The sequence below is a fragment of the Prinia subflava genome, chromosome 3 (genome assembly GCF_021018805.1).
Source record: "Prinia subflava isolate CZ2003 ecotype Zambia chromosome 3, Cam_Psub_1.2, whole genome shotgun sequence".
Taxonomy (NCBI): Eukaryota; Metazoa; Chordata; class Aves; order Passeriformes; family Cisticolidae; genus Prinia; species Prinia subflava.
The window spans coordinates 36364821-36653178 of NC_086249.1; the positions used below are offsets into that span (position 1 = coordinate 36364821).

Genomic DNA, 288358 nt, shown 5'->3' on the forward strand with positions numbered 1-288358 from the left:
CTTCACATCTGACTTTCAGAACTTTTTGGAAAATTGTAACTTCCTTTTGCAGACAAAATTATAAAGCATCATTTAAAGAAAGCTTTATGCCTACACGATTCTCCCATCTCGGAAGGAAAGTTAAATGTAGTGAAGACTTTGAAGTGAGCCCTGGGTTTGTTACAATGGACTAACCTGATTAGAAATCATGCAAACTCTTGCTGCTCTTTAGCTGCATTCCCCCACAGGCTGTATTACAGCTCTCTAACCAGTCCCACAGCATTGAATGATGTCATGGGATCTGCAGCTCAGCGAGATGAAAGGGATAAAGCGGAACCCGCTGGCACTGGGGAAAGCTTCCAACACACAATCCACAACACAGCTTGGGAACTCAAAAGCTACAGATCCAGCCACTCAACCCCAAGCATTTCAGAATCGTGTTCATTCTCCCAGCACAAGCAAGGAAAGGGGGAAAAGAGCTGGTGGAGAGCACTGAAAGGCAGAATTTGAGTCGACTACCTGCTGGAAAAGGAGCTCTTTTTCCTCGCCAAAGCACTGCCTTTGATGTACGGCAACTGATCACTGATCAGATTACAGGCATTTGGTCTCAGTGCTCGTCTGCCTTTGATCTGCATGGTTAATTTTATTTTCCCGGATTTGGAGTTTCGTCTGGGCTTGTGCTGACATACTTTTTTTTTTCTTTCTTTCTTTTTTTTTTCTTTTTCTTTTCTTTTCTTTTTTTTTTTTTTTTTTTAAGGCGGTAAAAGCATTTAATACAGAAGCTCCGGCAGTGTGAAATTAAGCTGCAGAAACTCTGGCACTGGAAAACTTCATCAGATAACAGGTACTGAATTTTGGGGGTTTTTCAGTTTTGTGTTGCAAGATTTTAAGAAATTATAAAGTTCACATAACCAATAATACTACACATCATTATGTGTACAAAGTTCAAAAGATTGTTTATAGTTTATGCAGCATTTTGTTTGCAGCTCTTGGGCAGAATTATACTGAGAACAGACTATCTAGAATAATAGGTAGAAAACTGAAGCAAACCCAGTATTTTTCAATGCTTTGGAGGTACATAAGATTTTGGGCTGCACTGCTCATTCACACCGTCTATAGTTTTGTAAATTTATATTTGAATACATGTATTACATGACTCAGGGGAGTACTTATTTTCTAAGGAAAGACCAACCATATCTCCTACACACTGTAATACTTCTTTAGCTCTCAGTGAATTTATTGAACTGTGTCTCCTTCAAAAAACACTTTTAAGCCTCGCAGTTCCATGCTTGAGATGAAGAAAAGTCTCCACTTCCACAAGTTATTAGAACTAAATTTAAAAACATGACATCCTTATACACAAAAGGAAATGGTTTTATTTTAGGATTGGAGGGATTAAAGTTCAGCTGTACCATATGAAATCTTGAAAATAGAAGTAATCTTTTAACCTGATGATAGAAGTTTCCTCAAAGGCATTTTAATAAATATATTAAAGAAATCTTAGGTTTGTCCAGAGCCAACAGCAAGTATTGCTGATGTTCATGGAAGTTTTGCTGCATTTTAGTGATGCAATTTCCATTCACAGTGTTTTGTATTCTGTTTCTCAAACTCATATTTATGAAAAGTATTTTGCTGAAGAAATTTTAAGACATCATCTCCAGAAATTTATTATAAAGAAACAGTCTTTTGAAGTTGTAGGATTACTCACACTTTTACAGTTTTATAGGGCCAGATCTTTGTGTGAGTTTGGGCCAAATCCATGAGTGTTCCGTGCCTTCAGCTGGAGTCAGACTGTTGACATAAGACTCAAAGTCCTTCTGTAGTATTTAAATTTAATTTAGATTTTCAGAAGAACTTAGAACCCATAATTGGGACCAGACTTGCAAACATTCCAGACACTGAGGTCTTTGAAGATCTAGTCTTAATGGTGGCTAGTACTACTGACTTGTATATTTTTAAGGCTAAATTTAGGTGTATATAAATCTTAAATACATTTATTAACAAATTGCAACTAAAAGTCAGCATAAATTATAGCTGTTAAGCATCACTTGAAAACTATTCTTTGAGAGGTCTACCAGTCCACAGGATCTTCAAGATGTTCATATTTCAGTATGCATCATTGTGCAACATGCAAACCCAAATTTTAACAGTCTGCTTGCATCTGAGTAAGATCAAGTTATCAACCCTTCCAGATAAATGTAGTTAGCTTTCATTAGTGAGTCTGCAAAATTTGCTTCTTCTAATTAAAATTATATTTGTATATATAATACTTCAATTTACTGAATATCAAGAGATAATATACCAAACACAGATTAACTAGGCCTGTCTTGGTATCATTTAATTTTCTATGCCACCAATTAATTCATATTCTTATTTAACAAGTCAATTATATTATAAGGAAAGTAATTAGCACTGTATGAATAATATGTGTATAGCTGTCAAGGAAGAATAAGCTTTAAGGCATAGCCAAAGCAAAATTTAGTATTTCTCCCTAAGTAACAATGATGTACTAAAAGATCCTGAAGAGATGGGTTTATTTATTAATTCTATGCTTCAGTGATGATCTTCTCTGCCTTCCCAGTCCCCTCTTGCTCATTGATTGTTTTCCAATATGTACATTTATTTTCTGAGGAAAATTGTTTCTAAACTTTAGCTCTGTTTAGTGTAAAGTAAAAAGGGAAGCAAATTTTTAAAAATAACGCAAAGAGTCTTTTCCTCAGAAGTCAAAATAGCTATGCAAGTCTCATACAATTAAACTATCACTACAAGGATCTGACCTATCACACAAATGGGTGAAGTTCCACACAGAAGGAGCACTGGTTAATCAGATAGATTACACTGCTGAGTGGGATTTGCATAGATAATTATTTGCAACCTTTGGGCCCTGAAAATGCATGTAAGAAACAAAGCTTTCTTCATTTTGTAAAAAGTCCCTAGGATTCTAGGTGATCTCCCCAGATATTTAAACAAAGATGGGCGTCAACCCAATTAAACTGAAAAACATCTTTGCTTGTCTGTATGTAAGTGAGGCTGAAATGAAAGCACACTTGAACACATTCAAGCTTGGTGGGAAGAGGGTTTTCAGCATTTTTGTTGTTTTAAATAGCAGCTCTCTGACAGTTTAGGCTGTCGTTGATCTGACTTTTAAGGATTAAATAGTAATAATTCTTGGCACTAGTAACTTTGCTTTTACTAAGAGCTGTATAAACATTAATTAATCCTCAGGCTTAAGCCTTCAGAAACAAAAAGTTCACAATGCTTTTTCAAGCAAATCTGACCAGGAAACTCACAAGTATATGATTTATTTATTAAAATGGCTTAAGAAATTTCTGATTATAAATAGAGCCATTTCCAAACAATGTGCCTTAGATAACATCATGAACATATCTTAAGGTTTGTAATAGTTAAGATTATCAAAAGACATTGCACAGTTATACTGACATCAGTTTCCAACAGCTGTCATAACAAGAGTAGATCTATCTCACAGTTGACTGGGGGAACTGTGTTAGCATTTGAGATATGGAGATAACAACTTCCTATTGCTGTACAATTTCTGCTTCCACATCAGATATGTCATGCAACTTAGTCTTATCAAAGGGGTCAGCTGAAACTGCTTTCCAAATATTTCTTTTTTGCTTTCTCTGTTGTAGTGAGAATCTCTGTACTAGTTCTAACAATTCACCTCTTCAATTTCCTGAGAAACATCATGATTTAAAACAAAGTAAACACTGCAATTTTCAACATCTTTTAATGATGAATGGAACTAATTCATCCATTTTACATTCAGAGGAAAGATTTTACCTGCTACAACAAGGACTTAAATGTTTAAGTTTCAGTGTTACAGACAACATGTTGCTCCGAGCTCATTAGCATAGTAACCCACTGTCTGATCAAAGTCTTAATGTTTCTTTATATGGTAATCCTGAGTGTTTAGTCAACACTTCAAGAACTCTGGGATATTTTAATACCTTTGTCTAACTATACTACTTTAAAACAAGTATCTGAAGCATACATGATGCCTGCAGTAGTTTCCCTGGTGGCTCCGGAAAACAGATGACATACAAAAGATTGCCTGTAAATAGCGAGACTGTGCACAATGCTCAGTGCTGTGCAGCAGCTGCCACTCACAACAGATGCGCTGCTGTTGCGCCGCAGTGTGCCATTCCTCACTGAAATTCCAGCCTCTTGCAGAGCTCCTCCTGGCAAGGGTCCTGAAGCAAAGCTCTTCTTTGAAGGCCCTTTAGAAGATAATTACATGGAAACCCCTGTGCATTCTGAGTTGTTTGGGTTTTATAATTGAAAACAACTAGTTTTGCAGCAATCATTTCTCTCTTTGTATATGACTTGCTGGGTTTCAATAAGCACTCCTTGTTTTTAGAGAAGCACGTGTGGCTGGTGATCTTCAAAACTTTGTCTGTGAGGAGCTCTAAAAATTTTGTTTGTTTGAAACTGCTTTACTTCCCAGTATAAGCATTTGTTCATTTTTTTCAGAGCCTAACCCAGTTCCTTGTGTTTCCATACAATTGTCTAGACTGTAAGTGAATCATTAACCTTTTCATTAGAAGTAAAACTAATGACCTGAAATCCCTGCAGCAGCAATTCTTTTACCAAGGTCTCCAAGACTGGTTTCACCAATGTTAGAGCATCACTAACTCCAGAAAAGCTCCTAATTTGTGTCACAGTAAGCAGCAGTAACACCCAACCTAGAGACTGTGAAAAATTTACTGTGCATGAAGGACTGGATTTCTCAATTTCTCTATGGATACTGGCATTTGGTATTGATACTATGTACAGCTGGGTAACTTATTACCTGCAGAATGCATAAAATATTTCAAGCTCTGAGCTAGCAGGAAAAAAAAAGCTACTCAAGTACTTTGGAAAAGAGGGCTTGCAGAAAGGAGAATTTGCAGTGTGTTGTCAGAAAGCCTCTGTCATGTGTTTTGGGCAGGAGAGGTGGAAAGGGCTTTGCTGAGTTACGAGGATTCATTCTACACTCACCTGAACAGTGACCAAGGTCCAGTCCCTTTAGAACAGCCCAGCAACCACAAGCCTGAGCTCCCTCTGAGGGGGATCAGCAATGCCAAGGCTGCTGTCCAAAGCTGGGCAATGTCTGGAGGCAGGGGTGGCACAGGAGTGCCCTGCTATCCTGTCCTTCTAGTGGGATGAAAGGGACACTAGCTCCTCACTTGTGATTCACCTTGGCTTCGCACCACTGGTACAAGACAACACACAACCCCCTCATGCCCTCCCAGCAGCACCATCCGTCCATCCATCCATCCATCCATCCATCCATCCATCCATCCATCCATCCATCCATCCATCCATCCATCCATCCATCCATCCATCCATCCATCCATCCATCCATCCATCCATTGGCTGCCCGCTCTCAGCTGACGGGGCAGGCCCGGGGCGGGCCGGCGTTGCCGCGGTGCCGGGGCGGGCGCCGAGGGGCGGCGGCTGTGGCGGGGGCGGTGGCTGTGGCGGGGGTGGTGCGGGGCGGGCGCTCCTGGGCCGGCCGGGGCTGCCGCAGCCGCGGCGTGGCAGGTGGGTGCGTGCGGGAGCCGGGCGGCCCCGGGGGGAGCGGCGGCTCCGGGCACGGCCGCCCCGCCTGGCCCCGACCCGCGGTGCAGCCCCCGGGGCCCGCGGTGGGCGGCGAGGGAGGTGATGGTGGAAAGCGCAGGCTGCGGCAGCCCCGGGGGGCTCCGCCGTGGAGCCCCTTCCTCCCGCGGTGCTCCGGCAGAGCCGCTCCGAGCCGCCCCCGCGGGTGCGCGGGGCGCGGAGCCGCGGCTGCCGCCCGTGGGTTCTGCAGGTCTCGACAGCCCCGGAGCGGCGAACAAAAAGCCCTTGAGAGCGGGGCTTTCATGTTCACGAGCGCTTCCCGTGTCTGCTGCACTAATAAGCCGCTGTTTGCTTCAAACAATTTTAGAGCTGAAGCTGAAGGAATATTTAGGAGCTCCTAACTTTTTCTTTTGGCTGGTAAGAGTTTTAAAAGCCCCAGTTACAGTTCGGTTTATTGAAAGGTTTTGATTGTTTGACTTCCTTTCCTGATGGCTGTCCTCATTAAATCTGACCTTGGACTGAAAGCTTTACCTGCTGTTCTTGAAAAGTTTAAATACTTGTTGACCACCTTTATATTTACAACAACTTCAGATGGATGCTTTTATCAAGTTTGTAAAGTGGTCCAGAAGCGTGTAACATGAGTAAGTGGCAAATTGATTCAATCTGTAGGTAGGTTTCTTAACTACTGCATAATCTCTTTCAAGCACACCTTCACCATCAAGTCTAAAGCAAGTTACTTAGGCACGTTACCTGGGAGTTTGCTACCATAAGAAGAAAGAATGGAGTTTTTGGGGTGGGTTTTTTGTTGTTGTTTTTGGTTGGTTGGTTGGTTTGTTGGGTTTTCTGTTTTCTTTTATACCTAGAAGTAAGCTTCTTTATTAGTGTACTAGTAAGATGCTTAAAATGTCAGTTAAGGAGGTAGTAAGTCACTTTCTCTCACTTTCAACAACTTGTAATCCTAACAAAAGAGAACAGTGTGAATGAAAGTAACGCATGTCTGTGGTTTTTAAGACATTGCATGTCATCCAAGACTGCTCAAGGCTGGCTATATAAATGTAGCATATTGGCATTGGAACATTGCAAGGTGTGTTAACTATATCAACCAGCCCAATGCTTTATAATTCATTATCCCTAAAAATTACTTTGAAAAAGAACAATTAGTATATTTTGGTGTGAATGAAGTATGAATATCATACTGGTATTCTCAATGTATTACTTATTCACATATGTGAGTACAAAAATACAAGTGCATCTTGACACTGAGCTTTCATCTAGCAAACAGTGTCTCCCAGAACTTGAGATGGGTGAGATGTATTAAACAGAAGGAGCAACTTTTTTTTTTACCACAGTTTTGATGTTGTATGAGTAGGCTCGTCAATTTTGGTGAGAGTGGGAGTTCCTGTGTGAATCACAGGCTCTGATCCTCTAAAAAGCTTTGTTTATGTGTAGGGAAAACGTTGCCATATTGCCATATTTCACTCTAATGTCTAATTAAGAATAAGCTGGCTACGTTGAAGAACACAAATGATAAACTGCTTTATCACTATTATTCATGTAAAGACAAGTACTTCAATTGATGTAACTTGAAGCGTGTGGTACTCAGAAGGAGCATAAATAGTTCCTGGCTGTGTCTTGTGGCCCTGTCTTTTTCTCATCTCCCTTGGCCCCTAAAATACATCTAACTGTTTTTGATCACCAGCAAGGTTCTAACTTTAATCTGCTACCTTTGTCTTTACAAAATTAGAAATAAATCATAGCTGCCTAATGGCATACAATTTCATGTATGGCAGGTTTGTAAAATACAGATCTTTTCAACATTTAATGTGATGAATGTGCCCTAGCTGACAGTATGGAGTTTTTTCCCCATGTTTCTCAGAAAATCTGGAGCAAATGTGGTCAGAAAAGACCTCATTTACTTCACAAAGGGAAAGACTTCAAGGTTAGTGAGCAGGGTGTAAGGGAAGGTGTTGTAGACCTGTGAGACAGAAATAACAATCCACAGCGCTGTAGTGGAAGTTCTTGTCCCTAACTTGCTCCCTGTCTTTGTGTTTGTCATTGCAGCAGCGTTAGTGCTTTCCCTTCTCTTGTTTCTTGCCCCTGGGGCACTGACTCCGCTAAAGCCATCTGCCGCTCCTTGTTTTATTGCGTGCAGTTGACAGCTGCGGGTGGGAAGTAGGTGGTTAGGAAGCAGCTGAGACCCTGTTTGGTGGATACCAGAAACCTCTGTTGGCAAGATAAGCTGGTTGTGTTTTCATCCCTCCTCACCCAGAACTTCTCAGAGTACTCTGCCAGTGTTGTAGAGCGTGTGAAAAGTGATCGTCGAGTAAAGATATCAAATCAGATATGGGAAATTTTTAAGACCTGGTTGTGAATTAACTGGGAATTCACAACTTCAGGTTAAGTCAATGTGAAGTTGGAACTCTTCACCATTTCTAAAGCTTCCCTGAGAAGACGGATGATGTTGACTTCAAAGTTTTGATGCTTCCGTGTCTGAGAAACCTGCTAGTCAGCCATATAGTTTAGTCATGCAGCTTTGATTCTTGAGGTGGTGTGTATTTCATAGTGGAACTTTAAGCTTTTTGAAGAGAAAAAAAGAAATATTTTTCTGACATGACTTTGAAATAAAATAACTACTGTTCAAACAAGCTGGTAAATGTAAATTTTAGAGGGCAATGGGTTCTAGAACCCTAAAAGGCTAGAAGTTCTTACTTCCACAATGCATTTGTTACACGTTTCTAATTTATTGTTTGATACTTCCCTCTTTATGCATATGCATAGGAGGCCCCAAATGACCTTAAAATTATGCCCAAGACACTAATGCAAGTTCTCTATTCTGAGTTCAGTACATTACCAGTAATAATTGCTTTTCCCTAGTATTTTAGGTAACCATATTACTGTTAACCTAATAAGATGTATTTGGAATGATTAGGTGACCTCAAAAAACCCTGTCCACAGGTTTCCTTCTTCTACTAAAATCTATAACCTAATAACTGAACTCTGCATTTTAAATATCAGTATCTGGACAAGAGCAAATAATCTTTAAAGGTATGGAACCTCTTTTTACTCACACATGTTCTAGGGGCAAAAAACTTCTAATAACTTCTTAGTTGAAAGCGTGAGGTGAATAGCTGGTGTCCAACAGGCATCAGTATAATGCCACTTGATATCATGAGTGGAGAAATTTGCCCAATGGCAACCTGTTAATAAATGCTGCAGGACTTTTGACCAAACTGGATATTGAAACAGGAAACCTGCAGCTGACACAGTTATCTCTCCTTTGGTACTTGGGTTCAATGCAATGAGTTATTAATGTGCCCTAGCCATTAAGGTGCCTTTCAATTATTTTTATCAAAATGCTGTCATGAAAGAAACATCTTATTTCATTTGTCCTCTTAACAATGGCTATTTCTTGTACACGGGCTCATTTCTTTCTCACATGTCAGTCTGTATATAGTCTTTGGTGTTGTTTTGGTAGGAGTGGTGACAATAGGTACAGTGTTGGCATGATAGAGTACCACAGGCATTCCTAGACATCTGCTGAAGTTATTTAAATGTGTTTTTGTGCTGCTGAGGTGCTCTGAAGTTTAAGATCCATAGGCCTGCAAGCTTCTTTTAGAATCTTTGTTGATTATAGATGTATTATGTAGAAGCTATCTCATATCCTATGCCTAAAGCTATAAGATCTCATGAAACTTGTAATGATCAGTCAAAAAAATGAAGCTTAGTTAAGTGTTGGAGAAGTTGGAGATGTCCTTGATAGTTTAATACCAGTTATAAAACACTTGATTTTGTAAATCTGTTCTGGGTTGTGGAACTTCTGGTGGTTGGATCTGCCAAGACTGTTCTAAAGGCAGTAGATTTTCTTTTAAATAGAGAATATTTCACAGCTGCAACCAAATTTTACACCTAAGTAAACAAAATGTATTTTAGTACAGGATGGTTTGCCTTGTGCTTTTTATGTTCTGAAAGTCTTTGAGGTACTTGCTATAAGATCATCTTATAATAGAGCAATTCCAAAACTGAAATACAAGATGTCAGTATAACTTGCAAGATTTTTAATGCTGCTTTGTGTTCTGTACTGGCATTTGATTTTTATTCCTGTTACGACTCCAGAATACTAAAATGTGAAAACATGTAATTAGCTTTGTTTCAGTATTGATTTTGATAAGTTGTATATATACTGATTTTTTAACAATATTGGATCTTCAAGTTACTGTGTATTGGAGAAAAGGTATAGGGGGCAATATACCTGAATTACATGAAGCTAATAAAGTTTTATTGTAAATAATTAGTCTGCAGGGCAGTTAATTGGGCTGTTCCTAATTTTATTTATTTTTTACATGCTTCAGGTGACTTGCACAGATAAAATAGAGTTCTTAGATTGTGCTACAGCTCCATATTTTAGATCATTAGGCTTAGTACAGCTCAATGGTATTTTTTGTATTGAAAGTTCTATGTGAAACTTGACACCAAAATATACAATTATTACAGTCTTCAGTTTCTTTTTTATATGTTTCACATCTATTTTCAGAAGCAAAATAAATATTGAAACTTAAAACTTACTTTTAATCTTAGGAAGAATCCTAGTTTTGGTAGTAGTCTATAGATGGTCAGAATTACATTACAACTGTACTATGATGTAGCTATTTTTTAGTTATTGAGGAAAATACATAACCTGGAGTAATCACTTGACATTCAAATCTAAGAAATTAAATTATATTTACAACTTTATTTCCCTTGCACACTTCTGTAAGGTTTTAAGTCCTATAGCAATTAAGAAAGCACATGAAGTATTTATATTTTCCACTACACATTGTTACATGAAATCAAAAAGTTAATGGGTATTTTTCTCCCAAATCCCATTGATTTCAGCATGATTCTTTGAATCAATATTTAATCAGTTTATTTCACTAGCTTTTAGCTTTACTGTCTTGAACTTTTCTGAAGTCAAGCTTGTTTTACAGGACTGCTTTTCTGTAATGCAGTGTAGAGTTGTTTATTGTATTACGATTCTTAGTTATTTTCTAATTTCTTCATATATTACTCTTGAATTTCTGTAGCATTCCAAAGGGAATGAACATCAAAATTGAGCAGGGTCAAAACTAAGACTTTCTTGATACTTATTTCAAGGTTACTGAGGTGCAAAGTCTCACAATTTTTCTGTTATCTAATCTGGTTTTACTTAGAAGATATTCAGTTACCTTTTGGCCAGAAGATATAATGTATGGTCTGTGTATTTACCCATTTTGTATGTTCCAAAAAATAGATGAGAAATGTTTATTGAAATTTCCCTTAGTAGTATTTTTACTGTCTCTTTCCACTGTTTGCCCTTTGCTATTACTAGAAATTGTTTTGTTAGTGCATACCTATTATTTTTCTGCATTAGAATTGTCAACTTCTCATGACTTCAAAACTTTTAATTTTTTTTTTTACTGTCCTTTTTCATTTTTTCTAGTTGTTCTACAGCACTTTTTAAATGAAGTTGTGTTTTGGTCATTCAGAATTATTTTTGAGATTTTTTTTTGAATTTAGTATTTCTCACATTAATTTTTTCCCCTCAGACTTAAAAAAGAAATCTATGTCAAATACTATATCTGTATGCATTAGTATCCCTTGAGAATATGTCTTCTTTTTTACCCATGTTGACATGCATTTAATCTGACAATTGTTATTGGCCCATAGACCATTACCATCTCTAAGTGAGAAATAACCGTAAAAATGTCATCTTGGCTTTCCCGTGGAGTCCTGTCTGACACATCTCTACCTGCTTTATTTTTAGGAGACTTTTGCTTATTTTACACTTCAAAATACAGCTGATCTTAAAAAAAATCTATGGTGACACCAAAGTATACTTTCTTCTTATTGTTTAGAATTCGTAACTAGGGTAGTTATGCAGTAAAATGTGAAATTGTGAGTTAATTATGTTCATTCTGGTTCTATATTTTTGCAAGCCTATTATGGTTGCAGTATTTCCATGCTGGAAAGCATTTTGCATCTTAATGTTTTTCTATGTTATTTTCCTTTTGTTTTTGATTCCATCTTTTCATTTGTCAGTCTCTACTCTTAAATGATAAAAACTACCTGGCATATTTGAAGAAATTTATTTTTGTCTGTTGATCATGTATTTAGTTAAGTTTTTAACAAGAAAGAAATATATGTTAAGGATGTTAGAATAATAAATGTTGAGGTTCTCTGATCTAGATTGATAGCCATCTCTTCTTATGAGATTTAAAACTATAGACACTTCGTGTTTATTGCCTTGTCTTCAAAAGACATATGATTTTTAAAGCATATTTTTGTTGTTTAGCAGCTTCCAGGAATCCATCTGAAAATGTCAATGGCATTGACAGATTGTATTTGACATCATAAGTGTCATGAAGTACGATGGACATGTGACTTCTGCAATTTACATGATGTAAATATAATGATTTTTTCTTTTTTTCTTATATTTTTCTAGGGAGAAAGATTTAATCACAAGAAATGGATGCTAAAAGATTACCAGGAGATGTTAAACTGAAGGTGCTTGTCATTTTACTGGCATGTTTGGTAAGTTAAAAATATTTTTCTCTCATGTTGAAAAAATTGTACTGAACACAGAATTTGTCTTTTGTTTTACACATTGCTGCTAACGTTAAAAGTCTTCAAATGCTGCACACAGACAATTGTTTACACATTTTATTGATTTGAGCTTAAGCTTTTCCACTGATTCATATAATTTTTGGCTGCTCCTCACACACAATCACAAAATTTTACCCTGTGAGCCTCTTCATGGGCGAAGGAGTGGACTAGGACAGAAAACAGAGATGAGTGTAGTGCTGTGGAGGCAATACTGCTTCTCTTCAGAGGTGGCCATTCTTACTCCAGGGTGCTGCATACACAGTTTAGGAGTTTGGAATATTCAGTTTATGGACAGCATGCAGCATAACACACAATTACATTGCCTGCTCAGCGTACTTAACTCTGGCTTGCTGTAGGACTAAGGGTAATTAATAATTCAGAAAGAATTTATTTATTTTTAAGATCAAAACATGGGTTTATTTGTCAGATTTAATATATTTTGATGAGTTTACCCTTTTTTTTTTTTTTTTTTTTTTTTTTTTTTTTTTTTTTTTTTTTTTGCTTTTGTTGTTGGTTTGGGTTTTTTAGCTAAGTAAGGTAATTTGTGAGACTGGAGACTGCAGAGAACAAGAATTTAGGGACCAGACTGGAAACTGTATCCTCTGCAAACAATGTGGGCCTGGAATGGAACTCTCAAAGGTAAGGAAATCATTATTCCTTGAATTCACTTTATTTCTGATATGTGCATTTATGTATGTGATCTAAAATAATGGATATCTGTACTTACATGAAAATATTTACTGTTATGGCATTTGAGACTTTTGCAGTTTTTTAAGAACCATGTTATCTGTTTCATTTTATATAAAATGCTCAGTTCAGAAAATGATGATGCAGTACCATCAATAGGCAGTACCATCTGAATGGCCTCTCAAATTGTTGTTTAAAGGTGAGTTAGTGCTACAAAGGAGAAAAGAAACTACAAAGGGGAAAAAAACCCTACAGACTGAATAACCTTACTCTGTAGAAGAGAATATGAAAAATTAATTTCAAACCAGTGATTGGTCCAGACTGCTGACATGGAGGGGCTTAATTTTTACAGTCCTGACATTCACAATCAATTCCGGATTTTTGGTGACAAAGTTTAAATATTTTATATATGACTTTTTTTCTTAACAGAATGATTTATAATAAAAAGGTCATAAGTACATAAATACAGAATAAGATTCAAATGAGAGCTAATACATTTCCTTAGAACTGGAGGGAGATAGGCAGTTGTTCTGTTTGCACCGTATCTGGGGTTGGAGGACTTTAGGAAGCCAGCTTCAAGTCAGGCTTAATTTCTTTGTTTGACAAGTCATTAAAATGCTATAAATCTAATTCTTATCTTTATGCCATGTAAAGTAATTGAAAAAGTTGAGGCCAGAAAAATACATGATAATATTTAGAAAACACATAAGAAGTTCTTGTTAGTATCATGGAGAAGGACATACTATTGTGAATCTTATGTAACTGTGTTTTGCTTTTATAACAACAGTTTGTCTTCCAAAAGAAAATCTCCATAAAAGTTTTTGAATTACTAGGTTTTTAGGACAGTGGAAATCAATCAATGGAGATGAATGGTGGCTGGGATTCAGTAGAACTAGAAACTTCACTTGGCAAAATTTTCAACAAAATTACAAGTCTGAGTGCAAGTCACAAGGGGGATCTTAGTTGTTTTCATTGCAGAGAAAGTAGGTGCTGTGCATGAGCAGGGATAGAGAACAATGAAGGAAGATACAGCTGAAAGAAGAAGGAGACAAGGATTTGTTTGGATTCACTAACTCAGTTACTGGATGTGAAAGAGACAACAAAATGAGTTACATGTCTTGGGAGACGGGATGTCTTGAGGGAGCAAGCGTGTCTTGCCAGAGATGTGAGGTTGGTAAGGCAAAGAGTGCAGGGTGGTGTCAGGAAGGGTGAGTAGACCTATCAAGACTCATGCATATGTAAAACCCTCTCTTCAGAGCCTAGCTCTAAACCCCCACCTTGCCCATTGCTGGAGTGTGAAGCTGTGACCCTGACATAACAGAGCAGTCAGGTCTGTATCCGAGAGGTGGGGCCATAAAGAGCATGCCCTGGGCATGCAGAAGGCCAAACTCTGCCTCATACTTCTCCTGATAGTGTAAGAAAGACGGTGAAGGTGGAATTTAGCATGTTTAGGGGAATTGGAAATGTTTCTTTTGAAATTTTTTTAACATGAACTGTTGCTAAGTTTGGTGTGTATGTGTGTTCAAACTGGAGGGGGAAAAAGAAGTTTCAGTTTATGGCTCTGTAGCTCCTACTATGTTCAGCTCTGAAAAAAAGCACAAGTATTGTGGCTTGTGTGTGATTTGAAGGGATTTACTGAAATTGAGTGGCACATTTTCTCTATCTCTTGACCCCCTGTGGTGAGTGTTCAGTGCATTAACAGAAATAATTAGTTTCACACTTCAGTGGGAATCCCTTTGTACGTTGGGCAGTATCAGTGAAGCTTTAGTCACACAAGCAATGCTGTTAAAACAGAGATTTGGACATGATTTATGACAGGGATGTGGTTTAGTTTGGATTTTTTCAGATTTGCCTTACATTTGAGAACTCAAATGTTCTAGGGGGTGTTTTAATTTATAAAGGCACTTGTAAATACGGCACTTTATAACAGTGGGCCAGTACTGTGTGCATTTATATAGACAGATAGTATAATTATTCAGTTGGCAAATAAAACCCAAGAGCATAAAAACGAAAGTCCTCAGTAAATACATTTAATTTAATAAAGAAACACTAAACTAAAACAGCAAGGTTATGGTTTGCAATAGTACACTATTCAAGTTATGGTTTTGCTTCACGTATTTTTGTTTACAGTCTGATAGTCCTGATTCTTAGGACTAGTTTAGTTCTAGTTCATTTGAAAATATGAATGCTTGATTAATTTCACTATGTAAGCAATTACTTCTCACAGACAGTAATAGACTTTCAAAAATATTTTTTCTTCTATACTAGAAATGAAATGACAGATTTTGCTCAAGCCTAAATGAGTGGAATTGTAATTTCCTTCATGAATAGAGGTACAATTTTCTGTGAATCATAGTTAAGGATGTGATGCTGTGGCTGTAACTGAAATGTGGTTGAAAGTAGTCATGTAGAACTACAGCTTGAAGCAACAAATATGTTAAGTCATAGGTCAGAATGCAAAGGGAAGAGGCGTTTAATGATACACTTGAAGTAATTTGCAGCCCAGGAGAAGTTTTGTTTGCTTGGTTTTTTTACATATGAGAAAGCAAGGATGTAATAATGTTATAGGTTAATAATAGCTTCTTAACACTAAATAATGTGTCAGTTTTCCTGTTAAATATTTTGTGCTCATGGATACCACTAGATATACTGCTGGATATGTGAGCATGATTGTGTGTCTAAGTGTACAGTAAATTAGAATGTTAGTGCTGGGGTTTTGGGTTCAGTTCCCCCTGAGTGTTTTAAGCAATTGACAGACAAGTTTCTTTTTGATGTTTCCAGCAAAACACATCAGCCTATATTGCTGAGTGCAAAAGCCCAGCTTTTCTATCTTGTGTAAGAGAAATTACTTTATCTCAGTTACAGTTTAAATATGTAGTTTTATTTCTTGTCGTGACTGACTTTACAGAAATACAAGGTAAAAACCCAGCTGTACAGAGTGCATATATATGTGTATGTGTATATTTATTTTCACAATGATTATTTACAACTTCAGTAATATATATATATCTATATCTTTGTTGCTATACTATATGAGTATTTCATCTTTCTAAATTAGGGAAATACTGCTGCCCTTTCTCAATTTATACATCAGACACTAACATAAATCAACTTGCTCATGGTAATGCAGGAGTTTTTTGGTAGAACACAGTAGACAGAGGCTGTAGAGTGGAACAGAGGCTTTCTCTTCATGAGGCACCACAAGACAAAGAGTGATGGGCACAAATTGTACCAGGAGAATTTCTTCTTTACTCTGAGAACATTTATTCCCTGAAACAATCTCCCTAAAGTCCCCATCATAGGGAGCTTATGGGATGGAACTGGACAGGGTGCTAGATCTTCTCAGATCAGCTCAGGTCCCTGACCCATGGAAGTTTGAATCAGATGTTCTTTCAAGATTCTTTCTAACCTGGCTGTTCTGTGATTCAATGGTGAATGTTCTAATTTTGGTTGCAAACCAGTGCTCAGTCTATTGGATTGACCTTCCTGTATGGGTAAGCAACTTCAGACACCCTTGATAGCATGAAACAAAACAAAACCAGCAAAAGCCCCAGCCTTATTTCATGTAACTAATTCTGAATCTAAACCATTCTTTTCAACTTTTGCTGTCACAATTTAATGAGGCTTTTTCCAAAATATTTTTAAAGTAACTTTTTCTTCCTTAAAGTAAGAAACAAATAGTACCACCCTCAGCTTTTCCATTCTGATTGCCTATATGCTGTTCTAACAACAATGCTGCAATGTTACATTAGCTTAGAACTAAAATCAATTGATCAGTTATGTTAATTGTATTTTTAGTAAGTAGTTTTAACATATTGCCATCAGAAGAAAGGAAGCTTTGTTATTGTATCAATAGAACTGGTGGGGAAGAGAGTGAAAGCTGCTTCCCATGTTTTTTTGTTTCTATTTGTTAATTAAAAAAAAAATCTCTGTATAGCCCTTTCTTCCCATAAACATACATCTTTGGTAATGTTTGTGAAGCCTTTGAATCACTGAATTAGCTTAGTTTTCAGTGTGTGCAGTCTTTGTTTCAGGTTGTTTTTTTTTGTTTGCAGGTTTTTGTTAGGTTTTTTGGGTTTTTTCTTTTTTTGTTAAGCAGTGCTTTCTTCTTGGGTGGGAGACTGAAATGGTGGTGTTGATTCAGAAGTGTTTGCTTCATGTGGCTCAGCATTGTTGCATTTCTTAATCATTTAGTAGATAGCAAAGCACTACGTAGTGAACCACAAATCATTTAATATCTTTCATTCTTTAAGTGGCTTCAGTCTGCCAGTGCCTGAATAGTCATTGGTTTGGCTTGATAGTAACAGCCTTTAATCCTGTCTTATATATGTTTCTGAAATAAATTAAACCTTATATATTGTAACGCAGGGAAAAAAAACATGACGTAGTTTGTGTTTCAGCCTTTTTCTTAAAAATGTTCAAGTATAGAAATAAAAGTCCTTCTAGTCCTTTCACCATCATTTTTTTAAAGTAATCAGCTGAGCCAGGACACTGAGGACAGTATGTGACAAGGAAGGAATAGACACCAAGAGGTGGAAGGGAGAGTGCCTGAGGCCAGCAGTGCCATCGAGTAAGCCATGACAAATGCTGTCACTGAGAGACAGCCACCGTACTGAGAGCAGCTTGATGGCTGCCAAGGTGGGCTGTGCATCACAGCTTGCTTCCTTGTACCAGGTAGATGATGAAGAAAGAGGAGACCTGCATGTTGTCTCAGAAAAAGGAATGGGGAATTAAACAGGCAGGTGCTGTTTGAAGCTGCTCCTGGATGTGCCACTCCTGACACAGAACATCCGAGCACTGTGCTGCCACTGGCGTTGTCACAGTGAAGCCACCAGTAGCAGCTGCTGCCGTGTTTAGCAGTCACTCTTCACTTTTCACAGCAAGAGAGCTGCTTGAGAGGAAGCCTGCCAGATTTCAGCTCAGGAGAGACCAGCGTGTTTCTGGACACTGGAGCAGCTGCATGTAGGCATGTCAAATCACCTTCACTGAGAATGAAACTTTTCTGACCCTGGCTGTGCACTTTGACCCAGCAGCCAAGTCTGATGTTTGCACCATGCTGTTGCAGCCTGTCCTGCTCAGAGACTTCTGCTGTTAGATCCAGCTCATTATTGGATTCTGGATGAGGCTGACCCACAGCCTGAGATACTTTAGGAAGCTAAAACTGTGTGCTAGTTAACAAGGCCATGTACTCAAAGGTATTAGGAAAAAAACTTCATTTCCCAGCACCAGTGTAGTGCCACAACCTGCTACATGACCCGACACCAATTAAAAGTGTCTTAGGCCCTGGACGACTTTTTCTTGTGATCATCATGGCATAAGTGGAACTGCTCTGGCTGTGTTGTCTTACTTACATAGGTGGTGGATAATCAGTGGAACTAGATTTTAAACAATTTTAAAATGCACTTGCAGATTATGATCTTAATGATGCCTGAAAGCGTTCTTTAAATGAAATTTGAGGTTATTTTAATTGAAATAATGTTTAAAATCTAATTTACTGTTCATGTACTGTCTGTGTAGGATTCATCTTTTAGGGAAAAACCATACCAGTTAACTCCAGTACCCTTTATACTCTGTTTGATTTATGGTTGCTCTGTCTGGATCAGTGTTTGGGTAGCACATAGTGAAAGAAGATTTTGCAAATGCCTTGGTAGTTCTTGAAGAGGTGTCTGCATTATTCTGTGCTTTGAATATTTTTAGCTAGAAACAAAATTATGAGTTTGGTTAACTAGTTTGTACAGATTCCTAAGCAGCCTGTACCAGTCACCCCACTGGATACCTCAGTGAGACACTTCTGAACAGAGTTGTTCTGGAGGTACATCAGTTAAAGAGATGGCACATCACTGTGATAGCGGAAGCTGTATAGCCATCAAGAAAATTGAGATGCATTTGAATTTTGAAGATTTTTTTGTAATTAACTTGAATTCAGTTTTCTAAAGAAGTGTTCCAATTTTTATGGCTTGTGCTGTGTATCTTTTGAGAGAGAAAATTTTCATAAATTGAAAAGGGAAAATGGAAAGGGAGGAGCATGCTAAGTGTTCTTCACAGAAAGCTTTGCAACAGCAAAAATAAAGACAGCATATATTTGTGCTCTTCTTTTTTTTTTTTTTTTTTTTTTTTTTTTTTTAATCTAGCTGATTGATATTACAGATTTTATTTCTCTTGTCTGCACTCCTAAGATCAAATGCCACAGGAGATGAGCTCTATTTTAAAGTTAAGAGTGGGAGGATGGAAAGGGTGAGAGGGAGTTGGGAACTATTCAGATCTCATCAGCCATATAACTTGACAGCTTTGTAAATAGAGCACTGAGAAAACTGGTGCACATCAGTTTTGCACATGTACTGATAAAAGATGAACAGTCAATTGTTTGTATCTTTGCTGGACTGCTAAATTATAAAGTCCAAGATTTCAAAGAGTTTGAATCCATCATCTAAATCATATCCTTCAGTTTGGGGAATGTGGTTAATTATGAGTACAGATCTGTTTGAAGTTCTGCCTGGTTTACAAGCTTAAATATTTATTTGCACCTGCCAGGCAGTTAACTCCCTCAAATATTATGTGAACATAAAAAGCACATACATAAAGTTTTAGTTGTTATGAACTGGTATCTGCGGAATTCCTGGCAAGGGCTTAGAAGCCATCTTTTCAAAGATGGGAGACTGTAAATTCCTTGGGCAGAAGATTTCTTTATATTGCACCCACCATTTTTATAGCTTTAAAGTAAACCATTCCATGATGCAAAGAATCACTAGGATGTGTCCATGCATCCAGCTATATAGCAAAGCAGATCTGATCTAGAAACAATTTACTCAGCTTTGGGAGTTTGTGCCAGTGAGTGAAAGCATTTAATACTAACTTTTATTTCCTGCCTGTGTTTTGATCCAAAGCTTCAAAGGTAGTCTGGAAAGGAAAACTTATAATTAAGTTAATTCAAGCCTTGTATTTGAAAGTTTGGTAGGACTTGAGAGGGACTGATTCCAAATGATTTATCAAAAGATCCAAATATATATAGTTTAATTGAGTTGTATAATATATTTCATAACACTACTATTTGGATAAGCTAACTAGAAAGAGTAGGTATTTAGAAAGAGTGTGTTAAAGATTTATGATATTCAATGAAAAAGTTTATTTAGACTTAGGGAGAGCAAAATCTAACACAAGTTCATCTGCTTATATGCATCAAACTGGTGGAAACCTTGTCTGAAATTGCCCTTGTTGAAGATTTCCTGCAGCTTTCCCACTGGGAAGACGCCCTATTCTTCCACTGAAAATACACACTGGAGAACAGGGTCCCCATATTGTGCCTTTGCTAACAAGTTCTTTCTGACAATTTGTTGTATTCCCTGTGTGGTTTTGTGGTGTAATGCTTTACATCAAACTTTAAAGTACTGAACAAAATTGATAGGATATTTGGATGATAAGAGGAAATAGCAGCTCCTAGTAACTTGATAACTCCTAAGAAGTTGATTGATAGTTCTTGGGAATCAGTTCATAGGATTCAGTCCCCAGACTATTACATATGGCTTGGTGTTTATCTTTGCAGCTTGTCCTTTGTATTAGGTGTCCTTTTGCAAATGAATGGAAATAATGCCTTTAATCTGCCAAATTTGGCAGAAATAACCAACCCTAACAATATTGCTTGTGTAGTAAAATACTGTGCCTCCCTGTGATCTGCAGATCTATTCAAGTTTTCCAACAGTTTGAGAACTGTTAGAACTGTAGTGAGTTGAGTTTTTGAGATTCTTAGTGGCTAAGCAACATTTCATGCCTAGCTGATGGTCATTAACGAGCTCTGGTTTATTTGGTAACAGAAGTCCTAAGCTTTTGAAGATCAGTGCACTCTCTTCAGCAATTAACTTTGTTCACCTTAGCTCTGAACCTTAATATCAAAGTGCTTCTTTGCTGTTTTTGTAACTGAGTAAGTGCCTTTATACTTCACTTGTCCCAGTTTCTTCGCTTTCACATGACTGACCTAATTAAAAAACAGACAGCTCAATAATTCTACCATAAGCTAGTAATAATGAAACTGTGGGAGTCCTTGAAGCCCTTTATCATTCAAATACACAGTGGTTTCGTGAATAAAGCGGATGACTAAGTATTACTTATAGAAGTAAGGGAGATTATTAGCAGTGGAAGACACATTTGAACTTGCTGAAAGGATGGCTTTTGTCTCAAGAAAGACCTACTCTCAGTAATAATTACACTAGGTCTTCATTTTATCCCAGCATTCTCTTCTTGTTCACGCTTTCAGTGGCTGAATAGCTTGCTGTTGCTTGTTAATCCCTACAGGAATGCGGCTTTGGATATGGGGAGGATGCACGGTGCATGACATGCAGGCCAAACAGATTCAAGGAAGACTGGGGCTTTCAGAAGTGCAAGCCTTGCCTGGACTGTGCCTTGGTTAACCGGTTCCAGAAGGCAAACTGTTCTGCCACCAGCAATGCACTGTGTGGGGACTGTTTACCAGGGTAAGACCATTTCTGAAGATGGGACTTGAACAAATTCTGACCTAATTTACATTAAAATTGCTTGTTCATGTTTTCTGGATAAATGTTGGTACCCTTTGTGTATGTATGAAGGTCCTATGTTCTAATCTTGGCCTTACTGTATTATCTGAGCACATAATTTCTGAATTGCTGTAGTAATTGCCTACAAAACTGCCTTTATAATTACCTACTTGGTCCGTGAGAGTATTGTCTGTACAGCACCTGAGCAAAATACCTCATACAGTGTTACTGGTGACTTAGTTCATTGTTATAAAGAATTAAACATTTGGGAGCATACACAGCTACCTTCTTCAAAAATGACTAAATTATTTGCTTGCATTTTTTCCCCTCCTTAGGTCAATGCCTAATAATTCTCATGCATTTATATTCTTAAGTCAAAAGCAGTCGCTGTTGTCTACTGTTTGAAATTTCCTTCACCTTTCTTTTCTTCAAATTCATAAAGCATGGTCCTAGCTGAAAATCATAAATTATCTGAAATAATTGTTTGCTGAAACTGCTGTTATAAATCAAGAGCTGTTCTTAGTTTGTTGTCCTGCCATCCCAAAGGTCTGTTGCTAATTTTCTTTGTTTGCAGTATTAAATATTAAGATCTCTAAAAGGCTATTCTTTACACTGTTGCCAAGTTCCAGTATTATAAACACCTGCCACGAATTTGTAAAAAGATATTTTTGTTGCTTTTTTGAACTGGTAGTTTAACTGATAGGAATAGTGTGTGAGAACTGATTTGCAATTGTAACAGCCTTTGTATTTTCAGGGATATATTTCAGACATGCTTAAAAATTCATACATTTGTTTAGTATCTCTATTTCAGTGATTTTATTTTTTATATATATTTCATACCAAGTATTGAATACCTGAACACTGTTGAAGATCCTGCCATTATTCTTTCTCAAGCCAGAGGTGAAATCTCTTAATTTAAAAGTTCTTAGTAAAGGTTTGGTAACTAATCTTAGCTTAAGTCACTGTATAAGAAGGTGCAGCCCCAGGCATTGTAGATATTACTCATGACCACTTTTGATACTGCTTGCAGCCACGTGGTGAATTGGTTTATGTTTTTATGGCATATTAATAAATATGTGTTGTAGGGCTTACTTGGCAGTCAACAGGGAAAAGATTTTTTTCTTCTGTAAATAATATAAACTGCATTTTAGAAGATGAGAAAGGAATAAAAAAGGAGCCACATTAGGACATGAATTAAGGGTCAAGCTAAACTGGAGGACCTGGTAATGCTTCTCAGTATTCTGGTCTAGAATGCATCCTAGATAGAGTTTTGAAATGAGAGCTGCTTCCACAACCTGAGTTTTCTGGCAGTTGGAAACAGGAGGAGGTAGGGAATCATGGCCATGGCAAGGATAGTCACAGGACATCTGTTCTGGATGTTTTGGGTAACAGAACTTCAGAATACACCACCACTCATAGCTGTCCTTTAGTTTAGATGCTGCCCAAACGAATGGAGGATACAGCCAGCCTAACCAAATGGTTTAGCTGATGTTTTACCTCCCAGCAGTCTCACTTATTTCTGTTTTGCATGGATTTCCAACATGCCATTCTCCATTGTTCAGCTTCAAAACAGTACAAAGAGCATGTCAGCTAAAACCAAATACTGACACACTTTGTTCAGAGTAAATTATCACAGTGACCCCTTCAGTCTTGCAGCCTATGGATCTGTTTCTGTTCACATTGTTGAAGGGGGAGTTTCTTGAGCAGTTGGAAAGCTGTTTGTTTTAGCTGATAAAAGCTTCATACTTTAATGGCATTTGCAGTGTTAGGAGTATAACATCAGTACGGTTAGTACCTCTCATTTCATGTGTAGTGGTAGTGACCACTACAGAAGAAAATTCACATACTCTTCTTGAACAGGCCACTGCTGCTGATTCTGTCTTAGTACTAATGAATTGTTGAAAGACAGACAGACCTCTTTGATTAGGAGCTGTAGGTAAGTTCTTTAGAGGATGTCATACATAAAAATTTGAAATACAACATTCTAAAGTTCCGTGAGATTTTTTGGTGCTAATCTTGTTCCCTGATTGGGAATGTAGGGTTTTGCCAGTCACTGTAGTCAGTATGCTCTTCAAACAGAAGCTCAGTAATAAAGTTCTTGAAGGGTCTTTAAATAATATGTCACTGATATCTGGCCTGTGATGTATTTTTGGAGGTGAGAATTACCTTGTAATATATAGATCAATCATTTCACTTTTATTTTTTAGACATGTAACTAAGCTTGCATAAGGTAAGTTCTTAATGTGTGTCATGTATGTTGTCACCTGTGTGGAAAATGGGATATTGTTTTCTGTCCAAAATCTCCACAATTGTTTATTTCTTCTGTGAATATAAGATTATAGTGACCATGCATTTCGACTAACAGATCTAAAGTTTTCCTGGGTTTATTTTAGATCTGTCTTGGACTATTAATTGATAGCTACTGTACTTTTGTTTACTTCTGTTTTACTCTATCTCCTGATTGCATTGAGACACAGATTGACAAAGCTTTCAATTATAGAAGATTTTGTTAAAACACCTGATAAATTATCTGACGAATAGAAACTGGTTTCAATTAACTATTTTTTCACATACTTCTGTCTTCTAGATTTTATAGGAAGACTAAGCTTGGAGGCTTTCAAGACATGGAATGTGTTCCTTGTGGGGATCCTCCTCCTCCCTATGAGCCTCACTGTAAGTGCTAGTTTTCCTTTAGTGTGATTTCTTTTAACTTAAAGCCTGGGGAAAAAAATGATAGTCACAGTTACAAACTCTTTGTAAAACTTATGTTCTTGTTCGTAAATGATTCTGTTCATACATTTCAGCAGGTCCAGTATGATCATTGAGAAGTTCCCACAAATAGCCCGTCCCTTACAGATTAACATTCCTGTCACACCACATGGTCAGGCAGTCTTGATTCTGCTTCTGATCTCGTCTTACAATTTTTTAGTTTCTGTGTTAATGCCAAAAGAAAGACAATCTTCCTGGACCCTCTGCCAACTATCAGGTGGGGTAGTATCTTTTCCTGACACCCAAAAAGGTATTTGTTGATACCTTTAAAAATAACTTTTATACTAAGGTTACTGTGAGAGAGAAAAATATAGAAGATAACTTTATAGTCCTGTATACTGTTAAAAGGGAATAAGTAATTGGTTTCTCTATTTGTTTTTTGCCAATGGGAGAATTAGAATCCCTTCAAAAGGAGAGAAGCTTTTTATTCTGTAGCAGAAGCCTTGTTACCACTTCTTCCAAGGCTGTTGGTGGTCTACATTGCATCATGTTTTTAATTCAATAAAAAGAGGAACTAGTATTTTTGTGTTTATTGCTGTCTACATTATAAAATGAAAAATACACACGTTTCAAGACAGTTATGTGGAAAATCTTGGGTTTACTTGTTTGTTTCTGTAACTCTGAAGTTATGTTTTAGGAGTTTTTTCCCCGTAATTTAAGCAGAAACGCTTGTTTATAGAAAGAATAAATTGTCGGGTTCCTGAAATACTTTATGCTACTTTAATAAAAACACTTTTTAAAATAAGTATACTTTCTTTTTTTTTTAATGGTGTAAAATTAAAATACAACCAAGGGTATACTATTGTGCATTAAACTCATATTTTCAATAGTTTTATATTGTATTAACTTCAATGAAATAAGGATTATTCTTCTTCAGGATTTCATATATTGCTTAGATAGTCTTTTTTTCAAGTAAACCAAACTTTCTTCTTTTTTTTTTTTTTCTTTTTTTTTTTTTTTATCCTAGTTTTAGTGCTTTTTGGGTAATAAACTTATAAAACCAGATTTTCAAACATTTCCCATACTTTTAAAACTTTTAAGGATTGCAATGCTCAAAGCTAGTAAATTAGAGAATAAGTCAAATAAGTTCTGATGTTTGTAGCAGTAACTCATGCCCATGTATAACAAAAGCCTAGAAAGTAAATTCAAAAATGTTCAACTATTTTTGTAGTCTAGACAATATCTTAGAGTGTTTAGAAAGAATGTTCTTCATATCAAACACTGTTGGGTTTGATGCCAAGAATGAAATGCTGATCTTCTGACTTACTGAAGTAAATCACTCAAATTCAATGAGCTGCAGAAGTTATTTCTAAACAGAGTATGAACAGAGACAGGCCATTTCATATATACATGCATTTAATTCCTTCAACTGGGCAAATTCAGTATTATCTCCTTCATCTGTTTTTGCTCTCTTTTTATCTGCAAAAAAAGAAAGTTAATGAAATGTAAAGTGCAACAATGTTGTTCTAATGGAGGATCTCTAACTCATAAATTCATTTTATGTGTTTCTTTTTCTCTTTTTTTGTTTGTTCCCTTCCAAGAAAGTGTGCTCTTCATGTATGAATTCTGTTCTCTAGCATAATCAAAGACAGGAAAGAAATTATCTCCCTTATCATTCAGCTTTGACTGTAATTAGTGACTTGTGTATTTCATATTTTTCAAAGTCACAAATTATTATTTTGAAAAGGTGATGAAAGAACAGTTGCCAAGTCTTCTGAAATAACTCAGATTGTTTAGTTTATAGTGATTTGGCTTTTGTAATTGAGCCTAAGCTTGGATCCTAAATTGAACCATTAGGAAGCTATTACTCATTTTAAATGGACAACAGGCAACCCCATGGAAAAGAGCATTTCCTCTGGCACAAGCTGCAGTGGTAAATCCAGATTAGAGACGTTTTTGTTCCCTACTCTCATGGCTGGCACAACACCTTTGGTTAAATAACAGAAATGGTAACAGCAAAGTTGTGAGAATTGGCAAGTATTTCTAGCTTTCACTGAAGCAATAATAAAAGGTTTGAAATCATTAAAATGTTCATTATTTGCATACTAACCACCCATTAAAATCCTATATAACAGAAATCCTACCATGAAGTACGGTTGCCATATGTCACTGGTTTTCAGAAGGCTTTTGTTCAGAATTTGTGTGTTGGTTCTTCAGGTTCTAACAGCAGCTGCCTCAGTTTTGGAAAGTGTACATACCTTCCTCAAGCAGCATAGGAAGCTTTTCCTACAACTGTAGCTAAATGAACTGAAGTATTTTTGGAGTTTTACTTAGCATCAAATAGGGGGAAATTTAGGTCTAAGTAAAAAACATGATTCTGTAAGGATACATAAATAATGGTGTGTGAAACACTTTCCATGTAATGCTGAAAATGTTAGTGGTCTGTTCCAATAATGGATGCATTTTGATAGTTAAGACTGTATTACTTGAAGCTAAGAGGCGACAGACCATTAAGTGTGCGGGACAAGCTCTCAATGATCAGAGAACTAAGTTCTAATTCTCTGCCTCCCTTATCCTTCTCTCTTTCCACTGTGAAACAGAAAGTCAAATATTAGTGCAGCTAGGTCTTATGTTACAGATGAAAAGGAAAAGTTTAAATGTCCTGTTTCAATGAATTAATTGTCCTCCAAGGTGTGTGGCAATCTTTTGTTTGCTTAAGAGCATTACCATAAGGGCACAAAGGCTCACAGCCCCCTACCTGGACTACAGGTTCATGTTAAAGCTGAGACATGGATCAAATTCTTTCTAGGAGCAGTTGATTATTACCTGGTTAGCTATAAATCTAAATACTTGCTTTTATCTCCTTTCTGTAGACATTTTAAAACAGATCTGGTTTAAATATTTACTCATGAAAAAAATGAGTTTGTGAATTGCTAGAGGCAAGGTTGAAAGGCTTCTATAATGAACAAGTAAAGAGAGTATTAGAGGCCAGGAGACTTGCTATCACCTTTGTCCAAACTTTAAAGGGGGACACAATGACTTATGTGTGTCTTTAAAATGTCAGAAAATTAAATACACAATGATATATTTATATTTTAATTTACTCAATTCAGGTAAATAAACTGTAAATACCAATCTTATGTATAGGGTCAGGATCTAAACATTAGAAGTAAAAGCATGTTTTTAAAATTGTGATTTATGCTCACTTTGTAAACTGAAGACATTTTTCTCACCTGAAGACTTTTTTTTTCATCTGAATAACAGGATATGAATTCTCTGAAGTGGAATTAGAATTTATCAAAGATGTAAATTCTGAAATAGAAGGTAATATAGACTGTCCAAAAGTGGTGAAACAGTAACGTTGATATGGTTCAATGATTCTTTTGTCTTAGTACCAATTTAGATTTTTGCAGAGTTCACTCTCCTGTCTGCTCAGAACACTCTTATGCTTTCCCCATGGTTATGTTTAAACTGTTACTGAAACTGCTCAGTAAGCAAGATTATGAATCTATCTGTGATAGCAAAAGAATTAAAATAACTCCCTTCTTAAAGTTATTTTTAAATCGAATAAGCTCATTGACCTCAGAACACTTGTGGTGGCACAAATTAAGGAGAGATGTGGGAATGGTTCAGGTAATGAGCACATTTTCTGAAGATACCATTGCTTTCTTGGGACAACCATTGTTTTCAGCTAGTCTGTCTTAGCAAATAAAAAAGCCCACCATTAGAAACCATACTTACCTTCTTTCAGTCGTAAGAAGATGGCAGATTAAAACTGGAGCAGGAGAATTATTATGTCAGCTATTCTTACAAGTGGTTCCTTCTGTTTTGTTCAACTCAAAATGCAGAAAAGCCCCATAGTCACGAGAATCCTTTAGTTTCTGGACAGAATTTCTACTAAGCAGAAGAGCCTGTGACATGGAACTCTTTTGAGATGTATTACAAAAATAGTTCCTAAAAATTCCACATCAGTGGTGTTCCCCTTTTATGCGCAAATTCAATGTAGAGTTTGGCTGTACAAACAGTTAATTTGGAGTAAATTGTGACAGTCAAGGAAATCAGAAAATTAATGCCTAGGCACAAGAGTATTTTACAGCCAAATGACCACCAAAAGAACAGACTAGTCTTTTTTTTTTTTTTTCCCTCTAGTAACCACATTGTTACATTTACAAAAATACTAGTGTTTTACACCATGAAAAATTTCACAGGTTGTCCAGCCAAATTCCTTCCTTCTCCATGACTATTTCTGCTTGTCTTCATGGCACAGATCAAGGAGCATGGGAAGCTGGGGCAGGGGGACAGGATGGGGGAGGGATACTGTTCCATGTGGAGCTTGGGAAACTAGCCTCTACATGTTCCAGGAAATAAACACATTCTTTGCTTCAATGAAGCAGAAATGTTTTGTTGAGTAAGTCACAGCAGCAGACATATCTACAGTTTGATTGTAACATCATGTACAGTTGAAATAAATTGGCACTCAGATCTAAAATTCCTTTTTTTTCTTTTTTTTTGCTATGAACCATATTGATTTCAATTATAAAGAATGTTTCAAACTAGAAAATAAACAGTTTTTTACTCAGGTGAGGATTCAAAGTAGAGACTATGGCTTGTTGATATACAAATACATAAAGAAGATCATTAAATTTGAAAACATTACATTTTCATGAGGCATCCATATCTTACCTGCTTTAAGTTTTGTTCCTTTAAGGAACTCCTATGACATTTTTACTGCCTTAACTAAGACTGATCACAAAGCTCCCTTTACAGTTTTCTTCTGTAGATTTTTTTATTAGTTACTTTCTGTAGATTTACAGTATTGTTTTTTCTGGGTACTAAGTGTCCTGGAGCTGAGTGTCACTCTTCAAATCTACAAGGTATGTTGTTTCACTAATGCAAAGCACTATTTAAGGGATGAAATCTGGTGTTATTTCCTTCTTCCTGGTGTTAAAAGCAGATGGTTTAGGAAAAGCAAGATTTCATATAAATCTACTTATTTACATTGACTAGATTAGGATCTGTGACTTTGTAAACTTTCATGTGAGTGTAATGGGTGTTGGGGATATGCAAGGACTAAACATCAGAACAAAGAAGATGAAAAACTAGAAATTACAGTCTGAAGGGTTATAACTTACATTATTTTGTAAGGGGGGAGCTGGCAACTTGCTGGCTACATGTGTATTCTGTAAAATACTTTCACTAGTGGTAACACAGAAAAAATCCCACTGTCTCAGCTTTACTGAAGCTTTTTATATTATTTCATTAAACATAAATACAGCTATTTAACTTGAGAGTAATTTTTGGATGACATTCAATTCCACATTAGTTCCACTGTTTATATAGTGGAATTTTAATTTATTTGTGTCACTTTCTTCTTTTTGTTTACAGAATTTTGTGATTTTAAAGCTGTCGGACTCCAGATAATGTTTTTCCATCAATTAAGTTTTTCTGTAATTTTATTTGGTTGCTTTGTATAGTAAACTTTGTATTACTAGTGCAAAGCAGCCTTTGAAGGAAGGCTGCTTATGTGCACGAGACAACTGGCATCTGAAAGTACATAGCAAGTGAAATTATTCTTAATTATTTGGTTCTGTTCCAACATATATCTCCTTTTATTTCAGTATTTGTTCTGATTTGAGGTTACCTAACAGCATCTCTCGTAGTCCTCTGCCATTTTGAACACTGTGATAGAAAGCAGCTGGAATATTGTACAAACCTTTCACAGCATTCATAAGCAGTGACAGCTAATTTAATAGCATCATTATCTTATAAATATCAATACTGTTTTATTACAGAGACATTCCCTTCCCATCATTTCAAAACTGAAATGTAGGCTTTTGTGAAAATGTAGTAAGTCAGTCTGATATTTTCCATATGTGACCTGACAGTAGAGTAACTTATCTTCAGGAAGTCTGAAACAAATTCCACCAGGTGTTTCAGGAAGATGAGAATTGCTACTCATGTCTTAAAAAGTTTCATTACAATTTTATTTCTTTCACTCATCATAAAGAGAGTTAACCTAGGAAACCTAAATGCTTTCAATTCAATTGTCCTTGAGAATTGAGATGGTTCTGACCCATTGGGGTTCATGGGCATAACTTAGAGTCAAACAGCTCCCTTTTTTACTCTTCTGAATTTACTTTATATGTTGGGCTCCTCTTCTAAAAAAAAGTTGCAAAAAAAGAGAGGGCAGATTTTTTTTTTTATTTTAATAACAGATATTATCACTAAAATTAGTTAAAATAGTTCTGAAGCATTACTTAATGGAGAGGAAATTCAAATACATTGCAGTTTAATCATGTTCTGAAACTTACCCAACTTACTTTCATCAACTTTCCTTACATGTACCTCTCCTTTCTATGCTTATATGTATGGAAGTACTTCATTATGTAGCTTCTTACCACTACATATTCATTATGGTTAGTAGACAGAAATGGTCAGAGGTGTTTCAGTCATTTCTATCCACTGTCCTGTCTACTCCTCTTAAAAAAAAAAAAAAAAAAAAAAAAAAAAAAAAAAAAAAATTAAACCAAGCCAAAACAAACCAAAACCCCCACAAATTTTCCATAGATGAAAGTTTAATTTATGAATTGAAATGACATTCAAGGAAGTGCAACTCCCAAACCCAACAGAATTTCTGTTGAGTAAGTGAGACACTTTATGGAGGAATCAAGATTTGGAAGCTGAAGCTCTTAGGGATCCAATCAGTTTAAACTGTTGAACTCCTGCCCACTTTGTTGCACTGTCCTTAAATGTTTTCTATGATTCAGTTTATTTTCTGCAGTGGGAAATTTGTTTTGTCAGGAAGATTTCTAATCACATCTGTTACAGCTTAATTCTACAAAACTGTAGGTGTGGGGGCTCTTCCAGTGAATCAATTCGTTTACAAGTAACTTCTGTAGGACAGATGTACTCAGCATAGCATGTCTGCACTATTATGAAAGTTTACAGTAACCTCAAGTAATGAGTGTTTGAAATTTCTTGATCTTCTTTGAAGCTCTTACAATAACAATAAGCAGGGTCCTTGTTTTGTGCCTGCTGCCTGAAGTCTAACTTGGGTTTCTTTGCACCGTGACATTTTATTTCACTAAGTGCATTTCAAGTAGCCCAGTTCAAGCTACAAACTGAAAGAACCAGGCTAGTAGTGAATGCTTTAGGGATATCTTAGTATAGGTAGCATTAGCCCTGTCAAGTATCCAGAGGTATGTAAGGCATAAGTATTCAAATAGACCCAGGATTCTGACTCCAAAATTGCATCACCAACTGTCCTGATTGACAACTAATTGTGTAAACATTTAAAAGCCCAGGGACCTATAACATTTCATTTAGTCTCCAGGAGTATTCCACTAATCCTGGGTCCAGGTAGCTTGGACACATTGCAGCTTTAGTTTAGGCCAAAATGTTTGTGATTCACCTGCTTTGCCCTGACTGCCCTGGAAGGAAGTACATATGCATGGACTGGGCAGGATGATCTAAACAGGTGTATAACTGAACAATACAGACCCCTTTCTCTATCACCATTGATCCAAGATGTAATGGAATTGGAATTTAAGGAGGCACCTCCAAATTTGTCTGTACCCTTCAGTGGTCATCCAAAGACTTTTGCAGCACTGAGCAGTCACGTGCACAGCTGGCACTGAAGCCGGCAGGACCCACGAGCGGACTGCTCTGTTGCTCATCTCTGAACAGTCTGTTTTCCGGTGCCTTCTGATGCCAAACTCAGCAGAGCAGGTTGGGATAATGTTTGTGAGTCCTTTTCTTGGTGTCTTCTTTGAGTCCAGAATTCTTCCCTTGTCGTGTGTGCTGGCCGTGTGTTGGCTCCCCGCCGTCACGCTTTGATTGTGACATCAGGGGTGTGTTCCTGCCACAGGGGGTTCCCAGCACTGTGGATGCAGCCCAGGTGTTGCTGTGCTTGGCCCTGCAGCGCCTGGGCCTCTCTGTGGGCCTGGTTTCATGCCTTCTCAAATTAGCACGTTGCAGTACAGCTCAATGGCTCCAAGATCACTTATTGAGATAATTACACTGTTCATAATTTTCACATTGTGACTGCAACACAGGCATGATTAAATAATAGAGTCTAATTGCCTACCCACAGCTTTTCAAAATGAGGGGGAAAGCGTATCTGTTATGTTTCCTCTTTGGATATCCTGATGAAAGTATACCAGTATAACTTGAATAGAAATTGTTCAAATAGTTAAGAATTTGAGTTGTGTTTTTGAAGTAAAGTTCAGGCTATAAATTAGTGAATTTCCATTTAAATTTTTGTCTGACTAATCAAGTCAAATCTATTCCCTACTTCCTGCTTTATGTGTGTAAAGTACAGGTGACTGGGTCAGACTTTCTATTTCAATTATTCTGCTCTTTAATCTCAAAAAATGGGCAGTCGTCTGTTTTGTTTGTCACTACCTTTGTATTACTAGATGCATTGAGACTGACCAGCAAATCATAAAGGAGGTCTGTTGATAACATCCAGTGGAAACTTAAAAAGCTGAATATGACACTGTAAAGGCTCTGCAAAGGTTTAATGCATTGTTTCATGCACTATAATGACTAATCCTGTGCATCAGGGAATGAATCTACACAAAAGAATCGCTAGAAGACATTCTGCTGTGTTAATTGGTGTGGGTTTAGCCCCTTTTAATTCAGAAATGTATTGTCTTCTTGTCTTTCCTTCCTTATAATTGTATTTACACTTCTGAAATGCAAATATTTTCCGTGTAAAAAGACAAAATATCCCTGATACACAAGTAAATATTTCTGTGGAGTATGCAAGACCAGGGTATGGTTCAGTAACAGAGTTTGCAGTAGCAGTACAAAGCCAAACAAAATTTGAGCTTTAATGCATGTCTTGGTAATGCATTCCTTTCTGGAGGCTTTAGAGAATTTACTTTGAATCCTCCTTTTCTGTGTGTCATTTTCCAAACAAATTGTTAAACTTTTCCTTTAACTACATATGGTAATTATAATATATGATTTTTTTTTGACAAAACATGGTTTGTTAGATTGATTTCAGGCAGGTTTCCATAATTAAAGCTGCATGAGATGGATTGTGACACATTCTTCTGGATCAAAATATATATAAAAAGTTCCATACTGAAGAGTTTTTATATATGAAGGAACACTGAAGCTGTTGCAACAGAGGAAAAATATCAAACTGGAAAAGCCCAGTTCTTTCCTAGTCCTTTCCTGCTGTCACTTTGTGCAGGCTTGTGATGTAACACAAGAGGGATGCAGCCATAAGGTTTTCTCTTCCAGAGCTGGGTGAGCTTGTGTCCCACACTTGTGCTGATTGTGTCTCACAGACATTGCTGCATTATAAAAGGTTTTCTTGCTCACAGTCAAACATCTCCTGTCGTTCTACATCACTCTCTTTTAAGAACTGAGTTGGCTTTGTTGATTGAACACCCATCAGAGAATTTGGTGGTTATTATTGAGAACATGGATCATTTCTTTAATGCCTGCATCACACTGATCTCTGGATCTGTCCAAGATGTTTCCTTCCTGCCAGTTTTGTGTTCTTTGGGGGAAACTGCTTTTTCCTCCTTGCCACGGGAGGCTAGATTTCTGAGAACAGGGAATTTACCTTCCATTGCTTTTAACTATTATGTATGTAAGCATGGTGAATGTTGCCAGTAGCCCATAGTTGTGACAGTTATCATTTTTGGCTGCTAAAAATAATTTCAGAATTGTAAATTTAAGTGTTATTGCAAACTTTTAAAGATACATTATAAGAATAAAATTGTGGGGTTTTTCATTTTGCTTTCCTAGGTGAACACAGCATATCCATACTGTTGTCATTTATCCCTTTTTAATCCTTTTGACCATGGTGACTAATTTCTGTCTGTGCTGACAGAGTTACAAAGATCTAGACAAAGAATTTGCAGGTTTTACAAATACAAATGAATGAGTAGTGAGGAGAGAGCTACATTAGTCCATTAGCTACATTACTTAGTGAGATAAGAAGGTTGTGACATAAGCTCCTACCACATTTGTTGATGGCAGAAAATGTACAGAAAAGAAAATAATGGAAAACAAATTACAATTTCTGAACCTCTTGAAACTGTTCATTTATTATGATTGGGGGGGAAAGAACAGAAAAATTTGAATACTAAAGTTTGAAACTTTAAGAAAATCACCTGCTATAATATAAAATCTAGATTAGTATTAGCAGTCCCTACTTAGTCAGGTGTTAGCAATATAAATATTAAATTATTTCAGAGTGAGCAGATACAATGTAAATGGTTCCATAATACAGACGGAAATCATAGAATAAATTAGGAATATAAATGTCTTTTCTTAACACTACTTGTTCATAATCTCTGGAAATATAATATATAAAATATATATGGTCATAATCCAGTAAAAGTAGGTGAAGTTGATGTGATGTTTGAGCAATCTGACTTGCACAGAGAGCCTTGGCTCTCTAGTGTTAGCATGAGAATTGCACTAATTATGTGCAATCCATTTTTATCTACTAAAGCACGTATGAATGTATTTTGGAGTGAACACGGTATTCCACAGTGTTCTTTGAAAATACATTCCTTATTCCTTGCTAGAATATGAAGAAAAGTATGTATCTTAAAAGTGAAAGTAGAAATGTCAGCTTGTGATTTTTAAAATAATTTGAATCAAATTTCATTTATTTCATGAATTCACATCAGAAGCTCACGCAGCTGATAATAGGAGTTCACATAAGTAATATCCATCTGGCATTCAGATTGTATCTGATCAGTTCATGACAACATATGTGGTGTATTTTGCATCTTTGTTCTAACTCACAGCTGGCAACTCTATCTGCTAATCCCAGTGAAAGCTGCAGCTGGAATTGCACAACTGCTTTGGAACTTGCATGTCCTTTCCCAGAGATATGAAGCCTTGGAGATGTGTTTCCTTTATGATTCCTGTTGAACTGGGGAAGTAATTGTTGCCTTAAGAGTGAAGTCAAGCAATGAATCCTCAAATACCCATTGTAAGACCACATTTTATATAACAAAAGAAAGCTAAGAATGACCAAAAATACTTAATTTTGCTTTTTTTTCTTGTAATAAAAACTCACTGTAGAGCTCATTACTCTTTTATTACACTTTTATTACATAAAAAAATCCTTATTATAGAATGATGAATTAATCACTATTCACTTCTAGCTTGTTCATCTAAAATACAAACAAGCAGTTTGCAAGGATATTTAGTTTTGTTTCTTGACACTCTGAAGTACAGTCAGAAGGTTAAATTCTCAACTGCAGAGTATGAGAATTTCAGTGTGTTTTTTCAAAGCAGCTTACCATACTTCAGTTTCTAGTAGTAACTTGTGCAACCTTTCATCTTATGAGTCAATCCTATAATTAGTATCCTTCTTTGCCAGAGGCATACTGCATGTTTGTTTTAGGTACAGAATGTCTGCAAGAAATTTAACTTAATCATTACTTTTTAATGTAAGAGCTGGTTAGCTCAATTACACTAGATTAAAGTGAACTTGAAATTCCTGAGTTACAGAGAAGGGGCTAATCTGTGACCTGTAGTGAATAAGTCCTATTTCCTATGGTTTTTTTCCTTATGTGCACTTACTAATGTGGGTAGCCCTTCAGCTCAGGCTTGCAGTGGCTATAAGCAATTATCTATTTTCTGTATGGAGTGGATTTGCAAGGTTCTTATTTAACTTGGCCATTAGGTTATTCAAAATTATTCCAGGATTACATGCATTGCAGTAAAGCTGCAAAACTTTTTAGTTTTTTCTGTAAACTTTCACTTTATTGTTTTTAGGGGTAATCTGAAAAAACAAGTAGTGGTTACAGCTTTTCAGTATTTTTTAGACAATTTCTAATTACAGAAGCATTAGACTGTTTCAAATATATTCATTTAATAACATGCTTTTAAGCTGTGTTCAGACTGAAAATACTGGTTCAAATTTATCTCTCATAATCACACAGGGAATGGCTGCATTAGCACCACTACAGAAGCACTGAGTTTTGGTACCTCTGGTTTAAATCCATGCTGACTGCTGACTTTGGGTACAGAGTGCAAGCTGTGACTGGCATGTGAATATAAAATACTGCTAGTCAAGTGCACACTAGTGTGTTGGGGTTTTTATTCTACTTGGTGCTGTTAGGTACTATTTGACTCAATGATCTTAGAGGTCTTTTTCAATTCCTAAGGATTCTATGATTCTGAGTTGCTCAGTTACAAAATTCTCTGGCTGCGTTCCATTTAAATTTCTTGGTTTTTAGGAAAATACGGTAGAAAATGTGGAATCCATCTAGACTCAAACTTTCCACACTGCTAACTCTCTATTAAGAAAATCATTGTCAAGCAAAAGAACACTGAAATACCACACCAGAGGACTGGAATTACCTGGAGTACTGGAAAGTATTGGAAGTAGGTTAAAAAATGCAATAGCCTTACAACAGGAGTTGTGTGCCAAGGGCCTTAGCAGTAATGATTCATTATAAACCAACACCTCCTGAGCTGGGAGCAGCCTTATAAAAGGGGGGCCTAATGTTCTTACTGATCATTTGTATCCTCCAAATTGTTGTCCTCTACTTTGCTCACCTTTAATTTTTGGGATGATAGACCTCACACAGTCTCACTGGTTCACTTGTGCTAAAGCAGTGTACTGCCAAACTCCTCTTTTACAAAGATCACAGAATAATCTCACATGTTATTTTGGGCAGTGACATGTGCCTTTGAGCTGTAGTCTGTGACTGTTTCCTAAGAACATGAGCTCTTTGTTAGAGCGTTTTTAACTAAAGGGTTGTGTCTACCAGTTTTAGTATAGTTTCATTTCAGGCCAGTGGTATGATTCTATGTGTATATTACTGGATGTGATTTGTAGTTACCATGTCTGCATGTGGAAAATTAGGATGGAAGTAATGCACCCTGATTTGAGCATCTAAAAGTTAATGCTCAGCACTGAAGTTGTCAGCCCAAACTCCCAGCCAGGGGTGAGAATTTGGTACCCCAAGAGTTCAGGCAAGCCAGATAAGGTAGGCTTCAGTGACTGGCTAACACTAAGCAGTCTTTAAAGCCTTTTCAGAATAATTACCTCTCAGGAGATTCTGTTCCTGGCTTTATTTTAGAAAGAGGGCCTGAGCTTTGTTGTCAGACCTCCAGACTTCTATAGTTATGAATTCCACCTAGATGCCAATATCAGGTTAGATGAAAATTTCAATTCAACACTGAATGATTGTTTGACTGCCTAAAACCTAATCTTACTATTTTTTTTCTTTTTAATTAATTTTAAGGAGGAAAACGACTTTTTAGAGTGTCGGGGTTTTTTTTACTCCTGCAGTATAAATAAAAACACCAAAAAAATTAGAAATATATTTCTCTTACTTTTGATAAAATGCCTCTTACAAACCAAAGCTCATATTCTAGGAGAACATGCTAAAGTTAGAATATGCCAGAATTGAGGCCTGCAACCATTATGAGGTTCCCTCATGTATAGTTACTCTAATACAGGTTGTATTGTCATTATTGTATGTTATTTCCCACTCGGCCTTTGTTCATTTAAAGCACAGGATAGGCAAAACCTATAATTCTGCAAGTCTCACTTTTTATTTGCTATACATTATTTTATATTCCATGCAGAATGTGAGGTATTAAATACTGCTGGACTTCTCTGAGGTTCTGCCACTGTAAAGAAGTTGTTACGGGTTTTGCAGTTGTGACTGACATTTGTCTTTTCAATGGAAGTGGCGTAAAATGTTTAACATCTGTTAACAAACTGAGGAAGTCAAAGGCTCTCAAAACCCTTCATTGTTTCTTGACAAAACCAGAGTAGGATGTCATCTTCTTGACTCTGAATATGTATAATGGCTGCATCTCTGAGCTGAAGTTCACTCTGTATTCAGTGGAAAGATCAAGGATGGTGTTTAAAACAAATCAGACTAATTACACCCTAAAAGAGGCTTTCTCCTACCCACACCCCCCCACCAGCCCTCCCCATCCCCTCTAGAGAAAGTTCAGGTGATTCCCTCCACAGCAGATCTTTGCTTTGGTCAGATGAATCTCACTTGCAGAGCTTGATTTTTCGAAGATAACCTTTCAGAATGTCTTCTGTATTCTATGGCCAACTCCTATCAGCTTCTGTTAAAGAGGGGAGATGTTTTGTTTCAAATTAAGTAATATAATAGGACAAGGATCTTGTGTATAGCAACCTTTTGTTCTGTATAACTTGACTTTATCCCCACAGCTTTAAGTGGTGAATTAATAACTGCTTTTCATAAGCTGTTGTTATTTCTGATGTCAAAGCTACAGCTGTTTCATTTGTAATGCAGTTTGCATGTGCATGCATAATGATGCACTGTAGGTAACTTCTTTGCAGTAAATCACAGCATTTATGCTATCTGAAGTAATACAACAAGCTATGGATGCATGGCCAACTTCTAAAGGTATTAACCTCTATGTTACAGAAGTTTGCAAATTTATATTTAATCCCATGTATTTCATATTACTTACCCCAGAAGTGTGTTTTTAAAAGATCCTGAGATTGCAAAGTTAAAAACTTCAAAAACACTAGCAGTGTTGGTTATGCAACTCTTAACCTTAAGTCAGAATTGTAATTCAGCTCAGTGGAGTGCATTATGAAACTGTCTTAATTAGATAAACATACTTTTTGTTTTCCCTAGTGCAGACTTATTTCTCCCATCATGTGCCTTGTGTGGAAAACTTAAGATAGCTTAGTGATATTTAAATGTAATTGTAAACAGGAAAAATATAAGTGCTGGGCAAGCCTAAGTCTGGTTTATTTAATTTTGTTCCAGTCTACATATCACATGACTGTCGGCTGTGCTAAGAGGGGCCTTTACTGCTTCTGCCAAAGCTTTACAACTGGGCAAATTCAACTGGAGAGAAGAAATAAGCTTTTACCTAGGTCAGCTTCCAGCCTAGTGGATAAAACAATCTCCATGAAGGTGGTAGAAGAGTCCTCATTTCATACTTCTTGCCAAAGAGCTCTTAAGCTTTCTCACAAGGCAGAAACCCCATCACTACCTCCTCTTTCAATGCATCTGAAAGGCATTATAAGCCATGCTTGTGATTTGTCCCTTCATTTAATTTTAAAATAAGATCATAGATTTTTGTTCTCCATAGAGTTTTAAGAAAAATGGAAGCTCCTCTCTGCCTCTGAGTAATTTATGGAAAGAGCAAAGTACATTATCCTTCTCCAGGTTTCTGTTATCTATAGGCTGACAACAGTGACATAAGGAACTGTCTTACTCATATGACAGATATTTCAGATTCTATTCAGTATTTAACCTTTTTTCACACTGTATAAGAAGTATGTGACTGAATACAGACCTCTAGCTCCCAGATAGATTTGGATTTTAAAATTACAGATTTCACAGCTTAATTTTTGTGTACTTAAGCCTTGTCTCTCTTTCAATTTTTGAAGTGGATACCAAAATACAATGGCATCAATATTTTATGTGATTTTAGATTACTCTGAATTATCTGCAATCTGAAAATTGTAGGTCTTCTGGTTTTTATTTCTCATATATTCTCTCAATTTGAAAATAACCTTTTTAAAATTTGATGTAATAATTGTCCAGTGTTGAACACATATGCATACGCACATGTATTTCCAGATCATTTTGAGAACTGATTTTTTATTTGTCATATCTAATAACTAGGCTCCTGCTGCATGGGATTTCTAATATATGGAAAAAATTCTTCAGCATTTATATTTTTCATTTTTGGTAACAAAAAGTATTAGTTCTTTAAGAGAGTTTGAAGAGTGAAGATGGTTCTAACTATCAGGATTTCATTTTCCTTTCCCAGTTATTTCAGATTTTAATTTTAGGCCAGGATGCAACTAGGGAAAGGTACTAAAACTTTATTGAATTTTCTGGTAGCTGCTGGAACATCTAGCTGTCTGGACTAGGTAAGTTATTTTGCCAATTCAAGAAGTTGCTTTTTGAGCAAAATAAGGAAATTATTCCTGCACCTAATTTGATATTCAAATAGAGTAGTTTTTCTTAATGTATCACTTATTGATATATTTGGTTTTGAATGTGCAATCACTATTTTCTAAAGCTTAAGAAACTTTATGAAATGTATCACAGCATACTCTGTTTTTCTGATGACAGGACTGCTTGCAAACAGAAGTGAGGTAGCTGAGTACTGTTACAAAGCATTTTAAAGCAAGGACAAAAGCCATAGTTCTTGAAAAGTTTTTGCACAGACTATTAGTGATGTTTATGGAAATTTCTGTCAACAAACTTAGGACACAGGCTTGCAATCATTATGAAATCTTTTGCTTTACTCTCTGGGTGTTACCACAGCTGAACCAGGATAAGGAGGGAAACATTTGGAATAGAAAGTGAAGTGTTAGAAATTACTTCTTGTTGAATCAGAGAGGGACAAAAACTCTTATGATTGATTCACATTTCATTTCTACTTTATTGGGATTTGTACAAATAAATACATAGATATGTATGGAAGAGCATGTATGTTCCCTGCCTAGGGGCAGGCTTAGCTGCTCTACCAGCCCTCAGTCATAGGCACAGGATAGAGTTTTCCACACTGTCTTATTTCAGCCTACTGAAAACCAATCCATGCACCAATCTCATCACACAGGAGCTGTAAGAGCTTGTTAGAACCTTTCGAAACAGATCTGTAACCCCATTGTGAATGTAATCCCATGTATGCATGGGATTCACAATGTTCAGTGACACTTTCAGTTAATGAAATTGGGTTATTCTCTGTTGGGTAGAGAGACAACCTGCAGACATGCTTGTTCTTCTATTTCCATGTGTGCCTTTGTCATTTAACTAGTGAATATACAGGAAGATCCTGAAGGGTTCCTGGCCCCCTCTCCTCCCTGGGCAGATGGGGGATGGCAGTAGTTGCCCACATGAACTTGGTTTGCTTTTCAGCAGTGCAAACTCCTCCTCTGCTTATGTGGGCGGTGTCTTGTGCAAGTGTTTTGGGACTGAGAGCCATGGAGTGTGTACAGAGACTGAACAGAGCAGGAAATGGCATAAGCAGACCAAATGGACTGAAATTCTGCACAGGGATGTTTTTGTTCTCTACCTGGGTAGTCCTAAAGATTAAATGGGACTGCACATACAGGACACAAAGTATAAAAATGCCAAAAATACTTCCTGCATTCATTTTCTGTTGAAAAGATGAAACAGCTTTCATAACCTGTGTGGGATGAATGCATTCTACAGTTGGATTTGAACAAGGGAATAGCCTAAAATAGCATGTTCTATTTCACAGAGCATGTCTGACAATGAATGTGGTTAAAAGTACAACTTAGAGGTGATGTAAGAAAATAGATTTTCTGCTGTATCTAGCAATCTCATATGTTCTGACATCAGATTTATTGGGACGTTGCTTTAAAACATGAAAACACCTAGAAAAGGAGTTGCATTTTTAAGCAAATAGGTGTTGCCCAACCTCAGCTGTCAGTGATGTAAAGTTGGCTTCTAGAAGCAAAAGTCAGAAAGGTAATTGTTAACAACAATTAATTTTCGGGTAATTAATGACCCCAGTCATTAACATCAACATAGACTTGGTGCCACCAGATCACACTGGGTGTTCCCAGTTTATGGAGGAGAGATCTGCCTTTTCTTATTAATAACCAGTTATGTTGGAGGGTAGAATGTATACTTCAGTGGGGACACAGATTTTATCCCACTTCCTCTGATTTTTTTTTTTCAGGTTATGTGAGGGTAGCAGTGATCTGAACTGTTACTGGCATGGACTTTTATATACACAGGGCTAGACAGTTCCCGAAGTTGAAAGTTTTGTGCATGAAACAATGTTACTTTTGTGCCCATATAGTGGCTCAATTTAGATCACCATGGTAATAGCAAGATTTCACATCTCTGAATTGCTAAAAGAAAAATGTGTAGCAGAGGTTGGCTATGCCTTACAGACATTGTGGTCTATCCAGTACTGTGGAGCTCATATATATTTTGAATTCACATACACAGTGCAATTGTTCTACTATTTTAAACATAAAAGGCTGTCAGCAGCTGGAGTTTGTGAAAATACACAGTGCAAGAGAAATGGTCTTGGAAATGAATAAATCAGATTTCAAAGATTTTAATTTATAAGCATATTTCTCAGGATTTCCAAACAATGGATAAATACTTGAATAGTCATTTTTCTCCCCTAGGGCTTCTTGGTACATTTATTAAGAAAATAAGAAAACCAGCAAAATAAAACAAACAAAAAGAAAATAAATTGTAGGCCATTAAGTAAAGGCTTTATAATCAGCACTTGGAGCACATTTGAAAAATGTGGTTTGACATGATGAACTTTTGGGTGTAGGCTGTGCATGCAAAAGGCTGTCTTTTTACAGATGTTGGGAGACTCTGTCCCCACTGTTTACCACAGTCTCCAACAGTAATGTTTAATAAAGTTTCTTACCTCTTACTTGAAAGATCAGGAGAAGGGAGGCAATCTGCTGCTTTGTAAAGACTCACAGATATATTCAGGGAAACTTGCTGTCCATTTATGTTAATGCTCAGTAGTATATAAAACATATGTATTTTATCTATATATACAAATCTTGTACATGTAGTATCTGAATTGTCTATATCACATATAAGGATGTGTAATACATGCTTTTGGTTATTTGGGGCTAGGTAAATATACTGCCTTCTTACTTTTAAGTTAATATAAACAACTTTTTTTTTTCCTTCAAAATGACAGAATTTGAAAGTGAGCCACATTGCCTTACATTGGCTTGCTTTTTCTGTGGATCAAGAGCACACACACACAGATAGCCACTGCAGTTCAGCTGACAGGCAGTAACTTGTTAAATTACATAACTGGAGGGTATGTCTGAGCCCTTAATTCTTGTCAAATTAAGGTTGATAACACTGAGTTGGGCCATTCAACGTAAAGGTAATGGGCAAACAGTTTTTGTAATAGGCAAATATTCCCTTCCGCTGTCAGCCAGGAATACCCATAGTCCAGGAATTGACAACATTTTAAGTTTTGCATCTTACTTTCGATCCTGATTGTAACAGATGGCACTCTGTCCAGTGTTCCTGCTTTTTAAGTGCAGTTTGTCTTAGCTTTCTTATTTTGAGTAAACTGTCTTTAGGTTAGCATTCACTTGACATGTTAAGAAAGAAACCCAAACATAATATTCCACATTTTATTCTCAATTTTACTCATTAGTATATGTTTCCTGTATCCATGGAAGAAACATACAGTGTTCCAAGTTCTATTTTCTCATGGTTGATCTACCACAAAAAGCTTTCTTTTAGGTTTGCTGATTTCAGTAGCAACTGTAGTTAATAATGGTTCTGAAAAAAAATTGGAGAAAATAAACATGAAATCAGTGACAAAGGAAGTCTTTTTACATTTTGCCCTGTCTCTTGTTGTTTGGTGTAATAGGGCAAAAATTCAGCTATTCTGTTTATTGGCAGAAATTTTAGTGATACAGCTGGGATTCATATGTTCCATATTAGCTGAGTTATTGCTGTTTAACTGTCGAGGATTAACAGAAACTTTACTTGCTTTTAAGGACCACACCTTTGCATATACTGCCATTATAATGCAAAGTTAGTAATTAAGGGAAGAATGTGTACTTAGGCTTACTGCTCAAAATTTTGGAGTTTGATATTTTGGGTAATTCTTCTTCAACATTAGCACATTTTCAGAATATGTTAGAACTAAGACCTAGAAAAGGAAATCAATTTCTTAAATAAAATATGGATGATATGCAGCTGCTTTCCAGAATCAGCAGTGTGCACCTCCTCCCTTCTTTCTGAATGTATCCCATGCAGCTCACCAAGTGTTTAATTGCATATTTAAATTTAATCATGTAATCATCTAATAGATGTAAGTACAAGTTTAAAATTAAAATGCAACTCCTTGCTTTACTGAAGTGGGTCCATTAAGTCTGTAAAAAGAAAGAGTTTATGAAAATGCATACATGTCTGAGTAACACTGGAAGCAGAGTTCAGCAATGCCCAACGGGCCACTTGTACAATAGCAATCCACTTCTGAAATGTTGGTCTCTGCAGGGAAGATCACTATCATTATAATTAGAGCTAGACTACAATGGACTGCTCAGAGGAGCTATTCCAAAAAGTTCTTTGAAGACGAAGATGAGTGGTAGACATTCTCAGGAATAGAAAATTGCTTTCTCAAGTGAAAAAAAATCAACCAAATAAATCTTAAATAGTTAGATGGCTAAAATTTTTTTTCAATTTTGCCATCCCTATTTAAAATGAAATCATTGTATTTCCAGTTTGAATATTGCTGATGGGCACTAAAGAAATATATATTTTATATTTTCATAGAATACATAGTATGTAATCATACTTGAAAACAGATGTATTTTATGAGCAAATGAAGAGAGACAAAAATATAGAAGCTTAATCTCCTGTACTCTATTTCTATTCTGCCCTTCAAAATTGACAGTTCTTTTTTCTGCAAATTATGAAGGCCTAATTACTAAGAACTATTTAGTGCTCTTATATACTTAATTACAAATAGGTGTATTGGTATGAAAAATATTTGAAGATGTTCTGATCAGTATTTTGTCTGTTTTTTAAATAGTTGTCTTAACTATTTTACTTTAACTTTCTTTAACTTTCTAAAGGCTAGATCAGGCTGTTGACTAAAATTGAAATCCTGATACCAAAGCACAGTCTGATCTTCACACCAAAGCCAGAACACATTGCTATACAGACAGGCTTTTATATAGATTTACTGCTTCTCACAGATATCCTGGAACTTCATGCAGAAATGTTTTCAGTCTGCTAAAACTATAAACTTAAAACCACAGCTACAAGAATCCTAGAAACTGAGTGAAAAGTTTTCTCTGTAGAAGATTGAGGTGCCCCTGCCAAGAGCATTCAGGTTATGACATTTATTGCATTTTCTTTAAAATTAACATTAAAGAGTTGGAAAAGAGGCCACAGAACTTAGCTCTATGAGTAATAGGAATTATAGAAGAACATGAGGAGAAGGGTAGGTAATAACTATGAAAGAGGAAATATGTCTGTGCCAGTCAGTCTCAGAGTTATTGAAGTCTGTCCTGATGTTCAGAGGGTACCTCCTGTGTTTTAGTTTGTGTCCATCACCTCTGGTCTGAGAAGAGAGCCTGGCTGTGTCCTCTCTGCACACTGCCTCCAAGGATTTATACAAATTGATGCGGTTCCCCTGAGCCTTCTCGACCTTGAGCAATCCCAGCTCTCTCAAACTTTGGTCATAGGGGAGAGGATCTCCAGTTCCTCTGTCATTTTTGTGGCTCTCTCTTGTACTTTCTCCAGTTGCTCCACTCTGTGCAATTTGGCAAGTTGAAACCATGCAAAAAAGATGTGCTATAAATTTGCTCTTCAGATTTTGATGTGACAGTGGAATATAATAGTACAAATTGAAGGTAAATGGATATATTTAAGCAGATGTAAATGCAGCAACACTTGTTTCTCTTCATGCTGAAATCAGGAAATGAGCAACTAAGCTTTCTGCTGTATAATGGCCATGATCTGATCTCTCTACCCTTTTATATTACTCTATTTACTAGCAACTATACGATACTATGAACTGCACAAACTGTTTTTATTTAATATATTTGGTGGGTTATTTCTTTCTGGATTCTTTATTACATAGAATATAGTGTTTTCTTTGGCATTAAGTGGTCTAAAGTCTTAGAATTAAGTAGATTTTTCAAAGTGCCTAGGTTTTGTCAATCCCTATAGGCATTATAACAAAGCAATGTAGCATCAAAAGCCCTTTGGTGCCCATGTTTGATGTGTGTGGAGGAAATACCATAACTATTGCAGAAAATCATTCCTGAGTAATACAATCCCACTGATTGCACTAACTAAGCTAGGAAGTTCTCTCCTGCCATTATGAAATTGCAGTAATGGTGTTGAACAATTGTATCTATGTGCAATTTGATTAGAGATTTTAATATACTCTGGCAGACATTTATCTCACAATTTAAACTTATGACTGCATGGACCGTTTCTTAGGATATTATAGTCTTGAGGCTTTAACCAAATTTCTTCTGGGGTAAATAGGCACAGTAACTTATTTTTGTAAGTTAATCAAATATGGTTTGTGGTTTCTTGAAATTTTGCTGTCATAGAAGTACTCTGTGTTTTATTCCTTTTTCTCATTGAATTTAGGAGGACTTCAAAGTAGATTGAAATAGGTGGGCTGTCAAAATTCATAGGTTTTTTAAAAACAGTGATTTTAAAATACATAATTTAAGACCATTTCCACCATTGTAGTAAAAGTTTTGTTCCTTTAAAAATATTTTTCACTTTCCACCTATAGGTGAAAACATTTGTAGCTGGAAACATTGCTTAGGTCTTCACTAATTTGGGTATAAAGTCAATCTGTGGAATGTTGACTAGAGGTATTATCTAGTATTAAGAAAAAAATCGGTGAAGAAAAAGATTTGGCAGAGTTGAAATCCTGGGTTTGACCTTGGAAATGACCAAAATCATGTCATGGTGTCATGGCATATGCAGCAAAGCAGGATCATAATTTTGACAGCATTTGAACTTCTGTGGGTGTCTCAGGGCCTAGAAAGTTTCCTTTTTAAGGGAAGTTCATGTATTTGTGACTCCCTCTAGTGGATCACTCTCTCAACTCTACACTAGGAAATGTTCTCCATATTAAATTCATGGGACATTAAACATTCAGATGTCTTTGTTTTCACGGTGAGGATCTGATTCCATTCTCATGGACAATCTGAATGTGTTTGTGTGCATCTCTGCTCATTATTGCACATTTTGCAATATATATTTTCTAAGATTCCTTTTCATGCTGAGGGTGCTGATAATGATATCTATCTATGTGTGCAACTAATATTGCATGTATAAATACATTCTCTTTTTTTCTGTGCCACAAACCTCTTCTGTTTCCCAGACTTTCATTTACATTACTATATTCTGGAAATGTCTGCAGTCTGCCTTAATTGTTATTTAATTATATTTCAGGTACCACCAAGGTAAATCTTGTGAAAATCCCTTCAACTGCTTCCAGCCCTCGAGACACTGCTCTGGCAGCTGTTATCTGCAGTGCACTTGCGACAGTGCTCTTGGCTCTTCTCATCCTTTGTGTTATCTATTGCAAGAGGCAGTTCATGGAGAAGAAACCGAGCTGTGAGTTTCCAATTGTTACTGTTTCTTGGTAGTATTTATAGAGTGGTATTAGTTTGGCAGATTTCCCTGTAGATAAAGAACTGAAATGTCTGCATCATTTAAGCAAGTTTAGCATTGAGATGGTCAATGCAGCAGAGCCCAGGACTCCTTGCAAGTTTGCCAGCTCAGCGTGGAAGTTTCAGCTGCCACTGAGAAAATGCTGTGAATGCCCAGAAATACTCCAATTGCATCAAGTCCATGCCATACTCTGTTAGATGCTGCACAGATACGTGTGGACCATTCATGTTCCAACATATGAGACATTACAGAGTTGCAATGTCAGTGTGGAAATACCAGTTTGGAAGATCTGTGCATCAAACACTATTGTGAAACACAGATTAGGTCATCAAGATAATGAGTGTGACCAGTGTAGATGAGAGATTTGTCCTTTAAAGTTTTGGTTTTATGGGCATATTCAAGATGAATTAAATGCCTAAGACAGATTTGTAAATTTCTTTTAAATTCATAACAGCTCATCAATGTAATTTGTTTATAATAAACATTTTCCTGCCTCTTAATTTAAAATAAGAAAGAAAAAAGTGAAAAGCGTTCTAGTTCCCTTTTATAGTTTTATAGAACTTTTATTAAAATATGTTTACAGCATCTAATGAGCCATGGATGCCAAACAAGAATCCTACCTAGGATGAATTGATGTTATTGCTGCTTTCAGCACAAGCAGAAATTAAAAGGTTTACAGAGGCATTGTAAGAATTGTTCCTAACCTAGAATTTGCTTTACACGTGAGTTTTGAGAAATTCTGACACAGTGAATTCAGACTTCATTTAGTGAAGTGCAGTAACTTGTTTGGTTTGGCCTACAATTATAGAGATTAAAGGAACTCTGCCGTTAATATGAAGCTCTTAAGATAATATAAACAAAATCCCAGTGGCTGAAAGCTGACTCTGGAAAATTTCAGATGGGAATCACTGGGAATCATTAAACACTGCAAAAATGTACATTGAACAGTGAATAAGGCATATTCTCAAATCACCAAAATGAGAGCAGATGTCTTCCTAGAAGAGGCTGTAGTTGAACCAGCTGTTCCAGGGCTTGTTGCAAAATCTGTGGTTTACATTATTGGAAGCCGCATGGTCACTGTGGACCTTTCAACTGGAAATGTATGGCCATCCTTTATAGCGTGACAATTACACCTTCTGTGAAGACAGAGGGCTCTGAGCAGGAGAAAGGGTAGCACTTACTGATATAGACTTTTATTCACTTTGTTTGAAGGGTCCCTGAGATCACAAGACATTCACTACAATGGCTCTGAACTATCCTGTTTTGATAGACCACGGCTAAGTGAATATGACCACAGAACGTGTTGCCAGTGCCAAAGAAGTACATCTCAGACATGTGGTATGTTAGGTCTACTGAAAGGTGACTTTATTTTATCTAACACTTGAGTTGTGACGATGAAGTTTAACTGCAGAGCTAACACTGTCAAACTACCCTTTGTCCTAGGCTAATTTCTTAATAAGCAGAAAGGATTTTTAAGTAGCTATTTGGGGTTTTTTTCCTGTATTCATTTTGATGACTTCACTTGAAAAAAATTAACATGTCTATCTCATTTATTTCTGATAAAAATAGCTGCATCTGGCTTTGAGACTTAAATTAGTGTGAAAGATTTACCAGAGAATATCTAAGAATGTGGTATGAATGCTAAAGGACATTGACAACCTGGACAATTCAAATCTTTGCCATTTTGTGAAGTTGTATCAGAACAGATGCATTAAGAAATGCATTATTTAACACAAAAGCACAGGCTTTTGTTAATGATAAAGATATCATCCTGATAGCTTAATTCAGAATGTTACCACTTATATGTCTTCAACTGAGAAGAAAATTAATTTTAAAAGTAGGTTCTCATGACTGGCTTCTATGTTACTCCTGGAGGAAGAACTTGGCTTTTATAAATATTTTGATTTTAAAGGAATAAAAATGTTTTTAAAAAATGTTTTTAAAGCAAGAAATCTCTTTCCTCAATCTATGTATTATAATGTAACTGGCAAACTAATACTCAAGTTTCAAAAAGAACAGAGACTAGGTTTATACAGAGCTTTGATAGTTTCAACACTACTAAATTAATTTTCATTCCTTAGGACCAGTTCACTTGATTCCCTCACTGTGCTGTGATGAAACCTGTAGCATGGAGCACAGCAGCCACAGTTGTGCTTTCCACTCACAGACCGCGCTCAATGAAAGGTAAATTAGTTTTACAAATGTGTATTAAACATGAAGTATTTTTTATGCAGTCAAATTAATGTTTATACAGAGACAACAGCTGCTTGAAGTGGAAGGAGGGATTTTGATGGACTGTACCCATATCATTGCATGTTGTGCAAGAACAGATTTATGGTGAAAAAAATAAGTATTACTTAGTAAATGCTGACTTGATCCATGGGTTTCTCTGAAGAAGTGGCTTCTCTCACAAGCAGATAATGTTCCTTTTACTCTGTGGCCCCGTAGAGTCTTTGGCCACTCCCTCTTCTGTTAATGGTTAGCAAGTTGCTGCATAAACCCATGAGTCTTGGGGGCTGAGGTACAGTTCACAAGTGGCATGAAGTTTTTTTTAAAGGAACTCTTTAGGACTGCAAGATTTGAAATATCTGATATTTCTGAATTTCTAGCAGGTTTTAACCTTTATTTTCTCTCAATTACCTGAGTGTAAGTGCAGTAGTAGAGTAGTTATTTTTACAGCAGAGCCATGAGCTAAATATATAAAATTTATGGTGTCCTTCAGAATTTCCTGGTTACAGATTTTAACACAGGATGTATTTATTTCTTTTAGTACAATAATTTACCATATAAGGTTTCATTTGGTCTTCGGCTATTTTGTTCTTATGGCCACATGTAACTAAAAATGTAGAGGCAGCTTCTTCATAAGTATTGTTTGTGCAAGGTGACTTAGGGACCTAAGTACAAATATCTAAGTTTTCTATAACAACTTATTTAAATACTGACTAGCTTGAGTCATCCTTGTATACCACTGAGGCTGACAAATTGAGAGCTCTGTGCTTTTTGAGGAATCTTTTGGCTAAGGCTTTAAAAATAACTGTAATATCCACGCTGTGTGGACATCAAAGATCCTGTGGTTCCTTCCAGTAGAAACGGAGCTTGTGCCAGTTTCCTTTGCCAGAATAATGTATTTCCTTCAATTGTGGTGCAATGTCCTGACTTCTGGCCTCATCTCTGAAAATGCTTTGTGTGTATATATCAAAGCTATTAAAGCATCATGTTTTGGAAATGACTAAGGCTACTTCAAAACTGTTGTAGGTATGTTAATGTGGGATGAGTTTTGTCACACTGCGTATCACACTTCATACAGCCTTTGCATTTTTAAAAATATGTAGATGATTTTTGGAAATAAAACATATGGTATAACTTCCTGGTTTTGTTAATACTTATTTTGGTGTATCTATAGTGAAGAAACACTGCTGGACATTCAAGAGTGTTTGGCATATGTCAGTATTATCACACACTTTAAATACACTTGAGGTAGATAATACTGAGTTTCCATTTCTACTTTCTTCCATTTCCCATAAAATAAAAATAACGCTTGCTCTTCTTTAATATTATGTCCTTTCCATGTAAAAGAGAATAGAAGAAAGACTTTGCATTTTGAAGGCTAGACAGAACAAACTGAAAAATCTAAAGTGAATGCGGTTTCAGGTTTAAAGCAAACACAAAGTTTGAAGAAGATTGTTGCCTATTCCATTCTCCCACATTCTTCCTGTTTAAAGCCACTTTTTAAACTTCCATTAGATACTTATCTATCTATAGTTTTGGGGAGAAAAAAACCCAAACCAACCAAACCCCTTCAGTGTTGAAGATTCTGGACTCTGCACAACCATCTTTGTTGCTGCACTTTAAGCCTGTTACATCTCAATACTCCCTTCTCCATGCACTGAGAAAAAAGAATTCCTTCTTCTTTGTGACAGTGTCTATATCGGAACACTACTATAGTATTTTTTACTAGTAGTATTTTTTACTTTAGTCATATTTCTGACCCTAAACAACCCTAACTGTAGTTCATGTTTTGTGGAATCCTGGATTCACTGTGTTCACCAGAGCTTTTGTCGTTTCCAGGCAAGGAACAAACTGTATTCCTTCTCAATAGAATTAGTTTGTACAGAATGTCTCTAGAGTATTGATATAACCCTGTTAAACCTTCTTGAAATACCTATAATTACAAATGATCAGTAATTAAAATACTGATAATATTTTCTGGAATGCTTTGTAAACCATGTGCCTTTTATCTTTCCGCAGAGCTTCTGATTCTGTTGGAGAAATGATTCCTGCTTTCCTTGGTTCTCTTTCACACTCTGCCTGTGGAGACATTCCAGATGCTTGGCCTCTTATGCAAAACTCAGCTTGTTGTGACAGCATTTCTATCTGTGAATCATATTCAGAACTGGCTGGAGGATCTGCAAAATCCTGCAGCCCTGAGACTGAAAATGCAGCCGCTGTTGAATTGGATAATAACCAGGAACTAAGTGAAGTACTCATTTCAGCTAAGTCTCTTGATGGAAATGTTGCAAAGTCCTTTGAAATCTCTGAACACAGAACATGCATGGAAGTTTCATCACTTCAGAACTCGGGGACTGCTGAAAGCCAGCCAAAGAGTAATGGAACAACAAATGACTCTACGGACTGATAAAGAGGTAAAAAACATAGCTACAAAGGAATGAGAATGAGTGCTCCAGGCATGTGGAGCTAGATAAAAATAGAATTGTTAAGTTGTAGGGTTATATTTCTCCATAGGTTACACCTAGCTATTGCTGAAATAAATTAAACCTCTACAAGAGATCGAGCAGTTTCACATTTTTAAATCATTAACTGAATTTGAAAGGTGTAATTACGCAAACTGTGGTGTTGAAATAATATTAACCAGAATACGGGGGTAAGTCTGTACACCAGTCAGCTTTTATCAAGGAATTTTTTCATTAAATTTCAAGGGGAAAATTCAGTTTAATAGCCTTATGACCAAACCATTGTGTGAGGCTAGCCTTTGTTTATGAGTGAGAACATGTGTTCTTCTAAACATATTTACAAAGCCTTTCTATGGAGTAACTGCAGTAGTAGTGGAAACACAAGAGAATCTCAAATACCTTATAGTGCCATTTATATTCCCATGTCATCGGATAAAACAGCAGTTAGTCCATAAAATGCAAACTTATCTATAAAAGCTGAGAGAAAATACAGGTCTGAGGTCAAAATGCAAAGAGGTGATAATTGTCTCAACTATATAACAGTAGAACTGTTGCAAAAAGTCACTCTGCTACTGCTTCATCATTGTATCTTTTTGAATATTAGCTGTGCTCCATATTTTTAAAATGAAATTTTCTACGTTTGGAAGTAATCTGGAGCCTTGAGTAACTGCTCTGTGAAAGGATCCCAAATTGTGACCTGTATGCTGATGGCAAGTGGTGCTGTTACTCCAGGCTTATGCAGGCTGTGGAATGCTGAAAGAGTCTCCTGTGCATGAACTCAGAGGCCAAAACACAAGAAGTTGCCACTAATATTAATAATGCACCAAACTTAATTAAGAAAATTATGCTATCTGTAATTATGAAAATTTTGGGCCATCTGCAGAACTAAAACTGCATCCCTTTGATCATCTTCCATTTGGTTTGCATTAACACTTTTGTGTTACTCCTAAATATGAAGTAGAAACTATGAGTATTTAGCAAAAACCACACATATTCTGAAAACATGTAAGTGCAATAGTTTCTTTATAAATCCAGCCTTAATTGTTTAGGTGACATTGTCAAGAGGAGGAAAGGGAAGGGAACTGACTGTTAAATCAGGAATTGCTTTGCCATTGACTTCAACAGAACTTGTCACCCTGAAAATCTGCCGCTGTCACTGACAGTACCAGCCTCATGCAGGTGGCACATATTCCTCTCAGTGTGTTATTTACCGTGTAAAGCTCTGCCTGTTGCAGTGCTGGGCACGACCTGCCCACCTGTCAGAGAGCAGCACTGCCAGTTTTATTTTTGTGTGTGCCCACTCTCATTTGGGGACGGTCCTGTGCTGTAGCTGTGTGTAGGAAGGGGCAGCGACATGGATACGACTTCAGATCCCAACACTGCTAGTTCCCAGCAGTTCTTGGTGTTTTAAGGGAATGCATTGCCATATTAACAAGATTTTAAAAATCAGAAGTTTGTGGGTGTTTTCCCACCAAACCGTGCGTCAACTTCAGAGGTATGCGATTAATATTATTTAAGAGTTTTCTTAGATCAAAAGAACCACAGAATTCCAAAATATGACTACAAAAATTAGCCTTTGTTTCACTAGACTTGTTATGGTATATGAACTGTAAATGTTCTTATTGATTGCTCCCTGTATGGAGACAGCTTTCTAGCATCTCAAAATCCTGTATGCTTTGATAGTTTTCTGCTGCCCTCTATTACTACTGAGATTTGTATATAATTTCTCCCCATTCAGACTCTACAGTGCATCATTATGTGTGTATTTTTGGCAGAGAGGTGTCAGTAGTGTTCATAGGACAGGACCAGGACTAGGATTACTTGAGATGTATTTTCAGGATGAACACTGGCCAGCTGTACAACTCCAAGACAATTATTTCATCTCAGTCTATAGCATTTTTTTCTCATCTGCTTTTCACCTTTCACTTCTTTTTGAAATATTTTGAGGCAAGAATGGTCTTTGTACTGCCTGTGGATGTATTACAGTCTTGCATAGGTCAATGTTTCATTATTATATTTCAAAAGAATAACATAAAGTCAGAATATAGCATATTTTTATAGATGTACACACAAATCTGAGCTTTTTAATGTGGGTTTTAATGTAGGTTTAATCTTCAGGTTGAGGTGAGTTTTACAGCAAGCAGTAAGTATATCTCTACTCCTTTAGTGTTTAGTCAAATATAGAAGTACATGCAGGTTTCTTATGAATTTATGTAACCACTCTCCTGTCACTTTTTTTTTAGGGACTGGAGCTATTTCTCTCAGCACTAAAGCTGAATGCTTCCCTTACACTCCCCTGCTGATTCTCATCAAACATAGTCTGGTCTTCAGTGTTGCATGGTTTCCAAACCAGCTGGGAAATGAAATGGCATCATTTCACACCTTCTGAGCAGTTGTGTCTGAGCTGCAACAGCTGGGAAGTTGAACGTCAAGGAGCATCCTATGAGGACCCTGACAGTGGATTTATGACCTTTTCAATCTCTCTTTCCATTTCCTCAGAGTCTCAAGGAGTGAGCTTATTAGTATATGTAAATACAGCAAAAAATAAAAATACTTCAGTGTGTTTAGGGGGGTCAAACGTGGCTCCAGGTGTCAGAAGATGTGGGACAACACGGTGCCAGTTACTCTGCCTGCAGATTTGTGCACGCATTAGGATTTTGTTTCCTGCTGGTTCTAATTTTGAATAATATTCCTGCTATTGAAGGATGGATAAAAAAATCCATTTCTGTTTATAAAAGAAATTATCACCTATTATTATCACCTATTAATAAACTTAAGCTTTTATTATGTATTACATTATAGTCAATAAGCTAGTTTGGGGAGTTAGAGAATTAGCATGTTACAGTATGTGTGGTTGAAGTCCCCTCCATCCAATTATTACATTTTCGGGAGGTGGCATTGTTCTGTTAAGTGTAGCAGGAGATTAGCTTTAAATTAGATTTAGTTTAATGAAGGTCAGACATATAGATAAGGATATTGTGTTGAATTAGTAGTCTCAGTATTGGAATACAGCATTTCTTGTTATAGCATATAATTTTGAATGTTGAAATAATTGTAATCAACTGTCAAATCAAGATGTTAGGCTATAGCAGGTGTGCCATGAAAGTATTTATACAGTGAGACTGGTACCAAGATTTTGTATTAATGCATTATTTTTAAGGGTCAACTCTGTGGTGAATGAATTCATTCATTTAGTAGTCCCTTTCATTCAAGACACTCTGTCCATCTCACTGTAGTTCTGTGTCAATTCAAATTTTCTACATAAAGTATAAAAAGCTGTTTGCTTTATAACATCCCTTTATATCATTTTTTCAGCCATTTTCATCCCTAAAACAGTTTTTGCTTCTCTGGATAATCCCAGTAACCTCTGCTGATTCATTACACTGGACAGGCTCACACTTGTATGTGATGAACTCTAGCAATTATTCCTTAAAGTACCCAATGTGCCTTGACTAAAGCAAAGCAATCAGCAAAACAGATGCAAATTGGCAATAAATATTACTCATCTTTCCACACATGGTTTGTGTGGCAATGGAAATGTTGAGACAGTATTCAGAATCCATTATGGAAAAAAGCTTTTGTTTTGAAGCACACAGAAGAAGGTTGGACCTGCACATGGATAGCTGGAAACAGCACAGGCAGCCATGGCAGAGGTGCTCCAGCTCTTCACCAGTGAGATTATTCATTTGTGCAATAGCCATGAGTAACAGTGCCCAAATTCAATCCTAAGTCAACAAGTTACCCAAGGGATTCTTTTACTGTTGTTTGGTTTGGTGTTTTAAAGTAGATACCACCTTTTGGTCACTGATGGAAGGATAAGCAGTTACACAGTACAGTTACTCAGACAAATACTTTCACATATATATTTAAATATGAGTAGTTTTGAATAATTTCTTTGTACACTTTCAGACATTTAAGAAGTTACAAAACATTTTTCACTAATGTGCATGAAGAGACGTGTGCTTCTTTGTATATACTTTGTAAATAGAAGAAAATCCAATGTGCATTTCACTACATGGCAAAATATTTTTAGAACATATGGAGATTTAATTTTTCACTAATAACAGTTCTTGAAAAAGCGATGTTCAAAAATTTTGCCAGCATCTGCTACAGTATGTTTTCCCATTGGAATTTAAACTTTGTATAATTGTTTTTTCCCAGCAATCCTAGAGAAGATTTTTTTTTTAATGGGTGAAAGTTTGAGAGCAAATTGGGAGGAAAAAATTAAGAGAGTGTTTTTTAAATGTATGTGTATATTTTGTATATACTTTTTTCCTTAATTTAACCAAATTGGTCTTTTGTATATTGCCTGTGGCAAGCAATGTTGTACATGCCAATAGAAAATATCCACTATCACTGCATTTAGACTGCCCACATGTCATGTCTAGGGACTTACTGTGCTGTTTTAAATACTCCATTAACAAATGTAAATTAAAATCTTGTATAAATTGTTTTGTAATACTTTTTCTACTTGTGAATAAAACATTACGTGAACCAGTCTTGGTTTGTTGACCTCAAATTAATAATAGCTTTCTGTACAAATTTAGTGATGAATTCTTCTAATTCTTTGGGAATTCCAGAATGGTGTAATTATATTAAGGTTATGGTAAAATCCAGTGCATCTTTGTCTTGAGATGTTTGTGGTTTAGCAGGAGCATCATTCTTCAAGCAGGAGGACCCTGAAGAAGCAGTAAGTTTACATCAATGCTTAAAATCATAGTGCTCCAAAACTGTTCAAAAATTCTGCTTCTCAGGAAGGTGGGGGTGGGAATGCTGGGGGAAAACAGACAGATTGCTGTCTTTACAATGTCTTAGAAAAGAGGACCTGGTGCTCCACAGCACTGGGTTGTTTCAGACAAGACAGATAAGCAAATAATAAGAGAGAGCTGTATTTTTGAAGCAGGATTGGAGTCATGGCCCCAGTTTAAAGGATTAGGAAAGGAATGGCACAGTCTGACTGACAAGAATAGAAGACTGAGAAGAAAGAGTAATTTGATAATTGCATAAAATTGGTCCTTATGATATAGCCATAAGCAATGACTGGATAATGAATCCAGATAGGGACTGCAGATAACATAAAACCAGGGGGCTAGTGCTGGAGTGTGATAGCATTCTGGATTTTTGGGAGGAATATTTGGGGAAGACTCAAAATCTGCTCTGTCCCTGTCTCTGGTTTAGTTGAGCACATTTCCCATCGGTTCTTCTTGGTGTAATGCTGTTATTTCTACATTCTTTGAAGCACTTAATTCAGAGCTTTACTGGGGATCACCTGCCCAGAACAGCAAGGACTCCTTATACCCCTGTGTCCATCTGCTGCCCTCCTAAGCAGTCTTCTACCTGTTTTCTGCTGTGATTGTCACAGGTGGCAGCAGGTCACCTGCCCAGCCCACCTGAGTGTCCGTGGAGTTCACTTGGAGGCCTGGAAGTCTGCTCAGCAGCACGTGGCACGTTTGGGAGGTCACTTTGTGCCAAGACAGGGGTCTCCGTGGCTCTCAGCACTGCCAGGGTTGCAATGGAGTGCCCTTGACAAAAAATTTTAAAATATAATCAATAAACAAATAGGAATTGGAAAATGGATGTTTATCTGGAAACAAAGTACAACTCAGAACACATCACATACATGACCACAAATTTGCACAAACATTTGCTCGTATCAATTACTATATAACATTAGTAATTACGTAACATGTCATTAACAAGGCTGCAATTTTCCATCCAAGCTTTCCAGAAGGTCTACAAAAAGCCCCACCCACCCAAAAATCCTTTTCCTGCTTGCATTGCTATTCAGTACAACAGTATTTCCTGCCTTTTCTACAAGGTAGGCCAAGCCCTTAATCCAGCGCTCCTCATCCTACCGGGAGTTTGAGATCACACAGCTTTCCCTTTGTTGTGGTCTCTTTGAGGGCCTTCGGTTTGCATTCCTATGAAGTCCCTCCAAGCAACAACCTCCATGCATTAAATTAATCCTCTCACTGTCTTTGGTGATGGAGGTTCAGATCTCTACCTGCAGCACATTCCAGCGCAGACACTGCTGCTTTGTTTCGCCCTTTCAAAAGGGGGATTGAAGGAGGGTGCAGTGTTTTATCAGGCATGGAGCAAGCTGAGGCTGGGCACTGCAGAGCAGAGCCACACAATGCACACTTTGTGCTGGCAGGGTGCAATTTAATCCATATTTAGTTCTGGCCTGAGAGATGGTAAAACCCATTTGCTCTTCACGTAGGAGCACATGAGCCATTTCGATTATGTCTGATAAGGTAGCGCCGTCAATAGGATAAAAATAATCGAGGGTGGATTTGCTGGGGAGCCTGCTGGTTTCCACAACAGCAGAGAATGATGGGATTAGAGGAAATGTTTTCTAATAGCCTACTGATGGGGAGGGTGGCAGACTGGGGGCACACTGAGGCTTCTTCACAGAACCACAGCTTCAACAGCAGGGTCAGCCGAGTAGGACTGAGGGGGTTTTCCCATAATTTGATTTTCTAAATCCTTCTCACAGTTGGATTTTTTTTTTTTTTTTTTTTTTTTGATCTCACAAAAGATTTGACTTGTTCAAAAGGTTATAAATGACATTTTTTTAAAGCACTGGTGGAAAAGCAGACAAAAAGAGAAGGCAGCTTTTTAAAAAGTGCTTCCCCTGAGCCTGAGTCTTTGTGGAGTTTTTGATTTCTTTTGCCCAGGTCTCAGTCTCAGTTTATGGATGCACAATTCACATGCTATTTAGTATGCAAAAATTCCCCTCAGTATAGCAGCTAATATACCAAAATCTGGTTATAACCAACAGTTTAAGGGAGAGCACTGATTTACTGCTTAGAAAAAATTAAACCATTGGAATTCCAGGGATCATTTTGATTTGCCCCAGATCTGTATCACACAGTTCATTGGAACAAAATGATAAACATATATAAATACAGAATGTGTACAAAATAATAAACTTGACACTTTGCACAGGACCTGAGGCAGGGCATTGTCCAGGTCAGTCAGTAATTTTATTCCTAAATTCTAAACTTGAGGAAATTACAGAACACTGTGGACCAATTCAGGGGAAACCAGTACACCACCCAAGCACTTATTCTGCATGTGGCAGAGATTAAAAAATGAACTGAGAATATTAAAAAAAAAATACTAAAGGCTCTGCTTCAACTTTTTATAATGCTTTCCAGCCCAGGCATCCAAGTGTCCTAGACATTTCACAGGCCAATATGGGAGCCTTAGGAACCCAATGGGTGTTCCACAGACCAATACTGAAAAAATGGCAGCAGCAGAGGTTATTTGCTATCAAAATAAGAATGAGAAAAGAATATCTAGCTGTTAGTGCACATTAAAAAAATAAGGCAAAAGGGGCCATTACATTGCAAAACATATTTTAAAAGCCAAAGTAAAGCACCAGTCTACTTTCTTCTCTAACTTCATTTTCACCTAAGCACACAAACTCTGCAACAGCCCAAAGCAAAATGAGGCAGATCTGGAATCAGCAGAGTAACAGCATTTACCATGCCAGTTTTATCCATACCTTGCGAATGTCCTTTCTTTCATGTTGATGTTGATTCCAGCAACATCAGGTAGCTGAGTTCAACCTGAGGAAGTTCAAGCAGCAAGTATCAGCTTGGCCCTTTGTTTGGCCATTTCTTGTCTCTCTGTTGCAAGAGGAAAAAGAAAGTTTTTTGACCAACCTGGTGCTGGTTTATGTTGTCAGATACAATAGTAGTTGTGTTCCTTTATCAGAGTTTCAGCTTTAATAAACCTTATCCCTAAGGATGCTCAACAACTGAAGTTAAGGAGACACTGCACCAGTGCAAGAGTGAGAATATCTTTCGGACTGTAGTACCAAAACAGACCCATAATATCCCAGCAAATAGCACTGGCATTTTGTCAAAATTCATCACACTTTTTTGATATTTTGAGACTACAAAGAGACCAAAATCCTTGACCAAAATAATGTATACACCTTGACAAAATGCTGTCAAAATTCACATAAGGAAATTTCTATGGGAAGGTTTGTGCAGCTAGTCTCCATGTTAAACCCTCAATCTAAAGAAATCCTCATTTTAAGCTGTACCTTTAGACATACTTCAAATTTTGGAGGATCTGTTGCTTACTCAAGGAGGACAAATCAGCTTTTTATGGACAACGACTACCTCAAAGTTATCTTCATACACTGTTTTTCCACTGGCAGAAGAGACGGGCTCAGGCAGAAGAGACTCTAAATTAGGTGATAAAGTGCCCATTGTATTGATGGGTTAATAGAAGCAAGCCCTGTGGGTTCAGCCTTCTCAATACAAAGAGAGAAGCTGTGAGATCTGCAGGAAAGAGCTCAAGAATGCCATAAATTACGTCTCCTGTGGCTTTCAGCAACAAATACGTAGTGCTGGAGTTTACTGAAGGTGTTGGCAAGTGCTGTAGCAGGGATTCCTGGAAAGCGTCTGAGTGCCAGGTGATGTCTCCTAATACACAGAGTGTCACTGAGGAGGGCTTGTGGCATTTATGGCCCAAATGTTTTTTTTTTCTAGAGAAGAAATCTTTTTGTTGCCTTTCTGCAGCGAGGGGAAGCTGGGCAGTGGGGGGCAGCAGCACCAGCTGCAGGAGGCAGGGGAGAACAGGGAGCAGAGCTGGCACTGCCAGCACACACTGCAGCCTCCTGCAGCCGATTCCCTCCGCAGGGCTAGAGGTGCACACAATAAGCTGTAAAAGTGCTTGGAAGCCCCCAAATCCCCAAAGATGCAATACTGCACCTTCTGCAGATGTATCAGTATTGTAACTGCAGCAGCTGAGAGAGGTAAGTAAAAAGAAATTATTATCATCTGTTAGCCCAGGGGTTGACCCCAAAACAGCTAAAAGTTTTGGACTCGAGACCTCCTTGGATCTGGTTTCTAATGTTTGCTTTTCATCCAGTCCAAGGTCTACAGCTGCTGCAGCTCCTCTGAGGATATTCCTGTGGTTCTTACCTGATGTTAGGGACAAGAAGTTGGCTTTCAGCTGGGCCTTGTCACACTCCATGCTGTGAGAGCTGGAGGGTTTAAATGCCTGACAACCGCTGCTCTTTTCCTTATTACCGCAGGTTTTGGACAAAACAAAAAAAAAGACTGTATTCAGATTTTGCTTAAGTTGCATTACATTTTCTCATGGAAAAAAGGCAGATATCCTAATGCCACCCAGAAGATGGAATCAGCTACTGCTTCCTGCTGTTACTGCTGCTCTGACTTCTGGCCCAGTAACCAGGCCAGAAAAGAAACCCAAACCCCACATTTTTGACCAGATCAACCCCAACCCACACCAACAACTCATTCTTTCAAAGTCTGCTATTGAACCACTGCCTATGGGTAGTTCAAACAAAAGAAAAAAAAAAAGGGAGAGGGAAAGAAGGAGAAAAACAACTGCATAAAAGTTGTACTGGAGAATCATTCAGCAAAATTCCCACTTGTGTACTAAAAGCTTGGCTAAATAACCCTGGGCTGCATGGGAAAACAAGTAAGAAAGAAAACTCTTCTATTCTCTAGAATTACCCTGCCCCTCAAGCATACCAGGCATTTTATCTTCTTAGTCTTCATAAAAAATCCATTTTGTGAAGAAGACATGCTGCATTTACCCCTTTTTCTTGACACAGGAGGATTTGTCCTCCCTATCCCCTGTCCCATGTCAGAAACAGTAACACACTGAAGACCCTTTCCACTCAGGAAAGAAATGACTCTCTCTCTTAGCCCCTCTCCTCCTGTTTTATGGCCCTTTCCTACCAGTCTGCTTTATTTATCACTGTTGCAATTGCCGGGTACTTGTTTGTCTGCTTTCCTCCAGGCCTGTGTTTCCCATTCTCAACTGCCTGGTCTGATCCCCTATTGCCACTGGAAAACACAACTGGGGGCTTAATTTCATTAATTTGAAAGATGTAACACATGCACAGGGTAAAGCTTGCTTTTAGAAAGGCAGTGAGCTCACATTCAAAGCCAATCGACACAGGGATTTATTTGGCTGGATTCCTATCTGTAGACAGCTGCTTCTGAAATGGAAGATGATGGTAAAATGCTTAAAATGGTGATTTTTAAGCACACGCCCTGATCGGGATTTTTCTGCAAGGATCCTCCATGAAAATCAGGGACACAGCAGCAAAACAGAGCCATCCATGGCAGTGTGGAAAAATTGCTGGTAACAGGATTTACCTTCAGGTGCTGCAAAAAAATTATTTGTAGAAAAATAAGGCAGGTCAGCTGGGAAGTGTGATGGTTTAAACTGACTGGGAACACAAAGCTGTCCTCTTTTTTGGCAGGAACAGTCACTTTCTCTTCCTTGAGATAATCTTACCACAAAATACTATAGCAAAACAAATAATCCTTCATATCAGATCTACTTTGCACACCTGGTATTCGACTCAATTTCCTAAATGGGTGAGTCAAAGCAGGTTGGGCTGACCTGTTAATTGAGACACAGCAGGGCATTCCCTCCTGTGCTCTTAGGCTGGTGGAAAACAGCACCAAAGAGCAGAGGAGTTACAGCAGAAAGGATGACACAGTTAAATTAGTCTCCTGCTTAGAAGTGCTAATTATAATTTAGCCCAAATCACATCCAAGTTATTTGGTTGTACTCAGTTCAACAGAAATTATTTTAACACTAATGATTTAAAACACTTCAAAAACTCCAGAACAGTGAGATGGAAGAAGTGGAAGAAGGAATCCATTCTAATTTTGGCCCAAACAGGCAAGAGTTCCCACGGGCCAGTGCTGGTGAACAGGTCCAGTGTAAATGACAGAATTACACATTTTTACATTATGCTGTTAAAATCTTTACACTTCTACTGGAAAGAAAACTACAGTGCCCTAAAGTGGGGGCTTTCAAGAGCCCCTTCAGCTGCTCATCAGGGCTGGGCTCTTGCTGATGCAGTCCCTCTGCAGCTCCTCACCTGCCCCCGGCGAAGGCAGAAGCGATGCCGTGGCCACGGCTGTCCCTGCAGCAGGAGCAATTCTGAGTTACTGCGGCATCTGCCTCTCCCTTTGCTTTTGCCAAGTGTTCTGTTGGTGTTTGCTCAGTCTTCCCGCGGGTGAATGGCTTTTACACAGGAAATGTGAACACCACTGCAATGTCCTGCCGTGCTGTGGCCACAGAGGAGCGTTTGCACTTGGGCTGCCTGTCTCTTTATTAGGTGATGGAGTGGGAAACTGCAAACTGGCGTGGATGAGTGAGTCTTTTTCTTAGCACTACTCATGGACCTCCAGCAGCTGAAGAATGTACTTCTGTCTGCAATTCATCCGTCAGTTTGTGCTGTATGGATACCCAGATTCAGGACTGTCCAGAAATGTTGCCACTACCACGTGCAAGCTCTCCCAGTGTTCTTCTGGGTGGGGATTTTTGCTTCCTTTATGTTTTAACAAAGCAATAGTGAAGTCTCAGGCTGACCTGGGTAAGGAGGGGCATTCCAAACAGCACAGAGAGCTGGCATAGCTGGCAGCCAGCTCAGTGCAGCACTGAGGAGTAGGAGCCACAAGAAAGTGAAACATTCATCAGCAGTGCCAAAGGGGAAGAAAAGACAAGATGGAAAGCAGGGTGTACAAAACAGATCCTAGAAAAGAGTAAAGTTTGTATCGTGCCATCTGGGATGGTGTGAAGACAATGACAGTGGGCTCTCTCTCTATAAATGGTTCTGAAATTAGTTTTTAAGTAAGTCTGAGTAAGGTATTCAGGTGATTTACATGTTTAAAGTCAAAATAAAAGATCTCAACATTTTCTTGGTGGGCCTTAGCAAGGTTTAACTCCCTCTTTAGTGTTTTGAATTCCCTTTTGAATGAGCACAGCTGTTCCATACACATTTCAGTTCAAACCAGCTCATAAGAACACACTTCCCAAGCCCCAAGTTCAGCAAGGCAGCTGAGGATGTGACTTGAGTGCCTGCCTGCAGCAGCTTCTCTAGGGCCACCAGGACCACTGTGGCTCCCTTGGGAGCAGCTCGCTGTAAGGGCTCTTCAATGACCTCCTCCTTTGCTAGCTGATCCCATCTCACTGATCTGAGTGTGGAACTGTGATTTAAATACTGTAAACTTCCAGCTGAGCCAGACAACAACTACTGTCACTTCAGCATCGCTCTTTTGGGAGAGAGAGAGGAGGCATGCTAGACTCAGGCCAGCAGGGAAGGCCACTGAAGGCACAAACACTCTTGGGGCAGTGACTCTGTGGCTGTGCTGCTGAGCAGCAAGAGCAGGCCCAGTCTAGTACAGCCCTCTCACAGAAAATCTACCGATTATCACCACCTTCATCCCCTCAGTGTCACCAGTGCCCAGATTTTTGTGGACATCTTTCAGTCCCTGCAGGAGAGATGGCAATTCGGCAGCTCCTCTGATAATGATCCTGAAAATGCAGTGAGATGTGGAGGCTGCTGGCAAACACCCCAGCACTCCTGAAGAGTAGGAAAATACCAGTTTGGCCGCCACAGGCCATGCCAAGAGATGTTACAAGCCCCAGATGACCTCTGGGCATATTAACACCTACTCTTTTCCAACCAGTTGTCATGCTGAATCCAGTGCTTCCTTCCACTTGAGCTGGTTTATTCACATTTAAATTGCTTAGAGCAGTGATAATGGAGAGAGAAGTTACAGACAGATGGCCCCTGCATGCCTTTCTGTTAGTTTCCGTTTGTATTAATTTTTGGTGCAAATAGCAGTGTCCAGGAGGCTGTAGTATTTACGGTACAGCAATAGGAAAAAGGCAAATAAAAGGTGGGAGAAGGAGATGGCTGCAGAGACAGAATTTGTCTCTCCCAGCATCAGCCTTGCACGGCTGGAGAGCAACACCCTGAGTCCAGATGGGATTTCTCTGTAGGGTAAGTCAGCATAAACAGGGTAAATTTATCTGGAGGATTTACTTGGGTTTGATTTCAGGGTGAGTGGAGGGTGGTAAGGAGCAGCAGCAGTACAGACAGACTCAAAACTGGCTTTAATGATCTGGCATAACAAGGAATTATCTCCAACATGCACAAAAAACCTTTTCATCTACCCCACCACTTCCCCCAGCATTCAAGGGGATGTAAAATAGAATTCTAGGATGCCAGCCAAACCACCAGCTCAACTTCCTATTTCTCCTATTTCCATGTTCATACTGTGACTGTGGTTCCAGGTCTCAATACATAAACTATCCAGGAGCTCACGTTTAACAAAGCCTCTCAACGAGCACAGAAGCCCCATGCTGACTTTGGCCCTTACACACTGTTTCAGAGGTCCAGAGCTAATGCTGCATTCACACACGTGTCCTCTAGTTGCCTGAGAGCACTGCTGGATCTCCTGCCTACAGCTGGAGCACCAGAGGGGCCCTTGGGTGAGCACAGTGTGAGCTGAGGGTCACCTTCCCCAGTCCTGACGTTGATTAGAGGTGCACAGCCGCTCTCCTCCAGCCTAAAACCCAGGTGAATAATGGAAAAGGAAGAGCAAAGCTCGAGGGTCCTGTTTGCTTCAGCAAGTCCTGCACTTCTGCAGAGGTTACCCTGAAGTGACCCTTTTACAGGGTGTGGTGGCTGGGATCTCAGGTGTTCTCAGCTGGCACAAAGGCTCCCGACAGACAGAGAATGAGTTCTAAAAAGGGGGGTTGTAGCTTTTACTGACCTGCTTTAATTCTCAAAACTTTTTTTTTCCCCAAATAAAGCTAAAGCCGGAGATGCAAGATGGGATGAGAAACAAACATGAATCAGAGAAGAACAAAAAAAATACTGGCTATAGCCAGAGAGGCACAGGTGCCAGACCAGCTGACAGACAGTTCTGACAGACCAAGGGAAAGGCATGGAGAATGGGATAGCTCACAAAGGAAGAAACTGATTGTCAAATTAACTATTTCCCTGTGCTTGGCCAGCCTTCATCAGTTTTTCATGTACATTTGAGGAAAAAAACCACAAAAAAACCAAAACCAAACAAAACAAAAAACAAAAAAAACCCAACAACAACAAGAACAAACAAACAAACCAAAAAAACCCCAAAAAACCCCACAAAAAAACCCAAAAATAAATAAAAGCTGATTTTCTTGGAAAACAGAGATTACAAACTGAACAGACTATTAAAACCAATTTGTCTTGGGAATTTGGCTTAAACACCAGATTAAATCACAGATAGCTAATTTGATTAAGTAGAACAAGTTATCTAAATCCCTGCTTAGAGAAAACACCGCCAGCAATTCAGCACTGTTTTGCAAAAGACCTTCAATGTTAAACAGTTTGAGGGAGAGAAATACCTACAGACACATGGCACTTCCCCTTGCGTGAGGGACACATTTGCTGGGCAGGCTTCAGGGCAAGACAACAAATTAAACTTCCAGGAGACAAGAAGAAGATTTGCCATGAGGGTGAGGAATCAGGTGTGATCAGAACTTACCTTGTCACCGTCAGCTGAGGTGATGGACCCCAATGGCACTGCCTCCTTCTTGCAATGACACCTCCAGTTCTTGGGGGACTCCTTCCCCAACCTCCCTGTCACAGCACAGGGAGGAAAGGCAATATATTTGTGCAAATGTTAAGAGACGATGAACTGTCACTTCAACTCTCATTTGTAATGAGTAGGATTTACTCTGGCTAGCATGAATCACTTTGATAACATATATAATTAGCTTTATAGAAGTTTCAGTATGTTATAAAAGCTGCTTTATCACTTGTGTTCCCCCAGGGCTCTCTTTTAAAAAGATTTTTTACAACTGTGTTCTTCTTGGAAGTGAATTGCAGACAACTGAGCACATCTGTATGTCAGAAGCATTGTAAGCCAAGGCATTCAAGACAATTTTAATGCCTTTTTTCATGTCTAAAATCCATGTGAAAAATTGCAGGCATTTGTGGGCTCCAGCCCTATCAGCTGCCCAAAGCTGAAGACAACCTCTGCTCAGCCACCTCCACACAGCCCCTGGCTGTCCACAGCAGATGCTGCAGCTCAGCAACCCAGGAGCTGGGATGCTGTCAAATGACCTTGGGGAAAAACAATCAACAGGTATAAATAACATAAGTCTTTAATAACTTCATCTGAGCTACAGAAATTTATGTTGGATGAGGATTTGTCTCTGTGCACAGAGCTGCAAGTTAACTGGATTCCATCTTTGTGAGGAAGAAAAGTGGGGCTGGAGAGTGCACTAAGTGAAACCAGCAAGCCCTTCTGATCTTATAGATGTTTTTCATTTCATATGTATTTTAAATACTGAAAGTAGGCTATGATTGAGCCTTGCGGCTACTTCTGAAGAGCACCATTAATAGACTATTTTTAACAACTGCCCTGCTAATCTGCTGTGAGCATGCCAGAAGAGCTTGATGAGGTTAGGGCTGCTGCAAACATCAGCCAAACATGTTCTGGCTTCTGACCATGTTCAAGGGACAAGCACCTTCAAACACCTACCTGGAATTCAGGAGGAGCAGCTGCCTGCAGAGTATGGAGAGCTGCTGTCCTGTGGCCTGTAACCTAGAGGAGCTCATCCACCCTGACCTGGCCCAGCTTGGCAGTGCTTCCCCTCTCAGTGGATCCCACTCAGGGCATTTCCCCACGGCCCAGCTTCCCCACAGTGCGGGGAAGGCGGAAGAGAAACGCTGTTAGAGCATGACACGAACTCCAGGCGGAATGGGCACCAGCAGCTGGGACAGGGTGGGAAGAACCTGCCAGGCTGCCATTCTGCTTTTCCTCTGCCACGGTCCCAACCCCCGGCTCAGTCACAGCCCAAAGCATCCCTCGCCTCCTCCCATCCCCTAGGTCCTGTCCCAGAGCAGCTGCAAGAGCAGGTAGAGATGGGGACACTTAGAGGTGTCTAAGGAGTGAAGTGAAAGAGTTGTAAGGAGTCAGAAGGACAATGGCCAAAAGGCACTCCATAGAACCCAAGATGTCCTGCAGATAAATTCACAGCATCTTCTGTGGCTATTTTAATATTGTACTACATGATGCTGCCAATGATGCATGAACTCAGTCATACATGACAAGCAGCAAAACTAAACAATGGTGGCATTTGACAATTTAAAAATTGTAACTTAAAAAAAAAAAAAGTTCAGTGCTCTGAGATGTTCTGAATAGAAACCAGTATTCCTGACACTTCTATTCCAGCCATCTGTGCTCTCTCTCTAGTTACTGGACCAACAAAAGTCACATAAAAGAACTCGCTCATCCCCATCCTTAGTCTGGTAGGGATATAGGAATATACCTGGTAGGATATATTCCATTTTGAAGATGCCTGTTTCTTCTCACCAAGAGTGAAGGCAGCCAGAAGGGCAAGTTTCAGCCACTTACAAGCTGCCTTAGAAGCTACTGGCTCTGGAAACTGCTGGCAAGAGGCATCCCACTCCCTTCCCTCTGTGCTTTCAATTCTACGCAGCAGCAGAGCACCCCAACCAGTCATCCTGTCAGATCTGTACTGCCATTCTGCTTCTGGTTTCAGCAGTTTGTCTCCAGGAGATTTTTTGGATACTTCCTCCAAACAAGGAGCCGTAATGATTCCCTACACCCGTGCAGCTCCGCATGCCAGCTGTTGAGGAGCAGCCGCAGCGGACTTGAAAGTAAACAAATCTCAGCACAGGGAAGATCAGAAGGGCCGACACACAGCCCTGCTGGTGCTGATTTATATTTCCTTATCTTTTATCTCCTCCCCTCTCCTCCCCGAGCACACTCGCTGCTCTCCCACGGTCCTTCTCCCAGGGAAATCTGTGTGCCTGCCTTCTGCTATCATGCATCTTCAATTCTCAAGTTCTTTAACTCTTGAATTCTTTCTAATTTTAATGTAATGCTCCCTTTTGCTACTCTGCAAACCTGCTGGGGTAAAGTGCCGATTTCAACTTGTTCCCAACAGCACACAAAGAAATCCCTGGCTCTGGGAACACAAAATCTCCAATACTTTGCCCAGAAGCAATCTGAAAGAGCAGACACACAGTGCCTCCCACTTCACAGCAAGCAGAGGAGGTGTTCTGGCTGACACTGCTTTTCCAGCTCTCCATGGAAGACAAAGGGAAGTTTCCAGCAGGACAGTTATCCAGCAGGCACAGACTTGCTACCCTCATGGAAAAGCCTCCTTCTGAAGACACTCTCCTCACTCACAGCTTGTTGGACCACAAAAGGTGACCCTGCCCCTGGTGTAACTGAGGCTGCAGGGCTTCTCTGAAGTAATCAGAATTAGGGCAGGTTTATCAGCAAACAGTCCAGTTCTGATGTACATTCCTGGTGCTGATCAGTCAACTCCAGCTCTTCTCATATGTTGTCCCTGCTGTCAACATACAAACTAGAAATCATTAAACTTTGTCTAATTTCAGCCACCAGCCCTTGTTAAACACTTGTTTTCAGATCAGTGTTCAATCTTTCAAATATGTGCTTCTTATCATCACTGATCTTCTGATAGATACAGATGCATATTTTCTGAGCCATCAATATTGCTGTTACAATCACCTCTTCATTTCCATCTTAGTGTCATCTATAACACTAAGCTCTCTTACTTTGGTATAAATTCATTTTTTAGTTTTGCACACTGATTTAGATTCTGACTTGCTGTACGAGCAGCTACTTAACATCTGCAGAACAGCTTTTATCAGCACATGATATGAATTCTTCCATCTGGCATTCCACTGAACAAAAAGCAGAAACATTCTTGAACACCTCTGCCTTTTCTGTTCCTGGAAGTGCTGTAATTTCCATTTTAGACCTAGTGCTGTGGAAAAAAAGCCCTCTTTTACTCTGCCCAAGCTTTTCACTCAGAGGGGTTTTTCCTTCTTGTATCAATCCATTACCATGCCTGGTTTCTAATCTATTCAATTCCTCCCTGCCTGATTTCCCTTCTCTTCCCTGCCTTCTTAACTGCTGCCTTTTCCTCCTATTATCTTCTTTGGTGTTTAGAGAACTTCATCCAGCACCAGCTGTATTTATGTCACCTGAAAGTAATTATTACACAATACTTCAGCCTATCTTCAGTGAATCAGAAAAATAATCACATCAAACATCAAAAAAAAAAAAAAAAAAGGCAGCAAAGTTCACACCTCAGAGTTCCAAACATAATCCACCTGTGCTTTTCTGATGTGTTCTAATTACGTGTTATTATTTCAGGATTGCATAAGGGTATAATTTCTTCTGAAGATGTTCACTACTTATTTTCCATAGCAGCTAAAACCCAAAACATTGTAAATTTCAGATTAAAAGCCTGATGCTGAGTTACAGTATTATAAAGCAAACTTTTGAATAGCTGGTTCAGCAGCCCCAGTGGGAAAGCATGGAATGCTGGAAAAGGATTACAGTGGTTTTTACATTTATGAAGAGTTATACTGCTGGTCACAAGAGAAGTCTCACGTTACTGAGAGTACATTATTTGCTGGAAAATAAAAGTCTCTTGAAAAGAAAAAAAAAAAAAGGAAAAAGCATCAGACATTTGAACAGCTGGAAGCATTTTTAGAAACTATCAAAAAAAGTGAAAAAATTTAGAATAATATTTCCCCTTCTGCAGTAAGCCTCATGGTGGTGGTATAATATGTTCTCCAGAGGCTTAATCATGTCTACTGTTCAATCCTCAAAGGTTATTTCATTAAAAAAAAATCAGTGAAGTCAACAGAGTTTCTTCATAAAAGAACCTGAAGCTGTCATTCTGAGATGTATTTATTTTTCTACCAGCTCCCATCTTTGTCAGACACCCCACGAGTTACAAATCTGAGCAATAAGCTGCAATCCACCATGCTCTGGCAAAAGGCAAGATTTTCTTCCTTTCTTTGTTGATATCTGATTACATATTAGGAAGATATTGTTTGATGCCACTCTGATAAAACCTTGAAAAGACAAACATTCTTTCAATGTTTGCAGAAGGATCAAATGAGATGGTGAATTAAGGAAGTAACAGCAGCCATGAGCCTAAAGCGATGTGGCTACTACGTATAGTTTGAAGAGGTATCTGTACACTAAATCCAATATCATTGAATTTCTTTCAAATTAAAATGTAGGAGCAATCTCGTAATTGTAACTGCTCTGCTTATTCCGCCAATTATGATGCTTTATTTTCTTTACCACAGTGCTTCCAGAGCCGTGTCAGCACGAGGATTTCCGTTTGCTAAGGTCTTTTTGTCACAATGAATCTTTCAACCTGTGCCAGCTCCAGACAAACATAATCGTTAGTTTGTTCCAGTACAAAACCCAGGCAACAAACAATGCGAGGCTCCCTTAGCAACACCCTTGAATTCCCTTTGAAATGTACTTCCATTAAATCCCCCACTATGGGTTGTTACATTTACATTCGTCAGCTATTGTACACTTTATAGGCCTTCCCATCTTCACAATGTGGTTTCACTCACACCTAAACTGACACTTACTTTGTGGGTTTTTTAATGACTTTACTAACAGCAAAATGCCCACCTAGGTTGGTAAGCAAAACCCTCACTCTTCCCTCTCAGGGATCAGCTGCAGACACACAATGGAGTCAGTCAGCGGGACAAGCCAGAAGCCTGGCTGTGGTGCGTGTCTGAAAATGCACCCACTGGGGTTTAATCAAAGCATCCAAAAATGTCTAAACCCAGCTCTACCAGAATGACAGTGCTACTCACACAAGCACAAGGCAACTTCCACCTTGCAAAAACAGGCAGTGAAAAACAATAGGGTAAAATAAAACCTATAAAATAAAAATAAAATCAAACAATATCCTTTTATACATACTGCTAAAAAGAGGACAAATCATCCAATCAGCTCTCATTCTCATTTATCCCTTCCCAAACACCCACTTTTTCTGGCTCAGTTCTTTTACCTTTACTTGCTTCTCTCTCAGTTATTTGCCCTCATCTCAGCTTTGGTTCTCCTCCTCTCTTGCTTCTTTCACTGGATTTCTGCTAAGCAGAACACTTGCAGCAATACCTTTTATAACAACTACAGAGGACCTCTAAACAAGGGCATTCCTACAGAAAAAAATCACCAGTTTTTTCTTTTTTTTTTTTTCCTCAAAACTTCCTCAAATACCATTTCATAATTTACTTACAGGGAAAAAGAAGAACCCACCGATAACATTGCCTTTCTTCATCATCCACTATATAATGTGCAACCTTACCAAACTGCTCTAGTCTATCCTGGAAAAACATATTTGTTTTGAATTCTTTTGTTTCCCCTCCAAAACCCGCCCCACCTTGTACTTTAAGCAGTTCTCCAAACTTATCCACTCATCATAAAAAGTCTCCGTGTGAACAAATATGCAGGGATCAGATCAGCTGCAGGATATCTATTTTACTCCTTTGTCTCTCTTATGTGTTGCAACATATCTCTTTCCTCCTCACCTAAAATTTTCCATTACTGACCAGCAGGACCACAGATTTACTTCTCCCATCTTTCTCTTCCCTATCTCAAATACAGCTCCTAGTTTTTTTCACTTCTTTCTTTCCAATTTTCCCTTTGTTTCAAACAAAATTTGCTCTTCCCCAGTGCAGGACTCCTACAAGAAATATGGTTAAACAAAGTTAAAGAAGATCCATAAGCACGTGAGAAAGACCTGTGTGAACAGCTCTGGCTATAACATCAAGAGGTAAACCCTAAAAGTGAATCAATGTCTGCACCAGAAGACCTTTCATACTCCTCCAGTCACCCCAAAGATGAGTTCAATTCCCATTTACTCTCTTCCAACACGATCAAATCTTTTAACAGTACGTGCTAGAGGGTTTGTTCTCTCAAATTCCATGCTTAAGCTCCTAAGCAATGGAAAAAAGTCATCTCCATAACCGAAACCAGGTGATCCAATGGAAGTTTTTATTACCGTTTCACCAACATGAACAGTCAAACTCTAAAAGCGTTCACCAAAAAGCAAACCCAATGACAATCTTTCATCCACAATTATGAAGACATACGCAATCTTCCATAAAAGAATTCAGTTCCGTTGTTATGAGTCCATGATAAATGTTTCAAAGTCATGGTCTAAGTCTGAAACGAGGGCATCCACAAAATCTTCAACTGAAGGGGATTTCTGAAGCATACCTACAAAAAAGCAAGACAAGGGACTCGTCATCAGGATGCTGTGACCTCGACAGCTTTGTCAGTGATAACATTTACTGCTAACTAACTTTCAATGTCACTATATAACAAAAACTGCTATCAGATTTCTTTGCCAAGAAAAAAGTGCAATTATATTGTAGAGGGATTATTTAATTTCCTCAAGATACCTGTTACACGTTTTCACAGAATTGACAGGTTTCAAGAATGTTACCTGATTTTTGTCATTACAACCTTGTTTAAGCAGAGAATAATATCTGTTTTAAAGCAATGTAACTGCAGACTCAGTCATTCCTAAATGACTGAAATAAATTAGTGATTAAGCAGGTATATAAATCCTTATCTGGTAAGTCTCAGTTCCGACCAAGCCAGAAAAAACAAATTTTCTCAAAGCATCACACCCCTTAGAACCATTTAATTTAGTATTTAAAGTACAGTTATATCTGAAATTTTTGACAAGGCACAAGACATAAACAAAAGCATTTTCAATATACTGAAGTTTTAGTTTTGCTTCTTTTATAGTACTAGGACTTACCTTTTCTTAAGAATTTAAAATACTGCATCTGTTAACTGTAGCACTTGGCTACACAATAACAGACAAGAAAATTAGCATAATGAATTAGTATTAAAATCATGCCCAAGTACTTTGTCAGGTAATGCTATAAACAGAGTAGTTAAAATTTCACCCCTTTATCTCCAGAATCCCAATTTTAAGATGGCATGAGAATATATCCTTTTGAATTATTTTCAGATGTTTCCTTGTACTTAACATCATATATAGTCGGCCTTTTCACTGTTGTTAACATTTTCAAGATTACACATGAAAATTTACTGCATAACTTGTACCAGGAAAAAAAAAACCAACAAAACAAACCCAACCAACAAAAAACCCAACAGTACAACTGCCAAATAATGTAAAATTTAATCTCTCTATTTCTTTGAAGTGATCTCTTCTTTCTGACATCTGCCAATGTAAATATAACCTTATTCTACCCTTTCTGATCAGTGTACCTACTGAACATTAATTTATATTCTTTTACATCCTCAACAATATTTTCTTTTGGTGGAATTATAATTGCATGCTGCTAAAAGACTATAATCTTTTACTATAATACAATGATTCAAAACACATCAGGAAACAGACCAGCTCAAAGTAAATTGGTGTCAGCAACCAAAAAACTGTCTTGCTAAGACCTTACAGAATTCCATTTCAAACTGATTTAAACACATGTAACAAGTGTCAACACAAACTGCCATGGCCCAGTAGGTTAATGGCAAGCACTAAAAGGAAAACAAATCTCACACTACATAGAGATTGACTGAAATGCTGTTAAATGAAGTTTGCATCAAGGTATTTTCAAAATGAAAGAGAACAGAATTAAGATTTCCAAGCACTTGGTAAATCTCTCATCTACTCTTAGTGTTAGAAAAATCACAGTGGAATTGTAGCTCACAATGAAAAATGGCTCACTATGTGCTGGGCTGAGAAACAGATGTGTGCAGATACCCAGCTACTGCTCTGAGCTCCCCAGAGAGCTGTGGCCTCTTGCAGACTCCCTCTCTCGGGTTCCTGGCTGGGGAACACACAGATTTGGTCCCTAACGGCCTAGGAAAAACTCCAGTTAAACTGGTATGTTCCTGCAGTTTTCACAGAAGACGAGAGAGTGCCTTAAGAAGGTGACAGGGATGGCAGTCCACTGGAACATGTACCGTCGTTCCTTTTTCACCAGTTCCCAGCATGGAGAGATGACTGAAATGCTGCACAGATGGCCACAAAGGTGGTCATAATAGACATAACCACCACTCCCTGAGCCCTACCACACAAAACTCCCCTTCCAATACTGACTTTATAAAAAACAGCCAGTCTGGACGATGTTCAGCCAATTCTTTGACACACTAGCAATTATCCTGCCAGTTATCAATACACTGGAAAAAAAGAAGAGCCAATAATATGATGATAGGCAGAAGAGAAGAAACTGAAGCTGGGACTATCTTTAAGGAGATTTAATTTCCCCTCTTACATAAAAATGGCAAATCATAACAAAAACATTCCAACCCTGAATATTACAAAATTATTAAGAGAAATATAATTAACTACACTATACTTGGATGCATTTTAGTGCTGCTGAAGACCATCTCACCAAATACCAGTCAAAACTTGTTACAAATTGTATTTATTTATTAAAACCAGGTTTGCTTTAAATATGTAGGAGACTCAAAAATCATTCTGGCACTGGTGTGTCAAATGACCTCCTATCCAGTAGTTCCAGCTTTTGATAACAAAAGCAGATTTCAGATTTCTTGCATTAGTGGTTTGTTGCATTCCTATTTTCCCATCGCTGACATCAAAAGCAGACACCAACAAACTTTGCTTTTGCAAAGAAGGGACAAAGAGTAACTGAGGTCATTGCTAAAGAACTGTACTGAAATGATGATGCCCTCATTAAATAAATAACTACAGATTTTAGAGTAGACAGCTCCAAAAGAAACAGGCAATGATGGTACTTCTGTATTTTAACCTCTTACTTTACACTGACGTGCTAAAGAGTGGTCATGTCTCTCTTCAAACCCCATTAAAATATATCAAAGCAAGATCAGCTTTGATATATTGTAAGTACTCAGCACTTCAGTGTAAATGATTTAGTAAGATGTCCACAAGGTCTGATGGCTGCAGTTTTCAAATTTAGGAGTGTATTTTAATACGTTCAGCCCAACTCCTATTTCAGCTCAGTTTCTCCCAAGCCTAAGGCAACTGCATAGCTTATCTTTGCTGCTTTGAAGTTTCTTTCACATTACAGCACTGTGGTTAACCACGCCCTTTTGAGAGATGGTTAGCTATAACCTACAATCACTGAAAATTGAGAGAAGAATAAAGCCTGTGGCAAAATTTGGCCTCTGCTCCCCTGAACACTAATTACTTTAGGCCCATGTACTTTGAGCTAACATATGTTGCTGTTCACATCAATCCTTCTAGGATTTATGCGTATTTCTTACCCTTTCAAAGAGACATACAAGCATTATGTGAAGATTTTTGCAGTCTCTTCAAATTATAATTACTCCATGAAGTACAGTCTGAGGCATGGAAAAGCAAAATTTCAAACAGCATTGGAGCAAATGGTGTTTACTTACACAGCCAGCTGGTTCGGTTACCATGTAGGCACAGAGCTGAGTATGACTGTCTGCAATGTAATATTAGTGGCATCAACAAAGCAAGAACACCTCACACGCATTTTGCACGAGGACTTCTTCAGCAGCCCCAAGGGCAATGTGGCTGCAGCAGAAGTGCACTCCAGGATATGTTCCATGCTCTCAGTTCCCAAAACATCCAACCCAGCAGTTTTCACACTGCAATTCACTTTCTGCCTATGCACCTGGGTTTCTTTCCAGCCAGGGAGTGCCAAGGCAGAGAGGGAGGAATGGTGCACACCTGAATCTTGTTCAGACCTGCAACCAGCACACAACTGGACCTGGAAGGGACACCTGGGTTATATAACTTCAAAGGAATTTGGAATCCCTAATGCAATGTAGTCCTAGGAAGGAGAAAATCTGCAAGAGCCACGTAGTCAACACAAAATGACAGAGGAATCAAGTTCTTCTCAAAATGTCTTTTTTACTCTAATGAAAAATTAAAAGAAAATGAGCCTTTGTTGGACAAAGCACTGTCCACCCATTTTCAATTGCTCCTGATAGCCATATTTGTGACTATTTCTGTATTTCATTGACTATCAAGGGTGTGAGATAAAAAGGGTCACTTCAGAAAGTGTTTAAAAAGTTTTCAAAAAACCTCTATGATTTTTGGTTTTTTTAAAGGAAACAAATACCAAGAGAATCAAATGCAAACAACAACAACAAAAGAAGTATATTGTGTTTCCTAATTAAAGACTAGTTCCAACAGGAACCTTGTCAGTAACTCCACAGGTCAGATCCTTTATCTTTCCTTATCAGTACATCTATGGAATCATGTTGGAGAAAGATGAAAAGCTAGGGTCACATCCAAACACAAAAGAAAGACAATAGATAGCTTCTGAGAAGAAAATCATAACAAAGAAACTGCATAAATGAAATGTACTCGTGAAGTAACCTGCTATCAAACAGCCCATGAACATGGCTAACTTCCTAATGAGGTATGGAAGCACTTCAAGGGTGAGGCTGCAGATGTGCATCCGAAAGCCAGACATGTGCAAGCCCATATAAAAAAACACCTGAAATAACAACCTGAAGAACTTTTTGAAACAGGGCACTAGTGAGTGTGGAATCTGGGCTGTTTCTCTGAGGACGAGTAAAATCAACAAGCTTTAAAGTTTGGTGGAATCTGTCTCTAATCAGATATGTTCTGTTATTTGCTAGGGGAGCAGTTTTGCAACTGATGGAAACCAAGAGGAGATGGAGATCAAGTAGCCTGGAATATCGATAATGAAAAAAGAAGCAGCAAGAGGAATCAGAAACTCATTGAACCTAAACAAATTGAATGTTCCTACTTTTCTCCATAAATTCTCTTTTTTTGTAATAAATACAGACCAATCATGTACAATTATAACTTTCTTCATCAGGTGTGTTCTATGATTTAGCTTCTAATAATCCCAAATCAGCAATCAAGTTATTGTCTTGTCAAAACACCTGAGTCACCCTGATTTCATTCTTCAGGGATTCGTTCAAGCATGTCTGTTAAGTTTTCTACTTAACTACTTTTACTGTGTGCAAATGAACATCGTGATATGCACAGACAAAGAATCTGCTGATGAACACCGGTTATTTTTATGATCTTGAATATCAGTTAGGATTTCTGTATAAAGAGTGTTTAAAAGTGAATTTCAGAATACAAAAGTGTCCAGAGAGATACTCTGAAGCAAGGAAGGTGTATCTTTGATGGAGGAGGATCAGATCATGGTACACTTAAGAAAACTGGGCATAAACAAGCCCACAGGCCCTGGCAGGATGCACACCTGAGTGCAAAGGGAGCTGGCAGATGGCATTGTTAGGCAACTCTCAGTAATCTATTAAAATAGCAGAGGTACCAAAAGACTGGAAGAAAGCAAAAGTCATGTGTATCTTCAGGAAGAACAAGCAGCAGAACCCAATCAACTGAGGCTCTTCAGTTTCAACTCAGTTCCTAGGAAGGTGCTGGACTAGCTAATCCTGGAAACTGATTTTAGACTCATGAACAGCGGAAAAACGAGGAATAGTCACCATGGATTCACCAGAGACATGTCATGCTTAAATAACTTGATAACCTTATATGATGAAATAACTGGCCTGGCAGAAAAGGGGAGAGCAGTGCACATCACCTCCTCAGACTTCAGTGAGTCCTTTGACACTGCCTCCCATAAGAGCCTATCATATGCAAGAGGGAAAGCCAGTTTTACTTCCACAGATTTTTCTGTAAGACCATCCACAGATAAATTCTGAAACTTCATTCAAACAGTACTTGATTCAGTACACTGCCAGCAACTTCAACATAATTCCCAGGACATTCCAGGAAAATTCCATGCTCAGTAAAATAAAGAATACATCCCAGAAAGAGAGGAGATCATAAGCACATCTGGTGTTTAAAAACATTTTTTCTTTCTTCAGCATATGACTTACAATGCAGAAATTGGATATGCTTGTAAAGATGCACATTCCTGTCTTGCAACTTCTTAATCTACAGTTCTGGGCTACAGTTAGTACAGTTTTCAAGGTTACAAACACAAATTCTTCAAGAACAGTAAAGAGAAGTTTGGGAAGTCATACTGAATGAAAAGTGACCCTATAGATCAGAAACATCAATCGACAACCTAAAGAATATATAGTTGCTTAATACATGATGGGTCTAAGGAGAGCAGAGGTCATGGCCTCAGATATAAACAGATGGGTCAAAGAACTGAAATGTTCCAGTCATGAAACTGTGCCAATCTCATGATGAAATACAGACACATTACCACTATGTTCCTTATCTGTAGAAAAAAGTCTCACAAATTCCAGCCTGCTAAAACGGAGTGACCAGAGGCCAGTGACTTGATATTCATTCTTAATACCAAGAATTTCAGAGAAAATTGAAAGATGTGCCAGGACTTCGCAAGTGCTCATCTTAGGAACAGCAGAAGTAATGTTGGGTTTGAATTCTGCAACATTACACAGGAAATCTCTACCCTGATTTCACAGATTTGAGATAAAGTCAGCAGTTTCTTAAACTTGTTTCATTCTCCTGGCATTATTTTTTAAGGTATGAGCACACAGAGTATTTTTGCAATGGGTATGAATGATTTTAAAAGTTATTTTCCAGATTCCAAGAGCAAATATGGTAGTGAGATGAATAATGAACTGTGTTTGTTTATTATAGTTGTAAGAGATGCATTTTATGAAAAAGTACACTTGAAGTACTGATACAGCCAAAGATATTTTGATGACACTGAAATGATGTGGCCAAAACTTCAACTTCTATACAAAATAACCAGAGATATTGTGATTTCCATGTATGGAAAAGTTACTGCTTTATTGTATCTGAGAAATGATGTAATCTATCTTCCTTCAAGTTTATTCTGAATTGACTAGACAGCCTTGTAATACAAACCTTTCCAACACTTCAGCACAGCTGTCTGTGTGTACTCCACGTACCACATGGAGTTCTACTGACCACAATGCAAAGGTGATGACCAGTCCACTTAAACTTTTCTTTTATAAATCTGGGGAATATCATAATTAAACTACAAAGACCAAGTTGGGAAATGCAGTTAAGCTGAAGTTTCTTCCTTCTGCAGGGGAATAAAAGAGTTATAATTTATCTCCTACCTTGCACCATCAGCATGGGCTCCTTTGCACCGCCGTGTGCCAGCATCTCTCTCCGATAGCGCTCCCCCATTGCCCTGGAGAAACACAGGTGTTAGAGCCATCTGCAAACACAGCTTGTCCAGCCTGCACTCGGCTTTGCTTCTAGCATCTCTACTGAACTCACAGAGATCAAATGAAATTTTCCACCCCAAAACAATGACTGATGCCATGTTGACTCCTCAGATTTAAATTACATTGAAAATCCCACTATGAGGAACTGAACTAGACAAATTCTAGACATATGAGTGTGTGTTGGTGCTTATAGAAGTCAATTTGCAAACAACATTTCAGGCTTCATTGTGCCAAAGGGAAAAGTTTCTCTGTTACAATGTCCTGACCATTCAGCAAAGGTATAAGAATGCTTACAATTTGTGACCTCACAATTTGCCTTTTAATTTCACAAAGCAAAATGAGTAGGATAGCTATACTGAGCTTTGAAGGTGGTGACATGAAGCTTGTTTAATAACAACAGTTGCTTTGATTTCAATAGAAAATTACAAGCAATTAGGCATCTATGAAGTTCAAGCACTCTAATTACATCTAAAAGGGATTTTGGTGCCTCCCAACTGACACAGCTGTATTTTAAAACATTGACACAATTTTTTGGACCAATGAACATGTCCCAAAATATGTATGTATCTATGTATCTATGTATCTATGTATCTATGTATCTATGTATCTATGTATCTATGTATCTATCTATCTCTGTGGTTATTTCCTGCTTTGAAGTCCTCTCAAAATCAAGAAAAACGCTAAAAACTAATTTGTGTCAAAAAAGCTCACCAACCTCATTTGTTTCATGTTTTCCAGAAGCAACTAGCATTTAATTCCATTTAACATTTCTGTGTTTTTACCTATCAAATGGGTTCTGAGCAAAACACTGTTTCCACACCATAGAGGCAACTGCCCTGGACATGAGGTAGGAGTAGTATTTGGCACCGTAGCCCACGAGGTGACTGAATCGCAGCTGCCAGGCCTGTGAGAAGACAAAAACCCCAAATCCCATGTTATCTTTTAAATTCTTTATATTGTTCAGCATTTTCTCATGTATGATGGAAGAAATCTGGTACTGTTAATGACAAACAAAAAAGAAACAAAGAAACAAAAACAGCCACCAGAAATAAATCTCACTTTAGCAGAAGAAGCATTTTTCAATTTAAATGCTGTATATCTAATATGCTGATCATCAGGATTGAAACTATATATAAACAATGTCAGAAGGGAAGAAAAATCAAGCAGTAAAATAAATTACTTGTATTTGATAATAGCTGTGTAGCTCTATTGGTCTTGAACAAAACTTACAATTACCTTGTTACAAGTAACATAATATTTTATAATTTTCATCTGGGTAAGTGCAGTATCACACTCAGAAAATTTCGATTTGTAACTTTTGTCAGAAGCAAAGTGGTAATAGTGATCTGTGCTTAATGTTATAAAAAAATACAGCTTTCTACCTGGCAACAATCTGAGAGGCACACAAATTCCATCCACATGCAATGCCGTAATTCACAGATTTGTCTGCACATTTTTAAATGTGTATCTATAGCAGTTTATAGCAATATTATAATCCAATAATAATATTGCTATTCATTTATGTATTGTTACTTCATATAGTGACTCATTCAAGTGACGATAGACATATTTTCAAATGCTGTTTAGTGTTGACTGTTTCCTTATGTTTTCTTAGCAAAGAAAATCAGAACTATCAGCCTTATCTTCTTATCAGAAATCAAAATACTTTTTATTTCTCTGACAACAACAGAGTAATTTAAATTGTGACAGACCTCCAAAAGTAATCTGGTCCAACCCCCACTCAAAGCAAAGCCAGCTTTGAAGAGATTTCTCAGGGCTCTGTCTAAAGTTTCCAGGGATGAAGATTTCATCACCTCTCCAGTGTGATGTGTAAAGGCAAGTAGGTCCAAACTGAAATGCTGTTTCCCAACAGACTCAGGCATGGTTTTTGAAATGAGAATGGATGACTATATAAAGGAAGGAATATGAAACTTCTTTGCCATGTTGGCTCTGAGGAAACTCCAGAGAGAAAACAAGGGCCCTATCTTGTCCTCCTATCCAAAATCAAAACTCTTAATATTCTTGTGATATGTCTGTTGTCATGATTTTTGCAGGTTCTATAAAAAACAGAGTTTCAAAGAGGAACTAAAAGATAAACAATAATGTAGCATAACAGATGTTTTAAATTTAAATCCATGGGCTGTGAAATGCTTGTTCTTATCCTAGTCAATGGCTGAAATTCTGATACAGCCAAACAAAAAAGTGAAAGTACATATGTAATTTTCCAAAACTATTTGTCTTTGTGACTCTTTAGGACAGTGTAATTAACAAACTCCTTTTTTACAGCTGAAATAAATTATGCTTCTTTATTCAAGAAAGTGTTGATTATTATCTTCTTCTCCATTACCCAAAAAGATGTATGTATATTCTTAAAAAATGACAAACTGAAAGGGTGGAAAAAGTAAATATTTGGCTTTTACTTAGTTTTTTTTCCTTAAAAGAAAGGAGAGCAAACGATGCCTCATAATCTAAAATATTTTGAACAGCTGATGAGAAACAAGTTGCTAGCTACACTACTTTTCCTGAGAAACACCTACAAATAAAGTTCTCGAAGTTAGCTAGAGCCATTCAAAAGCTACTTTTTACAAGATGGTTACCTCCACCCTAACACAGGTGCTCAAAACAAATGGAATTTGCCATGGGTAAGAAATTGAGCCTGTACTGGTAACCTACACAACTAAAGTAGGACTAGCAAGGTTAAATGAGATGAAAGATCTCCAGTCTTCAATTTCCCTATGGGCCTTGATGCATGGTACAAATTCTTAAAAATTATTAACTTTTTTTCTCTTTTTTTAAGGTAAAGCACTGTACTGTGTCTCATTGCAACACAAGTGTGATACAACATCCAGCTTGGACACAGAGTCTCTGCTTTGCTTTGAAAAGTATTTTGTTTGCCATGTTTATACTTTATAGCTATAATTTTTCTAACTAGTCCCTTAATTATAACCATAATCATTAAACTAAAAGCACATTTTGAAACAGAGCAGAGAGGCTGCATTTTTAGGAGACTAAGCAGGAAAACATGTCAGTTTCTTTTATAATGAGTTATGATTAGAAGTTTCTACTCTCTCTCTGGAATGTGGAAAACTTTACTGATGAATTGGTTTCACATACTCAGAAATGGTTTTTAGGCTACAAACAAAAATAATTTCCAGGTGTTTGGCATAGGGAAGGATATTTCTACCTCTCCCATCAGAAAGGAATTACTTTGATAATCGTGTAAGCTGTAACTAACACAGTATGTCTTCCTTGAAACCTCAGATTACACTGTTCACTCAAATGCTCCTGGCTTTTAATGGTCTGCACCTAAACCAGCTCATCTGCACTTCCAGTCTGATCAACTATTCCATTTAATGGGTTCGCTGAACTCCTGCATCACAATTAAGCAAGGAGAAAAGAGCAACTTCTCAGCAATCTATCCAAGACCAAAAGCTTGATTTCAAAGTCTGCACCTAAAACAGACCTCTGTAACCTCTGCTTAATTTTGTTTGACGTTGTCTTTGCTGCTAAGCTTTACTAACAAACTTCACATTGCTTCCTTCCAAAAGAGAAAAGGAAAGGATACAGAAAGACTAAGGAATGACACTGCTCATCTCCCTCCCTGCATCTGGGGAGGCTTGCAAATATGATGAAGTGGAAATTTCAAAAATTCATTCGCAACAAGACATTATCTAAAATGAGAAACAGAAATGGAGGATGAGTCAAACTGAAACGAAGGTTGTTTTCTTATTGCAAACAGCAGTACAGCAAAACCAATAACAAACAGTGCTATTCCCTGCTGAAATTTGAAGCCTATATTTAATTTTATTTTTTTTAATTAGTACAGATTTTCCCCACTCTAGAGCATGAATAACTCTAGCATGTCATCATTTCCTGTCACTACTTTTGTCCCAGTCCTCACAAAAAGTTCCTGATCAGGAACTCTCAAAATCTTCAATATTATCCAGAACCCATTACATTATTCAAGTACATTTTCTGATTCTATGCTGTCCTAACAATTAACTTTTCATGACTGGACTTAGCCACCTATAAAATATATATTTAAACATTAAAACACCCATCCTCTACCCCAATTCAGAAGGAGTTATCTGCCCATATAAACACCCCTCTTCTTCTCCTCCTACTTCATATAGAGGAGATTACAATCTAATCAATAAAATGTTCAAAAAACACAAGAATATAGGCTACTGCTCCATTAAAAAGTTCTATGATGAATAAAAAGACATCCCCCATCACTGCAAATGACTTTAAATGTGACCTTGTACCATTAACCTCCATTTCTTCATTTTAATAAATTCAGCTATGAGTTGATTTCTTGTGTTATTTCTTATTTCCAACAAGGAGTCATTTCTTTATTTAAAAAAAAAAAAAAGAAAAAAAGGCATATCAACGTATCACATTCCTTTTTGGACAGGGTAAAGGCTAGACATGTAGAACTAGGGCAGTCTCCTTATTAAATGTTATATTTTTGGTAAGCAGCTAGAAAGTTAATGAAACTCTGAGTAATGGCTTACTTCAAAAAGTTCCATGAATCCATTCCAGGAGTTTATAAAACAGTGCATTTTACAGCATAGCCCATGGGTTATGATAATATGCCATCCACAGGTCATGTTCATGCCTGCTTTTTATTCAGCACAACAGACTGTAATAAAGGTGTGTGACTGATCCACTGCTGTTATTAAACAAAGTTTTCTTTCCACCAACATGATCAATCTTTTCTTACAACCATGTCTGAAGCATTTCCAAAATTCCATGTGCAATGGCTTTCCATCCCATCAAGTGAAAAATACCTTACTGATACTTTAGCATTCTCACACCTTATCAGGACTTCTTTTAAAGTCTCTGTAAAATGCATTCTCAGGGTAAGATTCAGTTCATTTTACTTTAGCTACCTTAAAATGTGTTTTGCCCAAACTAGTCACATAGGCCTCCTTTATAGTGGAGGACAGAAATATTTATCTTGTTATCTTTTGAGAGGATAGGATTACTGCTCTAGGAGAAATCTGAATAATTTACTACACCTCCCATCTTCTATTCAAAAGTTAAGTCCCTTCATTCCTTTTAGCAACGTGGTAGGATCAGTTAAACAACACTATTTTGCAGGTTACATTAGTTTAGGATTCAATTATTAGAATTTTAAATTTGATATTGTCACAAAAATAATCTGATACAAAAATTTCTATGTGATGGTAAAAAGACAAAATTGAAAGAAAATCCGTAGGTAGCTTAATATATATTAAGCTAGCTTTTGCTTGAGCGTGGGTAAACATTGCTCCTGGGGGCTCCACTAATTTCATCAGGAATCAATGCTACAAAATCCTACTACATCTTTTGAAAAGAAATCCTACAGAAATTCTCAACTATTGCTTGGACTTTTCAAAACATTCTTCAAACAGTTTCTGCTGTGACTTTAGGTATTTTAAAGTATATTTATGTCCCTTTTGCTTTGCATCTTAAGACAAAAAACACAAGTGAGAACCTGAAAAAACCCAATACTAAATTAAAGGAAGTATTTTTGTCATTTAAGACTTCTAATTGCAAAATGTGTGCTACAGTAATTACGTCAATGAGCAAGCTGATGTATTGTTTCCATGAAGAACAATATTTGATGGAGATGATATCTGGTGCCCTCCCCCTTCTTAATTAAAATCTTATTCTGGCAGGAAACCCAACAAAGGAGCAGCCAACTTATCTCCTTCAGCGGTTACTGGGTGGAGAACCCCTTGTGTCTGGCACTAACTTGATACTACTGCTCCTAATGCCCTTGAACTTAGCTATCAGCACGGCTGGAAAACTCCTGAGAGTCAAGGGGAAGCTGCAGGCTCTGGTTCCTCTGAGCCAGGAGAGGAGAGTGATTAGCATGGGAATCAGCACAGGCTATTTCCCTCTGCCGAGGCCAAGGTTTATCAGTGCCAGTGCAAACCCAGGCCAACGCTGCTCTGCCATGCAGACAAGCACACTTTGGCCAGTGCTTTGAGGATGTCCTCGACTCATTCTCACTTGAAGAAATGGTTTGATGAGTATCAGAGTGCAGAGTCTGCAAACTGTTTGTGCCAGTAGCTACCTCTGGGGAAAGGCTGGAGCACTGCCTGACTGTACAAACAACTCTCTCCATAGGTATGCAGCGGCTTGCTCGGTCAACTTACATTCGGGATTTTTGACCTCAACCCCTCTAAGTTTTACAGAATTACATCATCATTCTTCTGAGTTTCACATTAATCATAAAATGCAATAAAGAACCACTTTCTTTCCTGCAGTTTCTAATCTTGCTTGGAAGAACAGAAAACTAATTTCAAGAAACCTCATCTCGTGCTGCGCCTCTAACTCGCCTAATATCAGTACTCTCCAGTTTTCCAGGACTGTGCTTTTCTGTGTTAGGAATGGAGAAAACACAAAGTAAACCAAACCAGAGACACTGTTGACATTTCAGAAAGCGAGTCAAGCAAGAGATTAAGATTTCAATTTGTAACACTTCCGTGTTTTTATTATAAAATGATAAATAAATCTAGCAAGGCAGGGAATGTAAATATTTTTGCAGTTGTTTACACTAAGGAAGAGGAAAGGAATTTAACATGCAATTAACCACTTAGGTGATTCTAGATACATACCATATGTCTTTGAATTGCTTAAAGAAAAATATTTCATTTTTATTTATAAACTGTTCATGCATTTGAGCTGCTTATAGCAAAATCATTTAGAACTATTTATACCCTCTTCTCTCCTCCCAAGAACGGGACTGTGGGAAGGGGATATGGATGATGATAAAGAATACTGACATGAAAAATGTGTACATATGATTTGCATTGCTTCACAGTCTTTAAAAGACAAAGAGGTATGAAAATGGAATCTTTGTTGTGTCCTTTAAGTGGTCTTATTTGGAGAAGTCAGGAGACAGTGTTACTAGTAAACATTGTAACCAGTCTTTGAGGTAAAATATAAGAAACTTGCAAACACACAACTTTCAAACAAAACCTTCATGTCATATCATGCAATTCTGCACAAATATACACACACATGCAATATCCCCTCTTCAATTAGAATTAGTAATTTCTATTATTGCCTAAGCTTTAAATTCATAAGCCTGAGATAAATAGAATCAGGTCACTGTTTCCTCTGGGTACAGACTTGCACTGAAGTCCAAATTTTTTATACTACTTTTCCAATTAAACCTAATTTTAAGTATTGACCTATTATTTTAAAATAAACATCATGAATGATGCTTAAGATAAACCCTTACAAAAACCAAGAAATACCCTAAACAACATGGTAACTGCAAAATATATTTGCAAGTACAACTTAATCAAGTAAAGTATCTGAACCAAAACTGGAAGATGAAATCACTTCCTGTTTACAATACTGTTTATTTACTATCTTTGGCTAGAGTCATTCCAGAAACAGATTTAAGGGATCACAAGTCTTAATCCTTAATCTGTCACAAGTGCAGTGTGAATTTAAAGAAATTACATTCACCCCACCTCAGCCACCTTCTGTGAAGCAGGAGTGCTAACAGTTCCTCTGTCTGTTTTTTTTCTGTTTTGACTTTTCATAGAAAGGACAGTGCATGAAGAGAATTTCATTTCAGACTCTCCAGTCTGTGTTCATGGCAGTGATGTATTCAGTTGTATCTATCACTGCAAATAGAGCTCCAGTAGTGCAATCTCAGGGGGGAAAAAGAACATGTGAGCCATGAAAACAGAGCTATACCAAACTAGATGAAACTGTGTTTCCATATATACGCACAATATATCTAAATATATTCAAAATGTTAACAGGAGACATATGCAACTACTTCTTGCACTGCTCCTTAAAATGGTCTACTACTTGGTAAATACTATCACTAAAGTGTGTTTGAGTTTCATGGGGCTAACACTTAGAAAAAGAATTTCCTTAAAAGTGCTTCATATCTTATGATATCTGTAAACACTCTAGTGCTGTAGATAGCTGCCCAGTGAATAGTGTCATATAACCACTGGAAAACAAATCTTCACAGTACTTGCTATCAGCATTTTCTTTATCATAAAATGAACTCAACTCCACAAAGACAGAAACCTAAACAAACTTTGAAAGGTGACTTTAAGAGCTTTTGAAAGTCCTAGCATCTACTTTAATACTGACCTCAGCAGGGCACCATTCTTCTTGAAATAGCTTTTAGCTATTAATTATTTATAGAACTATCACTTCCTCAGAGTTCACTGTGCATGCCTTTATTAATCTTTTTCTCAGACCCAGACTCTTCAACTTGATTTTACAGTATACTTTTAAGAAGGCTCGTATGAAAACTAATCCAGGGATTTGCACTCTGTATAAACAACTTTAGTTTCCAACATGGCAAGGTAAAAAATTATCTTGAAGGGGTTACACAAACTTCAAGGGGTTGAGTACTAACATATGACTTCATCTCTCTTCAAAACTCAAAAAAGTGCAATATGACAACATCAGTACCTTTCAAGTAACTGCAGAGGGAGAAAAAGTGGAAAAGTCATCCTCTCTGAAGGTTCTCTGGTTTACTATGAAACTTATGTCTCTGTGATCTACAACAGTGGTTTCTTTAAAACTGCCTGTAAGAGAGATGCAAGACTGGGTGTCTGCTTCCCTCTTCAACAAATGAGGAAAAAAATTAACAATACTTTAAAAGATTAGATACTACCCATGGTCACATTTGCTATAAATTATATCATTTTCCCCCTCCTACTATTTTGTCATTAATAAGAAACAAATAATCACAGCCTCAATTCCAAATAATTTTTCATAAAGGTTTTCAATACCATTCATGTGTGCTCATAAAAATTTCTCTTTGCTAGCCAAATACTGGATTTCCTTAACTTTCCTCAGAGTTCATGTTTCCAGTCTGGACAGATTCCTGGTGATGTCCACTTATAATGTCCCTTTTTGAAACTAAGCTTTCACCTGCTTTGTCACCATGTTTTCTGTGTGTTTACTCAGCCACAAATCTACAGTTTGGTTGTACAATTATGATTTGCAAGTATCGGAAAACTTACTAAGCATAGTTATGCTATTGATGATTTATAACCTGTTTCCAAGATCAATCAATGTCTTAGGAAGAAAGTGGATTTTTTCAGTTTTAGGCAGTTCATAACAAAACTGGGGTTATTTTGCTCACTGGATTGTTCTCAAGGTACTTACGAGCTACTTAATAATTGCTTCTACTACTTGCTGAGCAACAAAATTTGAACAATTAGTCTACAGATCCCAAGTACTTCTCCCTTCATAAGAGCAGTTACCATAACTCTACTACTTTTTCATGAGTTTGACTGATAATTCCTCCAAGTCACTGACTGTTTTGACAAGCTTAAATACTCTGACAATCTGACTACATCTAATCTAGTTATTCTCTCTATTTTATTCTGTAATCTCAGTACTGTTTCAATCCATCTCAAAAAATGCATGCATTACTTATCTCATCAAATTTCACTTATTGTTCAAAAAATCCTGAGGCAGAATAGAATATCACTGCTTTTTTCTGACATTTATTGTTCCTTCTCCCACTCTCCTCTTACTCCTTGAGTAACTATGGAATTCTATCACCTTCTTGCAATTCGCAACTCAGCATTTCTAGCCCTTTTTGTTCTGAATTCTTGCATTCTTTTAGTCATTATCTCTAGTCATATAATGATTTCTACTTTTTATTATCTTAATGAAGTTTTAAAGGGCTTGGTCCTTTACTGCTGAAGTTTTTGTGCATCAGGATGGTTTGCATCCTTGGTTCAGTCTCTTGGATAACTACATAACTTCTTTTGAATCATCATACTTAGCTGTGTTCCAGTTCCAGCAAATATCTGGCAGCCTTCCTCTTTCTGATGCATTGTTTTTAATCATTATTGCTGGGTTTGGTTTCTAAGCTGCTTGAAACTTCCACAGCTTTACTTCTGGCTCATTAGAACTTACCCTGTATAATGGTTTTTGCACTTTTACATGGTTTTTACTTTTCTAATAACCTCCCTTTCTCAGATATAGACTTTTTCTCCCACTGAGCTCTTCTGAGAATCTTATTGATTAGCACCATAAATTTTATTCCCTCATCTGCCACCCATAATTGGTTTTTCTAAGAGTTCTTCACCAATAGCACCCATTCTACCTTTTAGCTGGTTTTTTTTACATTTTCTTTAATCTGGCTTTCAGTTTTGCTTAGGTTCTAAGGTTACACCACAGTTTAGCCTAATAAATCTAAAATAAATTTTGGAAGGTTTTAGACAGAAAAAAATGAAATGAAATTACAGTTTAAAATTTAATAGGCAGCCACTAGTTAGCCTTCCTTACCAATAATTTTAAGATTTATGTTCACCACTTGAGTTAAGGTTTCAGAATTCAAAACCACTTTTACCATCAAAGGTTAAAGGTTATCACTTATTTACTTTAAGCCAGCTGCCTCATTGCTTGCTTGGTCTATTTATTCTTTTTATATGTATTACTCATATTCACATGAAATTCACATACAAAACCAGACTTATATATAACTGGACATTAGTAGTCATTCCAAAAACCTAACAAGAAATCCTAAAACAACAGATGCCACAAGGACACAGCTGGTAGATTCTACAACAAGATACTTCACCCAAACTGTCAGCCACACCTCAGCAGGCTGAGGAGTAAGCCTTGTTAAAACTACACTCTCTTGCACACAGGTTTTCTTCAACAACAACAAAACAGGAGGCTTTGGCTCATGGCAGCCATGTGTGAGGAAAAACTATTTTCTTTCTGTAGAGAAGCCAGTTCTGCCTATTGACATCAACTCCTCCTCAGCTGACCAAACACCCGTGCCTCTGCATGTTCCCCCTTAATGAAAACCTTGTGTTTTCAGCACCCATGGCAAGCACATCTTCCCATAGTGCCTGACAGCCTCCCTGAGCCAGCACTCCAAATGTTAGGTTGCATCTCATCCACTGATTTCCTTTGTCAGGAACATGACAGACACAAGCATAGCAAGTTAAGACAAGGACCTGGGTGGAGCCTTCCAAGGTCAGGATCCCTGTCTGGGCAGAGTCCTCCCAGCTGCAGGAAGAAGACAGACAAACAACCACACTGGTGATACACCATTTTCATGCACGTCTTTGCTCTAGGGTATCTCAGACAATACCTGCCTTGTCTTCAGTTGGCAAACTTGGCTGGCTAACATTTTTGGTCTCACAGGTGTTTTGGTTTTTCCAAATACTAGCAACCATAGGCCCTGCTGCCAAAGAAACTTGCACTCTAGACCAAACTACATAACCATAATTAAACCTGTAACCTGACACACATTTTATGGCACCAGCAAAAGTGGTCCTTCTGAACTAATATGCATTTTTAATATGCTAACACAAAAAGGCATATAGCAAATTATTCAGTGCTCCAAAAAATATCAAAGGCAACCTACATACCAACATGTTGCCTCCTATCAAATATAATTATAATGATGTGGGTGGCTTAATTCCATCATCAAACTTTGTATTCAAGCACCACACAAGAAATTCAGTTGTTTCTGGAAGAAAAGGCAATTAGAAGACCATGTAATTTTAAAAAATGCAAAAGGGACTATTTGGCAATGATCTAAAAAAGAACCCAGATTCACTATGCCTAGCTCTTCAAAACCACTTTTCCTCACAGTCACAGTCAAGCCAGCATCTCCCACCAAAATTCCAGGTTAGAAAAGGTTACTACAATGCACAGATAATTAATAGGTAAGTCCATAATAATTTTCTGAGAATAAGAATCAAAACCTAAAACTACTTACAAAGAAAATACAGGTGTGATGATCTGGGCAGCTGGTGTTTACTGTACAACCACTTCATTATTGAGAACTCTTTCCTGTAACTGCAGGAGGCTGCAAACTCCTCTATCATTGCAGAGTCTGTTTATCCTGTGTGTCATTTTCTGTTACAATATTGAACCAAGCCCCCAGCAGGAGATAGGAATTATTATGCTTGGCGAAGGACTAGCAATGGCACACCATTAAGTTTTCATGACGGTCTCAAAGGAAAGTAGTTTTCAAGTCTGAACCTGGGGGACATGAGGGGACTAAGCAACAGATTACGGGGAGAAACTTTGATCATGTCTCAGATTGATCAAAGGGTCACCTGATACATGTTCAAAAGCCTCTCTGGGCATCCTGGGGACAAAGGTAGAGACCAGGGGAGAGACGCTAAAAGCAGACAATATCATCAACTGCAAGGCAGGCCATAATAAATGAAAACTGACTTCACAAGAGATAAGAAATAAGCTATGAATTAAAGAAAAGTTTGGGGCAAAAGCAGAGTACTGAATTCCCCACAGTGCACAGATTTTGACACAATGTACATTCAGGAAGAAATGGCTGGAAAAAGTACGGCCACGATTATTTTATCTTGCTTTCTTAGAAGAACCAAAAGGAAGACTTGTTTGCTTTTTAAAGGTATCTTAAGGACTCAAGAATCGAGGCTGTGCAAAACTGCTCTTCATTTTCCAGACTCAGTAACACCCATCTCCTCTGGCAACAAACCTGCCAGACATTACAAAAAGCAGGCAGATACATTTCCTTGCCCCCTGCCTGGCAGTCATCAGCTTCTGGGTTCAATAACAGAGCAATGAAATCCCAGTGGAATTTCATCCTCCAGGAGCCAGCAGTAAACTCTATATCCTCTGAACAGATAAGCAATGGCCAGCCAGAAACTGAGATTTGCATTATTCAGACAAACAAAGTCTAGTGGGGTGCTGCTTCTCTGTGCTTCCCTCTGACTTCCTTTCTGCCTCGCATGTGGCACCAGCCCCCGCGCCCGTCTGCATCCAGCAGCCAATGCAAACACTGCTGTGTGCAATGCCTGCTGCCCCAGTGCCTGCAAAACCTGTCTGAATGGCAAATACAGACCTCAACAGCACTGATTTTCCTATCGCTCAACAGGACTTTTGTTGCACTATCCCTCCTACTGTTGGCATGTAACACATGATGCTTAAGTTTACATTAAATAGGTACCACAGGTGCAGCAGCATTCACTTACTAGGTGTAGTTTATACGCCTCATTTGGAAAGCACTGTAACAAGAAGACACATGCAAATTGTCCTATTATGTGAGCTTTGCCTGAGAGTGACAGAAATTCATCTGCTGAAGACACATGCTGTGGCTCTACTTCAGAAAATAAGTCTGCACTATAAGACTGAGGCCCAACAGTCAGAGGATATTTACTGAGTTTACTTGCCTGTCAAGAGTAGTAAAAGAGAATTAGGGTTCATCAGGAAGAGATAATAATGGATGCTTGCAGCCCTGCCAGACAATGTAGCTACAGAAAAATCACATTAATGCAGTGAAGATCGTCACTAAGGAGGAATTACTCTTATTCAACACTACTGACTTGAGATATAGAAGCCTGACTTAGCAGTACATACTGAATCTAAATGTATAGAGAACAGATAAAATTCAAATAATCAAAACACTTTGTTTTCCCTGTCTGCTCTGTAAGTACCTGGCCACATAACAGATGAAAATCAAAACTGGTCCTGACTACTGTATTTCGATGTCTAGCTCTGAAATCAAATGAAAGGAAGAAATATATTCTCTTCACTTTAAACTCCCAACTTTTACTTTCAAGGCTTTTTTAAAATCTGGACTACAAATTTAAATGCAAACATGTCTCAAGTTTGGAAGAAAGAACAGCAAAGGACAGCAAAACAAGCTACAAACATTAATCACAGAGTACTAATGTTATTCTAATGCAATTTTTCACTGTTTTACTGAAATTTAAACTGTCTTACAGTTCTTGACAGTAATTCTACATTCAATAAATATAAACATAGACTTTCTGACTAATCATAAATTCACAGTACGTTTTGCTGGGACTAAGTTCCAGGCCAAAACTTGAAGTTCACCATTATGAGATTACACTTATACAAAAACAAACACATTTAATAAATTTTGATTTTGGGCTGAAAATTTCCAACACACTTCTCTCTGGATAAAGTGAGTGAAAGAAAGAAAACTCTTTCAATGTAACAATACAGCAAGAGGCATATAAGTGTGCAGGGCAAGAGTCAGGGAGAGGGAGGGGTATTAACATTCTATCAAAGAAAAGGTGCAGTTTATACAGTTATTCTATTGCTACTCACTGTATTGTGTACATATGGCAATCCATAAACTTTCTCCTGTGTTTCCTTTAAAATTTCTGTGGTTGACTTTTTTAGAGGGTGTTTACCATGGTAGATTTGGTCCAAGACAGCATAAAATACCTGAAGAAAGAAAATACATTTTATATGTTATTGGCATATAAAAACCAAAAAAGATACAAAGAAAAGAACATGAGAGATGGACTAGGGAGAGGGAATAGTTAAAATATATACGATTTGGAAATCTTGGAATCTTGGAATCTAGAAATCTTCTATCATTCGTATAAGATACTAATGTTATACAAGGAGAGAAAGAGGTTTTTGGAGAACACCAACCACCACCATGACCTTTCATAAATCCATGTTTATGTCACTTAGCACACAGGGATTACTAAATTGTCTGCATTTTTTAAATAAATTAAGATCTGTCCCTAAGGCTGTCCAACAAGTCCCCTTTTCAAGAAAAGTATTTTTAAATAGATTTAATTAAAAAAAATATTTTAAAGTTATTCATTTTAAAGCAGACACATTATTTAAGCAGACACATTATTTAAGCAGACACTGCAAAATAAGCTGTTTCCACATGTGTACATGCAGCCATGAGAACACTTCACCCCTACAGGGGCAAGTTATGGCTTAGGCAGTAAACATAAGAATATTACAGAATCAATGAGGTTGGAAAAGACCTCCAAGATTATAAAGTTCAACTTTTGACGTAAAAGCATCATGTCCACCATACAGAGCTGCTGATGCTACTGAGTTTCTGCTAGAGCCCTGCAACAGCATAGTACTAAGGCAGATTTTTCCTTTATTTCAGCTCTCACCATCAGAGCAATCAATTGCTTCAGCTTAGCTCAAAGCACACTGCACCAGGAGGGTACTTTGCCACAAGTAAATTGCTCCAAGAGCAATTTTTATGTATGTGAACTACAGCAGAATGCAGGTGCATGACCATATTACGGAGGTGTTCAGACAGCAGGAAAGCTGCACCATTAAAAAGACTTTCCAAGCAACGACAGCAAAGCAGAGTCTGGCACTGTAACAAAAAACATGAAACAGGCATGGACAGAAGAAATGATTGCAGCCTTTTTTTTTTTCAGTATGAAGATTTCCTATTTTGTGGAAGTGCAAGTAAGACAGAGGACACCCATTGCTCTGCAACACAAGATATTTTTGAGAAGTTTGATGGATCCAGATGTTTAAGGGAAGAGGTCAGGTCATCCTGTGGTAGGCACATTTCATAGGAGAGTTGACATTGAGGTGCCTCAAAAAGCTTTTTTGCAAGGAATGAAGCAAATAATTTGGCTAGAGATTCAGGGCCAGTCACACTCCCAGGGTGCAATACCATCCCCACTGACAAACACACTGTTCCAGGAACTATAACCACGAAATTTTATGGAGAAAAAGTTGTTTGGATGTTTTATGTTATCTAAATAAAACAACCCCTGGAACTTCTGGAAAGATTTTTTATTAGTAATTTTAGTACAAATAATTCTGAACTCTTTAATAATTTATCAGAATTCAGTATCTTTTTATTTGTTCTGGATACATGTAGTTTGACCAAAATTGTGACTGTTTCTAAAGGAGTATATTCCTTCTGTTTGAATAAGCTGTCTTCTAACATACAGAATTCTGATAAACCCTTTGACAGTCTCTCTTGACAAATAACAAATGTGCACATTGATTTTTTTCCAAGAAAAACTGAGGGCTGTAAGTAGGGGGGTGAATAAACCATGACTTGCAGGAGCTACTCCTAGCTTTCCTGCTTGCTTCCTACGTGGCTAATGAGGGTAAGAGAGGTCAGTAAGGCTCAACTTGCACAATCACCCATTAATGACATTGCAAGTTTTGTGTCCCAGGTAGCAACACTGAACAAGACATGTAAGCACTCAGCATTGTCCATCTACAAACACAGGGTAGGCAGCAAGCACCTGTTCAGATTCAAACTATAAAGAGAAATCTACACTACACTGCAAAAACGACAACACTTTTCCCCTCTTATTTAGCTAAGAGAAAGAGGCTTTACAATGGCTTAGCATTCCTAGTCACTAGAATCCCATTCATATTTTTTACACAGCTAAAGCTTTTACAAAAGCTAAAGGTTTATGGTAGCAAGGGTGACAGAGAGTATGACCCACAGACAGTAAGTCCCAAAAAGCTCACTTTCTCCTGTCACCTTAGGCCTTTTTAACTCTGCAGTAGTCATTTCACACCAACTTCCCCTCTCCTCTCTACAAAACCCAAATCAAACACGAGGAACTTCAGCATCTGACAATAAACTTCAGTGTCAAGCTTCAGCACAGCCTCGATCCTCTTTTTTCTGTATCTCCCATCTTTGTTTGGAGCAGTCTGCAGCTGCTCTTCAGTGCTCCTCACGAGACGAGGGAACTGCATCTGCACTGCAGGGGACCTTCTCTAAAGCGAAATTTGGAGTGAAGTAGTTTGTGGCCAAGGAGCAAAAGCTCAACTCACAGCTAGGAAGTGGGGAAATGTCAGCTGGAGGCCAGTGAAATGTTCTGCCTAAAGAACAATGTGGTGACAGGGAAATGAGTCACTGAAGTCAGCTATAAGCTCTCCCTTGATCCTGGCACATGTACAGTGTGGGAAGAAAGCTATGAGCCAGGCCACCTGGACAGCATGGTTAAAAAAACCATCCCTGAAAATAAACTTGGATGAACTTTATACCCATATGCATTTCCATCTACAAACCACAGTTCTGTCTGTTTACACAAGCCTTTGAAATGGGAAAGGGAAACACATCCCAGGACCACACATTTTTAGGTGATACTGCTGAGGAGCAAACTAATACTTAAGATCAAGCAGCAGATAGAAGATGATTTCTAATTTCAGTAAAACACATTTCTCCAAAAGACTTAAAAATATAAAAACGCCATCAAATAGTTATTTATCTTCATACTATCTCTGTTTTACACTTACATTGGTATTTATTAGTTTCACTTGATTCCAGTTCTTTCTAGCTCTTTGTCTGCTTAACAGCATTAATATGCACACACTCAGCCATTTTCCAGTGCAGTTATTACTGACTGAGAGACTCTGGGATTCAATCTGCCTGGCAAAAGCCTTAGGAGAGGATGCATGGACTCTCCTATCTTTCCGTCTGAGTAACTGATTACACGACCTAAAAGAAAATTCAGAGGTATTATAGTTACGAAAAAGCAGCAATACTTCTTACTTCCACGTGCCAATACACTTATTTTCTGCAGACCACAGAAGAATATCCAGGTGTTTTCCACACTGCTGGAATACTTGTCAGCATTTTTTCTTATTTTGAAGGTCTAATATAGCTAACAGAGCATCTAGCCATCAATACAGAACATAGTCTTTGCAAAGTCTGAAGATCGGTATTAGAATCATCATTCGCAATATTTTCAGGCATATAGCTAGCAGCACATATATACTTTGGCATCTGCAAATTAAAATATATTTTGCTTCAATTAGTTATTATACTTTTTAATCAGTATGAGTAACAGTATGCACTTCTAAAATGGAATGTATTAGCTTTGTATTTGCCATGCAGTCAACTTCTCTGGGAAGTTATTTTTCTGAACTGTTCAACAGAACAGCTCTGCCAATCTGTCTCTTTGAAATGAGTGCACACTTCTGCAGGTTTTACACCTGGCATCTCCAAAAACATAATGCTGAAAGTAGGAAATTATTAATGTTATTCAGTATGGTATTGTGGTCATTTGGCACAGGTTGAAACTAGCTGAACTTAATTTGCACAAGAATAATTTGATGGCAAGCAACCTGCTAAATCACTGCATCACTGCCAGCACCAGTCAATCATTAGGCACCCACAGGAACCTGAGCCCACCAGAAGTGGGTGTCCCTGAGCCATGGGGTGTGAAGTGACTCCAAGACAGACCCTAAAGAGGCCTCAGGAGCAGCTGAGGGCTGACAGCAGCAGGGGCATTGCACAGCCCCAGCACAAGCAACTGATGCAATGACTTCTCCTTTTGGAACACTGTCTCCTGCACCACAGAATAGAGAGGCCATGTCACCTGAGGATGTATTTGTGACTTAAACTGCTCAATATCCAAGCCTATTTAGCCTCCACAATGCCCACCTGGTCTCAAACCTTGACAAGATCATATCAAATACATATCAAAAGTTGAAAGGAAATCTGTCAGATCAATATATTAACTGTTAGGGACAGAATGGATGCATGTGAAAAGACAATATCAACACTTTGGTAGTTACTCAGCTGTACATGTGTTGTGCCCTCATGAATAAAGGTCCACGATTAAGCATTCACAGTATAAATTTTATTTCAATCTAGAATCATTTTTTTCAATAAAAACCTCCTGTATGAATTATTTCTATTCTTGCCTGCATTCTTTCTGGATTATCATATACCTCTATGAGAATCTTTCAAAGCCAACAGGGTACATTTCAAAATCAGATCTGCAGACAGGGTACAGTTACATTTTCATGTCATGGATGTATAGCTACAGGCAACACCTGCCCAGCCAACACTGGCTGCTGACAACCAGCACTGCACTGAAAGCATAATTCAAAAGTTCACTAAATTTAACCAATGGAAAATACCTGTATACACTGAAATCAATGTTCAGTCTGGCTTTGACTAGTGTAAATGACATGTACACAACTTACAGGTCCACACTTCAGACTTCTGATTACAGTCTTCTAAGCAACTGCACAGAGAAAACTGCAAATGTTTCTCTTTCAGATCAACTTCAGCCCAACTCATGTTTGCAGACAGGGCTGTGATCATTTGGCGACTTCTCAAAGGAAGAAATACCAAAGATCTGTAAATCTGTTTCTTTCCACATCTCAGTAACTAACCCTCACTAAGGTACTAGCAGAGTTATCTCACCTAAACACCAGGCTAACTATAGAAGGAAAAACTATATGCTTCGGGCTCAAGGCAAAACAAAGAAGAAAATCACAAAAATCACACAGCGAAAACTTGTAGGACACTAAATGCAGTCAAATGCTCACTTAAAAAAAACTTGGCTGGATGCTAATGCTACTGTACACGTCTGAGAACTGCTGTTGCAGGACTGAAAAAGGCCAAATATCATTTTAGATAGAAGTCTGATTTTCTTTACTTCCTGTGAAGAACTGCATCACTGATTGTTTATGGAAATGACTGATCAATCACACCTACCCACAGAAAATAAAGGCTCATAAATTACTGCTCCTAACACTGTGAGAGAAGCCTTTCATCCTTATAGCTCAGCCAGCAATTTTGATGTGACAAGTGGCCACTTTCCTCTGGAGCTGCAGAAGAGGAGCTGAAATCACATTCTGGTAAATAAACATGCTGATTTGATTTTACGGTGGTAGCCTGTATCTCTCAGTCCTACTATATTTTAATGATCCAAGGTACACAATACTTCCTCTACTTCAAGTTCTCCTTAAATGATTCCATTAATTCAAGAATTCAACCTTAAACTACATTTCGGAATTCTGATAATCCAATCATTTTCAAAAGCTGTGGTTTTCATGATATTTTCCTATAGATACAAGCATTTAGGTTTACGCAGACAGAATATGTTCAGCAAAAAATCATAACAATTAATATAAAAATTAATTGATTTTAATTAATTTGCATATACTTAGATAACACATCTACATTAAAATAAAAATTTTGGTCAAACTACAAGAACTAAAATATGTTTTGTAAGTGCTGAATAGAGAGTAGAAACTAGAATGCAAAACACATACCTGGAGTTGCATATCAGCTGCAGCACACACCTTTTTGGACTCACATAGTCTTGACACCATGTTTTTTGGTAGAGGCTTGAAAAAAAAATCAGATCACATTTAGATGTATTCTTTATTTATAAATTGTGTTTAAATAGCTAATTACTAGAAGAGGTTGAAGATACAAAAAAACACCCTGGTGGTAATAAAACACATTTGAAATGCTTTGCATTGAGGAAGGAAATATTTGCTGAACAAAGCATTAAATGGTCAATTAAGATATCAGCATGAATCCACACAGCAACAGAGAAATCACTAAGTGAAATCTGTTTGTTTTTCCACAAACTGACTCCATGTTCCCTCATGTGCCTGTTAAAAATGTTATTACTATTTTTAGGCATAAAGAACGGACTGGGGCAGTTAAAGCCCTCCCACATCATATAACTAATAATAATAAGGTTAATAATACTAGGTTTTCATTACTTCATCTGAGACAACATCAGATCTTCTACCCTAACCCACATGAAAATATTTAGTTGTACTGAACGGTAAATATCTACCCTTTGAAATTTTTAACAAAGTTAAATTTATTCCACATCTATGGCAATAAAATTATCCATGCCACCACATACTGAAAAGTCAGAAAAACTTTTCAAGCCATTAAACAAACTTTTTGACTTTTCATCCAGGTGCCGGCAAATACATCCAAAGACTTTTTAATGCCAGATTTTTAAGAACATCTGTCTACAAATGCTTGACCTTACACTTCTTCCACCACTTGCTGAAGCTTGTCAATAGATGTTTTTCCAAACGAACATTTTTTTTCCTAGCAGCTTCCTTAACCAAACAAATGAAATATGGCTAAAATAACTGCATCCTTGCTAAAATATTAAGAAAGGTACTGCAAGTCGTACAATGTTACAGAGATGCTGGGTACTAAACTTGACTCTAAAATCATACCTATGGTTTTATAGTGTGTTGAAGAATTCAAGAAATAATCCAAGAAAGTCTACACACATGGCAGAGTAATATGTTTACATTCTCTGCAAATGGTATGAATTCAAGACTAACAATGTTCACAGAATAAAAACCCAGCTCTAGAGAAGTTACACCTAAGTGAAGAAAATTTTATCAATTGACTCTGGAATCTCAAAGTGGAAGCAGGTAAGAAGAATTCTCTAGTTGCACAGCTGCTTTATGCAGTACTTGCTTAGGCTTGCAACCACTTCTCCAAGTCAAAAGTTAGCTAGGTCAAGCATGGTATAGTACCAGAGACTTTAATAAGGCAGAAAATAAAGTAGGAAAAAAGTCACAATTGGTTAAAGTATTTTGCTTGGACAATCATTCTCTCTGTTCTATGAATGTCTCTGTCTCATCCTCTTACACAAGAATGGCACACCCTTCAATGCCCTTTCATCTTGGAGCTAAAGTACATCTGGGTTTGCAATGACATGCTTTCAACAAGGAAACCAATAGAATTTTGAACAGATTTTGTTAAGCACAAAACCTTTCAGCAAGTTATGGCAGCTTTTTGGAGGCTTTTTTTTTTCCCTAATGAACTAGTACAACATGGAAATCAACAAAATTTATTTCTTCTAGGGGCATCTGTATGTTGGATACAGCAAAGTATGGATGGAAATTCTTAAACTGTAATTCGTCAGTGTTAAAAACCTGAGCAACCAAAAGCTTTGCAACAGCAAATACATATGTTTTATGAATATATCATTTAAGAGGGTTAAAGTCAAGAGCCCTCCTACCAGTAAGGTCAAACAAACTCTTTCAACATAATGGTATTTCAATTTTATATTTTCTTCTATATTAACTGATGGCAAGAGGAAGTTCTAGAGACCAAGTAAAATACAGGTAATTTTACCAAGAGCCTCCACAGAAATTCTGTTAACTTTTTTTGTTGCCATATGAATGTCAATCTACTGTGCATTGAAGAGCAAGCTCTACTGTTTGAGTAGATTAAATTCAACAAGAAAGTACAAGTCATTCTTATGACTACACCTGCTGACAAAAAGACAAAGGAGGAAAAAACATTTACGTCTTTCTTAAATCTCTCAGTGTGATAGCCACTAAGCTGGCTCAAAGATTGTGTTGTGATCATAATTCACAAGCCAAGCAGAATTTGACACCAGAAAAACACTGCCAAAACTGGATTGAATTGAAAGAATTTAAGATACAGAAATCACTTATTTTTCCCAAAACACCTTTGGGATCTTAATATTTCAGGGAAGCAAAATTTTACTCCAGAGGGTTTTTTAAAGATCACAACTCTACTTCAAGGTATATTTCTGTGAATGTCATGCACACAGATATGCTGAGGTCTTGAACTGGAGCATGTATTGTTTCAGGCAACAGAAACTATTCCTCTTTGCTCCATTACAATCTCACAAAGACCCTTAATAAGCAGCTGAACAAATTAAGAAAAGGCATCAGCATTTTTACTTCTCTTCTCCTGAAAGATGAACACTCTGATAAAACCAGAATGAGACTGTCATCTTCCTTCTAAAAGAAAGATTTCACAGAGCTTTGGCTAAAACTATGTCAGTGAATAACCATTCAGTTTTTTAAATTTAAACAATACAAGCTTTACTTTGAGGTTCACTTTTCCATCCTTCTCCATGAAGTAACTTTAAGATCTTGGAATGAATTTTTCAGCATGTTTTTCATGGTGGCTAAAAGAACAGAATTTTCTGTGTGCCAAAGCATGCTTAACTCCTTACCATTGTGTAGTAACTGCAATACATTACAATTCTTTACTATCTGTGGGCTTATTCTTATAATTATGCTAATACAATACTGTCTTTGTAATTCCATCTCTGTGAAAAATGAACTCAGTTCAAATTTGAACAGCTGAAACACTGGCCTTTGTTCAAGAGAGCCTCCAAAGACACACAAGCTTAAAGTGATTTAGCTCAGACCTACCACATATCTCTGCACTTTACAAATGAAATTAAACAAACAATCACAGTGATAGAGAATGGCACCCACGTACCAGCTTGTCTGCTTAAGCACCGTAATGCTCTCAATTTGGTATGGCTTGACTTCATGAGCTTACCTGACTGATCCAACTTTAGTAACTAATTATTACAGTCCTCCCTATTTATTCATTTTATCTCAAGGATTTTTTAGTTTGAGTCATCTTTCAAATGAAAGGAAAACTAGGCTTGCTATCTTCTGGAAACAAAGATTTCTACCGGCCAGCTTTTTCAACTAAATTCAAAATTGCTCCATTTGACAGAAGAGCTTGCAAGGTTTGTCACTCCTCAACATTCAACAGCACAACCTTTCAAAAGGGACAGAAGGCAGAGACAAGCTTTCTATAAACTTCAAGATATTGTGGACCAGAACCTCATGATCTACATCTAAATGAATTCTCATCTTTGAAGGTCTTCCCAGCAATTTCTTTTTCTGCAATGCTACTGAAATACAATTTTCAACAGTTCACGTGTTTTAATAATCAAAACGTCTCTTTGCCCTCTTCTTCCCACAAGCATAAGCACTGATTGTAAGTGCAGATCCTCAAAGATGAGTCCTTCTACAACTGACCTTTATAGCAATGGCTAATATGAGATTACACTGACAAGTTTTTCTGCTGCAATTGTGTTCAGCAGGAATATTAAAAACCACACCACCCAAAGTCTACATGCAAAAACTAGAGTGTAGATGCAGCAACACCAAAAGAAAGATGCTTTGTCAAATTATCTGCATTGCCTCCAACACAAACTGGGTCAGTAGCAAGTCCTCCAACATCCATCAGAGCTCTGTTGGTGTAGCTGTTGCAGAAAAGATCATTCTAGCACAGAAAATGCTCAGTCTCTTAATTCGTAAGAAAATTAATGGAAGTTCTCAGACAGAACAACATATTGATGAAGTGGTTTCACAGTTTTCACATTTTAACTTTTTCATCCACCTTCCTTACTTCCCCTTGAAAAGGGGATAATGGGGATTCATTTTTTTCTCAAATAAATCAAAAACTGGATAAACAAAAAAAAATCGAATTTCTTATTTGCACAACAAAAGAATTAATTAAAAGAACAAGTAGACAAAGTAAGTCTCCAAAAGATCTTTGTGACATTGATAATGTAAGAGAAATGGGATTTTCAAGTCAAAGTACTTCATCACATATACATAACAGAAAAGATTACTTCAATCTATTTGTATTTAAATGACAAACATAGAAATCTGGTATTAGATTCTTAAAATCACTTTAGATAAACCAACATAAGCAAAGCAGATTTACATATATTGGATAACGGCTTAAAAATGCAATCTAAAATTTTTAAAAAGCAATTAAAAGGAAGCCATCTAAAGCTCTCAAGAGCCACAGAGCAGTTTCAGGCTCTTCTTCTCATCTTCCAGCATAATCCATTCTTGCCCCCTTCAAGACTGGATTTCTACATCAAACCTCTCTCAATTGCTCTCTGAAAGGGGAAGATTTCACCACCAATGAACAGAAGTAGTTTATGGAAATGCCAAACGGGACACAGTGTCTGGTTCTTAGTTTTTGCATTGAAACTAAACACGGTTTAGATTTGTCAAGTCATTTTGAAAATACAAAGCTATAAATAATGTTCTACAAATCTCTTTCAGATGTTTTAGTGAAGCTCATTCTCTGAACTCATATGCAATCAGATTAACTCCATGCTGTTTAAACACTACATGAACTTTATAGAGAACATTAGAAAGCCCATTTCTGTGTGCAGATTCAAACAGATAAATGATCAACACTCCTGAACTGAGTTTAACTCCCAGGTTTCAAAGAGACCTTTCTTTGTGCAATCAGTTCTGCAGAAACAATTGATCCGTAGCAAAAAACAAAAAATTACATATATATATATATATATTCACAGAGCAAATTTCTCAGACAGCATCTATTAAAATATTAAAATAAGCAACATATTTTTCCTAACTGTTCAAGTAATTCTACTTCCATAATACTGGAATACACTGAATGCTTAGTATTGGATAAAAAGCTCCAATTAAGTATAACACAACACAACTTAGGAGGAATCTTTGAAATGTCTGTATAAATATAAATCAATTTCTACTGCCATGTCTTAAAGTGACCATCCAAAGTCTCCTTGTTCCAAAGAGCACAGTTTTCCAAATAGCCCACAGAAAGCAGATCCCTGATAAAGAATAACTTCATGTAAGAACTGCAACAGTGTTTTAATGCAGAAATTCACAACTGACAGAATCTAACTAATCCTAATAGAATCCTAAATAGAGCAGCGTGTTTTTCATCACAAAATATTTCAATCACTGCCCCACACTGTGCTAAAAATGTGTTTAAATTTTTAAACACTGCATATAATTTCCATTTATGCCCATGATTGGTTACCTGAGCTTTATTTTAAGACAGACTTCGGGGAGTTCAATGACAAATCCTATTTTTGTCATAATTTACCTGTAATTACATTAAATCACTCCAAACAACTTGATTCACACACAATTTTTTCACCTACTACATCTTGTAGGAAAAAAAGGCTGAAAGTTTTAAATATGTGATTGGAACCTTGGATATAAGAACCTAGTATTCTTCCACAGATTATCTTTTTTTGCAATGACAATATTAACATTTTTTCTGAATAACTGAAATTGTAATACTGAAATAATTTTATCCATTGTTTACTTCTACTTTAAACATTATTAATATATAACACATGTAAATACGATTTTCCCCATATATATTTATTCCTATTTTCAATACTTTACATATTTTCTTTCCCTACCTGTCCTGTTTTATAATGCCTGGCAAACTGGTTAACCACTCGGTAGTCATTTGCAAAGTACTCCATCAGAATTGAGGGAACTTCAGCAAAATCAGTAGCACATCTGGTTCCTAGAGGTAGAATAATTGTAGAATAATTAGCATTTGCTATTTCCACTAACACAAATAGTTAACTCTTCTCAAAAGGTTTTGCAACTTTCAGTTTGGACTTTTGGTGAACTTTAATGTTCTTTCATTTATTAAGTCAATATTTTATTTCCATTATTGTACATACTGCCAGAAAAGCTTCATTATGATCTTACACATTTTACTATAAATCACAAAGTAAAACAAAATATTTGAACAGCTGGGTGAGGCACCTTATAAAGCTCTGGATCACACCCTTTTTAAACTAAACCCGACTGTAGCCAAACTGGCCTTACATGAAACACCAAATCTATTTAAGTGTCCTAAACCTAAATTAAACTACAATGTAAATAAAACTCTGCCTTAATCCCATTCACAGTTACAAGTTTTAAATTCCATCTGTTTGCTGAGCTTACTTATGCTTTATATTAACCTTGCTTTATAATACCGAGTCATTCATTCAAGGAACACTCCTGCAGATTGAAAACATGCTCTATGTAAATGCAATGAGGTAATATCTTAGCTGTTACTATTTTCAAAAAGCACTTTCCCAAAAACCTTATTTACTCTAATCTTTATAAGCATCTTACCCAATGGAAGTTATTAAGAAGTGTAACACACTGCCAAATCAAAGCTGATTTTCTAATTTTTGTATTATGGTAGCAATGTAAAAGTTGTTGCTTTCATAGTGGACCCAAGGGATCATCACCTCTATCAGTGTCTGCCAGAGACAATGTCAGCGTTCGGAATTAGTTTTAAATCCCAGTATGCTTTTACTATTTTTTGAAGACTGGTTTTTAAAATCACTCCTTTGACGTCTACAAACCTTTCTCTAATTTTTAATCTTAATTTATAATCTGTTTACACTCAATAATTCAGACTGATATTGCTCTTTAGTATAAATAGAATTTATCACACTGTTTTTTACCTACTAAACTGAGAGAAACTGTACTTTCTCTGAGCCATCATTATCCAAAGGGTAGATGAAGTCTAAGAAGCTATCCATTCTACTTCTTCTCTGTACCTGCTGCAGTTTGAATTCACCTTCAGACCAGACACATGAAAAGAACATACCCAAACACTGCATAAGGTTTCAGCAGTACGTTTACCATTCTAATACTTACTGCAATCAGATACATCTCTGAGGTAATTTCAGATCACACTCAACCTTTTTACAGACACATTGGCTATATGCACTTCTGCACTGACATATAAAACTGTGATTCTGTTCGTCCACCACTGCTGAAAAGTCCATTCGATGGCAAAAAATCTCCTATATTCTGAAAATGTATGATCTGTACTGTGTAGTTCCAAATTGAAGAAAAGTAAGGCAAGAGAGAGCAGAAATGATGTCAAATTACTCAGCTCATCTCAACTAGAATGTCAAATTTTTTGTTCTCACAATAGCCTGCAGTCATCTCGTTTCCATACTTTACCACCCTCGTGTTCCATGAGAGCAGACAGCCCTAACAGACATCCCTGGGATGAGCCCTTTGATTGTTACACATTCCAAATCCAAAAAAAAAAGGATTCTCTGCAGAAACAACACCACTGACCTCCAACCTCCAATGCTACTCTTGCAATGCTAGATCTGGAGTGAAATCCTCTGGGATGCAGGACTGCCTGGAGCTAAGGCAACACAGAAACCATACACAGGGACTCCTGGAAAGTGTGAGCCTCCAAATTAGCCACTTCCTGCCTCTTCAAGAGTTTGACATGCAGACACACGATTCAGCACAACAGGAGAACTCACACCAAAGCAGCTATTTTCAGCATCTGAGTATTCCTGTAGCTCAAGATGAGCAAGGCTATAGGAGTGCAAGGAGTGGGGGAGAGCCCTTAGCTGTCCCAAAGACTGTACAGAGCTTATACTGAAGGAATTATGCAGTGTTCATCTGTTTCAACAATGTCCAGTAGTGACACACTTATAAAACAGTTCAGCCAATTTTAATTTTAAATGGATGACTTAAAAAAAGTGTTTTGCCACTGGGTACCAAGGTATTCATTGATAAAACATTAACTGTACCATGGACATCCCTTTGTATCACTAGCATAAAAATGGTAAAACATAAAAAAATAATTCTTCAGACAAGGGAATTACAATCTCATCTGTTTGGTTGGGGGATTTTTTTGGTTTTTTTTTAATAAGCAAATGTCTACTGCACTTGATATTTTCATCACACTGTTATAGAAAAGAATATACCAAACTGTCCACAGGTAAAAAAAAGCAGCATGCCAAGGAGCCTTAGCCAGCATGGGTCTTTGACCTGTTTACCACAACTGCAGAAGGTTACAGGAGCTAGAGGCCTGCCAGCCAATACCCTCACTACTCTTTGCAAGACCTAATTCACTAATTTTCCTTCATTCATTTTCCTAAGTCATTTCCAACCCAGGATTCATGGTGGTTTTACACTAAGTACAATCTATTTCCCAATCTCCAAATATTCATATATAATGATTATAAACTCCACATAAGACAAACTTGCAAGAGTGAATACCACCAAGAGAATAAAGATCAACTGTACATAAAGAAGATATATAAACACCTAATTCTTACTAGAAAAAGAATACTCAAGTGTTTTTTGATTGAGTTTTACATAATATCTGAGGATCTGATACTGTATTCTCAAATCATCAAGGGTATAGAACTATTAACATGACAACCATTTTTGGTTCATATGCTCTTTATTCTTTTGTTTTGTTCCACCTGTTTTTTAATTTTATTTAATCTACTCCTTTCTTCTGGAAATTAAACATTTGACTAAAACAAAACAATCGTTATTATAACTTTCTTACCAGTGACATGCTGGTAGCGAGTTCTTCCCAGCATAGAATGCATAGCATGTCCCATTTCGTGGAAGAGATTCTCCATCATGCCAGGACTTAGTAGTGTTGGTGCACCCCTTGCTGAATTGGGAAGGCTCAGCATAAGAACAACTACAGGTAGCTGGTACTCTCCATTTTCCTTTAGCCTGCCTCCTCGAACTGTAAAGTGACAGTCCTTTTCGAGGTAAAAGCAAACATGGATAGCCAATGTCATATCAATGATATTAAAACAATGATTAAATTAAACTAAACTGTTAAATCAAATCTGAACATATACTCAGTTACACAAGCAGAATTCAATGATCATTAACAGAGTTGTTCAATAGCAGCACTGTTTCTCCATCCTTATATGCTTCAAACTCATAAGGAAGTTAATTTATTCCATAAAGGAAAGACTGTATTGCTTTTAGAAAATAAAATTATTTCTTTATGTTTTAGAATGATCAAAACAGTTCAAATTTTCTAACAGGTATCACTAGTGCCAAGAAATTTACTGATGTGTCAGATCCATAATGTATAGATTAGGTTCTCTCCTCAGCCTTCAGCAGTAATTTATTTATAAAAAATACCACACAGCACTACTAGTAGATTGTGACATACTAGCAAAACAGAGTTATATGTTAAACTAATGTAGATTTAAAGTTTGTCCACTCATCTCCTCACTAAAGGTGGTAATTTGCAGATGCTTCTACTGAGTGAACTGTCTATTGTACTGCATCCTATTGCAAATATACTGGCACTAGGTAGTGACTGAGCCACAACACTTAGAACCATCTACAGTTTTAAGGAGACTTTAGAATAAAAATTAGTTGAGTGTAAAGATTAGAGAGTGTAAATGTCAGATTGTTTCTACTTGTAAACAGTAGGGCAGAAAATAAGGGTTTAAATATCTACCATTTCTCTAAGCAGAGTTCTATGACATTTTATAACGCCTGTTACTCTGTACTACAAAGAGTCTGAGTTCAGTCTATTGGGTGATGGTTTTTTAAATGAAAGCTTGCTCTAAAAAATATTTTACCTAAACCCACATATCAAGTTACAGACATTCCCTGTTTAAATTTATTTTAAAATGAGGCTATTTTTCCTAACTTTACACTGAACACAAAAGGCACTAATGCTGCAGTTATTACTTATACAAAACCCCAGCTGAAGTCAGACCATACATGTTACCTGATGTGGTTTATCAGGTCTCTGGAAGAAGTCACAATAGATGTATCCTAGCAAACCTTCAGTTTCGTGAACAACAGCCTGAAGAGAAAAAGAGTATCATTTCCATAGTGAAAGCACTGATAACGTGTAAATTGAAGACATAGTATTCAAATCCCAAGACTTATAATGAATAAACAACAAACTAGGAATAATTAATATAAAATCTGTATGTAATTTTAATTGAAAAACAATGTATAAAATTCACATCTTGTATCTCAAACTACAGACATTTCTGCATTTCACTCAAAACTAGCTAGTTGCAGATTAGTGTTAAAAGTACTTTCTGTGTCAAAAAAGCACTGTCTGTAGTCCCCAAATGACAAACTGAAGCTGATTTACCATGGAAATAAAACCACAAAAAGTAAGGAGTAATTATAAATTAACCCACAGTATATAAAGAACAGCATCTCTTGCTGGAGGCTGAGGATGGAAGAGCAGTAGGGAAGATCTGGCAGTGAATAAATGTAGGAAGACAACAGAGGAACTTGGGAACCTGATGAGTAAGTTGTTGCCCAAATTTTTATTTCCACCCTCCCCTAAAAAGAGGGCCGAACAATAAAAGAAAAGTAAAAAAATCAATCTCAAAGTACAGATGACTTACAGAGTAAAAAAAAATGAGGCAAAGACACATGACTGCTAGGACACACACCTACAGCATTCTAATCATGTATGGTCATCTACAAATAAAAAATAAACTAACAGGGCTCGTTCAGAAAGGGGCAACAATCATCTCCAAACACAGAAACTGTTTCTGATCCAGGCATCCTGACACAGAGCTATTATTAAGGCCATGAAATACCAAACACCCAAAAGGCACATAAAGAGATGATAAAGCTCTTGAGGTCTAACTTCAACTAAAATTAGACAACTAGTTTGTGTTTTTGACAGGTATCCAAGTAAAATTTTTTTAAAGTTTGATTCATAGCTACAGGAACTCACTATCTTGTTTATCTTCCTTTTGGTTTCAGATGCTGGAACAGGAACACTTACCAACTTTCGAACATCTTCAGACCAAATCTCCCCTCTCTTTGTCTGCTCAGCATACAGAGAGATCCCTAGGAGCTGACTGAACAAAGAGTTCAAACCTTCCATGCATGCCCCAAGAGAGAAAAATGGACAGTACAAGCCAGGATCAATGTTGTACCTAAGGGAATAGAAGAATCCCAAACCAGTCAGTCAGCAGAGCTACACAAACTACAGTACTCATCTTCAAGCCACAAAATACACCAGCTCAGCCCAAAGGGCCTCAGTGAGCATGTCTGGTTTTATTTTTCAACTAGTGAAACCAAATTACAGGCACAGTGCTTTGCAGTACCTCAATTTTTCTTACATTCAAACCTGAATACCAAATTCAACAGATGTTGATATGATTTTTAGAAATGTGGTGAACATGTAGCCCAAACAGACCATGGCAACATGATGGGTGGCCAAGCAGTGGCTTTTGATACTCGAGAGGCCACTGGCACTCAAGTGCCTTTCCCATGCCAAGGCTGCACCGTGTGACTGATCAGAAAAACAAGCTGGCTTTGGCTGTGGTGTAAGCCAAATCCTCAGCTAGGCAGGAAACCAACTGGGAAGCACTGCTGACTCTGCAGTCTTGCTTTTCACTGCAGCAACAGAAACACAAAGTAGACACAACCACCTCCCACACAAAAATCACACCTCAAGCTCTGGGGACTCTCTTGAACCATGTAGAAAATATCTTACGGCTGTGAGCCATCTGAAAATTTTAGTATGTGACATGGATTTCAAATACGGCCAAGCTTCCTGAGCCTAACATCAACCAACTATGTTCAAGATGCTGCAGCACAGAAGACATTCATAGGGAAGAAGACATCATACATCTGCACTGAAAATGAACAAAAAATTCAAATAGTAGTTCAGAGATGTATGCAGTCTGAAAAGGGTTTACACTCCCTGAGACTCTGACTCGGAAGAGTAAACACACTACAAGTGTATCAAGCAAATAAATGCTTTACAAAATTACACCTTTCACAAGCTGATCAGCACCACACAACTATTTTGAGACAACAGGAAAATCAGAACTGGAATCTGCTTGTAGCTGTGTGTGCATCCTAAACAGCAGAAAATACTCTTGCCTCATTCCATATACAAAGCCCAAGTATTATTTTATACCATTTTCTAGGGCCTCACAGTAAAGACTGTTTAACTCTAGACAACCACAGTCACTGCAATTTAAACATGCAACAGCTAGACTACAATAGCTGGACACCAAAGATGAGAACCATGCTGTTTTAAGGCTTGTGATCAAAAGGCTTAGTTACAGAGCAGCTGTGAAAGAGCCAGCTAGTCCCTACCCACACACCTACCCTTCCTTCCTTCCCATTCCCACAGAGAAGACCTGAAAAGGAAGCCCACAGGGAATGCTTCATTTGCCAAAATGCTGCATTTGCCAACTGCAGCTCTGTCACTGAACTGTGAGGCACAGCAGGGTGGGTTACTCCTCTAAGCCACGATATGGTGAAGTACGAGATTTTGCTTATTTTCACACCACAAATGGAAGAAGCTAAAGCCAGTGTATTCCATTCTATTTTAAACTACACTAGAGCAAAGAAAATAAAATAGATCTTGCCTCTACCATACTGACACACTTTTTTAAGAACTTCACACTTAAATTCAACACACTGCATGCTTCCATATGCATGTTTTTGTTCTTACTCAAAAAGTCATTACATCCAAAGAAATAAAACTGATATAAATCATTTTAGATCAAGTTACATAGAAAGACTGAAAGAAAGTCTCTAAAAGAAATCAAAGAGATGAGTTAATTTTCATATAAGCCACAGAAATTTGGAGTACAAAGGACACTGACTGACACACAGAGCTCCCCCTTTCACCCCCAAGTACAGAATTACAGGGTATGTGTTGAATATTCTAAGAATTTTTAAGTCAGCAATTCCTGAGAACTGCAATGCTTTCAACAGTGGCACTTTTTGGAAGGTTTTAGTAGGTAAATCTCAGTTGTCTTCACACTTTTACAGAATCGCTCAGTGATCACCTTCTGCCCAGACTGTTACCATGAAAACTGAAACACAACACTAAGTGCTTCAGACCTCCTGATTCTGCTCTGAAGCTCTCCCTGCACACAGACTACAAGATCTGTTAAAATGACCCTTCTTTTGGCAGAAAATCATAACAACCTCCATAACAGTTTAGAACTGGTTTTTCTCATATCACTTTAAAATCTTGTGCTATCATCCTACATGCCACTATGAATACTAAGCTGAGTTTTCCATTTGTAATTCAAGGAATTGTTTCTTTAACTAATATCTGGCTACAAAAGTACAGTCTCAATAGCCTCCACAGACAAGCTGAAATTGTTTCATTGCACAAGGGGTTTTTGCAGGGCTTTTTTGCTGAGTGCATTTCAATCAGTCCTGCCAAAGCTACACTTATGTGCAAAGCCTACACACCCTCCTCATCCCCAGTATCATCCAGGGTTCCCATGCCATTTCCACCCTACCCAGTGGGAGAAGAGAGACAAGCGTATGAGGCATTTCAAGAAAGAACCCATATGATACAGTACTACAGACAGACACTTCAGTAAATAAAAATTTCATATAACAAACAGCTCACATTCATAATAAAACATCAGATTTTCACAGCTGCAGGAAATTAAAACGTATAACTCCCAACAGTGAGTTCAACTGCAGGATAAAAGAACATGAAAATAGTAAGAAATTAAAGAACAGCACCCTTGAAAACATTTCATGAAATTAAATAACTTTTACACAAGAAATAAGAAAAATCAAAAGATTTGTAGAGACTGCTCAAAACTTTCTACCAAGCAGAATTTTTTTGTATGGACCAGCTAACCCTGGAAGCTGTTTCCAAGTACGTGAAAGATAAGAGAGTCACCAGGAGCAGTCAGCATAAATTCACCAAAGGCATGTCATGCTTACATAACTTGATAACCTTATATGATGAAATAACTGGCCTGGCGGAAAAGGGAGAGCAGTGCACATCACCTCCTCAGACTTCAGTGCGCCCTTTGACACTGCCTCCCACAAGATCCTCACAGACAGCCTGTCAATGCACGGGCTGGATGAGCAGACAGAAAACTGGCTGAAGGGCAGGGCCCACAGGGAGGGGATCAGTGCCACAATGGTTGCTTGGAGGCCAAGGACTAGCATGGGCTCCAGGGGTCAATACTGGGTCCAGTTCTGTCCAGTCATTGGCAGATAACACCGAACTGTCATCCAAACTGGGAGCAGGGGCTGATATGTCAGAGGGTCTTGCTTCCAGCCACTGGGACCTTTACAGGCTTACAAGATAAATGGGCTGACAGGAACTTCAAGAGGTTAAAAAAGTTCCCCCCTGCACTTGGGGAGAACAACCCCAGGCACCAGTATGTGCTGGGTGACACCCAGACCCAGCCAGAAAGGAGTTTTGCAGACAGACACCTGGGAGTCCTGGTGGACACCAAGTTAAACAAGAGCCAGCAAGGGACTCTTGCCACAAAGAAGGTGAATGGCATCCTGGGTGCATTAGGAAGAGCATGGCCAGCAGGCTGAGGGAGGTGATCCCTTCTGCTCTACTCAGTGCCGTGTCCAGTGCTCAGCCCATCAGAAAAAGAGGGACATGGCCACACTCCTCAGCCTGGGAAAGAGAAGGCTCAGAGAGATCTTAATAAGGATTATAAATTCCTGAAGGGAGGGAAGTTCCTGAAGAGAAGACAGAGCCAGGCTCTTCTCAGTGCTGCCCAGTGACAGGACCGGAGGCAACGGGCACAGAATGGAACACGAGATGTTGCATCTTAACATCAGGAAACATTTTTATCCCAGTGAGGATTAGCAAGCAGTGGCACAGGTTACTCCTAGGCGCTATGGAGTCTTGCAGCTTGGAGATACTGAAAAGCTGCCTGGACATGATCCTGGATACTCAGCTCCAGGGGACCCTGCTTGAGCAGGAGGCTGGACCAGAGGACCTCTGGAGCAAATTTCCAACCTCACCTATTATGTGAAGATGTCCTATGGAACCTAGGACTAAGAGCACGCAGCTGCAATATGACACAGATTCCAGCTTTATCGGAGGAAGACAATGCTCCATACTAACTGCAAAGGATTACAACATTCACTTGAAATACTGCATTAATGTGTTTGCTGGAGAGGCAGAAAAAAAACGGTCTGAAACTAAGTTGCACTTAATTTCTGTCAAAAACACAGATACATACTAGCAGGAGAAAGCAATGATATTTCTTCATGAATAGAACACTGACACTAATATACTGCAGGGAGAAGATCAATGCCTACTTCTGCCTCATTCTCAGCACTCCTTGAACATGCACAATGTCCTCATGACCCTATCCCAGGATGAAAAGGATGGGAAGAAGGCTTTCTGATAAGTACTTTGTAATATCCTGTCACTATTCTAAGTGGGGTGAAGGGTGGGATGGTGCCAGGAAATCAGTCTGTAATCGTTTTGTCCTTTGAAAAAAGCATGATACTTATCCATCCCCCCAGAAAAACAGCAGTAACAGACTATAATAGCTTAAGGCAGACTCCCCACAGGAACTAGCCCCCTACTCTGGCTAATATTTGAGATGTCACAATCTTGACATTTTGAGTACAATGAGGTCCTGACTAATCAACCACTTTAGTAGAAAATACACAAAGTTAATGTCAGTCCCTTCTGGTAGAATATTGTCGGGATCAAACCTCTCCCACACTTAATGAAAGATGTGTGTTAATGTTCTTCTTGCCAATGGAAAATCTAAAAACGTTTTGGAAAACTACATTTTTTTTTAATACAGAATGCCAAAACAAAAATGTTTCTAGTTCTGATCTCAATTGTCCATTTGTGCCTTGCCTATTACACCAGTGTGCAAAAAAAGATCAAAGCTGAAGTTACTGACAAATCCTCAAATACCACAAGTGTCTTATGCCACAGACCCAATACTTAAATTACTTTTGGACACACGTGGCAGCAGTCAGTGGAGATCATTATACCTTCAGTTATCCGAAATCCATTGTTTGTTTGTTAGGCAGTACAATGTCCTAGGAGTTATGGAGAAAGGGGTTAAAACCCATAATACAGTGCAATTATCACAATCAGATTATAATAACCAATAATATTTCAAAATTAGTACTGGCTACTGAAAAAAAAACCCTACTCCTCCAAGAAGTGTGTAATGCATCTTCAAAACCCTTTGTCTACATACCAATCTATATCCACTAAGCAGTAATCATTCTAGACACCAAAACACAGATTCAATTCCCAAGTTTTGAATTTGGTCCTACCTCATACACGAACTCTATTTTCACAAATTAAGTACAACCGACTATAACTGAAGAAAACCTAACCCCAAACTTGCACTGATTCCAGGAAAACTTTCTCTTTGGGCTTACGTAGGAACAGCAATTAGCCAAAACCTCAGCCATCTGAAACTGATGTTCTACAACCAAAACCTCAGTTCTTGGAATTATTACTGATAGATGATCTTGCCTTTCAGTGGCAAGAGCAAGCATATGACTGACTCTTTTCTGAGCCCCCACCTTCAAGGTTTAATGCTACTCACTGAAAAATAAAAGGTGTAACACTAGGTAAGATTAGCGGACAATGGGGAAAAGGGAAGAAATTGAAAGATTTGCACTTTCCCCAAAAGTAAAAATACTCAATGAACAGAACAGGAAATGCTGCAATCTCTACTAGATCTCTAAAACTTAAATCTGGCATATGAGTGGGGGTAGAAAAGTATTTGGAAGAGTCTACAAAGTAGATGTTCCCTTGTTGAAGATTCTTGGTTGATTTCAGACACTCAAATGGTAGCAGTCATTAGCAACTTCATTGTTTCCAGATGACAAGAAAAAAGCATCTGTTAGCTAGCAAATGATTACCCAATCTCAGTTACTGACAGCTCCATCACATTAGTGGAACTCTAAGAACACATTTCCCAGGCACAGTATTTTGGCATTCAAATTCATACCCATCTAAAAACATGGTAGCTCAACTTCTTGGCAGCAATGGGGACTGTGATTGTGACAGCACTCCAAACTTCTCTTCCCTCAGTCCTTTGAATGGAAATTCTCATGCTGTTAAAGGGTCTCGGGTTGTATCTTCAAAACACACTCTGACCTGGGCCAGATTTTCTAAAAGACCACATAAAACTTGAAGATGAAGACTTCTCTTAATGCACTCCTTTGTCATTTTAAATTGCCCAGTAACAAAGACAGAACTTGTCTGTGTAGAATGCAAAGCCTTTTTGAGGGCTGATCCAAGACTGTAAAATTAATTTCTCCTGAAGCTAAAGGGAAAACTCAAAGTTTCCCATCTTCTATCCCAGGTGTATGGTGCTTCTTTGATCCCTTTTTTTCAAACATGAAACCAAGTGTATTTGTAAATGCAGACTAAAACCTACCCAACAAAACCCTACCAAAACCAAGGCATTCCTGCCTTGGCAAGGGGTTAGACTAGATTATCTCCAGAGGTCTCTTTCAACCCTACCAATTTTGTGATTCTGGGATTCCACTGCACACTACTTTTCCATCGACAGAATGAAAGGACAACAACTTCAGTGAATGAATTAGCTGGTACTGAATGACTCAACATAAAAAGGAGCAGAATTTCCAAAGTGCTATAGCTTAGCCTTCCCCTGAAATGCTCACTAGTCAGAACAAAGCAATCTTCATAATCTACATGTTAATAAATGTTGATGACCCTACTGTGCATACAATAATTTTTATTATACTACATGTTAAAGCAGCAACCATTCTAAGAATCACTTTATGCACAATTTTCAAGTTTTTCTCAATAGTGGGCTTGAATAATTGTATAGCTTTGCACCTTCTATTTAAAACAAACAATAAAAGTCTGAAATAAAACTGCAAGAAGCAGCTGCTTTGTTATGAGCACACTCTTTGGCAAGCTGCCTTCACATTTATTCAGGCAAGTTATGATTTTATCTCCAGCAGGAAGTGCACTCAAGTATTTTTGGGAAAAGGAATCAGAAAGGAAATTATCATGACCCACACTGAACTACAGTAACAGACACTGCTACCAGTAAAATTTCTGCTAAGGGTTACTGCTACTAGGAAGAAAGGTTAATGTTCTGGAGACAGACAGCATTTAGTGACAATAACTACTGCAAAAGGAGCTGGAAGACAGGTTTTCTTGTGTGCTGTAATTTGCAGCCCCAGAGGAGCAGACAGGCAGAATTCAGCGGGAAGGATGATGCACATGGCAGAGTAACATCACCAGCAAAACATTGTACTGCAGTCTCCAAAGCCAGCAAACACATGGAAACATGGTTACAGCACTTCCTAAGGAAGAAAAAGGAGTCAGGGCAGCTAAGCAAGCAAGGGCAAGAATCAAACACCCTGTCTGGGTACCCTTTTGCTTAAGATGTGAGTTCTGGGCCTTAGGATGCCTATGTCACCAGAGAAGGGCTCCTTCAAGCTTAAGGTTCCAACTGGAGGTAACTAGCACAAGTCTAGAGCTCAGCTACGAGCTCTTGCTTCTTTCTGGAATGCTGGCTTCCCTGACTGACTGCATGTTGTACAGCTGAATCCCAAAAGATGAAGAGCACAGCATTTTCTATGGGAATATGCCTTTGAAGATGAAGGCAAAAGAAACAGATCTCAGATGGTGTTAACTTGGCAGAGAGCTATATACTCCAGTCAAAAAGATTTCTTACCATGTAACACTTCTTCTAGTGTATCTCAGGTAAAAAACCACTCAGATATGGATTGATTTTTGATATTTGCAATTTGCACTGCTACAAAAAAGTTTTCCCAACTACCCTTGAACTTGAGCACATAAATTTTCTTAAGCCACTACGTGAAACTTAAAGGATCTGAATGTAACTCTGAAAGAACAGGAAAAGGAAATATCAAAACTTCTATCCGTTACAGACATACACACACCCATCAGAAAACACAATGATTAATCTAAAAGAGGACTTCCTGAAATCAAGGATTTTGTACATGCTTAGATATTAATATTTTTTAAAGGTTGCTTTTAGTTTTGATGTAGGTAGTATAACATTTATGTAAAAAGAACGTGGACACTAACGTACACTCACCCTGCACAAATCAGTAACACCATCAATAAATACATACATAAACTCCTCTACAGTGGAAAAGAATATTTTCCACTGTGCCAAACTTTCTGTTAAGTTGCTTTGATTTACAAAAGATAAAAATCAAGACTCAAAAGGTCCCTTTTGTTGTAATAATGAACCTTAAATTATTTGTTTCTCCTGTAGACATGCATAACTCCCATGCTTACATGTTGAAAACTGTAAAAGACTGAGACACAAAATTGAACATAATAGGTTTGCTCTGTATTCATTTTGCATATTCCAGTAACTTAATTCACTCTGAACATCTGATTTCAAATGCCAAAGAATTTGTATTTATAATGAAGCCCAGGAAAGAATGAAAATTTTCTTATATACTCTGTGTCAGAATGTAAGCTCAGTAACTTTACGAAGAGAAATCTCAGTACCCTCCTAAGAAAAGTAGAAATATCAAAGAAAGCTGTAGTTTCTTTAATGTAAATTCCTGCTTTTTATTAAAGGATAAACTACATTTAAGAAATCCACGCTTTACTTTTACAGTTTGCAGCCCAGCAGTATTTTTAAGAGAAGCAAAGTAGCCAAACTAATTTTAAAAAACTATTATAAAAAGAAGTTAACTGACACAGTGAGGTTTGGTTATTCTTCAAGAACAGCAGGCTTCAAACAGAAAGGCTGTGCTCCTGTGAGAAACAAAGATGTAGTATGTGATTATAGATAATTATTTCTAAGCTTGTATGACTTCACTGAGTCTCAATAAAATGCAGACGCCTAAAATCACTTTCATTTAAGCTGTATCTATGGAACGAGGCTAAGATTGCTTTGTGCAACATGACTTTCATCTATTCTATTAAGAATGCTTTTTATAAAATTGAACATTAGGGATATTTGAATCAGGATCACTGTTCTTCAGAACACAAGCAATCAGACTCTTAACAATTGCAAATTAGCTGCCAGGCAAAAATTCTTATCGGTGGCTATTAAATATAGTCCCTGATATATCCTGACTTCTTTGGGGGGTTTTATGAGAAAAATTATTATCCTGTTGACATCCACAAAAATATAGAAGACGAAGTTAACTATCTCTAACAAAACAGATCCTGTCAAAACTTTCAAAGAAACTTGAAAAGATCTTGTTAATGAAGATGAAAGTGAGATGAACCCCTCAGGTTAACTTGAAGAGATCAAGACAAGGAAAACCCCTTCCAATTTTCATTACATGCCAGATTGTGAAACTTAATTCTTTACCTAAAGGGAGACTCTTAACCATGATTTATTGAAAACTCTGGATTTTTTTAAAATAATAACAATAATAATAATACAAAGCCTTTGTAGTCTCATCAACCATAAAGTAGCACCTGTGTTTCATATTCCTTTTTTTCTTTCTGTTAATTGCACTACCTAGAATATTTTGGAGGAGGTCAAGGGATAATTTGGAATATTGGTATCAACACTGCATGCAACTTTTAGATTTGACTTAGTCTTCAAATCAACAGTTTCTTTGTTCTTCCACAATGTTTTGAATAAAGAAATAATTCTTGAAAGTTGAAATCTCCTTCACAGCAATGCTTTTCAATAACTTTCAGGTTACCCTCCAAAAAGCTTAATCCACCAGTTTAGTGACTGGTGAGTTAAAAGTGCACTTTCTATACCTACATTAGTTGATTTAACAGAAGGCATGTGTTCCCTTGCTTATAAATAATTTGTTAGAGAAAGTTCTCCTTCTCTCTAAGCACTTTGGTTGAAAGATTTCCTAGTAACATTTTGCATTACTTCCCCACTTCAGCTTTCAAACTGAACAGTCACAGTTTTCTCACATGTTCTGCAAAGGGCCTGGGCTATTCCTCCACACGGCATTCCTGAGACAGAACTATCTTTCATAAAACTAAAAATACTTTTACAAACAGTAGCCATGAACAAGTTTCTTTACTAGTAACTTGCAAACCTCAATATTAGTTGCAGCTTTTAGGAACTTGTGAAACATCCAGTCACATTTGCATATCTTGGTACTGAACCTACCCCTCTGAAAAAACCTGGAAGCGGTGCCTACCCTCCCGTGAAGCCAGCACCTATGTACAGTCCTAACAAGAAAAGAGGTGACTTATTCCTAATTTCTGATAAGCTGGCACCCCAAGATCCAACATGCCTGCAGCTGTCATGGTGGCTTCTCTTACCTACACATCAGGAAACTAACTTATTTTTGCACTGATCTCTCATCCTCAAGGCTGGTCTTACTTCCTCCTACAATCCCAGAGAAAGGGATTAGCATAGTCACTGCTCTGCAAGCACATCCCAGCTTCAAGGTGAATAAAACCTGGGACATTTTGGCAAAAATCCTAGCAGTGAATTATAGCCAGTGAAGTCAACCCAGCCTGGCAAGAACCACAGGTTAAGGAAGCAGGAGCCAAAACCAAATACACAAAGCTCACTGCTGATGGTTCTCGAGAACAGTTCTGCACTTCTGTCAGAAGTGATTATGCACAGCCAATCCTACCTTCAAGGCAAATGGCTGACCTTAAAAAGTCTCTCACAGCATTTTGGGGTGATTTTCTGTTGTGTTTTTTTCTCTGACCCAGAAGAAGTCAGCAGGACTACCACATCTTTGCAAGATCAGGGCCTTGAGAATTACAGCTGCACTTACTGAGAAGTAATGCAATTTAATTAATACTTGGGTACTTGTCTCCACTAAAATGCAACATTATTATTTTTATAATATACATATTAGACATCTTCTTACTTGTTAGATGCTGAAGCATGTTCTAGCATTCACTGGTTTATTACCCTTAGCCTGCCAAAATCCTTGAGGTTCTCCTAATTACTCCATCTTCTTTTAAGATAGTACTACCATAAATTTCAGACTTTTGTCTCCTGTTTCTCTTAAAAGTACGTTTACATCAACATGTATTTTCCCTGCCTCTTAAACTATAGCTACAAAAACATTACACTGTCTTAAGTGTAGGTTTAAATCCAGAGAGGCTACTTAACATAGTCTGGGAGGGAAAAAAAAAAGTAAAATATCCTGTTCCCATCAATGGGAGCCTTACACTTTTGAAGTAGGATCGAGTTTCCAGGGAAAAGACTTGGTGAAAGCTGACAGAAACAACATTTTTGTGGCCGGGTTTAGAGAGAACCGCCTCAGCTCTGTGGTTGAGTCTGGAGCGCCTCCTGCTGCTCGAGTGGCGGAACAGCAGCAGCGCTCGGCAACGCTGAGCAGAGACAAACCCAACCCGGTGTGACAGCAAAGGGCATCAAAACTCTACTGTCCAAAAGCATCAGGGCATCCTGCGCCCTGCAGAAGGAAACATCTACCTCTTAAAACCAGTTATTAGAAGTCTAGTGAAGGATTCGTTTCCTTAATCTTGTTACAGTAAAGGCTGCATGTATATTTGGAAGATAAAATATATAAAAATCCTTTAAAATACACAACTTGCTGCAAAGATAAAGCAGACACATTAAAATATGCCATGAGTTGCAGTTTCATTTGAGTTGCAGCTGGTCTAAGTCTGGAGGACTAAAGAGGAATGGTTGAATAGGACAAACTAAGAAACAGCAGTTTCCAGCAGCCACACTGTCCCATCTAATATTTCTTGCACCCCCTAGCGCTGAGTTGCTTAACCAAGAATAAATCCCCGTAGTCTCCTTCTTTACACCTACATTTGTAAAGATAATCTGTATCTTATGTACCTTACAATACCTACGAACCTGTGGGTCTGTACTTCAGCTGGAGCCACAGTGGCAACAATAGTCCAAAAGGAATACTCAAGAGCACACATTTACCTCCCCTTCAACAAAAGTGTTTTACTAAGCAGAGCAAACGAGAAATTTCTAATACAAAAATTAACTATGCAAACTACTATAGTGTCCCAAAACACGAGAGACAAATACATAAGCCATGGTCTGTGCACAGCACTACTACAAATACAATCATGGCACTTCTGTTAAAGACCTAAAACTAAAAGTAAACTTATTTCAAACGAAAGAAATCGTTGGAGAACAAGAAAAACATAATAGACTAAACAAAGAAGAGGAGAAACACATGACAGCTAGGTGCATCTTGTTTGAAAACATATTTTGTGATTCCAGGATGAAAAAATGCACAATAAAATAGAAGTAAAAAATAAATTATTTATTGAGCTTATAAATTAAAAAAAGAAAAACAGTAATTATTTTTTAAAAAGCATTCAATCATTTTCCCATGGAAAAAAAGAGAGTTTAAAAACCAACCAAACAAGGAAAACAACATCACCTTATGTTAGATGAATAATTTAATACTACAAGATAATTGGCTCAGTTAGGGAGAGTAACAACGAATAGTCAGAAGTCAAACTCCAGCCAAGCACGAAGGTTTGTGTGACAGATACAGCTCCCATCTTCCAGTTACAAAAGTGCTGAACTGAACACACCATAGCGTCCACAGGGCACTCAAGAAGGGATGTGGTCAAACAAGGTAAGTACAAATACAAGATAACGGATAGGAGATTCCCATTTGGGTAACAGGGCATTTAGGGCACAGACATGACAAGGTACATTCCCATCCTCTGGTTGTTGTATGAATACTCTGACTCCTGCCTAGTTTCACTCATAAAGCACAGTCCTTGACCCTGTGCAGGGGAGAAGTGAGTTTTACCTTTCAGAGCTGATTACCCAGTATCCATTATCCTGTTAAACACCCACAATATGAGCAGAATAAATGCAAAGCCTTGTTCAGTCTGTTAGATCAAACACTTTTTCCAAAGACAGACAATTATCCAGAAAACAGGACCATGAAAGATCTACACTGCTGTGTTAAAGCAAAGCAGCTCTGCACTCAATGGAAAGGAAAGCTACTTTTTTTCCCCAGTCTTGTGGATTCGTGTATACCTACCAGAGACAAATAGTCCTGCCCAAGTTGGAGGGAGAAAAACATTGAGCCCCAATCCTGCACTGTAATCAGGGAGGCCCTACATGGATTCAGGAGACTCTTCACACTGATCCAACTTCCAGACTTGGTGCCTGAACACAAAAAAATAGCAACGATACACTGCCAACGTTTTACCTGCAGCTCTCCCCTCACAGAGCCACCATGCAACTCTTGAAGTAACTTAATTGGGTCTCTTACAAAGCCCCTCAAGGAAAGGAAGTATTTTTCTTTATAATGCCAGAAAGAGCAGCAGCAACTCAATTATGAGATGGGTTAGCTTCGTGAGGAGATCCAAGGACAGCAAGACCAGTAAGACTAAGGACAGTGAGCACCAGAAGACACTCCTTCAGGAGAAGTACCACAGTGCCTTCTGCACCTAATGCTCTAACCCCTATTGCACACAACAATTCTGAAAACAACCAGGCCAGCTGCTGGCAATCTTTTCATGCCATGTCTATACTACCACAGCTTTCTGATCCAGAGTAAACTCCTATTTTAATCAGATACATCCAGTCTGTTTGTTTAAAAACCAAAAAAAACCTGTAAATCTGCAGTGAAGGAAGATTTTTTATTAAACCCCCTTATGAGAGCAGCAGTTTTCAATTATCTTTCCCAATAGAAACCTAAAAGGTCACTGCTGCTGATCTAATGAAGGCAAGATGCAGGGCTTACATCTTTCAGAGTTGACATCTCATTATGTGCAAAGGCCCTGTGCACTATTTCAGTCTGTGTAAAGGATTTATTTCCCAGTCTTTGCAAAAGAGATAAGAATGAATTCTATCTATCCATAAGCAGTAAAGATTTACTGAAGAAGTTGCTATTTCAAGTCTGCAGAAGATGATGAAGATGCACATTCAGTAAGAAGCACAATGAAGTTAAAATACGAAGAGGAGTTGAATTGTATTCAGTGCTCAAAATTTATTTTTAAACAGTACTACAGCCCAGCTAAGAACTAAAAGCAAAACAAGAGTAAGGATCTTCTATCTGTTCTGAAACTGCTTCATCCTCTTATCTTCAGTGAGAGTCAATACTTCCCTGCAAAATAACTCAGGAGCCAAAAACTTCCACAGGCATTCCAGCAGTAAATAAAAAATGTTACAAAACTCTCCCATCAGATATTTATTTTTCATATTGATGTACATCTTCAAAGAAAGAATTCCTGTTTGAATTGAGTACTTTCTTTGTCCTTATTGCAAAGACACTCATTTACATTACAATCAGGAACTTAAGGAGCTTACCTCTCAGCACGAAGGACTCCACTGTAGTAGGGGTGATCCCATGGCATCAGCATCTGAAAGAGAATTCCAGCTTATAATTACAATAATGAACAACAAGTGAACCCAAAGTAAAAGTTTTGTTTCACTTGAGTATTTTTGCAGTTTCACCAAATCACAAAATTTTAAAACATAATGGGAAACAGTTAGGGCTCAAACCAAAAACGGCATCATATATCATAACCTGAAAATTTTTGTAACATTTCTTGAAGATTGGTCTTCTTATTCAACTGTAAGACAGGACTTCATACCAGATTTCAAGAAATACACTCAGTTCAAATAAAAAGATAAACCTAGATATGTACAGCATTAAGAGACATTCAATGTAGTATACAAACTGGACTTGCATCTAACATACAATAGAGCCTTTATTTTTCAAATTAGTTAATTAATTCAAAGCAAAGTGATACTCCCTTTTACTGCATTACGTTTTTGTTATCTCAGGATCACTTTGTATAAACCAACAGCTCTCTCATACTCAATATTTGGCTTTAATACAGCAACTAAGTAGCCAGAAAGCATTTGAAGCCAGAAGAGAGAATGTTTCTAATTGTACTACATCTTGTACACTGAAGTAGAAGTAACTGTAGAACATAATTACCTTATACTATATTTTTCAAAAGAAACAAAACAGACAATCAGATATGGAAATGTAACTTACTGAATTGTGGGGGTTGAGCTTCATTTTCATCTTTGTCATCATTTCAAAGTCTTTTTGAGTTCTGAAAAATATTTTTATGATGAAAATGTTAATGAAAGATGTTTGAGCAATGAAATACAGTACATGATAATATTTCATCCTAATAAAATGTCCATCATCAGAGATTCATAGTACTAGATAAAATGACTATATAAAATTGCAGGCCCACATACAACAGTAGAAAAACCTTTTCACTCTGCTTCAGCCATTCAGGTACACTCAAATTCAGTCCCTCTTCCTGTGGTTGCACAGCTCCAAAACATTTTCATTCTTACAATACGCCCCATTTATACCCAGTGATGAATCTGTTTTGTGCTGTGTGGAGATCAGAGCAACAAGAGGGATAAACAGGGTAATTTGTTTATAGATGTAAAATATACAGAGTGGTGCATATGGCAAGAAGACTAAGAGAGGTCTTCTTGTTTGTTGCTCACTGCATTTCTTGCATTCAGTCCTGGTGTTCTCTGATCACAGACACAGAACTTATTCTAAGCAAATAGCCTTCTCTAAAAATTTTGGGGAAGTCTTGTTTTTATTTCATCAAAGCATATAATAAGCACCACTGACTCACTTATCAGTGCACAAGTCCTTCTATTCTTGAAATAAAGAGTATAGTTAAAAAAAAACCTTAATGAAAAAGACATACCTTTTAGATAACTGCTCAGAAAGCTTCTCCAGAAATTGCCTTACTGTTTCTAGAATGAAGGAAAAAATATTAAAATTATTTTTCCCTAAAGGATGTTAAATTTACATGAGAATATTCCAAACAAAAATTCTTTAGATTTTTAAATTAACTACTCCATTGACATTATTTCAAGAGAATTTAGGACTACCTTTACTTTGTTATGTGCTGAGATAATGACATATTCATAAACTAATGAGTGAGCATCAATTCTGAACCAAAACACCAGATTTTCCTCAGTGAGTGCTGTTATTTACAGTGAACACTGAGAATGGCATACAGCACAATGTAACTGCAATAAAACACTTCGCTGGAAGAAGTTTGTGTAAACTTAGCTGAAGAAACTAACAACCTTTGACCTCATACGTTACACATTTGATTTCTCAACACATCCTTCCATGCATGCCCCATACCTGGGGATACAGGATATATCCAGCATACCTGGATTTTTGGCCATGGTTCCCTGGAGAGCCCTGTGGGCAAAGGTGTCGTAGCCAACCAGCTGTGCCAGGCTGTTCCTGCTCGCAAGCAACTCCTCCAGTCGAGCCAACTGCTGAGAGCTGGGGTGAAGAAAAATCTTGTAGGCAGCTTCCCGCACCTAAAGCAAGAACAAAAAAAGAAAAAAGTACCACACTGCTACAGAGTAATATTTAACAGAAACAAGTGATGCAACTGAAGATCTGGCATTACAGCCCTATTTCACTGATATTGGTGGGAAAAGGCCTAAAGCCTTTTAACAGTAGTAATCACAACTGCCTGACTCTTACCCATTAAAAGTGGAATGAGGAAATGCAATGAGACAACCTAACAGATCAAGACTGCCAAAAAGGATCCTGTTGTCTACTCCTGCCAACAGTATCTCATCAACTCTCTCTTTCCACCAACATCTGTGCTTTTCAGACCACTCTGGGGGCTGTCTTAACTCATTACAACCTCTGAAAATAAACCCAAATTGTTCTCTGCATATCAGTTAAGTTTGCTTATGGAACATCTGACAAGAAAATGACACAGGGTCAGGGGAGAGAAAGAAGAGGAAGAGAAAGCCTTATTTCTTTTGTAGTAGAAAACTATTAGCCTGCACATCTCCCCACAAACTTTCTCCTTTTCTAATAATTTTAGTTAGTTTGGGTCTTATCATAACTCTGTTAAAAAAAAAAAACCTATCTGGAGACTCATAAAATCTGATAAAATGCTTTTATTTTTCACAAACCAATCACAAATAATTTTATTTTCTACATATGGAATAAGCTCAAGAAATCTGACAACTTATACTTGCCTTCATCTGAACTAAGCTTCTCTCTACATAGTATAAGTGAAGAAAGAACCCTGGAGTGTTTTAATATGCTCCTGATCCTAGAATTGCATCTAGAAATCTAGGGAGCCACTGCCACATTTCAATCTAAATTAATTTTAAATTTGTAACTCTAAATTAATTCTGTTTTAGAAAAAACAACATTAACAATAATTAAAGTAAGATTTTTTTTCTTCATGATAATTCAGGTGAATGGGACTTCATGGGTCTCTAATCTAACCTCCTGCACAAAGCAGAGACAGCTATGAGCTAAGATCAAGTCACACAAAGCTTTTTCCAGTCTGGCCCTGAAACCCTGCACATGTGGGAGAGACGGCATGAACTCACTATTTCACTCTTGGGTATCATCAGCAGGAAAAGCTTCTCCAACTGGCATTTCTCATCTCAACTTGTGCCTTTTGACGCTTGTTCTCCAGTCATGTACCACGCTGAAGAGCCAGGCTCTACTTTCTCCATGCCATCCTTGTAGGTACTGCAGGGTGCTGCCGGGGTCCCCCAAACCACCTCTGCTACAGGGTGAACAAGCCCAAATCCCTCTGCCCTTCCTCACAGTGCAAGCACTCCAGTTACTGCCCATCCTGGTGGCCTCTGTTGAAGACACTCCTGAGGATTGGGGCTATCATCTCTTCCCTCAGTCCCTGAGGGAAGTCCAGATGCTGTTGGCCCTTTTGTGGCCAGGGTCACTGGTGGCTCATGCTCAGATTGCTGCTCACCAACACTGTGGGCCTTTGCCACAGATCAGACCCAACCAGGCAGTGCCAGCCTGTCCTATAACCAGGAATTCTCCATTTCCCGTTTCCAGGCGTATGATTTTGCTCTTATCCTTTTTGAATTATGTAAGACTGCCACTGACCCATTATCCCAGCTTTTAGGCCACCGTGAATGTCAGCCTTGACCTTCAAGCATATTGATTGTTCCTCCCTATTTGCTCTCTCCTGCAACTCTGGTAGGCAAGCCCTGTGTCACTTCCTCTAGGTCACTGATAAAGGTGTTAAACAGGGGACCCAGGACAGACCCTTGCAAGAGCTCTTCCATTACCAGTATTCCTTCAGGGTACATTTCAACCACTACTCTCAGTCTGACCATGAAATTAGTTTTTTTACTTATCTGGTTGCCCACCAATCCAAACTGTAATCTCCTACCTTGGACTAAAGTGACTGATGAACACTGAGGCAAAAGAAAGTGATGAGCATTTCAGTCTTATCTGTCTGCTGCCACTGTCACTCACCTTACTCAGCACTGAGCCCATGTTTTTCTTGCTCATGCTTTTAGTACCAATGCACCAGCAATTGCTCTTGTTGCTTTTGATGCCTCTTCCAAGTCACAACTGCAGTTGATCTTTGACCTTCCCAACATCATCCCTACACATAGAGGCAATGTTTCTACATTCCTCCCCTGGATCTTGTACCTGCTTCCATTCCAGGTGTGCTGTCACTTGGAGATGAAGCTTTGTTAAGAGTTGTCTGCTTGTCAAGCCTGGTTCCTGATACATCTGCTTGGCTTTCTAAGGATCAGGATGCACTGAATATCTCAATACTCCCATACACTTGGAGGATGCTGCCTTCAGAGAACTGCCTGCTTTCTTCAGCTCCTTTACCCTTCAGAATTGCATTTCCTGGGATCCCACCTCTGAATGAACTGAAGTGTGCCTGCCTAAAATCCCAAGTCTGTGTTCTGCCCCTCTTCTTCCTCCAGCCATTCAGGATCTGCACAGCCATTATTTCACACCTGCTATTATCAAATATGCCATTATTACATTCTATGAAAGTTCTTCATTATTAGTAATAACAGCATAATCACAAACCACATGCATTTGCCTCACTAATAAGTCAAATAACTGAAATGCACTTCTGGTACAGAGGATGCCAAAGTAAAGTCAGGGAATACAAACCAGATCATCAGGACAATCAGCATGTAGACCAGCCACTTGTAAGTAATTGCCTTCAGCTGTAAAATTATACCGAATATGCTCTGGCAAAACATGTTTGTCAATCTTATTGGGAATGTGAGTTCCTATCAGAAATTCGTTGCATAAATCCAATATTCTGACGTTGAGGTCGACTGCCTTTTTACGCTGTAAGAAAAATAAAGCACAAAATAACATCTTCAGACACAGTGGAAGCAGAACTCAAAGTTTTTAAACCTTAGAAGACTCTTTCAAAAATGAAGCAGAAAATACAACACTAAAGATTATATCTACAGAATAAACCAAGTCGTAATATAGGGCAAGCCAGCAAGATCAGATGCTCATAAGGCATTGGCATTTCAAAGAAAATGCCTATGTTTCTGCAGTAAGAAAATGTACAGTGGAGTTCAAGTAGAATTTATGTCATTTGCTAGCTTGTAACTGATTGCTATGTAAAATATTGAACAAAAAAAACTACTTTAATTCTATGTCTGTTTTAGGGTATCTTTGAGAAAGATACCCTAAAACAGATATAGAATTAAAGTTCTGTTTTTCCTGTTTGCATTGTGCTGTTTTATGGAGACTGTAAATTATTTACAGTATTTCAATCCTTCTCTCAGGAGTTTGTGATTTAGTTTTATCACCATCACTACAGTATTTAATTACAAAATTTAATCATGCAAGATTTGCTTTGGTGAACTTGCTTACATTAGTAGAGTCTCCATTGTCTGTGTGTTCACAGCTCAAAAAAACAAAGGCTGAGGATACAGATACAACATAACTTGTAAAGTCCAAAGAATGACATAGCATGATCTCTGTCTTCCCACTCCCACCCTTTGTCTTGATAATATATCTTTGAGTTTTATTCTAAAAAGCAGAAATTCTCTGTAGCAGAAGTAAACTTCAACTTACAACAGGGAAGGATTTCTGAAGTCTTAAACAAGAACTGAAAAAAAAAAACCACTGAGCAGCAAGCAAGAAAAGTGGGATATGCAGGGGAGGAAGAGGAAAATGTGCAAAAAAAAAGTGAAATTGTAACTGAAAGGAGCTGAAGTACCAAAGAACCAGTAGTCAAATCAGACAAACTCCAGAGCTGAAGTTTCAGGGTTGTTCTTTGGACAAAGTAGTTGTAAAAATATATTCTAGAACCATTTTCTAGGTCACAAAACACCATCAAAACCATAATCTTCAGAATAACTCTATAGCATCAATCTGGTAGAAGAGCTTTTGTACAGATCTTTTTGGTGGGGATAACTCCAATGAACAAGGAATTAACTTCATACAATGACATGAAATATGAACAGACAGAGTATCCAAACCACAAAGCATGGTGTAAGCTGCTGGGTTTGGAAAATCTATCACTAACTACTGCAAAAGTAGTATGCTCCAAGACAAATAATCAGACCATGCCCATATATTCAATTTTGAACAAGATTTACCACTTCTGGTTATGTGAGCACCCCAGGAATGCCTGGACACACCCCGATCCCTTCTACCACACTCCACTTGATTCACCTGTTATCAAAGGTGCACAGAGTGCTGCTTTCCCCTCTCTGTAAATATGATGTTCTGACAGCTGAGTAGCTATTTTAAATATCTGATGCAGACACCAAAGAAAGAAAATAGGATCCTAGGACTTGCTTATAACTCCTCAGAACAGAAAGGAATGTTGAGGACCAAACTAGGAAGAACAACCAACCATCTAAAAACTATCTTTAGCCGTGATTTAAAATTAACAAAATTCATCACTTCTAAGGCAACAAAATTCCACACAGGACAAACTGACCCAGAATCACATGATTTCATGTCCCACAAGTTTCATTATTTGGTCTTTTGTAGACAGACAAATTTCTGTTCATACATTGTAGCCAGAAATTACCTTTTCTTCATCCAAATGAATGCCACTGATCTCAAAATCAAACATAAAAAGTTCTGCCACTCGCCTAAAAATACAGTAAATCCCTGTTAAAATAGCCTCATTTGATAGTAAGCATCATTTCTTAACAGATTTTGCCTTTAGTAATTATTTATGTTTCATGTCTTTCACAGAAAATAATGTCACAGTTACATGCATGTTTTTATCAGGGACAAAGATTTCCTATGTTTTAGGTCCTTAACAATTTACTCAGTGAGAGACAATTTGTCCTTTGTCCTTAGTTTAGTCATCTGCTTTGAAAATATCCTTCAAAATAATTCCTGTACCTTAATCTAGATGTTCAACTAATTTGTGCAAATTACCATTTTAATTTCCTTTCACATTTCATTTATCCTAACATCAGAAAAATACCTTTCCAAATCTAATATCCTTGGTTGTGGTGAAAGAAGGATGAAGGAAATAACTTACACATTAAGCTTGTCTAACCACGTCAGTGAATAAATAATTCAAAATTATAATCAGCAAATAAAAGCTATTACATTAATCATAAAGTAAGCTTTCAATAAATATACTGCTAATCTGATTTTGAAAAATATAAACTTCTATAAAGTGAAATCAAGTTATATAGTCTGTTCCCTAATTTTATTCCTAAAAACATAAATATATACACTACAGTACATTAAAATATATAATTTTAATCAAAAGAATATAATTGAGGAAAATCTAATGTTTTAGTTTTTTTGTTCTTGCAAGATCTCAGTTATTCAGCTTAAATATATCTTGTGCTCTATAGTCACAGACTTTCTTCAAGATTACATAACTACAAACTTCCTGACTCCTGTGCAGGCAATTTGGTAGTGACTAATAAATTAATAATGGAGATGTGGTTTGTTTTCCAAAAGTTGCATTTATTAATTTAAGAAAATACAAAATACAAGTACAATAAGGAACAATATATACCATCTAAGAATCTAAATCTACAAGATTCTATTTATAATCTATAAAGACCTCTAAGCATTAATAAGTACCTGGTTTCTGGATCTAAGGAACTCATTACAGTTTCATCAGCTAGCAGACATCTCAGACTCTGACACAGTTCAACATCTGTATTTAATCTGAAAAGATACAGAGTTAAAGAATCATGCATTAGCAACAGACTAGTATTTCGGTTTCTTGGTATTACTCATTCAAAGGCAGTCTTTAGTGAAACAACATTAAAAGCCAAGGACTGTATTTTCAAAATGCTTTCTGGTTCACAGTCACAATTAAAAGGCAGAAAATTTCTATACCAAGCATGTGTCGACAAACCAGCATGGAAACACATCTTGTGCATCTGACAGAAAAATACCTTTGGACAGTATTTTGTGGCAATAAGGGCAAGTCTATCACTGACTGCTTACTTTTTTATGAACAAAGCTAATCACGGTGAGAGCATAAAGGTGGGAGAACTGTTTTCTAATCCTTACTCTGAAAGGACTCCCTTAAAGGAAAACCTGTGCTCAAGTTTGCCATCAGACAAATGTGCTGCTGACTGGGATCTTCTGGGATGACAAAGAGTTTACCATCCCCAGAACATTTCCACACACCAGGCATTGTCCCCATGCAGCTAACACTGTGCCCATCAGATTGGCTGACATGTTATCCTGCACTCCCAGCTGGGTTATGTGGGCAACCAAACACAGGCACATAGGAGTTTATGAGCCTCTCAAGATAATATGCGAATAATTTCTTCTTTCTACAAATTTTATATCTGAAGTGGTATTCAGATACTAAAGTCATATTGTTATACCTGGGGTGCTTAATCAAAGTCCTGAGAAATCCACTTTCAAGCATTTTGTACATAAACTTTACAGCCACTAGAGAATTGTCACGAGTCCTACAAAAATGTCACTTGAGCCTCTGATGGGCTTCAGTGACCTGGAGTCATAAACTGCAACTAAAATAGAAAAGCCTCTCAGGAGACACTGTAACAAAACTAAAAACCTTTAAATATCTGTAACAGAGGACTGACACACTGTTCTCATGCATAAATATTTTTTGTTGATTGCTGTTTTCACAGATGATCATACTAAGTTTTAAAGCTGCATATGGAAATAGAAAAAAAAGAGAAAAAAGAAGAAAACATACTTCTCTACCACGGTACCAATGTTCCTGCAAGCTTCCTCAGCAGCCTCTCTGAATGCAAAGTCAGGGTGGGCAACTTTTACAAAATCAGCCTAACACAATAGGAGAAGAAAACAGTGAGACAAAAAGAGAAATTAAAAAAATCCCAGCTTATGAATAAATTGCATTCAAGCAGTTTCATTAACATTTATTTCTACAGTTCTATGCAGTTGTTTTGTAGAATTCACCTTTTTTTGTCCAAAACATAAAGCTTATTGGAAAACTTTCCTGAGAATTATTAAACCACATTAAACATATTTAAATGTTATTTTAAAAGATTTTTTAAACTAAATTTTCTAGTTAAGAAGAAAGCACATCACCAAATGTGCATATTTCCTAATAGGATGAAATACTGATTTTCTGTAAATCTTCAGATATTTCAGGGGGCTCATAAGGCTAGAAGGATGCTAAAAGGGGCTGAGTAGCTAGGGGCTTCCAGGACTGCTGACATGAATTCAGGGCAGTTTTAGCATTGAAATGACAGACTTATAATATCAGGAAAATATTTAAAGTCCAGGAATATACTGAAGACATTAAGCATGATTTTACAGGAAGTACATGCAACAAGCTGACAGTATAAAATATGATTGCAGTTTGATTGAAAAGGCGGCCTTAGAAATGTTACACACTTGAAATTTTTACTTCTTATAATTCCTTTTTACAAGTCTATATAATACTGACAGAAAAGGTGGTGAATGATACATCAAAATTCCTAACAACTGATAACAATCACAAAATAACTTCCAGACAGTTCTGCAAGCTGTGCATCTGTAAACATAAAAAGCCTGAACATAGTACAAAACAGATAATTTTAACTCAGCAAACTGATACAAAACTATGGCCATTGAATTCTGACATTAATGTTTTATTTAGGTATTGATTGATTAAGCAGAATTAGGCACAGTCTATACAAAACATAAGAAGCTCTTGACAGAGCTCATAAGTACTTTCAGAAGGAAAAAGTGCCTGGCACAAAAGATGTCTTAAATCTACAAAAGAAGAAGATTGGAGAACTGAAAACACACAGAGACATTCAAATGTGAAAACACAAGTGACCTCAAAAAACTCAGTGACCTAGTCACTAAGAACTGATTTCAGTATGAAGGTTAGGTCTGCTTCCTTCAGCCAAAGAATGATGCTTTGATAAAAGATATACTTTGGGCAAACTTCCAGAGAGCAATATGAAATGCTCTATCAAACTTAAAATTTTCTGATGCAGAATATCAGACCAAGTACTCTAAATCTGTGGACCACAAAAACTACCATCTAAGAAATTGCATTCTTTTTCTTGTGTTAATAAAAAAGTGATACTGTTGAGTTCCATCTGCTGCCTTTACTCTGAAAGTTCCTTGATGGACCTTCACCTATAAATGATCATAACTTAAAACATGTGCATTGCCACTCCAACTTTAACTTTGAAATCAAATCCCTCTTTTTAACAATATAACTGACACTGGAGAGCTTATGTATTAATATTGCAGCAGAAACAACGGTATGACTTCACTTTTGTGTTTCTTATTGTGGCTTCTATACTATTTTTGCATCTGTCTTAAAAATAGCTGGACAGTTTGACAGGATTTGTACTTAGCTATCATTTGGTAAAAGCCTCTGTAATTCATTTTCAATCAATTTAATTTTCTGTCTTAACACAAAACTTCATGGAGCTGATCTGGTATTTACTTCAGTGCAGAAAAGCATAAAATGGACCATGGTGTAAGCTCAGGTGTAAGCCAGTTTAAAAGAATTCATGCAAAAATAAAAAAAGGAACGTACCAAGTCTGCTACTCTGCACAGGCTATCTGAAAGCTGATCAAAGATCATGACAGTCTCTGGCCCGGGTGGGGTTGAACACGCCTGCTGGACGAGCTGCTCCGACTCTTGCAATGCTCTGTCCTGTGCTTCTTGAAATCCTTCTGGACAGCTCAGCTCTGGAACACCAAACAGACCCTGCAGGGCAGAACACAACAAAAACACATCACTATTGCCCTCCTTGATTTCTGCGCCTTTGTTTCAAGACTCAATTATCACTGCAGAATTTTACCAGCGTGATCCTAGCTACTGTAACACTTCACTGGCCAGCAGCACCAGGTATCAAGAGACTGCAAGCAATAGGGCAGTTGTCTTAGCTCACTAAATGAGCCCCCAATACTGGAAGCAGACCTCAAAAGGAATAATCAACAACTGAAAATGTTTGTGGAATGAACAGTTTTATTTCTGAAGTTCCTATCAAGCCTGGCTCTGTCCCACAGGGCAAGGTAAACACATTTGTGCAGGGTAAACACAGATGGCACTGATGTTCTGCATTTGTGGAAGGGACTTAGAGAGCTTCTACCACTGATCAAACAAATTTACTAATGATGGCAGACAGAGAAGTTCCACAGTGAAGACCTACAACAGGAAAAAGATTTCAAAGAATCACAGAATCCCCTGAAGTGATGCCCAAAGTTGGAAGGGATGCCCCAAGATTTTTGGGATTTATGTATTCTTCATGTATTTGTAGCTTTGCAGACTGTTAATACATAGTTATAACTTCTAGTACTTTTCCAGCTCCGTTTCTCACAGCTAACAAACTCCTATTGGTGCATTATTTAAATTCTATTTAGTCTTGCCTCTTAGTTTAGCAAGGACACTTTATTTTGTACCATGTATCATAGACATAATAAAATGTAGAGTTAGAAGATTGAGGCGGGGGTGGGGCTCCAATGGGGCTGAACTCAGGGGGGGAAATTATCTAACCCAACTGCTCTTCTAATTGGACAATACTTGATAGGTATACTAATCAACTAACTTTATAAAAATTGTAGAGCTATACTATCGTGTGTATATATCATGTTACGCATCTTGAAGGCCTTCAATTAAAATCTGCTTTTATATTATCATTTTAACACTGTTTGGAAAAGTTTTTTGTTTTACTTGACGTGACAAAGAACCCACAAGGATCACTGAAGTCCAGCTCCTGGCCCTGCACACCAGCCTCCCCAAGAGTCACACCATGTGCCTGAGAGCACTGTCCAAACACTTCTTGAACTTTGTCAGGCTTGGTGCTGTGACCACTTCCTTGGGGAACCTATTCCAGAGCCCAACCATCTCCTGGGTGAAAAACCTTATCCTAGTAATTCCTAAATTTCATTTAAGTTACTGCAACATCTCTTCAAGCAATGTACTCCCTTTGTAACTGCCCAACTACAATATGAGCATTTCCTCACCCCCTGACTACAGCATCAAACAGTGAAAGGTACATGATTTCACACATCTATCCCTTCCCAAATTCAACCTCAGTATCTAAAAATCACAGTCTGGATTTCCAAATCCAAGCCCAGTCAGTTCATAATCCACTTTCTGAAATTTCTTTGTATTTTAGCAGTCAGGGGCATGTTTGCATATAGCTTGCTAGTTTTTATCCAAATAAAACAAAACACTGCAAATTGACAGCTCATCTGTACAAGTATATATTCTGAAGCAAAAGCAACCCTTCAAGGACACACTCGGAACACTTTGGGTTGCTTTTTTCTATTTTCTTTCTGTTGCTAAATGTAACTTCTGTTTTTTGCCAAAGAAATAAAACCTTTCCTCATACTTCCCATGCTTTAACTTGTTATTTGGGAACAGGAACTGGATTGAAGTGAACACTGAAAAAGTTATTTTTGTATCTATGCATGTGTGCACACAAACATAAATATACTTGTATCACAGCACTCTTAACTAACGTTTGCTGTGTAAGACACTCCTGACAGCCCCTTCACTCAGATCCTGCGCCAGAGGATGCAGTGTCCTGCAATATCCCTGAGAGCTCCAGGCCTTCCTGCTGCCCTACATCAACACCCACCCTCCCAAGCGAGCCCTTCCTGCACATGCAGTGCTCTGTGACCAGGATGTGTCTCCTTAGAGATAAATTAGCCATGGACCTCCTCTTACATATGATATCAAGTTTAACATAAAAATTTAAAAATTACAAAAAAATGAAACCTGGTGCGGTTCTCTCTGTTCTTTAATGGCAGTGGCTGAATGGCTGAAAGATTTTTGTCTTCCCTTGGTCTCCGCATTTACGTCCTACCTGGCACAGCCTCTTTGTGAGCCTGACATACACACCTCTATTCCAAAAGAGCTGTGGGCCAAGTGAATCACCTGGAACATATTCCCTAGACCAACCAAATGGCCAATATTTAAGTGGATTGTTTCCTGAAGCAAGGCTTACACCAGCGTGCTTGTAGAGGCATGAGGACCTGAAGAAAAGTTTCCCAAGCAAGTGCCACATTGCAAACAGAGGTTCGATTTGTCCTCTCTAAAACCCAAAGTTCAACAGCTCCACCAGGCTGGGCACCACGGCAGGAATAGCTGTGTCAGCAGGCAAACCCCTGGATTTTACACTGCACCTATTCTGTACACCCTGTGCCATCTTACCCTCCCCGGAGCCTGTTGATTCCCTGCACACACATTAACAAACGTCCCTGACTCACCCTAAAAAGACACGCACCAGAAAACCCAACTGTCACCAAATCAGCAAATAAATCCTCTTTCTGTCTCAGCAAAAACACCAAGAATGACACCCAGGCAAGGGCATGTGAGCAGCGTGGCTGCTCCTGAAGCGCTGCCCGAGCGCAGTGACCCGGACACGGGCACGGGCGGGGAGCCTGGCAGGGCGGGCTGCTGGAAGGGGTAATGTCACTCTGGGCACAGGGGCACCACTCAGCCTCAAGCGTTCCCACGCACAAGGCCATCGCTGTCAAACGCTTCCGCGTCCAAAAGCCACAACGTCTGGGTTTGGTGGAACCAATATAAACTCTTATTAAAAAAAAAAAAAAAATTACACACAAGGAAAAAAGAATACCCCCGAAAAATGTTCCTTAAAACGGTTCAGACAAGCAGAGCAAAGCACGAGGCTGCCAGCAGCCAGGGCCGCCTCCCGCCGCAGCAGGCGCAGCCCTCTCCTCCCCTCCCGCCGCTCACCGTGTCCCTGCCCGCCGCGCCGCCGCGCAGCGGCTGCCGCTGCTGCTGCTTCGCATCGAAGGCGCTGCCCACGGGGCACCAGCTGGTGCTGACGGCCCGGCCGCCCTGCCCCGCCGCCCGGCCCCGCAGCGCCCGGCCCAGCGCCGCGGGCAGCGCCCGCCGGCAGCCGCCCAGCATGGCGGAGCGCAGCGCGGCGGAGCGCCCGGCACACCGCGGCCTCCGGGCGCCCCGCTCGGCCGCGACCTCCGCGCGTCCGCGCCGAGGGGAGGAGCGGCGGAGGGAGGCGGAGGGAGGCGGAGGGAGGCGGAGGGAGGCGGAGGGAGGCGGAGGGAGGCGGAGGCAGGCGGAGGCAGGCGGAGGGAGGCGGAGGCAGGCGGAGGGAGGCGGAGGGAGGCGGAGGCAGGCGGAGGGAGGCGGAGGCAGGCGGAGGCAGGCGGAGGCAGGCGGGGCCGGGCGGGGCTCCCCTGCCCCTCGGCCCGCCGGGAGCCTCTGCCGCGGGCGGGCGGCGCTCCGCCGGCCTGCCCCTTTTCCCGCCTCACCAGCGCCCGACCCGGCCGCAGCGGCGGTGTCTATCGTACACCTTCTTCAGTGGGACCTAAGGCCCTTTTAAAAGAGTTTTCCCGTCTAGATGTTTCTGTGATACAAACTTGAAGCGTGTAGCTTACTGGGAATAAACTTCGTCTTGCTGAAAAATTCACATAGCCCTTTCCTCCGCCTGTATGCCCTTGTATCTCCCTGGCTGTCATTTGAGAAGCGCAGCTGTTCTCCTGCATTAACCCACCGTGCCTTTCCGTCTGTGACCCACACTCGCGGTTCAGCCGCTGTGGGAACATGCCCACATTCCCCTGGTACCCTGAGGTGCTGAGGGGAAGCCAGCACCCAACACTGTTGTGCTCCCAACACTGCATTTGCACTGAATTTCACGATGCTGACCCATCTCCATTGGCATCTCTATTCCCTTCTAAGAGAAATGAATGAGACTTCCCAACTTTTTTTTGAATATGTTTTTTGAGTTTTAGACGAAAAAGAGGGGATTGAGAGTGGAGAAGATAAAGAAAATTTGGAGAGAGAAAAAAGAATTAACATTTCATGCCACAGGAAATATCTCTTGATCCATTCTTTGACGTGGCTGTGTTCATTAAGTATCATCTTTAATCTGGGAGAATTTTTTTTGCACCAGCTAATTCTGAAGTACAGCAGCTTTATGCTGTATTTTTGCACTGGCCTTGAATATCTGCCCACATCCACGTGGAGAATCCACGTGGCACTTCCTCATATCCCTCCAGTTTGCTCAATTTCAGACCTGTGACTGCACAGGGAGCAAAGAACCATATTTAAAAGCTGTAAACGAAACAATGAAACTCCATTGCACCACACAGCAAGCAGCTTCTGTAGAGGTATCAAATTACACTAATTCCAAGTTTAAACATTACTTTACAGTGGCCAGATGCAAACTGAGTTTCATGTCCATCTACACATGCCACATTGCAAGCTATAAACTCTCTTGGAAGTAACTGTTGCTTCTGGTTTGTACAAGATGTCCCACACGACATAATTCCGGAACTTTTGTCTTTTATTTTATCCTACTTTGCTTTACACTTTTTCTTCAGGACTGGCGTACACACCCCTGTGAATGCCTACAGTAAGTCACCAAACCACGAATGCGTTAAGCCCAGCACTGTAGGTTCTGAAGACTTGTCCTCTCTAGTGCAGAAGCTGTTCCTGAAACCAACCATTTTCTGTTGGATCCAGCAGGAGTTGTCCAGCAGCTAACAGCTTTCTCAGGGAGGGCTGAAGGGCGCGGGCCTGCAGCATGCAGCGATAAGGCGGAGTTACGGGGTGGGCGGCAGCAGTGGCTCCGGCGGGTCAGCGGTGCTGAACAGGAGGAACCCAGAGAAGGTGGTGTCGTCATCGCCGTCTGCAAAGAGCCCGTTGAACGCCTCTCCTTGGTGCGCCTGCAGCCACACCTCGTCTCCTCCCTGCAGCTCGAGGATGGTGGCTCCCGAGGCCTGGTCCTCTCCGCTCTGGTACCTGTCCACCGTGTGCAGCATCTTGATGCCGTTCTTAACGAGAGCTACCCGCACGTTCCTCGAGTAGACGGTGATGTGGTAGGTGAAGTAGTAAACACCGGGGTGTTTGCAGGTGAACTTGCCAGTAGCTGAGTTGAAGTCATTCAGACTGTTATATAGCACCTTGTCAAACCTGATCGGGCGATTCGGAGGGGGAAACTTGGTGTTGGCTGTAAGACCAACACTGAAAGCACTCCTTGGCAGCACTCCTGGGGCACCTACGTTCCCCTTGTCTCCTCTGTCTCCTTTCAAGCCTCTTTCCCCCTGGACTCCTGGATTACCCTGTGGCCCTATAGCTCCAGTATTACCTTTAGGACCTGGATTACCAATCGGGCCAATTGGCCCCGGGAAACCAACTCTTCCAGGATGGCCAATTTCACCCTTTGTCCCTTTTGGACCTATGGGTCCAATGTCTCCTTTTAACCCCTTTTGTCCTGGCAATCCCAGCTCTCCCTTCTGACCTTTGTAACCCACTGATCCTATAAATCCTTTTGGTCCCAGTTTCCCAGGTGGTCCTCTTTCTCCTTTATCTCCTTTGTTGCCCTTCTCTTCAACAGTCCCATTGGTTCCTAAGGGAAAAAAAAAAAGAAACAAAACTAAATAATAATTAAAACAGAACAAGTCCACAACTTTCTTGTGATCTCCATTGGAAGGCTCAAACTGAGTTTCATCATGAGATGATACATGTGCGGGTGTGCATCTCCACTGTGCATACTGTGCTCACTGTACACACAGCTTCTCATACATTTAAGGGCAGGATAAGCATAATGTCTGAAGAGCCTGTTATTTTGTTAGAAAACAGGTGCTCTGGCTGGCAGCAGCAAGAATAAGCTCAAAGAAAGGAAGGTGTCTATGGTCTGATGATAACACTGACAGCTCACATCATCTAATACCAAAGCAGCATTGGTCCACATTTTTTACAGCCTTTGGTGTACAAAATGGATGAGAGGGTTCACAATTTAATCAGAAGAAGAGGAAGAGGAAGGGGGTTTTTTACAACACCAAAATTTGCTTGCCACTTTTCTATAATTTCTACGTGATGTTTCTACAATTTCTACATATAATATCTACTTTTCTTCGGTTACATATATTGCTACTGCAGCACAACTAAGTTACTTGCCATCCTATGCTTTATTTATCCTTCATCCACCACTGACCTGAAGATCAAAACTTTCAAAACGGCTCTGGTTGCTGCACAAAGTTTTGAAGGTGAAGATCTCATTATGTGAAAGGCGCTTTAGCACTTGATAGATAAAAGACACCATAAAGAACATGTGCTCAATCCATCAGGAAAACAAGCTGATCAATTCTGTTCAATGGCCTTTGGCTTCTCATGTTGGGAATAATGCTGTTTGTACAGTTTGCTGTTCTCAATTTAGAAATGAGAGAATTTAAAATAGATGAGATTGTATGATGAGTTCACAAACACAAGGGCAGCAGTTCATAGACAAATATTAAATTGAAACACTTCTCTGACCTTGTTCACCTTTTTCTCCATTGACACCATCTTTTCCTGGACTGCCGGGAACTCCTGGTTCACCTAGTATAGAAATAAAAACACAAATTTTCATTAAACAAATTACCAGATAATTTGGGAAGAGTCCTTCTTTAATCCTTCTTCTTCAAGCCTGGCCAAACAGTAATGTAAAGCATACTCTTATTCCTGACTTTTAGTGTCCGCCACTGCTGGTAGACACACTTTTATCTTATGGAGAGATTGACAAAGAACAGAGAAACTCTGCTTGAGGATGGTGCTTTTGGGGTGTAGAAGGAATCCTCGGCATAAAGAGGTGAGTTATTGAGACTTGTACAGTTGTTATAACCTGGTGAGGATCACCAGTGTGAAAACTTCTCTTGTTTCCTCCATCCATGGAAATTCAGCAAGCAGCATTGCAGGGGCAGGAAGCCTAGCAGTGAAACAAGGACGTGGTTTAGTGGTGGGCCTGGTGGTTCTGGGTTAATGGTTGGACTAGATCATCTTAGAGGCCTTTTCTGTAATGATTCTGTGATTCTGTGAATGGTGAACTCCCGCCTCAAGAAGAGACCAGTGTAGGAGTTTGACCAGTGGTAATGGATCATTACAGTGGAATAATATTGCCTATAAAGCCGAGGAAGGCATACATACTCTTGATCCCTATACCTAGCATGATGTGGACTTCCCACTGCCCTACAGAGAGCAATTATAGATGTTGTTTTGTAGTATAGAGGTAGTACAGAAGACCAAGAGGTCCGTGATCAAATAATTGGATACATCCCGAGTGCAGCAACAGACAAAAGAGAGTTGGCAGTTTGGTTGTAATCACACTCCAAGAGTAGCTCTCCAGCCATATGGGCCAGAGAAGAGTTCTTCAGCAGCTCCCTGCACAATGGATGCATCCCAGCATCTGCTGGAATTTCATTGACTTGGTAAGGAACTAAATTAATTCTCATGTATTAAACCGCAAAGATATATCTACATAGAGTATAAAGAATCGTGCGTTCACCCCACTTTGTGCAAAAAAAAAGAATTGTCAGTACAGTCATAACAGATGAATTTAGGAAAAAAGTTCAGGAGTTTATCAGAATCTAACGGTATCATGATAATTCAGTGGAGTGCAGGAAGGGACTTTAGAAAATAAAATAAGAAAGCTTTAGGTTTTCTATTTTTCAGACCTTTCTGGAACCCAGCCTACAGAAAAAGAGGGCAGTTAAATGTATGTGCCTATTAAGATGCTAAGGGAAATCTTTGTTTCTTTCTGTATTTTAAAAGGTGATGAAGTGTTATATGTCCACATGCCTGCAGATTTATCAGCTTGTGCAACCCTGGCCTTGATATTCTAGCATGGATACAAGGGCCATCATTAACCTAAGGCTTAAGGTATTATGGGGGTGATTAGCTTTAGGATGCTGAGATTATCTCTGGCTTTGATATCTCACACAAATCTCTATTATAGCCTGCTGGAGCAGACGTAAATACTACACTGTTGTTCAATAGGCTCCATTTCTGAACTTGCTTTAGTGACTCTTGAGTTACAGCAAATAGGCATACTCAGAATCAAGTCCTACAAATGTATACTTTAGATAAGGAAGAGAAATCTTACCACTGCATACTTCCTACTACACCAAACAAGGTCTCAGTCATTGCTTTTTTAGTTTAGTGGGCTTGAAGCTCTTTGCAGAAATATAGTTTCTATCTTAGGGGAGTAGGAGTGGGTTTGCAGGCTTTAAATTTTTCAAACAGACTTGAAAATATTCCCATGATAGAAGGTAAAGCCTTTTTTCTTTTGATTTTATCCCATGACTGTGACTTCTCCATAGTATTTGCTGTCTTGCATTCATTATTAAGCCTTTTTCTTTATATTTCTTTCTTCAAACAGGTAAATGATAAATGTCTAAAATGTTTTCTGAAGGCTAGGCAGAATAATCCCATTCAGAATAATCCCAATTCAATCCCAGAGTAACTACAGACAAATTTGGGAGTGAATGGCCTTGCATTTGATATATGAAATCATTCATTCTGAACGTAGTACCTGCATCTCCCTTGTCTCCTTTGGACCCGTCACGCCCATCACGACCAGGTAAGCCATTGTGCCCAGGATTGCCAGGGATGCCAGGATACCCTTGGGTGCAGACGTCCTGGGTTTGTGTTTCTGCTGTGCTGACTACAATAGCCAGCAGTACAATCCAGCTTCTCATTCTTTAGATAGGTTATATGACTTTGGCTGAAATGTTTAAGAAGAAAAAGTACATCTGCCTAAGTCTACATTAGAAAGGAATGCAGGGTGGTGGAGGGAGGAAAATAAAGAAATGGGTTTTCACCATGTCTATTTTTTATTTATAAATCTCTATTTAGCATTAATTACAGTCATGCAAACTACCGAGTGCTATTTTAAATAATTATTTAGTGGTGATATCACTCATAGCATCATTCTACATTTAAAATATTAGCTTTACACAATTCTCCACCCACATTTCTCCCTGCACCTACTTGTGACTGCAGAATTGTACCTTTCATCTCCCAGGAGATGGTGCCATAGGAGGTGAGCTAAGGCAATTCAACCCTCTCATTCAGCACAAAGCCATCACTTTTAAACATTTTTTTTCATTATTATTATTATTATTCACTTGAATTAGTCCCCTACTGGGTTAATAAGTGGAGTGACCTCAGAGGAAGGGTTAGAGCTGGAGCGGTGTGAAATGAAGGCAAAGCTGTGAGGGATCAAGTAAGAGTTTTTTGGCAAAAACAAGTCTTTGGCTGGGTGCTCCCAATTCATGTAACTTTGCTACTAAAAGTCCAACTTATATTTCTTTTTACTAGTGAGTCCCTCCTATATAATGTCTTTTAATATAGGCCCATTGAAATACATTAAGACTTAATCCTGGACACAGGATTGACTGTAAGAGCAATTGTTAGGAAGAGATTAGACTGAAGAATAAAAAGCAAATAGCAACAAAATTAATACTTCTTTGATTTGGAATTAATATCCATAAATGTCCAATGCACAGAAGCTTCAGCTATATAGGTTAAGTACTTAAACTAGGTAAAATTGATTGTTAGTATGAGTAAATTTTACACAATTAGCTTTAGAATTGGTTCTTTTATTAAGGAGGAGTGAGATCAGTATTTCTTTTGCAATATTAACTAGCGTTAACTAAAAAATGATGTCTTCTCTTTAATCTCTTCATCACAATTTCTCACTCTCATGAAACAATACACACAAGTACCATGTAGAGAGACACCAGTATGTTCTCAATATGAATAATTACACCCTTAATTTATAGAGTAAGACTTTAGCTTTGGGAAATGTTCCTTAATATTTTTATTCTGTGTTCAGAAAAGTTCCCATTTTGGAACCATTATTAGAAATGATTTATGGTGTCTTTGCCAATGGATTTACTCAGAGATGTTTGATCACCAACCAGGAAAATCCCACTTTGTCTGCTGCTGCTGATTGGCACTAAAGAAAGGTGAAAATAGATAAAGCATTTGCTCCTTCTGAGGTATATTTGCTGCCCTAGTCAAAGAACTCCAGAAGAGTGCAAAAGGGAGAAGTGCTCTGTATGATGCCGTTAGGATACAACGCATCCAACAGAGAAGTTGGACAGTCCTTGTCCATTTACAGAGAACCTCATTCCCAGTTGTCTAGGGAAGCATTTCTTGCCTAAAGAATAGACAGTGTGGTCCCCATACATGCACTCCTCCTACAACCTGATATCATATATAGGACCTTTGTTCTTACCTTGTTCACTTGGTACCTGCAGTGTTCTTGGCCATCTTTAAACAGAGTGTAAAAGCTTCATGTGAAGGAATGCACACTCCAATATGTACCTTGAGGACAAGCACTTGTTTGTCACTAAATTCTCAAAGGTCAGTGATTTAATTTTGAGAGCTGTTCAATAATTAAAACAGAGGTTTAAGGTGGAATCTTTCTATTTATTCCAATATTAAGCTGAAGTGCTCTGTACTTTGCCTTTTACCACTGTTAGATGAAAGAAAAATGTTAAAATTGTTCAATAAGGCTTTCGTTTCCCTGTTCCTTTGTACAAATACATCACACAAATGTTAGCTTCCGACAGCTTGGTTGATTTGTTTGATGGAAGGCATGTCACACTATTACTGTGCTGCTAAAATATGTAATGAAGTTGATTTCTGAATCAGGTAATTTACAATGGATTTAGGGACAAAGACTATGGAAATTAAAACTAAAAATGCTGAGAATGTGGCATTACAATGATTAGATTATGGAAAAGAGGTAACAAGGTTGAATTAAAGTAAATAAATACAATTACGAAGTTTTTCATGTTTAATTAGCAGGCTCCCTATCTAGCTGTTCAAGCAACAGTCAAAGCTATTGTGCTACTAAATTATATATTATTGGTAAATAATTTGAAAAAGGCATAACTCAATTCTTAACTGTGTCTTCTACTGAAATCACTCCTAAGGCCCAGTGGAAGTCAACTGAGCTTATCATCAACTCCCTAAACACTGATCATCAACAGTGAAGGATAAAACCAAAAGGAACAGGAGTTAATGTGTAACAGGAAGTGGCCTTAATTAACCCTTCTTGGTTCAAGTGACTGCAAGCAGTGTCCGAGGGCGTCACCACACTGCAAAGATGTGACACCTGTGCTCTGCATAGATCAAAGAACCTTCCCTCAGCACCGCAGAGAAACGAGGTTTTCTGTAAGGTCATCACCACCCCCCTGTGGCGACACCAAAATACTGCAAGGGTTGAGTTGCCCTGGCATGAACATGGGACATCGTGTCCACCGCGCTCTGACGAAAAGGAAGGGCCATGTGCAGCCGCTCTTCTTGAATGAACTTCTGCAGCCAAATTAACCATGCTGCTATGCTGAGAAGAAGAAACCAGAGCCACAATGAACAATCCTTTTCTCTTAACCTATTAAACATCATCTGAAGTTTTCTAAACCTGCTGTGCCTCAGCCTTTCTTACTTCAAAGTTTGGGTCATTAAGACACAGCCCATCCTGCCAGTTAGGAATAACATTCATTACCTATACACCCTGATGGACTCTGCAGTTAGTCTGGTTTGATGCATTTTTAACAGACAACCACGAAAAGTGCTGTAGAAATAGCCTTAAAGACAAACGTTTCCTTCAGCTGCTTTTTAGTGTCTTGTCTCATCAGACAATAGTGATTTGAAATAAATTACATGGGAGCAAGAGTTTATTTCTTCTTAAAAAACACTGCATTGGAAAGGCAGGAGATGCAGGGGTTTTTAGATTGATTGCTGTGCTAATCACCTTTGTTAGGAGACAAATATGACAGCAATGACCATGATGGTTAATTAGATATACCTGACCTTATTAGCAGAGCAGTTTCTAGACCCTTTTTCAGTGAGTCAATATCTCTGAAGTCTGGGTGTGCTTACAGCAAGGGGCCATGGTGCACCTGGGGCTTCTCCTTTCCTCTTGAGCAGTTTTAGCTTTCCTGAAAGAAAAATCCCTGAGAGCAACAGTCAATAAATCCTACATCACCTTGTATTTGGAGAGAAACTCAGCCCTTGAAGAGCACTGGTAGTCCTTCCTCTGCTGACCTCTCTCAGATCTGCCTTCTGAAATTCATTGACATGACTCCAGTGATGTGGATGGACACCTTCCAACCTCTGCTTCCCTGCAGAGTGGTTTGGCTGCCATTGCAGGTCTCTCACGCTGAATGCTTAAAACATTAAAATGACTCAGATAAATGCTGTCAGTCAGTGTCTCTCTCACACACACACCCTCCAAGAGGCACAACAGAAAAGTAGGATGTAATGGTGTAATGTAGAGGGAAGGTGTGATGGATGTGGGCCACTTGTGCGGTGCAACCTGCTGTAGGTGCCAGCAGAGACATTTGGGGATGCCACATGCAGTGCTACAAAGGAGGTGGAGGTGTAAACACACGTCTGCTTTTTAAAATCAGAACCTAAATACCTAATAGTGGCAGTAGGTGAGTTCTCAGCCCCAGGCACTGGACAAGCTCTGATTGCAGTGAACTAAACAGACTTAAGATTAACAAAAAGTGTTGTGCTGACAGTTCCAGTGTTTTCATAGTCTCACAATTACATATCCTCTAGATAGAGTAACTAGATTTTGTAAAGCATTTAGAAACACATTTTATTTGTGTAAGGAGTATTTGTGTACTTTCCTTACAAGCTACATGGCGTGCTGTTTTTCACTGCTGAGCTTTTCCATTTCTCCTTTGATTTTGGAACATGAAAAGGCCTGAGTCCTTGTCTCTGTTAGCAAGCACAGATCATTATGCAGCCTTTCGAAAAATCCTGAACAAACAACAACAAAAAATCTAAGACAAGCAATGCTATTTCCGTGCAAACAAAAAGCTCCATCTGATAGATCAGCTCTCGAGGAACTTAGAAGCTGATAGTACAGAATTATCTATAGGATTTAGCCTGACCGCCCAAGCATGAAATGAAACGCACAAATGAGCTCATCCTGGCCAGATGAACCACAGGGTCCTTAGAAGGCCTATTGATTGCTACATCCTACTCCAGTGTTTGCTTAGGGTATGTTTTATGTCATCCAATCTATCTCACTAAGTGCTCAAACTGTGCCTTTCACTTTAATGCTGGAGCACTCAGCACACATCCCACCGCAGCAGCAGCCACCTTGGGAGGCAGAAACTCTCATCTTTGAGATGAACTAAGAAAAATAAGAGCCTGGATGTTGGAAAGAGAGATAAAGAATTAGCAAATCAACTATTGCGCCACCATTTGAACTCATCAAAACATTTCTGATTAAAAGATTTCAGCAAAGTATGTTATTTTGTTAAAGCTGGTGTGTCTCAGCAAAACACAATTTTTGACACAGCCTGGAGCAGGAAAGACACGGGCACACCTTTCAGACATGGCCCTCTGCTTTGTTAGAATAATGAGATACAAAAAACCTCCCTGAATCAGAGAGGTCAAATCCCCAGTTGTGTTGCCCATTGCTCTATCAAGCAGGCAGGTAAGTCTGTTCACACATAGGTGCAGAACACGCTTTTTGGGTGAACTCCTTTAAATGGTCTTGCTTTTGTTCCAAAGAAAATAAATTTTAATCCTCCTTACCTGCACTGCAGTACTTAAAGTCACCATCCTCTGTTAGCAGGAGCTTTAGTAGCACAGAAGCTGCACCTGCATATATCCCAAGGGGTACTGTGTGAACCCTCTGCCAGGACAAGGTAAAGCACTCATCACAGACTGAGAGAGCAACAAGTACGGGCTCTGCCTGAACAATGAAGACTTCAATACCAGAACCAGACATTGTTAAAATGAACTTTTGCTGATTTTGGGAAGTACTGAAGCTGTTACTGGGAAACAAGAGAGGATGGCATGACTTTTTTGTTTAAAATACTAGAAGAAATATGAGAGTTGATACATTTTTTGCATCACAAAGGAAGTTTTGTAGACAATAAAATAAACCACAACAATTTTAAAACTGCAAAATAAAGTTTTATAAGATACAGATGAGGAACTTCAGTTTTGTATATTATTTAATTCAAACATGTACAATAAAAGAAAAATAATAGGAATGTAAGTTTGTACTTATTTCCAGAAAATAGATTCATTTGACAAACAACGTTCGAGGAGTAAATAAACCTTGCAATGCAGTGACTCTGGGATAAATGCACATCAAGCTACTGCAGTCCTATACATTGTACTTCGGCTGTCAACAGCCAATTCCTCTGCTCTGCAGCCAGGACACTTCATTTACAACGTGTGTAACAGCACACACACGGGGTGAGACGCACAAAGCAATGCATGGAAGGTACAATGTTACACAACACTTACCAAAATAAAATACATATGCAAGTTATCCCTAGTATTTACAACAAAGAGTTTTAAATTACAGACCGTTCAGAAGGCATCTCCTACATACAAATGTCACACATTTAGAAAAAAAGCAGAAAGGCAGTTAGAGAAAGGTACTGGGTTAGTTATGGCTAAGGACCTTTGGCTCCAAAATTGTGATATAATTATTTCCAAAAGACAACTAAAATGTGGAACATTTGAGAAGTCTGTCTTTGAACTCAGTTCTTACACTGACCTCTAAAATTCAATGTGAAATTTAGCATGGCAAGAGCCACTTGTAAAACAATCTTATTATTTTATACATCAAATGCTCTGAGCTAGATGCAATTATGGTTTGGCATTTTCCTAACTCAGTGGGAACACATTTGAGGACAATTATATTTTACTGCATCTCAGGCAAAAACTCTGAGGTTATCTGCTCAGCAGGCCATCAGGAAGGCTCTGGCTGGGCTTTGTCGAAATGAGGCACAAATATTCTTAGCAGTTGCCCTAGAATTTTTTATAGTAGCTTAAAGCATGCAAGTGGAAAAGAACAGATGTTACCATCACAACTTTCTGATGATACACATATGAGTTTTGTCACCAGAAGGAGAATAGGGACAAGAGTTACTAGAATTCAAACTTCTACATTTTAGTTGCAAGTCTTTCCCACAGATGCTGAAGTGAGACTAACTCCCAAGTAAATACTTGTCTTAATTGTTGAATAATATAACTGTATCTTTTCATGTCACTAGAATTTGTTTAAAAGACTATGGCATAGCATAAATTTGGCCTGTCTTACTATATTTCATCTTAAATCAGTTGCAAGGTCATGTTGCAAAGACAGAAAGAGCATTACTAAACAACCATGTCTGTATGAAGGGTAATATATGTAAAATTGTCCTGAGTAATCTGCACCATGAAATATTTTTAGCTCTTCGAAATTCACTTCTTGAGAAAAACCCTGCTGCATCCAAAACCATATGCAAACATTTCTGTTCATTTTTAGGGCTAAGGCACCAGCACTAATACATGGAAAGAGCCTTCAATGGTACTGACATGCCAGAAAGAAGATTCCTAAACCTTTTATTTCCAGCACCCCACAGAACCAAATGCTGGAAGGAAGCAGGTTTCAGCAAAGACACATATGTAAGTGTGGATCTCAATGTCTTCAGGTCCAGCTGGCAGTTTCTGGGTGAGCACTGCAATCCAACTTCAGCCTTTTTTTGCACTTAGAACAAGTCATTCAAAATGTGATTATGAAAAACATCATATTCACTCGCACTGTGCATGCATCTTGTTGGTTTATGGGCCTGAATGTGGCAAGTACCCACACAAATGAGTACATAAGAAATGCAAAAGGCTTACTCATTTGAGGGGAAGGGCATGCATCCATGCCTGCATTTGGAAGTCTGCTCCTTGTATTTAAATTGAGCATTTAGAATTATCTGTTTTAAAAATCTGAGTAGCAATGGTTGGCTTAAACATCAAGAGAAATATACAAGCAGCCTTTTTCACTGACTTCCCCGTGCATTTTCTTTCAGCTGGATCATTACAAATGTCAGTGTGCATTTCCAGTTCTTAACTACTTTAGGTCATCTCCCACTGCTATGGGAAAGCACAAGCAATGAGGTTCACTATGCAGGGCACAATTTGGCTGAGCGTACCAGACTTTGCCTTATTGCTGAGCTATACCCACAAGGCATTTGAAATGTACTGTTGTCAAAAGACGTAATTTAAAATCAAAACCTGGGCTTCGCAGAAGCGGCCACAAAGTTATGAAATCACAAAAGCTAGTTACTACTGGGCTTCACAACACTGATGATAAATAAAAATATGGAGGTAACAGCAGTAGTAGGAACAAATACATCTTTAAAATAAGGCTTTTTTAATTTGTTGTTAAAATGTCTGGCATTTAGCCCCTTGTTTTTCATATATTACAGATCCATGACAAAACTGATTGTGCCCATTGTCAAAGAATACCCTTGGATCTATCCTAATCATCAGGTAATGCCCCTAATCAGCAGCATAGGATAAAGTACAGTAAAGACATTCATAGCAAATCAGCTCTGAAACATACTGAGTCTTTATTTCCTTCCATATTCCCAGTAGTCTTGTCATCCTGGATGAGAGCAAGCAAGCAGAAATCATCAGTGCTACAAATATCAGGATCCTCTTTCTTCCTGCTGGCTTTTTAAAAGGTATTCTTCCAGATCAACTTCATGCCATAGACAAATTGAAGCAATGCAAATCATAGATTGCACATGCTGGCCAGAGCTGACCTTAATCGAGTCAGGTTTTTCCCCTTCCAACGGGGACTTACGGCACCAAGATAAAAATCCATCTCTGGTCCACACGATTTCTTTGTCCCTTCCAGTAAGGATTTCTTTTTCTTTTTGAAGAAGTTATGGGTCAAAACCCATTATCAATTGACTGTGTACAAGAAGCATGGATCCAGACCGTTTCAATATATTTACATTACTATTTATTCATTTTCTAAGTCCAACTATATGAATAAAAAGCATGAGACCTATGTAACATAGCCAGCAGTCACCATGTACTGTCTCAACTCTGATTTTGTACATTCACATTATCTCCATGAGAAAATAAAAATGTATTTTTTACACAGAGAAATAGGCATATTGGAAATACAAGGAAGAGTCTCCCAGGTGAAGAAATGCGTGAAAAAGCGATATAAAAGCTCTATACTGAAGAGCATACATGCATGCAGTATATTGCCCTGACTGAAATGAATCCAATCTGAGATGCCCTGGGCTGCTCTTGTTTCCACTTGTGTGCAATAAATGCACATATCTTTACAGTCCATTTCACACTTTGTTCCTGTTTCTATAGGACAGAATAAAATTTCCCTGTTCCAATCTGGAATATGGTAAGGCCTTGCGGGATGTTCTCCTGCCATTTGGCAATGTAATACAAAAAAGACAGGAAGGATTAGGGTCCACTAAATTCTGCAATACCTGGTTCATCACATGGGGTATCTCCACCTGATTTTAATGGGTGATCTGTGCTCAGAGCTCCAGAAGGAAGGAGAAAATTCTCCTAAGAGTCCTTGCTGATACACCCCTAAGAAAAAGTTCCTCCCTATCCAAACTTTGGTCATCAATGTAAGGTTAAGAAAAATGAAATGTTACAATGACCTGCATGATTCCATCACTACTTCAACATAACTAAGAAATAGAGAACAAATACTGCTGTTTCTAAGTAACAGCAAGTTGTCTTTGTCAGAAGAGAGACTGCTCTTCATCAGCAATGCTGACACTTGGCATGAACTTCAGAGCAGCCTTGACAAACTTCTTTCCTGTCCAAGAGAAAGGCTGCATTCCTGGCTCAAGGGAACCCAAGGTTCTGCCTCCGAAACAGGAGATTCACTGAGCTCAAGTAAGCCTGACTGTGTCTCCAAGGTCCTCCTTTGGAGTGAGTCTCCCTCTGTGCTGATGATGTCCTTCCAGGTCCTTAGCCCCTCACTTTTTAAAGGGAGTGAGTTTGTTGAAGGTATGCCAGAAGAGGGATGGCTTCCTCTTGGGCTCTGCCAGGGCAAAGACCTGCTGCTGCGGGACGCTGGTAGGCACAGTGATGTGTCGCTGGTGAAGGGGATGCAGGGTTTGGTGTGGAGGAGGCACAGGACACCCATTATAGCTCACACCTGCAGAACAGTTGGAGAAAACACCTGAGTCAGCCAGGGACATTTAAGCACAGAACCAGGGGAGGTGATGAATTTTGCCATGATCCTGAATGGCAGAAGAAGGTGACTACTACAAGTCACCTTCTCTGATGTTTGACATTTTAACTGCTGCATTGATTTGGCTTAAGAAGACAACAGTACCAGCAAAAATAGTATTACCAAAAACAAGCAGCAGTTTCACAGAGCTGGACTATATTGTTTGCACAAGTAAATCTTGGTATTTCCAAGGAATGACTTCAAACAGCAGATACGAGTACTTCAATCCACTCTCAGAGTAAGGGTGGGTAAAATACTGGTTGTATACAAGAATGTTGCTTCTTCCATTTGAAATGTATTTTTCTGGATTAATGTTCTTAAGACTTAGAGCTTTGTGCATTCTCAACAGAATCTCCTAATCACAAACTTTAGCCACTCCCCTAAAAATCCAGACAGGTTTAGAGGTATCTGTTGATCAATAAAGAGAAAATGCTTTAAGAATATTAATCCCAGGGAACAGAAGACAACCTAACATCAACTCCTTCACTCCTAAACTCAGACTTAAATCTTGTTCCACTTTTCTCTCAGCACACTAGAGATTTACCTGAGTTTTACTTTAAGATGGAAAAGTACAAAATCTGTTGTGATTTGTTTTTGTTGTGATTATTTTCTGAGAGAGGAAATGAATAAAAAAGCCATTTCCGACAAACAAGCTTCTGGTCCATCCTTCCCTCTAGAGGGATGCCAGAAGAAGCCATGTTGATTGTTATTGTAAATAATATAACAATGTGGCTTGCAAAAAGAACTTTAGAACATTTTAAAGAAGGCACAGAATTGGTAAAGAAGAACAAGCTCTTCGAGTCAAAGCAAAGGAAGGAATTGTAACACTCATTTCTAATTTAACCTGTGCATCCAATTGCTCACAAGCTTAAAAATAAACAGCTTGCCTTATCTCTTGAATTTCTTCTCTAATATACAGAATACTGACTTGTCTGTTTGAAGAAGCTCAGGAATCTGATTTAGTAGACAGTTTACAGAGATATTGGAGTTTAATATTAAAATACAGGTTAATGGCAATTATTTGGCTCCATGTAAACCACGAAAGATGTTTGTAAAAGACAGAGGAACTCAGCCACAGCCAGACTGTGCTATGTCCTAATGAAAAGATCAATGGAACACAGTAAGGAGGTCACAGTTATGAACACCCACCTTTAATTTTTCCTTGCCTTGACTTACGGGCATTCTGCATGGCTTGTTTCTTCTGGTTTTCTGAGATTTCCATACCTACATCAAAGTGTAAATTAGGGTGATAGTACAAAATTACTGTATCTAATACTTGATTGCATTAAATTAAAACAAATAAGTAAACTGTAACTTAAACAATTTTTAGTAAATCTCAGCAGCAATACATCTGAGGTTTTTAGAAGTATGTTTTATATTGTCATATGAACTTTAAGAGGGTTTTCCACAGGGATAATGATAGATAAGTACAGATAACAACAGATTTTTTTAAAAAAATGTAAATTAACATTTCTGAAATCCACAAGTCATCAAGTGATAGATCACAAATGCAGAATCCTTTTGTTTTTCACTCACTCTGACCTAACCTGGGTAACAAATTGGAGTCACTGTGACATCTTGGGAAGGCCAACTTGAAACAGAGACTGGACAGAACTAGAGAATAAAGCAGGTAATTACTGGAAGGCCTCCAGGATCCACCTTGGGCAGGACAGGAGCCTGACCAGGGCTACACCCAAGGTGGACTTAGAATGGTCACAAAATGGGTGACCGGTCATGAGGTCTTACGCTTTTGTAAGTTTTGGTCCATTTACATATTGGGGTTTAATTGTCCAATTACAGCTTCAGGTTGTGAGGTCTCATCCTTCTTATTTCTCTCTTCAGTCCACTGTTGTTTATGCCTTTGGGCCTGAAAGTTGTTCTTGGTCTTCAGCAGGAAAGGATTTGTTTTGTCTACCTGCTCTGTGAAGAGAGCTTACTAGCACTTAATATGAGGCTTAGAACTACATCCCTAAGCAGCACAGAATCTGAAAAACATGAAAGCTAAAAATTAAGGCATCAACTGCTATTGCAGTAGCACAAATTTGGGTATCTTTCCCTTTACTCAGAGGTGAGTATCACACAATCTGGCAGACGCTGAAGCAGGCTGTGATGTGGTTTTGGCTGCGTCATTCTGGGGCTGGATCCCTCACTCGTGTTTCTCATGCACCTGTTCACATCCTTGTGTACCTCACATGAAGCACGTGAGTAACCCTGGGCTATCTCCTACCGTGTGGCAGGTGTATGGCTGAGCTGTGGTGAGTACAGAGATGACAGACATCTGCTAGAAGGTGGCACCAGAGACTGGTGCTGTCTGGAGCCCAGGCAGAAGCACTCCAGTTTCCTCTCTCTGTGCACAACACAGTTGAAATACGTGGAAATGTCACATTTGCACAAGGTGACAACAGGGTGTGCATGCTGTTTCATTTCATGCTGTGCATAAGGCTGCACTCATTTCACACATATGCACAGAAAGAGCACAAAAGCTGTGGTTCAAAGCCAGAATGAAGTGTGTGGTTCAGCTTCATTTTGCATCTTCCCTCACTTCTCTATACTTTTAAAACTCCCTTTGTTTTTCATTCTGAACTTATGAAGTTATTACAAATCAGCCTATTAATGTAAAACATCCATAATTTTTGGGTAGCAGAAGTTTATTTTATTCTGCAGAGTTGAGTTTTTTCCCTTCATAGAAACAAGGAAACAAATTTTAAAAAATGAAAGCAATTCCATCAAGAAAGATCAGACCACTTTCTTAGGGTTACTATTAGTGGTTTGGAGAAGGATTTTCTGGCTGCAGCCTTTGTCTCATATATTTATAAAAGCTAAGAAAAGCTAGATATGGTTTGGGACACAATGACTCACACCAAAGTGTCTTTGAAAATAGAAGTAAAATGCCATTTGCAGTTCTGAATTGAAAGAGTATTATTTGTTCTCTGAGTGGTCAGATTACAGGCTTTGTGTATAGTCCAGCAAGATAGCTTACAAAATCAACAAGACAAATTTAAACCTGAGTTTGAGAATAGTGGCATTTTTCCATTGGTTTTGGCTAAAGGAAATGTTCAATTATGGTAAAAAAGGAAGAAATTTTAGAAAAGAAACAGTTTTCTGGTTAATGGAGAAAACATCCAAGCCACTGTGACTCACAAGACCAGATGGACATTAGCTACTACAACTCAACTATCTTTCCTCTGGTTCATCATACCTGCCCCAAAACAGGAATATCAGAACAGTGAGCTGCAACACTTTAAAAGCAACTTTACATAAGGTTGGATGTTACATGAGCAGAAAAGACTGCACGTGCACCTGTGTGCCATTATCAAACGTACAGTTTCTCTTAACTGGGTTTGTTTTTTTGGGTTTTTGTGGGTTTTTTCACTATATTGCACTGTGCCTGAAGAGCATCAAGCACAATGGACCCTCCTTGTGCAATTCTTGCACTCAGCAAGCATGGGAATTTGTGACCCAGCCCCAAAAAAAGGGTTTAGTGCTATTATGACAAATCTCACTGCCAGTGCCACCACTGTTGAATGGTTACTCTTTTGAACCTCATATGTTGATTTTCATGAGGTCCCAGCAGAATAAATAGTTTAAGGCTGTAGCTACTTCAGCTTTGCAGTTTCCTCATTTCCTGGGGATTTCTGCAGGAGTGTCACTTAGGAGGAATGGTAACACCAAGACAGACCTGTGACTGCCCAGGGCAGAGCCTCAGGAGCTTCCTGACAGACAGCACTTAACTTGCTCAACACACTCTCCCAGAGCTCCATAAAGTAACCACCCAGGAGGAGGTGCAGAACTCAAGAATGGAAGTGTTCACTTCTTATCTTCTTTATCTCAATCCTGCTCACCAAAGCGTAGGAGCTGTGTTTTACTCAGCAGCATTCTTCCATGTCACTGTATTATGGTTCTCATTGTATACTGGGAGTGGAGTCGTCCTGTAACTTTGTTGTATGAAGAACTGTGTGGACAATTATGATCAGATCCTCAGCACGGCCCTGTCACCTTCTGATAACCTCCATCCTGTTGTAATATCCACTATTTTAGAGTTGTATTTAGGTGAATTAGGGAAGGCAGCTGCATCCCATCCCCATAAGCACAAGGTTCCACACAGAGCAAAGCATGAAAGCCATCAGCATTGTGCCCAGCAACACCAATTATAATGTCACGCTGCATTCAGCACTGGAAAAGAGTCAGGTTTGGAAAGTCTGATGGAAATTTAGCTGTGGGTCCTTAATTGTTTACTCTAGACTCAGGATGACTGGAATTAATTGGAACAGTTGGTGCAATGCAGAAGGGTTAAAACTGATTCTAAAATGAGAATGAATTGGCAAACTCTTAAGTTTTTGCTTCTGCTTATGTACTATCTAAAATACATATGGAAAAGGCCTTGTTTTCATCATACTTAGAACAGTATCAAACAAGAGAAAGCCACTAAGATCAAAAGGGTTGCATTTGTAATGTAAGGGTTATTCCTGTCTTCCTACTGTTCTGACCAGGTGTTTTACATGAACATGGAATACAAGATTTGGCATCTTGTTTAGGTTTTAATAATTTCTGAGTTGTATCATCCATTTCACTGCACTTCCAGTGTTAACCTGATGTCATTCCAAACCCTTCACCTCCAGAGTGTTATTGAAAAGAAGTTCTCATACAGCTGACATACACAGATGCACTAACATGACTTTTTAGAAATACTAAAAAGAGTTTTCTTGGTTCTAATTAGTGTTGCTGCTTTCTTTGTGTAAGTTTTGCCAGTGAAATTTTGCTGGAGCTTTTGTCACTGATCTTAAAGGAGGCAGGAAATGATGCAAAACCAAAAAGGCAATCCTAACTATCCATGGACAAAGAAGACACACTGTCCTTGGAGTGTCCCACAGGCTGCAGGTCTAAAACTGGTCCTAGGATTTACTATCTTTTTCCTGCTTACTCAAGGCTTGGCTTCATTTCTCTGTGCACTGCCCAGTGGTGCTATTGCTGGGTCTGTAGTTAATGACACTATACAACTGCATGGGCCTCCTGGACAAAGGGGATGCCACTATAAGACACAGACAGTATAAATCTACAATTATTGCTGCTTGGCTTTGTAAAAAACTGTCCTTTACAAACAGATATTTTTGACCAATCATTCATACAAAAGTGCTAGGATTTTAGATGGATTTTTATTATTGATTGGTCGTTGTGAATTGCATCTTGTCATATCTCGCCTCTCATTCTGCTCCATAATGCACCAGAATTGTATGGGTGACGCTACCTGTCCTGACCTTTGGCCCACAGTGACAGGGCAAACACACTGAATAGGCTCCACTTACACAGCTAAACATCATGTCAGGTAAGAAAGAGACACAGATCTAGCAGACAGAGTGCACATCTGTACAAAACAAAGAACTGCAAAGCAAGTTTGTTTTAACCACTGTTTAGAAATTGTTCCACTCACCCATTTCCTTGTCTTCTCGAACTCTTCTCCTTTCACTTTCACATGCCTCCATCCATCTCTTTTTATCCTCCTGTTTTTTTGCACAGAACAAATGAATCTCTTCTGTTGCTCTGTTTATTATCTTAAAAGCATTCTTGACACTGATGTTAAAATCTTTGTCCCTGCCATCTTCGGTGTCCACAATTTCCGTCTCGTCCATGTCAATGCGATCCTTGTAATACAAGATGTCCCTTCTCAGCAAGTCCTTCTTACAGAAGACAAGCTGATGGTCAAAAAGGAAGAAAGTCCTCTGCTGGCTTTTGCCTTGTTTTGATATTTTGGTCAGTTCTCCTGAGTGAATCAGTTCTGAGCTTCTGGCTAGCACATCTGGTCCCTAGGAAGATAGATATATAGAGATATTGAGATATGTAGTAAGTAAATAATATTTTACAACCTCACTGTGTGTCTAACCAGTCTTGCTATATAATCAAGTCTTAAGTTTACTCACTTTTCTTGTATTTTTATTATTAGATTTGAAAATGTCACACAATGTAAATAATATCACAGAGGTAAGTTCAACCAATGTGGTTCTGCTCTACTTTATTTCTGCATAAACAGAGGGAAACACGTAAGTCATTGACACAGGTTCCCGTTCTGACAGAACTACCAAAATTCCAAATGAGATTCAAAGGGCCTAGCATTTTTAAAAGCTCCACTTTGTCATCTCATCTCAAAGGCAAGTATCCAAGTTAATACATGCTGCTCTTCCTGAACTATAAACAAGGTTAATCAGTAACAGAAACATTGCAAATGAAATAACTGGACTTTTAACTGAGCAATGACCACTTGAAAAACAGACACCATAAACAACCACCTACGCAGAAAGACACATCCTGCAGGGGACATCCAGTATTGTACACAGTACCTTTGCCCAGGAAAGGCACAGGCTGACACTCACCTCCCAGTCTACAATAGAGACTTGCCAACGTGCAATCTTGTCTATGCTTTCTAGTCTCCGTTTTCGCTCGTTGATCAGGCATGCCACGTTCTTCATGGCCTCATATGCAGCTTTTATGTTGCTATAATCACTGGGAAAAGTAAGCACATTTCAAGGATCACTTATACCATGATGCAATCACAAACCATGGAAATGATGCAACCACAGTGCTTGCAGTACTAGCCCACATTATCCACTTATCCCCATACTCAGGTACTTAAATAAGAGAAACCTGACTCCTGCTATTCCATACCCCACACAGTAGCCTGTACAATTCAGTGCTGCTGTACTGCTGGGCTTGTACAAGAGCAAATTGTTAGACTGGTGGAAGGAGGCAGAGGAGATAGATTAAAGAACTGCAACAATATCTCTACAGAAAACAAAGGCAGAACTTGCACTGACTTCAGTGATAGCTGTATTTCACCAAAGGATGGTGTTTTAAAGCAAGATTTGAGTGGGATTTTTTTGGGAAGGGCATTCTTTTAATCATGTTAACAACTGTATTTTCTCCTTCTTGTTCCCACTGACTGTGTCAATGAACAAAATGGAAAATGCTAGGTGGACAGGAAAAAAACCCAAAAGCAACTCCACACAGAGTGAGAGAGGAACACAAGAACAAGGGCACCAGAGAGAGGAATTAAAGGAGACAATATAGGAAGCATCCCATTTCCACGGGACAAATGTGTGAGAGCCATGATGGCCACCTTCCTATTCCTGCTTTTGAACTAATGCAATCAACCCAGGAGAATCCTCCTGTCCTTCCAATGCTCTGCTCCCCTTCTTCTTGCCTGAGCTCCTAACATGCCTATGAATCCCCCCAAGCTTGCAGGCAGGCTTTTTTTTTTTCTCCTCTGAATAGCATCCATCACTCCTTCACCTTCCTCAAATGGAGGCTCTCAGAAGACAGAAGGGAAGAGACATATTTCTTGCCTATGGAGTCCCAGCAGAGCAGCCACTTTTCCTCTTTTATCAGAATGCCTCTTGCAGAAAAGGGAGCCAGAGGCAGAAAACAGCACAGACCAGAAATAAATTGTGCCAAGGGGTTAGCCTTGCTGTCCTTATCTGCTTCGCATCAGCTGCTGCTGATGGATGCACTTCCCTTCTGAATGTGTGCATTCTCTCCTCTCTTTATTTATATCTGTGGAAACTCTATTCTGTCACACTGAATACAGAAAGTGAGATTAACAATAACAGGATCCTTCTAACGTCAGGGAGATGTCCCACAGGGTGACCACATGATATCCATACTGCTACACTTGCCCTTCCTTATCTTAGTTCCTTTTTTCTCTGTTGGTGAGTATTTATTCCACACTTGCTACACAACTTGTGGCCTTCACAGCAGGCTATGCATATTGGCACTTCAATTTTTTTACAAAAACAAATGCTACCAAGACCCCCAGCTGGCTGGAGCTTTCCCAAGGCTCTGTGTGGGTCTAGGTCAGCCTGTTTGTGAGCCTCTCTGCACAGTGGGCACCTCTCTGTGCTTGACGGCATCTCTGGATGCTGTGCCACACAAGAAGAAAACAGATACTAGGGTGGAAGGTGGCAAGACCTCGCTGTCACTTTATCTGCAGGTTTAATAGCTCACAGAATAACCTTTCTAAAAGTAGTAGCAGTGAAAGAGAAATCCTTGTTAGTAATTGCTATTGCAGCACTTCCCAAGTAGTCACAGAACTGAATAGAAGCATTTCACATCTAAATGTCAATACTTCACACATCTCCCTATTTTGCCTCTGGCAAAAATCCAGTGGTCTCCAAGGGGAGTTTTCTCAAAGTTACTGACTTTGGCCAAGGAAGCATTGCCTCAGGCTTCATTTGGACTTTGAGCACAGGGGTCACAATGGAGTATTTTCTTGCAATTATACAAAATAAAAACACAGACCCTTATAGATAAAATCTTAATTTAGTCAAAGATTTAATCAGCACAGGGGTATACCAGAAAGGCTAATAATCTGCAGTCTCAATTTTTATTTATGCCAGCTGAAAATCTAATATCTGGACTTCAGTGCTAACTAAGGTGATGTTTATTACTACTAAGTTTCTAAAACAAATTACCTCCAAACTTGCTCAGGTTGTGTTTTTTTTCTGAGGCACTCTTTACTTTTTCTTACATCCACAACTTCTATGAGTCTTCCCCTCTTCTTCTTTGGATTTCCTTCTCCTTGATTTCTTTTGACACATGGCCTTTTTTGCACTCTGAATTACACATCCCTCCCTGAATCCTATTATGAACATCATCTTATTTTCCTTCTCCCTCTTTGACTTATTCTTCATTGTGTCTTGCATGCTCTCAGTCCCTGTGCTGCACCCTCAATACTGTTTTTGTGACTGACTGTGATGGTTCCAAGATGCCCTGTTTATCGTGGTCCACAGCAGTTTTGTTCCTGATCTCAATGCTTCAGTGTTGTGTCACCCAGAAAACTTGAGCAATTCGGTGTTACTACTACTACAGAATTTGTTATTTTAGTTCTCTCACCTGTGCTCCTGAGTGGTGTATTTGAGCAACTCTGCAAGCTGCAGAGGATATTTGCAGATTTTCTGAACAGGTGTGAGGAGAAAACCATCAATGGCAATGTCAATCATCTGCTGAAGCAAGCGACAGGCCTCAAAGAAGTGGCGGTATTTGCCCTGCTTCATCAGTTTGGAGAGTTCAATGCAGGCACTGGGATGATTGTTACAATACTCTGAATAAATAGCAAAGCCTTCTTGCTATTAAAAAAAAAAAAAAGTTACAACTTTACTGTAATATTTGTCTATAAAGGAGAAAAGCTATTTTTGTAATATCTATTATATATAAGTAGATTGCATAATCCATTTTCTATATTGCTTCCAGGCTGATCAGCCTTGAAAGTATGCAGAAATCTACTTTGTAGCTGTCAAAACTATGCACCCTTCTTTGTCAGAACATAGAAATAAAGGTCTCTTCCTGAGTCAGGATAATCAAACCCACTTTAAGAAGTATTTTTCTTTGGAGAAGACAGCTATAGGCTAAGCAAGTCTCTATCAGGAACTCACTATCTCCCCACTACCTACCTTCCTTAATGTCTTTATGAAGTTTTTGCATGCTGAATATGAGATCACTGAAAATAATCCAGCTCATCTTTGATCATTACAGTTTTGACAAGGAACCTTAAAACTGTTTACAAAATTATGTGATTGCTAAAGATGAGGAGAAATCTAAAACAAATATTTAATTAATTGCAAGTTACTTTACACTCTAAAATGCTCCCAGTTTAGTATTTAAGAAACACTTGTTAGTAAAATCCCCTCCTAATATGGTAACTTGGCTTTTATTATCATATTTTGTTAATTCCATAAATAAAATCAACTTTTTCAACCTACATGTTGAAGAAAACATGACCCTATTTCACTTAGATGAGGTTCCTCTTTGTTATACTGTTTCTCAAGATCCTTCAGAAACTTCCTTTGGAACTTGTAAATATCTTCAATATTTCCAAAAATGGTGCTTAACTGGGCTGTAGTGAACATTCCCGTATGTTTGCGACACTGCCGAATGTAACCCTGGAATGAAATAAAAAGCACTCCTTTAGTCTGAGGATGTGAGACAGGTCCTACCCTGAACAAAATCATCTGAGCTGGCAAGACCCCTGTGGTCTCTAGGCAAGGGAGTGATTTTCCAGCCAAACACACACACAGAGGCACAAGTTTGCACCTGAGATGTTCACATATGGATTCCTGGGGTGCAGCCCCTGTCTCGGGGTACCCCAAATGAACTGGGGAACCTCCTGAGTTTAAAGCCCACTCGCATCTCCCTGAATGAATCCACTGCAGGGACTGCACCTCCAGGAATGGCTGCTGTGCTTACAGTCTCACAGCAGTCATGGCACCAGGGGCTATCAGCCAGGCTCCTCCACTTGGCTGCTGCCAGGCAGGCCTCCCGCAAACAGCTCTGGGAGCAGACAGCTGAAATAGCCTTGCAGCTGCTCTGGTGAGGTTTACCAGGAAGCAACACTGACTATTGCTGGCACTGCGAGGAATATTCCTGTCTCCTCCACAGCCATCTGCTCTGAGAGCTGTGCAGTGGCTACGCTGCAAGCCAGCTACCGCATTTCCTACTGCACCAACCAGGAAAGCTAATTCCTGTGTGGCTCCTGTAATGTGGACTGCAGACACTTCTTGAATGTAGAACATGTTTTATGGGTATACTCCAGCTTCATGATCCTGGCTACAACCAGCCTGGGTGATTCATTCTAGGGCTGAGCTTGCAAATTTGGGTTACTATCTGTGTAGCTTTTCTGACTTAGTCCTTAAGTGTATTTTCAGCCTTATGTCCTACTTGCACCACCCTAAAAATTCACTCTGAGGACAGCAGGCTATCTCTACCCCATATGCTGAGCATGGCCCATTGCTTCTCTTCTTGGAAAATCTGTGCGTGCTCTCTTGTACTAAACTCAGAGGCTTGGCAGATATTAAAAACCAGGTATAGGATACATATATTAGAGAAAATTAATTAACTGATATATGCCTAAGTCTTAACAGGTCAGTAAAATATGAGAGTCATGTCCTAGAACTCAGCTAACCATGGAAGCAGCATAGCAGAGCATACAAATTCATCCCTGATCTTTCATTCACAAAATCAATCTTACTAGCTTAAGTAAATAATTAATATAAATGACAAAATTTACATTTAGGATTTTAAAATTAGCCAGTTAGTAGCCAATTTTTGTCATTTCTCTCCCTTTTTTCTCTCTTCAAGATGTGTAAAAGAGGCCTGATCTAAAAGTGAAAAAAAAAAATCAAAGCCTACTGCTGTCTTGTCTACTTTGCTGTGACTGGAATAATCTAATGGGAAATGGTGGACTAAGGGAAGGCAGCATGACAAATACAAGGACAGACCTAGCACACTAAGGCTACAAAGGATATTTCTACAGGTTGCTTAGAACCATTCCAGATGCAAACCACAAAGACAAGTCAAATACAGGTAAAATGCATCACAACTGACGTCAGAAGAGGCAAACTTCAGTGAAAAGTATTAAGAAGCTTCTTGCCCAAGTGTGAGCCCCCAACAAATATTAAGAAAAAAAGCAGAAAACCACCTGTTTTATGGTTCAAACAAGCAAGGTAGACCTAAAACACACAGAGATTTCTTCATAACTCCTAAGCATCCAGTAAAAATCTCCTGACTTGAAAAAACAGGGGAAAAAACCACTTGGCAAATACTCTTTCAAAGTTACTTCCAAGAAGTTCTGTCACTGAACTGTAAATTATTTTACTACAGTTACTCAAAGTTTTCTATACAGTGGCAAAAAGCTCTAAATAAACTGGACTTCCTTCTCTCATTTATTATGGAAATAGCAGTCAGAGAGGCACTTTTTCGCTGTCAAAAATGGAAGTTTTTTTAAAAGAAAGGAAGCAATGGCTCATGGCACTCATCAGAGAGGAAAGCCTTAAAAGGAAACAAAGAATCTGACGGACAGCATCAGAATCACAATTGGGAGTATTTTATATGAGAAAGTACTGTGGTTCTCAACTTATGTGGAATGATTTGCTCTCCTTAGGTCAGCAGAATTTCCTCAGGTTAAAGCATGTACCTCACAGATGTCCTTGAGATGCTTGATATAGACTCGTTCTGTTTTCATAATTTCCTGTATAACGTTGGTTCTCATCTGATCCCTGTTTTCAGCTATTTTCTGGCGATGCTTGCTAGTATCTGAATCTTGTTCTTCATCCTGGATATTACTACAATTTTCTGGCACTTCTTCCTGATTAACTCGCAGCTGCAGCCAGAACAAACAAAGCAATTAGAGTGAAGCAGTAAGTTTTACAAAATATGATAAAACAGTTACAGACTTCTTATACCTAAGAGAAGAGTGGATATAGACATGTTCTTATTATTATCTTACAGAGGGGGCTTCACAAAAGGTTTTATCTCACTGCATATTCAGATAAAGTGTTGAGATTTCTGTCTGGTTAAATACATGCCCTTCTACTCACAGTATTTGAGAGAGACCATGTTGTACTGTCCATGTACTTTTCAGAGTTAAGCTTATTTCTGACCCTTACAAACAGTTAATGTGTTTGGCCAAGTTAGCATAGGGGTAAAAATTATGAAAGTAGACACTAAGCACCTTTTAAATAGTTTCCCTGTGCCCCATCTGTATGATGTAGATAGCAGCACCTCCTTTTTTGACTTCTGTCTGATTGTCCATGTTGTCTAGAGATGTAGGAAGGGGAAAGGGAGGAACCACCTGCTGCACTTCATATATGTAATAGTCCAGCAGTGTAGCCCAAGTTTCACTACAGGTTCTCAAAAGGTAGTTCTAATAATTTTCTAAAACATATTTCAATTTTGACCATCTGAGAGTTTTACTGTCATTAATATGGGTGAGTTCTGTCTGCAGAGTTCAGACTGTGAACCAAATTTCTACACAATGTCATTGATAATAAATTAAGCCCTATTTTACCAAGAAATCCCTGCAGCATAGCTCTCTCCCTTACGAGAATTGTTGTGTCCTCTCTGTATATACTGATGAATTTCTGGTTGAGCTTTCTGCTCTTGTAATCTCTGTTTGAGAAATTCCTTTGGTTACAAAGCGACCAAACGAAGAAGACAAAGTAGAAGTTGTCAGAGGAGGTAAGTGATCTTAGGGTGTGACTCTCTACTGCTTTTTTCCTTGTGAACTCCTTATGGGTTACACCACAGATCAGCTACAAACATGCTGAAGATCAGGTATGAAATGTAATGCCACAACAACTGCTGCATTCTGCTAGGAAACTTGCAAGGGTGCAAAAGCAAGAAGCAAGAGTTACTCACCCTGACAAAGCTAGCTGGAAACCAGGCTTCCTTGTCCTCATTTCTTCCCCACCACCAGTCTTTGTTGGAAGCTTCTAGAACTCTAATGACATCTCCAGCTTTGAAGCCCAGCTCTTGATCATCCATAGTGACGTGGTCCCAGAGAGCCTCTGCATAGACGACGGTGCCATCGCTTATCAGCTAAGATAGGAAGAAAATGAGATTGTGAAGGACAGAAGATAAACTATGAAGTGCTTATAAACTACAAAGAGATCAAAGATCAACATAGCTCACTCACTCACCCACTCACTACTATTACTCCTGTTACAGGATAAAACTAAAATTTCAGATTTTCAGAAATCTCTGCATGTACTCATTAGTGAGAACAATTAGAATTCTGCTCCAGAGCAGTTACATAGGGTAACAGTTACAGTGTGTGATGGTTTGAAACCCAGAGGGAAAATTAAACCCACTCAAACTGTCCCCTTTCCCCCACACCCCTGCTATAGTGGAGGAAACAGTAGGAGAGATTATAGAAGGAGTCACAATTTACTGAAAAACAGAAACAACCACAACAGTGCTAGTAAAAGAGTGTACAAAAGAAAGTTTTAGCCACACAAAGGTACTTGCCACTGAACAAACAAAAATGCCTCCCAAAGAAACTAGTTACTGCCATTGAATTTTTTATGACTATGAAATCTCAGACCATGGAAAACAACCTTCTGCATCCCCTATCCCTGTCCCATCATTCCAGCAAGGCACAGCCCCAGACATTACCTCATTAATTGCTAGCTGTTCCCCTCCGGGCTGCAGGTACCTGGGAGCAGCTTGGCAGAGCTCCTCGTAGCTGTAATCTTCCTCACTGCCATTGTCATCCACTAAGGCTGAAGATTCAGTCCCACCATCTGCAGCAACTAAAACAAAAGTCCAACAGCTGTTTGCTTCATCATTTTTATGATTCAAAGAAAGACAACAATGCAAGAGGAATTGCTGAGAAATTGCCTTTGTTGTCACAAATAAAACAATAGCAGGAGTGGAGGGCAGCAGAGCTCTCAGGAAAACCACCTTTCCGTCATTAAATACGTTTTGCTCATCTTTAGAGTATTCTCATTTAGCAGCTGATAAAACTGAGAAACTTTTGTATGCAAAAAAACCCAGAACTACAACAATTCCTTACTTATTTTTTACCAGAGGAAACCTTAAATGACCTGGATCAGAAGGAAGGCCCCAATGCCATTTCCCAGGCATCAGGTGAGAGAGCCCCAGCAGTCAGTGGGGACACTGTCACCCCCAGGCTGGGTGCCCTCACACGGTCACATCCCCTGCAGGGACATAAGGACCAAGCTCTGCATGGGCTGCTGCCACCTCTCCCAGGCACTGGGGAGGCCCTGGCAGCAGCAAGGCTCAAGGGGACAGGAGTCCAGACTGGGCATGGTGGAATAGCCTTATAAAAAACCTGTTCTAATTGTCCCAAATCACCACAATTTCTTCGTTTGACAACTGTACATTTTCTGACCAAAGAGGCAGTTTTGCATAGAAAGAGAGGTCAGGACTAAAATGGGCTTCATCTTATTATGCATCCACATAAACCACGAGAAACAGCGTTACTGTATAACTGTAAAACCCATTTGGGGTACACCACTGGGTGACAGATCAATTTGGTGATCACCTCCGTGCTGGCAGAGGAAGGGAACAGGGGGCTGGTCTCAGGAACAAGTCTGAGGGACTGACTGACACCCACACCACTCAGTGCTGGACCCTGTCCAAGTGGGTTTGCCTTTGAAAGCTGCCTGCAATGTTCAAACCACCCGGGATCAAGAAGTATTCATGACCAGTGGCCCTGTGCTTGAGTGCACTCTCTGGTCCTTGTTAATTTATGCCTAAAGATTTATTATTAGGGAAAGCCCAAGCTGTGAACTAGAGAGTCTGAAGATCATACAATGCTCAAAAACACATTAAAAAGTCAAAAGTCAAATTCAGAATAGGTTGCTAGCACTGAACTTCTTTGCTAAAGGTTAGTGTGTCCCAGGTAAGTTGCCACATAGTCAACAGAGCAGCTCTTACTCCTGAGTGCCTGGGAAGGGACATTTAAGCAGAATTATTGAACCTGCCAATTCCAACAAGCAGCAAGGCTGAGCAGCAGGATCCTGACAGTGCCTCTTCTCTACTCTGCTTCTGACCTGGGCACTGCCTGTCTGCTGCGCTTTGGGCTCTGGATGGGTGACAGTCACAAAGAGACAACTCCTGGCTTTACTCCATGCACTTACTACCACCAGGCACTCTGCTGCCATCTGCTATTTACCTTATAGGGAAAAATATTGCAACCCCCTCCTCAGGGCACACATACCAGCATCTTTGCTCATGTGAGCACTAATTTGCCAGAGAGATCAAAGCAGATCACCACATAGATTCACTAAAAAACCTGCAAGATTTTTCTTTCCATTAAAACCAGAAAAATATAGCATAGTCTTGATACAACTTAACATGGCTATTTGGCCATTCTGTTCTACTCCCTAGCATTTTAAATATAGATTCACATTAACAGTATAATCTGCCTAAGCAGGAAGGCTGCAGAACCCCTATTTAAAAAAAAAAATCAAGATTTTTTTTTCCTACAGACACATTAATCTGAGCACTGATAAACTAAAATACATCTTGAGAAACTTACTGAAAATGCTTTATTAAAAAGATCTGCAAATAAATATTCCATTAAATCAATTTTTATCTTATAAAGCAACACCCAAAAAAATTAATTCCAGTGATCCTTCATACACTTCCACTGTACTATCTGTACTGCCTGTGGGGTTGTTCCAGTAATAATGGCCTCAAAATAACCTAATTCTCAAGATGAAAATAACTACAATTTTGGGACAGAAAGCTGTTTATTAACTCTGTACCAAATCAACAAGCTTACACGGACTTTGTATAATCAAGTGAAATCTTGCATTCTGCATCTTTTCCTCTACTGTATACAGACAGAAATACCAGAGGGAGGGGTGTGCTTTCCAGGTTGCACAAATGGGATGCAAAAAAACTTAAAAGACAGCCTGGGATTGATGCAGATCTCCTAGCAGCTTTTCACCAACACTGCAGGTTCCCACGGATGACACAGAGTACGTGTCACCAGAGTCAGGCCCCCTGACTGCCACTATTTACCAGTTCAATCAAGAAACACCATGCAAAACGCAAGAGCGAGCATGTTCTACTCACACATACCCATCTGAAGGCTCTCCAGACTCCAAAAATGTGCCATTGCCCCCCTGGCTACCATGCTGCCGTCAGACCTCTACCAGGTGATGATGCTCAGTCCTGCAGGGCTGGTGGAGGATCACAAGAGGCTCTAAGGTACCCACAGCTCGGAAGAGGCTGTCGGCTGCCTTCAGCTCCCGGCGGTGCTTCCGAGGCCGAGCCCAGCTGGGAACTGCCAGCGGCGCACTCAGCCGCTCAGCCTGGCTGCTCCCGGCTCTCTGACATCATGGGGTGCCCTTAGGGAGGAAGTTCCAGAAAAGAAACAAAAACCTGGCTGCCTGGCCCCGGCCGCGCTGCGCCTGCAGCCGCTCAGACCGCTCCCACAGAGCCTGAACACCGCACACACAGCGAGCCAGGGAGTGCATTTGTTTTTCATTAAAGCAGCTAAATGCGATTTCAATCTATATTCAAATGACTGCAATCCAGAGGGAGAGACAATCTGGATGGGAGTTGGGAGTTCCTTGTATTACAACACTGTTCAGAGTATCAGTCTATCTTTGTCATACTATACCAGTTAAAATTCCAGTAGAAGTAAACAACTAAAGTATTTTTTGCACAATTTCTCTTGCTTCACAGGCAAATGCTGTACCATTTTTTAGGGCACAAGCAGCACAAGTGTTAAGGCTGCAGCAGACTGCTCCCAAGAAAACAGGGGAGGAGGGAGACATTTTCTCACTGAAACTACAAACTTAATTCAGCTGCTCTATAAAATAGGGTATGAAGCAGGAAAGCACTCAAAGCATCCATCTTTCTCTAGGTCTGACCCAGCCAGAACATAACCTCATTTATTCACCGTGGGCCAGCATTCACCCTTGCATCTGTGTCCTCCCGCAGTCCATGCATTGGAAGCAAAGGCAGGAGCTGCTCCCATCAGGAGAGTGCAAATCATGCTGCAACCTGTGTCTGTACACAGTGCTGCACCTACAGCTTGGAAAGACCCAAAAACTTACTGGCGGCTTCTTTACCTGAAAACTGTTGCTCAGCTGAGCCTGTCCTGTAACTGGGGACTGCCTCCTCCAGGGATATGTTCACAAAACCCTGGAGGCGTTTCTGCACACAGCAACTTCTCAACACCCACTAAAATCACATGGTTTTCCCCAGTGCTGCCTCAGGCAGAGGCCAAACATTGCCCTGCAATATTAATGCTGTCTTCCTGCAAAAATCTTATTTGTGCTGCGCTGCACAGGAGATTGACAGAATTCATCTTCTGAATCTCTCCAATTTCCCTATTATTTCTTGCTGCAAGGACTCTAGTTGGATAGCACAAAAAACCCAAGCTCCTACATAAGATCTTCACACACAACATTCTTCTTGGCATAAACCATTAAAAAAAAGCACGCTGGCAAACAGAAGTGATACTGATGACACTGAAGCGCTGATGATCCTGGGACTTGCAAGTGAAAATTTCACACTTTTAATCACCCAGAGCACAAGCTCTTTGCCATGTCAAACCCCTGCCCATCAGGGAAAGACAGTTCAGTTGCCAAAGGAAAGCCAGATCAAACCCCATACAGCTCTTCTACAAGACACTTTAAAAACAACCTCTGAAATACAACCTGAAACTCTTTTGGTCTGATTTTTGGAGAAAGGAACAGATTGTGCTTTTGCCCAATGACTAGCCTAATGCCTCCACGGGATGCTGCTCGGATGGAGGGGGATCTGCTCTCCCTCCTTTGAATGCACATCTGGCAAACTGAACCACCACAGAAGTACTCATTTGGGGTGAGGTGGTGGTGGCTTCATTTCCTTGTAGATCAGCCAGGGACAGAAGGAGGCACAGGCTGTCCTTTGTAGTGGCAGTCCACAGTGACCTTGTCCAAATGCATGCTGAGCTGGCTTAGCCACTGTGCAGGGCACTCTGAAAAGGCTGTGGGTAGCACTTACTAAAATACTAAATGCTAGTTTATCCACCTCAAGAAAATTCAGTTTTAGAAACACTCTGGTATCACAGAACCCTCCATCCTGGGGCTGACCACAGTTCACCCCCAACCACTTCTCTGACAGCAGCCAGTAGCAGATGCCCAGCGAGGAACATAAAAATAGATGAGGCATATGATTACATTTTTCTAAAGTACTTTTTAAAATTCCAGTTATCTGCAGATAAGTCAGACCCCTCCTGGGGCAGAAATTATATCTTTGTGTTTAATGAACTGGATTCTTCAAACCACTTTCTGAAATTTTTAAACTGTTGGGATGTGAAATATAATGTGTAGCAATTAGTTTTATAGTTTAATTTTACAGACTGTGAAAATTGTCTTTTATTTTGAGCTTGCTCTCTGGTGATTTCATTTGGTGCCCTTCAGTTCTGAAATTATTGAAAACAATAACTATTATCTGTTCATTCCTCCTATGTCAAACAGACTTTTATTCTCCTATTGTCCTTTTTTCCATGTTGCAGAGCCCAAGCCACATTAATCACTTCTCCCAGAGACACACACAGAGTCGATTTTCTTGCCCTTCTGCTTTTCTCTGTATTATCCCCTGTAAAAAATGCTTTTTGGGATGGAAAGGAACAGGGAGATGGCCCCCACACACACCAGTGGCACAATCGGGCCTTCTGTTTTGTTCTCTGTTCATTTCCTACAAACTCCTGCCCTTTTATTTACTGTTTTGACTGTTACTATGCACTGCACTGACTCTGTAAATGTCTGTTAAGACTGCAAGACTTCTTCCTGAATGGCAATATCCAGTTCAAAGTCCATCCTTCTGCAAGCACATCAGGCTCTTTTCCTGCTCCATGAGCATTACACTGCTTTACCAACACCTGATGCCAGTGCAGTGCCTCATGTCTCACTTTTACTACTGTGAATAATTCAGCACACCAGCAAGAATTACAATTTCATTTTATACCTCCCTTCCCACATCATTCATGTAGACATTGAACATCTGATTCCACTCTTTAAGAAAACCAACCACTCTCCCAAGACATTCCCAAGCTGTGTTCCACACAGGCCAAATTCTAGTCCCATGCAAAAATATGCAAAAAGAGATGGGTTAATTTTTAAGACGTTTATAAAAATTGCTCTGCAATGACAAATAGGCAACCTGTTTAACATAATTTACAACTTGTAACCCTTCAAAGTGCAAGAGCAGCAATGTAAGTCTCGAGTAGTTTCCCCTGGGTTGTCTGATTCTTACTCAGTTTCCTACAGATGATAATCCACTGTCTTGTAACATCTGTTTTTCTAAAAATTTACAGCTCCACTTTTATCTGCCATTGCTATAAGAAGAAAGCACGTAACATAGTAGGCTTCAGCAAGTAACTAAAATAAGATATCATGGGTTTTCAGTACTCGTGTTTAGAATTACTTTCTATAATAAAGGGCTTTTGTACTATCAAATTTCACTGTGCATGAGAAAACAAAAACCTCTCACATGTTCAAAGACAAGGAAGTGCCTTGTGATTTAAGAGAAAAAAGGAACAAGATCAGAATGTGTGACTCTAGTCACTTTAATATTTTCTTCTGGAGCTACTTAACAGATCTTTGCAACTGCTTTCAAAGTCCATGATGTTCCCCACGTGCCTTCAGAGTTTTGATTCCAGAAACTTTTCCTGCTTCACTTCTATGTTTATTGTAAGGTCTCATGAAAGTCACATCTAACACAATCAAGGCTGCTTTGGCTTCATTGTCCTGAAAAGTGGCAGAAATCTTAGTTTGTGTATCTGTCATCCTGATGCTAACATTTAGGAGACCAGTTATTCAAATCCTAAGTATCTGGAGAGATATTGCTCTCAGGCAGCTGTCTAGGTAACTAATACCATTTCATGTTAAAATTTCATGTGGTTTCCAAACATGAATTGGAAACGATAAGTAAAAATAGAAAAAATAATTCCTACTCTGTGATAATAAAAAAGGTTCTTTGTTTTATAAACTACATTATGGCAGACCTGTTACTCTGTGAGTGGTCCTTCTGGGATCAGGGACTGAGACACCACATAATCTCACAGCATTCGATGTCTGATTTACCTCAGATGCCTGACCTGGATCATTATGTTTACTAAGAAGCATACAGCAGAACACACTCCAGACGTAAGTTTTAAAGTCGTTCCTAATATTTTACTACAATATAAATTAAAAGGAAAATACAAATGGAGTGTATATAACTGCCCTGATTAGAGAGGAGAGGGGGTGGAGCTTGTAGCACTGTTTATTCCATACAAACCACTTAATTGCTGGGGGCGTGGTTTTGGCAGGAGCAGCCAGGCACTGGAAACCAAAGTTTGCCATCTTGCTGGATCTCTCCAGGGAGAAGGTATTGGGATGAGCCAAGTGGAGCCAGCCCCTTTCCGCCACTGTCAGTCCCTTTCCCATTCCTCAGGTTGCGGCTTTAAGACGCGGTGCTGAAGGACAGCGACGATAACTCTGAGATGCCACTCCAAGGGACAGAGAGAGGCAGCGACACAGAGCCAAGCCTAGCTGGGGTACACAGAGCCCAACCTCCAGAAGAGCCCAACTGGAGCAGCACCAGTGCCAAAGGCAGCTGTGTGGAGCAGCATTAGTGCCAGAGGCAGCTGTGCAGAATCGAACCAGCAAAGCAGAGTGGCACAACGTGATGATCAAGCTTCCAAGGGGTTTGCTTGTCCTACTCCTTCATGGTTTTTCCTACTGGGCCAGGGGAGAACATTAAGCAGCAGAAGCTCTCCTTGACATACTGCTTTTGTGTCCCAAATACCATGTGGCCCAGATGCAAGAACAGAATTATATTGACTCTGTGTGGAGACCACTGCAGGTAGTATCTTCTGCAAGTGCTGGGGTTTTTTTCAGATTTGTAAATGCCCTTTTTTGTGGGCACCTGCTTTTAGCACACTTTTTGCTATTAACACTGTTGTTGTCATCATGATTTTAGTAAATTGTTATTTCGTAATTTCTCCTTATTGTCCCTCCATTACTGGAAGGGCAGGGGGAAAAGGAATGGGTTATTTGGAGTTTAGTTCCCTAAACCAGCTGCCTAAACCAGCACAATAATGTATCTCAGGATCACAGAATATTTTGATCTGCAAGGGACCCATTAACTCATCAAGCCCAACCCTTAAGTGAATGGCCCATAAGGGGATCAAACCCACATAGGCATTATCAACACCATGCTCCAACCAACTAAGCTCATCTCAGTGGATAAGGCCCTCTTATTGCCATAGTTAGAAATTCTCAAGTCTGCTTCTTGAAGAGCACCTCCTGAAACAAACTGTCATGTTCTAGTCAAAACAGGAGAATTCAGTTTTAACATGTTCTTACATAAACAAATTTGTAGTTAAAGAATTTGTTTGAATTTGGACATCATTGCAGCTAAAACTTAGCTAAGAACCATAGAAGCCAAGTTACTGACTTGTAAACACACATGTAATTTTAATAAACATTGAAAATACTATCTTTGAAGTTTCCTACTTCAGTCATGGGAAGCCTTGAACCTAGAAGTTCAGGGTGAAGGTTCCCAACAATGCTTTGTTTTCCATTAACAGTGGAAGATACAAAGTGAGAATTTTGCTTTTATTTCCAACTCTTGCCAGTGTCTGAAGGAACACAAATGGTGTTAACCCAGGTGCTTCTGGTCCCACCTGTAAAGAAATGTTCTGCTACTACTAGACTAGTTAATAGACTACTTCTATTAACTCCAGACAGCGCTGCATGCTAAGAGTAAATCATTACAGCAAAATTACACAGGACACATCAGTGTGACTGTTAAAGCACAATGCTTCCAAAAAGGCAATTTTTACCAAGAACCTGTCTCCTCGTTTACCAGAGTTCTGGTTGGGCTACACTCACCAGCAAGCCACCTAATTATTTAAGACTTATCTAAGTAAAGCTGAATGAATGGCAAACAGAAAATTAAAAATACACATGTGATGTGGCTAGGGTTCAGGTACAAACTCAAGCATACTAGAACATATTTCCTTCACGATCTATTGACTTCAGGCAAGTATATGAATAAAAGAGTGGACTATACAGGCATGTAAGTGGTACAGAAAAACAAACCATTGCAATGTCAAAGAGTAGACATGAAAAAAAAAAGTTTTACATAAGAGCAGCATCTACTAGTAAGAAATTCACAAAACAAAGCAACTTAGCTGGGTATTACTTTGTCACTTTGAGTTGGTTTGCACTCTTTTGGCCGTCATAATATAGTCTACTTCTTGCTTAGGCTGGGGTGTGTCTTTCTGATCTACAAAGTCAAAAAAAACTCATCTTACCATTAGATGTTCTCATCTGCCGCCTCCGTCCCACCCGGTCCAGGCCGATGGGGGTACTTTGTGAGAAGGTGAGCGGCCGGAACCTGGCTGAAACAGCCTTGTACGGGGGCACCTTGTGTGCTGGAACAGGTGGCCGTGCCACAGGCTACCGAGGAAACAGGAAAATCCAGTATTAGTACAGCTACTGGCAAGTCCAACTGAGCAACGCTCAGGTATGAAGTAAGGTTTCTCCAGATAGTCCAGGTAATTACATGGGCAGTAAAATCCCCTATGCTGAAGTCACATTGCTTAAATACTGCATACCATGTCCACCAGCATCACAGAACAAGTTCTGTTACATTACAGTTCTTTGCTACATTAAAAACTCCTTAGCCTTCTGTTGTGGTCAGACGTGCTCTGTAATTTTCATCTTGTAATACCCTTTTTTGAAGACAATCAGAAGGCGGGAGCACCTCTCTTATGAAGACTGTGCTGAGAGAGCTGGGTTTTTTCAGCCTGGAGAAGAGAAGGCTCCAGGGAGACCTCACTATGACCCTTCACTACCCAAGGGGGCCTGCAAGAAAGTTGGAGAGGGACTTTTTACAATGGGATGTATGTAGTGATGGGACAAGGGGGAATAGCTTTCAGCTGAAGGAAGGTCAATTTAGATTCATGAAAACGGTAAAACACCGGAACAGGTTTTCTGCAGAGGTGGTGGATTTCTGCTTTCATCACTTAAATGTATTGCTTGTCAGTAAAATAAACAAGACAATAATAATTGTCTAAATGATCCTCCATTTTGAGTTCCCAGGAGTCTCGTAAGAAATAGGTAATACTAAGTTTATTGCAACTTTATCTCAAAGCCATTTTCTTTGGATAAATCATTCATTTGTTAAATTATGATTGGAAAACCTACCCATTTTATTTGCAAATTGAGTCTGATTTTATGTTGTCCCTGAACAACTCCATATTAGCCACGCTGAATGATCTTGCATAAGCATTCAACATTAAACAGCCAGGCTTCAGCACATAAACTTCAGAGAAACTAGTCTTTAGATCTTCTCTTATTGTTCAGTTGTTACTGTTCTTCTATCAAGTAATCTGAAACATCAGGGATGGTTTTTTAATGAACTATCTCCTGACACTCTGTTACGAAACCCATGACAGTATTGTTTGAAAATGTTTTCTCACACCTAAGCTGTCAGACCAAAACAAAATACAGTGGAGAAGGAATTAGCTTTGCACTTTTCAAATATTCCCATGGTTTTTCAAAGCTTTAAAGAAAAAAAATCACCTGTGTGAAGAGCAGTCTTTGACAGCCCTACATAAAATACTTCTAGTGCATATATGCCTGCTTGATGAGTTCTTTTTCACATTCCAGCTAAAAGTTTAGTTTTATTATGACTGACAAAAACCTCAATGTGTACAGAATATGATTCATCTACAACCTCATCTTTAAACCTCATTTCCTAAGTGCCTTATCAGTATACCAGTTCCTCCACCACAATAAGTCTGATTTGTCATATCAAGTAGCTAATAGAAGTGATGGCAATTACCATGTGCAAATCACTGGCTGAGTAAGCAAAAAAGCAAAAAATTTATTTCTGGGCAACTAAAATTTTCTTTTAAGGCTTCAGTCCAAATCCTTTCCCTGGACAGACACGGATGTGCTTTTACTCAGTGGCAGTCCTGGGAAGGCCATAAGTTGTTTGAATAATGTGGCCTTGTTAGGAATGCTCCATAGTTTTGGTCTTGACCACAGTGATCCTGCAATGTGCTAATTCAACTTCAGCCAAGCTCTCATGGCAGCACTGGAGCATGGAAAGAGTCAACCGAAATAGCTGCCTTGATGCATGTTCCTTCACTATTAAACTGATGCAAACAAGGTTTGAAAAGAGATCAATTTGGTTTCAACACTAAATGAAGGGCGTGTAGAGTGTTTAATCCCTTTCACAGTACAGCAAGTTGCCAGTACTTGAAATCCATCTATTATTCTTAAGTAAGATGGCCTAGAATTTGTAACAATATTTTTCCTCTTATTTTTTACCTTCCAAGTTATGAAACAGAATTAAAGTATCTTAATTACACGTCGTTTGAAACAAAGGCCTTTGCCTGGGTAGAAGGTTCATTGGCTTCAGATGGGGTTTTGCACCAAGATGCATTTTTTCATCAGGGATTTATAAAGAAAAAATATGTAATACACAATAACCGTGTTCATATTACAAAATATTTTCCACAGGAAACTGAGAATCCTGCCACAGTTTCAGCACTTTACCATCACTAAACTTCCCACTGGGAGATGAAGTGGCTTGAGAAAGACTAACAGGACTCAAATTTTATTAATAACCACCAGAATTCAATTTTTTGAGGATGCAAATACTAATTCTTTTTTCTGTTGCTCTATCAGGTTGACAATTGCTTTAGGTAGATGTCCCCCAGCTTTCCTGGAAAGCGGAAAATACCTGATGAGTGCAGTCTTACAAAAGCCTGCAAGCCAGAAGCTCTGCAAGCAAGTGCAAGATGTGGCCACAACCACCAACACAACAGTAAGTTCCTCTACACATTGTACTTGCTCAGCACTGCCTCCAGGGAGAAAGAAGCAATTTTTACCTTTCAGTTTTTAATTTCTCACTCTTTTACTTAAGCCAACAGAGATGGCAAATATAGGTGCTACTCAAGAACACACTGCTTGCTTATAGGTTTCCTACCTTTGTTTCATCTAATCAATTTAGTAGTACAGTGGCAGGCATTGTATTCATACTGTCAGTTTTCTTAAATCCCTAATTTCATTAATTTCTCAATTTATTACCAATTTTCCCAAGCACTGTCTTTATCAGTTTTAAGTATCTTTGCTATGCCAAACCCAGGATTTTGAACACTACTTTTAATGCCACAGTTTTTGAACAGGCCTGCTTTTGGGTAATTTGAAATGATCAATAAATAATGTGCTATCATTGTGTTTGATTGTACTACTCTATTCCTCAGGTCCAACACCCTATAAGGAGACTAAACACACATCTGCCTTACACACAAATAAGCCCTTATAGATCAATATGAGACATAATGACCATGCCAAGAAAGAAATCAGATTAATTTACAATACAGAAAAGATTATCCCAAGGTCAGTATCAGGTTTGTTCCATGCTGTATTTTTAGCAAGAAGACAAAGTAATTAGTGACCAGGAAAGCAGTATTCTAAGTACACGATGTCAGCTTGACAAAAGGGAAGGAAGAGAAGGAAGCATCCATTCTATTTTCTAGGCTGAAGACAGAGACAAGGAAGTGAAAGGGTCTTTTGGAGTTTGCAGAGTACATCTGTTTATCTTACTTGTGTCAGCAGATTTTCTCTCTCTTCTACTTGATCGTCTCCATAGAAATTGACCCCACCTATTACAGAGATGGGTCTTCTTTTTCGCCCTCTGTGGTAGCCTACAGTATTGCTTTGGATCACAGACCCAACAGATGCCAGTCCTGGCTGATTTTCTCCATCTGTGTAGTCTGTCTTCTGAGACTCCACTGCAACTGCATCTTCCGGTATAGAGAAACTTCGGATCAACATTTGGCCATAGTCTGAGAGAGGTCTGGGACGGGATCTTTTTCCAGAGCCCCATTTCCTGGGTGTGACCTTTTGTGAGTCTGCCTTTTCTTCATCCTGGGATGTGGACCTCTTCCAGTGGTCATCAGAAACAACCTTTTTAAACGTGAACAAGTCAAATAAGCCACAGAATTTTCTGACAGTTAATCATTTGTCAGTTTGTCATATGGCAGATCAACTTAACATGTCTAAAACAGAAGAAGTTATCATAAATAAAACAAATGCAATTGACAGTTCAGGAAGAGATAACTTTGCAAAGCAGAGACATGATGCTTGTGATGAGTAATGTAAACACCCAACAATCAGTACCTCTTTGGCAAACAAGACTAAAAACCTATTACCTCAGCAGTACACATAGGTCCTATCTCAAACACTGAATTCATGGAATAGTATCTTGGAAAGATAGCTCTGTGCTCACAGGACTTGTTTCTATGCACAAGTTGGACAATACAGGCAACACCAGTAAAAATAACTCAGCTGTGTTTTTGGACTTTTTACCAAGGCTTGCAGCAACAGGACAAGGGGCAACAATTTCAAACTGCAAGAAGGAGGGTTTAGATTACATATTATGAAGACACTCTTGACCATGAGGGTGGTGAGGCACAAGAACAAGCTGCCCAGCTGTGGATGCTTCAGCCCTGGTACTGTTCAAGGCCAGGTTGGATGGGGCTCTGGGCAACCTGGTCTAGTGAAAGGTGCCCCTGCCCATGGCTGGTGGGTTGGAACTGGAGATCTTTAAGGTCCATTCCAAGGCAACCCATTCTATGATATTTCTCTGTTTCACCTCTGTTCAGTGATGAAAGCAAACAGCAAGGCTGCAGTTTGACCGCTTGCAGATCCACGTAACTGTAAGCTGATACCAGACTAGGCAGTCACACTCCCTCCTACCACTCACTCCTACAATCCCACTTGGGCAGATCTAGAGATTCTACAGCCACAAGTGAATTAAGTGAGCAAGCTCGTCCAGTTTGGAAAGGAGAAGCGCACTTCCCATATGCTCTGGGAGGTTAAAGTTATACAGATTATATCAGAGATGTATTACTGCACAAACACATGAAAAAATGATGGGTTTAGATAGCAAGATTGGAAAATGAGCATGTTGTTCCTATTTAACAGCACATCTGGCTGTGAGGTTAATGCCTTCAAGTATCACAAGTGCAGTGCTATTACAAGTTTGGAAATAAAACAACCTCAGCTGAAATACTTGGTAGAGGGAACATTTTTAAGCATTTCAATGCATTTGAAGTAACACTGTTGTAATTTTTTCTAGCAAAACCCTTGCAATTTTTCAGAAAAAAATCTGCACACAAAAATTTATGTTCTCTTTTCCTTCAAAATTCTGATTTATTGGTGTTTCGTGGCTTTTCCCAGCTCCTTTATAAAAATAGAAAAGAAACAGAGAAAGCTAGTAAGTATTCCAGAAAAAGATTTCATTTTGTCTCTCTCTAACTATATTTTGTTCATCTGTTCCAGACCAGATGAAGGCATTCCAGATATTGCATAGCCAAAGCAAACATGCAGCCCAGAAGCAGCCTTTTACAGTTATGTCTGTGACAGGGGATTTATTTTCCGTCACCTTCTTGACTACCTGCCATTTTCAGCTAGGCCACTACAAATGCAATGAGTCTTTTTTCAGCCACACGATACAGTGGGCAGATGTTGCTTTTTGTTTGAAAAACTGCTTAAGATTAATTCCATGGTATGAAAGCACTTCAGCTAGTAAGCAGAGTTACTAAACAGTCAATATTTTAACATTATTGCTATTATGAAAAAAAAAAAAATCACACTTTGTTCTAGATTCAATTATTTTACTTACAGCATGAAATTCACTCTAAACAGAGTACTTAAAAAAAATCGGTTTGTATGGCATGACAGCTGTCACTCAAGAAAGAACTTCGGGTTCTCTATAGATTTGTGTTCAGGACCAGTTTTAACACTGCATTTAATTAAGCAGAGTCACTGCCCGGCTGGTGCATTAACACAGCTTCAGCAAAGCTGTCCCTTTAGCACAGCCCCTCCAAGACCGAGCAGCAAAGCCACAAGTTAAATAACATTCTTACCTCAGAATCAGACAAAGGTAAAGGGTCTCCACATATGCAGTGACTGAGAAAGGAGCTCATGAGAGTCATTTTATGTCTTTGTTTCGCAAAGTCTTGTCCGTAAGAGCTACAAATGTGAGCACACTCTCTGCATAACCAGTCAGGCAAAGTTCATACCATGATCCTGTACTTTTAGACTGAGGGAAGGACACGTCACATGTCATCTCATAATCTGCTGCTTACACCCTTATCTTGAGCAATAACATTTGCAGAGGACTGCTTTCGTTCTGCAGGACTCCACCTCCAGTAGTGATCCAAATGACAGCCAGATTAATCTCTGCTGTACAACAAACAATGCTGAAGGATGTGTGCTTTTAGTCTTAGATCTATAAACTGCACTGAATAATACCAAACGAGAAAACATAATCCTGACACTGCAAAAACCAGGGGAAACCAGACTGATAATCTCACATCCCTCTAAACGGCCTGCTCAAGCAGGACCTGATCAAGTGACCACTCACTAGCAGGAGTAAAAATATCCAGTACTGGAGTCTATGAGTACAACTCACAGGCTCCAGTCTGCTCCAGTGACTGCAGTCACTTGAGCATAAGTGTCATTCTTGGCATCAAGGAAAAAATTATGAAGAAACAATTGTATTCCACCTGTGACTGGCTTTATACTGGTGCACCACTGCTGACCTCAAATTACCTTCTCCTAATGAATCTTTTATAAGTGAAAGCAGGTTGATGTTGTACAATTATTACTGGGAACATCTACAGATGTGTACAGATACACACAGCACTTCAAATAGGATGAAAATCAAAATCTCATGCACTGGCTCATGCATTGCAAGTGCTGGTCAAAATTTTCAAGGCATTTTGAGGTTTCCAAGAAGTTAAGGTCTAAGATTAATCCACACTGGATTTTCTGAAATTCATACCTACTAGTCTAGCAACAGCACAGGATCACCAATACTAGTAATCAAGACTATTAATCTTGCCTTTTAGGCTGTATCCTCAGTTAGGTTTCTTCTGAGACTGCAAACACAAACAGCTCTGCTTGTTTGTGTTGATGCAAACAAATTAATTTTATCTGGATAACTAAATTCTTACAACAGCAAATTAGTTAAGTCATTGTATTTCAACTGCTTTCCTTATTCCTGACAGCAGTGTATCTACAAATACAACCATTTAAAATGAACATTTACTTCAGTCCAGGTTACACTTACATTTGCTATTGCTCCATTCCAATATGTCACTCTTAGCTGCAGATTCCCGCATTTAAATTTCAGTTCTGCAATGGGGCTGTCTGTACATTAACTAGATGATAAAGCTGTCATCATAGCCAGCAGAAATCTAGGAGGAAATTTCATTGCCTGAACATAAGCAGCCAGGGCCATTTCAAATGTACAAAGGAATCTAAGATATCTCCACGTGCCATGCATCATGCAAGTATGACACAGGACCTATGGGAGGCCTGGGCCCTCCAGAATCAGCCCCTAGGGACAAAGGGAAGCCTGTCAGGACATCTCCAGCAGGGCTAGGTCTTATGTTCCAGGAATCAGTTGAGCCCCTAAACAAGAGCATCCGCCAAGCCTACTGAGTGACCAGCCAGGCAGCACTACAGGTAGGAAACAGGTGTCAAGCTGGATTGCAGGTAGATTTAGATGGAGCTAAAACCCAGCTAAAACCCAATGTTCCCCAGGGCTGTGGACAACCCTGCTTGGTCCTCAGCTCCTGCTCCATAAATCCACAGCTTCACTGCAAGGTGTTTTCCAGCTGTGTGCAGCTGTCTTTGATAGCTGCCCCTCACTTCACTTGACAGCTATTTTTAGTTGGGCTCAACTCCAGGTGCCACGTTCAGGTGTTTAATGCTGTGTTCCCCAGGACCCCCTGACCACACCCAAGAGGCCACAATGGGAGCTCTCCCAGGCTGCTCCCAGGTAAACAACTAAACCACAGGGCCTGTGCCCAGCCAGACCAAACCCCTCCCGTGCCTGGGCCCAGACTGATTTCTCAATCAGCTACAGCAACTTCAAGGACTTGATCATGATCTCACTCAGCTCAACCTGGCACTGGTACAACCCTGCTCCATTTCATGGCACATGACTGCTATTGGCATTCTCTGTACCCATTATTAACCAAGGTAAGCAACATCAGCATCAGGTGTTTAATCGCTGAAATCTTAGCTTAGTCTCTAGAGCCCGGTTCTCCAACTATTACTCAGACCACTGTGTACCTTTGATAAATTCAGCACTCAGAACTGATTTCAGGGGAAGTGCTGCTCAAGGAGTGATTTGTATAGTTACTGATAAAGTGTTGCTTATGTGGATGCAACTTTTATCAGTGATATGGCAAAGAAATTGCCAGTACCTGCAATCGCATGGCAGGGCTTTTGCTGGTGCAGTTACACCCAACCATGAATAACCCTGCATCTTCTACACCTGACCCCATTCTCTGCTGCAGAGAAAGCCCAAACTAGAAGTCGTACCCAACAGAACCTGCTGCTGGTCAGCTTCCTGCTGTTGGAACACTTTTGAGGGCTGACACCATGATTGCAAAGGAAAAACAAGCCCTAAGTGATTTTTTTGTCAACGTCTTTAGCCAATAAACTCCCTAATTAAAATCATCACTTTATAAAAGTCTTGATGACTGTGAACATTGCTGAAGCTTCCTGACCACTAATCTGCATTTCAATCCCTACTGTTACTTATTTGAATTTTTAAAATTTTATCTTTATGTTCCAAATGCAATAATGTTCCATAACATGCACATACAGACAAGTGCAAAAGTATAAGGAGACACACCTCTCCTGAAAGGTTTTCCCTACCTGGTAATCTGCTGGGAAGTCACAAGTAGGTCCCTCTGGGATAAAGACCCCCAGCCTTCCTCTCTCCAGGCAAAAGAGCATCCTGACTCCACTTCTGCATCTTTTTTTTGTTTGTTTTTGTTTTTTGTTTTGTTTGTTTTCCTTAGGTACACAGTAAATTGCAATACTTCTTGTTTTGTTATCTCTGTATGTTTCAGCTGCCTGGCTTAAATGCAGTTCTGCTAACTACTGCTGCCTTTTTCTAACCCAGAGAAAAGAGATAATAAGGATCTAATAATGTCTTTACAAAAATGCATATTAATTTTCAAATGCAACTTATTAAAAAGTGTGATAAATTAAACAGATGATGATTCTGACTAAGTTACGAGGAAAAGCTGAGTAGGCTGAGAAGTTTCAGAACACAATTACTATGTATTCTCAGTGAAAGGATTTGATGGGTAATCAGTCATCTTCTGTAAAAGACAAGGCTTGAAACTATTACAATACTTGTGCTAGGTCATTGTAGGTATCTTTGTATTTTGATCAAGAAGACATTTCCGCATAAGTTTAGGTGTCTATATAAAAATGTACAGATTTCTTACACTAGCAATGACAGCTATATAGCATATTATAATTGGTGACTAGTAAACAGCTATTATTTCTGTATAAGAGAGTAACTGCCAAAACTTAGCAGTACTCAGGAACTCAGCAGTAATAGTACAATTGGCTTTTCAGTTCATACAAGCCACCAACATAAAAAGAGCCAAGGGACTGTGACCTAGCAGCTATAAATTATTTTACCACCTTGACCTAACAGAGTAAAAGTCTGGACATGTCTCCACCCAGGTACATGATAAAAGATAACCACTGCACTTTTTCTTATTGATAAATAGCAGTTGGGAGAGCATTAGCTGAAGTTCATTTATCATCAATACTAAATGAGGTCAAGAGCTTGTTTTATGTTTCATGAGTATGATCAACACTTTTTTTTTTTTGCAAACTGTTGCAACAGACATGGAGATTATGAAACTCTGGATAAATAAAGCATCCCAGAGAAAATTTATTTATTGCTTTTTTTCTAGATTTTATAAAAGATTCTGAAGTGATCCCCTATTGATTCAACAGTGACGATTTCAGTGATACCCCAGAAATAGCCACCATGGAAATGACTGCTTTTACTGTAGAAGAAAGCACACTTTCAATAAGTAATTGCATCTTCAATCACAAACAAACCACAATTATTAAACCAGTCCAATTCAAGAAAATTTCCATCTACTCCTTTCTAATTAAATTCTAACTGCACTATATTCTTTTTCTTTACATCCCTCTGCCTCCCCTGCCACTAACATCTTTTCTTTTTAATTAGCCTTTGACAAGATGCCACAAAAATGCATTGATTATCTATCCCTAGAAAACCAAGGGCAATTCGACCAGTGGTCTGCAGGACAGCAAAATACAATCCATGAAACAACTGCAAAAAAAATCCCCGAAAACGGCTTAGATTACACCTATATAGACAAGCAAATCAGAAGCAATCAAAGTAATACAACCATGGCTAATCTTTAACATAAGTTTTCCTTGGAGGATAACCTGCCTTTTCTTTTCCCCTTCCGCTACAAAAAAATATTGTGTGGAGCCACAATTTAAAAATTTGCAAAGTGCTGCTTCTGAGAGGGACTCCCTAAAGGAGTATCACTGCACTATACCAGCATAAGCTCACAGAATAGATGCAGGAAATACTATGCATTTTAGTAAAGAAAAATATCACTGTGCCCTGTGACATAGCAAAAGCAATCCCCATTAGCAACACAAACTGCTGTGGTAAAACACTCATTTTAGAAGTTTTATAAATTGGGGAAAAAATTTATATAATTCTCCTCTTGGGATCTGTGGACACTGAAGCAATTGTGGTGTTCTAACTAACTAATACACCTATAAAACCACATTAAGAGATCAGGCTATATAGGTCCAAAGAAAATTTAGCCATCTATTTTCTCAGGCCTTTTAATGCAGGTTTGCTTCATTTAACCTGATCCCTGAAAACCTGCTTATCGCAATCAACAATAAAGCATAAAGCTTTCCCTCTCAGCAATATGCCTCACCAAGATTAGCGAGTTCACCTTGGTAATATCCATGTCTCACAGATAAGGAACAGATACAAAGCAGTCAAGTCAGGTAGAAGCACAGGGCAGGGCTGGAAATGACAGCCGGATCTCGTGATTCTCAAATCTCTTCCTCAGCCTCAAGGATTTCCTTCGTCCTCTCTTCTAATGCATTTCCAAAACCAAGTCAGCTAACATACTTCCGAATGGCAGAGGGGAGGAGTTTTCAGGGAAATGCATTTCCTTTACAGAAATAATCTTATCGCTCATATAAAAACGCAAGTGTGCTAAAACCTGAAAATTGTCTCCTCTAGTTTTGTAGTGTCTTGATACTTGGGGATGGCTGGATGATGCTCTTATACTGTCCCTTCTTTCCTTCAGTCTGAACTGGAATAGCAAGCATGCAGTGTATAGTAAAGGGGTATTCATATTCTCTGCTTCTTTTAGATGTATAGATATTAATAAATCCTAAATAAATCCCTAAGTATTTTCTGAATTGACTCAGAACACCCTAGAACAAGTAACAGACCTTAAAAAAATAGATTTCCCTTTATTTGGCAAAATGAGAATTTTTTTCTTTTTTCAGGCTATCTTAGTAATACCCACTGGCAAATCTCAAAAGCCAGATGATAACCGCAGGCTGGAAGTAGAACTTTATGCTAACAAACCAAAACATAAAAACCCATAAGCCTCTGACTCTCTTCAGAGTCTCTCCAAAATGAGGTCCTCTGGTTCCTCATTCTCTCCACTGTTCCAGAGCAAAGCCTCATCATCGCTGCCCAAGCCAAGCTTTGCCCTTAGCAAGTCCCAGCAGCAATCACAAACCCCAGCCTGCAAGGGGAGGAGCTGCCTTGGGCAACTCTACCTCTGCCAACTGTTACTTCCTAGAGCAGGGGGTGGGGGCAAGGCTGCTGTGCCAGCTTCCCCCAGCACTTGGCTGGTCTCCCAGCCTGCCACAGCATCCTGGTACCACAAGCAACACAGCAGCCTCCAGATGCCAGAGAGGGAAAATGCAGGTGGCTCAAGGGAAACTCTGCAGCTGCCTCTGCTCACTTTGGATAGCTCAACCACCCAGCATTGAGATGGATTTTCATATCTGCCAACAACTCAACGCTGCATTTGATATAAGAAACCAAATCACATGGCCAGATGTGCTGTTCCACTTTCTGGGGTACTATTTATTACTCCTGACCACAGGGTGAGCAACACCTGGCTATTACTGAGGTGCCACTGGACAGCTACAGCAGTCAAATATGAGACACTCTGGAAAGGCAGAGGTGCACAAATACAATAAAGGCTGCAGCTTGCCCCAAGCTAAATACAGTGAAGTCCATCTGAGCTCTCTCTGTCACCATCCAAAACATTTCTGCAGGGGTGGCAGTAACTCCTGTATTATCCTACCTAGGAATGGCCAGTTTTATTAAGAACTGCAAAGTTACTTGGACTAAAATTCAACCCGATCCAGAATTCAGTCACGACTGCCTTGTTTTTCTTCTTCCCAGTAGTGGATACAGCAACAAATGATTATAGGCTGCACCAAATGGATGACAGCTCTGCTGCTGAAAGAGTTGAAAGAGTTTTTGCTGCAATAGGAAGATATTCCTGTCATTTGAGGTCTCCCCGCTGCATTACTGCAGCAATGGATTCTGCAATTTCAGTTTGTAGCAATGCACAGTACTTTCTAGTCTAGCTCTGGAAAAATGTGTCTGGAAGTCAACTAACTCACTGAGTGACTGTGGGGACACTGTGTGAATGCATCCTGTCTTGTGCAAAGCAGCTCAGAGTTTAGTGCAAATGCAGTGTTGCTTGGTCTAACTGAAACCTCAGTTTATGTTTGAGATGCTGTTGAGAGCCTGTGACAGGGTTCTGATGCTCTCTCCCCAGGCCCTGTAGTCAGCAAGACCAGAGTGCCACTGGAGTGGTGAGCCCTCCCTCCAAATTACAAGCCCCTCAGGAATATACCCAGTTTAAGAAATTCCCCCCACTACTTCACCTAATTATCCTTCACAGTTTATCACATTTACAATTATACACGTTAGGTTGATTAACCTCTAAACTCTAAATTGCACATGGATGAACCAAAGGTGAATAAATCCAAAAGCAAGAGCTCAGAGACCTGAATGCAGCTAGCTCCCAGCAGGTGTGCTCATGCCTAGCCCCACAGCACTCAGGCACTTGAGGCAGGTACTACAGAAGATCACCCTCCTGGCTGCTGCTTGCTCCTTGCGGGCACTGAACATGACCACATCCAGCTACCACCCTTTGGTCCTTCACTATAAGGACACTTTTTGAAGCTAGAAATAGTGAGGACAAACAGTGAGGACATACCTGAGTCCTCTGTATCCCACCCACAAAGCTCTTCTTCCTCTTCATCTTTATAAGCTGTCCTCCATGTTAAGCTCTGTGTGCTCAACATTCAGAGCCCAGAGACCTGTCTAGGACAAACCAGCTCAACTCTGCCAACAGCTGAGCACTGGGGACTTTATGATGTGGACTAGCTGGGACCAGCGACATTTGTATGGCATGAACATAAATGAGTTGACAGACAAGTCTTAGAACACTTAAAATATTGTCTGCAAATAAACTGTGACTCAACCATAATTACAGCAGAGTTACCTCTTGACTGTAATTTATCAGTCACTTATGGTCATGCAGATAAGGTACTCAAGTAATAAAAAGTCTGATGTACTGTGAAGCCAGATGCCAGCAAGGCAACCTAAATATCAAATACTCTTAAGAACTAGTGAAAGACTAGGTGAAATGTCAAATAACTTGATTTCTACTTTTTTGAAACAAATTCAGAACAGTGTTTTATTCAGGCAGCCCCAGTGGCTGACATGCCAGTCTGAAGCACATTAAGTTTTCATTATTCCAGTGACATGGGGCTTTTTCTTCATGAAAGCAAAGACTATGTGAAACACTCCAAACAAGTACAAGCTTGTACTTAATCATCTCTTCATGCTATTTAAAAGCAATATATTGAATATAAATGACAGTAGCATGAAGCAGACCGTGGCAAAGCATGGGATGTCACAGGTGAGCTTTGGTGACTCACACCTCTGTAGCTTCAGAAGTGCTGAGGCACGGATCCTCCCTGAGAAGCAACCTCTGTCAGGACCAAAAACCAAAAAATCTCCTCTGCTCCAGTCCAAATCTTGCATTTTGGTGAAATCAACAAAGTAGCACAAGTGACAGGATCTCAAGACTCAATCACGGAAGGAAAGAAGAACAAAACCCAAAACATCAATTCTGATGAACGAATAGGTGTCCTTGCACGAATACTGCAAGATCAGCTTTACAGAGGAGGGGAAACACAAGGCAGAAGTATTTACTGTCCATATTTGGGAAAATATAGAGATGGTCCAAATTCCACAGATTTCATTTGCTGACTAATCTACTAGATGAGTGAGGAAGGGAAGAAACTACACTTGCTTCCAGCTACAGCAGCCAGTCCTGGAAAGAGAACCTGTTTGAGCCTGACTAGTTAGGACCTTCTAAGCTTAGTACTGAAACACGTCGCCAAGCTTTAGTGGCTGTACTGGAATACATACTGGCTTATACCTGAAATCTGTACAGAAAGGCAGATCCATGCAACATGGAAACAGTGCAGAATTGTCCATCAACACAGTGCATTCAAGGTTCAGAAAAAAATCTGAAAATGTGTGGCTCCACACTACATCTCAAATGATTGTTGAGAGCAAGCTAAGCACTCAGCCATCACAGAGCAACTTGCTGGGCAGGTACATTTCTGTAATGCGGAGGTGTAAGGTAAAAATGAATTGTAGTCAAAAGTTCAAACCCCAGTGACCTCATTGTGTGAGTATGTGGCATTCATAAAAGTGCCTACAGGCTGAATAAACTCCAATTAAAAAATAACCTCGTATAAGTATCTTTAGCTAGCCAAGCTAGCTCCATGCTAAAGGAAGCATGCTGTAAAGCAGGAAATTAAATCCTCCAAAGAAACGGCAGAAAGAAACCATACCACTCTACCTGCTTTGCAGTCACTCTGAGTGCCACAGCTTTAGGGTTGTGTATGAAATGGGAAGCAGGCATGGAAAAAAGAAACAACAAACTTTATATCCCTTGCATATTAAGATAAAAGCAGACCCTGTCCTGCACAGCTCCTGCTTCCAACCCACAGCTACCACCTCCAAAAACTTTGTCTTTTGCCTTCAGAAGAGAGGGCTGTCTGGATGCAGCTATGCCATGTGAGTGGCCACAGCTGTGCTTATGCAGCACAGGGGCTCCAGGCAGAGCTCACATCAGAGTGAGGGCTTACAGCCAAGGGGCCTGTTCCCTGGCCACCACTTCCATCATCTTCTGCTGGGATCCATCCCATATTGTCTGCCTGCCCACTACACAAACCCAGAGCTGCCACCAGTGCACACTCTGTATTTTAGACAACTGAAGCAAGCACTAAAAGACACTCACAATTACCCTAAAATATGCTGTAATATAAAGAGAAAGCTTAAATTGCATGTTAGATAATAACAGAACGTGGTGTTAAAACTAAAAACTGCAGTAACTTTTATCCACCCAATGCACCCACATTCATGTAAAAACTGTACAGGTTTGTAGGGAGCCAAGGGGCAAGGCCAGATTAATTTCTTCTGGGTCATGATGGCAGCTCACCACTAGATGGTAGATGAGTAGCACTAATTCCACCTCTCATTTTATTCCTGAGAAATACAATTGGCATCCATCCACACTAAGGCTCTCACCTCTTCTGGCAAGTGTGAAAGCTCCTCCTTGCATGTAAGTGAGAGTTTTGGAAAATATGGATGGCTGGAGCAGTTCTAGGCCTCCAGAAGAAGAATAACCTCTGAGCCCAGATATTCACACACACTGAGTTCATTTTTTCAATCTTACCATTGCTGCAAAATCAACAGTAAACAAAATGGTTTTTCTCCAGCAAAAGGACAATACTGATAAGATCTGTAACCATTTACAGTTAGCTTGCAAAAACTGCCAAGCTTTTAAAAGTAGAACAGCTTCACAGATATTTTAAAACTTGACAGCCTGAAAAGCTGAAGCTTGGGCAGCTGCACTGCCTTGCCTATCTCATACCTAAGGTCCAAGATACTTCAGTCAAACTGAGGTGGCTTAAAAGACATGCCAGCTTTATTTTGTGAATGACTTGCATATTTATACAGATCCAGATAGATTTTTACCTCAGTGAGCTAGCGCTGAGCTAAGCCTCACTGCTTCAGACAGGTGCAGGGTATGTCTGACAGCTCTTCACCAAGGCTGTCAAATCATTCCAACTTCTCTGGTGCCAACTCATACCATATTTAAGGTGGGGGCACCGTGTTATCATGTGAATTTACCTCAGAGGTGCTGCAATATATCTATCTACCCATTCACTGAGTGTATGAAATCACCCATTAGGTGCAGTGAAAACAACAGTGTCTTCACCAAAAGAGTAGCAGCAACATGCTCAGCCCAGTGCCTAAAGTACTGCTGTCTGCAGTTGGCAAGCAAAAGAATAAGCAGTTTACCCTCAGTATGGTCATCACTGCACAGGGAAAACATTGGATACAACTGAATGCTTAACCCTCTGTACTGTGTCTTTCACACCACACTGCTCTACAAATATTACCATGTTCTGCAAGGTTTCCACAGGCAAAGTGTTTCACAGTAAGTCAACACTACTTCAGAATACATAGACTCTTTAGGAGAGACCTTTCCCTTGTGAAGGAAACGCAGCCAGATGCTGCTCAGGCTGGTAAAATCTGACAAGGCCACATGACAAGGTGGTGTATCTGCAGGGTGCAATGAGCTGCCCTTGAAAATGCACATGAATAGCTTTGCTGCCAAAACTTCCTTTGATATTAATGCGCAAAGGAAAAATAATTGTACATTAGCATCCAAAGAGAATACTTAAAGGAAATAATTGCTGTCAGCATATTTTAGCAATACCAAGCTGCAGCAGCCATTACTTTGCATTGTTTGCATTGTTTTGCATTAATAAAGACAAAACCCAATAGGAAACATACACCACTTCTGAAGGATTTTGTTTTCTTTCTTACCTCTTCCTTTTTCTCTTCAGTACCAGAGGCTAAATTGAGACTCAGCTGAGAGTGGCTGCTAATGCCACTGTCTTCATTTCCATCATCATAGTACACAGTTTGCACTGAGTCCTGGAAGCAAACAGGATTCCTGCCTAGCTTCAGCCCTGGTACCTCAACTCTCTCCTCGCTCTCCGATGAGCTCAGTGACAAAGTGCTGTGATGGTTTGGACACTGGAAATTCATACTGCACTTGACCTTCCCTGCAGTTGGACTTTGAGGCTTTGGAGTAGTTGGCCTGACCGGAATGTGAAGGTTTTCAGCTTCATCTCTACACTGCTGGGTAGCTTTTGGTTCATCTGAGTCCGAATAGAAGACTTCATTGGGAAACGGACTAACATCGTCCAGAGTAGGTGAAAAGCTATCAGAGTCTGGGATACCTGATGACATCCTGAGGCTTTTATCTTCAGCAACAGCTACATTCATTTCAGCCTCTTTATCCTGAGCAATCACAGGGCTTTGCAGGCAAGGTGTTCCTGGCAAGGAAGAGTCTGGACTGGATACCGAGGAGGTGCATCTCTTCCTGTCATGATCTGTGCTGCTGGAAACCCTGCGGGAGTAGTCATCGTGCAGCCTGCTGTTTGACCTTGTTCTCTGGGACAGCTCACTGGGAGAAGGCGCGTTGTTCTTGGAGCCATCCTTCTTCCTTGCAACATCTGTAACATTACTGACAAGTTTCAAAACCCGGTCAAAATCCTTTGCTCTGATAGGGCTCCTCCATCGCTTGGATCTCCTCTCAGGGTTTCCACCACTTTTGTCGGAGTCAGCAGAAGCAACGCTCACAGTCCTTGCTGGCATCTGTTTTTCATTTGCAACCTTCAGATCAGCAAGGTTTGAGGTGGACTTCCGTTTGAACGAGCTTTTCTTCAGAAAGTTCAAATTATCTGAACTTTTGCTTCTCCAGTAAATGATCCTGTTGTTTTCAGAGCCTTTCACCAAAATTTCACAGATCTTTGGCTCTGCCATGACAGGTGATGTTGGCCTAACACAGTTGTGGCAACTCTGAACTTTATCTGTGTCTAGCAAGTTTATGCGGCCAGCACCGTAAGCCCGCCGGATGCTGCGTGAGCGATGAGTGTTTCTCAGGAAGGACTCGTCGCTCTCCTCCACATCAGAGCAGTCAGAAGCTAAACCATCCACTGCATTCTGGAAATCATGTAGAGGCCCCGAATAGGAATACCTGTTGGTCTGAACTTGCACCACTGCTCCATTTGAACCATGTTTGCCTATGCTGTTCTCGTTTAAGATGTCTGAGCATTCCCTTGTTTGAATTCCTTGTTGAACTGAAGATTTCAACTTCTTGAAAGATCCCATCTTTCTGATAGAAGAAAAGGCATTCCACGTGGACGAGTTGCCCATCAAAACCAGAGAACGAGGCCTGTCAGAGCTGGAATTGGCCCTTTTCCTAGGGGTGGTGAAAAAGCGCACGATTTTGGACGGGCTGAGTTTATCCTCTTGAAATTCCTCCTCAGGACTGTAGCTGGTGTTGTGTCCCCCATTATGACTGGCACAGGTAGTCTGGTTTTGTGGCTCTTTATTATCCATCACTATACAAGTAACGGTGGTGCCATTTCCACAGCCATTCGGAAATGTTGTCATGTTCTCGATGCTGTAGGCATGAAGGCAGAGGCTGGGGTAGCTCAAAGCAACACTGCTGTCTCCACCAGCTGATCTTGCTGCCTGCCCCTCATCGGCTGCACCTTGGTTCGCCTTGCCTTCACATCGACTGGCTGAGCTGAGCTCCTCAGGCGGCGCTGCCTGTATCAGGAAAACAAAAGCCACCATTAAGAAATTTTCTTACCAAGTCCCCAAATAAAAGAAGTTTCAGCTGCATTGTAGGAAATAAAGACACACACAAAACAAAGGAGTTCCTCTATGGTGAACAAAGCTGTGTTGCAGGGGTGCAGGAAAGGTACTTGTAACTCCCTCTAAGTATAATTGCGTTCGTTAGCAATTTAAGAGACCAGAATAATTTCAATATGTACTTGTTTGTCTAATGCTAATCAGCTAATAAATTCAGTATGACTAGCACACCTACCTTACAATGGTAAACATAATCTTCACACGCACTTAAGAGAAAGAAATTCCCAGTAACTAATCCAGTCTTCCTCCTCAGGTGCTCAGCACTGAGCCCCAAGACACATGGGAGGTTTTCATCTAAAACACGTTCATCAAGTGACACCTAACTCTCAAACAGGAGGCAAGGAAGAAGAAAACAGGCATAATTTTTCCTAGACTTGCTTCTATTGGAAGGCTGTATGACACTTGACTGCCTTGTCTGCCCCCGGCACATAAAATCCTACAGAATTACATAAAGTGCACAGCAAAGTCTTTTTCCCTACAAAAGAAAACAAGAATTAAAAGCAGTACACCCAGAAGCCACCCTATACTATAGCGACAGCAAGATGAAAACTTTTATCTGAGAGTGACTGGAGTGTTTTGAGACATGCTGCAAGGGATCTCCTCCTCAGCTGAGCTTGACAGATCCAGCAGACCAGATCACACTCCAGTGCCTGGGAAAGCTGTGAGGGGACCACCGGCCATGTGCGTCCTGCCCCAGCCCGGGGTCTTTGCCAGGCAGGCAGGCGTCTTCCCTACCACGATAAACAATGCCCCTAAAACCACTGGGATGCCCGGTCTGAAGGTGGCTCCACCTTCAAAACAAAGCTCATAGCACGGTTCTTTCAGCAAGGGGCAGTGGGATCTTTGAAAACTTGCCACTGTCGGACAGTGTCATGGGGGCGGCGGGGGGATTTCCCCCTCGTACCGAAACAAGGAGAGAACGCGTACAGCTGTGCTTTGGTGAAGGCGGCAGCCTCGGCCCCTTCTTTGTCTCTTTCCCATCGCAGGGGCCGCGGGGGCTCTGAGGGCAGCGGGGCCGAGGGGTTTGGGGGAGGCGGAGGCGCAGCGGCAGGAGGTGCAGGAGCCCGCCGGGAGTTCCACGGCGGGGACACCGCGGGGCCAGCCAGGGCCACCTCCACGTGAAAGGCGGCAGCTGCGGAGCCCGTGCCCGCTGCTTTCAGGCTGCTCCCTCCCGAGCGCACTCGGAAAGTTTTGCGAGCCTCCGCTCCTCCGCGGATAAAAGGATTTGCCTGCGCTTCAGCGAGACGCCTGGACCATCCCCCGTCGCAGTTTTTAATCCGCGCTACTGACGGGGTCGCGGCGGAGCCTGCCGGCAGCAGGGCAGGGCAGAGCCGGGCCGAGCCCCGCCGCCCGGCACCCGGGCCGGACAAAAGCCCGCCGGGCACCCAACCCTCGGCCGGCCCCTGCGCCCTGGCACCGCTCGCAACTTTCCACGCGGAAAGAAAACACCGAACGCTGAAGGAGCACAAGACACTGCTCTCGACAGGGAAGTTCTCACAGAAAGAGGTTCTGGGAGAAAGTGCACCTGAGCGGGCAGAAGGGCTGCGGGGGGAGCAGGCGGGAGAACAAACACAGCGAGATGAGATTAAAAATCCAGCTCGCAGCATGGAACCCGCAGCAGCTTCCCCGGGAGGCGGCCCCGGAGCAGTGCCCTTACCTGGGGAGAGCCGGGGCTTCGCCGCGCGTCCCGGCCGCTGCCCGCTCCCGCATCGCTATGGCAGCGGCCCCGGCGGGGCGGGGCGGGGCGGGACGCACCCCCGGCGGCTCCGGCCGCCCCCGCCCGCCGCGGCCGCTCCGCCCGCCCCAGGGACCCCGCAGGGCTCCGGCGCTGCCGCTCGCTGGAAGGAGCCCGCCTGCCTTCCCCCCGCCGGAGCGAAAAAGCGGCCGCGCAGGGATGGTCACGTTTAGGACCTTAAAAGTTCCTCGATGGTGCCCCGCCCCGCCTCTCCCTCCCTAGGTCCGTGTGCCCTGCTCACGAGTGCAGTTTGAACGGCCCATTGACCAAACTCGCGCTTGGTTCCCAGGCTGCCTTTCTGTCCAAACCCTGGACAGCTTTTTGGCTTGCTGTTTTTCCTCAGACTTAACAGCAAGAACAACATTTTATGCACAATCTGAACAGAGTTCATATACTACAAAGGCAATTTTGTGAGACAGTGTCTTAAAGCCCTGTGTCACGAGTCCTGGCAAAGACCTGTACAAACTGGTAGTCCTTGCTCAGAAAGCTTATTGTCCAAAAATATTTCTACACTTGGACTGGAACTGTAGATATAATTTCAACAGTTTTATTGTAGCTCAGTAAGATACAAAGAGAAATCGCGGCAAGACAGACTGCATGGCAGAGCAGATGCCCTAAAGAACTACCGAGGGCCATCAGCCGCACTGCCTCTCCTCCGAGACTGCTGTGACTGCACATGCAGTGTAATTACTTCTCTGGAGAGCAGTACAGACGCACTCTCAAAGGCAAAGTGTAGTTAGGGGATGAGGCAAACAAATGGGCTTAAGGGATGCAGGTCAAATGAGGTAGCAAATAACTGGGAGTGACCACAGAACTCCCCAGTAGTCAGCAGCAGCAGGCACAGCCTGCCACCAGCCCTGCTCTTCCAGCCACAGCTTTCTGCTACACCCCATGGATGGAGTGAGTTTGGAATAATGACTTAAATGAGGGGGCAAAGTGGTTGCTTTACAGTGCTGGGCATGGGAAGCAAAGGAGAAAGAAATGCAGACTAAGACTGGAAATGCTGACATGGTGTGGAGAGGGTCCATATGGACCACGGCTGGTTATCCGTATTAGCCTGGGGAAGTTCTCGTGTCAGTGATATCTGCTTCAGACCTTGGGAAAGGGACGTTTCTGAAGGGGAACTCAGTGAAGTTGATTAAATGGGCATGAGAAGGACCTTAGTGGCAACATTACGAGGAAAATTTCATTTACATAAGACAAGACGTGTGTCAGAAGTTAAGTGAAAAGCCACTTTCAACTGGTCTTATAAACTTATCTCACAGCCTCCCTGGTATGTATAAGGGTTTGTTCTGGTCACTTAAAAACTCCTAACAGCATTATTCAACCCTGAGTTTCAATGGATATGTGTTCCTATGTTCCTTTAAGTTCCTTTCCAGAAATACCCTAGGTATATGCATCACACTCCTTTCGAGTATACATTTTAATCCACAACCTGTGCCTGCAAAGGGAACTTTCAATTCCTCAGGTGTCCTCTATCAACCAGCAGGACAAAAAGACAAAGCAAAGCAAACTGTTCAGCTGAATCAAGCCACTAATTTGGGTTTTTTTTCTTTTTCCAGCCAACAGTATTTCTGAAACTTAAAAAATCCTGTTAACTGAGACCTGAAACCATCTTTTAAATGTGTTTGAAGTTCATCAACAGATTAAACAGGCTTGAAGAGCTAGAAATTATCAAATAAGGTATTGACAGATAAACAAAGTGCTCACAAATTTCGTTAGAAAACCACAATACAACTCACTTTAGATAATAAGGTAAGAATTTATATAGCATGTTGTATTTTTTAAATGTCACTACATTTAGGGAAGAAAATACCTAGAAAATCACAATTACAGATATAACAGCATCTAGTCAATAAGACATTTATCAAATTCCTAAAAGTAAATAGTTTTACTCTTTCAAACTTGTTCATAGCTTTTCTGCTGGTAGTGCAGTTAAATCCTCTTCTAAATCTTGCAGGTTCAATGATACAGTCAGCCCTTCCACCTCTGCATACTATTCAGAGAAGCTCAGATGCTGTGCACTAAGGAGTGTGTATGAGAACAGGATTGACTTCCTGTACTGGAAATCAATAATTAATAAAATCTTTTCTTAATCTGAAATCTCTATTTTTTTTTTTTTTAATTTTTTTTTTAAGGCTGATTAATGCATTTAGTATTCAGGTGCCATCACAGCAAGGTCTAGTAAAATGATGCAAAACAGAATTTATCAACAGAATTGCCGTGAGAAAAAAGGCAAACCCCTTTTCCAACTATAAACCTAAACTCCTTTTAGTTTCATACATGCCGTAGTGTTTCCTCAAAGTTACAGATTAAAGTTTCAGGACATTAGTCCTTCTTATATTAAGATTTTTCTACAATCATAAAAAAGCAAAATGAGAGTACTATTACCATTTGCCATTGAGAATCCTTGCTAACGCAAACAAATTCACAGCACTTGCATGGGTATTTCTGGAAGACTGAGCTGTATACTCTGTTATTTACAGGCTAATGCTTTGCCTCCAGATGAAGAACAAAAGCTGCAGTGAGCAGAGGAGCACTGCCAGCAGAACATGTTATGGTTGACCAAGTACAGCAATTTATGAAGGAAGGAACTTCCACAATAAATTCCAGATTGGTATATGCGTGAGATTTCTAATAGTGATTTGACATCACACTTAGCACAACAAAAATGAAATGCTTGTTTTAGAAGCTCTAAGTCTGTTCTTTAAAAGAGGTTTAATGCACATGTGACAGGGAGTGAGAAGGATTATTCCAAGTGTAATACAGGTGGGAAAGGATTACAAAAAATGTGACATGGGAGAATGAACATAGAGTTTTAAAGATGAAGGAACAACCTTCCCCCAACTTTTAATTGGTAGTGATACATCTCTTAGATTTTTTCAGAATAGCAAAGGGCACATTTATGTAATGAAGTCACACACATAAATCTGAAAAGTCTAAATAAGAATGATTCTATCTGCTTAGATTAGAAATCTTCTCTTCCACACCCGCAACAGTTATTTCTTTCATGTTTCTTTTATAAATACTTTCTAAAAGTCTGCTTCAAAGTAGTGATTTTTTTTTAAAGGACTCTTTAGAGAGAGTACAAACAAAAAAAGCCAAAAGGAATAATTCAGTAAAACATAAAAGCACTTGTCCTACTTCCACAGCTACTGGGCAAGATGGCAACGGAAGTGACTCTCTAAGATACTCTAAATTAATGAATGACCACATTTAATTGTTAAGATGCAGGATTACTGAAAAAAGAGAGCCCTTTGCTTTAAATCACAGTGTGTTTTCCAGGCTGCAGTACATAGCTAAGGCTCCATTTATGCAATTTGCACCTTCCTTTTAGATCCCAGGCAAAGTCTCTTCTGCAAGCAATTAACCTCCAAGGAATCTTTACACACTGACAAGTCCCACAGGGAGAGTTAAGCTGAGCCATATATCTACTGAAGTTAAATGCAACTCCCCCACCAACTTCACTGGGAGTAGGATCAAGATCTCAATTTTTTTAAGTTTAGAAATGAGAGAAGAATAGTATGTTTGTGTATGCACGCTCGAACTAACATAGACAGCTAATTATTTTCATCTGGGTTTTTTTTAATATCAATTGTGTGAAATTAGTGTAGAATTTTTCCATTTTTGTACATCTGCAAGCATATTAATTATAATAAATTGAAACTGATTTTCCAAAACCAAGACCTTTGTCATCTTGGCACTGAAAAAGTCCAAGATGACAAAATGAACCACATTGCTAAGAAAAACTCGAAAGGACAGCCTGAGTTAAATTGCTGCACAAACTTCCTGATTTGACCAGTGAAAGTCCCTATTGCCCACATGCAGGAGGCTGGTGTGCAGCTTCCTAAAGGCCCTTCCTCTTGCATTTGCTTTGCTGCTGATAAAAGCAATTACTGACCCAAGTGAGAAAAGTTTATCACAGTTTGGTGTAAATCACAATACACAACAAACTGTTTTCCTCTCTAATCTTCTTTTAAATGTGCTTTGCTGAGGCTGAGCTTGCTCAGCTCTCTCAAACACAGGGACCTAATTTAGGGAGAACACAATAGCCCAGTGGAGTGACGCCATCAATGAAAAATGACCCTTGTGTACCAGGTTACCATTATCCCATCTCCCAGTTGCTCTTACTCACCCACCTAAACCACTACAGCTGCATGAACTTAATGGTGGCTTCAGCCTTTCAGGCTGCTCGAATGCTATTTATAACCCCACGGGGTCTGACTGCGATGCTATTCTTCCTCCCCATCCTCAAGAGGCATTATTCAGACAGCATGACATGGAGAGATGGCTGGTACTACAGAAGAGCAGTTTCCAATAAACAGATCATTGTATTTTAACATAAAGAAGACTTCCCGTTACCAATTAGGAAGGCTGAATTCCACCTTTATTTTGTGTCTCACAAAGTATAAGAAGTAGGAAGAGAAAGGACTGTGGAGGTGAAAAGTTGACAGAAATAGGAAGGAAAAGAGATTAGTCAGGAATTTCTTTCTATTCTTTTTCCCCCACACTATGTATTTTTTCATTTTCTTCTTATCTTGAAAAGATCTGTTAGATGGATGTACATTAAAGTGATATGGACTAGTGGGGAAGAAAGGGCAGGATTCCAGAGTTGGAGTTGTCCCACTCTGCAGCCTTTTGCTTTCTCTTCCTGCTCTGCTTTAGCTGCCATCCTTTCCTATGTCACACTCACTGCAGAGTCTGATGGCCCTACAGCCATTCTGTATTTATATTCCTTGCTCGAAATAATAGCATGTAAAGTGACTATTAGGAGCTCTTTATCATCCTTCTTCCCCACCCACTTAATTACCCTGCAATCCCCTCTTCTCTATTTAAAGTTCTTCCAAAATTACCTGAGGATATGAAGGCACCTTGTTATGCAACAAGGAGGGAAAAAAAAAAAAAGAAAAAAGAAAATTTTAAAATTATGGAAAAATAAACACATAGGGAAAGGGTCTTGAGGAGTCTGAATGACTCAGACCAGGGGCTGGAGTGAGGGAGGAGCATTTTTGTGTGTGAGCCGTACGTGGGTTTGATTTTGGAGCAATGATGGTTCTCCCTGGGCTCAGAGAGGAATCACAAGCAGCACTCCGTGCTCACTTAAATCATTGAGCTGTGCTGAAGGGAGGACAGATAATAGCAACACTGCAGAGGCACAGTGTCCATCGGATACTAGAAAAGTGAAGCAGGTAGTGGAATGTGTTAGGAATGATGCCTCATCAGTAGAAATTGTGCAAAGATACTAAGATCATCTTGTTTGTGATGCTTATTATAACAAACTAACTGCTCAGCAGAATACTTGGCCAGCGAGACACTACAGAAATACAGTGTGGCTGCCGACTTCGGGTACCTTCGTGCTAGCCAGAGCAAAAATCCCTGAACAATTACAGCTTCTGATACACTCACTTCAGTAAGATTAAGTAAAAGACAAACAGGTTGCGCTTGGTTGGAAGAATTGGGTATCCTGTTGTTAGGAGGTTCCTAGGTGGTGTTCATGGCCTTCAAGAACCACGCAGTTGCTCGGGGTTTATTTCTCAATTAGTACCAATACTTTTCTTTCTTTGGTACAGTCTGAAGTAAATTGACATTCATGGCCGTATTTCTTGTGCCAGATGATTGAATTACCATCTCCACCATGTTTCTCTTTCAGACAAAAAAAAAATTGTCTTGCTAATTCTACCTTTAGTTTGTCAATTTCTACTTTTTGGTTGCATTTATCAAGAATGCCTTGGATCATAAAAGATGGGAAAGAATAATCTGAGCAAAGCAGGTGACAACAAAGGGCTACAACATTTATGTACTAGGTCTTTTAAATAACATTTGTTATCTGAATTAGCCTGCCAGAAAACTTCAAAGCCATTATAAACTTCCATCTAATAGTCATCATTCTGTATTTCTGCTCTTGTAGTAACTAATTATGTCTTCATTATTAATACTAGACTCAAAAATATTTTTTAAAGCATGGATGATCACAATAAGCAAACTGTCTATTTATTTTGTCCAGAAAAGAAAGTAACTAATTTTAAAGATGCAGAAAACACACAATGCCACTCAGTTGAAAATTTGTCTGGACAGGGAATCAGATACAAATTTATGAATTTTGGACTAGCTTACTTGTTCTGTTTTAAAGAAACCCATACATATTAAATCAGAACTTTTATCTGCAGTATACCCAAGGAAATATCTTGCAGTCTCATGCTTTTTGAAATATTTCAATTGTTTCTAGGAATCAATACAAATAACACATTTTTACTACCCCTGTAACATATGGCAGCTGCACAAGTTAGTCACATTTTAATGGGAAATTAGATTATTTTTAAGACCAGAACACTGTAAATGCAACTGTCTTCCTATGAGAACAGCAAGGAAGAAATTCTAGCTTTAGTAGCCTGAGATGGAGTTAGTTATGTGTATCTGTGGTACCAAATCACATAACTGCCTGAAGTGGGGGAACTGGAAACAGTGCTCCAAGAGACTTTTGTGGCAAATGGCTCTGACACCCATATTCCTATAACTAGTGGTACAACAACTCTGTATTCTTCTACCACCAAAAGTAATGGTAAATTATCTGCAAAAAAGGAAACACCTTCTTCAGGCAGGAGAGATGTCTTTATGACATCTTCCTTGGGGCTGGAGAAGACAGATTCTGGGTTTTGTTTCTCTCTGACCTTGGCAGCTCAGCATACTTTTCTCAGCTTAAGTGCCATATGTGTAATATATGTGATGATAGGAGTAGTGCCTTATAACCTATGGGTCTGCAAGCACCAATCCATCAATGCTTCTCTGGCACTTTGATGCTTACAGTGATGATAGCTATAAAAAGTGTACACATAGGGAAAATAATCCATTATCTACCCATGCAGAGGGCAAACCCTAAATTCCATTTCTTGAAAGGAGTTCAGATTCAAGTGCCTGTTTCAAGATTCAATTGATGATTTTGATGATGGTCCATTAATCTTCTAAACTGGAGTTTGCAGATTTGGCTAATAATTTATGTCTTGTAAGAGCAAAGGATAGCTCTGAACCTGAAGGATTACACATAGCCTTACTAAAAAAGTTAAATTATGTTGGTGAGCTGTCTTTGCTTTCATGCCTGTCAGTGACACTGTCCTTTTTAAAAAGATCTTACACTTCAGGTTCAGAAAATCAATTACTAGCCATTTCCTCAACATGCTGGGGTACATAATTAAACTGCTAAGCTGGAGATACGAGCCATGTTTCCAGTTCCAGTATGAAAGGGAGGCAGTCTGCACAAATTCTGTCCTAGGGTTTGTCTTTTATCTAAACAGTACTGAATACCTGAGGCTGATCTCTTCCCACCTCTTGCCTTTCATTACATAATTCAGCAAACTCCGTTTCTATGCTAGGACAGGAATGGCTGCCTTTTTGTCTTGTTACCACACGCTGCCCCAGAGATGCAGTTGCTCCCCATAGATCACTTGATCCTGTTCACATCATCTCCTTTGGTCTACCTGGTCTCTAAGAATTACGGTAGAATTGGTGTCCCCTGCCAATCTAAGAGCAGGCTACCACCTAAAGGGAGAGATGCTGAGCATGCCCTCTGCTTTTTCCCACCAGGCTGTGAGCTGAAGCAGCTCCCCTGGCTGCACCCGAGCTGTTGCTTGGCAGGACATGGAAGTAAGCATCCAAGGGCAGGGGGGGAAGTGCAGGAATGAGAGTGGAAATGCTTTCCACAAGCAACAGGACTCCTGAAATGGATCCAAACTTGAAATTTCTCTCAGGAGCTGCTCAAGAGTGCTGTGAATTGGAAAGGGCTGGGGAAACATTGCCCTCAGCAATTCCCCATGTGCTGTGTTTCTGCCACAGGGTGCCACAGTGTGTGGGTGGGAGGTGGGTGTGTGAGTGATGGTGCTGGGGGGTGCCTGTAGCAGATTCACATAAGAGACACAAATAATCACCAAACTCTGTGGCAACATCACAAACTGGAAATATTTTTAACTGTGTTCTCTGGAAAACCAGGATACTTTCAGAATACTTTCTCCAGAAAATAGTTAATTTTTTGTCAGACTCAGAGATTACAATCAATCATTAAGGTAAAAAGAGATTTTAATCTGCTTTGCATTCAATCTCTGATTCAGTTTCAACTCCAGCCTCACCACAAAATAGTACAAATATAATCACAATGCACAGCAATCAGGATTGCTGTGTATCTCAAAACAACCATTTTAAAATAGCTCAGTAAAGATGCCGCCTAACTCTTTTTTGATGCAGCAAAAATCTTGGCAGGCCAGTCTATACCCGAGTAGTTTATTCAGTCTCATTGGTAGGATGAACACTGCATAGAGGCTAACATTTAGCATTGTGCTGGAATCAGTTGGTTTAAAGCCTGTTTTCACCAGTCTCTGCAGCAGCAGGGAACAGGGCCTCCCTGTCTGTGCCTGCAGCCAAACCATATGCAGCATATGTTCAGCTGAGGCACTGCTGACACCCCCTGTCAGCATCTGGTAATTTTCCTAGCAGCGACAAGGCTTACATGAAAGTTTTAACTCTGAAGCTCCTGAAGAGCCACAGACAGGACATTCCAGAATAATAGTTTTAACTGAAGGGACAGAGGTGCACCTTTGTAACCAGCAAATTTCAGCAGGCTGCAGTATCATCTTTATACTTCACTGTACCAGGCCAGGAGAAGATGCTTCATTTGTGAGAAATCCTGCTATTGCTCAGCTCATAAGCAGCTCCTGTTCAGTGTTCAACCCTCAGAGTCATAGCTACTGCTGCCTGATAAACACTGGAATAACTGCTCTATGTCATCCTGCTCTATGCACAATATTCTGTCTTGACTTTCCAACACTTAATCAAAATACGTCATACAAATAAACACTTGGAAATTATTCAAAATTGACTATTACATCTTTCATTGTTCTAAAGGCTATGAAACTCTTCCTCAGGTTTATGGTAAGACACCATGACTTCTACTAAATCATTCAGCATCCCAGTGAAGCATATTCTCTTTTCTCTCTTCCAAGTCTTGCTTCTCTCATTGCCTAGAGTACCAAAGCTACACCACTGTTACTAGTAGAAACCAACAAGCAATTTTTAGCCAAATCCCATTTTACTGGAACCTCTAAGCTTTTGAGAGCTTATTAGTTCAGATTTAACCTAGTATTAAATGAGAGACAGTGAAATCCGGGCTTTATAGCAAGTATTAAACAGCTTTGCTAACACATAGTAATGAAAAGCAATTAGCATACAACCAAGTCCAGGCTCATTTCCCTTCAACCAGGAACTGTTTTCCCAGGGAGGATATTGAGTACTTGTGACCACTTTCTGCTGCAGTATTCTTACATGGAATCATGTGGTGCTTTCATCCTATGCTGAGAGTTTTGGAAAATAATTCACTGGCATCAGCAACCCACTTTTGTTCCCATAAACTTCTACCTATTTCCTGACTTCCCTTAATGGGTAAACAACTCTTAAGTTGTTAGCTTAGCTAATTATGCTTAAAGTTACAGAGAAACCTCTCTAATTTACCAAAGACTCCTAAAAGCTCCGTTTTGTTTTGGTTTTTGCTTATTCCCCAGAAAAGCACGGCAGCCAACTTGACGGCCATTACTGCAACAAAACTGGCAATCAGCAAGTCACTTAATCCTCAGTTTACTTACATACTGATTTCATACCACAAGGTCAGTTAGAGTCCATTGCTAGAGCTGTGATCTTGCAAACGTTGTAAGTAGGTGATTCTCTGCTGTTGCAGGCTTAAAGTCACACTGATCCCAAGAGATAATCGACAATAAATGTGTGTGCACCTGATAGTCAGAGTGGGGTAGTAAGGGCAAAGGCCAACAGTGTGATTATTTTCAAAAGATACGTTTATTAACACACAGGTGTATTTGAAATAAAGTGAGACTGCTCCAACGGTTTCTAGAGCAGAACTGTGCCTTGGGCTTTTGCCAGCTTTAAGTATAAGTCTGAAAGCAAAATTCAGCTTTCATTTTTAGTTCTGAATTACCACTGTTTGCAGGTGATACCACAAGCAAAATCAAAGAGTATCTCCTTCCCTGCCTAGCAGGAAAGGTAGGAGCTGACATTTTAGAAGCAATTTTCCTTGTTTGTAGATGGAATTAAACCACATTACTTAAAGTTTTCAGGTCCTGTATTTTTCCTTGCAAACAGTGGAAGATTATGGTTTTCATCTGCATACAAAACAGTGAGAACAGCTTTTTAGAAACCGTATGTTACAACACTTTTTCAACGCCAAATAAATTACAACACAGACCAATGGTACCATCTTCTCCTGAAAAAACTTTCATAGAAAGAGTAATAATTAATACTGAGGTTTGCACAGGCTACACCATAATATGATCACATTAAGATACATTTGGTCACTCCTTATTTCTCCTGGCTTCCCAAAATGTAAGCAACAGATCAGCTTAGTACCCTCCAGCAGTCTGCCTTTCAAAATTGCTGAGTGATGGTGGAGGACAGCGCTCCAGCCCAATGCCATCAGTGATGACACAGTGGTGCACACAGCCACCAGTGGCTCAGCTCTATGGCTGGATGGGCTTCTGCCCAAGGAAGGTGGGTCCAGGAAGCTGGGGTAATGCCAGGGAATTTGCCCCCCAAATGCCACTGCCGGTGGGATCCCCTTGAAGTCACAGAGTACAAGCAGCCGGTTGAACGGTGTATGAGCTGTGCAGTGAATAATGCCCAAATGGCTTTGCTAGATGAACTGCACAGATTATCTGAAAACCTTATACACATTAACAGAGGGACAAACCACACTGCAGCCAACACACAAAACTTTAGATACTTTGATATTAGTCTCAGTCGCAGTTTTGCACTTAACTGGAAAAACTCGTAAAACCATAATTATAAATGTAATTAATTACCATCATATATACCGAAATGGTCATGTCTTCCAGCAGCCACTAACTACAAGGTCTGCTCTTCTGGATAATATTTAATCTGAATGTATGAAAATTCAGTGCACAAAATATTGTCCAGTTACAGTACAAACCTTGTTCCAGAAAACCTTCTCAGTTTTTGAAAGAGCCTGTTGTTGCCTGGATTCTGGGCTCAATTCTGCCGAGCCCCCTGTAAGCCCTTAAGCACCTCTGGGAGGAAAAGGGACTCAGCATGATCCGGACATGGTCAGTACCTTGTGGGATTGAGCCTCAGGTTAATGTATAACGAACGGCTGCACAGCAGTGTGTGAAATCAGCAAGTTAAACATACACTTGGAATAACTGTAACACAGAAGGAAGAATATTCACAGGACCATTTCATTAAAATCTTTGTCTTGAAGAGTCTCATATGCAGCATTCCTATATATTTACCAATCTAAAGGAAAGGTTTGGGAGTGTGCTGGTGAAAGTAAAATTAAGTAGTCAAGGCAGAAATAATCTAAAGTTGCAACCAAAGCCTTCTAGTTAAATATCGTGCAGACTGTGATCCGGTTATTATCAGCTGGAATCTACCCTGACAGCAAGGACAAAATGGATGACCCAGAATGGTACATGCTGAATACAAATCCAAAAGTGTGAAAGTGAAAATAACAAAGAACCTCAAACTTTTATCAGCCAGCTCTAGTACTCGCAGGTGTCAGGAGCAGACCCAAATGCCAAAAGCATACCTGGTGAGACTAAAGCAGATGAAAGAGGCAGAACCCAAAGGAACAATTATGTCTTTGACAGCTACAAAGTGGCACAGGAAGGCAACCGGGTGTGCAGCAGACACTGCTGGTGGGGAGAGCAGTTATCCCCGTGGCAGAACGGTGTGCAACACCAGATAGACGCCTGCCAGAAATGCGCCAGGGACACGTGCCTCCCTCCTTTTCCTGCCTGGTGTTCAGTGGGGGTGCAGCTACACTTCCCAGAGACTCACATGTATCCCAAGAGCCTGGCATCACATGCCACATATGGAGTGCCCCTGGCTTTATGCTCTCCAGTCAGAAGGACCTGTACAGCTCTCTCCTGTGTATCCCTGTATAGAAGACACAGTTCTGTGTTACAGAAGATCTGCTGGAATGTGATTCAATCTTTCCTTTTCCTCCACAGAAGATATAATCCACTTTCAATTGCATTTTTTTCTGAGTTAGAAGATGTGAAGAATAACTTCAATTGTGCATACAAGAGAACACTAATTCAAAGAGAAATTAATTCTGTCTTACAGTTTTCATAGTTATTCCATGAACAATCAAAATCAGACTCTTTAATGGAAATATCCTATTAATTTCTTAAAAGTGGAAATGCCAGCAAATTTCCTTAATAATAGGTTTACATATCCAAGATCATTTTCAAAACCTAATTAATAATTTATAATGAAGTATGAGGCTTCATATTATATCTCATGCAATAATATGAAACTCATACATTATGGAATTCCCTATAATTAGTCACATTCATTTTAGCTGAATGCTCTGCTGGGATCCCAATGCCAAGAAATTAACTGTATGAGAGGATAAAGACAGAATGACAGCGCTGCACTGTCTGATTTATGCTCAAGGCCTTCACTAAAAAAGAGGAAGCAAACTCTTTAGAGCTGTGCTCTTCTCATGCAAGACTGGGCTTTTAGAATTTTAAGCCTTCTGAGTCAGACACAAGGTCCACAAAAGTTAAGGGGACTTTCCTCTGCTTCTATAAATCTTTAAGTAAAGATTATAAAAAAGGCTAAGTCCAAGCAATTTTCTTGGTCTCAGGTCACTCACCAGGGTGCTCATCTAGAGTGTTGCCATGTAAATATTGATTTTGATTACTGTGCTGGGAGGGCAGAAAACAAAGAAAGTACTAAATATATATTTGTGGTTTGAAATTTTATGGGAAACTGAAATGCAAATAATACTACATTGCATAGATTGATCTCCAGTAAATCTGCAACTCACAGAATAGCAGGTTGAGTTGAGGTTGAAGACGCCTCTGGATACCATCCAGTCCGACCCCCCTCACAGAAGGGTGGAGGTTGGAAGACAACAGTGGAGGTCACCTGGTCTAACTCCCCTGCTCAAAGCAGGATCAGCTAGAGCAGGCAAGCAGAGCTGTGTCCTGTCAAGTTTTAAATAATATTTTGAAATCTACCAGGATGGAAATTCCGGAACATCTGTGGGCAGCCTGTTCCAGTATTTCAGCAATTTCAGAAATTTCCTGTATTTCAGTTTGTGCAGATTTTCTCTTGCCCTTTTACTGGACACCAGTGGGAGAGTTTGGCTCTGCTCTCATTATCCTCTTTACTGCTTCACTCCCATCAGGTATTTATGCACATTAATAAGATCGCCTTAATATCCTCTTCTCCAGGATGAATGATCCCAGCTGTCTCAGCCTCTCATGATCTGTCAGATGATTTAGTTGGTTAACAGATACTACACCTAGTTTTATATCCCCTGAGAGTGCACTGTCCCATCAAGAATGGAGATGTTAACCAGTACTGACCACAGCACTGGTGTCTGAGGTGCAGCAGTAGTGCCTGGCTTCCAGATGGACTTCATGCCATTGATCACATGTCTTAGAACCAGTGATTTGCCCAATTTTACCTCTCCTGACTATCCACTTGCCTAGTCCAGGCTTTATCAGTTTGCCTGAAAGCATAATATCAGAAACAATGTCAAAAATTTTGCTAAAATCCACTGCTCTCCCCTTGTCTTTGGCAATGGTAATTTTGTTGCTGAAGACTGTCAGCTTGATCAGGCGTGATTTCCCCTTTGCAAATCGATGTTGACCACTCCAAATCACTTTCTTGTCCTTCATATGTTTGGAAATGGCTTCCAGGAAGATTTGATCCATCTCCTTCCTGGGGACTGAGCTGAGGCTGATTAGCCTATACTTTCCCAGCTCCTCATTCCTATTCACCAAGACCACCCTGTAGCCCCCACAGACCAAACGGTGCCATATAAACCCACTACACTCTTGTATTCTACCATTAGGTGTTTAAATTATCAGGACCTCCTTGTTCACCCATGCGGGTCTCCTGCCATCCTTGCTTGATTTCCTGCTTGCTGGACTGGAGCATTCAAGAGGTGATTCTTGGAAGTCAACTACTCATCTTCACTCCAAGATGTTATACCACAGAAATCTTCCAAGGATATTCCTGAAGATGCCAAAGCCTCCTGTCTTGAGGACCATGGCTGTGATTCTATTTGTCCAGATTCCTCCTCTAAGAATCTTGTACTCCATCGCTGTGAGTCACTGCAGCCAAAGTTACTCCCAGCCTTCACATGCTCAGCCAGATATTTCTTGTTTGTAAGCTCAGAGAGGTCCAGCAGAGTGTGGTTTCTCATTGGCCCCTCAGTCACCAGGGTTAGGAACTTATCCTCAATGCACTCCAAAAACCTCCCTGATTGTCTGTTCCCTGCAGTGTTGTCTCTCTGGTGAATATGGGAATGGTTTAAGTTGCCCATGACAACCGGGATTTCCATCATGACATGGCTTAGCATCTGGTAATGTTCATGTGGCTGCAGAATTTCTGCCTTTGATTGCTCCTGGTTGGAAATCTGTTACATTTTCAGAGGACCATTCCCTCTCTGTAAACTACTATTGCATTTTACAACCACTACCAGCAGTTTCAGTCAAAGCAAAGAAGTCTTCAGAAGGCTTGGACACTAAACACACAGTAATATTTTCATACTGGTGACCTGAGTTTGGACATGTTAATACAACAACACATCTTTCCCATGCTGTATATGCACCACAAGTACAAGAGCTGACTTTCAGGGCCTTTCTTCCAGTATTTTTTGTTACCTCAAAGTTCAGTTGAAAAATGTGGAAACATGGAATACACAGTTCACCTGTCAACAGTTCATGCCAAATCTTCTACTATAGTCAGAACAGAAAAATAGCAACAAAATAAATTGAAAAAAGAAAGAAAAGAAGACGAAAGTAGGCATGTCTGCATGTTGCTGTATCCATTACGCTAAGGCTTCTCAGTCTTAACAGCCCCACACAATACAAAGCAGGCCCTGAAAGAAAGGCAATTCCCCCTGCAAATATTTAGGTTAACAACTGCAAAGTAATCCAGGCACAGCACTATTCATAAGACCAATTCATCACCAGGTCATACAAGGCAATTAGGCCTGGACACTAGATGCAGAGGGGAGCAGATTACCAACCACCAAGATGTTTTAAGTGATCCTGGTTTATTTTTAACAATATTTTAAAGCCTCTGAGAAGATTAATTCCTCAGCCCAAGCCTCAGCATTCTCTTGCTGCTGCCAAGGTAAAATGATGTACTAATTAAATTCTCAGCACACAAATATTCTTTGTAGGACTTAGGGGTGACACTGTTTTGGTGCTGCTAATGTCAGTGCACAAAAACCACCACTGTCCACCACCGTAAAAGTTTGATTTCTTTGCACCAGGATGAAAATGTTCCTACAATTTTCTCTCTTCCTCATTCTCTTTTTCATGCCTTCATGCAGAAAAGACACAATATATTAAATCCATAAAAGCAAAACCCGCTAATGTGTGTTCTTCAATCATGAGACCCTGTTTCATAGGGAAGATTGTAAAACCTTCAACAAATACATTATCTCTTTTGTATTAACAGGATAAATAAGACAGTTTCTTACACTGACGATAAAATGCAGCTGATAGAATAAAATACAATAAATGTATCTATTGTGAAACATAGCAAATAAGATGCCAACATTTAAAACTAAAAGAAAAAGGTGCACTGGAAATAAATAGTGAAATATCCAGGACAAAATCTTTAGCTATATTTCTGAGTTTGTTCTCAAGAGGAAATTGTTAGGAAGAACCTGCTGCATTAAATTGCACAAAAGGCCATCTCCAAGTGGCTTAAGGAGGAACAAGAAACAAGACAAACACCAGAAAAAATTCCCTTTATTTTACTTTCCCATCTTCTGGGAGTCTACAGTTTAGAGTCTTTCTAAATCACAGGCTGCATTCAGAATACATTGTAATCCTCTTGGGGCAGTTTTCCACAAATTTTTCTGCTTCTTCTCTGTTTGCATTAATTCTTTGGAGTCTATGTCCTCATATTTTACTGAATATCCCATAATTATTTCCCACAGTTAATTGGTACCCCAAGTGAAATATATTCTTTTGGTTTGATTTTAATCTCCTGCCTAGATGATGCCATGTCTATTTGAAAAGCTGTGCTGGAGAGTGCTGAGAGCTGGGTGCCTCTAGCCTCCCAAATATGGGTGCAGAAAGAGGTAAAGTAACAAACAGGAAGGAGGGTTTCCAGGAGAAAATGAGAAAAGGGAGCACAGCTGGCAAGTTAACATATAGGCAGATATGCAAGTTAGGTTTCTGGCCTATTGCCTAAATATTTAAATGGTGGTCATACTTGCTTCTTGTACCTTTAGGAAGGGATTCCTGGTTTTTAAAATCTCAGTGACTGTAATGCATAAATGATAAAGAATTAATTCCTTAAAAGTGTGATGTTCTCAATCTTTTGTTTTCTAGCTTGTCTACATGCGTCTCGTATTTTATGCTGGCATTCAGGTTTTAAAGTAACATATTTAACTCAGTTTTCTTACAAGTTGAAAAGCCAAAGCCTTATTGATGAATGCCACCAGTTCCCAAAATTCGTTTGCTCTCTCTCAGCAGCCAGCGCACCAGGAAGTATAAATTCCATGTTAACCTTTTCTCCAGTGTGTTCCACAAGTGTGTGACAGTGAGGCACTTAGCAAACTTGGCTATTTTCTTCCTGGATAGCTAAGCTGTTCCATCAGCAACATAAAAATATTTTAACAACAGCAACAAACCATGCAGTGTGCCAAGGAGCCACAGAGCCCTTGGTTCATTGTTGGGAGGTTACTTTTAATTACAAGGTCCTGATTAACACACTGGAACAAGGCAATAGCTTACTTCAAACAGTTCCAAATCACTGTACTTAAAAATGCTGACCCTTGTCATAAGCAAGGACAAGTGACGAAAACAAAAGGAAAACTGTTTTGGCTCTGAGTGATTCCAAGTTCCATGACAGAACTTTGCAGAAAGACAGTAATCTATAAAAGCCAGCTTTCAAACATTAATTTTGTAGTACCATGAACAGCCAAACTCTTCCCATCAGTAGCCAAAATCTCAAACTGATGGTATCATTCAGGAACTTATTTTTAAACAAGATTTCTGTACAGAATTTTCCTTTTTAAATTTTGCGTTGATTATTTCTAGTTGGTGCAACCTAGCATAACTTCCTCCACTTGCTCCTCCTCTTTATTATTATCATTATGATTATTACTATTATTATCGTTATCATTTAAATCCAGTTTATTTAGTCTGTTAACTGACTGAAGCATTTTACTCATACATTTTGCCCAGAGGCAGCATTATCTGTTTCTTAGAAAAAGCATTCTGGTTGTAATTCAGACTCTGCAATAATATTAATGCAGGGACAGATCCTGGCTTCATTTGAAGCTCTTAGCTGCAGTTCTTTCATATGGAAGTAAAACATGAAATTACCATAATTGGCACCTAGTTGAAAATACAAGAGAGTAAGAAAGTACACTCCTCATCATGGCAATGTTAAGCATGATAAAAATGAATCCAGAAGCTTTTGTAGAGAAGATTCCTTCCTTAGAAAGAACTGACAAAATGTGGGCTAAGCTGAGCAGCTTCTGCACTGCTGCCTCAAGAGGGTACCTGGGTGAGCTGCTGAACATCTGAACTTTGAACATTACAACAGACTCTGATTTTCTGCTGCCACACGTGCATGAAAGCCTCCTTTATTTTCCCATCCCAGGAAACGGAAGCCATATAAAAGAGGACACCTTCATAATATGTAAGCAGTGCCGGCAAGTTTAATGTAGAACCGTAGAATGCAAATAAAGTAGAAACCACTGGGATGATTAATTTGTGAAAATCTCTACTCCTTAATTTAATCAGAAAACAAATTATAAATCCGACCAAGATAAATGATCAATTACTTATTAAAGCTAACAGGGTGCAGCTGATAGGGCGCAGTAGATAAATCAAAGTCACTTTTAGCTAGAGCTCAATGGGCGAGTCCAGTACAGTGGTTTTGATGAATGAAAGACATGAGGTGGCTTTAAATAAGACAGCTGTTTCTTGCACTTCAAATTAACTCTTACTTGATGCTACCTGTGCAGTGGGAAGCTGACCTCCCAATAGTAGTGCTGGTAGCCAGTAAGCCCCGTATTGGAAAGCCAGTTTATAGCATGTTAAACTGCTCTCAAATTTGTTTACTGTAATTAATCAAACCCAGTGTGCTTTCAGAGACCATAAAGCATTTCCGTAACACAAAATAAAAATATGAAAAAAACCCCAGAAACGCCAAATATGGCATTCCGACTGTTTAACAAAAATGCCAGATGAGATCAGTGAGCCTTGCCTTGAAGCCCAGCAATGATCCCTCAGACTGCATCGCAACTGCAGCTCAGGCACTTTCCAGTGGACTCAGGTACAGAGGACAGATGTGACACAGAGACAAACATCTCAGACATAAGTGATACCGTCCAAGTGTTAATCTGTCTCACCTCCCCTTGCTCCGAGCCAACACACAGCTTGGAGGAAGTAGCAGGGATTGAACTTGCTCCCAGGACAAATGAGCTGCTGACACAGTAGAAACCAGCCTTTCTCTGGAGTTCTAGTGAGCTGAGTACCCCTCATGTCTCCTGCTGAACCTCAGCCTCAACAGGACTGTCAGACCAAGTGACTAATCAAACCAAGCTCTTCATTACAGTTGTCTCCATTTATGGTCAACCTACTTAAGATTTAAAATATTCTCAAAATATACACAAAATTTACTCAAATTCAAAACCAAAGGTTGCTATGGAACATGTGATGAGAGCAATACTGAGAAAATTGACTGTTCCAAGAGTTAAATGTCCTGAACAGAGATGTTAGAACAAAGATGGATTTTGAAAAATTTTTGGTGCCTTTCATTAGCAAGAGGCATAACATTCTTCTTCTCTTCCATTTTCCCTCCAGGAAGACTAAGAAGGGAAAGAGACAGAGGAATGTTAAATGATGCAATACCTCAGACATTAATTCTTTGTAATGATATAGGTGCTTTCTTCATTAACTGGGCACTCTCTGCCAACAGTATAAGTACACACAGATTTAGGAGGCTCTGCCTGTTCAACAGACTGGCTGCTGAAATTTGCACTGCACTTGGAGCTAGATTAAAATTGTGTGACAAGTAAGTCTTCTCATCACAATAATATGTATTACTATCTGTTGTCATGGCTTCAAGTAATGGCACTTCGAGTAGCAAAAGTAAGCCATGTTTTTTGTCCCTACTGAATGACCATTGCATTTGACTAATATGAGCTGGGGGGTTCAGATCCATAAACAATTTTCCTTCTGTTTAAAATAATCCAGCTAATATAAGTGAAAAAACTTTTCCAGAACTGCATACCTACACACAATGTTAATGCTTTGAGAACAACAGCAAAATCAAATTTTTAGAAGACCAAATGATACAAAGGACTGTCTCTCTTCCAGAACAGAACACTAACCAAAAGGAGACATTTCATGTGCATTAGCAAGGATGGTTAAATACAGACTGATAACCATATGACTACAGAACAGAAAATGTGATGCATGTATTTGAAAGGAGGAAATTCCCAGGTTTGCCTGGGAATTTCAGGGCTCAGTCAGGGAACCAGGAGGAGGAACAAGTTAGCAGCTCTTTGCCTCTGCAGGGACACAGGTTTGTTGTTCCCTGATCAACAATGAACCCTCTTCCCTGTCTTGAAGTTTAACAGGTCTATTCTGTATGGAGCTACAGACCAGGAATCAGTGACAAAACCCACAGTTATTGTAGAGTAACATGTTTTTATAGAGAAATAAACCTTGTAGAGATAATGAATCCTGCGTCACAGACAGTTTTACCTCCCTGCTTCTTTCTGATACAGACTGTTTCCTGCTGGGGGGAACTCAGTAGCTTTCAGTAATTTTTCCTCCATGGGCTTTTTCCTTCAGTAATACCTAGTCATTCACCACCACCAGATATCTCTTCTCTAGAGAAAGGCTTCTAATCTTCCTCTGAGAAGCTTCTCAGCCTGGTATTGTCATCTGAGATGAGATCCTCAAAGCTTAATTATTTCCTCTTTTTTTTTTTTTTTTTTTTTTTTTTTTTTTTTTTTTTTTTTTTCTCTCATGGATTCTTCTACGGAAGGTCAGTATGGCTCAGCTGGTGGCCCAAAGAATCAATTTGGCTTGCCTTTTTCCCCAAAATGCATAGGCAAAGGATACAAATACACCTGCAAAGTTCTTCCAGTCCCTGCCTCGCTCACCACAGAGACCTGCTCAAATGGGCACTTGTAAAGCCCTGAGATCAAAAGTCACACCTCTCCTCATGCACACAGGGTTTAACGTAGGAGCTATTTTAACTCTTCCAGGAAGGTCAAAGAGAAGGCTTACAACCAATATAACATAATACCCTTCACATTCTCATTACCTACCTACCACATCTGGTACAGGTGTTTTGTCATGAAGATCATATGTGTGTGTTTGTCCTTATGTGTATATAGTAAATCTTCAGAGCATTCTTAGATTAATACAGTGTACAACCATGCCATGAGCCAGGTTCACTTCTTGACTACATGTTTGTCTCAGCATTTTGCAATTCCATAATATCCTAGAGAAGAACAATTTAATGCGGGAAAAAAGTCTCATTTCTTTTAATAAGTGGTGCCAGCCACTAAATCTCTACATAGAGTGGTAAACCTGTCACAACTAGAAATAAAATACCTTAATCAGCAGATTCAAACTTGTGTGATTTTTCTTTTTGCTTCACTTTACTAATTAGTCAATTGTGCCAGATAATTTTCTTAAATCTAAAACAGACCAGGAAGCCTTAAAATAACGTCAATGGTCAGGCTGTACAATTTGAGTTACTAATTTTACACGGTGGCTAGTCTTTAAATATATGGGCTTATAAAACTAGAGCTCTCTCCATGAGCAAACGATCTGTGTGCTGCCCCAGAAGTGCAAAGTACACACTGATTTCCTTGAAAATGGAGTTGCTTGTGACAGTTGCAGAAAAGAGTCTTGAGCCTGCCCCTACCAAATCAATTCATTACACAACTGCCATTCAAAAGCTGTCCACGCTTCACAAAGCATATGAGGATTGCTGCTGCTGCTGCTCTGTACTGCCGCAGGAGTTCAGCCACAGCTGTAATTCTCATCTAGTTGGGAAGCTTGTTAAAATCCTCTAATTAAAACCCTCCATGGCCTCATTCAAGTCCCTCTCACAGCCCTTGACCTTTTCCCCTCAGCTGGGACACATACAGGTATGGCAGTCTGCTATATCACAGCAGGCAGGAAAAGCATTGCGGTGTCCAGCTCCTAGATTTTCCCATAAATACTTGTGTCTTTCACACTTACTATGGTGTTGAATAGACTACTATGACACTATGTCATGAAATGTAAAACTTCTGGATCACCTGTCTGCTGATCTGCTTTTACATTGCTATTATTTTGTTAAAAAAAAAAGGAGGAAGCTCTAATATTTGGAATTATTAATTGGGCAGGGAATAGATAAAAATACTGCATCTTCATTTGTTTATAATAACAAATTTTCAAGCATCACAAATATTTCTGATGCAGCAACATCAAATTATTCTTATTATCATAAATAATTTTCTTTTATCCCCTTCCCTTTAAGTATTGCATACAAAAAACATTCATGCAACTCATTAAGAGGCACCAACTTTTTTCTGAGTAACAGCCTCTGTTTATCAGAACTGTTTCATAAATTCTTGGAAATGAGTTGTGCTTATGTTTTTCTAGGACTCTGAAAACAGAATATGCAGAGAGAGTGGCATCAAGGACTGGCAAACACTCTGTTCCTTGTGTGTTGGAATCTAAAGGACAGTTAAATGTAGAAGACAAAAACTGCAGGAGAAACAGAGACTGAAACAGACACAGTAAATAGACCATGTTCTTTTCAAATCTCATGGGACAACATATTGGCATTCTATGAGAGGAGAAACAAAAACTTGTAATTAAATATGTGATTCTTTGGGAAGATTTATAGCCCCTCTGAGAACAGAAGACATGTAATGCTACTATCAGGAATGACATAGCAAATTGGAAGAAAGGCAACAAGTACCAATTAGCCACAACTTTGGCATATTTGATTGATATTCATTCAAGATTTGCTTGCTGATTGTACTAATAAACAAAAAGGAAAAAGCCTTTGGAAAGGATTTATAACGTCTACAAGGAAATCTTCATTTCCCTGAGAAGCGCATCTAATTGCTGGACCATGTCTTCAGGAATTATGCCCATCAGTTTGTTTCACCTAAGGGCATGAAAGAAGAGGGCAACGAAAAACTAACTTGGTTTTACATTCCCTTATGAGCCTTATCCGTTCAAACAGCACAATCTTCCATCCAGAAGTGTAGTCTGAGTAGAAAAGGAGGAATTAGCCCACTTGCCAAGGATTTCTAGATAGCCCACCAGAGGCTGCAGTGAGGCAATGAGACCCTCCAGCGTGCTGCTGCCACGTATGTGCACATACGTGATGTGGGTGGGGATGTGGGACAGAGCCCATCATGTTCACAAGACAAAATCCCTGTCCATAGCAGAAACACATGGCTCTCCTAGAGCTTCCCAGGATTCCCATATCTCCAACAAGGAAATTTAGTTCAGAGTGTGACAAGTGTCCGCACCACACAGTGCAGTCACAATTTTATGTCTACCACATCGTTCTCCTGGAGAAACTGGCTGTTCATGGCATGAACAGGTGCACTGTTTACTGGGGAAAATCTTGATGGCTGAGGCCAGAGTGTGGTGGTGGTGAATGTTCATCCATCTGGCAGATGGTCAACAGTGGTGTTTCTCTATTGGGGCTCCCTATTGGGGCCAGTGCTGTTTAATATCTTTATTGGCTATCTGGATGAAGGGGTGGTCGGGGTTTATCTTAGAAGGACTTTATATTAATTTCAGGCAGAACCAAAGAACTCGATCTTGGAGCTCTTATCTATGACATTAGCTGCGGTGAGGCAGAGTGGAAGCCCGCCAAGGTGAATGGGAATTCAGAGAGCTTTGGAGGAAATCCCTTAAGAGCAAAAGGCTGCAGGAGTGAGACTCAGAGCAGAGCACTGGCCATTACAGTAAAGTCAGCCAGGCTCACTCTACTACTAGGACAGTTGTAGTGACGTAACACACCAAGTGTACATCTTTGCTGGACTGCAGGCTTCCATGTGATGATTCAGGGGCTTGAACTGTTGGGGAAGGAAATGGCAGGAGGGACCGACTGCCCTGGCACACAGTATGGAGCAAGCACTGCATCTGGGGGGGAATGAAGGGAGGGTCCCACCCACTCCTTCCAATCCTCTTGCAAATCCCAACAAGGTGAGTTGAAGAGCTTTCAGTTGCTGCCATAATTCTACTAGTAAGTTTTCACATGTATTCAAACCACTACACAACACAAATTATTCTAATTTTAGGATTTAGCTTTATAACCATTTAGAAAACTTAAATTGTCTCTCAATCACATCTCAAAGCCCAAGATCAGGGGCCCGCAGCTGTCAAAAATCTTCAAGAGGAAACGTGGAGAGGGAGGGAAGAAAAGCAACCCTTCTCATGTTAAGCTCTGTACAGGCAGGGGAATCCCTGGGCACTTCTACAACCACTTGCAGGGAATAAATATACTCAGAGCTCTGCCTGAATCCTGCTCACTGTGCCTGGCAGCAAATCTGTAACCCCAGGCAGCTCTTTCTCCTTTACAGGACATCATTGTGGAACCTGTGGCATTCCTTAGGAAACTAGTTGTGACAAGTTGCTCTCAGGTAAGGCTTGGGGGAAACAACAGTCCCCAAAGTGGTGACAGAGCTGGAAGGAGGTGGCACAGGCTGGCCAATGCAAGCATGAAAGCAGCAGCAGCATCCAGGTAGGAGAGCAGGAGTGGACGAGGTTGGAAGAGATATGAGAGTGATGAGGAAAGACCATCACATCCTGAGCAGCTGAGGAGAGCAAGGGGTGGGGAGGAGAGGTCTGCAAAGATGACAGAGCAGCCTCCAAGTAATGACCTGGAGAGGCAAGAGAGAGCCATCAAAGACAAGCTGGGCCTCCCCAAATAATTCCTCTCTCTTGGCAGTGAAGGAAAGCTTAGGAAAATATGCAGATTAAACAAAGAAGTGAAGAGGTACAGTAACAAAGAGCTACAGTAATGTGAAAAGGCAGGTGGAAAAAAGAAAATTTCACTGAAACAAGTTATCACCTCTTTCTTTCTTTCTTTCTTTCTTTCTTTCTTTCTTTCTTTCTTTCTTTCTTTCTTTCTTTCTTTCTTTCTTTCTTTCTTTCTTTCTTTCTTTCTTTCTTTCTTTCTTTCTTTCTTTCTTTCTTTCTTTCTTTCTTTCTTTCTTTCTTTCTTTCTTTCTTTCTTTCTTTCTTTCTTTCTTTCTTTCTTTCTTTCTTTCTTTCTTTCTTTCTTTCTTTCTTTCTTTCTTTCTTTCTTTCTTATGGAAAAAACCAAAGCAGCCCCAGACACTTTCAGCTCACAGGACCAGCCAACACATATACAGCTCACCTGAGGTCTGTGGCCTTGGCAGCATTGTGTTTTGTTTTCACTGACATAAACCATTCATGAACCATTTCTCCAATGCATTAAGCATAAACAAGCTTTCCTTTTGCATGGATATTTCTTCCTGCCACTGTGATTTCATCTCCTAAACCAAATATTTTTGTGCATGGAACCACTGAAAGAAAACAAGTCTCAGGCTTCCCACTAATTAGTGCATTTCCCAGGAGTTCTCCTGCAGTGTTTGGAGCCGGGGTCCCCTGCCACACGTTTTATTTTGTGGAGTCTTTCCATTTTACGACTTTTGAAGCAACTGGTGGTGTTTATTGATCTTTCCACACAGCTGTTCTTTTCCTGCAGGAGCACTGAGATGGTTACTCTTTGGTCTGATACATGAGGCCCCATTTTCTGTTTCAGGGAGTTGAGGAGGCAGAAGCTTTTTAAGACTCTGAGTTTGTGGGTGTAAAGAAAGCAGAAAATGTTACACACTGGCTTCACTTTCACAGTAAAAAATGTGCTTGTGTGATGAATTTCAAAATCCCGTGAGCTTACTATCCCAAATGAGACTCTGTGATACATAAGGGTGGGGGTGGGGGAATTGCCAGAGATCTGTGCTGGAAAAGGAGGTATGAGCCATGGGCAGCTCTGCAAGACGGTGGAGCATCTGCACAAAACAACTCCAGCTACACAGGGGCGGCTTCCAGCACATCTCCTCATGTCCCAAACAACACTTGAATCCCCCTCAGCAACATACACTATTCCTCAGCCATCCTAACTAATTTCTAATATTGAGAGATCAGACATGAACAGGAATGACCGCATGTACATACAAGACCTGATTCATGCAATAACAGAAAACACAAGCGCTCACGACCCCCAGATAACCCCAAACTGGGGACAGCTTCAGTCGAGCGTGGATTTACAGTTCAGGCTTTTGCGCGGGCCGCAGTCCCACAGCACCGCAGAGCCGCAGAGCTCCGCGGCTGCGGCAGAGGCTCTCCCGCGAGGGGAGCGCCCGGCGGCCCGCAGAGCCCCCGCTGCCGCCCGGGTGTCCCCAGAGCCATTCCCGGGACACGGCAGCTCCCAAGGGTGCTCCTGGCAGCCCGCGGAGCCCCCGCTGCCGCCCGGGTGTCCCCAGAGCCATTCCCGGAACACGGCAGCTCCCAAGGGTGCTCCTGGCAGCCCGCAGAGCCCCCGCTGCCGCCCGGGTGTCCCCAAAGCCACCCCTGGACACGGCAGCGGCGGTCACGCTCGGAGGACCGGGATGCTGGTGGGCGCTCGTAACTTGGCGAGGGAGCGGGGAAAGAGCACGAAAGGAAACTCGTGAGAGAAAATACCTGCCTTACCGCTCTGCCGACTCCTCAGAAAGCGCAGCGGACGCTTGCATGCGCAAAGCTTTCCCGAAAATCACATCAGGATCTCCGCTCAGCACGAAGAAAGCAGGGGCGCTCTGGTCCTCCCCGGACCGCCCCTGCGAGCAGCCGGCTTTCCCTCCGGGAGGATTCCCAGCCCTCCGAGCGCCCGCGGGTCCCCGAAGGCGCTGCCGCCCCGGAGCCTTTCCCTGCCTGCTCCGCTCGGGGGGAGGAACAGCTGGGAGGGTGGCAGCACAACACGCTCCATAAATTCTCCCCCAGTCTTCTGCAGACGTAAGTCCTTGAGAAAAATGCCTAAATCCCGTCGTTTGTTGACATAGTAACAACATTTTTTTGGCCCCCTCAGAAGCCCTCTGCATAAAACAATTCATTATGTGAAAGATTTATCTAGAGTGCAGCGGGCTGTTTTGGGTGGTTTTATTTGTCCAAGGAAGAAATAAAGAAACTGGACGTTTAAGCACTAAATTTCCCACCCAGACCAAGGGGATGCTTCACTACAGCAGATAATATTAAGGACTTCCACAAGTCTTTGAAGGAAATGTAATACCAAGTAAAAGGGGGGGGAAACCATTGTTCAGATAAACAGCCCATTTCTAATACCTAAGTGAAGTAAAATTTTAGGAAATTTTCAGGAGGTCACAAAATGTTTTGTATTTTCCCTCTAACTTATTCACATACATTTATCCGATTTCTCCAAAGATGCTTAAAACATTTGAAAAGTTCCCAACTAAATTTGTAAATCTACAGCAGATACTGTGAGAAAGAGCAGAGGGTCAGGAACAAGTAAAGCCTCTGGAAGACTTTGCTTTCTCAATTCTATGGAGATGAGCCCTATGGAGATGAGCTCTTTAGTCTCCGGGCAGTGGAGAGAAGAAAGATAAAAGAGAATTGTGCTGCAGGGATCACGTGGGGTTTAATGGGTTTTAATGCATCCCCTCATCCAAACTGCTGCCACCCTGCACAGACCTGCATGCAGATTTCTAGTCCTTTTACTGGTAATTTAGGCGATGGGAGCAGCCTAGCAGGCTTGTGCAAACCATGCTACCCTGCAGGGCTTTTTTGACCCCAGTTGCAAAAGGATGGGGGTGGGGGTAAAATAACAAAACCCGAACCTTGGTATTTCGAGGTGAAAAGAGTCTTACAAGAAACGTTTCAGTGTTTTAACTCAATGTTACCTTAAAAACTACCTGATCTACAAATATCTTTCTGGGCCTAATTGTGTACTATTTACTGCAGACAGCTTCCTTTTTGATCAGGGTTAAATTTGTGCTTAAGCTCAGAAGCAGCAGAGCACATAAAGAGTAAGCATAAATAAATCTAGCATAAATCTAGCATTTTCCTTCAGCCTTGAAATTCATTACAAGTGACCATAACCTTCCCCTCAACACCCAGGCAGCTTCATTTTCTTCACATCATGCTCATTCTCTTCTTCCCCCCTCCCCTCCAAAAGCAAAACAAAACAAACAAAACATAAACAAAACGAAACAAAAAATATCAGATAAATTCTTAATCCACATCTTATTACTGGGCTGTAGCAGAGAATCATTTCCTGAGCTGTCATTTAAATGAGAAAAGGGAAGAGAGAAAGAAAGGAGAAGCTTAAATGTGCATTCACAGCTTTGGAAGTCACACCCTTTGATGAAGTTTCATTACACTTTCTAAGGATAGATTCTGAAATACAGTCCCAGCATCAGTAGGTATTTCTCAAATTATCAACAGCTCATACTCTGTCCCCATACCAACTATATAGGTGCTGTTATAAATGTTTTATATGTTTAAGAAACTGGTAGGTGTTATGAAGCTTGTAAAGTTCTGGCACAAATACCATGCTGCTGTGTGTTTCACTGTGCATGTAAAGACAAAATATTTTCAGTAGACAAGGTTTGGTAAAGTTTTTAATATATTTCAAAGCACGTCTAAAAGGGTCGACCACTAGCCCTGTACTCTGGCTCCATGGATGATTCAGTGAAGCCCATGGAACTACTGGAAGTGTTTGTAGCTCTGGTGGCTCTAAGGTGGTGTGAGGGAGCTACACTTCTGGCCGGATCATGTTTGGATTTGCTGTCGAGCTCAGTTTGACACTGCAGCTGAGCAGCTGGTGACCATGAGCTGCAAGGCTCAAGGTGAGTGCCACCCTTATCTTCTCCTTGCATCCCTTGCCCCAGTTTGTGTCTGCCTTGCACTGCTGCTGTGCTGGGGCAATGGAGGCGGCCGTTTCAGCGGGCTGATCCAGTTGAAAACCAACGCACCCCAAAGCCATCATTTTCCATTTCATCAGCTTCTTAAGCTGACCTGGCTATAGCTGTACAACTGCTAGACGCAGTCCAGGCAGGTGGGTGGGCAGTGCAGTGGGATAATAGAACAGCAGCCCCCAGCTGCTCTAGGTTATTTGTATTATTAAATTCCCGTCTAAGCCTGTTTGTGCCCGTGCTCTCCCAGTCAAATGAGATAACACTCTTTCCTTGTCCTACAGATTATGAACCACTGGATACAGAAAATCAGAGTTTTTACAAACTCAAAAACTCAATTTCGAATAATATATCATCATCTAGCAAAACCCGATAAAATGTACAAGAAGTTAAGCTGATTTATTTCTGTTCATTGTGCATACCAAATGAATATGCCAATGTTAGCAAAATTATAAGTACAAAAGTCACTCTTCTTTTTGTAATTTGATCACAGATCCATGAAATAAGCTATTAAGTGGGGGTAAGGGTAGGGCGTGAAGTCATGTACATTCCATATTATTTTTCAATATCGTTTGTGCTAAGTCTAAGTTTAGATTTGTTTTTCTGAAAACTTTTTAACCAAAATGTGAAAATAACCTGCTTGCACTGCTTACTTAAAAATTATATTATAATCAGATTGTCTTACCATATATAGATAACTAAGAATTGTAGCAATTTGACAACATCATGCATATTATTTCTTCAGATAACAGAAAGTTGCACAAGCACACTTACAAGACCTGCTGTTGAAGATGAGCCTCTACCCTGATGAGATGGTAGAAGACTCCTACGGCTTTTAGTAGTGATGTTTTAGAAAGCAAAGTAGTGAATGAACTCAAGAAATGGGCTCTGGCCCAGAGCTGCAAACACAAAGCATTAGCAGCTGCTTAGTGCTGTGTTTGCAAATGCTTTGGTTCCTGTAGAAACACCTAATCCTTCCTGAATTTTGGCCAGCATTTATGGTTAAGTGCAGACAGTAAAAGGCTGTTCTCATTACCTCCTTCTTATCTGTATGGTCCGTTTTGTGTGACAATGGATTTTCGGCTAGAATTTTAAAGCTTAATTATTCTGGCCACGTATTCGGCATCTATTTACATTGTAATGTGTGCCTAGGACCTATTTGCTGGGGGATGCATGGTGGGGTGGGAAGTTTGGGTTCTGCCTTAGCCATAGGGATCACAACAATACAAGCAAAGCACAGGAACCCACAAAGCCCTTAATGCAAATCATAAACTTTCTATAGGCATTCTTGAGCTATCCTATAGAATGTGGTACTGATTTATGTCCAGCAATGGAAGTCTCAAATATCCTTTCAACAGTGTCTGGAGGGATTAGCAGATTGTCAGAGCGCTGGCTCAGAACTCTTTCCCATTTTAGGATTGACCTCCTAGGTGCTCCGACCATAAATAGAGTTTCACAGAGTCATTTCCTTGGGATCCTACTCAGTCCAGCAAGACACAGCCCACAAAAAGCCACAAAATACTGACGCAAACTGAAAAGGCAAAACCCAGAATCAAAGCACGCAGGAAACAAACAAGGTTTGTGGCCCACTCTTTAAAAAGCTAAAGCTGAAATTCCTGGTTTTTTAAGGGATGCCCCTTACTCAAAGCAGCCCCATGAACTGAGCTCATTCTGGGGCTGTTTCACTTGCTCAAGCTTTCTAAACTTCGTGCACGTACCGCTGTTCAGTGCGGTGTTCTGGTAAGTATCTCAACATTATCTTATTTTTGATCTTTATTGAATGTGGGCCCTAAATACCACAGTTGTGGATATTATCAGCTACAGCAAATAGACCATGACTGATGAGTTAGGCATCTTATATTCAAACGGGGATGCAAGTGCTCTGTATTTGCTGCCTACAGCTCTTGATGATGAAGCTGTGCCACTCACAGCAGCAGCTGGTGATGAAACATTTATCCTCTTTATGCTGGAGCTGGAGTTGGTCTGACTTCACCATTACCTGATCTATCCCACTCAAGGAGCAGAAGAATCTTCATTTACTCCTGTGGGATTATTTTGCTCTGTATTAACTCCTTTACCAGCTCACCACAGCTTCAGGTCTGGCACTTTTTGGCAGTAGTTATCTTTTAGCCTAGTTCAAATATACTGCCTGACTGTACCCTTAGGACATAGCTAGAGATGTTGTCCAGGCCACAGATTAACAGGGTTAAGAGGTTATTTCTTTATCCCTCTCACACTTCCATGAAGATTACTTCCTCCTCAGACCTGCCAACAAGGTGGCACCTTTTGTATCCCCTCAGTCTCAAAATGATCTGGAAAACAAAAATCTCCTGTGAAAATCCCTGAGGCTAATACAGCTCATTTTTGCAGAACTGTGCCAGGGAGTGACGAAATGAGCAATTATATCACTGCATCAGAGGGTAAGGTTTCACCAGGTGCATGCCTTTGTTAATGCCTTATCACCACTGAAACAGGGCACAGCCTCCTCTCTCCTTCTTGGCCAGTTGTCTTTGCCCCGACTCATGCCAACTCCACTGTTCCTCTGACAATTTGATGAACCAGTTCAGCTCACTTAACTGACAGAAAAAAGCTTCTTTTATTTCCCCTGGTTTTTATAACTTGTGAGATGAACGAGCTCACACAGGAGTGACAGAGAATTCAGGACATGCAGTCAGGAACCAGGACCGTGCTTGTGCTGGAGTGCCTTGTGATAGGTAAGAAGAGAAAGTAGGGCTCAGTGTACAATAACAACATAGGCCAGCTGCAGCCTCCTCTTAACAATAGCTGTTATTGCTATTTCCTAGATGAGCCTGAGATCTGTCCCAGCACATACTTTAAAGCTGTGGTGAGGATAGATAGATGGTTTGCACAACGCTGGAGACCTTTCATCTCCTCTCAGGGAAAAGCTCTTTCTTGACATAGACAGGAACAAGTCCCAGGAAAATGTTAGTTTCTTTAAGGCTGCTGTGCAGCTCTGTTGCCCTTCAGGGCCCTGGGAGCTTTGAATCACCAAGATGTCCATTCAGATGCTGCAACACTCGTACCTGGACACACTGCCAGAGGACAGTAAGAGAAAAGTCAGGAAACACAGTGGAAGATTAAATGCTCTCTTTCCATCGGGCCTTGTTACATTCATTTGAATTCCTGCCTTCTGATTTACCAAGTTACCTTGGTGATTCTTGACTGCTTTGATTGCAAGCCTACACCAGCTCCACTCCAGCCCAGGTACAGATGCTGACATCATCTTCCCCCTCCCTCTGGCACTTGCCTGCTAATGAAATACAATTGCACAGAGGAGGAAGGAAATTCAGGGAGTGTCAAATGCCAGCCTGAGTGCCAGCATACCATAGCAGGCTGGTGCAGTCACCCCTGGCTTTGCTTCAGAAGGATTTTGGGAATGTCATGTCTTTTTGGATTATATTTTGTAGCAAATACTTGTAGGGTGACATTCTGCCTCCCCCCCCTGCTGACTTTTGTGCTGTGCAGGTTGCTGTAGCTGGTCATGTTTCAAACAGTACTGAACACTTGTGGGAGTGATTTCAAATTACTTTATAAATGTCCTGCCTACAGGAAGACATGCCATTTTGAAGAGGTAGCTTGCCTTCTAAGAAGGAAAATCCTTTCAAAGGTCTCCCACCATTAGTGTTCAAATCTCTTGCTCAGCTGATGCAGCAAGTGGAGAGACCTGCATCTGCCTTGACTGACAGTTTTGGATTTCCTCTTCTAGCCATGAATCTTCTAGATGAGAAGTGCTCAGAGAGGCAGGACTTGGGAGGTGTATGCTTTCCCAAGCACAGCCTTCTTGTGACACAGCCTCAATCAATCAGTATTGGAACATTGTTTTTTAAATGGGTGATATATCTGCATGTAGCCTAAGCTGTGATACCAACTCCACCAGTAACCTCTGACCACTGAATGAAGTTAAAAATCTGGCTGCCACAGAAAGAATGCCTTTGCTATCCTCACCAATTTCCCTTTCCCCTCAATCCCTATTTCCACATTCCCCCCTCTCCCTATTTATTTGTTCTGACTTAATTCTCTGCCATTCTTGTGAGTTGAATTGGCTTATTCTGTTATTGGAGCAGTGCCAGAGCTGGCAACAAGGCAAGCAGCAAAGATACGTGATGAAGAGAAGTGAGAAAAGGAATAGGTGAAGAAGCTGGATTTCGCTCTTGCCCAAAATGCAGCCTAATCAAGAGCCAGAAGACAGGGCAGGGCACAAAGGGTCTAAAAGCTAGAGCTACAGTGAAGATAGCAAATCATGCTGTCCCTGTGTCTGCAGAGGATGCTGTAGTCTGAGGTGCTCCCAGAGAGCTGCTGTTTCCCCAGCCTGGTTATATACAGGTTCAAGCCAACCTGAGAGCAAAGAGCTGCGCAGCGTCCACTTCCATGAGCTCCAGCACTTTCCAGTCATGCTACATTGACTGTTCAAACAACCACAGGAGGAAAGGTGGTGTGTTGCTGTGGGAAGCATATCTGATTTGTCCATTTGAATCCCCTTAAATATGTCCTCTCTTCTACAATGCAAGTCTCACTCTTTGGCAAAGCACATGGATAAGTCTGGCTTCTCAGGCCCCTGGGAACACCAGTCAGGAGAGCAAACCCTCACAGAACCTGCAGCTCCCGTGGGCCTCAGCTGGTGGCTGCCGTCATGCTTCCCAGGACTTGCCACATGACCTGCCTTACTTGGGATTTCCCATTAGCTGGACTATCTCATACTGGAGGGCTGATTAACTCATCTTCTTGTCAGAGTGGTCCCATCCTAAAAGAATGACTGAGGTAAGTGACTCCCAAGCACAGAGAGTTGGCCCTTTCCCAGCTGCTATGTGGGAATATACCAAAAGCCTTTGAGGAGCCAGCTCAAAAGACCTTGTGGTATCTGTGCTGAGGTCCTGACAAGATGACTTCATATTTCCTGCCCCAGGGCTTTTTGAGCAATATGTATGTAAAAGCTGAAGCTGAGCATATTTTAGAACTCATCACTCCTGTATATAATCAGTACCTTATTAGATTTCCAGCAATGCAAAGGGACTAATTTGGAAGCTACCTGGAAGCAGCTTTTTCTTTTATGTTCGCCAGTGTTTTTCCATGTTGCTCCATGTAACTAAATTAAGTGTTCTGATAACAGTGCTAAGAGCAGTGGAAAAGCCAACAGATTAAATAAACTTGGCCACCTGTCATATTTTACATGCCATCTCTTGCTCACAGCCTATGGATTTAAGTGCCTGGCAGCTGAAGCAATGGCACAGAGTGGAGAGTTCTTGGAATTCACTCTTCCTTGCTTCATCTGAATCTGAATTTGTTGACCTTTACTCTTATCTTTTCACCAAGGCAAGAAACACAGAGCTTTTTGCACAGCTGATCTCCAGCCCAGATGGTTGAGAGCCTATGGGGACCAAAGGAAAAAACTACCCTGAGAAATCTTTGAACCTCAGGACTGCAGGAAGACTTCAGTACAACAGCAGGGTACTGCCACCATCCAATCCAGCCACTACACTGCCAGGATGACAAGAAAATTGAGAGAATTTGGGGGTGTTTAGGTGGTGTGGTTTTTTTGCTTTGGTTTGGTTTTTTGTGGGGTTCTTTTTGTTTTTTGGGGTTTTTTTGGCTTTGTGTTTTTGTTTGGGTTTTTTGTTTGTTTGGTTTTTTTGGTTTGGGTTTTTTAGATTTTTTGTTTTGTTTTTGTGGGGGTTTTTAGTTGGTTGGTTTTTGGGTTTCTTTGTGATTTTTTTTTTAATTTTTTTTTATTGCCAGGACAATATTATTCTGAACATATCTTGTTTAGTGATGGATATTATAGAGTTAAAGCCATGTTTTCTTTTCCAGCCTTGGCTGTCAGTTGGAGGTGAGAGGTTGGCTTCCCAAGTTGCCTGCTCCTGGAACCTGGTAAAGCAAGGCAACCTCTGTGACCAGATAGCCCAGAATAGGGCCACAACTCATCTGCTGGCACTTGAGGGTGGGAACAGGTATGGGGAACGAAGTGGTTCCTTGTTCAGAACAGAAATGTTTACTCTGACATGGGTGACACACTGTTAGTGTTGTATTTACCATTTGTACCTGTACTGACATCCCACAGTGTGAGTGTCCTCAGCAAGTCCAAAATCAAATTAAATCAACCGTGTTACTTAGAAGACATTTACTCCTACCTGGAGGTACTTGATTACTTTGTTGAGGAGTGCTGTGGAAATGTTAGTCTATTAAGGAAGGTGAAGCAGAACCACTTACAGATGGTAAAAGTTTAGTAGAGGGCTTGACCCCTGCAGAGTTTGGTAACATCACCAGTGTGAAGACACTGTTGCTGTCCCTCTGGTCCTCTGGAAATTCACCTTCTGTAGCTCCTTAAGGTCGGCAAAGCCACTGTGATCTGTGGAGCACATCCCATCAGGGTTTTATCTGCTGCCCCTCTGTGAGTGGCTGACACTGCCTGCTTATCCCTGCTCACAAACACGGCTCAGCCTAGCCTTCACAAAGCTCACTCCAGACTTTTGCTGGAATAGTTCTCTGAGCTGCAGGGGCCCCAGTGACATTTGCACCCTGTTTTGCTAAGTAGCAGTCGTGGCTCCTACAGTTGCTAGACTGGGCCACAAATTTAGTTGTCAGTGGGTCAAATACAGTGGCTGTTGGATCATAATCGCACTGGTGCTACCACCAGCAGCCAATTGTCACCTGACACAAGACTTCAGCCTCCTACAAACATGATTTTCTCTATTTGTAGAAGGGCAGAGGGCTCAGCATGTACTTTTTGCAAAGTCACAGGAAGCTACACAGTAAACAGTGGTTTTATAGAGAGGCATGTTACTGTCAGAGGGAGAAACAGCATCTTTTTCTTGAAAGAAATTTTTTTAAACCCTAAACTTAGTGCCATTTACTTTGGCTTTCTTGGCACATCCTGGGGTGTTTACCAATGGGAACAAGAATTTACACTGTTCAGATGCCTCAGAGAAGTGACTGCACTAATCAAACCACCCAAAGTGTGATTACAGCAGTGGCTTCCCCAGACACTTGCATTTTGGTCTTCAGTAAACAAATAGCCATCCAAGTAGGAGAAGGATGACTCAGATAAAATCACACAGATTTGTTATATATAGCAAACATTAAATATGCTTAAGATTCCTCTGATACTTTAAACTGGATAGTTTAAATTATCACCCTCTGAAACTCCATAGGTTCTAATTTAACAACTACAATAAAGTTAATGTATTCATTTTTAAAATAAAAATACTTCTGCTTCTCTTGAACTAGGCCCATTTCAAAATAAAATTTTATTACTTTGGACACAAATAGCCCAAATTTCTTGCTAATATTTGCTGATTTCAGAAAACATAGCATTTGCTTATACCTAGAAAATAAAAGGGTACAGAATTTGCCAGCTAACATCCTTCCTGTTTGTACAGACTCCAGTCTTCTGAGCTGTACTGGACCTCTAGGCTTTTCTGTGGGATGACGGATTTCTGGCAATGCCTACCTTTCAGACCCATGCAAACTGTTCTTCAGGCACAGAGTAACCCATTCTTGAAGTATGCTTTTTCTTCACCTACCCTTACTCACAGGGCAGTGCAGTTGGTCAAAGCACACAACAGCTCAGAGAAAGGACAGTAGTGGAGCAATTTCCTTTTGTAAATAATTTCATATAAGACTCTTTCCCACTATTTTAAATCAGTGCATAGGCATGCGTTTCAGTTCTGGTTATCTGCACCAACAAATGACAGAAACACAGTGATGTACATTGGAACACATTTTTGCAATTGCAGCTACATTTCTGGAAACTGAACTTCAGCAACAATTCCCTAGGAAATAACAGGAAAAACACTCAGAAATTTTGTTCCTTCTACCTATCCTAACCTGCTTCATGTTTTCCTTAGTGTGTTCCCTTTGCAGTGTTGCAGGCAGGCAGAGGGACACTTGCAAGGAGCAGAAGTCACTTTTCTTCTCTGTGCCTCCATCAGTGCTGCAGGCAACGTTTGCACAGTGAGCCAGGGAGTGCTTGGGGTTCAGAGGACAGCTGTGTTTGCCCTCTTTCCCTTCCTTATGCATGCATATATTCACCTCTATGCAAAAAGCATCCTCAGAGTCTTCAGGAACACACAGTCAACTAAGCTGGAGAGAAAGTAATAGGGAAGAAAAACAAGGCTTGCCTCAGACACGCACAAACACCAGTGTCACCCTCAGCCACAGGGAGACATCAATTCCCAAACGCAGGTTTCCTTCCCCAAATGCTGGGAGAGGGCCCCTGGACAAATGAGGTCAAGCCTGGGTTAGTGAAAGGAGGATATAGGTCTTTTAATGTGTAATGAGGCAGAACCTAAAAATCTACTGAAGACAAAAAAAAAGCAGCCAGGTCAATAGGAAGTGTCAGATGCAGCCCTGAATCTGTAGATACTATGAAAGGGACAAAGCATGTTCAAGACATAACAGGGTCTCCATTAGCCGAATCCCAGTTTTCCTTTGCAATTTAGCAGAATTCCAAACCACAGCACACTGAGGCACTCTGAGTCTCTGGTTTTGTACTATAGTCCTGGAGGTAGAAGAGCTGTTCAAACCTGCCTTGGACATGAGGGAAGGCTTTGGGCTTTCTCATGAACTCTTGGATCACACCCATTCCTGCCTGGGTGTCACTTGTGCCCTCAGTGCTGACTGGAATAGCAGTGAGTGAGGATTAACAACTCTTTGGCATTTCTGATAAATCCAGGCCTGCCTAATTATGCTGTAAGAAATTAAAGTTGAAAAACCTGCACCTAGATGGTGACATGCTGAAAGAACTGACTCAGGAGAGGGCTTTGAGCTGGAAATTACCTGAGAGATCAGAATCAAAATCCACAGTTGCCTTGCAGCCTTCTCCAGAATGTGGAGTTAGGCAGAAACCAACTTTAGCATTAGTAAAACAAGTGTAGATATTTACTGCTTCATTGGCAATTTACGTATTATTTTCTGATCCAAAAGAAGTTATTAGAGCTGAAGCAAATGTGCCACTGTAGCATCTTCATGCATAATAGTTACTAATGGCATGGTTTTTTGGTATCCCATTATAAATCCAAACAGTTCATGTTATAAATGGGAATGGTGAGTGACAACAGTCCTTTCATCTTTGCTTCACAACATCTTTTAATCCTCACTAACAAAAAGCTTGCTTTCCATTTTGCCATATTTCTTATAGAATCAATAAAGACAGAAGTCAGAATTTATCAAAATGCTTGGCACAAAGACAGCTTTTCACAAATAATGAGCTACAGCAATAAATAATGATTGAATTTAGCACTTGTGAGAAGTATCAGACTTAACTGTGCCACAAAATCAAATGATTTATCTTCGAAAGCAAAGATAAAACCAGTAGTGGCAGCTCAAATACATCCCTGCTGCCTCAGAGTGGCAGCCAGGCTTGGAAAGGCCCCTTGTAAGCTCAGTGACACTGAGAGGACATGCTGATGGTCACTGGTCTGTCACTGATGAGTGGACATCTTTCTGCAGTGACACACTGCTCACATTTCCACCTCATCTGCTGAAGTGCAACTGGCCATTGCACACTGCAAGCCTACGCCCCAGGGACGTGATGCTCATCTTGTGTCACCTTGGGCAAACACTCCAAGAAACCCATGCAAAACCCAGCAACAACTGGAAAAAGATTAAAGGGAAGGACTGAAAGACATTCCTTTGTCTTTTCCTCTGCCCTGGAGCCAGGTGAAGATATGAGAAGGGTTGTTGCTCAGACTTCTGTGGCTTGAGCCAGCCAGTCCCGTAGCACTGAGTTCTTTGAGGATTGTTTTAGATTTTGCAGACTTGTTACTCCCACTGATGGAGAAAATTCTGAGGAAAGGGTGAAGGCACTCTCTGTAATACAGTCTGTCTGATTCTCAGCCCCCTGGAGCCACAAGTTTTGGGGAACACCTGCAACATCTCAGGCAGAACAAGCTGTCCTAGAAGTGAACTGGGAGCTGCCAGAGGGGACCAAGAATCCCGGCTGAGTAAACCAGGCAGAAAACATTCATATGAGGAACTGCCCTTCCAGGGCCAGGATAGATACAAATCATGCATCTCCTCTTCCTAATAGCCAAGAGTCAAAAATACTTGCATTCCTCACATCTACTGGCAAATCATGATCCAACTTAATATTGACACCTAATGATAATGTACCACAGGTATTTGTGACACTCCAAAACCACATTGGCTCTCAGACACTGCTTCAGTCTGGAACTGCATCTGTTCAATGTGAAGATGTATGAGGAAGCATAAATATACCTTCCTCTCCTCCTTCAAACAATTTTTATTGCATCCCACATTTCCAGAGGGAATGTGGCTACAGAGAAACACAAAACACCAAAGTAGTACAGGGATTGTAGAAAGCTAACATATGGAAAACTGGCTTTCTTACTCTGCATTGAAGATGGCTTAAATTAAGTAATCAATTAAAGACATTTTGGTTAGACATAATAGCTCAGATATCAAAAGTAACAAAGATCTTCTTGCGCCTGCTCAGGGAGGGTGATATTCTAAATATCTAATTCCAAGTTGAGTGAAGTTTCCTGATTATACACACTACAGCAGCAGACTTCTGGGCAAATCATTACAACTGCCTGCAAGGTATGTTGTGGAATGAGAACAAACTGTTATTTCAGACATCCACAGGTCAGACAGCTTTTCATCTGGTCTTGATTACAGAGGAGCAGATTCCCCCCTTGCATGCTTAGCACTAGGTAATAGACAATAATGAGAGCTTTGCACCCCTGTGCCCCAGCCCTCCTCGGAACAAGCTGTGCAGGATGAGAGATTAGCATCCCTCAAAAAGCTTGCCTTTTTGTAGCAGACATGGGTAGCAATATGGCTGGAATTTTGTTTCAGGAGATGGTCTATTACACATGCAGGAATATTTCAAATGCAGACAGCTCTGCAGTTCGGGTCTTCTGCCTCCGAGACTGCAGTGTGACACGGACAGCATAATTAGTGTAATTACAAGAGAAAACAACATTTAAAACTTGTATCTTACTATTGCTGACCCTCACAATGTAGTTTGTCTTTTCACGTTTCTCAAGCGAGTGGAAAAAAATAATGGCCTGAGAAAGTCAGACCACACCAGTACTAGCTCGCAGCTAAAGCTGTGAAGGTGGGAGCATGGGAGGCTGGTCACAGGGCAGCCTGGAGCCTGTGGATAGTGTCTTCAAGCTGCAGCCCATTAACCATGGCACCTGGCTCTGGGGCAGATCCCCAAGTGTGGCAGAGCTCAGCAGCTTCTCTGCTGCTCGCTGCCTCTTGCCCAAGAGGGAGCAGGTTGCTGGACCACAGATCATCTGCTTCTGGCAGATAGGATCAGAGGATAGGAGAGGCTGCAGTGGAGCTACAAATGCATGGATTCAGCAGTGGGAAACCACAGACAATTACTTGAGCCTCACAGTTAACACATTATATTCAGCACTTATTATATATAAACCACTCTGAGGTGGTTTATAGTCCTGTAAGTCCACAATAAGAGACACAATAGAAAAAATGTGATAGTAAAATAACATTTTGTGTGTGTGATTGCTATGCAAACTGTTTGATGAAAAACATACCAAGAGATTGGGACTGCAACTCCAAAGGATGCCTGCTTGACCAGAAGTGGGATAATGTAGGTGTGGAAGGGAAACACACCCCCTGTATACCAGTGCAAAGAGCAAGCGCAGTCTGGCCCTCTGCGAAAAACACAAACCCATGGCACAGAAGTCAAAGAGAAAGAGTTAAATGTCCTGATGTGAGGATCTCTGATGGATTCTGATGCTGTCTTTGCTGCTAAACTCTGGCTCTTGAGACCCTTCAGTGAATCTTCAATTCTGAAATTACCTGACTTTTATTGAGACATCTCATGGTTATGGGATGCAGGCTTCAAAGCTTACAGTGAACTGTCAAATGTTCGCAGAAGAAAAAAATATGAAATTCAGGATCAGCTATTCTAAAAACAACCAACATATTAAGTACACATTTGTCCGTAGGAAAAGTTGATTTTTTTTCAAGGCAATATATATATTTAGTGCATTCAGTTTGATTCTTCCAGGCTGACATTATGCACTTACAATGTTTTTGAGACCCTGGAGAGTTCCCCTAGGCATTAGACAGGACAGAATACACAGCTGAGATCTTCCTTGGTGTTCTAGGAATCCAAATGATATGGACTTTGCATGGCATACAGCTGTATGAGATTTACCTCTAGGATATTTGAAGAACTCAGAGGACCAGCTCTAAAGCAATCATGATGCTCTTCAGGGCTGACTAGGAGCCACTGCAGCCCTGGTGAAGCTCAGTTCTTCATCATCTGCAGGGATGGAAGACTGGACAGTGCTGCCCCTTTACACCTGTGGCATAGCCCTTTACTACCCTAAATCTTGCCTGTCGACTACATTTACTTGAGATCGACCATCAGCTTCTTTCCTTGTGCCTTCAGAACAGTTTTCTGGTTTATTGAGTCATTGTGAGTCTGTATCAGGGGTTAAGTACTGAGCTCTGTGTTCCAAGTGTTTGCTTCACAAGGATCCATTTAAAATGCAGTGCACTGACAGGTGTTTTTAAATTCCTTCCTTGGGTAAGATTTAAGTGGTGGTTTGGGAAAGGTGTGTACCTCCAGGCAGCTCGAAACAATTGTTATTTTGTCTTGAAGCAAAACATCCTATCACCTCAAGTCATATGTGCATTAAACAAGGAGTCATTTAGGGATATCTCTGGCTGAACCAGATATCCCTGTCTGAAGTCTACCTGGCTGGAGATACAATAGTCATAAGGGGAGAAATTCCCTGTGCTGCCAGCACTGCAGCACCTAGATGTGGGGAGCAACATCTAAAATTAGAGACGCCTCCTTGTCCTTTTCACACAGAAGGCAGACTGTTATCAAAACACAGTGGATGGAAAAAACCTGATACCAGGTATCTGATGGAGTCACAGGTGCTGAACAGGTGCATAATGTAGCAGCTTGTGGAGACGGCAAGGAAAAGAAATGGGCACAGCCAAAGGTGCCACCACACAGCCAAGAAGTATTCAGGGAGAGGGGCCCGCTGGGGGACACTGGAAGCTGGGGTTATGCCCTCCAGACATGCTCATAGCCTGCTGGGAAGATTTGTCTCCAGACAGGAGGGACAGCTGCCGAAGATCCCAAAGCATGAATGTCTGAACAGCCAGGGAGCTCTGTACCTCTTCAGTTGACCAGTGAGTCCCTTTCTGCCTCTCCTCTCTCTTCACACCATCACAGCCTCCTTCTCATTACCTCTCCTAGAGCTGCTCTCTCCTCTGCACTGGCCCCCTCCGTGTTATTCCTTCTTCACTTACCTCTCTAGCAGTTTCATTTCCCCTAAGGAAGGCAACATGGGTGTTTTTTCCTGCAAATTCATTGTGATCGGCACCCTTTAGTACTGCTTCTTGCTCATGGTATGAGCTTCATTTCAGGTAACATCTAATATTCCCTGTCACTAGGGAGAAAAAAACATTTCTAGGAGGAAATTAATTTTTATGATGTCCAGCAGACATCTAGCTGCCTTTGCTTTTCTAAACCCATGAGGCTGAGCAGGGCTGTCTGCCATTCTCAGTTTGTATGCCTAGGGCAGAAGAATCCTTCAAGTTTACTGTTTCATCTGTCTCATGACAAACATGCTTAATAACACACTTCTGTTACACTGCAGTGTGTGAAACAGTAACTAGACTTGCTTTTTTTCAAAGCTCTTCTGCCAATGCTTTAATCCACTAGCCCTTATGGTGGTTAGCTACCTCTCTCCCTCGCAGGGCCATTGCAGAGAGATGCAGTGATGAAAAGATTCATGGAGCCACAGGGAGAGAGCAAAAGGAAGAAATCTGAGTGCACATCTTAATGACTCTACAGCTTCCAAGTCTCTGCTCCCAGTAACACTGATACATTTGTAATTGACATTTTTTCCATGCAAAATTTGGAATGGAAAAGAATCCCAGAGCCAGGTTCCCCACTTTTTCTTCCTTTTCTCAGGGTTTCTGTAGCCTTTGGTCTTTTCTACACAATGCCAGAACTGGGCAGAAGTTCTGAAGAGGTTCCCTTTTTATTTTGTGTGATACAGCTACAAAGGATAGTTAGTATTGTCTTCAACTGCCTATGGGAGATTGCAGAGAAGACAGAGCCAGATTATTCTCAGCTGTGCACAGTAGAAGCAAAAGAAATGGATACAATGAAATAAATACTGACTCAAGAAATACACAAGAAATTCTGACTCAATACAGAGAAAAATGTTTTTATGATGATTTGGGTTGCAGAGAGGTGGCAGAACCTCCATGTTTGAAGACTTTCAAAAGCTGACAGGACAAGGCACTGAATAACCTGCTTTCATGGGAGGTGCTTCAAGCAGGAGGTTGGATTATGGACCTCTGGATGTCCCAGAGGTCACTGTCAGCTTTCCTGATTCTTTAGAAATATTCCCATTCATTTAGCCCCTACAGGAGGAAAGCTTCCCAGAAGACTCTCAATGAGAACTTCCAGAGGTTGTGGGAGTATCTGTCATGCAGACAGTGTAGGACAGATGCTTTCACATTAAGTGCTCAGAAGCCATACCAGATCCCAGGAACTATTTAATTGTGGGACTGTAACACAGGCTAATTTGCATTGCTTCTTTTCCAAATTTCAGCTGGGGCCTCTTATTTTCCCTTCTGGCAGCAAGCACAAACTATACCAGTACAGCGGGGTTTACAGCATGAAGCCAACTACTTTAAAAAGACCATGTATTACCGATAAAAGGCTTAGAGGTAAATGTAGAACTTGTAGGCCAGTCAATCTAAGCTCTCCTGCTTTTTGAAAAGGTGCTGTATTTGTGACAAGACTGAAACTAGTTGTTTCTTGCCTCAGAGACATCAGTTCCTTGTAGATTTTAAATTAGCTGAAAAATGTCTATGATCATTGTTAGAAGCCCATTTCATTCAACCTCTCCTGCTGAGCCTGCCACCCCTGGCCTCAAGCAAAGCTACCGGAGCATCACAGGAGCTCACTGCTTTGAAGATGCTGTTAGAGACATTTCTCCAGGAGTATATATCACTGTCAGGTGTCAAACAGCCAGTTAGGACTATTTTACAGCTCTAACAGTGCTTGCATTTTTTTACTGCCAAGTATCAAAATAAAAATTAGAGAGGAAATCAATGACAAGTTAGTCTAAATAGGGTTATTTCTAATTTTCATTGTTTAAGTGTGGTTTCTTCAAATAACAAGCACAGTCAGATTACTGAAGATAATCCATGCTGGCCTGGTTTATTTAAATTTATTAGAAGAGAAATATTGCCATTACCTTCAATGGAAGGTAAAAGTAAACAGCCTCGAAAAAATCTCACCTATAACAAAAAAAAGACACAGCAGATTTATTAGTTTATTACTGAATTGAAAACAGAGGGGCAGGGCTGGGCCAGAGCAGAACCGAGAGAAGAGTTTCTGTGTATAGTGGCTTGGCAGATAAAAGAAATGGATTTGTACTAATTAGATTTACTCAATTATATTTTTGTATTTAGTCAGGTTTTATATCAGAAAATTATGTATATAGCTTAAATTGGATATTATTTATTTCTTTTAGCTATGACTTTCACATTCTCTAGGTATTAGGCATCAGAAAGAAGCCTTCATGTCATTTGTGTGATATTTACTGTGAGACTTTCCTCAGCTGAGAGAAGTTTGTTGCATCCTGGAGCAGTAGGGGAATATACAACGGTAAACAATGAAATATTTATAAATATTCTAGATGGACTAATTTGATGATTGTATTAATTTGATGAAGGTTGAACAACTGCAGGCAGACAAAAAAGCTAGGTTTATATTCTGTGAAAATTACAATTTTTCTTACAGTTGTAGACTACACTAGGAGGTTTGAATCTATTATTGATTACCAGATTCATAATTAATTTTTTATTAGTTTCACTAATTAGTACTGAATTCATCCAGTTTACTACAGAAATGAGAACATTCACAAGTCTGGAAGCAATGCCGTTTGGTATTTTTTAACTAGCAACTGAGAGATAAATTTCATTGTATATATTAAAGGTACTCTACTAATTCCATGAACAAACTTGCAGAATTGAATTGTCTCCACAGGGAAGCCATCACCAGTGCATCAGATATAGTTCAGAATTACCTTCTTTTGTGAAGAAACCTGCTACAAAAGTCCCTCCTGCAAAGTCTTTGTGAAAAGTTATGTAAAAAAATGCAATTATCTAGGCCCTCTCCCTTCACCACAAGGTTCACCCTATTCATTTTAGAATATGCATCCTGCCAAGGGTTTCAGCCAGGCTTGCAATTGTTTCTCTGCTCTGTGTATTTGTGTGCTCCCCACTGGATCTGTGTCTGAATTTTGTTTCAAGTACTTTTACGGGTATTTAATTTTTTTACTTCAAATCAATATAACAAACCACCAAAATGTCTTCAGAAAGGCTGAGATGCAAGATTTAATCTTGTTTGAACTATTTTATGGCAAGAAAAAAATGTCATTGTTTCTTACCCTCCAAATTGTATTCTTCAAAGAATTTCTAAGGATTTATCTATGGATTGTTAAAGTGGGATCAATCCTGCACAGAAAACTGAATTACAAATGTGTCTCTCAATCCCTATCCTTATCCTTGCTAAATGTGAAAGCTCTCCACATGTCAATTTAGCTCAAGATGTATTAAAAGAACAATTTTCTACCTTTATAGATTCCCTAAAAACTGTCAGTATTTGTTCTGAAATAATGCATGTCCATGTGTCAGAATGGCAATGGCATCCTTTCACACATAAGAGGGTAACAAATAGGATCAATAAATACATCAGTGCAGTAAATATGTCCGTGCTGTTTTGATAAGAAGTCGGACATGGGACATACAGTATTTACTTTCTATGCACTGAACACTGGTGTGCACAGCCCCTCGTTGGTTCAGCCCAGAACATGAAGGGATTCATGTTTTACATTGCAGGACAAGAAGTTATAATAAAGACAACTAAGAATGAAAAAAAACCCGTTAGCCTGAGCTCACTCACAGTCAATCAGATATATAAGACAACGAATGGGACAATGTCGAAGCTTTATGAGGAAATATCCTATTTGCAAAATTGCAGGCTGATTTGGGTTCCATCTGGGTGGCATTTGGCGGCAAACAGATCAGTCAGTACTTCGCCAGTATATTGCCAAAACCTATTTACATAGTAAAATGGTTATCACAAGCAATTATCAGCTTCTTAAACCCTTGAAATGAGAGTTCCAGCCACCAATTTGAAGATCTTTCCAGGTAATTAAAGACTTATGTATATTCTTTCAGTGCAGGCTGTCATTAATATCCCAAATTAAGCAGCGTTTAGATATGTATTACATGCAAAGGAGCTAGCTGATAATCCGATTAGTTAAGCAGTGGTTTTCCTCTGTGGTTTACAGATCCCTGAGAATCAAGGACCTGCTTCTAAAGATTTTGGAAAGGACAGCTATGGAAGCATCTCATATTACACCAAACCAATACAATCCCAAAGCAATTACTGCAATGAGCTTCCTGACTGTCCCCTCTGTGAGCTCTCCGGCCTTTCAGGTGCCAGAAGCAGACAAGAAACTGGGGAGCTTTAGGGCAGATCAGTTCAGCTCCCTTTCCCACCCAGAGAGATAATTAACTTTCCAATGGAAACAACTTCTACATATGGCTACAAAAACCCAAACAAACAAAATCCCCCCACAAACAAACACGCACTGCCACCCCCCCTTCCCCCCCCCCAAATCCAAACAGTAGAAAATAGAGCTACAGAAAAAGAAGAGTGGGATTTGGTTAGACTCTTGAGAAAAAGTCTGTACTTACTGCAGGTTAGATGTAATTAAGGTGAAATTATACCCATGCTACACTCAGCAGGCATATATGTTTTCTAAAGAAGACTTCTCTCTGCTCTGTGAAAAATATTGAGATTTCCCAAGACAGAATAACTATAAACCGTGTTATACCAAGCCTTCTCCTGTCTCAGGAGGTCTGTAGTAATTAAAAAATCAGAAAATTAAGGAACTAGAATAACGAGTATATTATTACTATAATTAGTAGTTTACTATTTACTATTACAATAATTATTAGATTTCTAGTCATTTTACTACAAAAATCCTTTGCAAAAGTGCAAAATGTGCCTTTGACTACCATAAAAATACATTTTGTCTCATCATCTCCTTGGAGGTATATCTATGCTTTGCAAGATCAGATGCTCAGTTCTGAGCAACAATATCCTCCAAAGTAATCTAGCACTGCAGAAACCAAAAGCACATCAGAGATTCATCAGACTGCAAGAGCAATCATTCTGCCAAATCTTATCCCAGGTCAGCAAACAGCACACACCACAGTGTACCCAGAAAAGAACACACAATGATACATAGACCTGAATACAACCTTTCCGCCCTTTACAACATTTATTGTAAGTAGTCAAAGAGGAAATATAGACCAAAAGACAAATACACCAGTTCTAATGCTTAGTTAGGCCTTAGTTTAAGTGTTAGAAATCTGCATCCTGTGCCACACTGGATAAAATGTTAAATTGTTATTTCATCATGACACTTGTGAAAGCCCACTTGTGTTGCCATGAATTTTCCTGGTTTGCTGAGCGTTCATATTAAAGGAGAAACGTGCAGTTTCTCACGCTGGTGAATTGTAAACACAGGACCATGTTTTGTAAATATTGGCAATGTTATGAATACTTTCTCCAAGACAAGGGGAGGTTGAATGACAGCCTCCTGGACCAATGTGACAGGAGAGGTGGCGATACCCTTCTCCAATCCATGGTCACCTTGCCACAGATATATAATGGAAAAATAAACTAAGGGCAGCGTCTTCTGCCCTGCTGCTGTTGTTGCACCCAGATCTCTGTCCCCAGTCTGTGTTCCTGGTTGGGCCTCCACGGTGATAACTGGCGCCTATACGTGGTCAAGTTGCAAGCTAGTGAGGAAAGAAAAAAGAAGAAAGAAAAAAAAAAAATCTGCCTTCTACAGCTGCAAAAAGAAGAAACCCACGATGTTCTCAGAGGAACGATTGATGATGGAACTGCTCCACTCCTTTTTGTTGTCCTGTGACGCTGACTTGACCAGGAAACACGTGAGAGAACTGCTTAGCTGGGGAAAGAAACTTGGAATTTTTTATACTGCTGAAAAGGCACTTTATATTGGCCCATGGAGAACCCTGGGAAAAAGCCTTTTCTCTGCCGTCCTTGACGGAAACTCTAAGGCAGGCACTCTTTTACGGGCATGGACAACAGTCTTCCCACTTCTAAAAGAGGCTGGAGAGGACTTTGAAGTTGATTCTGGGCTTTCGACAGGAAGCAGGACTGGCTCCCCTGTGAGCTCCGTCGCTTCTGACGAGGATTGCTCTGATGCAGGGTTAGAGCCGATGCAGGAGACCCCCACCCCCATGTCGGGGGTTGGGCGCGCCCAGCGGGGTTTTTGGAAGGACTGGAAAGCTTTTTTCGGTCCGCTCCCCGCGCGGTTGGCCGGGCGGGGAGCTGGGGTGCCGAGGGGGCGGAGCGCTCGGCCTCGGGTCCCACGCCGAGCGCGGGGGATCGCCCGCGCCGCCCCAGGCCGCCGTGCCGCGGCGACCCCCCCCGCTGCCCGCCACCGCTGCGGGGTCCGCCCTGCAGCTGCCGCGCGGAGCCGCGCCGCCTCGGGCCCCCTGCGGGGAGCCGGGGGGGCCGCCGTGCACGCCGCCCCCGGCGCTGCCGGCGCCGCCCCCTGCCGCCGCCTCCCCGGCCCGCCCCGCCCCGCCGCGACCTGCTCCGCGCAGGATTCGGCAGGCGAGAGCGGCGGGGACGGCCCCTCCTTGCCCCGTCCCCCCGCCGCGCCAAATGCTGTGCGCGGGGTCGCCGCCGCCGGGGGTCCGTGCGGTGCCCGCAGCGGAGCCGCCGCCGCCGCCGCCGCCCACCGCACCGCGCCCCGCCCCACGCATTCGGTGCCGGTCCGGCGCCACGGGGGGAGGGCTGGGCGCAACGCTGCCCGCTGCTGCGGGGCCACCCGCGCTGGACAGCCCCCCCGCACCGCCGCGCGGCCCCGCCGCATGCCCCCTCCGTTCAGAGGGGACGGGGCCGAGCGCTGGAGCCGCAGAGCTGCTGCCGGCTCTGGCCCCGGCCACCGACCCATCGGCTGATGGAACAGGAGCTGAAGGCTGTGGCCGGTCGGCCACGCCCCCCTGCCCAGCGCGACAATCGCCCCCCCGCTCAGAGAGGAGTCTGAGCGAGTCACTGTCTCCCGCCCGCCCCCCCTACGGGGCCGGGTCGGCTGTGGGAGATGATAACGGGGCAAAGGCGTTGTCTGATGTGCACGCTTTTCCTGTCATGAAATCGGATGAGGTTTTTAGTCTTGTATCCCAGCCAAACCAGGCTGCTGAGATAACGGAGCTGCTGCCTGAAGATGCAGCTTTGCCCAAGCCAGTTCAGGGACCTGTGGTTTTGGTTCCACAGCATCATAGCCATGATGACCCATCATGGGCAGTCCCGCTTCCCTTATCAAGGGACGTGGCAGAAGATAATATAAGCTTCACTGAGGCAATTCAATGGATCAGTGCAGAATTTGAGAATCTGATCTTTCCTTATGTAATAAGAGGTCTTGCAACAATGATGCTTGAACCTCAACAGGTTTTTACCTTTGAAAGAAATTGGAAATTCCTAGCTGGACAAATGGCTGTCGAAAATAGCCACCTGCCTCGAGATGATCGCTTGTTTGGGGTCGGAGTTGACCTACTTATGGGGAGGAGTCAATATGCTTGCCCTGATGTGCAAGCTGGCCTTTCTCGCACTGTCTTAGATTCGTGCAGATACATAGGGATATCTGCATTGATAAAAACCAAGTTATCCTTCTCCCCAAAGGAAGACTTCTTAGACATAGCACAGAAGCCAGAGGAAGCTTTTAATGAATTTATATCGCGTCTGATGCATTTTTTAAAGACGAGAGTCGAGGATATAACTTTGACAATGATAATTTTGGAGCAATTAGCAAGAAGCTATGCTAATTCTGCTTGCCAGAGGCTCCTGGAAACCATTCCAGAGACTTCTACTGTCCTGGAGATGGTCCAGACCTGTGCAGTTCTAAACACCTGTGATTGTATGGTGATTACCCCAACGGCTGCTTCACAGCCGGCAGAAAAGAGGCAGAATGATGGACATGAGACACAGGCAGATATTCAGCCTAGTGGAGAACAGGAAAAGGAGGCACAGAAAGTGACTCCCTTGTTTTTCTGCGCACAAGGTGTGGGTCCAGACCATACTGCAGAAACTTGCAAAGCAGTGGGTCATGCCGAGCCCACGCCAAGCCCGAAAACTCGGAGGCGAAGAAAAAGACGAAGACGTCAGGGGGACGAAACAGTTTCCCAAGCTCTAGAACAAGAGCAAAATTCTCTGGCTGGTGTACAGCCATCATCTCAAGTGTAGGAAGTGTTGATGTTGCCACATAGCTATGGTCAGTTTTTCTTGGACCTTGCAGTGGGTTTCTACGTCCACATCCTATGTTGCATGCATTCTTTGAGAAAAAGTCAATTGCTCAATTTGTGTTTTTTAAGTTCTCTACCCTCAGGTTCTGGGATCTTTGCCATGGAGGTGGCCGCTGAAAGTCTGCTGAGCTGCCTCAGGTGCATTGGACTGATCCTGTTTGATCCTGAAACCTTGTGCATCCTGTGCCACCCTAGTGCCACCCATCACAGAAGCCTCTTCGAGATCTGATTGACATGGACACGGACTGGCATCCTCTCATTTCCTATATGGCCTCCATAGAGACTTTGGATCCTGTGGAGCTGCTGGACAAGGACTGACTGAAGCAGTGTGATGCTGAGAGCCAGCGGACTGTTAATCATGGACTCAGAGGAATTGCTATGGTTCAGTTTTATGTATGGTAGCCATTGTGACCTCTGTGGGGAAAGGGCACGTTGTTTGGGGGTTGTGGTTTTGGGACAGAACTTTTGGGGTTCAGAATTTTCAATTGAGTGGTTAAATCTTTCTTGGAATGCTCCTGCCTTTTGCACCGTATATTCCCTTGTATCTTATAAAAATTTAAAAATATGAGGGTGTTGGTTGAATTATGTTAGACTATGCTCGAGATATTTTGAGCAGGTTATTGCAAGGGGTTCAGGGTGAAACCCTGGGTAGCAAAGGCAGAATCAGACCAACATGTAGCCCTCACACCGTTACCTAAATGAAGGTCGATGAACTTTATACAGGTTTTTTTTTCTTTCTTTTTTCCTGTCATAGAATTGTTCATTTTTCTTTTTTTGTTTTCTTTTTAATATACTTAAAAGGGTGAGATGTTGCCATGAATTTTCCTGGTTTGCTGAGCGTTCATATTAAAGGAGAAACGTGCAGTTTCTCACGCTGGTGAATTGTAAACACAGGACCATGTTTTGTAAATATTGGCAATGTTATGAATACTTTCTCCAAGACAAGGGGAGGTTGAATGACAGCCTCCTGGACCAATGTGACAGGAGAGGTGGCGATACCCTTCTCCAATCCATGGTCACCTTGCCACAGATATATAATGGAAAAATAAACTAAGGGCAGCGTCTTCTGCCCTGCTGCTGTTGTTGCACCCAGATCTCTGTCCCCAGTCTGTGTTCCTGGTTGGGCCTCCACGGTGATACACTTGTCCTAACACAGAGCAAATTATGAATACTTGAAATGGGAGTCTTAAATATCAATGGAGTCTCAAACAACAGGAGTTTGAAACATCTCTTTGAGATGAAAAGTCTTAAAACTCAGACATTTGTTCACATGTTTTGGAGAGATGGGTGGAAATGTTCACCCATATACATACAGAATTTTTGAAGATTATCCCTTTGGATAGGGTGTAGTTTCTCATTCAATAAGAGCTTTTCACTTCCAGAAAATTTCAGACTCTTGGTGATTCCCATAGGAAAACAACAGTGGTTTGGGTGGAAACTAAAAATCTTGTTTGCTGCTCAAGTGACCTCCAGGCCAGAAGGAGTTCTGGGGGTTTGAGCTGCATCCTGTTCTTCGTATGGTCAAAGAGGTTTGTAATGAATTTGGTCATCCTTCGCTTTGATTCCTCCTTTTTATGCCGAATTTGGGGCACTGTAATGCTACATGACAGAAAAGTTCTGAATGACTGAATAAGAGACGTGTTTGTTAATACCCTTGCCACATATTCAAATTTGCACAGGGAGAAAGGATCAAACGTGGGAAAGTCAGAGTTACAGTGCAAATGCACAGATGGGAAGGCCAGTGTCCCTCTCTTTTCCTCCCACACATGACAAATCTCTCACTTTGTTCTCCAGACACTGACTGACCCCTCCACTTCTTGCTCTTTAACATGTTCCCTTTAGGGGTATCCCCTCATCTCTGAAGTTTTCATTTGTTTTTCCATTTCAAACTATATTCTTCTTACACAATGTGGTAGTGTCATATCTCATGGAAGTCCGGAATTTAGGCACTGAAAACACATAGGGCTTTAGCTGTCATTTACATGAAGAATTTTTTACACCATATCTTTTTCCAGCTTCCAGACTGCCTTTCATTGACATTAGAGCTGCTTAAAGACTTTTGTGTCACCAAAGTAATGCAAAAAGTCTTTTCTATAAAGAATTATTAGCTCTTCTGTTTCCTTGCTGTCTCTCCATCCAATTCTAAATGACATCTCTTGCAAACTCAGTTCCTGGAGAAGACTGGTCTATATTGTCATTAAGCATAAGTAGTATAAAATTACTTATATTAAAACAAAAGCTTACATTCTGAAGAACAGCACAGACATGCTGGTAAGTGCTAAAAACACAAAATTACTTGTGTGGACAAGAATATATATATTCTTGGAACTGATACCTTGATGCTGCCATTCTTTGAGGGTCATAGGTTTAATACAACACAATAGAAATAGTTTTACCTGTTTGCTATGAAGTGGCACCTGAAGGGTGTTCAGACACAGTGCTTCTACTTGATCATAAAATACTATATCCATAAAATACTATATCCATAAAAACTCATTTACTCATGAACAGAAGGTTTGTATAGAGAACAAGTATCGAATCCAGTACTTCTGAGACAGTAAATATAACTATTTTTTGCCTTTGGCTAGTAAGTGAGCTGTTGTTATAATTCAGGTTGCAGTTCCTTTTTTCCCTTAGATGTTTTCCCTCTCCCTTCCCCCTTTCCCCATATGTATTTCGAGCTGAGGTTGGTGAGCACTTCTGTGACATTGTGATGTCATAATGATGTAACCTCTTGTTATCCTTGTTCTCTCCCATCCTTGTTGGGACATTTATGATAGATTTATGATAGATTTATGATAGATTTATGATAGCCGTGTCTTGGCCTACAAAACCAAGTCAGCTGGGAATCATTCAAACAGCCTATGGCAGTACTCTTGTCACTGCATTGCTGTGCTGAAGATGGCTTTTAAAGACAGGAGAGTCAATATGAAAAATTGGTTATTGCTGTAATGCTGAACCTTGGCAAAAGTTAAAGTCCTAACAAAAATGGCATTCCCCATCACCTGGGAATTCTCTTAGTAGCAAAAGCAAAACACCCCAGTAATGCACAGCTTATACACCAAAGAGTCCAGTATACCTTCACCCTCTACAAACATCTTTTTATAGACACCATTAGTCCCTATGCACAATAAATATTCAAGGACTACTGTTTTACTGAATTCATGCTTTGAAATGCGGAGTCAGGAAGTTTGATACTAAAATATGATGTTGTTTACTTCCAGAAATTATTTGCTGATGATGTTTTATCATGCACATTTGTCGTGGTTTGAAGGGAAGTGAGTTTTTTTTGGAAGTAGTGGTCAAACCAATCAGTTTTTAGGTCTGAGTATTGGCATCTTTGTTGGCCACTAAGAGGTGGACACGCCTCTGAGGACACGAGGGGTTAAAAGCCGGATTTCCCAGCAGGACTCCCTCTTTCCTGCTCTGCTTTCGGAGAGGGAGCGTCTTCTCCTCTCCCCTGTCCGGGCCTGGCTAGGCCGGGTGGGGGAGGGGAGCAAGGTGGGCCTGGCTGAGCAAGGTGGGCCTCGGGGTGGGGAACAGAGGGAGCTGGAGTGGAGCTGGTCCAGCTTCCATCTAGAATGGAGGGGTGGAGGGAGAACTTTGGAGGTGCCTTCCGTCCCCCTCCCTGTCCCATCCCGTTCCCCCCCCTTCCCCCCCCCCGGTCCCGTCTCTCTCCTCCCCCCACAGAGAGAAGGTGCCGAGCTGGAGCTGCTTGTGAGAACTGCAGTGTCTGCGATCGCCTGTGCCTGACCTTGGTGGTGGGAGATAAAGCTTTTAACTCTTTCTAAGGCAGAAGAGAGTTACCCCTGGACGCTGTATTCTCATAGTTGGTGGTTTTAGAAGAGAGAGGACAGCCTGGGACCGAGAGGGTAATGTGAGATGAAAAGAAGCCCCTTCGATGGCCGGAATGAAGAGGAGTGGCTTATGAGGCTGGACTTTTCTTGCATAATGATAGCCATAGACGGACCCTGGACCCTCCTGACTATAAATAAGACTGTGTTTGGGTGGATGTTTTTGGCTCAAACCCAGAGATGTTCTGGCCTGCTTCTTGGAGCCCCCGGCCCCAGGGGTAAATGGGGGGGACCTGAGTCCCAAAATGAGAAGATGGCTGGTTTTTGGTACTTGGCCAAAACATCCTTAAAAAGAGCCCTGTTGCAGTGCAGGTCCATGGACGGCAGTGAGAGTGCTGGACATGGAAAGGAGGGGGTCACCCTGGCAGACTCTTCGAGGCAGTGCCATGGGTGACGTGGGAACACGGGATGGTGGACCTGTGTTTCCTGTGGGGGAGGGTCTGTGGTGCGAGAGAGACTCCTCTCGTCCTGGATGGAATGTGGATTGTCTGAATTTTAAAGGATGATGATTTGGATTAGGAACCCAGGGTTGTTGAGGGATTAAGCAAGTAGATGAAGGTAATGTGCTGGAGTCAACTGAGTGAGCATGTATGGAATGGAATTGGGGGGAGTAGAAGCAGTGTTTTGGGAGGTTTTCTCTTCTGCTTTTGGGTGGTTGGGTTTTTCTTTCCTTTTCTATTGTCCATTGTTATGTAATATAATAAATTGTCTGTCTGTTTCAAGAATTAGGCCTGCTCTGCTCTGTTCTTGACCACATCTCACAGGAGTTCATTAGGTAAAATATATCCTCATGGGTGCATTGGCATTTTGTCAAATGTCAACCCATGACAACATTTAAAATAAATCACTTAAAAATTTAATTTCCACAAAAAACACCAAATACTGAATTACTTTGAGTTAGAAGGAGAAAATAGCACAGTTTTTTTCATGGATTCCAGCTTCACATCACCTCCATTATCTAAATTTTCTAGATTAGTCCACACAGTCTTTTAGTAAGGAAATCCATGCTGTCCTCAAATACTGGAGTGAGATGAGCACTTCCTGGCTCCACAGTGAGAAGAGGGAAGAAAGATAGTGGAGAATAGGATGGGAGAGATACTTTGCTGTTCCTACACATCTTAAAAACAGCAGCAGCTGTTTCAGGAAAACGGCAAAAGGGATCTAGCCATAGAAAATAATAAAAAAAGAAGACTTCTAAAATTCACACACTGAGTGAATTGACAGCTACAAAAATTTGGCAAGTAATTTGGAGTACAAAAAAGGTTGCTTCATTGTTTCCTAGAAACAGTTACTGGCTTTGTGCACAGAGTTTGTGTGTAACCTTGAAGATCAGCAGGCTTTGGAACTGCAAGGAACATGCCCAAGACCAGACTATACAAATGTTACCCAGAACCTTTAAGCACAGAAAGAGCTATAAAAAAATCAGATGTACTGGAGAATTCCTGTCTTCTGAAGAGCTGCCCAGAAATCCATCTAGGGGGTATTCAGATTAAATTGTCCCAGAGTACCTCTTCAACATCCTCAGAAGACAGGCAGGTTCAAATGAAACACGACCCAAGCAGAAAGAAACTGTATGTAAATATGAAAAATCAACAGTTACTTCCTTCCTTTCAGTGTGTCAGATTTAAAGATTTTGTCTGCTCCCCTTGCAAAGGAGCCTGCAAAATTCTCCAGAAAGAATATTCTCTATAATAATCCGTATTTAATGAAACTGTACAGTGGTTATATAACCAATGCTGATTTCATAAAGAACCTAATTTTCATAAAGTACATAGTGCTTATGTTGGAAAAGCTTGAACATGTTTTACTAGGTCTGAACCAATAGTCTTACTGGCAAGAGATAAATGCTTCAGACAATTTCAGTACTAATATTTCAAGTCTCTACAGATAAAAAGAAAAGCAAATGTACCAAGAGAAATACTGAACAAAATTAATCTTGGATGTAGTTCTAGTCCTTCAGATAGTTCTGAACACTAGATTAATCCAATATTTTAATCACTCAACTCTGTACATTTGTTTCAGACAGTAAATCAGTCAATATAGATCAATAGTGGACTCATTTTTTAAAAAGACAACCAGTACTGGATAAGCAACCAAAATAAGCCTTTTACTGCATATATTTCATGTTCTACAAAGGTGGGCTAAATCCTCATCAACCAAGGAGATAGCTAACCAGGAGAAAAATAGTGAAAGGAAACACTACTACAGAACCACAAATATTTCACAACATATTACATAGAAAAGTTATTTTTGGCTGTGAGCCAGCACTCCAGAGAAGATGTGTGGAGGTTGCTTTGTCATGACATCTTGGAAATGAATTTTTCTTGTTCCAGATGGCTGGCTGTCTTGCAGAGCTGGTTCTTAGATGCTTACTGCTTGGATGAATATTTGAGATAGAGCCAGAATTTATCATTTGTGGGGCTAGCTGTAAATAATGTGAATAATGGTCACAGTGTGTGTAGTCAGATGTGTGGCCAAATGAGATATGGCTAAGTCTAGGGAAGACCTATATGAACACAGAGCCAGGTGCTGATCAGCCTAGCATAGTTTATGCCAGTCTGTAAGTCTTCCATCTAAAAGTGTCTGGTTTGGATTTTCAGCACACAAACACTGCCAGTTAAAAGTGCCTTGATTTAGTGGGCCACTAAGAGGGAGGTCTCTCAGGTCTCACAGCATACCAAACCAAACTGAGTTGGAGATTCCAGTGTGTGTCCCCCTTACCTGGCAAAAACACAGCTATGACTTAGCAAGCAGACAGCAAGGTAGAGCCTGACATGGATATAGACATGTATGGCTTTTTATCTGCGTTCAGGATAATACACAGACAACAATCTGTCATGAACAAACCCATGTTGTGGTGGCATTAGGGAAGTGCCATAGCACGTCATGTGCAGGCTGCAGAGAAGGCACTTTCTTATCTCTGGCACTTATCAGCAAGGAAGTTATATAGATCACATGTACACAATGTAAGTCACACTTACAGCAAGTTAAAGCTCAGCAGAACAAGAACAAAGATGCTGCTGGCAGGTGGGGAAGCAGACCCAGTGAAGTTCCCTTTCATTGAAGATCTGCAGCCACAATCAGTAAGTCAGCCTGCAAGTCAGATCTCCTGGAGCAGATTTGTGCAGAAGCTGTACTCTCCCAAAGCCTCTCACACCACCCCAGGGGCAGGGAAATTTCTGTTGCAGCTGAGTAGCCACCTTTAGCTCTACTAATGGCAATATGTCTTAAGATTTTTGTAAGACCGGCTTGTCATCTTGAAACACAGAAGACCAAGAGAGTGTGATAAAAATATCAGCATTATTTAGATAGTGAGAAGGACTGAGAGACTGCAAGATTTGACCACTTTGTGTAATAGTTTTAGTGGAAGAAAATAACAAAAATCAGTGAAGAAGAGAGTAAAAGCAGCCTGTGCATCTCCTAAATGCATAAGAGTGAGAACCAACAATTTTGCTTTATGGGTTTTGCACCTGGAATGCCAGGACACTGTCAGCATCTTTCAGAAGTGAGATTTTGTCTGTGTTGTAAGGCTTTGTGCTATGCTTTCAGTTTTTATCCAAATGCAGACATTTGCAGGTAAATTCACGGGTCACTAGATTGAACAGATATCTATATGATGTCATGATGATGTCATTTTCATTTTAATTTTAAAAGCCTGTGAAAAATACATTGGTTTTGCCAAGAACAAGCAACAAAATATAAAATGCTAATTAACAGACAGCTTTAATTCTATGGGCATATGTATCATTTTGACTAACTGTATGAATTTGCCATACTCAAAAGTGTCTCCCAAAAATATATTTTAAAACAGCTTCCAGGCAACACCTGAAAAATCATTATGCATTTGAACTGCATATGCAGTTATGTCTTCTAGTGTCAGATCCTCCCTGCGCAGTAAAAATTTCTTCAGACTGTTATTTTGCTTCTGGGTTGCTCATATGTACTGAAGTATGGGAACAAAAAGACTCTGCATATGTTTAATAGGAAAACATTCTGGATTCAGACTAGTGCCTTGTCAGTCACAGAGTAACAAGTTGCCCCAGGGATGCACTGGGGTTTTGTTGCATTTTTAATGAAAAACAAAATAATTTACAAATGTCCTGAGAAGACTTAGGATGAAAATTATACTGAATTGGAAAAGCCACAAAAAAGAAGCCTCAAAAGCATTGGAGAAAATGCCTTGCAGTAAGTGACTTGAAGGGATCAAATTATTTAGTTTATCAGAAAGGAGTTATACAAGAACTAGGGGAGCCTTTAATTTAGCAGCACAAGCATAAGAATCAATGTCTCAAAGCTGAGAGTAGGCAAATGCAAAAAAAAAAAAAAAAAAAAAGGGCGTCTTTTGATGTCTAAAATAGGATGTAAGCAAAATTTAAGTATGTAAGGCAAAAAAAATTAAGTTTCTGCATTTTCTTTAGCATTTCCACACTAAGCTTCCTGCTCAACCTAAAAGTTTTCCAGATGCCAGTGGTGGCCCATCTGTGGCTGCTGGATTTGCCAGAAATGGAAATGTAGGATTTAGCTGTAAGTCTAATACACTGGGCCACTGTTGCTGAAAGGGAAGGTCTCACCCACTTTCCAGATTAAAGGAGTCTTTCCACCCCTTCAATTTCTCAGACTTGTCTGCCAGACAATTTAATTAATTTATACAGCAAGAAGATATTTGGGGTGTCTCATCTCACCTCATCTCATCCTCATCTCATTTCATGGATTAGTGAGTTTATGGGTCTACAATGTGACCAATAACTGGTGGGTTTGGCATAAAGTCAGTAATGGAAACAAGTGATCTTCTGCCTCTCAGTGATATTCATCTGTTAGATCAGGTAACCTGTCTACTGAAGCCATTCTCACCTTAATTAAGACAGCTAATTGCATCTCTTGGCCAAGTAGAATTCACATTCATATCTTTTATCTGTCGTACAATCCTCATTACCACAAGGCTGCAGAAGAGAGAGGTAGGAGGATCCTCCTAATGCAGCTGGGCTGCAGGTGGGCTGAGGTTCCAGGACCTCAGGAGCTGTGGGATGCGAGGGGAGCAGGCCTGAGGGTGTCTAATTGCCTGATGCCAGAAGTTTGGTTCCCTCACTTGAGATGGGCTATGAGTTACTTTGGATGCTCAAAATATAAAACCACAAATAATCTTGCGGGTAGAGGAGGGAAGCCCAAACCCCTTCCTGAGGTAAGTGCTGTAGCTACTGGGGTGCCAAGACGTGCTCCTTCACGCTTGCTTCTTTCTGCCCCTGATCTCAGGTATACATAGAGGCTGTGGTATCAGGATTTCCTATGGGAAGGAAATTTCAGGCCTGTAAAACTAAGAGACTGCATGCCTCAGCTTAGCACTGCTAACAGGGCAGTTGCACTGCCTATAAAGCTGCTCAGACATGCCTAAGCCAGCTTAAAATGTGCTCATGCAGGTGCTGGTAAAGCCCTGCTGCCAGCACAGCGCTCGGGGCATGCTTGTTTGCCTTGCTGAGACTCTGCTGTACTCCTGAGGCACGCTCCTTGCACACTGTAGATGTTTCTTGCATTCCTCCAAGACCCTTCTGTGCCAGCCTTGCCTTCCTCCAAGTAGTATTCTCTGATGGGAGAATAGGCAGAGACGCAGTGGGCAGGAGGTAGGCTTGTTACACTAGTACATGGTGCTTCTTATTTCTCTGATTTCTGTTCACCCACAAATATAAATGAAGTTATGACTGTTCAAGAAATTGAAATTGTGCTTCCAGCTTTTAGCAGTCCTTCTTTTTTCTACTTTTCTTGAAAAGCAATAGCACTGTGCACATCACTGTCTAGAGCTTACCCTCAAGTGCTAGATCAACCAGGCACTGCATGCAAGAGTTACACATGTTACTAACAGGGCAGGTGGATGAAATATGCCACCCAACAGGGCTCTGCAGCTTCACTGGGTTTGGCTGGAGAGTTTCTCTCTGCTACACTGAGCAGGAGAAGTAGAGGCCTCACTTGCCAGGCTGAATCCGGAAAGACTCTTTGGGCTCTGGGAAGAATCTCACCACAGTCCTTTCTTCTGCTCTGCTACAGTGCTATGATGCTAACAGGATCAGAGGGCCCAAATCTGCAATCTTGGAATCTGGATTCTTGCTGTGTTATCCTGTTCTTTCTCGTCTGTCACCAGAGATTATTGTCCTGCTCTTACTTCTGTAGAGCTGATCTCAGCTGTGGCACATGATTCTCCTTGTCACTTCCTTTTTTAGAATTGAATCTTATAAGCAGCAATGTTTTATATTGAATGGAATGTTTTATTTTACACTGAAATACTTTTTTAAAACTGAAAGGTGCAAGATATACTTTGGCAGATATACTTTTATTGTGAGGGAAACAAAAGCTTGGACCTGAGAATATTGGCAGGATTGATTTAGCTTTTTATTTTCATATTTCCTATTAATCCTGTTCTTGTCGTTAATCTTTTGTTAAATCTGCTAACATGCACTGAAGGCTGTTTGTACAGAAGCCTTCTCCTTGAAAATCATGCCTACCTTAGGGTTTTTACTAGAGGCAAAGATAATAAAAACAACACACAAAAATGCTGAGGGAGAATATTTTCTAAGTGGGAGGGAAGCATATTTCCTTGGCATTTTCCAAAATGTTCCAACATACGAGACTATTTATGACAAAGTAAACAAAAAAGCCAATCTTCCTTGTGAAGAATGCAGAATCATCCTTAATTAATTAAACTCCTACAGTGAGCTCATAAAAGTCAGGATGTTGAATTGCTGTATGTTAATGGAGACTGTTTTTATTACTTGTTCCAGGGGAGTAAAGTAAGGTTTGTGAAATTCACAGCAGCAGCATGTTACAAATATGGTGGAAAGAAATCATACTGAATATGAAGCAAGACACTAGTCACTACCTCTGAACTCAGTGGATGTGATAAATTTGCCTGAGCCCTGCTTTGCCAGGACACACAGCTATGAAGGAAGAGAGGGACTCTGAGGGATCAGAGTTGGGCCCTCATGCTTCCTCGTGTGGCTATGATGGGAAGGGCTGTCATCCCATCCCACATCACAGAGCCACGGTTGTCCATAGGATGATGCCCTGCAAGAGTTGTCTGGGGCATGGGTCCAGCCCATGACCAAGCAGGAGAACACTTCACCCAAAGGCAGTGCAAGCTTTCCTCAAAACAGTGAGAGAGTAGGCAGGTTTACAGGAGAAACACGTAGACACCTGAACAAAATTCTGAGGAATTCAGTTTCTGCTGATGCATGTGCTGGGATACCATAAGGCTTAGCCTTAGTGGTCTGGCAGCCCCAAAAAGTTCTCAGGTTCCTAAGGAGCAGAAAGACAACACTGAGACACAATGATTTCTTCTACCTTTTCAGCTGTAGGGAAGACATTTGCAATTTCAGCTGGCACATCTTCTAGGAGGGAACACAGCTGGAAGCTAGAGAAGCTCTGTTCTCAGGAAATAAGTAGAAGCAGTTTTAATTACACTTCTTGCCTATTCCCTGAAGCACAGGCCTATATGGAAGAAACTAGTCTTGGCAAAACCCCTGGAGAAATAGATTGGGCCACCATAAGCGTTGTGTCTGAGGGAGTGTGAAACAAGTCCTGTCCCTGCCCTGCCAGAACCAGCCCCGCTGGCACATCCCCACCCGTGCCCCTGCAGGGTGGAAGGCAGCAGGCTCACCACACCTCTGAGGATTGCTGCAGGACTCCAGTGATTATGCTGTAAGGAAGGAAAGCCAAAGCCTGGCTCCTTCTTCCTTCTGTGCAGCTTAACTGCACTTGAAATAAATGTAAGGAAAGTTCCCTTTGTTTAACCAGTGTGACAAGCACTTGTTCATCGAGCACACAGGTACCATCCTGCAGGTATCAGCCTTGTGGGTGTCTCTGTGTCCATGAACCATGTTTCCAAGAGCATGTAGTCAGGAGATGGTTCTCCATGACCCTTACCCTTGCATTATGACCCTGCTGTACAGAGCTGTAAGAGGGGCCAGTGGCTTTTATGTTAGCCCTTCTGTAATGTTGATTCAGTTATGAGAATTGCAAGAGCTCCTCTGGAAATGATTTTATCTACTGCACTTAATAGGCTGTGTCAAATAAGATTATTCAATTTAATTCACCCAGTTCACCAAAGCAGTTCCCAAGCACGTTTTTGGACAGTATAATTTCACCTGGGGTGTTTGATCGGTCCACTCCAATGTAAGGCCAAAGAAAGATATAGACAACTATATCCAACTTGTGCTAGCTCAGTGCTTAGACAGCTCTGGAGCAGAAATGAGTAGCCAGGGAAGCAAGAAGGGACAATTTCTTTCATCTGACAGCGACAGGTTTGGTAGCCCAAAGTTCTCTTGACAACTGCACCAAGCCCAAAGAGTCAGCACTGTATAGAACCTGTACATTTAAATTCCCTTATGGTAGTGGTGCTGTGACAACAGTGTGGCACACGAATGCTACACATGTGAGCACCACTTCATCCAATACAACAATAAACTAAAGCTCAGCTGACACCAGGTAAATCTTTATGACATCATTTTTGATGCTGATTCCCTATGGAATCTTATGTTGATTCATTTTGCAAACAGAACCGACTGACACCATGTAGTTTTCAAACACATCATTAGGGTACTTTTTTTTAACACTACAATATCATTATAACTACAAAGCAGAACTGGCAGATAGCCTGCAAAATTCCCACAAAAGTAAAACCAAAGCTCCTAAAAATATCAAAAAGCTGTATAACTGCCAAACTCCCCAAAACCCCCAATCAAACCTCCTAAATAGTAACACAAAGCTTACATAACTAGAACTCAATTATCTCCTTAGAAATTGACTGTCAATCTAAAAAAGTGAGAACTTAAACAAAGAAGTGTAAACTTAGAAATGCCATAGGTGAGCAGTATCATTTCTCTTTCAAGGGAAGATGATTAAGGCTGCATGAAAGATGAAGTATGAAAAATACATTGGAATGCCTGTTAAAAGAGGCTGTCAGAAAGTGTGGTGTGTCTTGGATTATGTTCACTCAAGAACTGTCAAGGGCAAGAACTTTAATGGCATAAAAGCACTTCGAAAAAAAGCAGAAGTTCTGGGCTTTGAGAGCGAAATACTCCACCAGGGTGTCTATTAGCAACAGGAAAGGCTCAAAGGGTTTGTCTCATCCCTCCAAATATGACTGCGTAAAGAAACACTTATTCAGCTTAATCGCTGAATTCCACAACACATTTTAAAGCACCACTTACACTCCCAATGTTTTTCTATTGTTGATTACTATCATGCAAATGTTAAAAATCAGAATTATTAAAATGCACGTGATTAATGATTGAACTATAGCTTGCTGCTGGATGAAGCCTTCATCATACATGAGTGAAAAGCAAGGCTCAAAACAATACTCCCAGAGTTCAGATAGTCTGGCACTCTTTGAGTGGAAGTGAGATATTTGTGTTTTCCTGCACCATTGCTATAACATGCAGAAAGACACTCTCACCTGTACCATAATTTTATTTTAGTGCTCCAGTTATAACTATGAGGAAGCTGCTTACAAGTATAATAGCACATGAGAAAAGTATCATCACCTGCAAGTCCTCAAATGGCCTTTCATCCTGTTTCTAAATTGAAGAAACCCTTCTGATTTTATGAGTCATTAGAATTGATTAAGTTAGCTAACTACATTAAAAATAATTTTCTTTCATGCAGTTTGCTTTCCAAAATCTTATTTTCTCATATTTTTTAATATTTTCAATATCTTTATTTTTTTCCACGGAAATTTACTTGGTAAAAAAAGATTAACTATATCCAAAGATTATAACTGCGTTCACTTCCTGGTGAAAGTTACTGTCTTATATTTGTGGAATATTAACTTGAAAGAGGCAGGAACCCAAAATGTGAAGTTTGTTTCTCTACAACGTACAGCCCATATATGTTAATGGCCATTATTCTACTTTTCCACTTTAGCAAGGTGTAATAACAATGCTCGATACAAGTCAATCATCTTGGGCACATGTTTTCAGTTATCTGCAGAAAGAGCAGATAGACATTCACCTCTTGATCTTGCAGCTATGCTAGCCCTTTTCCATTAAAACTTTCCAGACTTCCTGCCAAAAGCAATTGTGGAGTTGAAGGTGAACAGAGTTTATCAATTTTACTTGGGCAATAGAAATTTAATCTATTTTTCACAGCCTGGGAAACAAAACCTGTGAGTTTATCTACCTTTTTATGCACTGCTAAGATACCAGTTTCCCAGTATATCCTCACCAGCCCTAGCAAGAGTGAAAAGCTGAAGTGGACCATGTACCTTTTTAGCAATTTCTTTGTGAATACTGTGTTTCCTGTCCTGCCTTAGTATACACCATTAATTAAACTGCCAATGGACCACTTGTAAAATCTGCAACATTTAATAAGGAAACAGTCCAAGGTGGACAGAATATATCTCTCCAAATTTTGAGTTCTTTTTGTAGTGATGGAGGACATATTTTTCCAGCTCTTGAGTCAAAATTAAACAATTAAAAATAATTATTTTTGTCTGCAGCATTGCTTAACATTCCTTTACAATCCAGATATCCCTGTGGGAAACTCACACACAGATTCTCTCCTGCTCTTCAAACTCTTGACTAGTGCAATTCTAATGTACCAATTGTATGAAAAGTCAAACTTTATTATGGAAAAGGGAAGAAATTTTGTATTTCTATTACAAATGATCCTTGACTGTCTAGGTTTAGTTTGGAGATGGATTGAGGAGCTGCTTCACAGTGGGGTCCTCTTGTGCCAGCTTTCCTCCAGGGACCGTGCTCACCCACTGTGCTTGCCCCTCCTGTTGTGTCACTGGCAGCAAGAGCCACAAGACCCACAGCAAACGCTCTTCAGTAACGCTCTGGAGAATCAGGAGGGTGGGACCTTCAGGAAACAAGTTTCATTTGCTTTAGGGGGAGCATAACAGAAAAAGTAATTAGTTTGTTCACTCACTTACACTGTGTCAGCCAGGAACTGGTAACACTGAGTCATCTTATAATATTGACACTCCAAACTATTTTCCAGAGTATTTCAAAGATTCAGTTGGTTCAAATGGGATTTATATGTGTCCATTAGCAATTAAGTGAGGAAAAGAAAAGTGCCTTGATGAGGAATCCAATCCCATCACTAATGAGTGTTTCTTCTGAAAATTTGTGAACCACCTCAGGCAAGGCTGCCTCCGGGAGTGTGACTGATATCCTTTGATGGACTAAGATCTTTAAAATTGGGTGTAATTCAAATTTGGTAATCTGGATTTGTGTTTTCTTGGGGTAGACATTAACATATGTTGTTCTTGAAAATGTTCCTCTCATTTCACTATGTTGTTTCCAGTACATTATAAAAGATCTTCTACATTCTGGATTAATTATAGAGTAATTTAACACTGTTCTTTCAGTCTGAAATTTATGGGTTTGGTTCTTTAGGACTGTCTGAACTATGAAAGGAAACTTGCATGGGGTGTGTATGATATGTATTGGTAAATTCATGCTTTGTGAACTGGGTGTGTGTTAACAGTCTGGGTATTAAAGAGCTTGTCTTCTGCAAATTAAAAAAAAATTGAGCTTTCAAACAATATGGAGTTTCCTGAAACAAGTTAAAGTTCCTCTACTGCATTTTGTATGACTATTCTATTAAAAGAATAATAATGACATTGTTTTTGCCACCACTGACTGATTATCAGGGGAAAGAATGAAAGGAAAAGAAAACATATATTAAATATGTCAGTCATGTCAAAGACTGACTAAGAGATATGTAAATTCTGTCTTTTCTGTAGTAAGCATTGAAAATTATATAAAACAGAACAAAATTGTAGTTAAGATATTCTTCTTAGTACCAAATAATTTATTTTAAATCATTATTTTTATCCTATGATATATTATGCAAAATTGCCATCTCTTCCTCTGTAATACCAGTTCCTAGAAGTATCTTGTCAATTGTAGTATCCATTTCTCCCTTATTTTAATTGCTTTCTTCAATATTCATGCAGCCATAGTCCCATAACCTTTTTGCTAAAAAGATTCCTGTATGCCTGCCTGTTAATATCAAAAGGGAACAACACTGAGATACGAAGTTTTTCTAGCACCTTCAGAAGTTCTCGCTATCATTCTTTTATTATAGCCTTTGGTGTCTATTTTTACATGCATGGCAGGAAATGTACCATGGTCAAGCTGACAGGCTACTATCAGCACACTGTGTTACAAGCAAATCTTCTTCATCACTTTATCCAAGTGATCTGATATTACTCCAAGAAAAGGAATAAATAAAAGGAAATAGTGATGAATAGCATGAAGTACTAAATAATAAAAGCAAACAGCATCATTAAAAATTGCCTTAGACCCTAGGATTGGGCTGGGGTTATAAATCTCTTCAGAACAGCATCTTTCTTAGTGTCAGAGCTTGTTTTCCAGCTCATCAGATTAATAGTTGTGAGAGAATATATGACCCCTCAAAACATTTCTCCATGTATTGGCCATTTAACAGAGCAATAAGCTCATTTACCAAGGAAGAGGATTAAAACCAGCAGGTCCATTCTCTGTAAATAGACATTAGTTCATAAGTAGGTTCAGCAAAGAGAACTGTTTTTCCATTCTTGTCCCGAGAAGTGGATCAGGATCGTTGCAGGTAACCTAAACCTCACAGCCCAACTGCCTTGTACCACAAAATGTATCTGAAATGTTTACACTGACCAAGCTGCCTGATTTCTCTCTGTATTTGAGCTGGAAGTTCAACAGCAGAAGCCACACTCAGGGAACTACCTGAGGCTTCTGGGCACCATAAAGCCCATGTGCTGGAAGGGATGAGGACAAAGGGCAGGACAGGTTAAAAAAGCTCCAGAAAGCTTAGAAAAAAAATAAAATTATATTTCAAAAATGTACCTAAGTAGAGCATAACTTCATCTACTCAAGACAGGCAGAGTTGTGAAAACTGACACCTAACCTGTCCATGGACAGAGAACTTCATGGATCTTGTGGGTTTTGCAGCTCCCTTTTATATGGCAGTGGCCTGTAAGGATATATTTTTTGACTACAGCAAAGTGGCAGAGGTTGGTCCCTTGCCATAAAATCAAGTGGCATGGTTTGACCATATGCACACCCTTATGCTTTCCTACCTTCCCACAAGGGGTTCCATCCACCCTGCCTGGGTGCAGAGCAAGTGCTGGCTGGTCTGCCCCTGACCCACACAGGGGACCATCCTAACAGGCTGGCACAACTGGGACCCTGTGTGTAAGCCCTTGACTTTTCCCTGCTTGACACAGCCTGTGTGTAAGTTTACTCTGAGCTACTTCATTGCTATATATGTTGAAATTTACTTCACTGGAATTACCCAGGCAAATAAACTCATATCATGTCATAAAAGTTTTCAGAAGTATGACCTATGTGCATCCTATAAACAGATGGCAGATTATTAGCAGTTATCTTCTAGTGCCTCACAGTGTGGGAAAGACATTGTGGACTTTGGTTTTGTCAGTCCTCTTGCAGCCCACCAGAGTTTTAAAATCTAGCATTTTTTATTAGTCATTTAAACTTTGGAATGAATTAGGAGGGGTTGGGAGGAGGAAAGAATTCTTTGCCGAAGAAAATATAAGTGGAAAAAATCATATAAAAATAAATAGATAAAGGATATCTAAATAGAAATGTAAAAGGAGAGAAAAACCATCTGGGAGGCTGACTAATCAGGGACTTCACATTAAACAGTCAGGCAATCAATCACACTGGATAAAATTCATGAGGTTGATAATCCTTTTCTATATAACCACCAAACAGCATAATTCATTATTACAGTGTAAGTACTGTACCCAACTATTAACTGATTTACTCCACAGTCTAGCTGAAATGTAATACCTGAGGTTCAGCTTGGACAAACCGTGCAAAAAGTTATGAGCAGTTTTCACTTACACATAAACAGATTAGAACAGTGTTTTCTTGTTTTGTTCTGTTTCTACAGCTCTTGTAGCAATTGCTATGACCACTACTCTAATACTTGTATTATGGTTGCCCTTAGAAATTCTTATTCAGAATTGGCTCAGTGGTATTAGTAAGCAGACAGAAGGCAAGAGACAATCCCCAAACCGTAAAAACTTTATAAGCCAAGGAGATGTGCCAGGCAAAGGCAAGGAGCAAGGAAGTGCTATACTCATTTTAAAATGAGTACCAACTTTCAGGAAGAAGAAATGACATCCCTACCAGTCACAAAGAAAATAAATTCAAATGTCTAGGTCCCCAAAATAGCTACATAAGCAGCCATGGAGTAAGTGCAAACAATTATATTGAAGTAAATACTCTGGATTTGTGCAGAGAATGTATTTCAGATTGTGCTTTATAGGAAACCAGATTTTAAGAGTTATGATCAGAAGAGAATAAAATAAACCTGAGAGGCAAAAGTCATTCATGTGCTGTATTCTCCCCACAGTTCATCTCTTGCGTGTTAACAGAGGTCTTACAGCACCAGCAGGCGAGGTAGGTATTTAAACCACTCTTAACCTAGAATGTCCCCCTTATTCCTTCAGTCCCTCCATACACAGGCACACCGGATCCTGCGCGTGGAGCTCCGGGTGACAGCTGGGTCCAGGAAGGGCAGAGGAGGCAGCCTGAGCCCTGCGCTGCCCCCCTGCACCCGGGGATGGGAAGCACAGAGGCCCCGGCACTGCTGCCAGACTCCCTTCAGGTAATAGCGAAGGGCCAGAGAGTGACACAAACCAGCCAAAAGAACTGCTGCCAGACACTTTATGGTACAAACCTCCCCCTTCTTTCATCTCCCAGACTTACAGAGCCGCTGGGAAGGGAGGGGGCAGGGAAGAAGATGAGACTGTGAGTGGGAGGCTCACTCAGAAGAGTCTGGGAGCCACTGATGCAATGAATTCTTCTGAGTAACAAAGCATAAAAAGAAAGGTTATCTTCAGAAATCACTAGGTAAATAAATTTAAAATTGAGAACAAATATAATAAATCCACAGACAATTCAACAGTAAGGGGAAAACATTTATCAATTATTTTCTCATCAATAATTTGTCTGGATTTGTTCAATACAGATACTTCTGCAAATAGCATTACCTTTAGGCAGCAAGATTAATTACTCAACCTTTGTCTTTTTCTAGACTGGCTCTGCAAATTCCTCTAATTTGCAAGTATGTGAAGAAATCTTAGTTTTTTATTATTAAATAAAGCCAAAGGTCCTGTACTATACTTTTTAGACTATGAGGGCTGATCCTTTCTATCAGAGGAATAATTTAAGTAAAAATTTTACACATCCTGCTGTTGTTTTTACCTTTGATTTGAAAACAGAAATGAGAAATGTGAGTCTGCCCCTTTGAAATCCCTCCTTAATAATTCATGTTACAGAGAAAGTGAGGATCTCTGCATTAAATTATACTTTCTTGTCCTTTCAAAGTAGGACTTTGAACTCTCTAAAGTAAGAAATGGGCTGCTTTCCTGCCTAGATAGGGACGGATGTGTAGTTGTGCGTGCAGGAACACACACTGTCTCAATTTTGTTCATTTTCCAGCAAGAGGATCTACAGCAGCACAGGCTCCCTCTCCCTGTGCTCTGCACCCATGTGTTCTGCCCCAGTGTAAGGGAGCCCCTGCTGCTCCTGCCTTCAGCCACGTTCAGGTTGGAGCCTGAAATCCTTCCTGCAATAACAGAGGAATATTATATTAGATTTTTCTCATGATAACTGCACTTTGAAGAAAACTTGAAAAGCTTAATATTTGCTTCAGTTAAAGCCCCAGCAGGAAGATGTTCAAACGCCAGACGGGAGCTCTGGTGCAAAGAAGCCGGGTTGCTTAGTGGCAGATCAGTCTGGTCCAAATCCCTGATGGGGAGTGAGGTTGGAGGAGACATCACAACCCACTCACCAAGCAAGTGAACTCACAGAGCTCCTCAGCTCTGCTTGTCTGTATCCCAAGAGCTGATGCCCATTCCCTGTCATTGAAGTAATCATTTTTAGAAAACTGCACAAAACACTTTTTGAGGCAGATGAACCAGGCTGTCACATGCTGCATTTCCTCATGGTTTGACATCCAAGCAGTTATGGAGTGGTTTGTTTGTGGGTTAAAATTAGGAGCCATATACTCACGTGCTAGGGCGTTTTTTAAACACTTTCTGTTCCAGGGAAGTAAACAAGAAATGCCCTTTTCAGTACCTCAGCTTGTTGGAACTGGCATAAGTGACATGCAGCAAAAACCTGACATAGCACATGGCAAATACTGAAACATCAACTCGCATTTGAAGAGTCCAAAGTGTTTACTGCTCTTTTGTGAGGATAAATATCAAAATCAAGAAGCTGATAAATCACTTCTGAAGGAGGCACGCAGTGTTTCTGAAAGTGCTGTGGTTAAGTGAGTTTCAATGTCATTTTTCTTCTACTCAAGTGGTTTATTTATTAAAAGGCACCATGGCTACACTAATCATTTATTTACCAGTTCATGCATTGACCAAGCTCCTTTGTTGAGTTGCACTTCATCCTTTCAGCACTAGCCATAGACCTTAGTATGTTTTTGCTGTACCTGTTCACAGAAAACATCCCAGTCCTCACTTTTCATAAACACACATAAACATGCCTATTCAATCAACTTACCAGGCACAGGTTGGCAGGAGGCTGCAAGGTTATTTTATGTATTTCTAAAAATGCTGAAAAATCTGTAACATAGACATTGTGAGCAGCCTTCTGAAATAATGAAGGTTTATATGTATTTTATATACATATATATGTAATGTATATATATTTATTTACACATAAGCATGAAAGGCTCCTGCAAATCTTGGGCTGTAGCAGGATGGCTGACATTTCAACAAGCACTAAACATTCTGACAACTGTGAAACTTTTGGACATCTAGGACACTGTTCTGGGGAGTATCCATGCTACCTTTCTCTGTTCCTTCTGTCCTCCCTGGGACCCCTCTGTGCTAGAAGAGAGGTAATCCAGGTGAATCTTCACAAATCCATGGTGAACCTACAGCACACACACATGTGAGTGAGACAAGCCAGCAGGGCTCTCCTGTGTCCTCTTACAGTCTCTTTTCTCCATTCTCACCAGCACAGCTGCCTGTGCCAATTTCTTTCTACCAGTCTTCAGGCCTGCATGGATGGCAGTCTTAAATCTGTGTTTTTAGGCAGCCAAGTGCTTTCAGTAATTCCAGCCCAAATTATTTTCACAACACATGCACAAACATTGCAGCAGAGTAGAGAAATAAACCACTTTTTCCTTGACCCAGAGATCTCCAGAGGCTTGCACATCCTTCCACACTCAGAGCTGTGCTTCAGGCTTAGGTTTTAGTCCCTTCTAAAATTTCTTGCATGCCTGCTATACTTTATCTTGAAGTGAGAGGATTTCCTATTTAGTAGACAACCCCCCAGGTTCCTCTGGTATCAAAAAAATGGATTATCTTTCAAAAAATGTAACATAGAGAAGGAATGCAGTTCCCTACAGCATGCAACAACATCAGAAAAGCATTAACTCCAAAGGGCATTTGTCTGCTCAGCACTCCATGCCTCCTGGCCCAGCACTGTTGGAGCAAAGGCCTTTCAGACAGGCTCGGTACAGAGCTCTGCCCTGCTTCACTGGAGCTGGCAGGAATGCAGCTAAAGCAGAGTTCCTTGGATCCTGGGACCCATGGCACAGTGCTGTTTCACAGTTCAGGGCTGGCTACAAAGCCCACCCTGAACAGGGGGGAGCTTTCTGATGAGCACTTTGCTGGCACAGCAACCCAGGCAGCAGCAATGGAGGTCACTCATTTTTCGGAGTCAGAGCCACTTACACAAGTTATAGTCACAGCAACCACTGCAATGTAAATGTGCACTTTGGGGTTAGCACTGCCCAAAGTCAGTGTGTGCTATTCCTCTCTTCCACACACCTCTGTGGGATGGGTTACGGGTCATCCCTTTCAAGAGGTAGTCTTCTCTTCAAAATCATTTTGGCTCACTGACTCATCCCTTCTTTGAATGATTCAGACTCAGAGCAGGGGGATATAAAATATATCCATTAAAATCCTTTTTAAAATATATATAAAATGGAGGCTCCAGTCGCACAAAAACAGACTGATTTTTTTTCTTGAACTATTCATGAATGCTCAAAGGAAGGATCATACTGAATGCTCTGGAAACTGAAGCAACTATTTTTTCTGTATAAAATGAGTTGCTGCATCACAGTAAAAGGCGTTTCAGTAATCAAGTGATAGCTTGCAACTAAATAGAACCTGATTAGACATAAAATCTGCTCCAGATGAAGCCAGGAGAACCTCTACTGCTTTATTCCTGCCATTCCTACAAGCAGACATTGGATCACTGATTCTGTATTCTGATGCAAAGATGTAGAAAAAAGATCAGGTTTGTAAAGTGTCAGTTACAGAGGACAATTGTTCATCTTGGTATTACAGGCTGATTTTCAGCAATGATTTGAAAAGGATAACATATGCACATGGGATGCCTCAGTACTGAACAATTTTCCAGAGAAACAATTCCAGAAATGATCTGACTCACCCACGCTGTTTGTCACTATGGAAATATTTTTTATGTTTAGAGATGCAGCATATCCCAGTTGATAGGAAATTGTCCATTGCTTCACATGAGGATGTGAATCTTCTAGCACTGAAGTTAAGTCAGTTTGATCAACAATCTCGGGGTCAATATCTGCCAACCACTTCGCTCACACTCCCTACCCACAGGGAAGGGCTCAGATTGAGGTGAGCTAATGTGACAAAATCCTACCATTCTTATGTACTAAAATGTTCCAATGTGAATGAAAGTCTTCCAGGGACTCTGACAAGGGCCTGAGAGACTATTCCTAAATGCAATAACCAGTAGTAGAGATGTGTAGTTTGGCACTCTTGAAAGCTTGAATTGGTCTCCAAAGCTTGTGTAGCTGGGAGTTCAGGCCTGCTTCAAAGGAAAACAACTTTTTAATCACCCTATATAAGGTTATTTACAATCCTTTTCCTTGCCTCCACATGGTATATTCCTTCACATTATGTGCAGATCCTACTTGGATGAAGATGATAAAAGCAAACAAACCATGAAATCTTGTGGAGTTCACAAATATCTTTCCAGTATTGTTCTGAACCTTGTGAGACATCATCACAGAGTTGCTGCTCTGACACTGCAGGTATATACCTCTGGAGTAAAAGACTGAAAACACGTCTCCTGTGTTTCTTGAGTGCCACATGGATTTCACACTTCCTCCCAAATCAGAATATGTGAGTCAAATTCTGTCTTTGTATGCAATGCTGCAATTGAAGGAGTCATGGCAAAACAAGTAAGCAGCTTTTACAATTAAGCTTAAAATGGACATTATTTATTAGAAAAATTAAAATACTAATTCATTAATCAAAAGCTATGTCAGTTTCTGCCATTCATATAAATGAATGAAGACCTTACACAGTCTTAGCAATACTGGCATAAGTAGCTGATTCTCCTTGGTGAAAATCTGCTTTCTACATGAATGTGATTTTGCCAGAAGACTTTATGATGCCCCAGCCTTCCCAACAGCATTGCCTGCAACACCATTACCAGTCTCACGCCAAGCCCATCTAGCTGTGCTGTTCCATTCCCTCCTTCCCCATGTGTGCTCCAGACTGAGGCTTCAGTGTTTTTAGACTGGAAGTTAATTCAGGTTATGGAAGAATCGCTGTATTGGGACAAGAAGAAGATTTGTTTAGTTCAACAACTGGCTGTAGCCAAAAGTGAATGTTTAGCAAAAATTCCAAAATCTCCAGGAAACACACAGTGGTAATTAATCAGAATGCTTTCCAGCCTTCAGAGGCTTCATCAGACAGAAGTTGTGTCTTCATAGGTAATAGCTCTTCATGGACTTCTCTTGAATTTTTTGAATTATTTTTTTGAAACTTGTAATATCTGGAACATCCTATGACAGAACTACCACACAGGTTAAACTCATGTTGAGTGACAAATCACCCCCTTTATTAGTTTATAGATTTCTGTTGTATTTTCCCTTCATTTGCTTGGGGTTTTTTGTGGACTGAAGAATCCTAACTTATTTGGTCCTTGCATGGAAGCCACTACATAATTTTGATCATTCTTGTCACTTGCATCTGGATCCTTTCCAATGGCATTTTGTATTTTTGAGCTGGGAAGAGCAGACTTCTGCACAGTATAAACATGGATTTTTTTATACAATTGCATCACAATATTTTGTTCTTATATCTTTTCTTAGCAATTCTTAATATTTTATTTGGGAGATTTTATTTGGGAGATTTTATTTGGATGGTTGGTTAGTTGGTTGGTTTTTTGATGAGTACTGGGCATCAAGCTGACTTTTTCACACAACTATATACTACAGCCCCAAAAACTTCTACAAGAGGCTGTTTTAATGACAATATGGTAATGATCACAGTGAGATTCTGGGGGTCTAGGGTTTCTGTGGGTCTCTCAAGTACAAATTAGTGGTTTCCACTTAGCAATGACATATAGTAGATGTGGGATGTTACATAAAGTGCAAAGAATCTGAAAAGATACATATTTGTCTCACTTTGCATCTGAAAATCATGTCACATGTATCTAATGTATTTGCAGCTTGCACATACATTCTTCTTAAAGCAAAAAAAAAGTGTGAGACATTTTGTACTTTTTCCAAGTTCCACAGACAATCCAGCTTTATGGATTTGGAAGAAAACATTTTTACTCTTGTCAAATATGTTGCTATGTAGCAAATTCAAATACATTATCTGAAACAGACTTTTAAAGCAAGAAAATTATTGGATTATAAAATACCACAATTCTACACATGATCTGCTTTTTCTTTCCTTAGAAGAAGAAAAATACTTTTCAAAGTAGCCAGGGAAACATTCTTGTTTAAAATGACTGCGTGCAGCTATAATATATATAGCAATGCATTTATTCCTAATGGATTGAATAACCTCTGTGGTGGTCCATTACCCATCATTACTGAACACTTAAAATCAAGAAGCAGTCTAATATTTTAAATGGATCATTAAAGTCCTCCAACAGAAGCACCAGAACACACCAAATAATTATTTATCTGATTATTATATTACAACGGAGGAGATAGGACACAAGTTATCAGACACTGAAGTGCTTTTATACACAATGCAGTTAGCAAGTCATTCCAATAAATGTTTGGCTCACTACAATATTTCAAAGCAGAGGACACAGTCTTCTGGTGTTGTGGCTCACAGGCCTTCTTTGATATCCCACAGCTCTTCTTGCAGGGCAGCTCAGAAACTGTTCCTTTTTAATCCATTCTGATTAATGCCTCCAAATGAGTTTTCCTGACACTGGTAATTTTGCTCTGCTAGGGAATGATTGAAGAGGATGGGCTTTCGTCCCAGCACAGCAAATCACTCACAGCCCACTACAACAGAGTCAACCACCTTCTTCAGCAAATGAGATGAAACTGTAACTTGTTTTCTTTTAATTAACTCCCCACTAGATTGCTCCAGGCTCTCCTGGCACCCCTCAGCTCCAAGACAATGGCAGTGCTCCCAGCTAGGGTAAGATTTTGGAGGGCTCAAGTTTCCTGGGAGTAGCCATGCTCTGCGTGAGTCAGGTCACGCTTTTCTCACGCTGTCTGCGAATGCTTTTGGAGGGGCTGATTGTGGGCACAAGGCAAGCTGAACGTATCACAGCCTTTTAGACATGCTCAGCATGCTGGTGAGTCAGGTTGGCTGGCAAAGATAACATATCAGCATCCCACGGACTCCGCTGTTCATAATGAATTCCTTCCTCTGGGTTTTGCTTTCCGCTGATTACTTTCTTGGTTTCTGAGTTTAGTGTTCTGAGCCTTAGGGCTCTGGATTCTGTTTGTTCATGTCCCTGTGTGGCCTTGGTTGCTCTTTTCCACGCAGTGTACTCCTAGACCGTGGTGCAAACTGCAGGGCTCAGGAATGAGCCTTTAATGCACAAGGTTGCCCTTTCCATATCTCCATGCACAGCCACGGGAGCATTGCAGTGGGGCCAGGAGTTGGGTCCAGATTGTCCTGTGGTCAGGACTTCAGCACAGGCTGCTGCTGGGGAGGTGTTGTACACGTGGGATCACTGTGCACATCCAGAGCCTTCTGTACAGAGTATGGAGGAGGTTAATGCAGACAGGGAACTGCTTCCTGGGGACAGACACCAGCCCACATTGAACAAAATGCATGAGGGACTTTCAGGAAGGAAGGTACTGGAGTACAATTGTGTGACCCTAGAAAATTTCCAAAAAGCATGGAAAATATGCTTATATGGATTTAAACTTACAGAAGAACTTTTAAAGAACCTTTAGTTTCGTCAGTAGGTAAAGTATGCTGATACTTAATGTTGGGCTGGATCTGCCATTCAGTGCAGAGATGGGATTGAGCAGGCAGTCTGCAGGGACATGCACCACCAAAAGTGAATAAATCAGATTTAGGACAAAGTTATAATCATTAGTTTATAGTGGTGCAAACTCATCTCCCTCGGTCTCTGAGGTGACACTGTTAAGGATTAAAACAAAAACAGATGCCTAAATGAAAGGATAATGTAGATCTTGTTCAGATAAGAAAATGTACAGTTTGTTTTACATAAGGAGAATATGTTCAGCTAGTGTGATGAATTCTTCCCACAGATATAGATCCAGGTGTCTGAATCTGCTTCTGGAGGTGCATTTGTCCTCATATTGACTAGAAGGAGAATCCACAAAAACAGCTTATGCTAATTCATTTCAGTGTCTAATTCATTTCAGATCTCTATATTTACGTGAGATCCCTTCCACAGAATATAATATGAAGTCCAATTAAGTTAGTGTTTATTTTCCCTGGGCTTTAGAACATCAAATAGAAACCACTGCAACAGCTAAAATCTTATTGTCACATGTAAAGCATGGACTTCCAGGGAATCAATGTGCAATTATCAGAACGGCACAACAATTTCAGAGCAACACATTCTTGGTAACTGGTGCAAAACACATAGTCTACAGGAATGTCTTACCCTTGTATTCAGGTGACAGAGTGGTTCATTCTCAAAACACCCACTAAAATCATAGCTGCAAATTAGGCTAAATATTGTAAATAGAATACAGGATGATGTGACAAGTGATGAAGACTATAAGCTTGATATCAGTGGCAATATCAAGATTATATTAAAATGTAATAGTTCTTAAATTCAAGTTGTTCATATACAGTAGGAAAAATAATGTCATAATCATGCTCTCTTTGGAATGCCAATACATGAATATTAATTTCTTCATTTTAACAACAGCTGAGGCAGCAATTAGAAAAGGATCAGAGAAGAACACCTGTCTCTTCTAAAGGCCGTAGAAAGCTAGACAGGAACATGGTGCTTATGCACATCCACAGTGCACAGTGGGCCTCCACAAAAGTTAGTACCTTTCCTGGAATCCCAGTGCATGTGGCTCACTCCAGATTGAGACATGTCCTGTCAGTCAAATGGACTGGTCAAGTCAAATGTGTACCAAAAATATCTGTTTAGTAGACTGAAAAAAATAAATTTAACCTACATAGGTATAGCAAAACACATCAGTGAACTTGTGCATGGAGAACATTTTTTCAAATCATCTACTGAGAATCTTCTGAGACATGCCCAGCTTTACAGAGGAAGTGGTAGAGTTGGGGTGGTCTTGCTGGTTGTGAAAGACATTTTGAAGTTCAAATATTTAAATCAAAGTTAAGACAAAAAGGGGAGTTTTTGGGTCATTTAGCATCTGTCTTTCTGTAGCACAGATGGCTTTAAAAAATAAGGCAATCAGAGTGAAATGAAACTTTAATTAGATAATGAAGTTCTACATTCCCAGTATTAATTTTTAAGAACTAGAATATGCACAGATAGTGAGTTGCTTGAATAAGTCTGCAGGACTCAAAAGCTGGAATCAGACCACCACTTTGAAATCTGACAGTCTGAAGGACAAGTTTGATTTTGAATTATTTGCCCTTCTCAATTTGGTGAAGAATTATGAATTATGTACTATCTTTTAAGTTCCTACTCAATAGCTCGTAAACAACAAAAGAAGGAAAAGACCCTGAGGTAAGGTATGTAATGTATCAGCACAAAATCATAGGAAAAAATTAATTTGGAAGGGAACTATGGAGAGCTCTCTTCCAGCTTTTTACTCAAAGCTGAACTAACTCAGGTACTCCACTGGTTTCCTTGGGGTCTCGTACAGTCACATTCTGAAAAGCTCTGAGGAGGAAAATTCTGATGTCTCTCTTTGTAACCTATTACAATACTTTATTCTCTCTCTCTTTAAATAGTGTACACTTTTTTTCCTGCATATCTAGGTAAAATTTACCTTGCTACAACTTTCTGCCATAGCATCTTGTCTCTTCATTGTGTACCTCTAAGAGTAGACTGTCTTCTCCATTCCTTCCCTGTCCTGGTTAAAGCCAACTCTAACTCAGGATGACTTTCTGAAGATGGAAGATTATCTTCAGCAGAACAAACAACACTCTTCTTTCTTGACGGTGTTTTTTTATGTGGTTCATTGTAAAGCTAAAAGCTATAGAACATCTTAATTCTGGAAGTATGTAACTACTGCTGAACATCCCAGACTCAAAGGATAACTCTGCGCTACACATCTTACCAGATCAAAAAATAGAGAGGTTCCAATAGGCATCTTGTTCAGGAAAAGCATGAAGTCACATAAAGAAGACTATAAAATTAATCACAGCTATTGCTATGGAGGCAGCTCTGCAAAACCCACAAAGAGCTTGCTGCAGCTGAAACCTGTGACCCCAGGGTTCAGCCATATATTATCCCAAGTATGGCTTGATGGAGCCAGGCTGTATGACCTCTGTTGAATTTTATTGGTAAAACAGATCTTAAGGTTTTAAAAAGTACATGAGCTAAAACAAAACCCAGCAAACCCAAGGTGAAAGCAGAGAGAGAGATGTAAATGTCGAATAATAATTGGTAAGAGTTAACAACTCAAGAATGTGAGAGAAAAGATAGTGAACCAACATAAAACCCTAAGGAAAGAAAGCAGAGCACTGGCATATGGCAACTGAGCAAGAACCAGACAGTTCTGAAGTGCAACACAGACTAACTTCTCCACTGCACTGATTGGCCAATAAATACTCAATTAACACTCTTTAGTATATCCTGCTTGAAAAGTGTCTTTGTGCATGGTAAGAATACCTGTACAAACTAGCAATCACAGTAAAAGAGGTCGCATGGATAGTTTGACTAATACTAAGACGCTCCAGAAGCATTTTCATTCATCAAAAAATATTTTTTAAAATCACCACAAAATCAGGTTCTTACTTTTCATCTGGGCCAACAGTAAAGACAAATGTGTGCAAATAATGCCAGTGTCTACAGAATCTTCCTAGATAATTTCAAAGGATTTTGTTTTGTTTAAGGCTTAATGAGTGGGGTATTTCTCACTATCTTCTTCTGCAGTTCACCTGTGTGCCAGAAAAACTCTTCTAAATCTGATAGGTCACCAGGGAAGGGTGATGGATGCTAATAGACATGAACACACAAGAAGAGCGATGCCTTGCCATGACACACATAGGGCTCCTCTGCAGTAAGAAGGTGGCCTAAGCCTGGCTCCCTGCCCAGCCAGCACTGGGAGATCTCCTGGGGACAGGGTTTGTCACTTTCTGGAGCCTTAACTGACATGAGGCGGTAGAACAAAAACCCACCACCACACCTAATACCTCCTTGCTGCCCGGAGTTGAGACAGCTTACCTCTGTTTATGGAACAGAGTTCATGCCTAAGTGACAACAAAACATTTTTACAGCTCAGTTCAACATGTCATCTCGAATACGTCTTGCTGTTCTGAGCTTTGCTTATAAAAAATGTGATGCCATGGGAAGTTGTGACCACCTAAGCACTTCCTCAAGGAATCTAGTTTTGCTGCTGATAGGTGTTTCTGCTTTATATGTTCTTCATCATTAGAGGAATCAAATGGAAAGAAAAGGATTTTCTTTTAATCATGTGAATGCTAATTAGCTAATTTGTCACCATTCAGTGACATGAGTTTTAGGATTTTTTATGATAGCTTAATGTGATCAATTTTCCTACTTTAAAATGTTGCAAACTTCTAAGCTATTTTGGGGTTTAACCTCAAAAACATCTGTGTCTTTAGTGGGAATGGATCAACCTCACATTTTTCATATCAGTTTAGCTTTATAATGGGCTATGTGCATTATTTAGATGAAAACTATGTATAAAGACATGCGTTAGAGTACCACTGACTCAGTGAAATGCAACATTTTCTTGAGTGAAACAAGATATTCTTGCAGTAGCAGTAGAGAATAATTTTTAGCAATGTATTTAATAACTTCCCAAAACAAAAAAAAAGCAGGTATGCAAGCTGGTATTTGCCAGGTCAAGACTAATAATCATCACTGTTATTCCAAGTACTGCAAGTGTATTAATGAGCACAAGTTGCCATTCACTTGATTTTCATGCAGTTTCTTCATCTTTAAATTATTTTTCAATCTACAGAGAGTTTGCTGCCTCATATACAACCCTTCTAGATGTGAAACAGCTTTCCCCAACAAACATGTTTGCTAGTTCACACTCAGTGCCTCCAGCACAGTGTTCATTGTTTTATTGATTCCTGTCCAAAGCCACTGCATTTTTTGACAGACATTGATGTGTTCCCACTTCCCAAAAAAGAGGCAACAAGACCAGAGCTGATCCATACTTAGCTACAGTCAGCCTCTGTGATGTAGAAACCTCTGGTTTCAGTGCTCCCTGCTCACACTGCCTTCTGGAGGGCTTAAGGACAATTTCACAAGGCTGAGTTTATGCCTCCTGTAAATATGCACTGAGCAAGAGAGCACAATAAAACTTGTTAATAGCAAGACTAAATAAAACAGCAGAACACTGTGGAGCTTTTTAATGTCCAAAACAGCAGTGTGTGAGTGCCCAGCTGACTATCCTTGAAAATAAATAAATACCCTTATGACCCTCAGTCGTAAGCATCTTTCCCTTTGCTTACCAAGAAATGAGTTTAGAGGCCCCGTGTTTTCCTTTCACCAGCTGTTGGCAAAACAGTTCATCTTCTGGCAGGTGGCACACTAAATGTCAAAATCTTTCACTGATTGAGCACAAACTGGAGTGAACTCCATCAGTCTGCTTAGTAGCCCCAGTTCCAGGTGGGAACGGGGCCAGAGGGCAGCACGCTGTCCCTGGTCACTCAACAACAGACCAGTTCCCAGCTGACCCAGCACCCTGCCCCACACATTGTCCTTTTCCCTGACTGATTTCTGCACATGATGTTTGGTCAAAATCTAAGGATAATAAGCAAATCAGTAGAGAGACATTATAGGGGACAGTTGAGAAAACAGGCAGTGCTTGGGGAGATACAGTTTCCATTTTTGTTTATCGATGAGCAAAGGCACTAAACCAGAAAGATGGGTGAAACAGCTGTACAAGAATCAGCAGTTTCAGTTCTTCTAGGTCTGAGTAAACAGATTTCATGGTTTTGGCTTCACAATGGTATGAGACCTTTGAGTTTCACTTTGAGATCACCACTCGAAACAGGCCAGAAGCTCAGAATTAATCTCAGCTGGAATCAATGACTCTTCTGAGCTTCTCAACACATTTGGTATTACTCAACACATAACCTAATTGAGCAATCTTTCTTCAGAGAAGGGAGAGACATTTTATTCAGTATTTCTTTTCAAACAATATTTCAGGCCATGTTCTCATTTAACTGTACCTATAGAATTTTCATTGGAATCTTAAATAAATTCTGGTTTTGATTTCCACCAGTCTATTCCAATCCTTGCAACCAAAACATTGCTAGAAAACCAAGGACATACAAGAATCTAACACTGGAGACCTGAGTTTTCAACAAGATTGTATGAATTAATTATACAGTTTTTAACACCTTCTTCATTATAGAGTGCTTCCCCCCTTGATATTTTATATATTTTGTTTCTCAAATTTGCGATTCGCTCTTTGAATGTATATTTTTAAGGGAGGGAGTTAGTTGTATTGTTGTTCCAGCTTAAGGAGAGCAAAATGACAATTCAGCTAATTGAAATATTGAATGTGGGGATTTTGTTAATATAAAAAGGCATGTGGCTGTAGATATTTTGTGAAGGTTCATACCCACTATACCAAAATACTGCAGTACAAATACATAATTCAGTAATTGAAAGAGCTAACAAAACTGTACATATTTTGGACATATTATATTTTTGTGCCTAACTTTGAAATTGCTTATTGTGTTCTCATTTCAGGGTTTTGTTCAAGATACAAAACCACATTTGGAGATTCTGGGATTTTTAATCAGTTTCATATAAGCAATCAGTAAAGATGATATATTTACGTAAGCCCAGTTTGTCACTTTTATTCAGATTTTTAATATAATACAGGGGCCTTGGAACAACTCATTGTAGCAATTGCTTACATGTTATAAGAGAAAGAGTCTAATTTGAAAATTAAAAATATTTTTATTTCTATTTAAAACTGGATCAAGCAAAGAGAAATGAAACCAAAGAGAAGATAACCCTTCAAGTACTACAAGGTACTAACCAACAGTTAGTGCCCACTAACTTAAGGTTAATTCAAACCCTCTCACAATGGTACCTTCAAGCACTTTTTCAAGCATCCTGGATTTGTACAGCCCTTACCCAGGTTCCATACTCTACAGCTGCTCAAGCGATCTTGCAATATGCCTTAAAGACCTGCTGATCTTGTTTAGCAGATGATGTCCCTGCACATGCAGGGCATGGAACTAGATGATCTTTAAAGACCCTTTCAACCCAAAGTATCTCTGATTTTTGATCAGAACTCAGAAAGAATTTGATTCTTCAGCCAAACAGAAAATGGAAAACATCAATACATCTATAATATCCTCTTTAAAATAGCATGGTTGTTCAAGCAAAAAATTCACGAGTGCGGCCTCTGGTACTGAAATTTTTTGCACTTGCTGGAATTATGTTCAAATTAAACCAAACATATCCATAATATATATCTACAAGGCAGGTAGAAAAAGATGTTACACTTTTAAGAATATTTGCATCCCAAACATTTTCCTAATTCTCTTACTTCTACAACATTCCATGAAGCAGTACTCTGTGCTTGTCATTAAAAGTGTTCTGAATACAGGCAACAGAAGATCAGAAATTATATTAATTCTTTCCTTTTGGTATTGAATCTCAGAGGGAATGGTTACACCAGTTTGGTGATGGCTGAACCTTTGACAAAACCCCTTGCTGAGTTGAAAAGAAAACCTCTTAAGAGCAGAGTTGAAGAGAAATCATCTAAAATTTCTTTTTCATGCACACCATAAATCATTCCTTTCTTCTTAAATGTATTATTCCCATATTCCCCCAAAGGGCTTACTGGTTATTCATATCATTATCAATAACACTGAGCATCTGGCTACAAATTATCATGCTTTGGGAATACAAATCTTATGTAAGAAATTTTGCTCAGGAAACCTTGCCTGTGCTATTAAAATTTAATTCATAATGTTGACATATTGCTAATCATTTATGATTGGTGCTTTTTTGTTTATCTCATTAGGTTCTGCAGTTACCTTACACTCATATACTTGTGTGCTTTTTCAGAAATAATTTGTTGCTTCTGGTTAGTAATTGGCTATTTAAATGAAATATGTAAATTTAACTTTGCTAATTGTATTGGATTTGGCTTAGATAAGGAAAACTGACTTGGCTCTGTTCTTTGTGGTACCTCTAGTATAACTATGGATTTTCAGTAAAGAGCACATATTTCAATTCCAGATCTTAGCAATCTTCACCTCAAATGCATGGTAATATTGATCCTTCTTTGTGGTTGTTTTGCCAATTGTTTTCTGTCACAATCACTAGTCATGTCACTGAAGGTAATTCTCAGAACCATTTGCCTAATGAGATAAATTCAATGAAGTCATCTGACAATTCAAAGATAATTTGAAAGGACAGGTTTTCAGAGCAGGAAAATGCCACTGCAAATATGAAAGCCACTGAGTGTCATTTAGGGGCTATTTGAAGTGCTCAGCTATCTAAATCTAAGCCTTTAAACATACTGGTAGGGCAAAGTGGAGATGAGTCTCACTCCTCCACATGGAAAGGCAGAGGAGTTTGCATTCTGCAGCACCACAGCAACATAAACAGGAACTAAAAACTGTACTGGGTCAGAAACTAGCCACTAAAGGGGTCTGATTAAACAGCTTCACTTTGATCCTATAGAGTTTTTTCTATCTTTAAATTGTATTTAATACAATTAATGAACAAAAAACCTTCTCTCCATCCTTGACAAATTAATTACTGTGCTCTAAAGAGACAATAACACTGTTACTAGTAACAGGCAACTGTAACTTACAGCTCCTATTTGTTCTTGAGATCTTTCCTGTGGGTGTTTTGAGAGCTGATATGCAAAGACCCCGGCAAAAAATCTGATCAGAGGAAACTGGTGTTTAGCCCTGCTAAGTTTGCAGCTGTCTGCATGCCAGCATCAAAGCATTGCTTTAACAAGGGAAAAAAGAACAACAGGTCTGAGTGACAGGGTGTACTCTTCCCAGCCCTGCGAGCAGAGAGCCTGCAATGAAAAGCGCTATTATGGGGCACTTTCAAGCCAGCATTTATAATGTAGCTCTGCTAAGTGAGTCATGTCCTCCTTTCAAATACAGAAGAACATTTTAAAAGCAACCTTACCCAAAATGCCAGAAACTCATAGTCTGTTTACTGTTCTGCTTATTGGTTTCTAACGAAGCCAGAGGGCACAGACACGTTTCCTAACTACCGAAGCTGGCATGTCCTGTGAGTCACTTACACAAAGTGCAACTTTTGCTGAGAATGTCAGGGTGAAAGGCCACGGTCCCATCTAACCATGTGCTGTGCTGGTAAAATGCATCATCTTTTTTCCTTCCAATTATGAATACTGCTCTAGCACTACTGCTGTGTGGTCAGATACAGTGTGTTCTCACAAACCTGTTCTGCTTCTCCTGGGGGAAATTTGGTTGCACTGTGTGAATGGTTCAGCACAGCAGCACTTTCCTTTACTAATACCTTATGTGTCAGCTTGGCTACTTGGGCAAAGTCTTTAATTAGTACACTTTGTGCCACAGGCAGAGGCTCTTTGCTAAGTCTCACCTTGGAGAGGCAGGGCCTGGTTTATTAGGTTTTGTTCAAACAACAGTGGGCAAATAGCCCTCTCTCCTACTCTCTTCCAAAACCATGGGCCCAGAAGGAAGCAACGCTGGCAGTAACAAAAACGCACAATAACAAATGGGGTCAGTTGGATGAACTAGAGGGGGTTTTGTGTGCAGAACTGGTAGAAAACTTCTGTTCTTTCACTACCTGAAAGGAAATATTTTCTTGTGTGAAGCACACAGTCTCTAGTGACTCCCAGCAACAATAAAATGCCTCCATCTGATTTCTAGGAAATGCCAAAATCAATTCCTCTGTAGCCTAGGACATCTATATAATATCCCAAACAATTTATAGGACTATTAGGTAACACAGATTTGATAAAATTGTGTGTACCTTTACATAAGAAACATTTCTGGTCAGCTTCTAAGGTTCTGACTATGCATAAACTTTGTGAAAGCAATAAAATAGGAACTTAAGCAATGCACAGAACATGTTTTCTCATCCTCCAGCTCAAGCAAATATATGGAAATGCTTATCACAGACCAGACCTGAATATCGATCTGAAGTCTGTCTCCTAGAAATGTCTGCTTTCTTGAATCAATTTACCAGGCATTCCTCAAATTTCCTTTTGCTGGCTCATTCATGGTGTTGTCCCCACGTGCAGAGATCTGAAGCTCTGTGGCATGCTCGGAGAGCTGCTATCATAAGGAGCTGGGAAATCTAGAAGAATCAGAGCTGCAAAATTTGACTGAAGACATACAGTGGAGACAGTGGTAGGAGAAAACTTGTTACCCAAGTGAAGGAACAGCACATTCATGCTGCAACACTACACAGAATTTTTTGCTTCTGTTATTTTGGAATAAAAGCATGTGCCACAATGATGATCTTCACAAATGGATTTTACTGCTTCAAGATCTTAGGTTAGTGCTTTAATATCCTTTTCACTCATCAGACATAGAGCTGGAACTCAGTGGCAAAGCAGTGCTATTTAACAGCCTCTGGCCTAGAGATAATATTAACCCTTATTTGGTGCATCTACAAAGAACTACAGATTCACACATATACAAATAATTTTGCATATCAAATTCAAAACAAAACTACTCTGTGTAGCTGTTTCTTCTCTATTAAGTAGAATAACATTATTTTCCCACATTAACAAATACATCCTTATTGGTAAGTTCTTCTGAAATTCTCTGAGCTTTTGCTACTAAAAGAAAAAAAAATAGCTTAAACCATTTGATGTAGGAATTTTTTAAAGTCTAATATAACATTCTATTTCCTGAAAAAACTTATGAACCCTGAATTTAAAGGGTGAAGTTTACAACCATCTTGACTATATATGTTAAGAGCTGCATTCAACCTGGATTTAATAATTGTTACATTGCAAATAACCATTTTCTGAACAGAAAAATGAAACTTTTTACAAATATATGTTAAACTGAAAACATTTTTTGCAATCCAGATGATGGGATGAAAAACATTTTATGGCATGGATGCTGGACATAATAGATTTCCTTAACTTTTCCATAGATATATAATTTATAAGCATAAGTTTAAAAAAATAGTATTTCCAAGCAGTCCACCTTCATCTTATTCCACAAATACATAAATTCTTTTCTAGCAGGACATTCAAACAATATTTTATTGTGGCTAAAATATTAAATAACACAAGTGTGATGAGGCCTGCACTAATCATGGAAAGAAAACAAATTATTATCTTCTCTACATTTCATAGACAGAAATTTTACTTGAAATAATTATCTACCAGAACATGATAATTTTGTGTTGGAGTGGATATGATCAACTAAGTTCATCATATTTTGTGATTATTCTATGAAATCTGGTATAGCAAATTTTAAGGTACACTAGAACTTTTATCAAAAAACTGACAGAATGTATTCTCAGTATCAAAATATACTCAGTTACAGGCATTTTACTCAAAGGAGCTTGTAGTTGAACTGAAAGCCAAGTCTAATCCAAGATTGTAACTAATATGATAATGCATTTGGGGCCCTGTTAAGCATGGCAGAATCTCTTTAACGATCTTTGGAAGGCCTAATGAATTTAATTTAAAGTAAACTCATAAAGGGTACAGAGGCAGAAAATGTCTTTCTCCTCTAGATGCATATCAAGAAGTTGCAAGCACTATGAAATAAACCAGACTGTGGCTGCCAATTTCTGATGAACATAAAATCGTCATATTACACCAGGTTTTTACAGCAAACTTTTAAAATGAGAGGTCCCCCACTTCCCCATGGTAAGATATCTTAACCAAGATTAAAGTCTACAGATGCACACAAGGGCACTCTTCCTCCTCTAGCTGGCTGAGGTAACAGGGCCTCCAGTACCATCTCCTGTCCAGGGAAAGGACAGAAAGAGAGGAGATCCTTCTTCCCTATGTACTACATTGTTCCCAGTACTTCATCATCTTCTAGAGACCGCTCCTTTCCCTCACTTCTTGTAACTTGCACCTACTTCTGGCCACCTTTTTTCACCAAAAAACCCTCTCCATTTCAGATTACCTCCTCATCCTCCTCTCTCTTCAATTGTATTCCACAGAACACCTCTAGCTCTCTACTTACTCATCCTTGGGCCCTTCCTAGCTCCTCACACCTCCTTTCTCCCCAGTCTCCCTGTATTCCATTAAATCTCTCCATTAAACCTCTCCCCAGGCTTCCTCTTGCCCCATTCCCACTTGTCTGTACTGCTGATATGGTTCATTTGCCCCCACAGAAGTACCAATCCAGTCACTCGAGCATTGAGGCAGGCAGGTAGGCAAGCAGACTCCACCCTTTCAATGGAAGAGAGGGAGAGAGGCACCTCTTTTAGTATGAGCATTGTTATATAACAAGGGCAGGAGAAGCCAGCACCATACTGTGTCCAGAACTACTCTGATTGTTTATACCACATTTATCAGTTTACTCTGATCAATACTAGTTTTCTCTAATATTCTGGCAGCAGATGACAAAATAACTGAGATATTTTAATGGGAGTGAAAAATAGCACAGAACAGTTCAAACCCTGAACACAAGAAAGAATAAGATAAATGCATCAGATTCATGAAATCATCCAGCTACCAAAGGCCAAGGAATAAGGGTCCAGCCATCCAGATGCTTCATGGTGTCCAGAGCTCCAGGTTATGAAAATAAATCTCTCTAACTGAGGAGGAATTATGGTGACTTGACATGATTCAGTGTCATTCTTCAGTTGTTCTTGCAGGAATGTTGGCATAAAATGGAAGCTTGCCAACATAAATATGGATGACAGCAAGAGTTACTGTGGGCAGCGGGTCATGTCCAAAGCAGACTCCAGCATAGTGCAGGAAATTGGTGTAGGTACTGAGAAAGAGAGTCCAGCAGAACTTGGGAAACTGCACAGTGCTGTTTTAAAAGTAGGTCACAAGTTTCACATCTCATGAGGGGAGACAGCTCATGCACATAATAAGATACATACATTTTTAATCAGAACATGATCCATGGAAATATTTTGAGAAACAGAAACCTCTGTACTTCTCCACATTTGAAGACTGTTAATAGGAGGCCTGTCAAAGACATTTCTTGTGATCCACATCTCAAACTTTCTATGGAAACTGTGGACAAGACATAGAAAACTGATAGATGCTGAAGTTCTTACCAATGAAAAATTGATTAAATGTTGCTGCTGGCATTTTCTCCAAGTCAGTGTGCAAAACAAACCATTGGACCATCAAAATGTATGTCTTAAATCTGCTGCTAATAAAACAACACCAAAGCTTCAGCACACAGGTATCCACTGTTTTGTGACAGGAAGGTTTGAAAACCCTGAGAGATACAGAAAGATAAAGTTGCACTAAGCAAAAAGATGCTCTCATAAATTCTATATTTCTAGACCACTCATGGCTAATTTGTCTGCAAAATTTTCAGGTAGATTTCATGGACAACTTGGATGTGGTGCCATCAAAGTCGCTGGCAAAAACTGTCTGTGTTCAGAGAGTGTTCAGCAAGCCCTTCTCATAATAGTAATAAAAACATAATCAGAGGGAATGGAATGAGATAATGTTTAATGTTTTCAAAACCCAATTCAACTGAACCTCTGAATGACCATCTGGAAATGGGAAGGAGAGGCAGTTTCACAAGGTCCTTTGAGGACAGGAAATCACTGATCAAAAGAAACATGTTGCATCTGTTCACCATCGCTCTGGATTAGGGTGGAAGAAGAACAAATAATGCAGACAGTGTAGTTACTCTGGCTTTGAATTTGAAACATCACCTCTACAGGGACTGTTAATATATCCAAATGAAAAATGAACATGGATTCTATTGTCAGCATTTTTCAAATGTAGTCAGAAGTTTGATGGAAAACTTCAGAAAGGCTCAAAATACTGTTGCCTTAAGAGGTTGTCTAAAAGAAACCGAAGCACAAACTCTGAAGGGGAGTCATATAAAATAAACAAAGTCCTTTAATTGCAGGGATAAAATTGAAAAGAGAAGAAGTGTCATTCAGTTGATTTAACACTAAGCTAAATAATTTCAGAATGCTTTTAAAATGTACTGCTACTTCTAAAGCGAATTATACAGATTTATCACTTCCCAACATGTTCTAAATGAAGGAATCAGAAACAGATCTTCAGGACTTCAAAGAGTACCAAAATCCTGACCTTTATAAACACAAAAACCTCATCTCCGGGCTACGCACAAATTAAAAGTTGTGCTACATTATAGCACAAGATCGGCAGAACATTTGTTCCATTTGTCCTTGTTCTTCAGGGTTTTGTGTTGATTCTTAGGCTGAAGCCTTTTGTGCTGGTAAATAGAATCAGAGAAAGGATTCAACAAATTCATTTAGCTTTTGAAAGAGCCTTTCACTAGGTTATTTCTGAAAACAAAGAGAAGATAATGATACTGCTGATGTTCTCAGGATCCCATGCTACTTTTTTCCGTCTGTCTTCCTATTGTTTCAACTTGACTTTATAATATGTGGCCTCAAGGAAAAAAAAAAGACCTGTGACCAGTACAATTATCCCATACCAGAATAATTTAAATTAATGGGATTAATATTTCATGTTCTTCCAAAAGCATGAGGGGATATGTTGTTATTCTTCTGCCATTTCCTAATGTCTAAGAACCATAATTCCAGGAATGCTTCAGTGACTCAATGTGACTCACTGGCTCTTCTTTGACAAGCTAAACAAGAAAATAACTTCATGAACAATTCATATTGTTAATGTCAGAAAGACCTAAAAAAATCCTGCTTCGGAGGTTCCGAAAGAAGCGCGGGTTTCACACCTGAGGCTCACAGGTCCAGCTGGGGCCGAGGCCGGAGGAGGAGCGGGGCAGCGCTTCGGCCGTGGCAGTGCGGAGCGCTTCCCCCGCTCGCCCTCCAGCGGTGCTCCCGCTCCCTGCAGCCCGCGGGAATTCCCTGCCGGGAATTCGGGGCTCGCACGCGTGCAGCGCGGGCCGAGCAAACAACTGCACCTGCACTAGATCAAGGATTAAATGGGTGTTTGACTGGAGAGCGCGATGCAGCCTGGTACAAAGCGAAAGGTCATTCACAAACCTTTCATCAGATGAGTTTTCAACTCCCACACAGTGACCGGGGTCATTGTGATCTGTGCCTTTGATTTGTGCCTATCCCCACTCCGGGGAAGATAACAGTTTAATAGAGTTGAGAGAGCACGTTTGAATTAATCTGTCCTGAGGTACCATTTTTAATTTGACTTGAAACTGAAACTTTTACGGTGTGGCAAAAGAGAAAGGTTTGTATACCCAGTCTGTTTAACTTTCAGTCTCCTTCACACTTTGTAGCTTTATTAAAGAACAAATGCAGAAGCATCAAAATATCTCAGAAATGAAATGCGTGTTTATTCTTTGGCATAACATTGGAAACAAAACTCCTGCAGAGCACCTGTTCACAAAAAGCATCCAAACATTTCCCGAGGGGAAATGCTTCAAAGACAAAACACTGTCACATGTTTAAAGATTCTGCTGCACCACAGGGCTGCAGCAATTCCCACCCCATGAGTCCAAATCACCCACCCTACAGTGATAGTTCCAGTTCACAAATACTGAACCAACATATCACGCAGCCCACTGCATTAAGGACAGACAAAAGCAGAGCTGGCTTAGCTTTGTATGCCAAACTGTATTTCTGTGACAGGAGCTGAGCCATCCCCAGTTTGGTGGTAAACTTGCATGTTGTAAGTTCATGGAACTGTACCTCTAGTGCAATGGGCCCTAGGTCTTGTTAAAGGAAATCTCTGTTTCAGGAGTTCATAAAACACAATGCTAGGTCATTCCAAAGCAAGCAATATTCAGTAAGCTCTCAAAGTATATTTGCAAAGAGTAAGAACATGTCTTGTAGCAAGATGTCTTCTTACTGGAAGTCAGGCAAGCTGTCCCTTGATCATTGCTAATGTTCTCCACACTTTTGTAAACAATCTATGCTGTAATTGAATAATTTAGATGTCAGCTAGTTCTAAGGATCATAGAAGAATATTCCTAGCAGTATGTTCCTTACAAAGATAAAATTCTGGACTTATTCAACTCATGAGCAGTTGGTACTGATTTTAATAGTTTCAGGAGTCAATAACAAAATCTCTTCAAAAATATTTTTCAAGTTTGTTTGAAAATAAACTGCAGAAAAAGGTGTTTTTAGGATTTCACATCCAGGTAGTTTTTGGTATAGACATAATGGTAAAGCTCAGTAAAGGAAAAATTACATCAAATACCAAAAAGAATTTCCTAAAAACCAAGACCATGGTATTTAAAAGGAAAGAAAAAAATCCCTGATGCTAAGACCATTTAAAATTACTCAGCACAATTTCCCACTCCCCACCATAGACAAGATCTTTCTTAGCTCTAAACTAAATGAATTTGCTGCTGGCTTGGATAGCAAGGGTGAAACATGATGATGCAGTCTGGCTTCCACAAGAGTTCCCTTTGTGATCTAGTGGAGCTCTGCTAACAGGAGTACAGGCACCAGCCTTCCAAGCTCCTGAACCTCCAGCCCCAGGTTTGTTCCAACAAACCTTGGTCACTGGGAAAGAAATATGTTCACCAGCTATCAGATAAGCTGGTCAGTAGTTTGTTTGAGCTCAGGAAATTCCTTTCCCAGCATATCTGAAAATATAGAAGTCACTACAGATTACAGGCAGGAAACAGACTTCCAAAGGTTTTGCTTACTAAATAACTTTTGTTTAAACTAAACTAGAATTATTGGTTTATACATCCTTTAGGGCAGAAACTCTTCACATCTGCATAGATAACATCTAACAGAATGTAGCTCCATTATGAACATATTTTGTGAACATAAAACACTACAGTGGTAAGTAAATATTAAAACACCCCTATGCATAGATTTGTCAGAATGCACCAAATGCTATAAAGGTCAGCATTTTGGACCACATTTTTGCCCCTGATACTGTTTCTACTGTGGTTCATCACAACTCAGTCTGCAACTCTGAAGCATGAGGTGAGTGCAGTAGGGAATCTGTCCCCCTCCCCACACAAGCATACAACTCCTGCCCGACTTGATAGGTTTATTTCATTGCAATATTGTAATATTCAAGCAATAGCTTGTTTAGCCTTCAAATCAAGTAATGATGTAAGTAGATGAGGTGAGTTCTCTTTTGCTTTCTTCTTTCCTATTGAACAGGCAATTGTTCTAAGTTTAAAACCAAAATGTGTGTTAAAACAGGAAGTTTTAAGGTAGGAGATGACCTGGCCCCCTATACCAAAACAGCATCATTCTTGCCTTCTTGTGGTGCTACCAAACCTCTCATATACATGGATTTTACCTAGGGGCAAAACAGGTCTTCCAATGCTGCAAACTTCTCTTGTAGGTTAGTAGAGTAACAACAGCATCAAGGAAAGGTTCATTAACCTCAAGGGGTTGCACTGATACAGCTACATTATAAAAAACAAAGGTCTTCAGTGCAGATGACACTGTAGGTTTCTACATCTTCTGTCCCATTACCGGCTCTGTAATTTCTGCTTCTTTATTAAGGTCTGATTTCACAGATTTCTAAATGTCCCATGATAGTCAGATTTAGAAGCACAAATGGTCCAACCTGGGCATCCTAAAGCTGAAGACCATCCCTTTATCTGGAAGAAGAAAATGGCCAAGAGATATATTTCTAATTCCCTATGAGGCCTTGTAAACACATATGCTAAAATCAGCTTCAGAGCCAAGGAT

At 39.9% G+C, this 288358-nt stretch overlaps 4 protein-coding genes across 10 annotated transcripts; 1 reads left to right on the forward strand and 3 right to left on the reverse strand.

Annotated features, from left to right (window-relative positions):
• Positions 1-336: 336 nt before the first annotated feature.
• TNFRSF19 (TNF receptor superfamily member 19) lies at positions 337-56384 on the forward strand. Of its 3 annotated transcripts, XM_063394682.1 has the most exons (11): positions 337-545; positions 737-823; positions 11996-12084; positions 12685-12795; positions 21130-21308; positions 23935-24020; positions 46973-47137; positions 48407-48532; positions 49276-49378; positions 51443-51837; positions 54129-56384. In XM_063394682.1, the coding sequence occupies exons 3-10, from the start codon at positions 12019-12021 to the stop codon at positions 51828-51830; spliced, it is 1224 nt and encodes a 407-aa protein (XP_063250752.1). In that variant the 5' UTR covers positions 337-545; positions 737-823; positions 11996-12018; the 3' UTR covers positions 51831-51837; positions 54129-56384. The 3 variants fall into 3 exon arrangements, with proteins under 3 accessions (XP_063250752.1, XP_063250753.1, XP_063250754.1); XM_063394683.1 differs by lacking the exons at positions 337-545; positions 737-823 and adding an exon at positions 5471-5523; XM_063394684.1 differs by lacking the exons at positions 337-545; positions 737-823 and adding an exon at positions 5821-5955.
• Positions 56385-72532: 16148 nt separating this feature from the next.
• MIPEP (mitochondrial intermediate peptidase) lies at positions 72533-138408 on the reverse strand. Its single transcript, XM_063394681.1, has 19 exons — positions 138127-138408; positions 134953-135126; positions 133144-133232; positions 132045-132131; positions 131020-131083; positions 129126-129308; positions 126364-126520; positions 125887-125935; positions 125202-125262; positions 124505-124557; positions 110323-110476; positions 109294-109371; positions 108094-108298; positions 105173-105282; positions 99453-99527; positions 93744-93863; positions 80456-80577; positions 79563-79636; positions 72533-72779 (listed from the first exon to the last, which is right to left on the reverse strand). Exons 1-19 carry the CDS (start codon positions 138301-138303, stop codon positions 72685-72687), a joined length of 2127 nt encoding a protein of 708 aa, XP_063250751.1. The 5' UTR covers positions 138304-138408; the 3' UTR covers positions 72533-72684.
• Positions 138409-139256: 848 nt separating this feature from the next.
• Positions 139257-143904, reverse strand: LOC134548606 (complement C1q and tumor necrosis factor-related protein 9A-like). The gene is made up of 3 exons (XM_063393517.1): positions 143705-143904; positions 141673-141735; positions 139257-140764 (listed from the first exon to the last, which is right to left on the reverse strand). The coding sequence occupies exons 1-3, from the start codon at positions 143868-143870 to the stop codon at positions 139959-139961; spliced, it is 1035 nt and encodes a 344-aa protein (XP_063249587.1). The 5' UTR covers positions 143871-143904; the 3' UTR covers positions 139257-139958.
• A 5198-nt stretch (positions 143905-149102) lies between these two features.
• Positions 149103-221883, reverse strand: SPATA13 (spermatogenesis associated 13). 5 transcript variants are annotated; one of them, XM_063394686.1, is made up of 13 exons: positions 221744-221883; positions 192350-194146; positions 179104-179466; positions 175797-175941; positions 167138-167274; positions 166382-166561; positions 165159-165344; positions 162949-163128; positions 162083-162315; positions 159568-159697; positions 158631-159003; positions 154352-154426; positions 149103-153127 (listed from the first exon to the last, which is right to left on the reverse strand). In XM_063394686.1, exons 2-13 carry the CDS (start codon positions 193985-193987, stop codon positions 152946-152948), a joined length of 3822 nt encoding a protein of 1273 aa, XP_063250756.1. In that variant the 5' UTR covers positions 193988-194146; positions 221744-221883; the 3' UTR covers positions 149103-152945. The 5 variants fall into 5 exon arrangements, with proteins under 5 accessions (XP_063250756.1, XP_063250757.1, XP_063250755.1 ...); XM_063394687.1 differs by having other exon boundaries at positions 192350-194142; positions 221735-221868; XM_063394685.1 differs by lacking the exon at positions 221744-221883 and adding an exon at positions 195909-196101.
• Positions 221884-288358: the final 66475 nt, after the last annotated feature.

Coding starts and splice junctions, on each gene's coding strand:
- MIPEP (XM_063394681.1), bottom strand. CDS start 138,303: ATGCTGGGCGGCTGCCGGCGGGCGCTGCCCGCGGCGCTGGGCCGGGCG. Junction 108,299..109,293: donor GACCTGATAAACCACATCAG/GTAACATGTATG, acceptor TACCTCGAAAAG/GACTGTCACTTTACAGTTCG. Junction 72,780..79,562: donor GCCCATGCTGATGGTGCAAG/GTAGGAGATAAA, acceptor GCTTTTTTGTAG/GTATGCTTCAGAAATCCCCT.
- SPATA13 (XM_063394686.1), bottom strand. CDS start 193,987: ATGACAACATTTCCGAATGGCTGTGGAAATGGCACCACCGTTACTTGT. Junction 166,562..167,137: donor AACAGCTAGCAATTAATGAG/GTAATGTCTGGG, acceptor TTCCTATCTTAG/CTGATAAGCGATGGCACCGT. Junction 163,129..165,158: donor ATCTCAAGGACATCTGTGAG/GTACATGCTTTA, acceptor ATTTCATTCCAG/GGTTACATTCGGCAGTGTCG.
- TNFRSF19 (XM_063394682.1), top strand. CDS start 12,019: ATGGATGCTAAAAGATTACCAGGAGATGTTAAACTGAAGGTGCTTGTC. Junction 24,021..46,972: donor TCCTCCCTATGAGCCTCACT/GTAAGTGCTAGT, acceptor ATTATATTTCAG/GTACCACCAAGGTAAATCTT. Junction 49,379..51,442: donor CAGACCGCGCTCAATGAAAG/GTAAATTAGTTT, acceptor ATCTTTCCGCAG/AGCTTCTGATTCTGTTGGAG.
- LOC134548606 (XM_063393517.1), bottom strand. CDS start 143,870: ATGAGAAGCTGGATTGTACTGCTGGCTATTGTAGTCAGCACAGCAGAA. Junction 141,736..143,704: donor AGGAGACAAGGGAGATGCAG/GTACTACGTTCA, acceptor TTTCTATACTAG/GTGAACCAGGAGTTCCCGGC. Junction 140,765..141,672: donor TGGAGAAAAAGGTGAACAAG/GTCAGAGAAGTG, acceptor TTTTTCCCTTAG/GAACCAATGGGACTGTTGAA.